Source organism: Amblyomma maculatum, chromosome 10 (genome assembly GCF_055883805.1).
Source record: "Amblyomma maculatum isolate TAMU_Amacu chromosome 10, ASM5588380v1, whole genome shotgun sequence".
Taxonomy (NCBI): domain Eukaryota; kingdom Metazoa; phylum Arthropoda; class Arachnida; order Ixodida; family Ixodidae; genus Amblyomma; species Amblyomma maculatum.
Window position 1 is genome coordinate 73,496,357 of NC_139353.1, and position 287,547 is coordinate 73,783,903.

Consider the following 287,547-nt stretch of genomic DNA (forward strand, 5'->3'; position numbering starts at 1 on the left):
ATTATAGGAGCACAGTAGCATTTATTGCAGGTGGCATGTTTGTAGTTTATTTTGGGTGTATCTTCTCATCGAGCCTCTGGAGTCGAGATAACACATTTCCTCGTTGATCGCATTCGGATGAGTACCTCACACTCATTCGATACCTAAGGTCGTTTTCATCGAATGTCATTATATTTTCTCGGGTAGCAGCAAACAAATATCATTTTGAACGAACGTCATTCTATGGAAAAGGTACTAAATTTACCGTGTGGCAGGGCTGAGTGATAACTATTGATAACTATGTTTTTAGTGTTTTCTGCTTGTCATTGCACCTTCCATGAATACTTCTTGTTTAAATTTGGTTGACTCCGCTACCGGGAATATACAATACGCATTAGATTTGTTAAATGCTTAGCCAGACGATCTTTAGCGTGCATTGACATCGCACAGCACACGGTTGCATTTTGCGTTTCGCCTCCACTTAAACGTGGGCGGCGCGGTCGACTTCGGTCCCGATAACTCGATCTTCCTCAGTAGCCTGAGCTGCTGCGGCAGGTTATTGAACAGACAATTTCCAATATGCGTTTTGAAACTTGTCATGCAATTACTTTGAAGACCAGAACCAGTGTTCTTGTTGGCTGGCAAGATTACGAAAACATAACATGTCGCTGTACTTGATATTCAATCTAAATGTTCTAGAGCTTGTTATAAAGCGCGCTGTAATTGTGCAGTTGGGCGCGAGGGTGATACAAATGAAATCAACATGATATTACAATAATAAAATAGGATATAAAGTTTAAATCTAATATGCTCTTGGCTAACCTGTGATGCGGCATTTCAGATATGCTGATATCTCATTCCCCCATGAAATTATCTACCCGATCTGCCTTTTTGACGACGGAATACGTGAAATCCATGCCGTACAGGCAGTGGTAAAGCGCAAGCATGAAAAATCTGAACTCTTGCTACAGGAGCCCAATATGCGCTATTTATCTGATGCTCAGAATTTGCAAGCTCGCTGGCTTTTCCTGTGGTCGCACCGCTACGAAACCGCTCGCAGTTTCGAAGACGCTACCAAGTTTTCTGTAGCAATTTATTGCATGTAAACGAAGCAAGCATGTACCATGAAGCAAAGAAAGAGCATTGGTTCATAGGTCAAGGAATGAACGAATTAGGGTGGCGTTGTAATGAAAGCGGGGCACCCAAAATGAGCTGCACTTCGTATATATACGCAACCTTGTTTACGCCAGTCTGCAGGAGACACTTGATGCATATGGAGGCGATGCAGTTTCAGACGGCCGTGATATCAAACACATGTCCGCTATTATAAAAGGCGATCCCCTTGGGCACACTGTCACCGCGGAAGTGCCCGCGAGACGCACACAAACGGCAGATCGCACGCGCGCGCCACGGCCAGGCTTGCCGCATGAGGCCCGCCTCGGGTTCCGACGGCCGCCGCTAGGCGGCTTTCAGTGGCGCCCCTATAGGCGCTGCGCATGGCGTATAGCTTACTAGACTAGGCCTCAGGTCATCCTTTTGAATAAAAATTTATGAATGAATGAATGAATGAATGCTTACTCCAAACAGCATCAATCGTGTAATCAACGCCTTGTAGCTAGTGTGTGTTGGTTGTACGAGTTATTCAACAAAAAACAACACAGTCATTTGCCACCGTGGTTCTCAAAGAAAACGAGCTTCGCGGCAAATTGAATCCAGCGATCATGCGCCCGCTCTTCATCTGAGAACGCATGTACGCTCAAAGCATTTAACGCGGGACTGCTACCAACACACAGATAGTTCTGATAAAGGAGTTCGGCTTCGCGAGTGCCAGGCGTTGGTTGACATCAGCTGCTGTGCCGAAGATCTTCCCGCATCTATATACAGGCTAAACCGCCTGCCGCAGTCCGTCGGTGCCGGCATGAAGAATTGTTTGTGAGCCACCGTCAGAAAAAAAGCACGCTAAAATCGGTTGCTGCTTTGAACAATAGGTGATTGTATAAATTTTCAAAATAACCCTTGCTGAGGATCGCTGATCTACAACGAGGTTCTTTGATAACTGAGATACAAGCACATTTCTGCCCGCAGCCTCCAGCTGTCGATATGGGGCTCAGCTCATCCGATCTCGCACTTGCTCTGCTAAAGCTTCGCCGAAAATACATTTATTTTTTTTTTTTTACTGTGAGACAATTGGGTTTACAGTAAGGCTGTTCGACAAATAGACTATTTACTGTAGCGCTGGTCGTGCCGTCCGCTAGCTGCGGCTTTCATGTGAAACAGTTTAGATCTAGTGACGACTAGGGCGCGCAGCGGGCGGCTATGGCGGCGTTGTCCGCCGCTCTCGCGGGCAGTACCATTGGGGGTAATCTCAATGCATCCTGTTGGCCGACGTAAGAAACGCGTCTGGCAACTGTGGTGGGTTCCGGAGGGGTAGGGGAACGAAGCTAACATGGCGTTGGAATAAACGCGTTGTACTGTTGACTGCTTGTTTGATGACTTCGGTAGACCCCAAGTGGACAAGTGGCAATGAGACTCAGATGAAGACGGGAGGTGCGCACAAAACCTGTTAAGTAAACCCAATGACCTTACTTGAGACGCAAGAGCCTGCAGCGGCACGCAGGTGAGTGGCATGGCACACTCAGTGAGCGCACAGCCATTGTTGGCGGCACCGCTACAATTCGATTCAAATGCGAAAGAGTGGAGATAAACTACTCCGAGCGAATGGAATCGTACTTCGATGCAAATGGAATCACTGACGACGCACGCAAGCGCGCGGTTCTCATAGCGTGCCTTAGCCCGAAAGTATATGGTCATCTTCGAAGCCTACTGGCGCCGAGAAAGCCTCGGGATAAGCCCTATGACACCATCCTTACACTGTCCAGACAGCACCTGAATCCAGCACCGTAGGAATCTATGAAGGATACCGGTTCGAAACCCGCGTCAGAACACCGGCGGGAAGGTAAGCGAATACCTGGCGGAGCATGCAAAATTGCAGACAGCTGTAGCTTCGGCAGCGCGTTGGAACGTAACCTGCGGGACAGATTTGTTATCGGTCAATGAGAAAAGATGGTTCAGCGTGTACTTCTTGCTAAGCCAAAGTCTCTCGATCTTCAAGAAGCAGTAGACATCGCTACGTCGGCGGAATCGGCGATGCAAAACGTTGAGCGCGTACCCCATGCGAACGCTTCGGAATCTGCGAACAAGGTCAATGCCGTAGCTTTCAGAAAAAAAAAATAAACGAAGCACGCCAAGGTTCAAAAGGCCAGCAACAAAGATGCCGCGTAAGTGCATTCGCTATAGCTATTGTTCACATGATGCTCCTAACTGTCCACACAAAACGTCGACAAAGTGCCACACGCAAGGATATTTCTCCACAATGTGTTTCGGTGGTGGAAAGCGAAAATACCAGCAGTTTCAGGCGAAGGCGGCAAGTGTGGAAGCGGGCGACAACAGCACTGAAGCCCTTGACATTTTCACAGTAACAAGCGAAGGTACTGTGGTTGAGTCGGTCTACAAGACGGTGAAGTGGGGACCAGTGGGTCTCAACATGCAGATTGATAAAGATTCGCCAGTCCGCATAATTCCTGAAGAAGCGTACCATTGCCATGTCAAGCAGTGACAAACCTTGAAGAGCATAAACAAGAAGCTTCGTTGCTACTTAGGGAAGTTGCCTGTCAGCGGGGTGCTTCACATGACAACGCAGTACCAGGACAAGAAAGCTGCTGAACTGTGTCGTGCAGTGCCCAGGTTCTTCACTGTGCGGTAGGGACGTGATCCAAAAGCTTCATTTGCGGCCTGACCAGGAGGTAGACCCAATACTCTTTCTAGACAGTGAAATCTCACATGCAACAGAGCAGCTGAAAAAAATAAAGTTCAAAGATCTCTTTTAGCCAAGAACAAGACTGATGAAGGGCTCTCCTGCCAGAATTGCTATGAAGAAATACGCAACTCCAACATTCCTGAAAGCCCATTCACTGCCCAATTCACTACGCGAAAAAGAGAAACTGAAACTAGACAGAACGTGTAGCAAGGGATCCTGACTCCATTCATTGCTCTTGGGCAACGCCAATTGTCCCAGTAGTAAAAATAGACGGAACCTTGAGAATCTGTGGGGACTTCAAAGTCAGAGTCGGCCCCAAGTATGAGATTGACCAGTACCCACTACCAAAAATGTACTACATTTTTGCCTCTCTCAAGGATGGCTACTGGTTTTCAATTTGGACCTACGTGAAGCCTACCGCCATATACCACAGGATGAGCAAGCAAAACAAATTGGTGCACTTAACAACCGCAATGGCCTATTTGCTTACAGCAGGCTGCCGTGTGGCAGTGCATCAGTCTCTTCCAAAGGAAGATAGAATACTGAAAAGTGTTCCAGGCACTCAAGTTTTTTTTAATTGATGTCCTGATCGCAGAGGCAAAGAATAAGCGTGTTCGTGTCTCTCATATGAGTCGTATAGTATTTACCGCTTGTTGGAGGACTATGGTACACCCCAAGGGGCCAACACGTCCATTGTGGCAAGCGTTGCGAATTTGTCGTCTACATTTTTTATTCGGCTGGAGTAGGACATTTTTCAATGTACCGCTTATATTACACCCATCAAACCATCCTAGGAGGACGGAACGGGGCTGTTTATATACGACGAGGTCGGCCGCGTACTCGAAGCTTGAATCCGCCGGACGGCACATTAGGCAAAGTGTACGTATAGCAAGGAGAGATAAGAATGCCTTCTTGAACATACAGTGTCAAGCAGTTGAGGACAACAGCCAATTAAGGAACACAAGAGCTCTGTATAAGACAATCAAAGATATCAAAGGAAGCTTCTGTGCTAAGCTGGGCGTGATAAAGGACAAACGAGGCAAGGACCTCACTGAAGCCTCAGAGATAAAGAAGAGGTGGCAGGAATACACAGAAGAACTGTACAAGAAGGACCCGAATGTGCAAACCCAACATAGGACGGTTGTGATTACTGATCTCGAGCCGGGCATCCTGAAGAGTGAAGTTGAATGGGCCTTAGCCAGCCTTGCTAAGAACAAAGCTAGCGGAATTGATGGTATTCCAGCTGAGTTGCTTCAAAACCTCAACCACGACGCTGTTAACACACTGCATACATTATGTCAAAAGATTTGGACAACCCTGCAGTGGCCACAGGATTGGAGGAGGTCAGTTTACATCCCCATTCCAAAGAAAGGCAGTGCCAAAGATTGTTCCAACTACCGCACGATCGCGCTTATTTCGCATGCTAGCAAGGTGATGTTAAAAATCCTGCAAGGTAGGCTGCAGCAGTATGTGGATTGGGAGCTTCCGGACGTGCAAGCTGGGTTTCGGAAGGGCAGAGGAACTAGAGACCACATTGCCAACCTTCGCTGGATCATGTAAAAAGCAAGAGAGTTCCAGAAACCCATTTACTTCTGCTTTATTGATTATGCGAAAGCGTTTGACTGCGTAGATCACAGCAGATTGTGGCAAGCTCTCCAAGAGATGGGAGTTCCAATTCACCTCATCTGTCTCCTCAGGAACCTTTATGGAGGGCAAGAGGCCACAGTCAGAACTGGGCATGGTCTTACTGATTGGTTTCCGATTGAGAAAGGGGTGAGGCAAGGCTGCATACTGTCGCCCTGCCTATTTAACCTATATGCAGAGTGCATCATGAGGAAGGCCGGTCTGGACGAGTCTTCAGCTGGAGTGAAGATCGCTGGAAAACGCATCAACAACCATAGATATGCGGATGATACCACTTTAATGGCAGAAAGTGAAGTGGATCTCAAGAGACTTCTGATGCGCGTACAAGAAGAGAGTGAGAAGTTTGGGCTTAAACTGAACATTAAAAAGACGAAGATCATGGCGTCTTGCCCTATCAAGTCCTGGAGCATCAATGGACAAGAAGTGGAAGCTGTGACAGATTTTCTGTTCTTGGGCGCCAAGATTACCTCGGAAGGAGACTGCAGCCATGAAATTAGGAGACGCCTGCTTCTGGGAAAGAGAGCAATGGTTAGCCTTGACCGCCTAGTAAAGAGCAGAGACATTAGTCTGCCAACCAAGATCCGTATAACCCGTGCTATGGTCTTTCCAGTTGTGATGTATGGATGCGAGAGTTGGACTGTGAAAAAGGCTGACCGCCGAAGAATTGACGCGTTTGAATTGTGGTGCTGGCGAAGACTCTTAAGAGTTCCTTGGACTGCCAGAAGATCTAATCAGTCGGTATTGTCGACCATAAACCCTGACTGCTCATTGGAGGGTCAAATTCTAAAGTTAAAGCTCAGCTACTTTGGTCATCTGATGAGAAGAGAGGAGTCGCTGGAGAAAGATTTGATGTTGGGAAAGGTTGAGGGTCGCCGGAGAAGGGGTAGGCAGCGAACGCGATGGTTAGGTGGCATTCTCGAGGCATTGCAGATGAAGCTATGTGATGTTAAGAAGATAGTGAGAGACCGGAAAGCGTGGCGTGACATGGTCCATAGGGTCACGAAGAGTCGGACACGACTGAACGCCTGAACTGACTGACGTATTGTAAGCTTGACAACCTGGCGCTTTAAATTAAATTTTGCACCCGGACATGGTTAGGACAGAGCTTCGCCTCGGTTCCTCACCAACCTTTTGGCGGGTGCAATAAATGTTATTTCTCTCTCTCTCTCTGCACCCGGGCTTTAGAAGTGTCAGCGCACGTTAAAGATCCCCAGGTGGTCGAAATTACTCCGTAGCCCTCCACTATGGCTCCTCTTTCTCTCTTTCCACTTTCACTCCCACCTTCCTCCCTTCCCTTACGGCGCGGTTAAGGTGTCCACAGAAAACAAGTGAGACAGTTACCGCGCCTTTACCTTCCTATAAAGCAATAAAGCAATCAGCACACATTACGTATACCCTTCCGTAAACAAACACCGACACCGCCGCTGAACTTCGTAATGGACAATCGTGATCAGCAGGTTGGTTACAAGGAATTAAAGACATGCATATGAGTTTGAAAGCTACTTTCGTTCTCAGCGTTGTCATTTTCGCCACACAGAAGGTGCAACAAATTTTGTGTATGCTCCAATTCATATCCGTTGCAATAGAAGAAAAAGCATCAGTTTTGGCAGTGTAAAAGAACATAGAAAAGTGACATTAAATTGAAAAGATGTCATTCGGTGGGAATGGTGTTAAATTTTCCATGTGACGTGTCTCTAGAGGTATTGTTTGGATGTCCTGAGAAGGTCACTTCTTGTTTCATTGATGCCTCTCAGATTTTTGTGGGAATTCTCCGGACTTCCATAGGACATCCCAACCTCCCATAATCAGAGTCCTTCGGATGTCCCTGGGATGTCTGTGTGTTGAATGGGTAAGCGACCCGGCGGTGGCGATAGCAGCAAACGTGCGTGCTCGCCGGTCGTAAAACTAAAAATGCCTGCAGCATCCAACAGTGCTCAATTTAAAATCGACGCAGAAACATCTCGATCGGTCATCTAATGGACACCGAAAAAGTCTGGCATAATACGGAATCTCTCCAATCACATGCGATAAGGCTGCATGGCGACGGCTTTTGGAACAAATAACGATTTGTAACCTTCATGGCAATATACAAAATATTGTGCGCTTAAAAACAAATGAAGATTTGCCATGAATGCAGAATTGAAAATGAAGCGACGACGTGCTTGACAGCGCGGTTTGACTCACCGGCTTTAGAAAGGCAAAGTTGGCAAGTAAGTAGATCTTGGAACTCAACATCACCTGTCCTCAGCCGCCAACTATTATTGTCAAGAAGTCTGCTCGGCCATAACCCTGCAGTTCTAAAGATGATGGCAAAGGTCTAACAGAGCAAAGATATGGGGAAGACCTGGCGCCGCCCTCAAAGGATTAAAGGGGGGTGGGGGGGTAGCCGCCCGTTCTGCCTCCCCCTCCCCTCCCTGTGCGCACCTCCACATATGATACTTAGCATCATCAAGTTTTCATCCTGACCATTTTGAAACCCCGTTCTCCATTTCTTTAATTATTGAAATTATTACAATAATTTCATTAATTCATCATCGCATATAATACACGTATCAATAATCGATCACTAAAAACACAAATTACCATGATACAATTTTTACACAGCCTCCAAATTTCTCGCACGCGATGCTGGCAACTATTACCACTATGCCGACGGCTTTTCGGCCGATCGACCTGTATTAACTATCGCTTAATAGGTGATTTGTGAAGGCAGCACAAAAACTGCGCCTGTTTAAACGCTGTTCGAAGCGGGCGACTAGCTATACTGTCCTCATCATGTGTGATGCGTGGAAAAGTGCTTTTAAGAGATCCAAGCTTAGCAAAACGTCCAAACATGCTTGGTACACGCGATAAGCACTGCAGAAGAAAGCACACAGCACACCTTTGTACTGTTTTCCTGGAACTTTTCACTCGCCTTTATGCAAGTACTGCAAAGTGCCATCACCGAGTTTGCATGGATGTCAGCGCACTATTCAATCGTAGCCAAGTATTTCGGAATTTTAGAACATTAAATAATTTTATAACTTGAGCATGAATCGAATAACAAACTTTCCATACTAATGATTTCCAACAGGAGCGCATGGGCAGCTTTGTGTTTGCGTTCCATCTCTTCCGCCCGTGCCCTGACGCGGTGATACCGTGGTTACGGCATTCAACTGCTGTGGAAACCTTTTCAGCCATACAGTAGAGGTAACATAGTTTTGCGCTAAAACGCCAGGAAACCGCTTCAGGCCGGGAAGCAAGCATGAACCAGCATCCCTGTGCTCTGTATCGATCCCGATCGTCGTATCCCAATAGACTGTCGGTGATACCGGACACGTAGGATTTGTGGCTGCTCAGCAAGGTCAGTCTCTTGAAGTATACTGTTTTCTTGGCATCATCCGAGGCCTTACCAACCGGGCGGGTACGCTCTTGCCGAGGCTGCCCAGGTAACCTTGCCGAAATTAATAATAATAATAATTGGTTCACAGGAAGGGAAAGGCGCAGTATCTGTCACACTTGTTTCTGTGGACATCTGAACCGCGTCGTAGGGGGAGGAAGGAAGGTGTGAGTTAAAGTGGAAGGAGATAAAGGGGTGCCATGGTACAGGACACCGGAGTAATTTTGAACACCTGGGGATCTTCAACGTGCACTGACATCGCACAACACACGAATGCCTCGTCGTTTCGCTTCATCGAAACGCGGCCGCTCGCGGTCGGGATCGAGCTCGGGAACTGCGGCACAGTAGTCGGGCATCTTAACTGTTACCACCACGGAGGGGCCCGAAATTAATAGCCTACGCAGAGAAACTGTAATGAGCTGCGTTTCGATGGAAGCGTAATGAAGTGGCGGACGTGTGCTGTGGAATGTCACTTGTTGCAACTGAAGGAAGAAGGAAAAGAAAATGCACGGGCCTGCTACTGGCTCTGCAGCTGAGCCACCTCAGCTTCCTCGTGCGGATAGAAGGGAAAATAGAGAAGAAATAAAAAAGTTGGCTGAAGGCTTACTGGAAGATTGCGAAATCAATACTCTTGGCTGCGCCTAGTTCGACGGCTGCGCCCCGACTACTGCGAGGTTGTTGTTGTTGTGGCTGTAGGAAGAAGGAAAAGAAAATGCACGGGCCTGATACTGGCTCTATAGCTGAGCCACCTCCGTTGCCTTTAAAACTGATTGCTTTATAGGAAGGGGAAGGCGCGGTAACTGTCTCCCTTGTTTTCTGTGGACACCTTAACCGCGCCGTAAGGGAAGGGAGGAAGGTGGGAGAGAAAGTGTAAAGAGAGAAAGAGGAGCCGTAGTGGAGGGCTTCGGAGTAATTTCGATCACCTGGGGATCTTTAACGTGCGCTAACATCGCACGGCACACGGACGCCTCTTCGTTTCGCCTCCATCGAAGCGCAGCCGCCGAGGTCGGCTGCGAACCCGGGTATTCCGGACTGTAGTCTGGCGTCTTGCCACTGCACCACCCCGGCGGGGGCGAAGTGCTAGCAGTATTGCTTTCGCAATAAAAAAAAGACGAAGAGAAAGACGCGCGTCGGAACAGCCGTCGTCCACCACCAAAGCGGTGGCGGGTGCAATGACGGCTTACAACATGATCACAATACGGTGGCAGGCTAGCCCCCGCCGCAAGCGTTCAGCCCTGATGGGGCTGGTGCAGGTGGTCACCGCTGCTTGCGGCGGGGGCTGGCCTGGCACCGAATTTTTATCTGTTGTAGGCCGTCATTGCACACGCCACCGCTGGTGGTGGACGACGACTGTTGTTGCGGCGCGCGTCTTTCTTTCCCTCTTGCTTTTCTTTCTTCTCTATATTCTCTTCTATCTGCACAAGGCAGCGGAGGTGGCTCAGCTACAGAGCCAGTAGCAGGCCCGTGCATTTTCTTTCTTCTTACAGCCACAGCAACAACAACAACCGCCGCAAGCGGCGTTGATCTACAAGTCCCAGCCCCATGGGGCCTGATACAACTCTGGTTTGGTTTGGTTTGTAGGGTTTAACGTCCCAAAGCAACTAAGGCTATGAGAGACGCCGTAGTGGAGGACTCCGGAAATTTCGACCACCTGGGGTTCTTTAACGTGCACTGACATCGCAAAGCACACGGGCGCCTTTCTTTTCGCCTCCATCGAAAAGCAGCCGTCGAGGCCGGGATTCGATCCCGCATCTTTGGGAACAGTTGTCAAGCGCCGAAACCAGTGCGCCACTCCGGCGGGGCTGATACAACTCTTCATCACCGTGCTCTGCATGTGTTCGGATGCACGAACAGGTGTGGTGGTGGTAGAAAGCATTTATATAGGACAAATACAGGAGGTTATGCGTGAGCTGACCCTGAAGGGGCCAACCCTCACAAACACTAGGTGGAGGTCCCTAGTTCGGTACCCCAGTGGCGTCTGCTGCCGTTCGGGCTCGCCCGACTAAGGCCCGTTGTGCCTTCAGGTCGGAGCAGCCGAGCAGGGTCGCCTCCCAGTCCTCCCGGGTTGGGTTGGGGTGAGGGGGATAGCCGGATTTGAGGGGCAGGCCCACACCATGTGGTAGATCGCGAAGATATAATCTTCCATTGCGTTAAAAGATCGCGGCGCAATGCGGCGCTGCTGAGAAGAGAGATAAGTTCAAGCCGACCAAACGAAACATTCTACTCGAAGCATTTTCGTGACTTACTACATGCAGTTTGTTCCTAATGCGATTTCTATGAGGTTTTGACAAAAAGGCATGGATGAACCACGCCGCGGTTTCTTCTATTTCTTTGCACAACAGTCGGAACAGCCGCTATTTCCTAGAACCACGGTTATTAAAGGAAGAAAAGGGAGGTGAGGTTTGTACTTCATAGTTCCATTACTTTCCGACTATTCAGCTGTCATTTGTATGTGAACCGTTGCGTTTAGTGCGATTTCGATCAGTTGATGCAGTGCAATCTCGCGATGGGACGGGCAGACGTCATCGGCGCATGGTTGTATTCGCGTGTCTCGTTTCTTTTTTTTCTTTAATGAGGAAGCATTAATTCGCTTTGTTTACAGATTTCTGTCCGCAGACCGCGTCAGCAAAATCGTGTCCGCAGCAGTTGTAATTGAGCAGTTGTAGAGGTTAATGAGTGGTCTCAACAGATAGAGGGTGACGTAATGTTGTGTCCGAAAATAATTAGGCCAATAAGTTAATTAGGAATATATTTAGAGGCAAAATACGCAAAATCATGTCCGCAGCAGTTGTAATTGAGGAGTGGTAGAGGTTAATGAGTGGTGTAATTTCATAGAGGGTGATGTAACATTGTGTCTGAAAAAATAATTAGGCCAATAAGTTATTTAGGTAATTACTTAGAGGCACAAAATGTAAAAGTAAAGGCGAAAATGGTCTCATTAGCCAATGGCTTGGCATCACATTTGAATATATCAAGTACTAAAATAGTTAATTAAATCAGTCAACTAAGGTGACGCTAAGGATGTGACGTCACGCAACCTGAAGGAATTGGCGCGGAATTTTAAAGTATACCAGACTAAAGTAGTTAATTAAGGAAGTCAATTAAGGTGACGTTATGCAACCGGAAGTAGAGCCGAAAAAGGGCATAGGAAGGGATTGGCGCAGAATTTGAAAGTACCGAAGACTAAAATAGGCAGACAAGAAGTGAATTAATGTGACTTCACGCAACCGGAAGGAGAGCCGAAAAAATGGATAGGAAGGGATTGGCGCAATTTGAAAGTAGCAGACTAAAATGGGTAAACAAGTGAATTAATGTGACGTAGAAGATGTGACGTCCCGCAACCGGAAGTAGAGCTGATAAAGGGCATAGGAAGGGATTGGCGTGCAATTTGAAAGTACCAAAGGCTAAAATGGGTAAAAATTCTATAAAATTCTTGGTTTCCCAAAGTACTACGGGTACTACGACTGGCACTCAAAGCAGGATTTGGTACACCAAGCCTTGGGTCCATTTTTCACAACAATGACCTTTCGGGCTGGGCGGAAGGCCTGAGACGGAGGTAGTCGGCTTGGGCATTGTTCGCTGCACTTCCTTCCCAGATGCGCGCCGAAGTTTGGCTGAGGGCCATGCAGTTTCTGCTAATAATGACACACATTACTTTTCAAAATGCCTTACTCTAACCAAAGCAAGTTTTCATGCCAGACCAACGCTCCCCACAACGTAAGTGCTGCATCATTTGTGGGCACATCTAGTACGGATACATGCCGTGAAAATCCCGATGGTCATTCGTGTGAAAATGGCATGCCATAATGACGTTCAGAAAACCGCAGAGAGCTGCGATCAGCAAACAGCGCAGCGAAGGAGCGGCATCGGAAGCTTCCCCGGTTCTCAAAGTGTCGTCACGCGACGTCTTGGCGAATCACAGGCGGCGGCGCGACCCACGGTGAGCCCTGTCGCGCGAGTTGCGTATTTCTGCTAAAAGAAGGCTATTTCTTCCTTCTTCTGCCTCATTTCAATCTAATATTCGAGTTCGCTGCAAGAAAAACGGTGGGTTTCTGCTGAAAGCCCAATTTTTGCAAAAAGCGCTGCAGTGTCCCTTTAAAGATCCTCAGGTGAAATTACTCCGTAGGCCTCCACTACAACTCCCTTCTCTTTCCACTTTAATTCCTACCTTCATCCCTCCCCTTCCATTGCGGGTAACGTGCTGTTAGATACAATGCCGTTGCCCCCTGCAAGCAGCCCAACGTCTTCTTGCAGGGGGCAACGGCTGCTCCACATCATGGGCAATCCGGCTGTTTGAGGCGGCCGCCACCTCTTCCATACTTTATGCCCTCCCTTTTGTTTCCCTCAGGCCCACCAGAGTGAACATCCTGGACGGAGCACGCAGGAAATGGATCCGACGCCTGCTGGGAGCAACGCAGTGCTCTAGGATTGCGGCAACACTGGCGGAAGCCGGTGTCTACCCCCTGACCCTGCAGCTCCTCCAGAGAGGCCTCACTCACGTGGACCGCCTTCACCATGCCCCTGACGGAGCTTCCCTCCTGGCACGGCTGTGCAGCGCCCCCCATTCACGGATGGGACAACTGACGGCTGTATACAGGGACTTCATCGGAGATGCCCCAGGGTATTCCATCCTCCCTCCTCCACCAACACGTCCTCCTTTGCAGGTCGCCCTTGACCTGGAGGGGGTAAGCAAGCGCCGCTCCCCAGCTGCTGCCCTGGGCCAGGCTGCCGCAGCCCTGATTGAAGAGTGCAAAGGGAGCACCCTCCTCTTCACTGATGGCTCGGTCCTGCCTTCCACGGGCCAGGCTGCAGCGGCTATGACGGCTCCACAGGTGGGGGTGTCCAGCTCTTGCAGGCTCTCCTTTCCAGGTAGCTCTACTGCAGCCGAGCTGGCGGGCCTCCATCTGGCAGCGGACTTCCTGGAGACTGGTCAGCCCCCAGGCTTCTACACCATCCTGTGCGACTCGAGGCCGGCACTGCAGCTCCTGCGCAAGCCGTCCTGCTTCCAGCTATCGGCTTGCCACCTACGAGCGCGCCTCCAGGCCCTGGAGGATGCCGGCTTCGTCATCTTACTGCACTGGATCCCGGGCCATGCGGGCATCCAGGGAAACGATGAGGCCGACGCACTTGCCAAAGCGGCCCACTCTGACCAGGTAAGTATGACTAATCATGTATCTGCCTTTGACTTTTCCAGGCTCCCCCTCAAGAAGGCCGTGAGGGCCCTGCACCCCGATCGGCGGATCGCCGAAGGGAGGACTTTCCACCGCCTGTCCGACAAGCTCGCCCGCAGGGAGCGAGCTCTCCTCCTACGCCTCCGCACCGGAGGTTCCTGGACGCCCACGGAAATGTATGTCCGTGGCCGGGCCCCCACCCCAGCATGCCCCTCCTGCGGTGATGCAGGAACGCTGGGGCACCTCCTCTGTGTGTGCCCGGCACACGCCCACCACCGTCGCAAGATGAAGGCAGGCTACCGGGCCCTCGGACTTCCTGCTGCCACCGAGGAGCACCTGCTCTTCCCGGCCAGGAGCCCCCTGGCAGCCCACCGGCTCCTGCTGGCCTTCCTGGAGGAGTCCGGCTTGGCTGCAAGACTGTAGCCCACCACCGGGCCTGCTGACCTGCTGGCCACAGCGCCGGCGACGGAGCCGATGACAAGGACGACGAGAGCGACTCCACGACGATGATGATGACCCCCCTCCCCCTCCCAACATCCCATCTCCCCTTCCCCCGGACACCAAGAGTGCCGCCGCGAATTAAGGCCGGCATAACCCGTGTCCGGTATCCCCCCCCAAGAATAACCCAAAGACGCCATCCATCCATCCGTCCTGTGAACCAATTATTTTAGATGATAACCATACAGAGCTCTTTTGGTCAAAAAGCCATCATTGTCGTTGGAAATCGTTGTCATTGGAAATAATCGGGGGCTTTCTACCACCATAATTTGTGGTTCTAGTGACTTATGATTGTTGTGCAATAGGTGACGAGTTAATGAAATCATTTGAATTAAATGAATTCGAATAAAAAATTGGTACAAAGAGAGTGTCAAAAATGTTCAGAATGAAAATTTAATGCTTGGCAATGCTCATTAAAATATGTTAAGGGGGGATGCGGGGCTAAAATCGTGATTTTAATAGGAAAAAACGTGTTTTTTATTTTTTTCTATTTTGGATCCTGCATTTATCAAAGAAGCTTCTCACCAATTTTGGTAGTCATTAGCGCCGTAGAAAATAATAAAATGAATTTTTTTCACGAGGTGGTGGAGCGCGTTCGCTGCAGAAAGCGCCTATGAACGCTGCTTTCAACGCGCGGCCGCAAAGCGGGCAAGAAACCGAACGCGGAGTGGAACGCCACATTAGAAAGTTTGTTTTTCGCACTTTCTAGCCAAAGATGACCTGCTATCGAGAGTACAGCGCACAACTAAAAAAAAACAAAAACGGACAGCCTTATTTTGGGCTGGGCAATTGCGGATTGGCTGGAAAACCGAAACTGAAGCTTGGATTGGCCGAAACAAGACAAGTGACCTTCGAACGCTGTTTTTGCGCCAAAAGTAGCCTGGCTAACCAGACTGCTTTAGTAAGTTCGATGCTGCTTGTTATCTTTCTTGCACTTCTGCAAGTTTGTTGCGATCAGTGAGTGGTTGATGGTGGGATAGGAAGATGCCTGCAACAAAGTCTTCGACGCGGAGAAGCTTTGGGAAGCGAAGCAATCGCCACATAGCAGCGTCGAGTTGAAGAGGAGGGCCCTATGTATGCAGCAGGGCACTTTGATTAATTATTTTTGGTCCGAAAATTAAACAGCATGTTCCGAAATGTTTCAACTCATTTTTCTAAGTTCGCACTTTTTGCGAAAACACAACCTTAGGAAAACTATCATTTCCAAACTCTTTCGCTATAAGCAGCTTTCAAGGTGGTTTCTGGACTATATTTTTGTCGGGAACAAGATAAGGCACTTTTTAGATCACTAATTACTCTCCAAGTTAAAAAAAAATTGAGATATCTTACATACAATGACAACAAAAAAAAATGAAGTTTGTTTTCCAAATGCAGAAAGTTTTACAAAAATGCCGTAAAAAGCCCGCAATTCTCATTATCCTGCACGATGAACTATCTAGAAGGTATTCAATCACAAAAAATTAGTATATCTTCATTGTTTTTGAAATGATAGTTTTCCTAAGCTGACACACCTCTTTGTTCAGTATAGCAGCTACAAGTTATTACCTATTTGTGCTAGGGCAATGAAATTTAGAATATATTCTAATAAGAGGAAGGTAAGCCACTCCAGAAAATTTTATGAAAATTGGTACAGCCGTTCAAAAGTTGACCCTTTAGCCTAGCATCCCCCCTTAAGTATAACTGATCAATTATTTTTGGAAATAATTAAAAAAGTTGAAATGGTTGCAATTGTCAAACTGCTCAGAATGGAAAGTCGATGTTTGCTGATGGCAAGTATCGGTGTATAAAATTGGCGAAAAAATTTAAAAACAAAAATAAAATTGACAATTAAAAAGGTAAACACATCGGCCCTGTGTGTGAAATGCTCTCGTGTCACAGCCTTGACAGCGGAGACCCTAATGGTATTTTTTATTTAGGTCGCCACCCAGGCAAATGGGTTGCTCTATAAATCCCCCCCCCCCCCCCCTGCAAACCTTACTTAGTGCCAGCTCCCTCCGCGAGTAGTGGAAGGAACCAAAATGCAAATTCTAGCAAATTGTCAGCTCGCATTTGATGCAGCATGCATGCTCAGTAGCATTTTGTTTACATAACAAACATTTTGACGCCATTTTTTGAACCAACCTTTCAGGGACCTTGTAATGACAATTCGCGAGTTGGCAGCAACTGTCATCGGCCATGACGGCACATGGACTGGTGAGCCGGTTAAACTCTGTGAAGTAGTGAAGAAAAATAGAGTACAAAAAAAAAGGAAAACGCCATTGCTGCCAACACGAGTTTTTTTATTCTAGGAATGCGCAACGGAGCACCATCCTAATCGGAGGGTGAGCCACCTACAGAACCCTTGTTTGAAAGGACAGAGACTGTTCCATACGCTGTTGGTATCACTATTTCGTATGTGCGGACTTATTTTACAAACATAAAAACTGCCTCACATGCAACATGAATAACTAAATATGCTGAATTCAGGATGCTTGACTGTAAAATGTCCAGTGCAATGTTTTACTCACCTTCGGCACTGCAGGCTTCAAAGATTCTAGACAACATGAAATATGCACAAGGCACAGCCTAACGTGACGCATTGCTTCAGGAACTCTGTATTGGAGTAGGTGTATGTGGGCCACACAGAAATAGAACGACAGTACAAAGTCAAGTGTACATGGGCTTCACCTCCCGCCTGTATTCAGCAATCATTTATTACACCACTCTTAGGTTCCTCACACCACCATTCAACAGGGGCTTTGGAAAAAAAAAAAGAAAGGTTCATAACGTAGGAGTCCTAACATCACAGCTAGCAAATTGTACACACATGCACACACATACATGTACTATATAGACAAATTCAAATGCAGCATCCCTCATGAAATGCCACGAGTTGCAATTTTTCTGTTAGCATCAGCAAAAAATAGTGATGAGCACATAGAGTATAACTACAACAACGTTGCAGCTTTCAAAATCCTTTAGGAAGCATTGTTTTGTCGCACAAGCATTCTTCTCTCTGCAGAGGTGACCGTGTTTCTAAGAAAAGAACCGACCAGTCAGAAATTCAGCAGAAAAATTCACCTGTGATATTAGAAAAAAAAAGAGAACATACTGGCTTCCACAGTGAAAGCACAACTAAATCTCCAAACATACATAACTTGCTTTGACAAAAAAGCTGAAGGCTGTACAGAATTTTGGTCCGATTCATATCACATATTCATTTTGCACACGGCGTACAAAATGGCAAAGTAAACCCACGAAAAGGTCGCAATGAGATTGAGACTAAATGCTGCTCGATCTTGTCTGTGCAGAATACAGCATACACAGCACCTCATCCAAGAAAGCAGCAAAAGTATTTTTACATTGCAACTGCAAAAACTGGCACACAAACCCAAAAGCATTGTGCTCTAGCCAAGAAAGCAACTTTCAATGCATTACGGTCTTTTCTTGCAAGTCACATTAGCACTGCTAAGCAGCTCATGCATATGCACAGCTGTAAGAAATTTTTCTCTTACCTAGCGAATTCTGCAACCTTTAGCGTGTAAAATTCAACGTAGCCAGTTTCACTCCCAATGCACACGTAACACCAACTACCAAGTGAACTGTCACAAACCATAACGCTGCTTCTCGTACTCCAGCAAACTCTGATTACAGTTATCACGCCAAGTCAGTCTGTCAGTGGTAACTCTCCGAGATAGAGCCGAAGCACATCCGACATTGAAAAAAACACTCGGTATCTTGCGGCAAGAACACTCACGCATATGTGCTTGCAGTGATGAGCACACTTCAGCAATGGTGAGAAAACAGTTATGTTCCGCTGGTTATTACATCGTTTATTACATATGTACAACGCTGAAAACAACACTCTCTAGTGCCCCTAGACGCAGCTAGACAAGTTTTAACAGGTTTCCCAGTGAGAGTACAAGTGCGCTCTGTTCAGAAAGAGCCACGTTTGGAGCAGACTTCATACTTATGCTGCGAAACATCTCCTTTGCACATTTCATGAGAAATTTCCTAAAAAAAAAGAGAAAGGAAGAAAGAAAGAGTCCCATACTGAACCATAGCAGAAATGCTCAGGAGACTGGTTACCTTATGAAGACTGGTGATAAAAAGCAAAAACAAGGCATCAAATTTTTCCCAAGTATTTGCACACAAACGTTGGCATGGGACTCGGAGAATCCATGAAGAAACTGTAAATACACAAACTGTAAATACACGCTGTCGCTTGCCCAATAAAATTGGTGCGACACTAAGCTCCGCACATAATGATGACGTGACAGCATTATAATGGCTCTCGTTCACCCTCTCCCATTATGGAATTTTGTTCGTATACTAATTAGCAAACAGTCGTAAGATACCACATTACGTGAAGGGCCACCCGATATAGATATAAATTCGCACTTTATCCACAAACGTGGCTGCATGGAATAAGACAGTGTGCCTAGCTCAGGATTGAACGTCCTGGAAGGCTGGATTTCAAACTCACCCCTCCATCTCAAAGGTGAACCTCAAGTTGGAAGCAACTGTTACCTTGGCCATGCCTGATGTCACACCTGCCAAAGCTGTGCCCATAATTTTTTCTCTTACAGAGTCAATGCCGACACCCAACTTTCTGGAGAACAAGGCCTTTATCGGTATCACGCCTTAATGTGCACCTTGTCTTAGACAAAGATTTGTAACTGGCATGTTGGTTACATGTGACATGGATAACTAGGGCTGTCAAGTGATATAACTATAATCTAGCTAAACTATACTAGGAAAAATTTGTTCTTTTATTTACAAGGGGTCCAGGTTTATTGATCGACAAGTCAGCGAAGCAAACAAGCCTAGCAAGACTTTGCAAAGCGAAGTGAATGCAACGAGCTCACAGAATCAAGTGTGAGTTAGACACTGCAGCTCTTTTCAGAAAATATACGAAATTTAACACCTGATATTGTAACAACACGAAACTAAATCGCCCCCCTTTAATGAATAACATTGTTTTGCCCAAAATTATTTCCTTTTTTCACTTCAAGAAGGTACTAGCTGTTATTGTGGAGTGAGGAGGTCGATTTCAAAATAAACGTGACACATAGATCTTCGTGCCATCTTTTCAAAAACTAGTTCAAGAATGTTGTAAAAACTAGTTTCTGTAACAACTTGATGTTTCTTGTTTCCTTTGTGGAACTATCTAAATAGAATATATTGAGCACTGAAAATAGACTTTCTTTCAGTTTGCTGTTGTATTGGTATTGGTTGTGGCATTGCTCAGGTATTCATGGCACTGACAACCAATTGAAAATAGACTTTCTTTCAGTTTGCTGTTGTATTGGTATTGGTTGTGGCATAGCTCAGGTATTCATGGCACTGACGACCAACTTCTAGCTTTAAACTGGTTTACCAAGGTCAGAGAGTGGTTAAAAGAATACAACAAAAATGTACTCATCTGCTGAGCCAGTGTAGAGCCCAAAATGGCTCATCATACAGAGAAACACACCCCAAACCTGAACTTTTACAGAATGTTAAACAGTTCTTTTTTGATTACTCTTTCCAAAAAAAACCCTGAGTTTCAGTTTCCCCTCACCATTTAGCAACCCTGCATGCTAAAAAACAAAAATTAAATGAGACCCAAATGTTAAAAAATGGCTGCCAATTTTTTTTCCCGAATTTGCCTACAATATAGCATCTTTTTCTCATGAACGAATAAGACAAAGTTAGCATAAGCTATCGTGTAAACACCTCTAAAAAATTTCGAGCAGCAGAACTGAGGCTGACAGTAATAGTTCTGAAACTAGAGGGTGCCGTCCATGAGTTTCACATGCGAGCAAGGAGTCTCAGCTAACCGACTTCCAACTGCCAAAAACTACAGACCACATGGAGCCAATAAGAAAGCAAAAAAAAAGCAGATGTCCTCGCACCTTTAGATGAGGAGCCCAGAGCTAAATGTGCACACGAGTCTTTCCCGCCGACTGCATATTGTGGAATCAAAAATAATTTTTTTTTTTTTTTATGGCTCCAGTGGTCTGTAAGCGCTTTTTTTAGCTTTGGCCACCTTACCTTAGACAAGCAAGAGTGCCAACACAACGCTGAATGTTATCCAGACCTGCAGACCTCAAACTTTCTGTGTCCACAATGCTACACCCTCAGGGAAAAAAAAAGAAAAAAGAAAAAGAAACAGGTTGTTATCATTTAAATGACACATCCGAAGCGGCTGACAAAAGCCCTTTTTGCAAATAAAGCAGCGACAGCATGACGTTCGTTTCATTCAGTTTCTCATCAAGCAATACCGACAACTGACAGCTGTGGTCACAACTGCTACAGTTTCCATCTCACTCCACTTCAACTCCACTAGCACAAGTTGTACTTTGAAGACAGCGTTACAAAAGGAGATGCATTGTGTCCAAGTCTCACAGTCTCAGCCTCTCTTCAAATCTTTGCCAGATCCACACTAGTCCAATTTGAGCCACAATGGCATGCTCCGACAAACACTTCGTGATGCACCGCTATATTAGTCCTTACATTAGGTACTAAATAACAAGCAAATTGTAACAAGAACTGAAATGCGATGAAGTAAAGCATCTTAAAACACTGTATGTCGTGTAGTTACGGTTTGTACCGTGATAAGAAAGCCCTTTCCTGCTTGGTACCCAGGCATGACGAAAAGCTATGTAGCTTAAGCATTGATCCAACAGAATCAAAAGAGAGGGAAAAATGGCTTGAGAGAAGCCAATAAGATAGATGACTCCTTCATTTGAGTATTCTAATTTCGTAAAAAATTTTGCAAATTTATTCAGTTTGTTAAAGCCATGTTTAAGACTTAAGAAGTTTAATGTTAAAGGCTGCTCTGCAAAAAATGCCAACAATAATGCACTGAGGGGTAACAACGACGAACTACTCATTCAGAAAGCCCCAGTACAAGAGCAGACCTTGGCGAATATATTATTACGAGCAAATAAATTCCTGTTCACTCCATACCTTTTATAACCTGCACTTCAAGAGGCCAGTTCAGGTTCCCTTCTCTAACGAAAAAACACACAAACAGTCCCCACACACCACCTACGCATTCAGTAAAGTGTAGCATGGTGGAATGCTTCAGTAAACCTCGAATGCAGAAAAAATTAATTAAAAAAACATAATAACAAAGCCCAACGAGTAATCTCTAAAAGCAAGGCAGGTGTAGAGTGCATAGTAGTCATATGTCAGTCAGACTCCCAAACGTCTCGGGAATGGCACATTCGTAGTTGCATTTCAAGAGAAATTTCGCTTGCTAGAACGCTCATCATAAATCGCCATAACCAACAAATGCCAACATGTTACAGGACTACAGAACACAGTCTATGTTCCTATCCATTTTGCATATCCAAACTAAAAGCAACGAAGCAAACTATAGGTAACTTAGGAACATCTTACACATGGCCAACTTGATGCATCCTAAATAAATAAAAAAAAGCTATGAAATTTTCAATATGCCCGTTCTATGAGCTTTTGAGTCCCCCTTCAGCAGGCGGGGTAGCTACCATTACAAAATCTCTATGGAAATACTTTCTTCCACTACTACCGACTGTTCTGCGAATAAGGTGGTGATCCAATGCTGGCAAAAGCTGACCTAAAAGTAAGAAAGCCTGCTAGCAATATAGAAAGAGTTCGTTCTCATGACATAAAGTTGTGCGTCGTTAAGTTTTATATTCTCCCCATTTAATCTGCGCACAGTAACACAGAGGAAACAGGCAGGATGATGAAGCCAAAGAGCAAAATTTCTCTCTAAAAGTTAAAACAAAACACAGTACCTTCCCATCAATGAAAAGCTGCTAATGTGTGCACAGCGCTGGAGGACGCAAGCCGACACACATGGAAGAAGAACAAGAGATACCCAAGAGTAGATGCAGTCAGCACCCTTGTCTCGCAAAGCCGGCACACATTTCGCACAAGCCTTTGTAGTTTACAAAGCCATTCCTAGTAAAAAAAAAAAAAAGTAACTGCAACCAGTATGCTCTCTGCATAGATGACTTATCAATGCATCTTCGGTAACTAATAATAAAAAAGCAATTAAAATTGAGGAAGCACCAGAGAAAACAAACAAGTCCGCTACAATGCTTTCCACGGCTTCTCCCATATCTCTCCAGCTCCAGTACATGGGCTCGGTTCTCTTATCTATACAAAGCGTCCAGCCTTCGGTATATGTACACAAATAAATACCAGGGTCTTTAAACAAGGACAGCAAAACAAAGCCAGGGTCGAAGTAAAAACATGAAACAAGAAGGATGAGGAAAAGGAAAAAGAAAGGAGGGGGCTGCTCTATCTGTACAGCTTCGTTGCAGGAAACGGCCGATTAAAAAAATAACTAAGGAGTCAGGAAAGAAAATATACAATCGGCAACAGTGAGGACGCCATCTCCGCATCTGAGTCGGCGTGACACAGAGTAGGCAACGACACTGACCTGTGTGTGTGTGTGTGTGTGTCGGACTAACTGAAACACAGACCTAGATCTCGTGGCACGACGAGCAGGCGTTGGTGTGGAAAGGGACCTCCCAGGTGATGGCAACAGCTGAAATCGCACACGAGTCCTTCACTGACAAGAAGCGTGCATTTGTGGGTGACGTTGCTGTGAATGGTGAACAGCTGTCCCCCGCGCCGGCGACACTTTCGCCGCCTCTGATGACCACTTGCTCGGTCAAATCATCATTCAATACTCATTCTATAAGGTAGCCCTAAATAAGCAGGCAAATATATGTGCCTGCAGTTCAGTTTAGTGCACCCACTTCTGACTTTCGGACACCATCATCCAGCAAGCAGAAAATCCTGGCAAGCCGTGTCACCGTCACGTCCAAGTCAACGAAGGTGTTGTAACGATGGCCACGATGACACCCACTGTCACAAGCCCAAAGCCACACGCACAATATCACCAGGAACACTTTGCCACTGTGCGTCCAAATGGTGAAAGATGAGCCGGTCCCGAGCATTCTTTTTTTCTTTTCTGAGTAACTTGCAGACCCCTTTCATCCTGAGATGCTGTAAAACGTCTTCCTCATTATACTTCAACTGTCGTCGAAGGGGTGGTGGCACACTCTGCTGGGCTTTAACAGAAACTGTGCCCTAGTAACTGTTCTCGTGACCAGCCAGGATGTAGATGTTGGAGGGACCGGTAGGCTCGTCCGTCGCTCTGCTCTCAAGCACCACGATCCTACAGATACACACGCAGAAAGAAAGATTACACTAGGTCTCTTTTACACTAGGAGCCCTGCCCACATTGACACAAATTCACTCCCTGCGGCGTATGCCTGGGCTAGTTGGTGTGGCTTTGAAAACAACAAAACATGAAATCAGTGAGTAATGGATGATTTAGTATGTTTTCTTGAATATTCGTTAAACTGTACATTAGACTGGCCACATAGACTTGTACCTGCTTGTATCAGATTTGGGCACTTTGCACCGTATCTCGTTGAATACAGATCCCGGATCTTAATATTTACCTCGCGGGTACTGAAGCATGCGTGCTCAGACATGTTTCTACCCGAGTAATCTGAACTCTGTCTCTTCTTAAAAAATTTACCAAATTCCACACAAGTCACAAATGCATCACACCACATAGCATAGATATTGACTGAGTTGTAGACTTCTTTTTTTTTTTTTTTTTTGTCTAATCCTCCGAGAAATACTCAGCCGATTTTATTATATGCCTAATGCCAAACACTTACTTGCAAGAAATTTCCCTAAAGAAGTGAACAAAAAAAAAAAGAGATGAGGAGAGAAATGTGACACTATCCCACAAATTTATAATCTCAGCGTAACGGGGAGCTGCTCAGCAAGTCATTTTCCTGCCCCACTCAGTAGCCTGCAAAAATGGCCTTCAACTTTCGGGGCACAGGAATACACTACCATTTCAATTTTGAGGATTACCGTTTAGAGGTACGCTCTGAGCACTAATTGAGGTAGGCATGTCATTATTGACAGATAAGTGCGTTTATTTACACACAGTCGCAGAATATGCCTGTACGAGGAAACAAATTTGGAGAGAACCTTTCTCAATGCCTTTTTAAGATATGCAACATAATGTGAACGGCAGCACAGGTATGTCTCTGAAGTCAAATACACATTTTCGGAGCAAACCCTACAAGAGTCAAGACTCAAAGCTTGAAATCTTCCTTTGTTCCTTTGGTGAATGGAGCACTCTTTAGACAATCTACATAGACAGTAGCGTACCTTTTAACTCTGGGTTAATTTTTTTGAAAATCTGTGGCTTCAGGCCTAACCTGACCAAACTTTCTTTGCTGACCATTAAGCGAAACCAAGGAGTTTCCGGCTATGGCAAGCTAGGACAAGCTACAACATTTACCCTCAACAAAGCCCCAATGTAATGATAAGGGACAAGGAAAGTAACTGCCGTTTAGAAAATGAAAATATAATAAAAATAATTTCAGCTTTGTTTTCTGTTAAATCAAACAGCTTAAAAAGAACGAGATTACGGGAGGCACAAAAAAAAAAAAAAAAACAGAGCCCAGCTTCAGAGCATGTTGCTTACAGGAGGAACATAACAGTCTGTACATCCTGTCTCATGCATAACAAACATTCCGAAATAAAGTCAAATGACAAAAAAGTGTACAATTTAGTAAGAAGAACCAAAATGCTCACGACTAACCTTTCGGCCTGTTCACACGTGGGGTCAGCTGCCGTGAACCCAAAATACTTTGCGCTGAACATGCAGGATGAGTGCAAGGAAAAGGAAAAGAAAGCAAGCAAGGACAAATTAAAAGAAAGAACACTTTGAAACAAAAACATAAATCGGCCTCTTTCATTTCTGAACAAGCCATCCTTCACAACCAGAACTGATCACACACAAATGATTCAATGCACACAAACAGCTTCGAATCTGTTATGTCAAACGATTTTTTCGTCACTCTGAAAAATGCAGTGTTCTGAAACTTTATTGGAGCCGTTTCAAAAATCTTCCCGCCTCAACTCTAACCTGCCTTAATTAGCATCATCAAGCATTGGCTTTTCATCCTGGGCATTGTGACACTCGTGAACCCCTTTTCCATTTTTTTTTCTCATTTTGTTAATTCATCAATTATTCAAATGATTACAATGATTTCAATACTATTCGTCATCACTTAACACACAGCAACCAACCATTAATCACTACAACCAAAAATGATCATGATAGGATTTTTTCTACGCAGCCCCCATTTCTGAGACGCGGTGCCGATGACTCCTACTGCTGCAACATTGGCAGCTTTTCAGCCAAGTGTGCTGTATTAGCTGTCGCTTAATAGGTTATTCAATGCAGTTTGTTTACAAACTTATCACTGGGGTAAGCATGGCCGTTTACACTGCCGACGACTGCCTGCCTCTCAGGCACCTTGAGCCACCTCGAGTGGGAGAGCCAGGATTGCTTTACTTTTAAGAAGCAGCGCTGCAGTAGCAACAGTACACAGCCGTCTCGCCTGCAGTAGTCAATGGGCCCAGCCATTTTCCTCAAAGTGGCATCTTTTCAATTTCAGAAAGACTATGCAGGCTCTAATGGCATGATCCAGTAACCCCTGAACGTAACGTCGATCCATGCTTGCAAAGCTTGGACATTCCAGAACAAATGCCTGTAAAGCTGTTTGCCTACTGCACCACTCCTTCCGGTGGGTGCACTTTGCACGCAGCCTACAGGAGCACAAAAGTGGGCTAAAGTGCTCTTTGCTTCATAATTTTCCCATTGCTCTAACAATGTGTCCACAACGCTCCTGCGCAGAGAAAAAGCATGCCTACCTGTCTGACCCGAGGACGCGGAAGATGCGTGTGGAGTCGCTGATCTCCTGGACCACCTCGTTGTTGATGAAGCTGCGTCCCTGCATGCCGTGCTTGTGGAACGCTAGAACGCTGTCCGTCAGGCAAACTGCACCACAAGAACACCGCCTGAGGATAGTGCCATCTGGTGGTGGTGGTATGTCCCAAATGGCAAGCTTCATAGTAATGAATATGCTGTTTTATCATTTCAGACAATCGCTAGAAAGTAGTTGCAATTGGTGAAAACTTGTCCAGTTGATTAACTATCCTTTGAATTGATGTGAAAAAAAAAAAAAAAAAAGGAAGCGAAGATTGCAAATGAGTTTGACTAAAATGAAATTTTAAAAGTCAGCTGTTCTTTGTTACATGTAGGCTTATTATAAAAGCGTAGATTAGTATTTATAGGCATATGAACAGCTTCTCTTCTAGCTCTCGCAGAATTCAGTTTGTATTTGTGATGTCCTAAGCACAAAAAAGATTAAGTAATAAAACCAGTTCGTAGAAGCCAATAATGAGCCAGGATTGCTTCCTTGGTTGCTTCCAGATGCTTCGCCACCTTACACCAATGACATGTGGAGAAGCCATTGGAATGGCACCACGCTTTTGCTCACGCTGCATTCCCCTGAGCCAGGCAGCCCGCTCGTAAGAAAGCCAATAGTTGTAGCTATCAAATGGCTCATCCCTATGCCGCTAAGGCACCACAAAGAAACCCCCGCGTTTCTCCTCATGAAGTCATGCTTTCGTGGGTCCGAGCCTCTTCTATTGGCTTTTTTCACGCTCCACCTGTTTGCACCTGGGCACTAAAGGAAAGCAACTGTGACGGGCGAGCGCTGCTGTATAGTTTTTGGATGTCGCGAGCACTCGTTAGCGCATGTCCGCTTGATGGCAAAATGTATTATACAACCAAATTTTGCCGAAGTTTTAACCATATAGCGATAAAATCGTGTTATCTTGAAGAATATTAACCGGAAGAAAAATAGTGTAACTCTATGGGAGATTTTTTTACTACCCATGATTTTGAGCGTATGAACCGGGAACATAACGAGGTTCTGCTTGCCTTCAATAGACAGTAGAGAAACTTTGTAATATAATAATAATAGGCAGATTTGCTTCATCAAGGTTTAACTGCGTTTGCTTTTGGAAGTTGCCAACATACTGTTTAACCCTCTCCCCTTCATGCTGTGATGCGCTTCTTTTAATGCGGAAACATCACTGTTTGGTAAGAGCCCAAACAACTGAGAACTTATGGTTCTGATGCCTGTGTGCAAGACAGCTCCATGCAACTAGACAGATAGCATGCGCAGTTCTCATTCTGAGGCAGCCTTCGCCGCACTGCTCTTCCTCTATACTGATGATTTACTCACTCGATTTACGCTCCGGGTATTGGCAGGTGCCCATAGCAGAGGCGGATCGTGCTAAGACCGCCTTTATTACTCCAAACAAACTTTACGAATTTAATGTTATGCCATTCGGACTCTGTAACGCCCCAGCCACATTTGAAAGAATGATGGACACTGTACTGTGCGGCCTGATATGGAACATCTGCTTATGCTACCTCGATGATATCGTCGTCTTTTCAACCAACTTCCCGACCCACCTGACTCGACTTTGCCAGGCCTTCACCTGCCTAACACGCGCCGGTCTTCAACTGAACCTCAAAAAGTGCCGCTTTGGTGCCCGCCAGCTCACAATACTCGGACATGTTGTGTGTAATGATGGAGTTCTGCCTGATCCTGAGAAGCTGCGCGCCGTCGCTGACTTTCCGAAACCGACCACTTTGAAACAACTGCGAAGCTTCGTGGGCCTCTGCTCGTACTTTCATCGTTTTGTTCGAAATTTCGCAACCACCATAGCCCCCCTTACACAGCCCTTGAAAGGCACCCCTAACCTCTCCTCTTGGTCGCCAGCCTGCGATGATGCATTCGCGACACTGCACAATGTTCTGACGTCACCGCCAATCCTTCGCCATTACGACCCTACTGCACCTACAGAACTTCACACCAATGCCAGTGGTGTCGGCCTCGGCACCGTCCTCGCTCAGCAAAAGCCTGGCTTCTTCGAATACGTAGTCGCCTACGCAAGCCGTGCTCTTACCAAAGCCGAGTCCAACTACTCCGTTACCGAAAAGGAGTGCTTAGCAATCGTGTGGGCTGTAACGAAGTTTCGCCCTTACTTGTACGGCCACTCCTTCGAGGTAGTTACAGATCATCACGCTCTCTGCCGGCTCACGTCGCTCAAGGATCCGTCTGGCCGTCTCGGGCGCTGGGCTCTCAGGCTTCAGGAATACGACATCTGTGTAGTGTACCGCTCTGGCCGCAAGCACTCTGACGCCGACGCTCTTTCTCGGTCACCGGTGCGCTCACCTAACTCATCGTCCCCTCCTCAAGCATTTTTGTCAGAACTCACCATTGAGGATATGCCTTTCGAGCAACGACAAGATCCTTGGGTTTCTAACCTGCTAGATATCCTTGGCACTACTTCCGCGGCTACGCATCCTTGGGCACTCCGCCGACAGGCCTCCCATTTCACCATTCGGGACGGCCTTCTCTACCGAAAGAACTACAACTCAGACGGCAGAATGTGGCTTCTTGTCATTCCGCGCCACCTCCGCTCTGAGGTTTGTGCCCACCATCACACTGACCCGAAAGGCGCTCATGCCGGCGTCCTGAAAACCTATGATCGAATTCGTCAGAGGTACTACTGGCGGGGAATGTACGATTTCGTACGTCGCTACATTCGCTTTTGTACCGCCTGTCAACAACGCAAGATTTCTCGCCACCCCACTGGCCCTCTCCAGCCTTTACAGTGTCCAGCTCGCCCGTTTGATAGCGTGGGAATCGACCTTTATGGTCCGCTGCCATGAGTGCCGCTGGTAATCGATGGGTCATCGTCGCCGTCGACCACCTGACCCGTTACGCCGAAACTGCTGCACTTCCCGCGGCGACAGCCCGAGAGGTAGCCCATTTTCTTCTGCACCACTTCATTCTTCGACACGGCGCCCCTCGCGAGCTACTGAGTGATAGAGGTCGTGTCTTTTTTTCCGAAGTAGTCCAAGAGCTCCTGTCGCCTTGCAAATCGATACATCGGGCTACAACTGCGTACCACCCACAAACAAACGGCCTCACGGAGCGCTTCAACGGTACGCTTGGGGACATGCTACCCAAGCAACAACTGGTTTTTCGCCCTTCTTTCTCTTATATGGCCGTGAACCATCTTGTACTCTAGACACAATTTGGCCATACACATCCAGATGCCTCTGAGTACATACAGTGCTTTGTCAGATATTGTACAGAAGGCCGAGGAATACCGTCAGCTAGCTCGCACGTTTACCTCCAACGTGCTTTGTCAGATATTGTACAGAAGGCCGAGGAATGCCGTCAGCTAGCTCGCACGTTTACCTCCAACACTCAAGGCTATCGCAAAGATCAGCATGATAGCGATACCCCTGCTCCCACGTTCCTGGCCGACAGCTTCGTTTGGCTATGCGTTCCTGCCACCAACAAACTAGAAGCCAAATACCACGGACCTTATCGCGTCTTGGAACGCACATCCCCTGTGAACTACGTCACCAGCCAGTCACTCCTTCTACCGACCACCGCCGTCGCGGCCGCGAGGTTGTCCACATTAGCCGCCTCAAGCCATATTACAACCCTCTGGTCGTCTCTTCTCCCCAAGTCGCCAGGATGGCGACTTATTCATGTGGGGGAAATGTAAAGAAGACAAAGAACGGAAAACGCTGCGGCATCGCCATCACCATCGCTGGTCTCCGGCGCCCATCTCTCGCGCTGAAGCTGTGCCCTGCGGCTGGCAATTCAACCCTGCTGTGCCCGAATTACTGGCAGTGCTAGACGTTCAAACCAACTATTTAAATCCACATTTCAAGGGTTTCAATATCACACAACTTTCTGTGTTATTTACGCTCCACTTTTAACAAAACCTATATTTCCAATCTTGAAACATTGGAGCCTCATTCTGACAACCCTTTAGAGTCTGCTTAAAATGACTAGCTTCTCGTCTTTGAAAATCCCTCAGTGCCGAGGGCGATTGCATCCGACTCAAGGCTAGCCTACCTCAGACCCCTCCTATCATTCTTCCGCATACCAGCATCTGTTAGAAGCTGGTGCTTCCTGTGTGCCCAGCAACCTCTTTTTCCTGCAAGCTGTCCCCCTGCCTTCTAATGTAGTTTGCTACATGTAGTGGAGTTCCAGTGACTTACCAATGTACTCCACTGTGAAGTCAAAATGGAGCTCAGCCGGTTGAACGTCGCTGGGCTTGAGCCGCCCTTCCAGGTCCAGCAGCTTCACTTGATCTGCAAGGTAGAGTTTACCATTGGAACCACGTGTAGTGTTTGTGCCTTTTTTAAAGTTTGTGAAAATGTCCTGTGCCATTATATTATCATGTCTAATAGTATTAACAGTCCCTTGAACAGCCATAGCACATACTGTCAAACCTCGACATAACAAACACGCATAAAACGAATTATTGAATATATCGAACTCTTCCAAAATATTTTTGTCAAACAGATGTATTTTTAACTCCCCACAGCGAACACGGTTCGGCATAAAACGGATATTACGAACTTCGCGATGCCAAGCACTACAGGAGGCAGGCTTCGTTGCACTACATGTGTTGTGCGGCGCAGCAAACGTTCAAAACTACCTCGCAGGCGCTGACAGCGCCACAGATGCCACGACGGCATTGGGAGTTGACAGCCAAAGAAATCAATGGCCTTCGAGATCACAATTGCACGCCTGTTTGTGGGCACGGAGGTAATCTCGGAGGCCATGAGAAATCGTTCGCATCTCACAATCGCTGACAGCGCCGCTTCAGCGGCGGCGGCAGTGGCGCGATCGAATGTTGCTTTTGCCTTTTTGGTTTTTGTGTCTTTCGCGTTTTTTGGTTTTAGTGTTAGCAGCGGCATGGCCTTCGTAGCGTACAGCGGAGGCTGCTTTGGTCGTCATGTCAAGTGTGGTGCGAGGGTGTGCGTAGTGCTGTGATGGCGGTGAACGTGAAAAAAAAAAGAGCAGCACTGACTTAAAGACTAAGCTCAAGATAAAATCGAGGCCTTCAAGGCAGTTTACAAGAGGAGGCTGATTGACACTCTTCTCGTGAAGCTTATAATGAAGCTGGACTTGAAGATCGACTTGCTGGGAGCATTAAAGCAGCATAGTACAGCGTGAAAGATGAAACGATTGCCAACTGCTTTCGGCACGCAGGTTTTGTTCCAGCAGAGGCCCGTGCATCAAGTGACGATCCCGACGAAGCAGAAGCAGAGCTCTGCGAGCTCGATGAGCCTGGAACGATTTTTCGCGTTTTGTTGGTGACATGCCCGCAACAATGACTGTAGAGGACTTTTTAGGCGGCGACGACATTGCGGCGACCACGGCTGTACTGACAGACGCCGAAATCGCTGTGGAAGTTTGAGGAAGCTCGGGCTGACCGTGAAGACGATGAGAACATTCCTTCACAAGAAGCGCTTGCTGCATTGGATTTGCTGCGCCGCCACTGCAGTGCTATCGAGAGCAGTGGGTTTTCCCTTGTTGAGTGTTTGCAAACTGGTGGAACAGGACGTGATACGGAACGCGATCAACACAAAAAAGCAGGCCGCGATAATGCAGTTCTTCGCGCGTAAATAAATGGACGTGACCCAAGTAGGCACCCTCCGAGTTGCTTTGCCTTCTCTGATTGAATTTTGCTGCTCTTGCATGTATTTTCTACGAAACTGTATATTACGAATTATGGATAGAGTGAACTATTTTCCGATTTTTTTACTGTTCGTTATAACGAGCTTTCACTGTACTGTCTGCGCTTATACATAGGCTAAGAAAAGCCAATTTTCTGGCACTTTACCATTCCCCCAACAAAGCATTCTTATTCAGTAGCTCACGCTCTTTCCAGGCTTCTGGAACACTGTTTAGGGGCATACGGTTCATACACAAACTGTGCATCAGTATGAACAGTATAGAACACATAGTTTAAAGTCACATGCAGATGCTTAGCCACTTTCGCTACCGGCTTCAATCATTTCTATTTTCTTGACCACATTTTGCCATTTCCTTCTACTTTCTAGGCCTCCTTGGGGTCCCTCCGTACAAGCCCGGGAAATCATGCACCTGGATGCGTGTAGGCGCATCTCGTAGATGGATCTACGCACCTTAAATGTCTCTGAGATGCACATAGACGTCCAGAGGCGTACATTATATGCAGCATCTCCCACTACCCTCACTCTCCAAAAGCCTCACTCGGTCCTTCAGAAAAGGTTCAACCCACCACCCACTCAGACACCTCCAGAAGCCTCCCTATACAACAAGTTCATCATGAAAGCAAATTAAAAAATGCAAACGGAATGTCAAACAACTGAAGGTGCATACAGCAGATGACAATGCCGCGGAGACTCCAATTTTAACAGTGTTGCATGAAATGTTCCCTAAAACTTTACCACTCCTTTCAGGCAGCCCCTATTCATACCCCACTCCTTTCCCCACACCATGGTGGTGCAATGGTTAGGGCACTTGCCTGCCGTGCCCAAGGATGCGGTATCGAATCCCAGCAACGGCAACTGCTTTTCGATGGAGGCGAAAAGCAAGGCAACCGTGTGCTGTGCGATGTCGGTGCACGTTAAAGAACTCCAGGTGGTGGAAATTTCCAGAGCCCTCTACCACGGTTCTCTCATAGCCCGAGTCACTTTGGGAAGTTCAAGCTCACAAATCAACCAACCACCCTCTTCCCTGCGATGCACCTTTGTACAGTAAAAGCTCGTTAACTTGAACTTCAAGGGAGTGGAAGAAACCATTGAAATTATCTGAATGCCACATTATCAAATGAACCCCAAGAATTAAGCACTGTGTAAAACTAAATGCCCTTTTGGGACTGAAATTGAATTTGCTGAATTCCTGACCAGTGGTCCCCATCTCTTCGGACAAACACTGTGCTTCAAAGGCAATATTAGCAGTTTTGTCTTTATTTATCCTGTAGGATGGGGGGTTTATTTGATAGTACTGGGCCTGGAAAGATTAGCGGTGAACACAGCCCATAGACAGTCAGGTCGTACATGTGCAGCGATAGCAGTGCCACTCACTGAAATAAATGTTCACATATCATACAATCTTGAGGTGTAGAAAAAATAACTGCTCCATAATAGTAAGGACCTCCACGGCTTTGTCCAATGTGCAACATGAAAGGCTTACTATGCAGATGAAAGCATGGAAGCATGCAATGTCAAAATGTCTAAAAAAAAAAAATATCATTGATGATGCAATGAATGCTCTAAAATAGCATGCAGCTAAGGACATGGTTGGCTCATATGCACGGTCGCTGCAAGACGGGAGCAAAGCTCCAAAAACGAAGCTGTGCGGCCAGATTCTTCCTTAGCCTGCTGGCAGCGGTCTGCCAATCATCAGTGTTGCATGCTTGTCGCAGAAGAAAGGCATAAATTCACGGGTGTGCGAATTTTCAAAATTTTGAATATGTTTGTCATTTAATTCACATTCGGAAAATTGATAATTCAAATTCTTAAATATTTGAAAAATTACAGAACACACAAAAAATTTCACTTCACTGCACACTGCCCTGCAATACTTTACCGCATGGACTGCGCAGTGAAGCATCCTAAAAACGCAAAGGGGTTGTTTTGTGAAGAGGATTTTCCCGACAGTGTGCACAAAGCGAAGAAGAAAAAAATGTTCAGTTTATTTCAAATGCAGACAACTATCATGCAGGTTTTCAGCAGATAAAATTACTGTGGTTTTTTTTAACGATTTGCTCGGGTCTATTCAATAATCCGAGGCTCCGATCAAGTCGCACATTTTTTATGAACCTTTGAAAGCTGAATTAAGGAGAGTTCACAGTATTAGCAGCGTTATACCAGCTTTAGCCAGTTTCATGCAGGTCCTTTCTGCACAGAAAACCGATATACAAAATCATGTATAACATTTATTCTCGTTTTTTGTGTAGGCTATGCACTTCTGAACAAATAAAGTTCAATTTTATTTGTAAATACAATGCGAATTCTGATATAAGCAAGACAATTTTGCTACTTTTATTTTCCAACTGCCGCGGTGGCTCGAGCAGCGGCGAGAGGAACGCAGTTCCAACAAGTTGGAAATTTTTCGCTCTGTCGCTGCCGCTCCTGCCTGAGATCGCTCAACCGCTTGCATGTGAGCGAGCTGGCCTTAAAGTTGTTTTTCTTTCTTTTTCCCAAATTCTCGGGTGCAAGAGTGAACGGTGGGTTCATTATGCGAGTGGGTTGATTACGCGACAAATATGGCATCGTTTTTTCGCATCGTAAGTGCCGTCACAAACCGATTTCTGTATATCGAATTATCGATATTGTTACGATGAAATAGCAATTGTCATTAGCGTGACAATATATCGAACTATTTCATGATCCCTTTCGAGTTCGATATATCCGGGTTCGACTGTATACAGTCGACTCCCGATAATTCGAAGCCGCTTAATTGGAATTTTCGGTTAATTAGAAGAGATGTGGTGGTCCCGACTGTTTTATATGTAATTCTATGGAAATATCGCTCAATAATTCGAAGTTGAAAAGCTTAGAGTATCGTTTAATTAGAAGTTATTTTTCAATCGAGAATCACGACGACCGCCATTTTGATATTATCATGGTTGTCAGCACCACCGCTTTGAAACGAACAAGATACACCGATGCCATCGTAAGCGCCCGCAGCGCCGCTAAACTCGAAGTGGTGAGATTAGGCTTAGCGCGTGCTGACAAGTCGTGTCGCGACAGCGTCACTAGGCTCATTTCTTAGCTGCGACCAGTCTCTCTCTCGTTCCTTCCGCGGTTGGTTCCACGCCAAGGAGGATCTCGTCGAGTGCAATTTGGACTGTTGTTTTGACTTCGCACGCAGCGGTTCTACCAGTCATGACGACTCGTGGAAATTATCGCAAGCTTGACTTGGCGACGAAAGTCGAGATTTTGAGAGAAGTTGAAAAGGGAGGCACCGCCAAGCAAGACATCGCTCGGAAGTATGGCATTAAGCCTAACACCCTTTCCAACTTTATCAAGAACAAACGTTCAATCCTGGATGCGTTTGAGCACGACACATTCAAGGTGTCGCGGAAACGAATGCGCACAGGTGCCCATCCAGAGCTTGAAAAGGCCCTGCTGGTATGGATTAGGGAAGCGCGAAATAACAAACTTCCTCTCAGCGGTGAGATCGTCGCAGCGAAAGCCCAATCACTCGCAACAATGTTGGGGATTGAAGAGTTTGCCTCGTCTGATGGATGGCTCACACGATTTAAGGATCGCCACGACCTGGTGTTTAAGAGCGTCTGCGGTGAGAGGGCGTCTGTAAACGCGGAAACATGCTCGACCTGGAAAGAGGAGATGCTCCCCGAGTACTTGGCCGAGTACGAACCGGAGAACATATTTAATGCAGACGAGACTGCTCTCTTTTACCGGCTTCTGCCCGAGAAGACATTGACCTTTAAAGCCGACGACTGTGCCGGGGGCAAACGGAGCAAGGAGAGGGTGTCTGTGCTTCTCGCGGCCAATATGACTGGCACAGAAAAATGTCGCCTGTTTGTGGTGGGGAAGGCTGCCAAACCAAGGTGCTTCAAAGGTGTGAAGACACTTCCTGTCGACTACGTGTCGAATAGAAAGGCCTGGATGACCTCAGAGTTATTCAAAGATTGGCTGATGAAGCTGGATCGAAAATTTGCGTCGTCCAACCGGAAAGTGCTCTTTCTTGTGGACCAGTGTAGTGCGCACATGAATGTGCCGACCTTGAGCGCTATACGCCTTGTTTTCTTGCCTGCGAATACAAAGTCTGTCCTGCAGCCCATGGACCAGGGCATAATAAAAAACAGGCGAGCTCGACGGCGCCGATTTTGGTGCTGCTCTGGGTGACGTTCCCTTCGAAGACTTCGTCGCTGCGGACAGTGAAGTCGAAACGTGCGGAGCCCTTACGGACGGCGAAATTCTGCAGATTGTTCGGCCCAGCGAATCTCTTGATGAGAGTGACGTGGACGACGACATCGAAGATGAGCCACAACCAAGGGCTGCCGATGCAGCGGCGGGCCTCGGTGTTGTGGAGCGCTTTTTCGCTGCAGAAAGTAACTTGGCGGAAGCTTTTAAGCATATCTATAGTCTGCAAAACATGCTCTCTGCTGCACGATTCACTAAGCAGAAGCAGCGAAAGGTTACGGACTATTTCTCGTGAGCTGACGCGATTTCACTGCAAATAAAGAGAATTTTTTTGGTGCCTCCTGCTTAATTGGAAGTTTGTTTAATTGGAAGTTTTTTGGCGTCCCCGTGAACTTCGTATTAATGGGAGTCGACTGTACATAATAAAAAAACTACACCTTGAACACCCAAGTAGCCTTGATGCATGCCTATTGCAATTTAGCTCTGGAAAAGTTGAGGAGACTGTCATAAAGCCAGGTGGTGCCTCCAACAAGCTGCTCAGCAAACACATCCCTGACATCTCAACAGGCAAGGACACAATGATAGCCTGGCTGTTTCCCACCATTAAGAATCCTGCCTCTGGTCATGAAGCATACTAATGGTCTACAGTCAAACCTCGATATAACGAACACACATATAACGAATTATTGAATATAGCGAACTCTTCCGAAATATTTTTGTCAAACACATGTATTTTTAACTTCCCATAGCGAACGCGGTTTGGCATAAAACGGATATTACGAACTTTGCGACGCCAAGCACTACCTCACTTTATTAGCAGGAGGCAGGCTTCGTTGCACTACATGTGTGTTATGTGGCGCAGCAAACGTTCAGGATTACCTCGCAGGCGCTGACAGCGCCACAGATGCCACGACGGCTTTGGGAGTTGACAGCCGAAGAAATCTATGGCCTCTGAGATTACCTCCGAACCGTGCACGAGTACGCAAAGTCATGCGGACTGAGCTGCGCTCCCCAGAAATCAGAGTTGCTTATTATCCAACCGGGAAAATCCAAGAAAGAGCTGCCGCCGAACGTGATCGTCACCATCGACGGAACGGCTATCAAGCCAACACAGCAGATTAGGATCCTCGGCCTACTACTTCAGGCCGACGGGAAGGCACACGCCGCCGTCACAAAGATCAAAACTACAACCGAACAGATACTCAGTATGATCAGAAGGGTATCTAATAGAAACCGAGGCCTCAAAGAGGACGATGTTATGCGCCTGATACGCGCATTCGTCGTGTCACGGGTTACCTACTCCGCCCCCTATCTCCAGCTCACGAAGGCGAATAGGGACACCCTAAACACGATGCTTCGTAAGGCAACGAAGCAAGCACTGGGCATTCCCATATACTCGTCCACACAAAGACTGCTGGACATGGGCGCCCACAACACGGTGGAGGAGCTCATTGAAGCCCACCTCTCTAATCAGAGAATCCGGCTCAGTCATACGAAACACGGACGAGCCGTCTTACGCAAGATAGGATGGCAGATTGAGCCAGTACCCCTCAAGGAAGCCCTTCCGGAAGACTGGAAGACGGCCATTCAGACCAAACCCCTTCCCCGGAACATGACGCCGGGCAAGGACGACGAGAGGCGCACCGCGCGGGCCAAAGCCATAGCCCGAAAGCTGGAAGAGAACCCCAGGGTACTCTACGCGGACGCCTCGCTCCGAAAACACAGTGACCGTGCAGCAGTGGTGGTTACGTCAAAAGACAGGCTGATCGTCAGCGCGTCCATAAAGACAACAGACGCCGTAGTTGCAGAAGAAGCGGCCATGGCCCTCGCACTCGCACAGCCGAGCGTGGACACCGTGGTCACTGACTCAAAGACAGCCTACAGAAGCTTCCGCAGAGGGGTAATATCCTCCGCGGCCCGAGCCATTCTATCCAAGTGCAAGCCTCCGGGAAGAGCTATAGAGCTCGTGTGGGTCCCGGCTCACTCGCAGGTAGCAGGCAACATCATCGCAGACTACCATGCCCGAGAAATGTCAATCCGGGGCGAGAACGAGCCGGAAGAGCTACCGCATCCGGTTACCAGCTTTCGGGAAATTACAAGCATGTACCGAGAGGAAAGGTGCAGACTGCCAGAACCGCACCCCAAGCTCACCAGGCAACAACAGACGATCCTGCGCCGAGCGCAGGCGGGATCGCTTGCGCATCCCGTATTGATGAGCCGCATGTACCCTGCGGAACACGACATGCTCTGTCCTTTTTGTAAAAAAGAAAAGGGCACCCTGCCGCACGTTTTGGCAGAATGCAAACAACTCAAAACCCCCCCTCCTCCCCTTCCCGCCAACACCCCCAATCCCCAACCCCTTGAGCGATGGGAGACCTTGTTGTCCAGCCCCGCCCTATCGATCCAGCTCGCACTGACAGACAGGGGCCAGGAGCTGCTGGAAACATATGGGTCCTGCAACTAGGGAACCACCCCGTCTGGTGCAAGCATGCACCACCGAATTATTTCGGGCTTAATAAATGTTGATTCCTCCTCCTCCGCGTGCCTGTTTGTGCGCACGGAGGTGATCTCGGAGGCCATAAGAAATCATTTGCATCTCACAATCGCCGACAGCACCACTTCAGCGGCAGTGGCACGATCGAATGTTGTTTTTTGCCTTTTTGGACGGAGGAAGGAAACAACTTGCTCTTTTGGTTTTTGCGCCATTCGCGTTTTTTGGTTTTAGTGTTAGCAGTGGTGTGGCCGGGCCGTCGTAGCGTTTGGCGAAGGCTGCGTCGGTCGTCGTGTCGAGTGTGGTGCGCGGGTGTGCGTAGTGCTGTGATGGCGGTGAACGTTAAAAAAAAAGCAGAACTGACGTTAAAGACCAAGCTCAAGATAAAGGCAGTTTACAAGAGGAGACTGATTGACACTCTTCTCGTGAAGCTTCTTATGAAGCACGACTTGAAGATCGACTTGCTGGGAGCATTAAAGCGGCATAGGACAGCGTGAAAAGCGAAACGATTGCCAACTGCTTTCGGCACGCAGCTTTTGTTCCAGAAGAGGCCCGCGCATCATGTGACGATGGGGACGAAGCAGAAGCAGAGCTCCGCGAGCCCGATGAGGTGACATGCCCGCAACAATGATTGTAGAGGACTTTGCAGGCGGCGACGACATCGCGGCAACCACGGCTGTACTGACGGACGCCGAAATCGCTGTGGAAGTTTCTAAACATCCTGCAGACGAAGCTCAGGCTGACCGTGCAAACGATGAGAATATTCCGACTTCACAAGAAGCGCTTGCTGCATTGGATTTACTGCGCCACCACTACAGTGCTATTGAGAGCAGTGGGTTTGCCCTTGCTGAGCGTTTGCAAACTGTGGAACAGGGCGTGATACGGAAGGCGATCAACACAAAAAAGCAGGCTGCGATAACGCAGTTCTTTGCGCGTAAATAAACGGACGTGACCCAAGAAGGCACCCTCCGAGTTGCTGTGCCTTCTCTGAATTTTGCTGCTCTTGCATGGATTTTCTATGAAATTTTATATTATGAATTATAGATAGAGCGAACTATTTCCAATTTTTTAACTGTTCGTTATAACGAGGTTTCACTGTATTTGTCATGGACCATGTCGTGAACATACTTCATTGTGTTTTTTTTCTCCATTTTCGCAGATCAAACATTAAAAAAATAAGACAATGAAGTATATTCATTGATGTTTTCCTGCCTATATGGATTTCACACAACTGGATTAATGTGGCGAAGCAGGCATGTTGGTACGTCTTGCACAGATGGCAGCGCAAAAACGACAGGGTCGGTGCTGTCCATGGCGTCTTGTTTAAGTCCCTGTCCTTTTTATGCTGTCATTTGTTCAGCACAACTGCTTTTCTAAAATCGGTAATGATCTTTTCGAACTGTTAATGACACCCACTGTCGTAGCAGACGAGCACGGTGTCCCTCTCGATTTGCGTCACGTGCACCGCGTGCAGCAGCTCGTGCCGGGGCACCATTGTCTCGAAGCCGTCGGAGTCCTCATCCTCGTCGTAGCCGAACCAGCACGCCGATGAGTTCAGGTCAATGGTGTCCAGCTTCAGCTGGGAGCCATCGTATCTGCACCGGGGGCAGAAAGGAATGCACACAGGGGCTGTCAATCACTGCTGTACGAAGGACACACCACCGAATGCTGCCACGCCTCTGGCTATTGCAACCGAGAGGGAGTATCCTCCACACAGGAGCAATGTTCACGACTGAGCTCTTTGCAATGTTGTGTATCGCATCCAACCAACACCACAAGCTATCAATCATCAGCATATCTTTAGAAATAATAGGCCCAGACCACTAGAAAAAATCGTTCTCGCATTGCACCAAATCTGCCCGAACAAACCAACTACACAACACTAGAGTTGCTATGTAATCAGAAATTTCGTGACGGCTGTTTCTTGTGAGGATAGAATACTGTTTATTTTACCACTGTTTCTCTTTTTCTCTAGTGTGGAAAGTAAGAATGAAACCCCTAGGGTGTACCGATGACACTGCTGTGCTCAGGGCACTGAGTGCGGTGCCACCACGAGCTTTGTGATGACGCCACAGCCAATCCGCCTTTTGCGGGAGGATGTGGCGCCATCATGCGGGAGCGGGCGAGAAACACATTGAACAGCAGTGTAGTAGACGACGCGAAAGCACACCATACGAAATGGCCACGGCAACGCAGGTAGAAAGCGAAAGCTCCCCTCTTTTTTGGCCTCGGGGCGGAAAGTAGTGACAGTGATTACAGTATATCATGTTCACGCAGTATGGGAGAATGTTAGCGTTTTCACAATCCACTCATAACACATGCATATACTATCTTCGTATTTTAAGAGCGTGTAGCGCGGGCCGTGCTCGACGTGACAGAATGAGATGCTCTCAGTGTGCAGGTTCTCGGCAGACAGGAGAGCGCGGAGGCAGAGAGAGAGAGAGAGAGAGGGATCTCAAAGGGCAAAGCAGCCAGCAGTTTGTTGATGCTGCAGAGCCAGGTGGAATCGTCTTCTGTGACTTACGAGCGGCGCATATGCGCGGGGTGTCTTGAGTTACCGAGCACAATGCAGTCACTGCGGCGCAGTCATGGTGCAATGGGCGTCGCTTCCTCCTCTAGTCATCTACAAGCGTGCAGCTATAGGATTTCATCTACAAAGCTCGGCAGAGAGGCACTTATACACCCCCTGAAAAGGCCATTGTCCCGGCCGGAATGCACACCCGCAGGAAACGCTCTGCAATGGATGATTCAGCGCTGTAGCCGGTTTCTGCCCTCAGGAGTCAGAACGGATGTGGTCGCAGTGGTGAAAAGTTTCTTGGTGCAGAGAGAATGGTCATTCTGTTGTGAAAGGATCCACAACCTTTTTGCCTCCACCGCGATTTCTGCGGAATCAACGACTTGGTGACACATGTGCATCTCCTACATATCGGATGCGCATCTCGGTCAGGAACCAACCCTGTTCTACGTCCAGAGCGATCCACTCTGCAAGTGAACGAGCATGAACCTTCCAGAAGACTCATTTGTGCCGGGCAGTTTCCTTGCCGTTGGACGAAGGCAACGATTATCAAGCTCCCTAACGAAGTGCATCTGATTGCATACACCGAAGTAACAAAATCCGAATGCTTTGGCGAGCATGAAGGGGAGCCTGTAAGGTAAAAATAAGATACTGTGCGTCGTGCAAGAGTGTCAAGTGCGTCATATGCTCCGAGAGGCAAAAATACAGATACTACACGTATGTATGCATCTAAAGGAAGTATGCATGTTGAAAAGTACCTACTGGAGTTTGCACCCAGCCTGTAACGCACCAGTGATAGCTGCAATGAGGATTTCTTCGATGTGTTTGCTTTAGTTGCGCCGGGGCCTGATGGCGATGTATCATGTCGTTTCTTTATGTGCGAAAGGGCTAGGTAGCTTAGATATCCCAGGCGGCCGTGTGCGCTAGGCCTTAATATTTAGCATGTTTTATCGTGACTGCCACCTGACTAAAAAGAAAAAAAATACGGTGTTTTAACGCACTGCCATTCGCGAGCCTCATCACAAGCTCAACCACTCGGCTCGCGAACGGCGGTGCATATCACAACAAACGCCCGTTTTTTTTTTTCCGTTTTAGTCAGGCGGCAGTTGCGATAAAACATGCTAAATATTACGGTCTAGCCCACACAGCCACCTGTGATATCTGAGCTACCCGGCCCCTCCACACATAAAGAAAACAAACGACAAAATACATCGCCATCAGGCTCCGTCGCACATTCAAAACATGCGCCGAACAAATGCTCATTGCAGCTATCACTGGTGGGTTACAGGCTTGGTGCAAACTAGAGTAGACACTTGCTATCATGCACATTTGCTTTAGATGCATACATACCTGTAACGAAGCATTTTTTGCACAGTCGAGAGTACGCAGTCGGTTGCTAAGGTCGGCCATTCACATCTTGACGCTTGGTGGCCCTAATTCAAGCTTCACGTCGTTGTCGGTCGCGGCTCGCCGAAGGAAACCTGAAAAACCGTGTCTTGCCTCCCGGCACGCCTAAAGAGTGGCAACCGTACGCAGCAGATATGGTTGGCATCGCTTTGCCAAGCCTGTGACGGTCCCCGTGCCGCCCGGTGCCGCCAGCCCCCGTGCACTGGCGGCGCTGAGAAACGCCGTCGACGCCGTCCAAGGCGGACTGCGCATGGCTTGTTGTCACGACAACATGAGTGATGCCACTGTATGCTGGCTAATCAGCACACGACCCATTTCGTTGCGTGAACACTTGCCGCTGCTGCGCCACCACATCGCTGTGTTTGTACAATGTCGGTGTGTGTATGCCCAAACTCCTCGACCATCTTTTTTTATAAGTTGCGAGATTTTGATTCACTACATGACTCAAGGAGGAACAGGCACAAGGCGTACGAAAACGCCTGAAAGAGCATCACAGACACAAGGCAGAAGAAAAAGCGAAATGAACAAGAAATGATTATGAATGAATGCTGGCTTGATCCCCCCTTTGCACAGACGTGCTCTATTAGTCATATACAGCTTGAGAATGCAGCAGTGAATCTTGAGTCAAAGCACGCCCTCTAGACAGTGGCATTAATTGGTTTCCATGGCATCACAGTTAATCTCTAGCACTAATGACAAGGTCATCTCTGACATGGGATTTAACCACAACACCAAGGAATCAGCCGACATCGTTGGTTGGAGGGCTGCTGGCCAAGCCCCGTGCATTCGCATCCCCCATAGTGGTGTGAGGCGGTGTTCTGAGCATCCAAAAATCTACACACTGTACACTCCAGCTGAGGAGTTTAAAAAATTTTGGATCATACCCAAATTCCAAAATTTTCATCACAGTGGTCACATCACCAAGATTCTACTGTAGCAAAGCTCAATGTTAATATGAGAAACTTTACTGCAGGCGTCCATACAGTGTGCCTTATAGCAAAGATACGATTCCCTTGTGTTTTACGCCAGTGCCTAACTGCACTGAACGGTCCCTTAATGCCAAAAGAATTTGCAAGGTCAGAACAAAGAAAACAAAAATAAGTATAGATTTTACAAAAATCGCACCAAAAATTGAAGCGCCAGCAATAAAAACAATGCTAAACCAGGAATATGAGCCGACAAAAGACTGTGACCAGCTAGGAGGTCTCACTGTAAGCACACTCACCCTTTCCGGACGCCAACACACAGGATGGGGTAGTCCAGATCCGGTGTGATGATCATCTCAAACACGCTTAGCCGAGCAGGAACCATGCACTCAAAGTGCTGTAAGGCAAAGAAAGGAATGAGCGGGAAAGAGGCATGGGAAATGAGCTCGTTAATGAAAGAAAGTGCTCAACCTAGCAACAAAAGGAGCAACATTGTTGGTGAGAAAGAAAAGCGGAACTAAGTTTGCAAAGGCACACTGTGCTGCCAAGCATATAATTCAGCCTAATTTATACAGTAGACTTTTTTTGAGGAGAGCTTGAAGGGGCCAGAAAATATGTTTATCTTGAGAGAAGTTGGTTTTAGTGGAAGTGCCCCTAAATAAAGACATCTCACCATGACGGGTGTGGCCAAATACACGCTACATGAGAACAACCAATAAGGTAGCCTTGGACAGAGAGAGTAACTGCAAACAAAGCATTTATTGCACAATGCATGAAATTAACTGAAGACACAGCACGAAAATTGTGGGGTGGTCCGAAGCTCTGCCTTTAAGGGTAACATTATAGCGTAGGTTACCAGCCCACATACAAGGCCTCACCTTAACCAAGCCACACAAACGTGTCTGCATGGCTTGAGGGTAACATAAATGCAAGGGAAAACCCTTGGCAGGCTGAAATTGATATCATGCTTCCGTATGAAGGAGAAAGGAGAGACCCGAGTAGGCAATTCCTGCCCAATGTAATGTCAGGAAGCCCTACGCCCTGTTAATGCTCAGCCATGCCAGCTGCCACCTACTGCCCACCGGCGCCATATTCGTGATTTTTCACTCACAGTGACAATGCCAGCGCCAGATATTCAGTGAGCGGGTCCTTTAATGTTATCGCATCTAGATTTTTTTTTTTTTTCACAGTCTCATCCTCCTCTGTTTCCCCCAGTAGCTGCCATTTTCAGTTTCTTTCCAACTACAGCTTTCCATCCTGCTCTGGGCTGTTCGAAAGTGCACAGCAGGGGATGTGTTGCTCCCTGTGCAGCATATCTGTTACTCACTCCACAAGCAGGTGTGTCATGCACCTTCTTGTACGCTCCAAGCGATGCACGCAGTGCCAATCTCGGTGGGAGAAAGAGAGGTGATTGGACGGCGCCGCGAGGAGCAGCCGCTTAGTAAGATTTTTACACATGATGCGGCCGCCAGGGGCAGCACCGGTACTAGGGGGCTATGGGCGCGCCTCGGACGGGCGCTTGATTTTGACACATAGGGGAGTTCGCCTGCTTGAAACAATTTTTTTTGGGTTGGAGGCATGTATCTTTATATTTCTGCCAATTTTCTTGGTTATAATTTGACTCGGGGCCGCATGAATGATTTCTTAACTGATGTGCAGCTTTGAAGTTTACACGACAGTTGGGGTAATGCAATATTCACTGAAGGTACTCGAGTGAGCGTCATGTAAAAGGCATTTAAAGGAGTGCAAGAACTAGATTAGCTTCCACAGCTGCCAACACGCGCAAGTTGTCCGAAGCTATCGGGATAGAAAAGGAATGCGGTCACTGTGGAGCGCCTACAAGCTTTGCTATTCGTTTTCCTCTCATCGCGCTTCTACAACACGGATAGAAGCGTGATGAGAAGAAATTCGAATAGCAAAGCACGCTGTTCGAATAACATGCTAACCACGTCAGTTATAACACGGACAACTCTAGTGATTTTGTGCTGCCACCCAGACGTAAACATAACAAGATACTCAAACAGCGGAGCCCTAAGGCACGGCAATGTGTTTGTATTTTTTTTATCACGTAATAAAACATTATGGCACCATTTCAAACTAGGATGCTACAATCGATTATTTTACTTGCATATTGAATGTGCAACCAGAGAAAGCTTTATACTCCATAGTCCTTTCTTATTTTTTTTCTTTACAAGAAAAGGCGTACGTGTGAGGCATATAAGCAAGTAGCTGATATCGTTTAATGCATCCGGTGCCATTCTACTTGAATGTTGAAACAAAACTTAAAGTGCATAAACTAATACTAAAACAAAGAACAACAACTAGCATTGCATGTCGTTGTTCTGGATGGGCAGATGCCCGTACACACAGCGACCAGCTTGGGCCATATCAGATATTAGCGAGCACATTCCATTGGCTCAATGGAATGTGCTCAAAGTTACTCCCCAGCTGTTTGGCTTTGCATCACCGAGCATCACTGCTCACCGCATGGAAATGCAACGCGATTCGTTGATGGTGAGGTAAGCATTAAGTTTAGACCATATTTTCCGAAAACTGCTTCTACCCTCTCCAGCATTTGAAAAATATGAGCAGCCAGGCGAAGCAGCTGGCCTTCTTGCTTTAGGTGTAAAAGAGCACCTTCCAGTAGTGGAATGCACAAAAAGTAGATATCAGGTCAGAGCACGCGAGCTTCTGCAGTCACGCGAGATGGTCTGGCATATCGTTGTACACACGTAAGCTGAGCTGCTCATCACCTGTGAGGCATTGCTATCGGTGGCATGAAGACGTGACGCTGCTCTTTTTTGGCCACAGGAAGCAGTAATCTGTTGGAAGCCCGTTCAAAGCGTGCTCCGAGGCGACGAGCACAAGGCGTTGCCTGCTCAAGCAGGCAACGCTTCTCCCTGCTCCTTTGAAAATTGAGTTGTTTGATCAGTAAGCGGTAAGAAAGCTTTCCCCTGCGCAGAAATTGACGTGTAAATAACGAAAATAGAAATGCGTCGATTTCATGGTTTTTTAGTTCTGATTGAAAGAGAAAATTATCAGCGTGAGTGCCGCTTCTCCATAGGCACGCCAGCAGAATCGGCAGAGAAGATAGCCCCCAGAACATGTGCTGCCCTTAGCACCTGCCCTCTCTTCTGGTCACACTAGGCAGTCGCTCTCTCGCTGTAGCGCGGTCGCGCCGTCAGAGCACCTCTCTTTCTTCCATTGTGGTGCCAATATCTCACCACTTCTACGCCGGTGTAATGCGTGCTGCAGTGCCGCGTCAGTTGGAAATGCAGCCCGAGATTTTGACCCTCAGGCTAACGAGTGAGTGCAAATACGGGCCTCAAAGTCTGTGGGTGGCGATGAGCAGCATGTGACGCACGTGCAACATCAAAATCTAATGACAGGTCTGAGCCAGAGCTGGCTTAGTGATGCCCTACCTTTCCCACTCTAGCAAGGAAGTTCTCTTGCCAGAATGGAAAATTAGAGTGGCATCTGTTCCACGCCTATGTCAGGTGTGGCAAAGACGGGGACAAATAGACATGATGAAAGAATGACTACGGGCTGCGTGCAGCTGACTCTATCGCCTGTAAGCAAAACATTAGACATAGTCAGCGTCATGGTCTTTCACACCAGTGTAATCTTTTTTTCTCACTAATACATTTTTTTGATGGTCCATTGTGTGGACCATTTCTGGGTCGCAGTGAGTATGAAAAGCGACTTGGCAACTGCGTAAAAGGCTGAGCAGCAGCCGTAGAGGAAGAAGCAGGAGGCTGGAGAACAGAGGACACTAGTTGAAAATTTTCAAGCAGATGCAGCACCAGCAACGCTGTCAGATCGCCGATTTTGCCGTCATGTCCATTGCCAAAGAAGGCACTTAAGTGTGGCCATAACAGTTGAGACAGGTACCTTGAGCAGCATGAACTTGGCCAAGGGGTTGTACCACTGCATGAGGAACACCCCCTGGGGGGAGGCCCCACACAGGTACTTGTAGCCATTGTACGGGTTGCGCCCCACACAGCACCGCACGCAGCCCTTGGTGTCCGCCACCTGCAATATGTGTTAGAAGAGTTAACATTCATCATCTTACAACTACAGTACAGTCTCAATGATACAATGTTGGGATGACAGGAATTGATAAAATTACTGAACTGACTGGCGTTATTTAATGTGCACCGACACTGCACAGTACACGGCCACCTTGCATTGTGTTTTGCCTCCATCAAAACGTGGCCCCTGCATCCATAATTGAACCTCGGTCTTCGTGCTCAGCACTCGAGTGCCGTCGCCAGTAAGCCACCGCGGTGTAATCAGTGCACGGCATCAATATTCGGGTATTTTGGGCGTTTTGGATACAGCCCCGTGCCACGAAATGTGCTGTGCAAATTTAAGCTATTATACCATGCTCTCGAGCACTAAACACTTCCTGCGCATCCCCAATGCCCCATTCACCAGTCACTTGGTATGCAGGGTGAGCAGCCAGTGCATAGCCGTAGGTAAATCACATCAGCATAGTTCTTGCAACCCCTTCAGATTAGTATCAGCGAGATTACACTCCATGATAGACTCTCATTTTGAAAAGAAAGGCATACCGAGTTTCCTATCAGTTGAAGCTGGCTGCAGCACACAGCCAAGTAAAGAATTCCTCGGTATCATCGCATTTCCAGTTCCCCAAAAGTACTCCTTTGAGGCCCGAGTATGTGCGAATGCGACCTAATAAACGCAATGCAGAAATCCACTCTCATGCAAGGGTATAAATGGAAAATGTCACCAAACTGTAACAAAATTTGGATTCAAAGAAAAACAAGGAAGCAAGGGCAGTGCAAAGAACATCCAAGGAGAGGGGACACTTGTAAGAAAAACGGTCAACAAAATATACTGTGGTAGTTAGTGGACTGCCCCTTAGACCCTCTAGTAAGTAAGCTTCTAGCTCGAAATCAGATCACGAGTGCCCATCATCACCTTGGAAGTGGCAGCGTACCGCCGGGGCACCAGCCGCTCGGGTAGCCGTCCCATAGGCAGGCCAAACCGCTGCCCAGCCCTGGCATGGAGAGCGGCCAAGTCGTGCCTGTACAGCTGCTGGTTCTTGCCTGTGCACAGAGAAGGTGCCACAGAAGAGAGAAAACTCAAGGTGATGTGGAACCAACTATCCTTCACGACAGAAGCGGTCAGTGGGCAATACAAGCAAACTGCGAATGAGTGAGGGTGATTGGGTTAAGGAGACATAGCCCTTTAAGCCCCAAAAATTGTCAAATGTTTGCTTTTCTAAAATATTTCTTTTTTAGGGATTTCTAAGAGAGGAAAAAAAAGTTCATAATTGGAGTTGGTCCTAACCTCCAAGAATACGAGTAAGTCAGGATTCCTTGGGACCTAGCTGTTGCCCAGGCTTGACTGATAACCTATACCGGGACAATAAGATCTGAGGTTCTGAAGAACCAATTTCTGAAATATTGCGGTCCCCTGACTAGTACTTATTGTGGTATTATATTTTAAAGTCAGGAACACGACAATTTTCACTCATAACAGGACCTTGAGATTGTTAGGATCTAACTTTGCACTATACAGCAATCATAGAATTTTTAAATACTATACTTCCTAGAGGGAAAGCTGTCACCATCGTGTATGCAAATTTCCTAAAGGACACTTCATCCACTGTGGGAACACCGGGAAGACAAGGGTACTTACTTGAATCAGCCCCAAAACTTAATTACAACTCCAGAAATATAAATATTTGCAGAAAAAGCATTGCGACGAAACATCGTTACAATATCAAAATGTGCTCAAGTAACATCTGCCTACTGGACATTATATCAAAAGAGCAGAAAAGCAAACAAGCATTAATAACCATCGAATTTGAGAAAAGCTTTCTCCTTATATCGTCGCATATATCCAAAAGCAGAAGACAAGTTTTGCATTTACCAACCACACTTTTTACAGCAAATATTGTTTTTTCAAAAAAGTTTTTAGCACCTAAAATAGAACAATTTACGAGCTTTCGTTTCTGCACTGCAATTAAGTATCAACGTATCACTGGTGTCGTCTGCATTCCCGTGTTCACGTTGAATGATCCAGCTTTTCGGTTTAGGCTGAAACCAACCACACAGATGGCAGTTCACAAGACTGCAGACTTCCGCTCACCAATCAGAGCAACTGCTAAACCTGCTTTTCAATCCAATGGCATGTTGGTGCATATACTCAGAAAGAAGCAGACTGGTGGATGCGTTTTTCAATTTTTGCTTGTTGCCTCAATTGATCTGCAGAACATGTGCACTGTTTTTGCAAATGAGACAAATAGAAGTTTTCCCATCAGCCATATTTATTTACGATGTGCAACAAAAGATGAATAATAATAATAATTGGTTCACAGGAAAGGAAAGGCATGACACCTGTTACATTTCTTCTGTGGACACCTGAACCGCACCATAAGTGAAGGGAAGAAGGTGGAGGGAAAGTAGAAAGAGAGAAAGAGGAGCCCTAGTAGAAGGCTACGAAGTAATTTTGACCCCCTGAGGATCTTTAACATGCGCTGACATCGCACAGCATACGGACAGAGGCGAAACGCAGCTGCCAGCGGTCGGAATCAAATCCAAGTACTCCGACACAGTAGTCGGGCATCTTACCACTGCCTTACCATTGCACCACCGCGGCGGGGCAACAAAAGATTAATCCTTTTCGTTTCCCGGTCGTAAAGCCAGAAATACAAGAAAAGGAGGGTGAGCTCTATCTACACGACTTCACGTGAAATTATCGATCGACGCTCTTGCAGTGAAAGCAGATAACATCTGTGAATTTTATCAGACAGAAGTACAGTTACAGTACTTGTGCCTTCTCAATGGTGGTCGCGCTCGTTGCGTTGCAGCCTTCAGATGCTTCGGATCTCAAATGAACTGCACGTGTTGCCGGAAAATCAAATGACGCCGAAGTACGCAAAGCATCAATAAAAACGGCATTGAAGATTTAAAAAATCCAATACGTAGAACAGTGAGCAAGCCACATCTGAAGCCTTGTCTTCCCAGCATGCCTTGGGCATCCATGGTGGACAAAGTGCAGCGCCACCAGCTTTCCATCTAGGTAGTATTAACAAACTCTATGGAAGCAATGACACAGAGGAGTGCAGCCATATCAGTATAGTTGAAAAGATGCACTCTTCTACTGGATGCCAGACTGGCTCACCTGATAATGACATGAGAACATCCTTGATGACAAACATCCAAGACGTTCTCCGGGGAAATATCTGCAAATACCAATAGAAAAACAAATTAAAGTTTAACTTAGCCGGGAAGTGTATATTAGCTTTCAGCAGACAACTGGCAGCCCATCTGATTTCCGAACTTTGCTTCTATTTTCAATTTTGAAACTGCAAAAGATACCATACAGCGTATGCAGTGCGAAAGGCAAGGACGAGGAAGGCGGTAAGACAAGTTCGAACTTGCGACTAAAGTTTATTGAGGCAAACAAAGGTTACGTAGCCGGGACAAGCACCCCTACACACCTCACAACCTTCAAAAAAAGGTTAGCAGAAAGTCGTGTCACTACACCCCCCTCCCTCAAACACATGTGCTGACCAGGAAAGACTATCTCGATGCACGCCAACTAGACGAACAGCTATCTGTGACATATTATTCGCCTAGTTGCATGGTAGGCTGCCTAGCCTCTATGATTTCACAGTTAATTTGAAATTAGGGTACACGAATATTTGAAATTTCGAATACAAATAGAATATTTTTGTAATTCAATCGATATTTCCATTACAAAGTCTGACATTCCCAGTTTCCAAATATATTAGAAAATTGTCGAATATGCTGAAAATGTTCAAATTCACTGCGGATTTCATGCTTCACCACTACGCTTGACAGTGTTGACAATGCAGTGAAGCATCCTCAAAATGCGACGGGGCCTTTTTGTGAAGAGCGCCTTCCCGACAGTGTGCGCCCAAAGCCAAGTACATGGCGAAACTGTCAAGAAAACTCGGTTCTAATTTCAGTTTCACCTCAAATGCGGGCAACCATCGTGCCTGTGTTCATCAGATACTGTGATGCAAACGGTTTTCAGCAGTTTTTTCAGGTCTGTTGGATAATTCGAGCTTCCGGCTAATTAGTACATTTTTTGGGCCTCTTGAATGCAGAGTTAACCAGAGTTTACTGCATTCAGCAATGATATGGCAGCTGTGGTTAACCGTATTGCTTGGCCTGGCTATGCAACTCTGCTTGCTTCAGTAATCTTCACTTCCAAGTCAGTGCTTCTCTTACTGCCTGTGTTTTGTGCTGTGGTTTCAGTATGACACCTTACGAATATGCCTAAATGTCTGTTCTTCCATAAAAAGTAAGTACATTTGGCACAAGCTGTTGCTACGAAACATAGCTGCTACAATTGAGTCTGCTAATGAAGAACATGAGCGTAACACAGCTATTAATTATATCCGGATGTTCACAGTAACTGGGCTGACTATAAAATAAATCAAACCACAACGCAGACTTAAATGGTGCACTAGTTATGCGGTATCTGTGGGGGTTGCCATTGGTCTAAGTTAGTTCACACACCAGTTGATGCATTCTTAAACCAACAGAGCATTTTGCAATGAAAAGCTGCTTTCCGTATCCGGCATATTCCAGCCAGACTGGAAGTCTGTAGTGGCAAACGTGGTCGTACCTGCATATATGGCACACGAATTTTGTAAGGTCTTGTCTCGGATGAACGGTAACAAGAGATAGCCTTTTGCAAAAGATCACGCTGATGCGTAGGTGCAGCGGCAACAGCAACAGCCAGTTGCTGCGCCCAGAACACATTCCACATTGTTTGAGCTTTAACCTTCATCATCATCAGCCGGACTATACCCTATGCAGGGAGAAAGCCTCTCCCATATTTCTCCAATTAACCCAGTCCTGTGCTAGCTGCATTCACTTGACCCCTGCGAACTTCTTAACCTCATCCACCCACCCAACTTTCTGCCACCCCCTGCTACGCTTTCCTTCTCTTGGAATCCAGTTTGTTACCCTAAGCGACCATCTATTATCCTCTCTTCGCACTACATGTCCTGCCCATGCCCATTTCTTCTTCTTAATTTCCACTAGAATTTCGATAACTTGAGTTATTTCTCTGACCCACTCTGCATGCTTCCTATCTCTCAATCATTTTTTATTCCGTAGCCCTCTGCGTTATCCTCAACTTAAGTAAAACCCTCTTCATTAGCCTACATGTTTCAGCACCATAGGTGAGTACAGGTAAGATGCAACCCATGTATACTTTCCACTTGAGCGCTACCACTTTAGTGTTAGCTAGAGCCAATTTTTTTGGCTACATAAGTGCAAAGTCACTCGTAGAGAAAGATGCCACTAAAGCACCAGCTTAAATATCAGGTGCTTAAGTACCGCCAGTATACATCCAGAACTCAATAGAGCGTTATAGCTGAGCGAGTTTTCGCGTCCGCTCTGCGCGCAAAACGCTCAGGAGGGAGCTCGCAAGCAGAACGTCTCCTCGTCCCGCTCCCGCGCGAGCCAAGCGGAGCCCGGAGCGGCGCGGCACGCGGGCCTCGTAAAGCCTTCTGGTCTCTTGTCATCCTCACCCCAAGGTTACAGCCCCTTGCTATCAAATAATGTAGTGAAACTACAAAATATGACTTTACTTAGCAGCTCTAGTACAAAAAATGCAGTCTTGATTCATAACTTTTATGCTATAACTCCACCTCTGACCAATAGGTGGCGCGACCGATACCTTACGCTCAAGTAGGCGAGCAACCGCTGGGCTAAAACTCTGTTTATGCGCTATGCTCCACTGGGGTTCCGCTGAGTGGAACGCAAATCCGCTCAGCTATAACTCTCTAATATCCCCGCACGGAAGTCGGCCATAAATGAATAAAATTGATGTCCCGTTTCTATAAGTTAATAGTATAAGCAGCCAAGGAGGTGCTCACCTGGTCCACGCAGGAGTCGTGAATCTCGTTGAGGTTGAGCGTGTAGATGCCCTCTTCACAGCCGAACAGGATGTGCTGGTCTGCACACCACGATCAGAGAAGAGAACAAGGAAAGACATTCGTGAAAACTTGGGCTGGCAGCACAATTGTGTCAGGAGTAGTAACAGGGGGAAGCTGGGTTTGTGCCGAGACTTCTACAGTGCAGTCCACTTACAACAATATATCACTTATAACGATTAAATTATTGGGCATTACCAGTTTTCCCCATTGCCCCCTATTTAAAAATAAACCAGACATAACAATCGGTTATCGGCGGTATATAGGATACAACAATTACTTTACCACCGCCTGACAGATCTTCACCCCGAACATTTGTCTGAATGTTTGATAAAAAAAAAAAATACTAAGAAAAGAACGACGTGAAAACTCTACATAAGTGACAAGAACGGAATGGAGTGGAGAAATCCGCAAGGGCATCGCAATCGCTTTCTGTAGCCGCACAAATGTACGGCTATATCGTCATCGCCATCACCAGTTGTGCATCCAGTGAAGATGGTGCGGACCACAATGACGCCGTGATTATAGTGTTGCGCGATAGCTCTCGAGATGAAAGAGCAGATCCATTGGGATTTCTGGCAGGGTTTCAAGGTTGGAAGCCTCGCAAAAAATACCGGCATTCGCACTCTACAATTTTAAGGGGGGAGGCTACCCTTGAACACCAACTTTTTTATTTCTTGAGGTATTTGAATGAAATTTTCAGGGTACGCTCATAGTACACACATTTGAAGAACTACCAAGTTTCATGGAGCTGGGCTCATCGGTTCTCAAGTTAGAGGAGTATATCAAGATAGTTTACATAGGTCCCTAGGGGCGGGCCTGGAGAATTTGCAAAATGTGCTAGCAGTCTGAAATTTGTTATGGTCATTCCTGGATAGTTTCCCCAGGGCAAGACAATTCCCTTTTTCCAAATTTCCTCTCTGAAAATTTTTAGTACAGCCCCAAATTTAGTGTTAAAATTTACTCCTGACTTAACGATATTTTAATTGACTGCCCCTAATTACACATGAAATATTTTGAAAAAAACGAATTGCCTTGCCCTCAGAATTTTACTTAGGTATATAACAAAAAAAACCTCATGAAAATCCAATAAGCGGTTCTTGAGCTATGACTTTCCCTAGCAGCCACACCGTGCAAAAAATTGATTCTGAGAAAACGGCTCTCAAAGGTTGAGAGAACTATAACTTTTTTGTTTCTCAAGTAAATTTTCAAGACAGGCTCATGACATTAACAAATGAAAAACCACAAAGTTTCATAGAATTGTGCACGCTAGTTCTCAAGTCACAGAAGCATATCAAACTGGTTCGAATAGGTCCTTTATATCAAGCCTGGAGAAATTGTGAAAGGCACTGGCATTGTGCAATTTGTCATGCTGATTCCTAGATAGGTTCCTCAGGGCAAGACAAAGCCCTTTTTCTAAATTTTCTTGCTGAAAAATAGCATAGAATTGGATTTTTTGTTATCAATTAGACCTATGTTGATTAACCAAATTAATTATGACAAATTCCAGACATAATATTTTGAATACATGGGCTTGTCTTGCCCTCAAAACTTTATTCAGGTACATACGAGCCCACTTATAATGGCCCCACTTAAGACGAACACTCGCAATTATCACGAACAAGTCCGGTGCGACCGTCAAAATATACATTAGGGCTATGGCGCTCCGTCGATCTCGGCTACAGCGAACATCTGTGCGACTAGCCGATCGGCTACAGCGAACGCCTTGGTGCCGCAGACCACTTTCCAGATGCTGAGATCCGTCGATCCTGTGCTCTGCAAGCCGTGACAATCGTCCTTCCCGATTCCCCCGCGGCATTTCGCACTAGCATGATGGGCGGCGCAGACGCAGCAAGCGGTTTCCCGGTTTATCTATCGCGGCATTTCGCCGGAGGAACGAGGAGCGGCCCAAACGCGACAAGCGACTTCCCGGGTTATCTTCCGTGGCATAAGCGCCGAAACGAAAAAAAAAAAAAAAAAAGCTAGCCAAGTCTGTACTGAATGCGTGTCGCACCTCAAGGCATCGTGAGCGACCACGCAACGTTTAACACGTTGCACGAAACCGTTCAGAGGGCACGACGAGAGATCGTAAATCCGGCAATCGCAAAAATGGCGAAAGGCGAACAGAACGTACGAAGTATAGTGAACTAGAATACTTTCACTATAGTACGAAGTACAAAGACAGCCAACAACGACAGCAAGCAAAGAGCCGTAGCAGACGACGCGGGGAGGCGGAGACCGACGCGTCAGCGGCCGCAGCAGCCAATAGTAGTCGCCCGATCCCCCGCGTTCTCGCGGAGCGCGCGCTTTGCCCAATCGCAGCCTTGAATTCGAGCGCAGGAAACTTGAAAGCCGCCACGGGGCTCTCAATCGGTAGCAAGCCACGCCTCGACCGCGCCGCCGTCGCCGAGGGTGGCAGAAGAAAGCGCAAGAATTCACAAACAAAACAAGACCAAGATGGCGGCGCTCAGTTCGGCGGGAGAGGAATGGCGCGCGCGCGAAGTTTGGGAATTTTCGGCGCTTGCTCGCTGCTCCGCGGCTGCCGCCGCTTGTTAAATAATTAATTTCGAGTATTTCTACGGCGAGTTTGGAATTGATAATTACAGAAATGGTAGTTTATAAGACATACTACCGGAATATATAATCTTCCAAAAATCGACTGTTTCGCGATTTTTCGGTTTTCAAAGGTCGCGTCCCCCCTTAATGATCATCGAGGTTAGGGATGCCCTGCAGATCATCCAGTCACTGATCGGTTTCATGCACGCAATAAGGACTGCCGCCAGCGTACACGCTACTGGAAGCGATGCTCACAGCAACCGTCAAGCTTCAGCTACCGCTCAAGCGAGCGCGAATTTCTGATTCTTTTTTAGTATGCTCAAGTTATTTTATGGCTATTGATGTATACTGCACTTTACGATGATTAGTGTTCAACCAGACTTTCATCCCTAGTAAGTAAGCAAGCCTACATGAATGGGGAAATGCGTGGGGTGTTTTTTTTCTTTGTTTTCTCTTTTTTCCGCCGGTCCAGGTATAATGATAATTGGTTATATAGATTGAATTTTCCAGTTTTTTCAATATCGTTATAAGTGGACTGCACTGTAGTTTAGTTTAACAAAAGAAAAAAATTTTCGGCCGAATTAAACATTCAAAATTGACACACTTGTACACACACATTACTCTGGTTCGGTTTTGTTTATGGAGTTTCACATCTCAAAGTGATTCAGGCAATGAGAGGTGTCATAGTGGAGGGGCTCCGGAAAGTTCCGACCACCTGGGGTTCTTTAACGTGATGGACATCGCACAGCACACAAGCGCCTTGCTTTTCGCCGCCAATGACCAGCGGCTGCCACAGCCGGGATTTGATCCTACATCCTTCGGCACAGTAGTCGAGTACACTAACCACTACACCACCGCAAAGGACCACACATTACTTTGGTGAGTTGGAAATGGATAACAAGAAGTAAGTTAACAACAACAGGAAGACCTGTGAGAGAGGATGTATACTTTTTTAATTTGGACTTACAGCCAAGCCTTGCCGATACGGCCGCTTCGGTTCCGAAACTAAACTGACCCCAAAAGTGAGTCGTCTGTAATAACGCAATCCACTATAACAAATCACAAAGAAAAAGCCTTAAAGATGACCTTCCTGGTGTGCCATAAGCGTTCGCTTCCTGTTAACATATCTGAACCCTGTCGGCTGATAGCTGCCGAACACGTCTCAATGTTACAGAGGCTACCAAGAGAGCTCTCTCCAGTCATTTATGAAATGCGGCAAATGAATGAGACACATCAACTGCACGTGCCTTTCTATTGCAGTGTACGAAACCTAAAAAAAAAAGGAACAAGAAAAATTAATAAATAGGCTGTCACTAAGGCATCTGAATTTTCACACTGACAGGACACTGTAAAAAAATTAGTGGTCTACTTTGCATTACATCTATATTATTCCACTGCAGGAATGAATACATGTTGGCCCATTGTTCTGCTGTTATAAACAAGGTACATTTTTTATGGAAACTTGCCTTCAATAACGCAGTTTCGATTACAACAAGACAAGGATATATGGAAAAAAGTTTGGTTCCCGGAAACACAGTCCATGTTTCGATATGTCAAACATGAACGGGGGGTCATAACAACACGCAACCCTGTAATTTGAAACTTGACGGCCAACAAATGGTAATGAACTTAAATCCACGAAAACGCAGTAAAAGTCTATCATAGATGTAATGTCAAGAGACTGTAAGGGACCAGATGCTTTTGTCACCTGCTCTCATAAAAATGTTTTCTAAGTGAATGCATTGAATTGAATTGAAAAATTGAAATGAAGAGAGCAGAGTGGGTCAGCGAACAAATAAGAGTTAACATCAAAGACAAAGTCAAGAAGGAAGGAAGGGAAGAGCATAGGCTGGGCATGTAGTAAGAAGACAGGGTAACCCATATTCGTTAAAGTGATGGAGCAGACTCCAAGACAAGGCAAGCCTAGCACGGGGCGGCAGAAAAATTAGGTGGGCTGATGAGATTAGCAAGCTCGCTAGGGTAAGGTGATCTAGAACTGCTGTCACAGGAATGGGTCAAAGGCCTATGTTCTGCAGTAGGCATAGTCAAGCTGAAGAAAAATAAAATTTCACACAGCTTTCCTGTGGCTCTGATGACACTTTTTTTTTACAGCACTGCCCATATTTGCATATTGAAGCTTGCAATGATGATAACAGTTGCAGAAATCATAAAAAAAAATTACTCGATGTCACTACAGTTCACTTGTGGAAATGGCCCTGTCTGAGCTTATCTTTCCATTCTGTGTCCTTTTTGTAGCCTATAAGAGCTCTCCGTTTAGCATGACAGTGGCCCCTTTTCCTCAAAAGTCAGTGATGTGTCTATACAAGCCAGGTTCAATTTTCCTTCAATGTAGTACATCCCCTCAACTAAATGCGCTTTGTAGTTAAATTTTAGGTGAACAAAGGCAGAGACGCTTGAAAGTGGTGCCATGCTTACCCCTGGTCTCCGGATGAATCCAGCTGGTGCTGCAGAGTATCTTGAGGGGACACCCATTGAACACCTTTGAAAAGCAGGCACCCATGTGCACTTTGGGCGTCGGAGGGAGGCCATTGCTCACGGGCTTCTGCTGGTAAGTTGAAGGGAGAGGGCTCATCAAAACGTGGAAGGAATGACACAGCGACAGGCAGCAAGCCAAATACATAATAAGCTACTACTGCCACTGCTTTGCCCTAACGGGAAATGCAAACTGACTGAGCACTCACTTTGTCCCCCTTGAAAAGTGTATTCAAGAACATACAAGGGTGCTTTTTCAAGTTTCACTCCACCCTATACAGCGCTTGGTCCACAGTCACATATAATGGCCTCACCAAGGGCACATTGGGCACCAGGTGGGATCGCCGCTTCTCCTTCTTGCGTGGCGGGGCCTCGGGTCGCGTCACTGCCGCGTCCTGCGATGCGGGGGTCTCGGGGTCTGACAGGGGCTCCTCCTCCTCCCCATCCGCGCCACTAGGGGTGTGCCCCCGCTCCAAGGTGCCCCCCGTTGGCGTCAGGCTGCCCTCCCGTGCATCTTCCACTGCAACCGCAACACCCCAAAAAAATCGAGGGAAGGGTCACAGGGGGACAACAAAGCGACACGTGCTAAAGGCACATTTACAGAACACAGGCGAGCAGTGCTGGAGGTTGGAACTGCCAGGTTTGCAACAATGGGCCAGGTGAACATTTGGCCCCCTTAAATACCACAGTGCCTTTACATGACCAGAATGTCTCGTGGCTCGTGAGATTGTGAGCTAATGACTAAGCTGTGAGGTATATTTTCGGTGGAACCTTGACATTCCTCGGGACATACCCAAAGCCCCCCAAACACAGCGGCAAGTCATGTGCTGCTGTACTCCAGAGGCTCTTGCTTTGGCCACTGTCATGGTTGCCCTGTCATGTTGCCATGCCATGTGCCCATTGCCTCTCATTGGAAATGCATCCTGAAGCAACAAACATCTAAACCAGGCACAAACAAATGCTAACAACGTAACAAGAACTGCAACGTCAACCAGATGCTGATCTGCTACGTGGCCAGACCATCAAATTCAGTTAATGTGACAAATAACTATTATCACTGGGCTTCCTGCCAAAAAGAAGAACATGGTGTGAGGGCAGGCAAGCACCCACTATTTGAGGGTATAAACACAAAATCATGGACATGGACATCAGCACATTAGAAATACAACCTGTGTCGAAAGCTTGCAGCCTGGCGCATATGTTTCTAAGTTGTGTAGTACAGCTCCCTGACCCTCCTGGGAGTCACAAGGTTGAAAGAGGCTCAGGATCAGGACCAAGAAACTGTAATGAGCTGTGTATATTTTGTCCATTGTGTCTACATCAAGTTTATAAAACGATGCATAGCTACAGCAAATCATGGCTGAAAGCTATGCCTGCATTCACTCAAATGTTGATAGGGTGGGTGAACCTTTATTCATTTTCCCATCAATAATAATAAATAATAATAACTGGTTCATAGGAAAGTAAAGGCGTAGTATCTGTCACACTTGTTTCTGTGGACGTCTGAACCATGCCATAAGAAATGGGGGAAGGTGGGAGTTAAAGTGGAAAGAGAGAAAGAGGAGCCACCAACTATATTAGTTTTTTTCTCCAGTGCAAGCAGAAAAGCATCTCTGTTATCGAAGGGTCTAAAGGGTCTACCTCCCATGAAGTCACTACGTTCATCCTTCAATTCTTACAACATTAACACTCTCCTCCCCTTCATTCAGCAAAAGATTTTCCACGATTCAGAAACCAGCCCCGTATGGTGGCAACACGCAATGATAGTTTGAGCTTAAATGAAACTATGAGAGGAATTTCCACCATAATTTCAAAACTGACGTCTACAAATCTGACATCATGTACTCACATTGACAGCATCTTAATGCCATTAATGCCAAAGACGTAAAATGAAGACATAAAACATTCCAAAGCCAGAGCGCAGCCAAAGACATCAGTGTAATAATGTGAGAACCATTTTCAAGAACTGGTTTCTCAATAAGTGCTTTTTTTCTTAATAACTGCTTTTTAAAGACCCTTTCTGAACACAAAAACATGCCTGTCACATATTGCACCACTACAGCCCTGACTAATATTGACAAGCTACTTGCAACTAATACTAATGTTTGTCCCTTTCATGCATCAGGTTGTTTCTCAATCATCAACACCAGGCCCATTCCAATGTTGACTGCACTGAACTCATAACTGAAGAAAACAAAAAAAATGCTTCAGTTTTATTTTTTTCATGAAGTATGCAGTAAGACCCACCAAAATATGTTTCTTTTTCTTTCTTTTGCAGAACCTTTTTGCTCGTCTAATGTATTGGATCATCTTATTACTTTTTCCACCATGATCCACCAATCCAGTGAAATTTCAGTGCACACATAATTCATGCCAATATATAAGTGGCCCATACAACGTGGTCAAGAAAATTCTAATGTGCTCCAGCTAGGGGGTGTGTGTGTGAATATGTAGTGAAATTTTTCCAATACGAATCAAATATGAACATGGGAAAAAAAATGCCTTAAAATATCAAATACCTGATCAGAGAAAACAAAACAAAACAAAAAAAAAAGATAAGAAAAGAGAAAAAATTGTTTGCCTTGCTTACTTCAGAATTCACCATGGTATATTTTCGAATAAAATTAAACTAGAATTCCATGAAAGTGTACACTCTACTGAATAATCCAGTATAAATGTTATATGGGATTTTGTCGCATTTTGAGGCTGCCTCACTGCAGTGTCCGTACGGTCGAGCATTCTGGCGAAGCGCACACTGCTGTGAATTTGAAAATTGCTCGGTGCAGGTAAGTTTTGAACATTAAAAAACATCGAATACCATTTTTTCAAATACGAATCAAATAACGGGCAGACTCGATTTGTAGTGGCCCCCCCAAGCCCCCAAACAAAATTTCCAGTAAACCTAGCTCCACTGCCAGTGTCCCCAGTAAAACCAAAGCGGAAAACTTGGTGGTGACAAACTGAACCCACACTGGCTTTTCCAATGAATTACTCCAACAAACCATTGAAACCACACACCATTTTTGATCTGTGGGAGTTTAAAAAAAAAAGAACTCATAGCCAACTACACTTCATCAGCACTTTTTTTTTCCTGAACTGCAAGATATCCAGCATGCAGAAGAGGTTTACTTGAATTATTCCGCTGCACACGAAAGCACGCATTCTATGCTGTTCACATCTATATCTCGTCTCTTTGTAGATACTTCCACACTGACATGACCGTGCCATTCTCAAAACAGTCTTGCCCCGAGTACTCTCATGACCGTGTGCCTGCGACATTCTTTTTCCAAGCCTTGCAATGCCGTACCTGGGCTATCTCCTAGTATGTCGGTCTCCAGCATGGCATAGCTGGTAGCGGGCAGCCTACCCGCAATGGGAGTAGCCTCCAGGGTGCCGTCCCTGGCGTCTCCCTGGTTGTGGAGGAGGACCCCATGCCCATTCTCGTGCGGCGGACCCGACGGCCACGGCTCCTGTGGGACACCACAGCAAGGTGAAACTAAGATTCATTGATGCAGTGATGAACTGTACTTTTCTATTGTGATTCGTGTGTTGTGCTCACAATCCATGCATCTCGTAAGAAGCAGCTTAAAACCTTCCTTCCTTCCGTTTTTTTTTTTTTTCTTTTTCAGTTTTTTGACATTATGCATCACTTTTCAGGTTTCATCTGTGTCCCGATGGATTCTGGTATGCTTAGAAAACACTATTTGCTCCTCCTTTTTTTTTTTGAAAGTGAGCAATCTAGAATCCTGCTATCAAGGAAAAAAGGTTGCAGCAATCTGATATGCATCCTTAAACTTGTGTGCATCGCTGAACAGCTGTCTCCTCCGAGTTTGCCTAAACTAACCATCGTTTGTCAACAATGACTCTGGCACAACCAAGGAACTAAGTGCAGTGTGTGAAAGAGCGCCAATTGAAACCTACACAGCCACTGCTAACTTGACTGCACCCCAAGTGTGTAACCTACTATGTATTGTTCAGCCAGTGACTGATACTAGTACAGAATTCAATCATTTGTTACAAAGGTAATGCTATCTCTTTTTATGTGTTTATATGTCACAGTGACTGAGCTACACATGGAACTCTACAGTTTTGGAGAGTAAATTCAATGACGATGAAGCAAATTTTGCAGCAAAATTCAAAATAATGGGGGAAGCAAGTTGTCTGTGGAACATAAAACTTAATGCACCTGACACTTGCTGTACTTCCTCGCTTTACAACAGATGGCGCTAGGCAACACACTGTGAAGCACTAAACGGTTGCACACATTCTACGCAATGCTAGGTTAAAAGCCACCTCTCTTTCTTTTTTTTTTAATCACAGCGCACAGCCCTGTACGACCGCAACCAGACGGCACGCTTGATTCTCGCCGTACGTGCCTGACGCCGCGGTCACGTGACCTCTCGTCACTCGTTTCTGTACCTCCTGTCCCAAACAAGGCGGGCGATAGCTCGGCACCCAGCATTGTCCCCATTTCCTAACCAGGAGGATGGCTGCCATGACAGAAATGCCACAGGACACGGAATAAAACAGAAAAGAGAACTTCAACCTATAACCAGCCAGAAATTAAGGAAAGCGTTTTAGTAGGTAGGCCACTTTCATAATGCACTTTCCCTCGAGAAGTGAGGGAAAAAACCTCTCCCTGTCACCATGCTAAAGGCTACTGTCATGAAAATTAAACAGAATCTAATTACAGTGAAACAGCGGCACTCGTCACCTGTAGTGAAGATTTAAATAAGAAGTGGATGCACTAAACTGTGCACACATAAATGGCATACTAGCTGAGACACTCAAGACGCAAGAGAGAATTCTGCATTCAATGTCGGCACCGTCACAGAGGAGAAAGTGAGACTACTCACTGCACTGTCGGCCTTGTCCATGGGTAGCGTAGCCCTGAAAGTGCAAGAAAGCCCAAAGTAATGTAAAGAAGTGCCCCGATATGCTTCAATGCAGCTGCATTTCCATGCAAGACTCTAACTAGCAGAACAGAAAGCCTGTACAAATCAAAAGGAATCAATGCACAGATGACAGCTTTCTCTCTGTAACGAGCAGTTAAGGGTGCCTTCTAACCTGACAAACCACACAGCTAAGTGTGTTTGGCATAAACTGATGCGCTCAGAAATGTTAAAAGAAAGTGTCAGAGGAAGTACAAGTTGAGTACAAGGGATACGCTCACTCACACGCTGCTCCAAGATAGGTTTGATCCCGTTTCATCTTATATCTCTACAGTAAATGAAAGCAAGGCTAATTAGAGCAAACGGAAGTTGAGAGAGGAAACAAGCGGAAAACTGGCTAACAAGGAACCTCATAACGTCATGCCTCGTATCTTGTGTTACAAGCGCAATCAGAGTACTAGTTAACAGTAAGGCAACACTAACGTTTGAGCAAGGTAGGGGGCCCTATAAAAGCAGGTAGATGGCAAAAACAAGTGATGCAGTCATCTACAGTCAACCCTTAGAAGCACACAAGCAAAGAAAATGTGCACAAATGCAAGTGTTTTGCAGTTTGCAACACAACACACAAAGAAAAACAGGCCAAAGCCAAGGCCAGAACTGGCTGAAAGCAGAAGTGCAGTGAACAAGAGCAGAGATGAAGTGAGAGATGGCAAGTAGCAATGAAAAAAAAAAAAAAAAAAAAAAGCACCATGAATGCAAAGGCATACCAGTGTGAACTTCAAAGCACAGCGCGTGTGAAAGCGTACAGCCCCAGAGATGTTAGAAGCAGCATTACAGTGCACTGGATGTTATAAGAGGCCTAGGAGCCCGCAGGAATGCCACAAGCCAATCACCGCAGTTAATTAAGCAAGCAGTGTTGCCAGCAAAAGAGGAAGGCAAACAAGAAGCGAGAACACACTTCAGAGGCAGCAAAGAAAGCAGTAAAGGCACGTGGCTTAGGAAAACGTGTACAAGGCAACAGGACAAGCAGGCTGTTGACACAACACAAATGATTAATAGAAACAAGCCAAGCCAAACAGCGAGTTGGCTATGAGTATAATGTGCAAGATAAAAAGAATGTCACTTCACAGGTAGGTAGGTCGGTCAAACTGCCTCACCCAAATATCTCAGATCTTAAAAGCAGGTTTGACAATCAAGCCCAAAGGGCACCTAATGGGAGACAGGCCTCCAGAGAACACAAAAACCGTGAAAAAAAAAAAGCAAAATTGATCTTTTTCTATAAAAATGACATCTTGGAAATCTAATAAGGTTGTTCAGTGCAAGAGGGAGGGACATGAAGTGAACAACAAGTAGCCCGGTTAATAAATTTAACAAGTAACATTAACTGGGAATATGGAGGCATGCTAAGCACACATTAAATGTACCCAAAGCAGTTTTCAAATGAATTCCACTAGTTAAGAGCTGCATTCTATAAACGTTACAATAACAAGCGTGTCTTCTGTTAAATCTTTGTACCAATTGCATTCTGCAAGAAATTTGCAAGAGACAAGCCTGCAAACTATGTGCATTATGGAGATTTTAACTAAAAAAGAACCACTTTTCTCATTTTAGCAATAAAGCGTAAACCTCTGCTTTTTATTCCTGCTGGCCAGCCACGACAGACTTCACTGAACGAAATGTTCCTTTACACACGTTTACAAAAAAATTTCTGCTTCAAGCCAACTAGAGTGCTAGTAAAAACAAAGTAATGAATTTCTCAATGTTGGCTATATTCACAATATATACTGTAAACATTACTGTCACCCATATATCCATTAAGTTTTCGGCTATCCCTCTTTCTTACAAGAAGCTCATTGCCCAGCAGTCCCTGAAGCCCAGATGCGTCAACAACTAGCAACTTGAAGATGTGTCCAAATCCAGACAGCAATTCTAAAAGTTGAAGTAACCGAAGAAAATAAATGCCACAAAATATACTAAGAACATTAAGTGCTAAGGCTGACCCATCCAACTGGGCCTGATCATTTAATTAGATGGAAAAATCAATTACGGTAGCATGATAATGCAGGTCACAGAAGAAATGCATTAGTTCACAACGAAAAACTTCTCTACACTCGCTGAAGGGAGCTTTCTAAACCTTAATGAAACATGCACTATCAAGCTCTAAAGGTGAACACAACCAAAAGAAACTAAAGCAAGAAGCCAAGCGCATCATGTTTCTATCCTCGCCCGTCCAGGCAAATCACACTATATTGCTGAACACAGTGAAGTTGTTCACAACTTGCAAATATTGCAATAGCACAAAAAAAAAAAAAAAAAAAAACGAATTAGAAGGAGTACAATTCAGTCTGCTTTGAATTCATAACTCCCAATTTCATCCTGCAAGCATGTAAAAGGCTCAGAAGAATGCCATGAATAGTTAGAAGAGAGTACAAATTACCTTGAAAGAAACACAAAACATCATTGAACAAAAACTTCTCAATAAAACTTCCCCCGTAAGTAAAACGCTGAACACACAATCTAAAACGGTATTGCTTCAAGACCATGCAGAAGATAACCCATTGGCCTTAACAGCAACCCCAACCCAAGAATATCACTAGCACAGTACACGACCAAACAAGTTAGCACAATGGTTAGTTGCCAACCCACGTGCACTGAATTGACAGAGAAAGTACACACACCCACGTCTCCATCGTACATGCATGCTACTAACGAAGGCAGATGCACAATTCATTAAGTGCCATTGACATGCCGACCTATGAAAGCACAACTGTGCATAAATTTCTCGCTGCATATCAAACTACACTTCCGGACAGCTTTATGCGACTATGCAGCCGAGACTAAAGGGGCGGAGATTTGGTCCTGGTGCTACTACATCAGCCATTCTGGCATAATTGGCCTCAGCTATGGTTTCGATTGCAGTTCTGCCTTTACTTGCAATAATAGTTTTCGAGCCACCAATGATGCAAAAATGAGCTTCCTTATGTTAATGAAGCCTTAAATGAACGTAAATTTGCAGTTAATGAATAGTCCACGCTAAGTATGTTGCCCAAACAAGCGCACCGCAAAAGCGTACTGAAGCCGGTGGGTAGTTGCAGCAGAAGACCCCAACGTACGCTTGGCCGGATTCCTGACAGATGGCGCAACAATCGCATTTGCATTAAAGCCCCTCAATGAACGTAGTTTATTGAGGGGCTTCAATTTGCATGATGTTTTGTGCAGATTTTAGAACATCCTGCACATGTTCTATTATTCCAGATCAAGGATCCGCAAAATTTCTGAAGAGACTATGTTCCGCTAAGCAGTGAATTTCGGATCTGTAGCTTTGAGTGCATAGCCACGAAACATTGTCCGCGAGTATAGTTGCACAGCCAAACAATGTTACGCAATGAGTGCCTCCCAGTGTTGGCAACCATCTCCCAAAAATGCAGCGCAGACCATGCATTTCAGTCAGTACAGACCCTTCACCATATCAATTGTAAAGAAACGATAAATTAAGCTGTGAGACTACAAAATACAAAAAGAAAAACATATCCTCTTGCTGCCTTTCATAGCTTCACATTGTTCCTGTGAATGTTAATATCAATTTTCGTGTTCATGTAACAAAGCACCAGGTTATGTTAAGGATGCAGGAGATTTCAGGCATAAAGTTCAATTTTCTTTACTGCAAAGCTTGTGCACTGCTATGACTAACTTGCTGCGTTGCTGGGAGGATGACTAATGATGCAAAACTTAGACCGTACAATCTATCGGCGTCTGCTTGAGATGCTACACATCTACAGGTAAAGAGAAAATGTGAAAGGTCTGCTTGAGATGCTACACATTTACAGGTAAAGAGAAAATGTGAAAGCACATACTAATAATTCATTTTTTTTTTTCCTGCCCGTGCACACAAAGCAAGGAGACCTCCACCGGCTTCAGACCATAGGTCCACATGAACGAAAGCATCTTGGAGCACAGCAGCAAAACAAGACTCGAATAAGGGGCAAAACAAGCGAGCGAGGCCACTGCTTCAAAGCACAAAGTCAGGAAGCTGCAAAAAGCAGCGCTGGCAAAAAAACAACAAAAAACAAAGCAGCATGGCATCAATTGCTCTGGCACGACATTCAAAGCAAAAACTGCGCAAACAAAGTGGCCGAGTACCCAAAACCAGATTGTGCCTCAAGAATTTGCTCAGTTGCAGAAACAAGACTTCTCAGCTGTCACTAAAGGAGCGGGTCTAGTTTTCACAGCAATAGAGAACTTAGAAACCTCTTGAAAGTGCTTGCCCTTTCAACTGATCTGAACAGGCCCGGACTGACACACTGCAATTGAGGATTATAATATGTGGTCCTTAGTTACGAGCTCATCGTGTTGATTTCATCTGGTAGCTTTCCTTCTGCATCTGCAGCCTCTTCAAGTTTACTTCTGCAAGTAGTGTTTCCCCGAAGGCTTGAGCCGTAACATGTGCAGCCAAAGTAACGCTACCAACAGCAAAAAAATTTAAGCTAGCGAAACCCCTGAAAAAAAAAACTCCGTGACAGCCTTTGCACAGCATAACGTGTATGACAAAGTATATGTTTTCATAACATAAACATAAATTCACCTCACGTGAAATGTATAGCGATGTAAGCTTCACATAACATGAAATATATACATGTCCACATGTAGTTAAGTTCGTAACATGGATATTAATGCTCTGTAACTGTGAGGGCTTTAAACACTGGCCACAAAGGAAAAGGCACAAATGTGCTTGGTTGATTCACTGCTAGGCCCACAGCATTTGTCACTAGTTTACTGCAGAGCATGAAGCCTAGTAAATTTGAACTGAAGAATCTGAGATGGGATGAGATTATAGGCCAAATACAGGTAGAAATATTATTAACTGCGGAATTTCTTGCTCAACAAGAATACATAATTATAACCAACAGCTGACCGGCCAAGAGTATGCTTTTCATAAACATGGTATAAGATCATGATGACGTGGTCGAAGTTGGCTAGGGCAAATACTTGCTAGCTCAAACTGAAAGCCAGCCCCCTCCAATGAATGCATTCTGTCGACTTCATCTTATGACATTCACCATAACAACTAACTATAGGGTTAGCTTAAGCTAAAACCCCCTCCAATGAATGAATTCTGTCCATATCGCTTTATGGGATTAACTATAACAACTAACTACAGTGTTAAGTGACAGCTGCATGGTTTCTGGTACCGGAACTGGTGAAACAGAATGCAAACCAAAATGAGTGAGAAAAAAAAAGAAACAACTGTGGAGGAGGGCTGGACTGATGAACAGGTTGTTAGTGTTGTTAGTGCAAGACGTAAACAAGACCAGTCCAGATCCACCCCGCACCCGTCGCTTGCATGAGGAGGAAGCTGTGGAGGCAGCGTGCAACAAACGCTTACTGTTGCGAGTACTTGAGGTCCCGGTCAGACAACCTCTCAGTGTGACCCCTGCACGAAAGGCCGGCGGGCGCACTGTGTGAGCACCTGCTCGCACACACAGCAGCACATGCGTGCGCACGCTGTGAGAAAAAGAACGTCCACACACACAACAACACCACCTGTACGAAAAGGTCACACACAAAAAATTCAAGGTGTGCACAGGGGCTATTGCATTAGCTTTGGTTGGCTTGTTATGTGGATTGTAATTTGCATTACTGACTATGACTTGAATAGGGCTATGACTCATGTCACAAGTCATTGTGCATTGTCATAAATGCATCACAGCCAATTATTCATGACTTGATTTGGTACTGGCTCGTTATGTGAATACTGGATTGGATTCTTGGCTATGACTAATGTGGCTAGTCATTATGCAATGTCATTAAGGCACTAATGCCAAGTTATCACATCACGACTGGATTTTTGTCTTCTTTTTTTTTTCTCTTATGTCAATTGTGTTGGATTGGCTTTAGATATGTCTTCTGGTCATGCATTCCGCGGACAGTCACTTTCGCCTTAAAATGAAAAGTCCCCCAAAAGAACCCGCAAGACGCAGAGGAAAGCCCTCACACGCTGAATAAATGTTTCATGCTCACAAAAACGAAGACAGTGAAACCTAAAAAATTGAACGACAGAACAACAGTGCAAGGAAACACCAAACGAGAACACTGAACAAAATCAAACGGTGAGAACACGTCACAGACATCATCAAAGGACCTTGGGCTTCTTCACCAGGGACAGAAGATGCTGCCAGAGCACATCACAAGACTCATACGGAAGTTCTGCTTCTCCAGAAATTTTGAAAGTGAGTTTCAGAGCTCTCGTATTGGGCATATGGATATGGATCTCCTCAAGCTCAAAGGGCGCACCATCACACACACCTTGTCAACATTCTGGGTCAAGTACAAAGCGGCTGGCATACTTTCAGAGGAAACCTCACAAACACATTGAGGCATGTACTTTGATATCAGTGTGGTTTGGCATGAAATTCTGCAGGCAGCAAGACAAAAATTACAAAGCCACCATATAATAAATATATGCTAGTTGGGGTACGTGTTGGTGTGAAGCAAGTTCAGCACCTTCTGGCGACTTGCATCGACACAAGCAACTTTACGACAAAACAGGACTTCGCAGTGTATACACAACAGTCTGCAGTCCAACAGAAAACACGTCACCACGACAGTAAGCAGTACGACTTGACACGACAGCACAGCAAAGCACAACTGCCACAAGAACCTAGAGAATGACATGCCAATGCTAGCAAGACACACGAGCCTGACGTAAACACAGGCTAGGACACGAGGGTTGGAGTGTTGCTGCTGCTGAGATTCGACTGCCAAATGCACGACAATGCCTCCCACCTTGTGGCAACACCAGTACGACTGAGAAACCTCCTCGCAGTTCCATCTAAGACTGTACAAGTGGTATATAATTAGAAAGCACTGTCTAGATGCTAGGACAAAGAGGTATGCAAAACTAGGCAATGTTTACATCAGCAGACCTGACAAACAGTGATGACACTGGCCGGCTAGAAGTACCACTCCACGACATGAACGAAATTGAATGTTCGGCGGCGTTTTGCACTTATGCCAAGTGTGTTGTCGGGGAACACCTGTATTGCACTGTTGTGCCGGCCTTGGATTCTGTCCTCCCCGAGATAGACAATATTAGATGAGAGATTCCTTCCATCCGCCGGACGTTTTCCAATGCAATCTCAACCCTAATACAGAGCTAGAAGTTTCGCACTTGCCTGTCGTGTAAAAATCGGTTCACTCTTTCATATTGTCTTTAGTTGCATGCATTACTACATGCAGTAACGCAAGCAACAACTATTTGCATTCTCTGAATCTCTCAGAGCCCGAGTGTGCAGTGTGTTGCAAAAATGAAACAACATAAGCTAGGGCTCTCAAGGTGTATTAAATTCTAGCATAGTCTAATTTGATTAGTACATTGAATTTACCTGTTCTGAGTTGCATGATGCCCACGCACTGCATACTCACTGCATATCAATGAAATTCTGATGACATCTTTTAATAATCTATGGACATAATCTATCATTAAGTGGCCCCCCTTCAGCATCGTATTCCAGCGATTTTTTATAACCAGCCAAGTTTGCTTCCAGCCTTTGTTTAACGTGAAAATAAGGTTATTTGCAGATGACTGCATACTATATCAAGAAATCAATAACTGCAGTGACCAGGTTTGTTTGAATTCATCATTGGCCAGTGTAGAAGCATGGTGCGCCACATGGCAAATGACTATGAATGCAAAGAAAACGGTCGCTATGTCAATCACGCGAAAACGAAACCCTTTAAAATTTTCTTACAGCACTGGCGGTAATATTCTCTCCACGGTCAGCAGCTACAAATACTTGGGTCTCGTAATTACATCTGACCTCAGATGGAACGAGCGTATGTCATATATTTCAAAAAAAGCAATGCGCAAGCGTGGTTACTTGAGGAGGTCGCTTCGACAATCAACACAAAAAATCCGTCTTTTAGCGTACAAAACGTACATTAGACCAATTCTTGAGTACGCCTCAGTAGTATGGGACCCGTATACCCAGAAAAACATAACACAGTTAGAAAGCATTCAAAGAAAATCGGTTAGATTTATATTCAACTGTTATAGCTGGCAAGTATCTCCGATGGTTCTTCTAAACAACGCAAACTTAGAGCCATTAAAATTGAGACGGTATAGCGACAGACTGAAATATATGTACCTACTATATCATGATATGCTGGGAATAGATAAGGATGTGTATATTAATTTAGTTTCTAAGCGCCAACACGATCTAATCATTCGAAAAAAATTAAAGAATTTTCTTGCAGGACTAACGTGTTTAAAAACTCGTTTTTTCCACGGACAGTACGTGAGTGGAATGCGCTCACCTCGAGTACAGTGGAATGCCCAACGGTCCAGTCATTTTGCGGCATGCTTAACAGTATTGAAGCAAAATAGAATTACCATCGTGTCGTTGTGCACAATGCCTTGAGTGCTTCATATGCATGATTGTTTTCATTGTTTGTACATTTCGTTTCTTGCTCAAGTGACTGAGCATGCGAGGTTGTGTCATGCTGCTGTGTACGCGCCTTGTTGTTTTTGTCGCGCTTTACTTTTCGTTACTATTATTATTGCTGGATTTCGTCTCTTCTTCTCACTTAAATTCTTGCGATGTTTTTCTCTATGTTCGTTTTCTTGATGTATTATTGATATGCCCACTCCTGCCTAAGGTCTCAAACTGAGGCCGGCAGTATCCTGTAAATAAATAAATAAATAAATAAATAAATTTAAGCTTTAGCTGTGAGCATGCAATTCACCAATAAATAATTTCTCCGACCACTTACAGAACTGCTTTGATGTGCCTTGATTGGCAGGAACGAGCTTGAACAAGACACCAGATCCCCATACACGCTCAGATAACGCTCCTCACATATAACCCGTGGCTAATGCATTGAAATGTTGGTCTCAACCCACTGTTTCCTATATTCCCCAACGGTTTGTGTGGGCAAATGATGGTTTCTTTGCCACAGACCTCATATCTACACTTGGTTACAGACAAACAACTCACAGAGACAAACGAGGCTGACAAACAAAACTGACAAAACAAAGATGAAAAACCTTGCATGAAAAAAACCATTAAGAACTCTGCTTCATGCTAAATGACTATGGTCGCATCAATGATGGCAGAGAAGTAGAGAGAATGAGTGGAGACCAGAAGTTCTGATTTTGAGAAAAAAAGGAAAATCAATTTCATGCTCAATGGCAAGATGTCTTTTATTGCACAATGATGGCCCTAAAAAACTGACAGGCTCGAGATGTTTTTATTATGAGATAGCTCTCCTACACTCCACTGAGTGGCTGAATAATAGCAGCTTCAATTGCGAATAGGTCAAAAACCTAGAACATTGTTATGTGCGAGAACAAAAGTGCATGCTGTGTCACGACTGGCAAGCAAAAAAAGTATATATGATTTTTCATGTCCATACCCTAAAAACAGGTGCTCTGAAAGCCGCTCTGTGCAACTACCTTTCAGAAAAAAAAAAAATATAGAAAGAAATTACACAAAGGGAGTTAAAGCAAGAGTGGAAGGAAATGCAACAACTCGACAAGAGAAACAGAGCCACATTTCGATTTTGCACAGCATACCTGAAATAGAGAGTCAGCTTGACGCTGCATGAAGAAATGAAATTGAGCCTTTTCGCCATTTGCAGCTTATGCTTTCCATTGTTGCCAACACACATTTGTGAGACAGCCAGTTCTGGACACACTCAAAGCTAAGACAGGACACAGTATTCTACTCTCTCTCTCTGTAGAAGAGAGTGACATGCAAACTATTTTAGCAACAGCACGGCACATCTGTGAAACCAGAATACAATAGGCAAGCACAAAAGGACTCTCAATACCTTTCCAAACTGATTCAACGAAAGACTGCAAGTAATTGAAGGCACTTTTCATATTACTGTCTGGAGCTTTCATTAATTTTTTCTTTCTTCACATTATCTACTGCTTTGCTTTGCAGTTGTACTGGAAATATCCTGGGAACTCACACTTGAGAAAGCAGAAGGCGAAAAAAAAAATCAGATCGGAAAACAACTCAATTTGACAAATGGAGAAAACACCGCATGAAAAGAAGCAAACATGAAAAAAGCAAGAAATAAAAAAAGGCTAAAAAGATGGAAGGGACAGCTGCGTGACTTCGAGCTGCAAAGGCACGCGAAGTCGGGCACAGCTGCGGCCTGTCTGAACGCAGACGACTACACAGACGCTGTCGCAGCTGGTGCAAAAGGGCAACATACAAACGCAACAACATACATATATGCATAAAAGTGGAAAAACACAAGTGGACGTGATGGCATTGAGGAAAACAATTGTACGGTAACGCGATGAGCTCCTCACAGACTGGGCGAACCATGTTTGTGAAAGAAGAGTGCAGAAGTGCTAGACGCACAGAAATTTTGCTTACATGCCTTAAGATATGTAAACTAGAAATGAAAAAAAGGATAGAACCTCCCCTTTCTGCTCCTCAAGCCCTTTCACTAGCCAACTACCCACTACCTTACCACAGAATGACATTGCAGTCTTGGGCACAGCACCAGATAAGCTTCTAAAAAAAAACAATCACACACACACACATACAGCTACCACAAAAAAAAGTCACAACACAATTGCACAGAAGAGGTCCAGTGTCGCGAGGACATTGAAACAGCACACACACTACATGTGCAAACAAAGATACAATGATGCAGACACTCCTCAGCCACAACAAGGCTGCAACAGATGCATTCAGCCCAAGATATACTACAAATCTCTGTGTGTAATTCACACTGAAAGAAGCAGCACATATATATACATAAACAAATCTGCGATGCCGTTTGGTGTAACTCTCAACAATTGCTTCATATCTGCAGCGAAAAAATAAAGCACTTCCATATGCATTCTTTGACAACAAATTAATTCTCTCTGAATGCCCTCTCCATTCAGGGAGAGAGCACACACACAAACACTTTAAAACTTCACATTCTGCTAGAAAAGCCATTTCTCTAAGGACTCGGAAATAGGAATGGAACGCTATGGGGTCCTTATATAAGTATTCAGCCATGGGGTTGAGTTCCACAAGCAAAACAGCAGATAATGACTTTGTCTGAAAAGATGACGGATAAGGAACCGATGCTTCATCACATCTGCCCACTTTGAGGCTGGATAAGTACTCGGGAAAAGTGTGAAGCTCATTGGTTTTCTGCTTTCGACTTTAACGAGGAATTCCCCTCCTCCAAAATTTTCCCGACTTCTTGTTTGGCACCACACACCAGACACAGTCTGTTATGGGCACAGTACAGTGCAAGATGATGAGAAGTGTCAACAAGAGGCGCACATCGGGAAGAGTGAGCCAAAGAATGAACGAAATTTAAAGATGTCCTAGTCGATATCAAGAAGCAATGGGAATGGGCATAGCATGTAATGTAAAAGCAAAATAACCAAAAGCCATGAAGGGCAACAGAGTGGATTCGAAGGCAAGGTAACTGTAGCACCGCAAAGCAAAGAACCAGGTGAGGCAGCTGAGAGTAGGAAGTTCATTGGAATCATGTGGTCAACGCTGGTACAGACCCAGGTTTATTCTGGTGAGGTGAAAGAGGCCTATATCCTGGAGTTACACAAATGGTCTGAGGATGACGATAATGAAGACGAAAAGTATGACTGTAGTACAAGGTGCCAACACCTCTTTCTTTTTTTTTTTCCAAGTGGTTTTCGTTCCATCATCGACACACGCAGCAGTATCGCCCCAAGGGAGTCATTCTGAACATGCCTCAAAACAAAACTGACTGACAGTCTGGCTGTTTTTGATGAGATGACAAGGAAAGGAAGCAGTTTCTGAGCTCATTGTCAAACTCGCAAATGGCAGAACTGCACGTGACAACTGAAGTCCGGCATTTAAGCACTCTGACCTGGCCTGAAACGAGCACAGTTCCACTCCTTTCTTACCATAACTATTATACGCAAGACACGAGACGACAATGCAGCACGAAAAAGAAACAAATGCCTTTGCAAAAGGCTAATTGACCGCTTGCTTTGAAAGCACAACACAAAGAGTAAGGCGTCGCTGTAGAAGTTAGAAAAAGACATCGCGAGCTCACAAGCTGCCACAGGGTGCGGTCTACCCCAATTGCCATTGCCACGGAAATGCCAACAAGTCACCTTAGCTTATCCATAAGGAGGAGCCAAGATGTGCTAGCATAAAAGAGGCACTGCGCTGGCATAAAAACATAATATGCAAAAAGGAGTCAACGTTAAAAGGTGCTTGAATGCTAATAAATGAGTTTCATAAACAACAAAAACAACAAAAACAAGAAAGAAAAAAAGCCACATTATTCATGCACGGGTTATGTAAAAGAGCGAGTGAGAAAAAAAGGGGAGAGGGGGGGATTCTACTTGCACTGGACACATGTCAGGGCTAAGGTGAAAACACAAACACATAAGGCGATACTTGCGAAAAATGCACTATTGGGCCGATACAAAGGGGCATACACAAACACAGCACGAAGATAAAACACACTAAAACCTAACAATACCAACAGAGCCAATAAGGCTAAGTTTTGCAAGTCTAAGAAATACAGTGAGCGAAGAAGCAAACAAATGAGTGAAACAGACAAAAAACAGCAGGTTTGAATAGAAAGAAAATATGTGCCAGTGATACAAGCGTGAACGTATTGGACGAAAAAACAAGAATGCTTCGACTTTATTCAGTACCAAGCTTCCACGCTACCTATAAACTGAGCAGATTAGTGTGCCCCTGAAAGGTAGAAAGGCGACAAGATTGTCCAAATGAAACAATGTTGCCGCATGGCAGCCTCGGCAATTGCAACTGGTTACAAGTGATAAAAGCGCTGAAAAGTGATAAAAAAAGGCAAAGACCGAATCATAAATTGATGCTGATAGCATGCAGAAAAAAAAGCTCCAAAAGAAGAAGCACAAAAAGAAAAACAAGAACAAAAAAGCTAAGATGAAAGAAATGATGTATGTATGAACAAAATTGATGAAGCCAGCATTACTTTATTTTTTTTCCATTACACTACTTGAAATGTGAAGAAAGGCCAATTTTTAAAGAACATTTCTTCCCGAAAGGCTCTTGCACAGGATTATTTATCTGCTCATATATTTTGGACTGGCACATGACAGTAACCTGTGCCAAACTCGCCTTTAACCAGATTTAAAGACTAAGCATGTTAGAGTAACCACAGAAGCGTTAACGTATAGCGCTGCTCCACAGTTAGAGGTATACAAAAGCATACTGCATTACTATGCCATCAGCAAAACAATACGGTGTGCATTACATGACTTGAAACGAAGCAGCACACCTTCCCCAGCAATAACACTAAAAACGACCTCAAGGGTCACGTGATATTGTGGAGCGCATCATGCTTTGCAGTTGGGTCAAGAAGGTTCCAGCCCTTGACAGTGTCAAGTGGCAGGCATTATTGCCATCAAGAACTTCAGGAGATCAGGAGAGTAGTTTCAGAGTAGCTACACTACACAAGGCGGCAATGAAGCTTCAATTTTCAAATCACCTTACTATCGAGTTCAAAATAAATAAACTATGAATCCAAAATCAGTGTTCCCAATGCAAATGCACATCACGTTGCATGTTTTGAAGCAAATGATGCATATCCACAAACGTTAATTTTAGCTCACTTATCCTCCTGTTTCAGGACTGCCTTACATGTAGAGCTAGCTAAGATGTCCGAATATAACGACTGTTTTTACACGCAAATGTAATGCATGCGGTAACGTGTCTGACTCTACAAGAAGCTTGTGCAGTGTGGAGACACATGCAGCGGGCAGAGTGCTGTAACCGCACATAGTTATCTTGGGGTCTCGAAAAGATGTCAACTTAGAAACGATGCCACACACTTTTTCATACTTCTTTTAAAGTACTCGCCAGTAGTTAACAAATATGAGAAAATAATTTTTGAAGTTTCGACTGCATCTGTTTCTACAGGACTCATAAAGCTACTGCTAAATATTTTTTTTACACGCAACACTAGTGACTGTAAGCCCCAACTCTAGGCAAACACCATATCGCAATAGATCGGCATTCTATATGTATTTCAGTGTACTGATTCACTGATATCGAAATAGCATTGAAGTAGTCAGGGCAGGCCAAAACCCCCGCTGCAAAATTTTGCGAGGTAGTGTTGCATTGTGAACTTTGCTTTTGGGCAGCTGGCATTTTTCATCAAAGCTTCTTTTTTTTTTGTGTGAGCATGTGTAAAATGACATATCTCATGTCACTCTAACCTATCAGCCTAGCTCGGCTAGGTATTCTCCTTTAGTTAGTCCCCTTAGAGTCCCACTCGAACCTCGTTATAACGAAGTAGTATGAAGCGCGAAACTTTTTTCGTTACATCCAATATTCGTTATAAAAGTGCGCACCCAAAGTCATATAAATATGTTTGCTAATACAACGAAACAAAATGTCCACTAATATGGGCAGCACAAAGGTGCGGAAATGCAAAACTTTTTAATTAAAAGCTTAGCATAAGCATAAAATCTCACTTTTCCTTGCGTGTTGGGGAGCACAAATGGATATTAAGAAGGGATGTTGCCTCCGTGTACAATTTCCACGACGAAGGCAACGGTCTCTCGGGGAGCGTAGTGCGTGCGTACGTGTCGGCCGCAGTGGCTGAGGAACGGGGCTCACGCCATGATGAGGCAATGGTGATGAAATGCCAGTCAGATGCCTGTCAGTCATAGCATGGCCGAACTCGAGCTGCGGCGGCGGCAATGATGCTCGAGTCCGGCTATGGCAGTTTATGGTCTCTGAGATCACCGTGCGTGGGGATCTTGGAGGCCATGAGCTGTTGGTGCTAGTTTTCATCTCCGCCGCTAGATGTCGCGACACGCGAGCGCGCAGGCGATTTAAACGCACTTCGGCGGCGGCGTTCTGACTTCGGCCGTGGCCGTACATGACCTCCGAGATCACCGTGCATGGGGGTGTGATCTTGGAGGCCACAAACCGCTGGCAGTAGTCTAATTGTTTTATTTATTTATTTATTTTTTTTTTTTTTTGCCGCTGCGAAATGACACGGCACGCGGACGCGTGGGCGATTTAAACACACTTCTGCGGCTGGGATTGGATAATGCAAAAAAACTGCTTGGTTATAATCAATATAGCGTCAAATTTTGACATTTTTCTTTTGTTATACAGAAAGAACTCCAACAGAAATAAACCACAGAACAACCAAACTTCGATTTTAGTCTGTGTTATATGATAATTCGCTATATCCATGTTCGTTATAGCGAGGTTCGACTGTGCTTGTACTTGGCACGAATGCAGTATTCTTGAATTCCAACTTTTCATAGTGTTCTGCCTTGTTCTGAAATGACTTCGTTTCACACACCTGCTTACTTAGGTAAAAAAAAAGGTAAATACTCTTACAAACTCATAAAGATGGAAACAAACTATGCTAGAACGGAACCTGGAAATTTCGAGAACCCTACTTTTGTTTCCCCCAGAATAAGATATTGCAAGTTGCAGGACAAAACCAAATTCTACATAACACTTTAGGTGCAAGAACAGATATTGGAATAACAGCAGACAATGATTAAGTTGCATTAAGTTCTACGTGAAGAGGAGCTCACCAGGACACACAGAAGCATGGACACAGAGGATAAAAAATAATAAAAGCAGGTTCAGGCAACCAAACAATTATGGACACAAGACACAGACAACACAGACCAAAACAACTACAAATAAAAAGAACAACCTACATCAACAAAGGATACCACAGAGGCAGAGGGAAGGAGGAATGGGTTTGAGGACAAAATGACAACACAACTTCATCCAACAAGACAAGGAGGGAAGGGATTTATTAATGCAGGCACCATCCAATGAGATGCCAAGGTTCTGGTGCTTGTAACAGAACATGCCATTAAGAGTGAAGGTCCAATGAAACACGCACATAAGAAGGCACTCAGACGTGTTAAAAAAAAAGAGAAAGTGCACACTAGCATGCGACTACATAGCCTAAAATGCACCCATGCATGAACATGCCACTGCAGTGAATACTGTAAGCAAAGCCACACAATGCAAGGGGGTGCTCAAGTGAAGAACATGATATAACACCACACAAGGTGTAAAACAATGACAGGTAAAAGAGTAAAAAGGGAGTAAAAAGTAGAATTGCACCAAAAAAGTGCAGAAGGGTGCAAAGTAACCCCTGCAACACACAGATCACACCAGGGGAGTGGAAACAGGCACGTAGAAGGTTATGAAGATGGCTACATTGGCCAGCAGTAAACTCCAAAACACAGAACATAGTGCAAACAGAGGAAGTTGGGGTTCAGGACAGTGAAAGAAGTAACACACAGAAATGGGAGTTTGGAATGCGCAATGTGAAATGCCAATCACAGAACGGAAAAAAAAAATTGAAAGCAGAGGATGACGAAGAGGCACGTGAGCGCAGCAACAGTGTGTGGCAGTAGCAGTTAGTAACTGGACAAAGGTACCTGTGCCGCAGCTCCTCGTCCACAATCTCCAGCAGGCTCCTGAGGGCAGCACAAAATTTGGCCTCAGTGTCATCCGCACTGTCGTCTGTGGCCGCAACCGGCCGAGCGCTGTCACCCCCAACACCACCACCACCACCACATCACCACCATTGGCAACCAAGCGAGGCAGACAGCGCAGAAGCCGAGCAGAAGGCAGAAAATGAGAGAAGAAAGGCAAAGAAAGAAAATAAAGGGCAGGAAAGGCAAGAAAACAAAAGAAGAAACAAAACAAAGGACACCCAGGCCAGAGCTTTGCTTGTGGAGATCGACCACACCACTTTTTCAGCATTCTCTACGAGCCCTTTAGTAAAGCAGAAGCAGCTAACGGCAACATGGCGTCTGCAATAACATTAAGCAAGTACTAATGGTTGTACGATATTCCTCTGTAAGACATACAAAATGGGGTGAGTGTCACTAACATCTGCAGGCTTCACCACTGTATGCTCAACAAATGAGCAGCCTTGCTTGAGGTTTTGTCATCGGAACTGACACATACATTGGCTTGCACAGTACTGTCTCAAGTGCTAAGATAAGCCTCAAATGCGTTACAGTATGCCTTGTTATACATTGACTAGTCATAAATTTCACTGATTCACGCAGTTAGGCGATTAGTGTTCTGTGCAGTCACCCCAAAAACTAATGCATCACGTAGTGCAGCCTACAAGGCACTGATAATGCTGTTTCGAGCTCCTTCCTAGTATGCCACCCGTGATTACACTGACCGTAACACTTAACACTTTGCATTCGTTATGGTTTGTGCCACTGGCTCACAGCAACTTACCTAAACCTGCATATAGTACAAACCCGCATATATTATGTGCAATTTCTGGATAGCAAAAAAAGGGGAAAAAATGTTTTCATCCGCGTATAATGTGAAGGATGAAAGATAAGTAAAAATATTTATTTGCACTACATTTCGCGGTTGCTCTTTAAGGCATATGCGTTTTCGTGTCGAATGTCACCCGGCACCAGGCATGAAATAGTTCCGTTAAATTCCACTGCTAGTTCACTCCCTTCTCGCACCAACAAGCTTAATCGAAGAACTTGACGCACCATCAGGAGAAGGGCAGCTCACATTTACCCCAGAAATTGTGGAAGCGATGTGGTCCTCAGTTTGCTCTAAAACCAGGAGGCCACTTTCAGCTCGAAAGCGGAACAGCAGCGCATGAGCAGCCAGCTAGCATGCGGCGTGCGATGCTCACGCCTTTTCCAGTCTAACACCATGCGCAGGAGCAGGCTGTTTTTGTCCAGGAAATGTTATCGGATGCAGGGCTTTTGCGGTCATCATCTGGTGCACTAACTGCTGAGAGTACTAAAGACGCTTTTCTCTTCAGTTCCTCTAAATCCATTCGGTATCCCGTATTTCTCGAAAGCGTGTTTTTATGGCAAGTCGCTTTTTCAACAGCAAGCAGGCCCACAAGTAAATTAGTAGCCTCCAAGACACGAGGAATGAGATGGAGTCGGTCGCTCGAAATTGGAGAATTTGAGTGAGAAGTGAATTTTCCAGGAAGAAAAAGCAGTGCGCAGAAGGCAGAAGAAACAGAGAGGTAAAACAAAGAAACGGGCTACCTCGGCAAAACACAAGCAATATTTGGGGAACAGGCAGCCCTTTGCAGCACGCCAGTTCCCCGCTACTGAACTTCAAAATAAGGCAACATAAACAGGACGAATCTAGCCCACATGCAAAATGTTACCATCTTTTCTCCCAAACCAAGAGAAATATCACGGACTTATTTATAGCAAGGCAGCATGGCAACTAATTAATTAATATGTAATCTCTGTCCAAAACAGTAGTTCATAAGCATGATGTTTTCCTCATGGAAAGGTGACACCCATGAGAGCAAAGTGAGCAAGAACTACGACAGGAAGAAAAATGTATGGGCTTGGATCTTCCCGACACTTTAGCACTCCAATTACTGTAGTTTGAAATTGTTGTAGCCATAAGAGCTAATCACTTAAAAGTAATTCTTAAGAAAAACGCCCTGGAAAGTGTGCGCAACTACCACATTAATAGGTGCCTGTATGGACAGACAGCCAGCCACTGCAAGTTACAACGCTAAGCTTAAAAGTACACAACACAAGCATGAGTACAATGCAGTGGAGGCGTTTGTGGCCTTATGAAAATTTTTAAAGCAGGATATGATGGCTAAGGCTTAGAAAGAAAAACAAGGACAGCATGCAAAAATACGGAAAACGGATTCACTCATATTATTTGAGAAACGTGCTGTTACTTCCGAAATGTGCGTGACAGTCATCGAGCGCGTTAAAGCTTTCGACGTGGTCTGTAGTTTATTGGTTCATTAAAGGCAAAGATTTGTCCAGCAGAATTTAGGTCAGAGATTATGGGGCAGCAGAAATTCCACAAATTGTCAGTGTGATTTAAAATCAGCCGTTATCGAAGCTTTACTGCACCCACACTATCACCTCGAGTGGCCATCATGAACTACTGGCAAGCTCTAGAGGACGTGTACTTCTGCCTGTGAGAGTAAAAATAAGAGACCACAGGATACCTGCTTTAAATGTTGCACACAGACGAATTTGTTGTCACAAAACTGATAGCAAAAATTAATCCAAGCTCCACCTGAACCTTGCGACAAAACTGTAAGCTAATCTGCTTAAAATTATGCCAAAGTAAATTTTGCTAAAATCAGCTAAAAATGCAAATGGCTCAGTACACATCAACTTTATGAAGGTTACAATAGAGGCAAACTCAATGATACCAAAGCTTGCCCTTGGACGAGATAGTGCATAGCTTTTGGTAAAGGAGAATAATAGCACATAAAAAGGCATGCACGGAAGGACAAAAAAAACAGGACAGTGCGTGTCCTGTCTTCTCCTGTCCTTCCGTGTGCGTACCATTACTCCTCTACCAAAGGTCAATGACACTAGTGAGCATGTGAAGTCCAGTTTTTGGCATGCTGACACAACAAAGGCACAGAGCTCCATAACAACTGCCCAGTGCAACAAATCGTATCCGCACAGCACGAAAGGTGGGAAAGTTGAGCGGTGCAAAAAAACAAAGCAAGGGGACAGCAGCCAGGAGGGAGCGAACAGATGGCAGAAGGCAACACTGCTGCTTAGGAGAGTACAGCGACACATCTCGGGACTGCCACGTCGGAACACGCACTGGCAGAACTGACAGATGCTGCCGGAAGGTGCTCCCAAAGTGGAAAAGAGAAGGAGCAGACACTATACAGCTCAGTCAAGCTACAGAGGCACACACGGAAGTTCCCAAGCAAATACACACGATTTATAAGCGATGTGTTACACTTTTAGCAAAGACATTGTTAACAGGCGAGCACACTGAAACAGTATCATAAACGAGACAATTCACTGAGGAGACGGCGATCACTCTGGTTCCAAGTTAATAAACTATAATGCAACAAGTTTCAGATTAGGGTTCGAGGTTGGTTAAAAGGAAAAACAAACTCACACTACCAATGAAATGATGAGCGGCCCATACATTGTGTACATATATACGCCAGTTCGGTGAGCATGTTTTTGCGCCACCAGTTCTTCCCTTGGTCAACAGGTATTAAAACAGATGCAAGCTATCAGTGGTTCCCCCTAAAGCACACTACTGAGGGCTGCTTTACAGTTACTAATGCTCAAACTATGCTAATGTTCGGAAAGACCACAGATCCTCATATAACCACATTCCGCATTCGTAAAACCAAATTTTGCAAGCATGCTGAAGAAAACTAGTATAACAAATTTAGTACTGTGCAGTCTTTTTGAAGCCTTTTCTGCAAAGCTGGCGATGCCATAGTATATGCGCTATTATGATCAATTGGTCTATCGTGACAGCCATTAAGCTGGGGAAGAGAGAAGCGGACTGACCGTTGAATCTCCTCCACTTCACTGTCGCGCTCCATCCAGGCCGTTGCCACGTCATAGTGGTTGCCCTGGCCATTATGCACTGGTGCGTTCTGCATGAAAAATTCCTCAGGTAAGCAGTTGTCGGCAACAACAGGGCCCAACGCTATTTCCGCCGCAAGCAAATGCCAAGCCCGTCACTGTCTCACCTGATTAGTCGTGTCACCAAGCTCCGTGAAGACGCGTTGCTCAAAGCTGACATTGTCCACTGCAGGAAGACAAACAAAGCCATCAACAAGCCCTCCTTGTGACAGCGAACTGCAGAAACAAGCTAATGTGAGCAAACATGTCTCGTACACATTACCCCCCATACTGGTGATACATACGAGCACAAATCTGAGCTTCAACTAACTTGCCTGCCGTAATTTACTGCCTCCTTCATAATATGAGTGTCATGCACAAAACCTATTCTCAGGCATAACAAAAAAAAAAATAGTAGTAGCATATTGTTTTGCTCCTTTATAATAATAAAAAAAACAAATATGTCATATTTATTGGCACAGTGAACACACTCACAAAATGATAAACATACTTGCCATTTTTGTTGTTAAACGAAACATTTTAGCTAACACATACCCGGCAAGTGAACACAATACACTCATTACTGGATATATCAAATTTGAAGGGAACACGTATATAGTTCAATACATATAGATAGCATAAAAGGTGACAGTGAATAACATTACCTGCAACACAGAAGCGAGAGCACGGAACAACAATGCAAAGGGCGTGTGCTCCACAGCGCTGCACCGCCATCTGGCATACCACCCCATGCTGGGTGTCACTAAGCCTAGCCCACCTCACAATAAGTGTCCGTGTAAGTGTAAGTTATGTCTGGCCCCTGCCAGACATAAATGACCCAATGCTGTGTCCAGCACACTACAACCACAATAACATTTCGTTAAAACTAAGATGCAGCTAGTTTCTACAAAACTTTCGGCAGTGAGGCATGCGAAGCAAGTCTGGTGAGGGTCGCCAAGAGCCAGGTTAGATTAATCACATGACCAGCGTGTATAGAATGGTGGTCCACGTGAGGTAAATGAGCCAACATGCGAAAACTGTGCGACTCACTGTTGAGTTCGGAGTGCGGCCGTTCAGCCGTCCTCGCAGAGCGTTGAGATGCAATCCTCTGCGGGACGTTGTACAGGATCTGCACGCACACGAGACCACGAAAGATGCAAATGAGTCAGATACCGGTTTGGGCATGCAGAGAGGACAAAAAGCGAGAAACTTGAAAACCAAACCATCTCTGGGTGAAGTTGAACCTATTCTGACCCAAAGAAAGAAACTCTGCTGCTGTGAAATTAAAAAGTAATCATTCTACACTATGGAAGAGGCCGTCGTCCAGCCTCTAGTATGCACGATATCGCACATTTGAGCGGACAGTGGGTGTCATCCAGTGGCTGATATAGTTCAAAGAAAAATAGGGTAGTGACAAACATTGGCTTACATCATTTGATCACTGCACTCCGGTGAGAAAGATTGGCTTGGCTTGGTTTGTGAGGTTTAACGTCCCAAAGTGACTCAGACTATGAGAGATGCCATAGTGGAGGGCTCTGAAAATTTCGACCACCTGGGGTTCTTTACCGTGCACTGGTACCGCACAGATGAAAAAGAGGCTACTTTTACGGATATGAAATCTTTTATAAGAAGAAATGCCAAGAAATTAAGTTTAAATACAACCATTGCCGCCACAGGCTGCTGACACCAATAGTATGGTGTCAATACTCTCTTTCTGAGCATCCTCTTTGAGGCTAGGCCAAACCCCACTTCACTTCTGAATGGTCATCGTTGAGTTCCTCGCGTGATTAACCTCATCTACACAGTGCTGTCCTAAACTCAGCATAAAAATTTATGCAAATGCAAATTTCCCAAAATTTCCTTTTAAATCAGTGTGGCTACATGCCTCACTTGATAACTTTTATAGTAAGAGATAAAGGAACTCTTCAATGTAAGACCTTACGTGTAGGAATGGCTTTCACACTGTTTGGTGATGAACACTGTGTCATTGAAGCTTTGAACTGGCTAAGAGTTGGGCACGTGTGTTTCATGGGCATCACTTCTATAAGAGACACATAAGGCCTAGCAAAAAAACAATTGCAGCACATTACTTGCCTCAGACTATCAAAAGAGGCCTGAAACCTTCACTTCGTGATTAACTGGCTGTATCAGGCACTCTGTCAGAGATGGTCAGCAGAGAAATTTGCATGAAACGTCAAGAAACACAAGACAGAAGCGTAAAAATATTGGACAGGCACACACACCCCTTCGTCGTCGGGGTCCAGATCAGCATAGTTGTTGTGTGGGTTGTTCACTTTCTCCAGGAGTTCACGAGCCAGCCGCTTGGTCAGGTGGTCTCCATTGAGGAATGGGTGCTGCACATGGTGGAAGGGCAACACTGACTAAAGAGGTGCTGATGAAAGCTCAGTGTGAGAAATTCTAACACTTTTATAATGTTTGCTCCACTCTGTGGCCACAGCATTACGCATGCAATGGACACCTACCACTCTGCTCAAACTACGTCAGTCCTGAACACTGGTCCCTCTCATTCATCTTCTAATGTGGCCAAAGGGAAAGACTTTCTTCTAAAATAATGTAATTATGAAAACCTTACCAACTGGCAAAAATAGTTTCGTGGTAATGAAACACTTTAAACAAACAGCAAAAATTATGAACTTCCAATGCTTCCAACGGACACTCTGCAGTAGTCGTACAGGCCTACAGTTCCAGAGTAATTTTCCCATCTCAGTGAAGAAGAGCGCAACAGCCTTCTGAGACATGGCAGGACTTTCCCAAACACTACCGTCTGTGCTAGTACTATTCCAATGAACTTACGCTCCTAAGTGACCCATTTACACCTACTAGTTGTCATCACATGGAGGCACCCTTTAATGAGCATTAGAAGATGCATGAACCAACCCAACAGGGCTGCAAGAAACACTTCGATAACAAAGGGCTGTTGACCGTCCTGGTTAGCTCAGTCGGTAGAGTGACTGCCCCGGAAAGGCGGTGGTGCCGGGTTCGATTCCCGGATCAGGACGAATTTCTCTTTAACTACGAAGTTTCTGAGAAAGCTGTACAGCTTTCCTTTGTAGCCGTATGGCTGCGCTTGGGTGGATGCAATGAGTAATTACTCCCTTATTACAAAGGGCTGTTGAACGAAAGAGGAAACAGCTAAGCGCGTACTAACAGTCTGCTTTACGTCACAGACTGTTACAATGCAAGTCTTGTGACATTATGCCCCAAAGCGGTATAGTGAATTTGTAACCATGCTCAGACTAACCAGTCAAAGCACAAAGATCTGGAATGTTGAAGTGGAGCAGTTTGCACAACCCTTCCACATAATGAGGCTATGTAAACTGCTGCTTCTTAATTCGTTTTGCACCGAAGACATGAAGACAACGACACCAACACCACTCGTGTTGCTGAAGCTGCAGTTTTGAGCCTGTATGTCGTAAAATGTAAAAAGAATGTATGTACTATCCTGCAATTTTCAAGATATATATTTGCGAAACGGTGTGCCGAAAACATTTCCTTAAGGCATTTGCAAGAGCAATGTGCACAACATGTAATAAGTGGCCACCTTAATAAATTGATTAGATACGGAAGCTCCCTGACAACAGTCCCTCGAGCTACACCAGGGCCTGCATTGGCTCTCGGTTAAAATAACAGCAATCTAATGGTGCAACCACCTTTAACAAATTGAATGCAGTGATTGATCCCGTCTTTCTGCTTTGTCCCCGAAAATGGGTGCCATAAAAGGGACTTTGCTATCAATGGTCTGATAAAAAAGAACATTCAAGAGGGAGCAACATTTTGTCACGTGCAACGAGGCCCCGGTGGGGACGACAGAGATTGAAAACCAACTGCTTTTAAGCAAACTGCTCGACAATTTCAGGAAATTCAAATGATTGTTTGTTCAGGTCAAGAAAAACTGCGACGCGCTCTGAACACTGTCAAACTTTGCTTGCAGAAGATGTTTATTTCTGAACTATCAGCTCATTAAGGCATTCAGCTAAGTTATAGCAAGTTTTCTGGCCACAACGTCTCCTTTGAGCCTTGCTGAAGCCGTTTATTATGGCACCCCATGAAGCCGAAAACCTGCAGAAGATGAGGAACGGACATCCCGTTCACTGCCGAGGAGCTCGGTAGCTTCACATCTATTGCAAATGCCCGACTATACTGCTGAAAAGCATGCCCTGTGAAAAGGGAAGCTTTAGACCAAACCTGTATGTCCAACCCTGAAGGCCAAAAAGTAACAGATTAGCAATTTTTTTCACATACCATTGAATACACTACAGTTTTATCGGTGCCAGAGAGCAAATTCTGCTTCAGATATTAGTCGCAGGTTCAATGAGCCACGTCTGAAGACCCATGGGAATATTTCTCTACCAAGCAGCAAAAAATATGCGTCTGTTTCGCAAAAGCACTGGATTACTGCACAAAGTTTTTCTCAAGGCTGGCTCCCAGTACAGCTAGAAGTGGGCACAAGAACCTGACTCTGAGGGTCGGGAGACAGTATTACAAGAGGACAGCAGCGTTAAACTGTGGATCCACTAGCTGGGGAGATTAATAAGGACAGTTATAGGGTGCTCCTGCCAATGTAGTCTAGTTTTGGTTGCATCCTCGCCTTGACCACCTTTAATCTATCTGGTTTTCTTAGGTTCACCCTTTGCAACTGACCAGATAACTACCCTAGCCTGAACAAGGGCCCTTCCGTGTAAAAGGCAGAGAGAAACATCCCTTCTCGATGAGAGCATGTTCATTAACACTTTTACCTTGACCTACAGGAAGCAACCAGTGTGGCTCAAGTTCTTGAGAAAAAGGGTCATGCCAAATGAACATATTCAGCACCAATATTGTTATGCCGCACTCAATATGGCCACAACCAGGTCAGCCTTAGGTGGCTCATTTCGAGCGCACTGCAAGTCATTATGAGTGGTATCGTAGACCTCAATTGACTGCACTGAGAAATAACAATTCCATCACTTGCCATGAGTAGCCGCTCGGCAGTGGGCCTCTTCTTGGGGTTCTTGGTCAGTGCCACCTTGACAAAGTGGTGGAAGTTTTGAGACCTGCACAGGAAAGGGAGAACATGCATAACTTGCCAGCTTCAGGCACGCAGTTTGCAAACAAACAACATGACTCAGAAAGCACAATCTACTGTCTATTAAAGCTAAAGCCTTTATAGGCTCACGAGTGTCCATCTGTGCGTGCATGCATCCGCGAGAAATGTCACACTTCTTCGCAAGATTTCGTGGAATACGGGGAGATTCCGATTCACGCATATATGAAGCTGACCCCGCCGGGCATCCGATCGACGCCTTTCATTTGACGCTTTACCGCACAACATATAGGAGCACACGCAGTTAAGCAGAAATCAGCAGCGTTTCAAATTTATTTACCAGTAAGAAAGGCGTGGTATATGTCACAGTTCTCCCCAGACACCTGAACCACGCCTTAAGGGAAGGGAGGAAGGTAGGAATGAAAGAGGAGAGTAAGAGGTGCCGCAGTGGAGGGTTTTGGACCACTGCGTCATAAAGCTTTCGCCACATAACACTTCAGTCGTCCAAAGTGCGCCCTAAAATTTTTTCAAATCGCATCGACTGATGCACCTGTCCCGGGCAGTTATTGTAAAGAGTTTGTAAAAGCACACAAGTTGAAAATACCAAAAGGAATAAATGACGCTGTACTTGCCATCCATTTCTTCTGCCTATGGCAAGTCCAGTTTCACCAATTCCTTCCTCGTACCTTTATATGCTCTTCAACATGATGCAGAATCATGTTGAAAACATGTGTATGATCGAGAATCCGGCAGACAAGAGCCATTAATGCTTTCCAGTCATACATTTTAAGGTGGAACTTAAGCGAGTCCCTCAAACATATAATTGATTGTGACAGTTGATGGTAAAGCAGTTGAGCACCAAAACTATTGCACCGCCACGGCGGGGCAGAAATAAAAAGAAAAATGAGATATAGTTTAGCTGGTGAAAGAGCAATGCTTCTGCCCACAAATATTTCCTTTGCTTGGTGCTTATCACAGTGGAGCTACAGTGAATTGTACGTTACTTTTTGACCAACCCCTGTAGTAGCTTTCTGAACAATGTCAAGCACTAACTCCTCAGCTTTGCTACTGAATCAAATAAAAATAAAGTTGCAAAAGAATCCTAACCATATACGAATAGAATAGAATAATTGCGACTTCTCAGAGCATTTGTCCAAAATGAATAATACTACAACAAAGCACAACACTAGCAGCGGTGCTGCAAAGGGGCATTGTAACTTATAAAGTGATAGTTACAGCTGCCCAGAAAACACTGATCTCCATTGTAAGCATGCATCACAAAAGCCGTATAATGACACCCCAATTGTGATGTCCTAACTACAGGAAAAACCAAGTTTTGCTACTGATGACGACAGTGAATAAACTTGATTGCAATCTGAGATTTGGTATAAGAGGTAGACTGAGCCTTGTCAGAACTCATCTGAGCCCTGTACATGTCCTTGATCTTGGAGGTCACGTGTGAGCACCATAAATGCCACAGCATGAATGGACCACGTCACACAGCTGAACCCTCCACACCCATGCAAGCTAATAATGTAATCACGCCACAGGTTCTCTGGAGTGGGCCGTGTTTTTGATAGTAATCTAAGGAGAACATATACTTGATTCACTGTGCATAACTTTCAGTGTGCACAATTTTATTTGTTAAAATTCAAACAGGAAAACATTTGATTTTCTATTAGAAAATTTAGAGTATTCACATGCCTATCATGGTATACAGCGAGAATGTCAGGCTAGGGCAATAGATGCAAGCCACTAATTCAGCCCCCCCCCCAATCCCTTGACAGAAACTAATAGCCCCTATCCAATCCGCCAATGACAGCCCCAGAGAAACACATGAAAATGGTCCTGCAATTCTCTGCTCCCTTCAGTGAGAAAACATGCCTACTCTATCAGCCTTTCTGCCATTATTGTATATTTCGTTTCAGGTGCACGGAAGGTGTCCGATTGAGGAACAAAAGCACCATCTCGACTGAGACATACCTCTGTTTGCACCACCACCGAAATGAGTGCAGGTACCAGGTGTGCACCTACACATTGGCATGTGCCAAACAGCCTGGTAAGTGGCTGGCACCCCACAAGGATGCCAGAGTAGTTAGGCTGCTAACAGAAACATCTTACAGTGCGATCAACAGTGGCGATGTCAGACATATGCACCACCAACATCATCATCAGCCTGACTATGCCCACTGCAGGGCGAAGACCTCTCCTATATTCCTCCAATTAACCCGGTCCTGTGCTAGCTGCATCCACTTGACCCCTGCGAACTTCTTTAACTCATCCGCCCACCTGACTTTTTGCCACTCCCTTCTTTCCTTGAAACCCTCGCAATCCAATTTGTTACACTAGGTGACGATTGGCTATCCTCTCTTCGCACTAGATATACTGCCCATGCCCATTTCTTCTCCTTAATTTCCGCTAGAATGTCATCAACTTGAGTTATTTCCCTGACCCACTCTGCATGCTTCGTATCTCTTAGCCTTACCCCTACCATTTTTCTTCCCATAGCTCTCTGCGTTGTCCTCAAAAGTAGAACCCATTTTGTTAGCCTCCACGTTTCAGCCTCATAGGTGAACACACGTAAGATGCAATTATCATATACTTTCCTCTTCAGCGATACTGGTAAGCTGCTAGTGATAATCAGCAAATACTTGCCGAATGCACTCCATCCCAACCTTATGCTCCTAGTTATTTTCTTTACATGATCTGCATATGCAGTTACTACCTGTCCTAAGTAGATATATTCGTCTACCACTTCCAGTGCTTCGCTACGTAACGTAAACTGCTGTTTCCTTCTGAGGCTGTTGTACATTACCTTAGTCTCCTGCATATTGATTTTCAAGCCTACCTTTATTCCTGTCTAGGCCATCAATCATTATTTGAAGTTCATCCCCAGAGTTACTTAGCAAGGCAATGTCATCAGCGAATCGCAGATTACTGAGGTATATTCTCCATCGATCCTTATCCTTAACTGCTCCCATTCCAAGTCTCTGAATACTTCCTCTAACTAAGCTGTGAATAGTAGCACTGGGGTGATTGTGTCTCCTTGCCTAACACCTTTCCCAATGGCAATTTTATTACTTTCTTTATGCAGAACTATGGTTGTATTTTCACATAAGGCTCGTGTACACCCCAATTTCGCAATGCCTGCATGACTGGCAAGGTTTCGACTGAGTCAACTGCTTTTTCGTAAATCAATTAATGCTATGCAGAGCGGCTGGTTATATTCCAAGCATTTTTCTACCACCTGGTTGACAGCATAGATATGATCAGTGGTAGTGCATCCTTTTCGAAAACCTGCTTGATCCTTTGCTTGATTGAAGTCTAAGGTTTTCCTGATTCTATAATTAGTAAATACTACCTTATGTTATGTACACATACCTTACAGTAATTATAGTATTGTGTAGTATAGTAGTACAGTAATTAGAGTAGTTATAGTAGTGTGTATAGTAATTATACATACTAATTATAATTATCAGTTATAGTTATAGTAACTATATCCATGTGTATAGTAATTACACTTACATGCACACCAGTGAAGAAAAAAAGAGCCCACGCACCACTTGACCTTGTCCTTGAGCTGTGGGGGCTTGAACCCTGACTTGGACATGAGGAAGAGAGCTCGCATGGGGTGCAGGTCAAACATGGGGGGCTGCAGCTCGGCCAGCTCAATGGCCGTGATGCCCACCGCCCAGATGTCGCACTGCTGATTGTAGCCACCCTTGCGCTCCACGGCCGCCACCTCTGGGGCCATCCTGCACCGTAAGTCACATACTACATCAAGCAGAGTGAAAGCTGTTTCTCTCATTAAAGCCTCCACCATGCAAAATGTTTCTCTCTAATTTGCAGCCATTTGTAGATATATTACTGTGAGAGGTGTGATAAGGTGGAACAAGAGCTTACCAGTACGGCGTTCCAATGAAAGACTTCCGCTTGCTGATTGTGGCTGTGATCTGGGCAGACACGCCAAAATCGGCTAAAGAAAAGAAAGAGGTGGAGGGGGCGAGACAAAAATGGCATGAGAGCAAATCGTGACAGAAAAGGCATGAATGTAGGAATAATATCACCTATACAAGCTAGGAAAGCTCTATCTGATGTTTAAGGCATTGTAAAAAGCAAGAACAGGTCCAAAACAAATAAATTTGAGAACCAAATTAAATGACTGCGCTGTCAATCCGCAGCGCTCCAATCACCTTTAATGCCACCTACTACCTGAAAACGCAGTTTCAAGACAACAAAACAAAAAAAAAAAACAATCTCCACAATTCAATTGTACGTCCTTCTTCAGCATTACCCATACGACCTGAAAAACTGCCACGCACGATAACATAACCCAACCCGACAGGCTGTTAAGCCAATCAAAACTGACTCAAGGTTGTGTCGATCCCTCAGAGCTTACACCTAGCGAAATGAAAACGGAGTGAGCGGCCACCACCAACCGAGTTTGACGTCGCCATCATCGGTGAGGAGGATGTTGGCCCCCTTGACGTCCCGGTGCATCTTGCCCACAAAATGGAGGTAGGCGAGCCCCTTGAGCGTCTCCCGACACATGTACGCTATCTGCTGCTCACTCAGGGGGCCCGTGACTGCAGACAGTAGGAGACAGGGAGAATGCACAAACTAAACTGGTTTCCAATTTGAGGCACAGTGGTACACGGTGGAAATTAAGCGCCCCAGTGTGCGGGCCCACCAGCAGTACCTCGCTTGCAGGAAAGACAAAACATGTGCTCAACACGACAAGTTCCCTTCACAGCTCCTCAAAAGGGCTTTCTCGAGGTACCTGTGACAAGATGGCTGCGCATCCAAAAACCGAGCTCAGACAGAAGAAAGGACCCTACAGGGGTCTCTATATGATTCACCACTAGGAAAGGCCTTCGGTATGAGTAAAGGCAGTCTTTTCCATTCTGCTCACCGAAAAACGTCACATGCAGTTTGAGCAAGTGGATCCACTGCAACTACTCAAACACTAGACGCTCCAAATTGTGGCTTTAATTTAAACTGACAGCTTCCTATTTCTCCCTTCAATGTCTCCAAAGGACTTTCATGGGGTCTGAATTATAGCACTGTTTGACTTCATCATATATTTTGCCTACACTTCATCCTAAAAAGAGGTTGTAAATTCAATTTAAAAGCCAAGCCAACACAGTACACCTAAGAGGACTTTCAAATACAGCCCTTTAGAGATCCAAGAACACATGTGGGACCACCACTGCTCAAACCACGCGTATAATATCTTTTTTTGCCGCTGCATGCTAGAAAGGCCCCTACTGTGGTAGATGTCCTGCAGGGATCCGCCGCCACAGTACTCCATGCAGATCCAGAGCTTGTCCCGGCGCAGGTAAGAGCCAAAGTAGGCCACGATGTTCGGGTGCCGGCAGTCCTTCATCATCAGGATTTCCTGCTGGATAACCCCAAACTCGTCCCCTGCACGCACAGCGACACACAAGATTAGTGCATGCCCCGAAACTGAGACATTTGACAGCCCCCAATTGGGCACTGTCTGCCACAGTTACATACAGTTCTGAAAAAAAAAAAAAAAAATGGAAAAAGCCACTCACACTTACATAAACACTACACACAACTATTTAAAATATTTCTTATATGCCAGTGGCCAGTGTCGATAGCTTTACAAATACAAATGCTGGTTCAGTCCTAATCAGGCACTGCCGGAGAACTTGAAAGGATAACCTGAAAGGGCCACACTTCACCTCTAACCACTTATCACAGCCATGCAGATGGGAAAAATGGATTCTTTAAGGTAAAAAAAAAAAAAAAGAAAAAAAAAGGGAGAGGACACCATCATGGACAGAAACCTATGCCTCCTATGAAATCTGCAATGAGGACAAACTAAACAGCAGTTTGGGACTAACAGCTGTCAACAGTTTAGGACTAACAGCTGTGCGATAACAAAGAAACATTTGCAAAATTTTCTATCTGCTTCCATGCTTCTTTACGTTCCTTGACAAGATATAAAAACGACTTACGAATTCCTGGAACCATTTACCTTCTCTATGTGTTGAAAGCTTAACTGTGTGATTATGCATGATAATACTCTTTGGGGTATTTCCCCCAAAATCGAGCACTTAATTATTACTGCTACTAGGCATATACAATTCTACCTTCTGAAGATGAGCAGCGGCAGAACTCATGATGAAGTAGCACGAAATATTAGGATATCAGGAAGTAGTGCGACACGGTGCAAGTGATCATGTCACACACTCCATCTTGTTGTCCTTGTCCTTTACACTCCTTCCATTACGATTGCAATTCAACTTACCCTGTGCCACCTTATTACAGCAACAGAACTTATAACAGGGATATCTGCAGAGCACCTCTCCACACACCACTGCCAATCACGGAAACGTCACATAGACAGTGGGGCACCTTAATAAAAGTACAAGGCTAGAGGTTTGCCCTTCCCCTACACTTATTTTGCATTTCATTCCCTCTCAAATTGTGCAACATGGGTTTCAGTGGAAATATGTTTTGGTGCAAATGTCCACCATTTCTTCTCCACGGCAGAGATGCACGACTTTGTGCTGACTTTTATAGTGGAACTAACTGCAAGGAAGGAAAGACGAGTTTTATTTGGGTTTACATGGATCAACGTCCCAAAGCCACTAACTACTGTCTCTGCTTGCAAGTGCTATAAGCCACATAAAATTATATTCAATCTACTCCCCCATTACGCACAAAAAGAGATGGCAGGTAATGCATTCCTTCAGGAGTGCCTAAGTGCAAAATCTTTCCCCGTAACTGCAGAGGGCCACTCCTTATTTTGCCCATAAGGGCGATCAACCATGTCTGGCACAAGGATACCAAGGCAGCTTACTGATGCCACTTTCAGGCTGGGTGAAATTGCTTTACTTGAAGGAAAGCCTTTCAGCTTCACTGAAGACGCACACACAAGCCAAATCGTAAAGCCCACCCAGGACGGCCTAAAATACATCAATAATTATCGTAGAGCAGCCCAGTTTTCTGTTGTTGTCAATAACTCTGCTCCTCTGATCATAACAATTTCTGAGTGGTACAAATCTTGTCCTTTACGATAAAACTTTCTACCTTTGAAGCAAGAAATTTTCCCACACTATGCATAACATAGCAAATTTCTTACCAGAGACAAGAGTCTGGCTATAATGCACAATGGTAGGTTATTACCCCACCTTCATGGCAACAAAATAAGTGGCGAAATGAAAAGACTCAACTCAAAGATTTCAAGGAAACCAAAGAACAGGCAAACGTTTAATGCCAAAATGGCAACAATTAAATTTTCAGGGAGGCCACACAGGCTACACAAACTTGAAAAGAAAAAACCAGATGCAGCTGTTAACACTGCAAAACTCAACCACACACGTTAATGACTCACATCAAAGCACCGTATGTTAGCAGCCTGAGCTACCAGCTACGGTTAAGAGCAAGCCGCATGCCCGTCAAACACTAAGATCTTTGGTTCACTGTGAGAGGTGACTGTATCAGCACTCGGGATGCAAAACTGCACCTGCAGCAAACCAGATGCACACACACAAGAGAAAAAACTCACATGTCCCATAGCGCCAACCTAGAAGAGAACAACATCTATAGTGCATACAGCAGCAGAAGGGGCCTCTTTTCAATATGACACTGGGAACGCTTATACTCGAATGCACCATAAAATACAAAAGGCATGTAACTTTACATAGCGGTTTAAGACTAAACCTTAAAGAATAATGATTGTAGAAAAGAAAAAGGAAAAACTGAAAGTACTACTAGGACTTTAAATCCTTACAGTGGCTTCTTCAATAGTCAGAAGACGTTATATAGATAAATGTTTTGTGCTATTATAGTACTACACAGATAGACGCAGACTGTCCCATAATTATATAAAAAATGTTCTATAGTTAAACAAAAACCTTGCAACTCCTACAGGTATAAGCTGTACTGGCACATAAAATGCAAAGGAATAAATGGGCCTAGAACAAAGCTTTCATACACACTCGCTCAAAATGCTAGCTACGGAAGATACATTCAATATGCAGAACTGTGCAATAGCAGAACTTGACTATAGGCTTAATGCAGTGAAGAACACAAAGTAATTTCATTCATTTGAGAGTGTCTGACATTTCTCGTGGTTTCTGACCTTTGCTGACATCATCACAGTGCAATACAACAGATGCAGAAAGAAACAAAAGCCTGCAGAATCTAAAATGCAAACACAGAAAAAAGCCTCTTTTTAGGTGAGAAACAATAACCCCGAGACTGCTAATGACGCTGTGGTCATTACCAAACAGCATAGGTGCAGGCTTTCTAAGAAGCCTTATTTTGTGCTATGCATTTATTTGGCAGTAAATTACACTGCGAGATTTACCCAACACCTTGTTGAAGTTGCTCAGCATATTTTGACCACTCCTGGTGGCCAGCATGAATGACAGTCACACTAGGCAAGCACTTCTGCCCATCACTTCCACTGCTTGTTGGAATAAAACGCTACTCAGCGTGTGTCTGTTTTTGTGCACGCCTCCTTCCGAAACAACCACAATGGCTCCATAGATGGTCAGAACAACTTCCTCACCCTGCTCTCCAGAAGGAAATGTCAGAGGAGGTTTCTTCTCAGCTCATGCAGTTCGCTGTGAATGTTGACATCTAAAGTGCTGTTGCTGCCAAAACCTGTCAGGGCATGTACAAGCTAGTAGAGCAAAATGGGGGGGGGGGGGGGGGGGGGGGGGCTCCACTTAAACCCTTTGGCCGCTGAATATCTGAAGTACAGTTGATTTACAGGCCCCTTCTCAGAGGATTCAATTTGGGGACAGTTGACATATAAGATTTTCGTCCCAATTTCCCGAAAATTTCTAGAGAAAAAAAAAAAGAAAAATGTGGCTCTCAAAAAAAAAAAAAAAATGTTCCCTTTATTGAGAAGGAGGCTTGGTTTCACCCCTTTGGCCCACATTTCACATTGCGAAGCTAGGGAGATGGATGATGCAGTTGACCAGCAGAGAGAGCCTGGTTTAATCCAGGCCCCCTTCCAATGTCCAAAGGGGAAATAGGGAAACAGCCTAGCTGTCACAGCCACAACTGGGTTTGCTTAGCTCACCCTGTTCCTTTGCCTTTCTCCAGCAGCTCCAGAAAGCAGGAAGCGTTTGTACCAACCGAGAAAAAAAAGCAGCCCGCACCTCCCACATCCCCTTACTCCATTGAGGTTGGCATAACTGTGCCGGCACCCAGAGGCGCGGTTGCTTTTATGATGTGTGCACATTTGCAAATCTTTCCAGAGCCCTACTCAACACCCCCTAAGCTCTGCGACGAGAACTGCCCCTGCCAGCAATATGCTGTCGACGGCATTTTCACTGCGACCACAAACGCCGTGGCTTCGCCTTCGGCACAGTCCTTCGCCTGACGGCTTTGTCACTGTGTTGAGATCTGGCTGTTCTCCTTCCAAGGAAATCAACATTTTCATTAATTCAATCAGATGGGCTTTGGAAACTTCATACATAGCTCTACGCTGTAAGGTGTTTCACACAAAGCCATCACACTACCTGTGTATAAAGGAACTGCTTAGGCCACCGTCTAGGCCTGGTAAAATTGGCCAAGAAATCGCTGAGGTCTTGCATGCATGCATGGCCACCAAGATCAGGCTCCAGCCCGATGTAGCTAGCCTGTCACAAAACTACCTGCAGCTGCTCGTGACAGTGGCCTCCACGTGATGCAAAAATGTAGGGAGGCATGTTTTTGTCTGATTGCGCAGCACACCTTGTTGAAACAGACGAGACATGCATGAGAAGTTTTGCTGCGGGCACAATAAAAATGTCTCTGCAGTGAAGAAGTGAGAACAAGTGGGTGCAGACGTTTGGCTCGCACCATCTTTCACTCACCTGGCTCCAACTTGATGACCTTGATGGCCGCCATCTCACCGGTGGATAACCTCTTCGCCTGAAATGATAGAAAAGGGAAAGAGCATATAAGGTGCGTTGTCAGAAAGTGATCACTGCTCTTCATACTTTCAATCAAGGGGCAGGCCGAAGAAACAGACATGCAGGTTCACTGTTCGCAAGACCGCTAGCAGACGAAAACAAAGCAACATGAGGAATGAACCAGGCAAAACCACAAGAGCCCGCCACATTCGTCTATATATATGTGTGTGTAAGCAGAGGAGTGATATCTGAGAATTATTGAATGCAGCTGGCACTTGACCTGTGAGGCATGTCATCATAGTCATTGCAGAACCGGTTTTACCAGTGCTCATTAATGTCCGCTAAGCCAGACTGCAAGACAGCGCTGCTGAAAATTGGCACTCAAGGAAGGGGAAGCAGTGATTAGGCAAGAAGCATACATTCTTCAATTGTCACCCTGCGGCTGCGTTTACACCAGGATCATCCATTTGCATTTACACCAATACTGTAATGTCATGCACCAAACTTAGAATGCTTAGCCATGGTCCACCATGGAATCATGACAGCCACTGTGTTTGGATGAAGGGCATGAGTTCTGAAGTGCAGAAACAGAGCTATGGCCAAAATCTGCACAAATTACTGGCACATAATTTGTCACTTAAGACTCTCGTCCCTTTATCGTCCCTTATGAAGCATTCTCGAAGAAACTGAAAACACTTTCATTGGCAGATGAAACGAGTGTTGGTAACAAAGCAACATACAACACACACACATGCATTCAAAATTCCTTAAAATAGAGAGTTTTAAATAGCTGACTGCAGCAGAATACTTTCAACAACAGTGCATGCAGTTTACTCTAACAACTATTCTAATCAGTAGCAACAGGTAAATGTCACTACCTTTTTATTAACACAGTGGGGTGGCTAGCATCAATGAGATCAAGTTCAAAGCTGGGAATAGGGCAATGCTACATCAGGTTTTAAATGAAGAAAAACTCATTTTTTTGCAAGCAGCTCTGGAATGCTAGAAATTTCAGTGCTTTTTCCACACAAAACTGAAATTGAACCCATTCGGCATGCAGGAAGCTCACATGACCTGTTGCAAAGACCCTAATTCACTTAATTCAAATTACCTGCTCTACTGTGGTGTGTCATGCACTTCTTTATCTTCCGTCACACTAGAAAATAATGACTATGTTTTTGGCAATGACTTTTCTTTTCCTTGCACCGAGCAATGAAACAAAAGAATGTAGCAGCGCACGATTATGGAGGAAGAATGCAGATAATTTCGGCTAGAATTTTAATATTGCTGAAAGCAAGGTTGCACAAACTTTTTGTGGCCATGGGCCAGGTGCATTGTAGTTTCTCACTGTGCATCGTCTAACCGCGGACTTTGCAATGCTCCTGTGCAAGAGCGTGCTGGATCGAGGAGGCCGCGGATTTAACTGTACTTGTGGCGCCATCTGGGAGCCGCCACATCAAACAGCAGAGGTTTAACCCTCTGTCATCGCCCTCCGTTCACTTCGGATTAGTGCGCTTGCACTAAAATGCTTAGAAGATAGCGTGACGTCACGTGGCCACTCTTCGAAAGCCAAATACTCATGATGTCGGTCTCTCCGTTTTTCGTTCTTCAAGTCTGTCCCGAACATTATGTATTTAGTGGGCGCGTCTTTCTGGCCCTAAGCCGCAGGAATCTGCGGTGTCGAGCACAGCCGTTTTTTCTTTATCCTGTGCCGGTCTGCGCATACGCCCCGCAGCGATGACAGATTGATAACGTGGAGAACAGGCTCCTTTTTATTTTATAACTAGGCTTTAAGGTTATTGCCGGGCGCTCCCTTCTGAGTTTGTTTTTTTCCTGCTTGCGTGTGGTGGTCGGATTGGGCGCGGTACCCACTACCATACGTCATCAACGGATGTATGGAAGCCAATTTCATAATTACCGATAGCAAAACGTCCATCTGGAATGTTGGAAAGGGTACGGTCTTGCAGGAAGCGGCAAGGATTCTGGCCAGTAGAGGACTAAACAGGAAAATTAACCTAATTTCGACCCCCAAGCGCGTCAGTTCCTGGCAACGAAGCGGCTCATGAGTTAACCCGAGCTCTCTACTTCGGGTAAATGTCGAGCCGCCCGACTGCCGGAACATGGACGAGCGTCTGCAAAATTATATGGAGATTCTCGAAAATTACAGGTTAAGCAGGAGACTGGTGCCACCACCAGATAAAAGTCTGAACAGTACGGGAGGCAGTCGCATGGCGGCACGTGCAAGCTGGGAACTTTGCAAACCTGGTCTGGGCATATTATGTTCAGATGGACGATAGAGAAAACAATAAATGCAAGCACTGTGGGGAGAAAGGGACCCTCGACCACATAATCTGGGAATGTGCTAGCTCCCCACGGGCTAAAACAAGTATAAATTGTAGAGAAGCCTGGGAAGCCCTAATACGGAGCGAGGTCCCTGCTCCACATCAACAAAGCCATCTCCCAGGCAGAAGTCACAAAGAACCAAGACCTCCTTGCCTGCTTCTAATTGCAGAGGTCCCAGCTCCCATCCCTTAGGCCTGCGTGCCGGGGACGGGGACTAGGAGGCCTCCTTATTTGGTGAAAGAATAAAGTTGTTTGTCACCATCATCACCCCGTTTCCACAGAGCTTCCTGCGTGTCTTATGCATTCAGTTTCGGTTTCGCGCGGAAAAAAGCGCCGGCCGCATTTCCATGCGAGGTGCAGGCTTTTTATCCATTAAAAGATGTGATATGGCATTGCAGTGTCCACGGCTTCGAACTCTCCATTAGCACTAACCATCTACCTGTGAAAATTACAGTATTACAGTTCATTAGTGAGTCTGTTAATTAGCTGCATAATTAGAATTTCCAGAGCAATCTACGTTCGCCGCGGTTAAGAAATGGTTTCTATTACTCTGTTTCTTTAAATATTTGTTTTTCTCTCTTGAAACGCTTATTTCCAGGAACTGTTCACTGAAACATCCAGCACAAGTTTTTTTAGTGCGTAGCACTACTAGTATAAATAATATAATAATAATTGGTTCATAGGAAGGGAAAGGTGCAGTATCTGTCATTTGCTTTGTGGACACCTGAACCGCGCTGTAAAGAAATATAGGAAGGTTGGAGTGAAAGGGGAAAGAGAGAAAGGGGAGCATAGTGGAGGAGTACGGAGTAATTTCGACCACCTGGGGATCTTTAACGTGTGCTGGCATCATCGCACAGCACACGGACTTTTTGTGTGTGTGATTTTGTTTTTCGCTTCATCAAAATCCCAAGTGGCCGGAATTCATCCGAAACATTGTTCTTGCTCAGCAGCCGAGCGCACCGAACACCGGGACTTCAGGACGAGGAGGGGGGGGGGGGGGGTTAAAAGGGAAAAGGAAAGGCGTAGTTTTCGGCGGGCACAATCGCACCCTGGGGAAAGGAACGAGGGCCGCGAACGAGGACAGATGAGAAAAGCATGCTAGAGGAGGCAAGACGAACAACATAGCGTGGGCAGAAATTTGAGCCCCGAAGCCGGCCGCTCTGCTCCTTATATGCATAAATCCTGAACTCGATACAGGGGCAGGAAAGGAAGAAAAACTGGCGCTTACGGGCCGACGTTAAGGATTACAAACGGTCCGCGCAGGCGGGCACGACGGCCGTCCTTCGCGCGTGATGAATGATGCGTAATGATACGGATGTGGCGACACCTTGCGGCCACTCATGCGTCTCCTCTCTGACGAATGACGCGGAACGACTTGGCCCCGGTACACCCGCCAGAGAAGCTGCGCACGCTATCAATTTCCGTGCAGCGACGCCGGGGCGCGGGACCCGCGGCGCCTACCCATGTCGCAACTCTCGCTCTGACCGTTCAATCGCCGCCATTATAACTATTAAGGTATACTTGTTCTCCCCTGGGCCTATCTTTTTCTTTTTTTTCTTTTTTTTTTTTGATGTCTGAGATCGCTTTGGTCACGAATCCCGTCGCTGGCGAACCCGCTCCGTAGGCCACATATATAGAGTAACGATTACTACACCAGCAGAATTTGCGAAGAGGAGCAAACGCCAAGTGACGCGATGTGTGCGGGTCAACGAACTGTCGCGGCACTTCGCATCGAAAGCACGTACTGTATGCGCCAGACTTGCGCACATCGGCAGCGCGCAGCAGACGACGAAAAGAAAAATCAGGGTACTCCCCTGATGGGGCTGGGACAGGTCGGTCAAACAGGGTACTCCCCTGATGGGGCTGGGACAAGTCGGTCGGCGGGGGCTAGCCTGCCACCGAATTTTTATCTGTTGTAGGCCGTCATTGCACCCGCCACAGCTTGGTGGTGGACGACGGCTGTTAATTGTTGCGGCGCGCGTCTTTCTCTCCTTCCTTTTCGTTCTTCTCTATATTCTCTTCTATCTGCACGACTCCCACCTTCCTCCCTTCCCTAACGGCGCGGTTGCGGTGTCCACAGAAAACATGTGAGACAGTTACCGCGCCTTTCCCTTCCTATAAGTAAATCATAAGTAAATCAGGCAGCGGAGGTGGCTCAGCTACAGAGCCAGTAGTAGGCCCGTGCATTTTCTTTTCCTTCTTCCTACAGCCACAACAAAAGCGCTGGGCTCCACGGCGGTGGCGCTGTGTTAAGATGCCCGACTACAGTGCCGGAGTTCCCGGGTTCGATCCCCACCGCCGGCGGTTGCGTTTCCATTGAAGCGAAACGAAGTGGCGTCCATGGGCTGTGCCGATGTCAGCGCACGTTAAAGATCCCCGAGTACTCGAAATTACTCCGTAGCCCTCTACTACGGCACCCTTTTCTCTCTTTCCAGCTTCACTCTAACCTTCCTCCTTTCCCTTACGGCGCCGTTCGTGTCCGCAAAAGTGTGATAAATATCCCCAGGTGGCCGAAATTACTCCGGAGCCCTCCACTACGGTACCCCTTTCTCTCCGCTTTCACTCCCACCTTCATCCCTTCCCTCACGTCGCAGTTCATGTGTCCACATAACGAGTCTGACAGCCCCGCCGGGGTGGTACAGTGGTAAGACGCCCGACTACTGTGCCGGAGTACCCGGGCTCGAACCCTACCTCGGCGGCTGCGTTTCGATGGAGGCGAAACGAAGAGGCGTCGTGTGCTGTGCGATGTCAGCGCACGTTAAAGATCCCCGGGTGGTAGAAATTACTCCGTAGCCCTCCACTACGGCTCCTCTTTCTCCTTTTCCACATTCACTCCCATCTTCCTCCCATCCCTTACGGCGCGGTTGCGGTGTCCACAGAAAAACAAGTGAGACAGTTACCGCGCCTTTCCCTTCCTATAAATAAATCAGTTTTAACGAGTCTGACAGATACTATGCTTTTCCTTTTCTGTCAACCAATTAATATAAAAGAAATGTGACGGATACGCGCCTTTCCCTTCCCATGAACCGATGGCTTTCACGTCGGGCTGAAGTTATAGCTACTTTATCTATTCCGAATATCGACACGAGAAAAACGGCGACAGCTACGTACCGCTCGTGTGAAAACGTCCCTGCAATCGCGCAAACGCCAAACTAGCGGCAAACCAAGTTTTCGCGCGCTTTGTGGCGGGGCTTCGGACCCGGCCATCATTGCAGGGTGGGCGGAGGGTGGCTGCTCTTGGCCCTGATTGGCTGGGATTGCGGCGCGGGCTAGCCTACCACCGAATTTTTATCTGTTTTAGGCCGCCATTGCACCCGCCACCGCTTCGGTGGTGGACGACGGCCGTTGCGGCGCGCGTCTTTCTCTTCTTCTTCTTTTTCTTCTCTGTTTTCTCTTCTGTCCGCACGAGACAGCGAAGGTGGCTCAGCTACAAAGCCAGTTCCTTCTTCCTACAGCCGTAACACTATGTAAGACGACTATGATCGTAACTACTTAAAAAAAGAATGGATGCTACACCTTGTGTACCTGACTACTGACTACCCATTTCCTACCCCTAGCGTAAACTTGAGCATGGCTTCTCGTCTGGCTTGCTGCTCGGCTAGAGCTGCATGGAAGTAAGGAAACGGCATGGAGACAAGCGCGTCGCCCCGTGACAAATAGTGTTGAGACGATGCAGGCGAGCGCTGGCGTAAACATCAGCGTCGCCATGTGTCAAGGATTATCGATAGCTTAGCAGACGATGCCAAACAGCGACTGAAGTAATGCGGATTCTCATGACACTGAACATTGGAGAAGCATATACAGCCTTATTAAAACCGAGTATATTATTGCGAGTAACATTGCAAAGGTGAATCTCAAACAAGAAGCTCTGGGGATGGGCACTGCGACGGAGACCATTTTAACCAAGCTGTAAATGACATACCAACTCAGCGGCGAGAAGCGACACCGATCTTCGCCCGTTTCGGTGACCAACAAGTACATGCAAGCAAACGAAGTGGAATTTCGAAAATACGCGCAGTGCAAATCGGAGAGGAGCCCCTTCATTATTTTTTCTTTTTTCAAATCATTATCAGCTATCGACCTGTTCGCTTCCGCACGTTATTGGCTTATTTTTTTCTCTCCCAATCAGCAGCACACAGCACCCACTAATTGAGGGCACGACCGACTACGTGGCACCCTACGGAGTGAAAAGAAGCAGAACTCCTGTGCTCTTCTCTATGTGCAGCCCACTGTTGCCGAGGTAATGGTCGGTACACTGTCGCAACCCAAACAGGAACTAAAGCAGTGGCTCGAACGTACGTTCCCCTCGGCCTCCTCATAGGGCCGCAACCGGCAGTCCCTTCAAGCTCGTCCAATCAACAGAGGGAAAACAAGACGCCCAGAACTAAACAGTGAAACACTTGCAAGGCGTGCAGCAAGCAGCGACAGCGGGCGGCCGGCCAAGTTTTGCGCACTCGGCGGCGCAAGAGGGTAAACAGACGGGCAAGGAGGAGACGGCCTTGGCTCTGACGAGGCCTCTCCTCCCTCATCAAGCGCGCAATTTGCAGCCAAACACGGCACTGGGCAACAAGCGCGCGGAGAAAAAGCGACGCTGCAAGAAGCTAGAAGGAATCGGGCAAGAAAAAAACAAAACAAAAAACAAAGCAGGCCACATGCAGACAGCGCACTGACGCCGACGGAGACGAGGAGGAGGATGCAGTCGAGAAACGAAACTACATGTAGATGCGGAGGCGGATACATCGCAGACGGTGTATATTATGGGGGCGAGTACAGGGCGAAGCAGTGTGAAAGGGAAACACACCATTACCACCCAGCAAACGGTTCGTCATTAAGTGTGAGTGACAAATGCAGGTTCCCTTTTTTTTGTCTGTGTTTTTCTTAAAATAAACTTGCCTCTGGATACACGATCGGCAACTATCTCCTTTCCAGTTTGAGGAGGTTGGTGAAACTATTTTCCAACAAACAGATTCTAAAATTCTTATACCTATATATCTTGGATTTCTGGAGAAGTTCATATTACATGTATAAGATGTGCCCTATCTTGACATGGTTTCGCTTTTCAAGCCGTTCTTACCAGCTGCTCTTGCGCGCGCAATTTTTGTTCGTAAGGCAAGACCGCCTTGCCCTGCTCTAGGCGACGCTCTCATTGTTCACTAAGGAGTCGTTGCTGTGACAATGATGCTGTGAAAAATGGAGCCCACTCACGCCTACATTAATCGCCACACTGAATTCCCCCGCGCCCAAGAAGACGCTCGAACTTTACAAAAAGCGGAGATAAATACAAAGCGAGACAACCGTCAACGGTCAGTGGTCCTATCCGCCACCTGTGCTGCATGCGGTGTGTTCCCGGAATAACTACTACGCGGAGAACGGGCTACATTAGTGGCATGTGGCAGAGAGGGATGAAAAAAAGAAAAAAGAAAAGTGGTGGCTGTTTAAACAAGGCTGGGTTTGGGGCTAGGGCGGCTGCTCCTGGCCCTACGGGGGCTGGGAATGGTAAGCCACCGCCGTTTGCTCGCCTGCCACCAGCGGTTGTGCCTGTTGTAGGCAGTCGTTGCACGGTGGCGGAGGATGGCAGTTGCGACACGCGTCTTTCTCTCTCCCTCGTCTTCTTTCTTCTTTATTTTCTCCTCTGCCCGCACGAGGCACCTGAGGTGGCTCAGCTCAGAGCAGCAGGCGCCTGCATTTGCTTTCCTTTCTTCCAACAGTCGTGACAACAACGAGCGAAAGCTGTAGTATCGGTGAGAATTGAGCAAGCACAGAGAAGCTTTGCGTGATTTTTTGTAATGCTAGTGCTTTACGACGGGCGGTTGTAGGGGACGCATCGACATGGGTTACACTGAGGTCTTCTCCACATTATATGTGTAATGCTTGCGCCCTGGCTGTTCTGCGCAGTTGCCGTTCTGGGTTCATGTCTTCAGGCAGAGGAGGAGGAGGGGGGGGGGGGGGGGGTTAAATTTTGGAGCGAAATGCAGGAGGTAGCAGGGTGCCTCCAGATGGGAGTCCTATTGGGGTTGTGGTTACAGAAGAGAGCAGTGCGCGACCAGCTGGTGTATGCGAAAGGCGGGCCGGGTCGCCTGGGCTGCCGGTGTGACTTCACGGAGTTCTTCATACGTATTATGGGCCCTAATTTTCAGTAAACATAGTGTCGAGGTGCAGGGCTGTTTTCGTTCAACTGAGGAGTAAAGCGCTCACCGGATCGCGTTCCTTGCTAGTGAGGGGTAAGTAGGGAATATGCCAGTTCTCCGTTGTAGTAAAGCAGCCGGATGTTTTGGGGAAACGAAAGCGCGGTATACGTAAAGTCACACTTTGACCTTTGGCTTCTTGAAGGTCAAATGAAGATCAAATGGCAGCCCACGCTGACCTTGGCCCTATAGGTGGCTTAGTGAAGCTCGCTTCAAAAGTTTCTTGCGCGTTGCCCGATGGAACATCCTGATGAATAGGCAGTCAAGAGCGAGCTGAATCTATTCGTCTCTGCTGTTTCTTCAGATATGCCTCGTTTTGCGGCGTCGTACGTGCTTTTCACTCCCTGCCGTTTATAAATATTTAGCGGAAATCGCGTACAGGTGAGAGAGGCGTCCTCACGTATATGAAACCACATGCACTTGTGACATCTTTGGGTTCAACGTATTGCGAATCGTATCTCCTAGGATGTTTGCGCGTGTAATATACACACGATGCGGGAGAAAACGTGGCAAACACCTATACACAACTATCGTACAGCAACGGCTGCGGAACCGGGTGAGACGGGTGTCTTGTGCAAAACACGCGACTGCGGTACGTGACAGATTGACACACGACAGACGTAAGCGAGCCCTATAGCCAAGTGCGCGGGAAATGTGCCAAAAAATGCTTACTGCGTCAGACGCCGTGATGGAAGACGCAGTTTAAAAAAATAATTATGAAAAATTGCACAAGAGAGACTGGTGGCGTGACACGAATGGCATACAAAGGGTTGCGAAAAGATCGCCACTCCGGCTATGTGAGGTGGCGGGCAGGGAAAAAAAAAAAGCTACAAAGCGGACGGAAGTAGCTTCGAAATCAAATACGCATCGTCGTGATTTCCGATAACTTCGGCAGCTTTAATTACAGGGCAACTCAATAGGCTGCACCTTCCCGTGCAGCCGGGACAGTGTCGCGTGTCGGTAACATTAGAACAGCGTGACACAGTTCCCTGAATTCTAACAAACGTCCCCGCTTGAGGCACGCTGAACGACCGTTACGCAACTTCCTTTCCCTGAGCTATCGAGAACGTAGTCAAGGGGCTCGAATGCGCTGCGCTGGGTATTTGAACGAACAGCGAGTTAGCGACGAAACGAGCATAAATTCCGCTTGCGCACCCGGGAACAATGGGCTGGCAAACGCGTGCGGGGAATACCTTGTCGCCGCTGTAGCCCACGAAACTTTTACAGCAAGGATTACGAAATCGGCGACAGCACAACGACAGGCGAGAACCGAGGACGATCACTGAATCGGCAAACCTAAAAACAAAAAATGACTCCAACAAGCAACAGGAAGAGGGCAAGCCTCTTCCTACACCGCCTTCCAGACGACAACAGTGTGCAGGTATTCGCGAGGAATGGCAGAAGAGTGCGCGGGCGAGGAACAACGTTTATGTAATCGGGCCGCACGCGCATAAGCGGAGACAAGGACATCGTGCACTAGTAGGTGTAGCGCTCCCAAACGACACCGGTGGCGCAGCCTGCCTACACACTATAGAGAGACACCACATTGACAGACACCGCATTGAGAGACACCCTTCGACTAAAAACAAAGCGTTCCACAAGCGATATTCCCGATCGTATACATCCCCACCCGACACTTCATACGACACACTGGTTTCCCCGTTAACGCGTCACACCACGTATAACACCTTCGAATCGACACAAAGCTATAGTCTCGAACATTTCGAACGGGCCAACATTGAAGCACTGCAGGAAGTACATTTAATGTCCCCTACATCGGATACGAGTGGACCGCATATACCCGACGACAAGACATGCAGAAAAAAATTCTGAAAACGCCCGATAGCGAATAACTGAGTTCAATCCGACTAGGTTTTCCACCTGACGGCTTTATTTGACGCTCGCATCTCGTGCAACCGAAAAATAACTTAAATAAATCAAGCTCGAAAACACAGTTCACTTCCCACCCTATGTAAGCACGGCATTAACCGACGCGCAAACGGAAAACGAGCGTTGCCCAATGACGAAGAGTTCAGACTGCCAACGAGCGTGCGAACGGGCGACGACAATTTAAAACGGCTATTTTCGGTCGTGCTTTTTTTTTTTTCTTTTTTTTTTTTTTTTTTTTTTTGCGGACGTGGGAACCATATAGACGAGTTCGTGTCCTGCATGGTATCACATGCATAATGCTGCGCGGGTAAAACGATCAGCGAGCCTGGTTTTCATAACGAAGGAAGCCTGCCAATTTCCAGGCGCGACTTACGGTCGCGGAAAATGGGCATGTGTGCCGAACCAAAGCTTCGCTAAGCGACGCATACATTTCGACACCATATGATTCCGCGCGGGCTACATGCCACCACCTAGCAGAACGTGACTGGCATCCGGAGCCGTGCTCGATGCAATTATTCACCGTAGTCGCTAGAATACAGCGCAGGTGTGTGTGCGTGCGTGTGTGCGAGTTGCCAGGAAATATCTGCTGTTTATATGTACACCATTTTAATGGGCGCCACTTCGATTGGCTCAGATCGTCTTTATACTTTGCAGTGTTGCGAACAGCTCGTGGAAATGCGTTTGAGAGAGAGAGAGAGAGAGAGAGAGAGAGAGAGAGAGAGAGAGAGAGAGAGAGAGAGAGAGAGAGGGGGGGGGGGGAGAAGTTTATTGTCCACTGGTGTGGTATTGTCACTAGGCACGGCCTCAATAGCAAATTACGAGCGCTGCGACGGAGAACAACAACGGACAAGGACAGGCCTCAATAGATGTGTGACAGTCCATGTCACTGCAGCACATCCGCGGCCCGCGTGATGGCTGTTCAGCAACGTCACGGGTACCATATTACCATATAAAGGTGCCCGACGGAGCAAGCCAGAGTAGGGGGCGATAAGGCGATTAGATATAAGCATGCCGTCTTTCGCCGCGCGCAATATGTGCCACCACCGTGTGACGTCATTTCTTATTCCCTATGGACGTTAGATGTTACTTCCCGCCGCTGTGCAAACGACAGCCAGACAGGTAGCGCGAACGTTCATATCTATAGTGAGGCCGGATCGTATACCAGACATCGAACTCCGCTGGAATCCTACGGGCGCTTTAGAGGACTAAAGAAAAAAAAAAAAGAAAAAAAAAATGGTGCAGTTCGCTTGCAGACAACAGAAACAGGTAAAGGGATATCAGATTATTAGTGTCGAATGAAGGGAAGTAGTTAACTAAGGAAGATGTACAACTGGCGTGGCAATGACTTCAAGAAAAGACCGAGTGGATTACACGCATATACCTAGGCCCCAGCTTGCACCGCAACCTGCAACTTTCCTCAGGAACAATCTGGGTCAGCATTAAAAAATATTGACCTTGCTAATAGGGATCCTGCGACATCTTTGTGAAGTGAGGATGGCTCTTCAATCCTCGCAAAACGGATCCTCGTTTCAGGGCCGAAGACGGTTACCGGGCACTGATAAAGAAGAGCTTCATCCCCAGAGACGACCTACTGTTGGCCACCAAGCACGAGACAACACCTTCCACTACTCAGTGATTCGCGGAACCAAAAACTGGGTTGCTCGATGCATGCGCGGACCCGGACCAGAAAACCGTGAACGAATCTGCATCGACGCAAGGGAGCCCCTGGCGGTGCGGCACGCGATATATGGCGTGACATACGGTATATGGTGCGGTACGGTATGGTATGTGAACTCCATAACGTCGAAAACCTGCATATGACATGGCTATGAGGGACGCCGTAATGGAGGGTTCCGGACTGATTTCGGCCACTTGCCTTTTCGTTTCTTTTTATTTTTCTTAACCTGAACTGACACCCCCACAGCATTTGCAGCGCTTCACCTCCATCGGAACGCGAACGCCGCAGCCAGGATCTGAACAGCGTCCTCGGCGCTCTCTTCAGCGAGCTCAGCAGTCGATCCAGCGCCCTCATCAATGAGCCAGCCCGACTGTGGCAACAAATCAGCGATGTGTACTGAGATAGTCGATCAACACCGTTTAGACTCCTGGGTGCGATCGCAGTGCACAACACTGCCAATCGCAAACGACTGCGATGAGAGCCGGATAAAGAAAAAGAAAAAAAAAAAGACAACAAAGAAAGACAGGCAACGTGGATTAGTATGCGAAAGTAGCGTCTGCAATTGGAATTCTGTATCACCTAAAAGCTGAAACACAATATTTCTGGCGCAATTTCAAAACGCTCAATATTTACAATCGTGCGAGGCGACGAGCCCTACACGTTGAAAGAGAGGACAAACAGAAAGGGCACGCGTGTCGCCGAGAACATACTTTCCGGCTAGTCGCCAAATGGCGATATCCAACTCAAAACCACGATCTCGAATATCCTTACGGCCAATTTTTATTCGAACGCACAATGCATTGAAAAACAGCTGCGCGCCGATCTACCTTTTTACGCGTGTCTGGCAGAAGTTATAGAGGCCGGTCGCCAGCTATTTTCGGGAGCAGTTGTAAGAGTCGGCGCGTTATGTTGCACTCGTAAACTGCTTTGTTTGTCAAAAGGACGGCATGCATCCTTTGTACGCGCGCACGATTGCAGCCTGCCTGACCATAGCTTTTACTACTCGCTGCTGTATGCCCAGAACAAGTGTCCCGGCCATGCTCTTATACCCCTGTCAAGCGTGCAAAATAAAGTGCACTTACGGCGAGTGTCGCTATACGAAAAGTGCACTCTACCGCTGCTAAACGGCGTAACATAAGTGCACTTGCCAAAGTGTGCACTCAGGTCGGAGTGCGTTTGCAAAACAGACTTTGAGGGCCGAGTGCGTAGCCTCGCCGGATGAAATTTCTTCGTCACAAATGTATCATGTACTAAGATATGTATACAAATTGATTTTGTGTGTTTTGTACATATTTTCATTTGAGGAATTGTTTTGTAATAGCGACGGGCCAAATATCGCATAATAAAAGCATGATGTAACCACGTACGCAACTTCCACATTAAGCGTGGTGCACTACTGCAGCTACGCCATTTTCAGTTAAGGGGCGGTTGCTATTGTTCATGGTGTTGGTTGATAGGGAGTCTCCGAATCATGGCCCGGTGTCAAACTTTAAGCATTTTATGAGCGCTTTATACTTTAAAAAGCAGTTCTCTGAACTTTGCACTTGGAGGTTCCAATTTCTTTTTTAAAATATGTTTTACAGTTATCAGTTACGTACCAACAAGTGTTTATGCGAGCGCACTCCGCTTTCCCGTTTAGCACTCTTCGAATTGCGAAGTTCACTCCGCATAAGTGCACTTAAACTTTCACGCCTGACTGGGGTACGTATTAGAGCGCGCGGGTGTGAACGTATGTACAGGGTCGTCCACTTCTAGCTAGAACACGGTCACTGCTTTTAAAGCAACATTGTATCTGACGCAGGCAGATATCGATGCAATTGCGATGCAAGCACACAGAGACACGGATGTGGCCGGGTCGGATGCAATGACACCTTGAAAGCAGTGACCGTGTTCTAGCTAGAAGCGGACGAGGCTGTACGTCTGAATGCAAGTTAACTACACGCGGCGAAACGTGCATAATAATTAAGAGCCACTGGTTATTGTCTTCTTAAATAATGGGGAACACCCACGAAGTTACGCCAACGAGGATAGCATCCCACATCCGACTCAAATGCCCAGAGGAAGTTTGTTCAGCTCTGAGTTGCCCTCCATCCCTGACTCCACACGAAGGACGAAATGAGAGAGGGCGGGGCAGAGATGAACTTCGCCCGCTCGTGTACGCGCTGCAGGAAAGGGTGAGGACGCGCGCGCCGAAAACTGCCAGCCCCACGTGTGTCGTTCGTTCCAGGCAGTGGCGGAATGTTAGCAAGAACGCTTGCAATGCGAGAGAGGCGGCCAAGGACGCGGGAAGACTGCATTCCGCAGAAGCAGCTCGCATGGGCCAATCACGCCTGGACCGGGAACGCGTACAACGAGGTGAGAGAAGACGCTCCCGGGCAGCAGCTGACTCACACATCGAAACTCACGTGAGAATGCACCGGATGTTGGAGACGCGGGGCGCGACTTGTCACGCATCGAAGCAGCTCCTCCGAGAACCCCCGTTCGAAAAGAAGCGAAAAAGATATCACGCGATCAAAGAGTTGCGCAACACTCCCTTCTCATCGACACCCATCTTCGAAACGCCTTTCGCCTTCGAAACGCCTTCGAAAAGCACTGCGGGTCGAAACAGCACCAAAGGGGACGTTCGGCCGGTGTCCAAGGAGCGAAGAAGTGCTGTTCGCGCCCAATCTAGCAGGAGGAGTCTGTCTTTGGACTCCATCTTGCCCAATGTCGCCACCTGCCGCCTTCGTTCTGTTGCGGTTCCTACTGTAGTGAACTAGATTGTCCCTACCAAAGCCAAATGCGACTTAAGCAGGCCAATGATGTAATGTTGATTAAAACTATTTAATAAAGCTTATTATTATTATTATTATTATTATTATTATTATTATTATTATTATTATTATTATTATTATTATTATTATTATTATTATAGTTCTGTTGCGAGCGCATTTTACGCCAGAGCATAAGGGCCCCGTATCGCAGAAAAGTCGGTGTTGCTGTCGTCCGCTGTAACGCGAAAATTCCCAATGAATGAAAGAAAAGAAAAAAAAAGTGAAGGGCATCGTCCGTGCGTGTGAAACGTAACCGCGTCCTAACCCTTAATTGGGGCGCTTAAGTGCCCTTCTAACATTTTTTTTCTTTTGTTGCTGGTATCATATCACCTAAGCAGGTATGAATCGTCACGTCTCCGACGAAGCACAGTCAAATCTAGAATCGAAGCTTAGCGCATGTCCCTGCAGCGGCAGAGGCGTCGTTTGAATGAGGTATACCGGCGTCGAGCGCAGCACGGCAGCTTCGCGAGCGAAGTGTAATGCGGTTTTTCCTTCCTGCGGGGATTTAGGGGACTCGCTGGTTGTAATACAAACAACGTATCGAATTCTTAGAATTACTTTTCTCCCGTTTGGTTATTACGTGGAAGACTCGACGAGATGCCGATTGCGAGTAAACGATGCATCGAAGTTGCTTGCAACGGCTGGCCGCGGTGCTGTCCCGCTGATAAGCCGCGGTATAATGTGCACGAACGACTTTTACGAACCAAGACCGACGTACAGCTCCACTGAAAACGTGTCACGTATCCAACGCTAAAGGGAAGGTAAAGCTTAGGGCAAATACAATACTAACCCCATGACTGAGGCCGAGAAGGTACAGTGGCCGGTGAAGCAGTATTACACCGCAGTGCATTGGCCAAGTTGCTACTCAAGCACACAAGATGTATGATGCCGCAGCCTGCTGCTTTCTGTCTCTTTTAGCGCTTTTTGTCACTTTGTGTGCTATTCCGTTGTACGGTGCGGCCGTTTCTGTTACGTCCGGCAACGAGAGCGCGTAACTGCGTCGCTGTGACGATAGAATGATTCGATGCCCAAGCTACAAGCCACTGTACCCAAGCCGTGGGAGCGGCAGGCACACGTTCCGCCCGATGTCGCCGGCGGCACTTGATCGCTGGAGGATCGCGAGCCGCGCGCTTCAGTTTTCTCCGGAAGAATTTCGCAGTAAACATTCGCTCCTTGGAGACCGGTCTTGAACTCCACGCATTCCGGTTCAAATTCGTACACGCTGAAACTATACCCCTGGCTCGCACACCACGCTGCTAGCACAGCTAGAGAGAAAAAAAAAAAAGAGAAAACAGTCCGGGTAAAAATCTTAGATCGCTAATTCCGATGAAAATAAATCGCGGGACAGCGCCGAACACCGAGTAGGAGGTCTTTTTTTTTTTTTTCTTCACAGAAACCAACACCAGAAGCGAACCACGTAATGCCTCGGTGACCCAGAAAGCGAATACAACAGCCAACTAACTATTAACTATATCATCCCGCTCAGCCGACACGTGGCATCTATCCTCAGCGTATACGTGCATTTTCCTTAATCGCGCATCCTCTGCAACTAATCATCGTCAGAACAGCTGCATGAAAAAAAAAAAAAAATAGTTCAATAGCTTCCTCGCAGAACAAGACGCAGATGGACACCGCACGGACGCCAACCACAAACATACCCCAGTTCTATGTGAATTTGCATCCACCGCTGTGCCCCACTTTGACACGCTGCAGTTTTACGTCGCTGCTCTTTACGACCACATCTTTCATTCCTCCCATCATCTCCAGCAGGTTTCGAGGTTTTCAGACACGCCTCCGATAGCAGCGCAAGAAGCCGTTCGCACAAAGCGTGCCGCGCTTTCTATCCATTCTCTTTATTTCGCGTTGTACACGAAAGGGCAACCGCAAAAAAACCAGTTCACCGCGCACGCCATTTTATCACCGCCGATTCCTATAACAGCGATCGCGCGGACGGACTTGGAAATAATTGCAGCATCGCCGCCGATCGCATATCCTCAATTGCCACGTACCGATCTCAGAAACGCGAACGCTGTAATCGAAAACCTACTTCGACAATGGACGCCGTTTAATTACTGCCACGAACAGGCAATCGATGTTTCTGCCTCCTGCGATCGGGGTCGAAAAAATTCATCAGCGGCAGACAAGCACGCCTGCCTTACGTCATCTGCCCGATAACATGCACTGTAGAGAAGTTACGTTCCACCCAGCAATGCTCCTGTCCTCGCGCATGCGCAGGAGATGTCCGGCAATGCTGTTTACTACGAGTCTTCGCTACTCTATATAAACCTCAATATCAATTTCAGCTTAAAAACAACATTTACGTTATGGCCCACCTAGTGTGCGCTTTTAAAAGCGCTCTCCATTCCGACCATCCACAGATGGCGGCAGGTAACTTTGTCAAACCCAGTATATTCGCAATCGCGCATATTCTCGGAATATCATCGAGGGCACAGCTCTTGGACATGCACAACAACAACAATAACAAAAAACGAGTCATTATTGCTTCGAAAAGAGCGCAGGAGAAACCAAACGTAACATAACTAACCCAGAGTTCAGTATACTAATGGGCCTACCCACCTTCGTCTGAACGGATGATACAACTTACGCGCGGTTAAAGTGACAAGCTGCGCCGCAAAGTTAAAGCACCACACGCTGCTTCCGAATAACCGAGCCTGAATGAAGTTATACACTAGCTGATGTATCCACCGATACCTGCCCTTCAGCCGAACAGGTCTTACAGTATACATGTTATGTATATAGAGATCTTTCGCGGGCATAATATGTAATCAACGCATGGGCAAGTCTTAATTATTTATCTATAATGCCTCAAATACCCCCGATATGGGGCATTACGCGAAGGATGGCCACGGCAATTACAGGATGATGGATTCGATTTCTTTCTTGAATTGGATGGGGTTGGTAAGATGCACAGCTACCGCCCTAAGAGCGTTCCAGTCCTTAGATTATTTGACAAAAAAATGATTCGATATGAGCGGATGCTTAAGCAGCGGGTGGGTAGATGGGTCTTGTGGTGATCTATTCTGGTTCTGGACATATACAAAAACATATATAGACATATATATAACAAGGCGTTGGGAAGAACCGGGCCCAGAAGAGTCGGCGACGAGAACACATTGGGCATTATATATTATCACGCTGTGGCAAAGAACGATAACGAAATATTGCGCGCGAACAACGAACTTGATATGAACAATTCTCGTGACAGGTGCAAATCACAAATCCTTCACTGCCGAGTGTCAAATAGACGAAATCCCTCCTAAATATTCGCAATTATACTGCGCTGACCGCAAAAGCTGCCGTTCCGCTGAGATTTCTATCAACTGAGCCGCACTCAGCTCTACTTGTGGACGCTACAGGCTCGCATAGCCTCTCAAACGCTTGCGCTGCATATGCGTATCTTTTTGGAAACCATTCGACGCCATGACAGCCGACAGAGGGCAGCACGCGGTCAAGAGGCGGCGCGCGGAGCGTTTTCTTATGCATTTTTTTTTTAAAACTTCCCACCTAGCCGGAGGGCATAATTGCACCCTTCCTTACTGTTCCGCCACGCGCGGCTCCGAGAATAGCAGGAAAATTCGCAGATGCTGGCGGTCTTGGAGCACGTCTCTCGCGTTACGCGCACGGGTGCTTAAATAGGGCAGTTTCATGCACCTATTACGCTGCCCTTTTCGTGTGTACTTTTCTTTTTTTTCTCTCTCTGAAATAAAAAAAAATGTACGCGGTCGCAGAAACAAGAACAGGAGGAAACTAAATGCAAGGCTAAAGACAAGGGCTACAGAATGTTATAACCAAGAAATACAAGAATTCGAAAGCAACGATCTTCCAACGCGCCATTCCGCAAACCCGGTGGCGCGCATTAGCGGACGAAACTTGGCGCGAAAACGCGCGGAGTGCGGGATTTCAACGCGCCCATTTTAAAAGACCCACGAACGACGGTCATAACGACTCATCTCGTTTGCGCCAAAGCCTCGCGGCATCGACCTCGGCCCGACGACCGAGGCGGCCATGAAACGCCGATGGCAGTGGGCCTTTCGTGCCGCGCGGGTACTGGCGCAGTTTCCCGGTTGTGTCAGCGATGAGACGGAGGCGATCCTTCGTCAATGCCACGTCCGCCTCAGCCGAGGCCGTCGGTGTCTCTTACACTTGACCAACAAGAATAGAGTCCGAGTCGGGCTCGAGAGAAGTGCGCAAAACTTTGCTTTCCAGGAAGCCAGCAGTACGACCGCACGCGTATATAGTGTGTACAATAATGCGCACGAAGAGAGGACCGCCTTTCGCGACTGCGAGACTGACCGGAGAGACGAGCGGGAAACGTCGATCGTACTTACATGCAGTGACACTTTGGCGGTGAACCCTATTCGCCACACCTATACGAGAAGGGCAGGCGCGATTAGCATTCTCACCACGCGAAACAAGGCGTTTAAAACCCTCAAAGGTTGTTCTCAAGTTGCGTGGGGGACACTAAGTGTATCGCGCAACGCGAAAACGAACCAAGGCGGAAACATCCACGACGGCGCCAGCAACGAGAGAAAGGGGGCGTGGCGTTATCGTCCGATCCGCGCTCGATGTCTTCTGGCAAGCGTCGCTCCGACGCTCGTCGACGATAAAACTGAGCAGCCGCCTCCCGGGGGCTTTTCCGAAAGCACCGCTTCTTTCCGCGAGGAAGGGGACCACGCCGGAAGCTGTCACCGTGAGTATGCAAGCGAGTGGGGTGTAGTACCACCGACAACACTCCCCTTTGCGCCCATCTAGCTTTCGCGTTTTTATTTTGCTCCTCTGCCAACTTCGACCTTCGACGCAGCGACCGATAGGGGGATAAGACGGAGCAAGTGAAGTGCTATGCGTGTGAGAGCGCTCTGCATAAGCTCGAAGTGACCGCCGTGAATGCCAAGAAGACAACCGCAGAAGGGGATGGGGAAGGGGGGGGGGGGGGGGGGGGACATTGTCATCCGGACAGGACTCAAACCGGCGCCAAAATACGCGCGCTCAATGCTGCCGCCAAAAGAAATAAAAACAAAAGTAGATAGAACCGACTGAAAAAAAAAGGGATGGAAATGGAAGGAAAAGTAAGAGCAGGAAGACAAAACAAAAACGACAAGGAAAGCCAAAAAACGGTAAATAGGGGAAAACCAGACCAAATACGTATGGAAACGAAAAGAAAGTTAACACAGCGACAGAAACGACATGCAAACCGCTCACTTCGCACCGTATTTTACCACAGAAAATGAAATACACATAAAAAGGTGAGAGAGAGAGAGAGAGAGAGAGAGAGAGAGAGAGAGAGAGAGAGAGAGAGAGAGAGAGAGAGAGAGAGAGAGAGAGAGAGAGAGAGAGAGAGGTTAACCAGGAAAGTTTCCGGTTTGCTACCCTGCACTGGGGAAGGGGAGTGAGGAGTTTAAAGGAGAAAGATAGAAGAGAATGATAGGAAAGGTAAGGCGGCGAGGAGCACAGTCACAGTTTCTCAAAGGAAACTCTAGTCATAATACGCATCATTCACGGTTACGGCTACAGCGCCGTTGTGAGGAGCGAATACCATCCACGAGTCCCTATCGCATGAATGGAGGATGAACGCAGAGACAGGGAGTTATCGCGCACGAACTCCCTCGACCCTTCACTCCCCACGTATACGTCTACGCACACGTCATAACCATCGTCCTTTTGGCGCGCAAGGCAACAATTCCCTTCGCCTATACCTGCTCTCTGCATTCAATTTGCACATTCGAGGTTCAAGCCACCTTAACCACAGGCAGGCGACCAAGATTGAGTCACCTTCGTTGAGGGTGCAACCAACAACCAGTTCCGCAGCCACCACTGCATCTGACGAGAGCGTGCCTTGTGAGTCATCTCCCTCGCTGCGGAGACAACCTCCGGGCATCCGAATACCTCGCGCGACCCCGTCCTCCGTTGCCGGGGCTGTTCACCTTGTCGACTTGGCCAGCCGGCTCCTACGAAGCCCGCACGCAGTAGCAGCGGGAGAACGGCGACACCGCGAAAGGGAAAAGAGAGATGAGATGAGCAAAGAGAGGGAGGAACGTGTGCGGGTGAGTGTACGCCTCTCCGACGAAGCGCTCGCGCGGCACGTCGTCGACCGACACTGACCTCTTCTTCATAGCGCGATTACGACACGACCGCTGACGTCAAAGCATCGATCCTGACGACCGCCGCAGCAGCATGCTCTACGCCCAAGCACCTCGGCTCATGAGCGCTACTTCTAACGGGGCCTCCATGGCGTGAATATATTCTACTAAAGGTGCTAGCGAGGGTCAAGGAAGGGGTCGCTAATAATACAAAGGACGAGGCAAAAGTGCGCACAAAAGCTTTACACCACGGCATCACGCGTGCTATTCCGAATGACTTCAAGCCGGCTTATGCATACTACAACAAAATAAGCCCAACATACAATGCGACTAAGACACCGTGCAAATCGATTCCATTATGTGACTACAGTCATTTTCGCGTCTAAGGCAGAGCTCAGCCACATACACCCTCTCCTCTGAACGCAGATTCAACGTCAGTTTACCCGCAACTTTATAGCTTCTTATTCAGCGCCGTTAACCAAGTAAAACACCAGGGCTATAGGGTTGCCATATCCGTTCCAGCTTTTAAGGGACCATCTAGAATTTAACGTCATAAGTCCTCTAAATGTCCTGGTCGGGACAGGCACTTGGCCCTGACTTCGGTCTACGTAAGCCCCACGGAAAGGGGGTGCTCATCAGGGATAAGAAAATCGAAGTACCGATTGATATTGAGTGATCTATCATCCTCGCGCAATAATTTTTGATCTAGCTTCTATAGAAACAGAGCAAGCTGCGATTGGAAATTACTCCTGAATTTTCCCCTCTCAAATCATACGTTGGCGCGCGCAGAAACGAACGTGAAAAAAAAAAAAAAAAAAAAAAGATTACCGGCAGGGACACGCATGCTCCGCACACAAACGCGTCATCAAGCACCTGGGTTTTATTTTTTTACTTCCGGTTAAGGCGCTCGCCAGTACACTTATAGTTTGCCTACTGCTGATTCTCTCCGACATGCATCTCGACCTACATAAAGCAGTGGACTCTCAAGACACGGCGAATGGCTTCGAAGCCACGGACAGGAAGATGCGCCAGCGGTAAATCGGAACCGTGCGCGCGAAGGCATTGACAGCTCGCTCGCGAACGCGGTTTCACGCAACACAGGAGCAGACTATTTTCTGAGCTACCGGAAGCGACTCCGTGAAGTCGTGGCCGTAGTTGCTGCAGCGAATGGCAGCCACCATACCTGTGACGTCAGAGTTTGGGGAATACTTCGATAGTTCACTACGCGCCACTCTATCTACGCGAGAATTTTATAAAAAAAAAAAAAAAGCTGTTTTTTTTTTTAATTAATGATAAATCGCTGGCTTTGTTCAAAGGAGTTGTACTTCAGGCGAATTCTCAAAAGCACTGGTTCTACACATTTAACATGTTAATCAGTAGACTTTGCAGGTGATTCATTAGGCACACAGGAGGTTTACAAAGAGTGTATTTGACACAAATTACCCCCAGACTTCACGTAATCTCAAAACAAGAAGTTCGGTTCCCTTACAGGCCGCGACAGTGGGAAGCATGCGCTGTAAGCGCATATTACTAATTTTAAACATTCATCAAGACCACGCACGCAGAGCACTGGCTGCAGTGACTTGAACAACGCGCCCGTGTCGCTGATTCCGGTGACTCTCCACAGTCGAGGTTTCTTTTTTTTTTTTTTTTTCCCCGCTCCTTCCCGTTTTCACGCAGTGCTGTATTCATGTCCACCTTGGATCTAATGCACATGTTTTCAACCATCCCTGGAATAAAAATAAAGACGTATTTTGCTTTGACGCGTCTCCTACGATGCCTATATAGTGAATCACGTCGCGAAAAAAAAAAAGGGCGAATGAATGAATGAATGAATGAATGAATGAAAGTTTATTTTAGGCAGACGAGATACAAGAGTACAGGTCTGCCTGAGAGGCTGACAAAAAGGCAGGGATGCCTGACGAGTGTCAGCCTCTCAATACACACAACACCTCAGCATACACACCACCTAAGATGTAGGGCATCGAGACATCCTACCACAAGGTCGCTCAGAGTGCCTCTAGAGAGACATGCGTCTACATAAGAGACACTGAAGTGAGTGAATGGATGAGCAAGTATATACCACGGAGATAAAAACTTCTTGCTCCAGGGTATAAACCGAGCTACCCCGCGAAGTGTGGCAAGGGCGTTGTTGACAGTATGAGTCTGACAAAGGAGTACTGCCCACTCTAAGTAAGTACCGCGGGAAGCCTTGTTGACAAGCAGGAAAAGGTGGCGGAAAGAGAGATACGAAGAGGAAGGAAGGGACTCGAGAGGCCAGGCGGCCGACGCTCGCAAGCACGGTGCACTGCTCGGTGGCCGGCTCGTCAAGTTCCGAGGACGTCGGCACGCGAGCTATCCGGGGGTACAGTAGCGGGGGTCAGGAGAGGATAACTGCAAGACGACGACGACGAGAGAAGGCCTTCGGGAAACGCGCAACTTCCTTGCTGCTGGCTGCGGTGCGGGACCGTTTTACCACCGGGCCAAGGCTCTTTGCATGAGCGCGTTTTATTTTAGCGCTCGCCGGCGCCAACACGCGCTGTTGTTCAGCATGTCTCTCTGCCAGGAGACGCGATCGAACCATCCTTTCGAAAGCCCAGGTTTGCTGTCAGCGGCCAAAAGTTCGAAGAACCAACACAAAAACAACAAGAAGCAAAACACACGCAGAAGACATGCTGTCAATACGAAGCCCGGTTTTGGAACAAGGTACGCTATCACTACGCCTTGCCCCCTACGCCCCATTCCCGGCTGCAACACACACTCTCCTCTGAAGTTACAGCCTCAGTATACAAGTTGCCTTCCCATGGACTCCTGCGTTCATGGACAATTTAGTGCCATGGAGCTATGTGTGTGACTCCTCTGTACGCGTCCTTGTGCCCGCCCCTCTTCGAATGACTGGACTTCTTCACCGCCGCGCTCCCGGCCGCCGCTCACTCCTAGTCCGCCTGTCCAATTATAAGGGGGGCCGACCTTTGTGGACCTCGTCTCCGTGCTTCCTCCTGCGCACCCGGCTCACTCGGTCCTCTCACCCTTTACATCCCTACCTTGATACCCTTCCAGCGGTGATTCCTCGTCCCTGAGGAGACAGTTGAACGCGCCAAGTCCCATTTTCACCATCCCCAACAAGAGCCACTTCTCTCTCTCTCATGGATTAAAGACAATAAAGAGGCAGCGCGAAAGGGTGCTTCCGGAGTGTGTGTCGTCACTCGATCGCAACTTAGCGAGCGCGCTCCATGCAGCCCAGAGCACAGCCGCTCAACAAAACCTGCTGCCACGTGACCTAAGCTTTTTTTTTTTTTTTTTTTCTCGGGCAGGCTCAAAACCATTCAGTATCGCGCAATATGACAAACAGGAAAGATACCTCATGGGCTGCCGTTAAAACGAAATCGCGCCTCTCATCTGCAATTCCTGATACGCGTGCAGAAGTCGTGCACAACTGCACGTATCCGTGACCACCGCACCGAGCTTGCGTTTAGAAACGGATACGTAGGCGCTCTTTCTTCACGTGCAGACTAACGCATGGCCCATGGCTAACCCGCGGACAAAAATAAAAAAGGCGGGAAAAAATAAATAACGGCGCTTCAAGCCGGAATACAGCTGGGCACGCGCGAAGAAAGAAGTCTCTGATTAGCGCGCCTTCGCTTAGCAGAATGCCATTTAGAGTGTCTTAGATCGACCTTTAATGGAGCCTTTTTCTCTATCTTTCCGCTCTACACCTAGAGGCTTCCGCCCACAACACACGCTCAGCGGCATCCTTCCTCTGGAAGCATGTGAAGTCCGCGTGCGACATGCGCAACAACTCTCTCGGTTTCTCTGTTCGGCTTTCCGGTCGCCAACACTGGGCGTCACGACCTTTCAGCGGATGAACATGCGTCACCTCATTCGATCCGTTCCACAAACCTTGCTGGGTGCCGCGCGTGACATGGCCTCCGAAATAACCTACCGGTGTCAGTATCTTTCGAGGAACGGCATAGAGCAGGTGATGATGATGATGATAATGGATTTTAATGACGCAACGGCGTCTCGGGCCAAGGCATAGAGCAGGTCCCGCCACCGTATAGCACATGCTGCGTATGGAGCCATCTGTATAAGAAACGCACCTCCGAACGTCTCCGTCGAAGTGCACTTATAACGACGTGCAACAATAGAACGCAACGCCCTCCGCGATTGACGCCTGCCCCTGAAGACGCACGCGGTATACCACCTTCATCTCAGTGGGCGTTGTGCAAAACACAGCTGGAAATTCAACCCGCCAATTCATTCGTTCCGGCTGGTCTTTCTGACCTGGTTACCCGTTCGCCCGCTGCTCCCATAGACTTCGTAGAAAATCCCCCCTCGCGCTAAAGCCCTCGGCGCGCCGGAAATAGCCGCAGAGCACACGCACGAGCGTGAGGCACTCTGGCCAGGGCCCACGCTCGCCGCCGCGTGATCCGGGAAGGCAGAAAATGGAAACACGCGTCGAGGCTTGCATCAGACGGGCACTGAAGAAAGAAGAAAACGCGGAAGACGCACAGCCCGGGCAGAGGGGCCATTCAAAAGGGAAGAGCCGCCCCAACGTTGCAGCACAGGCTGGCCCAGACCGCACTGCTACCACACTGCGTCAAATTTGAAGATTCATTCATTATTTCATTCATTTTCATTGAATGATCGCAGCAGCCAATGTATCGGGACTCGTTATTCGTGCACAGAGGGAATGATGTCAAACAAGGTCACTAAACAAAAACAAACAAAAAAGGCATCAGCTACAAAACGGCGCGTTCGCACAAGCAAAATGTGAACATATTTTAGGTGAAATGCACACGGGGACCAACAATAAGGCGGCAGGGACAGCGGAAGTACTGCAGCCTCAACGAGCAGTAACCGTATACAAGCAGCACAAGGAACAGTTTAAGGGAGCGCATTTAAAATTGAACCGTCGCTAAAAATGGTACCGTGTCGGCCACGAAGTGGCGCACCTCGCGTCCTCTTTCACGCAGCACGGGAGCGAAGTCGAAAAGTAGAGAGAGAGAGAGAGAAGAAAAAACTAGGGCGATAATGCGGCGGCACCACATTACGAAAACAAACGGGGGGCTAGCAGTTGGAAGGTCGCGAGCTATAAGAAAAAAAAAAAAAAAAACGATAAACTAAAGAACGAACAGAACACACACATCTGAATAGCTGAACAACAAAAAAGGGAGGCACGCATGGCCCGCATACACTGTCGAGATACACGCTGGGGATACAACGCGCGCATGCGCAAAATCCCGCGGCTCCGAAGGTTAGCGCACCAAGCAAGGGGCAAGATGAGGACAAGGAAACACAAGCGAAAAACAAAAGGCGGCCCGACACGCTCGATGAGGAGGCACGGTCCATAAAAAGCGCAGTGTCGTGACGACGGTGTATTAGCGATGGCTACAAGCATGGAGGAAGGAAAGCTTAGGAGAGGCCCTGACGTCATTTTTTTGAAGCCGGCGCGGCCGCGCCGCGACCGGACGCTGCAACGTCTCTCCTCCTTCTTTACCCTTTCTCCGCGACGCTCACGTACCTAGGGCCCTTAGCAACGCTGTTGCTAGTGGCCCGAGTTTTCATAGCAACAGCGTCGCCGTTGCTAATGGCCCGACTTGGCTAACCCTAAATTTTGACGTCACTTCCGCCACACTTTCTCCAATGCATTGAGAATGGCAAGGGCCTCTATAGTTGCTTCCTTCCTCCATGGCTACAAGTCAGCTCAAAGTTCCTATCGCAAGTGCTAATCCAAAGGTACAGTTTTCGATACCACCTTGCTGATAACGGCATTCGTCCAAGGAGGAAGGTGATCCGCAGCGAAGCCATTCTATTCGCAGAGTCTGCCGCACCACTCAACACACGCATAAAGCTTAAAAAGTCGTTGACCTTGTTTTTCCAGAGTACGCAGGCAAGAAAAGGGATCAGGAGAGCCACGAACTTCGGCCTAAACTGAGTCTTCGGGCTTCCATTCTCCAACTGTGAACAGCAAAGGAAGGTCGTTCGCTGTAGGCGAAATTACTTTGTATCGAAACAGCAAAATGGAGCAAACAAACAGCGACAAGTGAAGCAAGCCGGCACCTGAATTATAATATAGTACTGCGCTATGGATGCAGCACGGGTAAGCCCGCTAATTGAGCACGTGGTATGCATGCATGCTTTGCGCGCTGTGTAGCGCTGTAACACAATTAACAATGTAACAGCAAACAAAATCGCTACCACACCTTAGACATGCAAGGCTAGCTATAGCATGCATGGCGACAGAAATGCTAGAAAAATGCAAGCTTGCAGCACACCAGAGAAGGTGGTTAGCACAGCTCCGCCACCAATCCTCCCTCCCAAATGAATATATAATTTCCCGTAAACTGCGTCTAGTTACGGTGAGTTGCAATCGTGAGTGTACGTTTTTTTTTAATTATTTATTTACTTCTACCCTACCGCAACTCGGCACCAGAACCGAGAGGAAGCCTGAGGACGGCTCACGGGCAATTTCTGCTCAGCTTTTGTTGCGGATGCTGCGCCAGAATGTGTGCCACAGTTCACGCACGTGTGTATTCGTCCAGACAAGAAAGGAACGGAGACAAAAATAGAAAGAAAAAAAAGGCGCCCACACAGCCCAGACACAAAGGCACGTGCGAGACAATGCCACCTTATGAAGCAGCTTGAAAAGCGGCCAGCCATCATGCTGCAACAATGTACACAGATGGCCTGAAATGAGAGAGGAAAAAAAAATACAATTAAAGGCAACGCATTGTACCCATAAAGCTCTTCCTACAGGTGCAAAAAATCTTCCACGTTTTCTAAATGTGGAGACGCGACGAGCTGTATAGGAGCAGAAGATAAGCGCAACGCGAACGGATGTAAATTTAGCATATACTGAAATACGTACCGCGCGCAGTAGACTACGCTTGAGTCCGGCCGTGGATAAAGAGAGAAAAGGAAGAAGAAAAATGAAGACAGGAGATGTGTTGAACCGCTCCGACAGCCTCTGTCAGGAACAACTATACACCTGGCGACACGCTAGCCGTCAAAGTGGACTGATGGCGATAAATGGTGAAATAATAATTTCGTACAGTTAGAAGTTTGGCCTTCTCCGGAAAAAGCCCTCAGCCCAGGGTTCCAGCGGCGGCCGCCTGAGCTGGACTGTGCGGCTTCCTGTTGGGCGTGATGTGGGACTGCTAATGGTGATGGAGATACTGCCGGGTTCAGTTGATAAACCTAGGTTTTGTGGTGTACGGAGACGTTATCGTGAGGGCAGAAGCGACTTCGTGGGTCTGTTCAACCCCTGCTGGGGACGCCCTTTCCTACAGCGTTTCATTCTAATTCCTGTCCTATTCAATTTTTTTCTTTTTTCTCACATACCGTACTCACTGGTACATGGTATTGGTATGCGGGGTTTGGAGCGTCAAAAATTTGAACGTATAATTTATGAGAACAACAAACGTCCCCATGGAGGACTATGGATTGAGTTAAACCCCTGCCAGACGGGAAAACCGATAGTCTATCGACTCAAAGGCCGTTCAGCGCTGCTACACAGCCAATTTCAACGGACTTTGTAAAAAGTCTATATAGAGTTAATGGAGCAAATCAGAACGCAATCGAGATCTCGAAGGCCTTCAAGCGGTGGCAGCGTGCACTAGCTGTCATTGCGTTAAACCAAAGGAAATACAGCGCTAAGTTTTAGACGAACCACACAAAAAGACGGACGGGACAGGCGCTAACTCCAACTAAGTTTATTGAAAGATTCATGTGCACATATATCTTTCAATAAACTTAGTTGGAGTTAGCGCCTGTCCCGTCCGTCTTTCTGTGTGGTTCGTCTAAAACTTAGCGCTGTATTTCCTTTGGTTTAACGCAATGTCACACCAACTCGCCCAGCAAGAGATACTGCTGACTAGCTGTCATGAGACAGAGACATTACCTAATAAATGTTTTTCCTCCCCACCACCGCAGGTAGCAATGCGCTGGGAAATGAAATCAGAGCACCATGCATACCCGTTGCAACAAGCGCAATCTTGTTAAAAAGGATCCCGGATGTCATGCAGCTTCTCCAAACCAACGAAATCATTTTCGAGATTGAATATTTCTAGCGCAGCGACTAGTAATTTTGTTTCTGTAATAATATCTCGAGGTTAAAATGACAGGCTGTTTTGCTCCACGGCGGCAAAATTACTGGAGACGACAATATCTGTGTGAGGTCGAGCTTGCCGTGTAGCAGTGACCCAACTCCTTCGAGTTTTATCACGACTGATAGTCTCAAAGGCTCTCGATTCAATAGCCACTTGAAAGTGACAGTGTGACGGGGGAATCACAAACAATCCGCGGTCCTTTACCGTGCACTGACAAGCACATAGATCCCACGCGGCACATGGGCGCCTTTTTCACTTCTCCACCGATACCCTATCCCACGTCCAAAAGCTAGTGACAGAGCAGCATCTCTTCAGCTGGTTGCGAGAAATTAGTGGGTCTCTTAGATGTCTCTTAAGAGGAGAATGGCGAAAGCCCTACAATTCCTATTCTATAATTTGCCTCCCATCGTTAGCCTCTTGTCGGCATTCGTTGCAGTGCTACATATAATTATAATTAATTTACAGGAAATGAAAGGCGCAGTATCTATCACACTAAATTTCTCCGGCAAGTGTGAGTTCGGACGGTACACTGAGGGGTAGTGAAGGGTGACAGTTCCTGGCCCTACGGAGCTGGGACGGTAGGTCAACGCCGCTTGCGGCGGGGGTTAGCCAGCCACTGATTTTTATCTGTTGTAGGCCGTCATTGCACCCGCCACCGCTTAGGTGGTGGCGGACGACGGCTGTTGTTGGGGCGCGCGTCTTTCTCTCCCTCTTCTTTTCTTGTCTATGTTCTCTTCTGTCCGCACGAAGCAGCGGAGGTGGCTCAGCTACAGAGCCAGTAGCAGGCCCGTACATTTTCTTTTCTTTCTTCCTACAGCCACAACAACAACAACAACGGTACACTATCGCTCATATCGCATGGCGTTCCTTGGCGCGCGTTGAAGTGTGGCTTTGCAGATGGCAGAGACGCGCCGCAAAAACGGGACACACTTTGTCCACGACAGCATGCTTTCGCCTTAATAAGCAGAAAAGTACGCAGGGAAAGTTGAATGCGGCTGTGCTTTTCAGGTTCATGGCAGTGAAGGCGAAACAGTCACCTAGTCCCCACGGTAGCCACAGGCATTCGGTGGGCGGATATGACTATAGGACCTCTGTTCGCGTTGCGCAAGAGGCCAGCGATCTTGTATGTGTTGACGTTTTCGAAGAGCAGCGGACAAGATACGGCGAAGAGGTAGGTGCGGCCGTCGCTCGTACGTGTACAAACATCCTCTACAAATATAGCGCGCTCTCGCCCCAACCGCAGCATTTACTGAGAGCTCGGCACAGAGTGCGTAAAGCTTGCGCGCTGTTTACAGGGGAACACCGGCTAAACGCCCAACGTACCGCTTGTGAGTACGCGTACGACGCTCGGAAGGGGAAGGGAGACGTGTTATGCATGTGATGAATAAGGCAGCCTTTTAACAATTAGTGCGGAAAACAGATGACGCATGGGCGTCGTTTCACCGGTCGCTTTCCATCGCCCCTGCAAACAAAGCTTCGGATATCCGGTCACGTGAAAGAGCGGATGATGAAGGCGTGTCTCGCCACCGCAGCCCTAACCCCTGTTAGAAAGCTCAGCCTATACCTACTCCATGTTGAGGCTCTATACGCACAATAAAACATGACGGAACGCGTGCACAGGTTGCGAGTTGCCTGTGAGCCTTGCTACAACGATCCCACACCTATCACAACACTGGCCACTTATGAGTTCGCTCGACTGCGCTCAGCACTCGGCCCGATTTACCGTTACCTTTTCCGATGCGCTATCCTAGAGCAACGGAAAGGCGCACCGGTTTATTACTGCTGTTTTCCGAGCCACAGATAACGCACGTGCTTCGAGAGAGGCCCCGTTTGAGGAGAGCCTCGATAATTCAGTTTGAGCATACGCACAAACGACGCACAGAGCCGCACGGTAGCTGCGCGCCCTTTCCGATCTTCCCCGTTCCCACAGCTTCAGCAGAGCGCAGCACCCGGTAACTCATCACACCGAAGGTGAAGCCAAGCACGACACGCGGAGAGTGCAAGCCCACACGTGCGCGCACAATCACGGCGCAGGGAAAGACAAACAGCCGGGGTAACAACGGTATACCGTTGCCCACACCCAGCCCCAGGATGGGGAAGCCGGCCTGCGCACAACCGCACCAGGAAGTGATTGGAGCGGACGCAGTGGCAGCGACGTTGGCCGTTATCGGCAGCCATCGCAGCGTCCGGACACGCCCACGCGATGCCGTCACGCCTCCCCGCTCACGACACGCGAACACGGGTGGAGGCAGCTGCCACCGAGAGCTACGACAACGGTCGCCTTGTGCACTGCACTCAACTGCACCTGGCACGTTGCCTTACCTGCTGTGAGCTAGGGGGCTGTGTTAGTGGGGCAAAATGATTATCGCACAGCGTTTCTTCCCTTTACCAGAGCATTCTCTCTGGGGAAATTTTTAACGCGAAGCGTATACAGCCCGTTCGGTCGAAAAGCCGTCGTACCCTAATAGTTCCGGCCGGCTCGGGTGTTGTCGCAAGTTGTCGGAAGTGTTCGGAACGGGGCAGCGAATATGGAATCCTGTAGATGATCGACAAGTGCTAGTTATAATGGAGGGGAATTGTGGTGGGTGGTTGCAGGTTAATACTAAAGCCATAAAAGACTGACTAAATATCGATAATTTATTATACTTAAGAAATTTATAATAAAAACAATAATAACAATAACAAATAAAATAAAAAGAGCTGGAATTCGGGTGGCGCCCATGTTCCTACCATCCTGACATGTTTCCAGTATCTTTCCTTTACGGAAACAGAAAATGTGGAAATTGTGCGCAATTGGGCACACATCGTTTCCCCAGGGTCGCATGTCGACACGTCAGGTGAGTCTCGGGTCTGCCATTCCGAGGACGGGGAGAAGAGACGGTTTGGAAAGTATACAACTGAGGATATATTCTACACGTTTACTTGCACGAGTTCGTCAGCCCATAGCTGTAGTGCAACTCACCTGCAGAGATAGAGCAGTTTTTAAAAATAATTTGTGAACGCTCAAAAATATCAAACCGTGTACTTTGCCGCGCATTCCTCTGCTTAACTTTACAGACCAAATATGCTTCGCACGTCGAAGAGCCGTTTTGAGTCATATCCATTTTCGCCCAGTCATTCATTATCAATTTTAACAAACTCGTTCTTTTAGGGCCTTTCCTGCCGGCGACCTTAATTCCAGCCTCTTCCCCTCTCCTCTAAAAGTGGAGAGGGGTCCACTCCTGTTTTCCATCAGTGGCAGGTGGTGCAGAAGACAATGCGCCACCTGACGCCTGCTTCTTTTCCCGATTTCCATGCTGTTTAACGTCTAGTCTATGACGGACGATGCAGTGAATTGTTGTGGATAATTTCGTCGACCTGGAGGTTCTGTAACGTGCGCCCTGATTTTCGCCTCCGTCGAAAAGCGGACGCGCAGTGGCTGGTATCGTACTCACATCCTTCTGTTCATGACGGAGATCCAGATGCCAACAGCGCACCACACAAAAAATGATACGCCACACTTAATTCGGTGCGGCCATCGATGACGTCTTTACTTCGCACAAACTGGTTTCCGTCGCCATTAATTAACCACCATTTCGGCTCCATAAGAAAATCCAACGCTGGCATGAGGTTTGAACCGCAAAAAAAAACTCACCTCCTTCACCCACAAAACGTAACAAGAACGGACCAGGTGCTTACGTAAAAAAAACCACCAGAACAACAGTCTGTTAGACTAAAGTCTGAGAGCCCTAACCTAAGCAAACGACAAAGGACGAAGCTATGGCGATAAGTCAATGGAGCCACCCGCAAATGACAAACCACTCACCACGCCGATGCGGAGGAACGCATACACGCAAGACAGAACATGCTATATAAAAGCAAAGCAGGTAAGTAATCAGCAATATTACAGGCGGGAAGCTGATCAACATGCGTGGCGTGTGCACCGAATGACGGTCTCCCTCAGTGTTAACACCGCTCAGCCATCCAACTTCATAAGCAGCGCTCCATGCATCGTGCATCACTTGGGGAGGATGCACCACATCGCGCTGCCCCCCCCCCCCCCCCCCCCCCCCCCCGTCGCGAAGAACCAGTCGCGGCCGCACCATGCGTCGTTAAAGCCGTCCACGCGAGCCCGACGGCTTCATTAAACGCAGCCCGCCTGCTAATTGAGCCTCCTCCCGCCACACCACGCAGACCGAGCCCTCGCCTCTCGAAGTGGATGCTCTCCGAGCACAACGGCGCTCGCTTTGCATATGGTTCCTATCCGAAGAATGCCAACCGCGAAGCCATCGACCCAGGCCAGTTAACACGCCGTTACCGTGAACGGTATAAGGACCCTTATCCTAAAGCGTGGACTGGGGGGCAGGTGAGATCAGGCTACCTGCCGAGCTAAGGTGGTTCAGGCGGTTCAGAGGTGACGGTTCGGAGGGGGAACCGGAAAGGCACGTCCTTACAAGACCTGGACTGATACCAATGTAGATTACCCTGATTACAATGAATGCGCCAATGAACCGACGGCCCTCCACACTGGAGCAGCTGACCAACCTGACAGCCAGATATGTGAGACAGCGAAGGGTACATGAGACACACGGTCCCTAAGGAAAACGGAGCGGATTCCAACACAGAGCAAAAGTAAAAAAAAAAAATAATAAGGAGCAAAGGGAGCGAATGACCATGCTTATTCGCCTCCTGCGGCTCATATACATACGCGTAGGTTTTCTCACGCCGTATTAGCGCGCTTCGGGATAAGCTAATTTGGCCCCAGAGCAAAGGTTATTAGTATTGAGCGCCGGTTCGATCGTGCGTCGAGCGTGGCTGCACATAGCGCCCCGCCTGAGGCCGCGCGCCTCGGGTCGGTCGTGACGTCGTCAATGCACGCCTCCTTTCTACGCAAAGCATAAGCTGAATGAGGCGGCTAGGAGGAGAGAAGGAGAAACAGAAGGCGAAGGGAGGGAGACCAAGGTGGAGAAGGGGAAGGGGAGAGCAAATTCCGGCGCAGTTCACCGGTCAACCGCGCAGTATCGATCGGCACATCTGCGCCGCGCCAGCGTGCCCTCGCGTATGCAACGCCCCGCGCGAGGCCTCTCTCTCCGGCGCACGCAAGAAAACGGGGTCGCATTCGCGGACCAACACAGGAACCGCTTCACGCGCGAGCCGCCAACAAGTACGCAGCGCTCGAACGCAAAACAGCCACGAAAGACAAAAACGAAACAACGCCGTGTGCCAATTTCCACCAGCGGTCTGTCGTTGGAGATTCGACGTTGTCATTTTCGGTCGCTGACTCCCGAACGGCACAACCGAATCACATTTACCCGCAATCGATCACAACAAGGCACGCAGTACTCTCCCCCCCCTTCCCCCCTTCTCCAAGTGCAAGGGAGCATACCCGTACGAATGGCGATATAATTACATCCCCTGTTTTCCGAGCCAACAAGGCGGCCTCCACGCGTTATGACGTCATAAACGTGAGTGTATACACTGCAGGAAGCAGGCCGCGACGAAGGGCTGTTCGGTTCAATCTACGGTATGTTATGTTTAAACGCCTCAATTTATTAAGGCGCCCTCAATTACTCCCCATTTATTTTCCCTGCTTGCGATTTCGTGAAATGGGTTATCAAGCCGTATCTACCACCGTTTCCGCCCGGGGCTGTCCGCATATTCGCCGGCCTATTAGTCACTTCTCTCTCTCTACAGAACTGACGTATTGGTGGGGCTGAGTGGCGAATAAAACGCCGGGAGACTGCACCAAGGCGCAGCGCGGAATGCTGCGTTGAAAAGGCGGGGGGTGCAGCAATTACTCTGAGCATAAGGCATTGCAGCCTCCTAATAGCCTCCTCTATTCTAAAACTCCCAATAGATCCCACAGCCCTACTCCCCATTCGCGAGGCGGCTAAGGGTGTAAGGCAACGCCCACTGGAGAAATTAAGGCCCCTACACCCTCACCCCGGGATTGGGGAGTGGGGTGTCGAGGATGCACCGAAGAAGGCGATGTGGACGGGAGAGATATTAGAGGTGGGGGAAGCGGTATATCGTACTCTCCTATCCAGAGTTGTTAAACACTCGGACAATATTTCACACCACCCCATAATGCAGCTGACTATAAATGCTAACCATAGGAGTAAAAGTAATCATTTCTTTATCCCCCCTCACCCAAGGCAAGGGAGCGATGGTGAGGCAAACGCCACAGTTAAGGTTCCCGATTAACTTGGGCCACATCATTGATCGGTTTTTGAGGTTTAATGTCCCAAAGCGACTCAGGCTATGGAGAGACGCCGCAGTGGAGGACTCCGGAAATTTCGACCACCCGGGGTTATTTAACGTGCACTGACATATCGCACAGCACACGGGCGCCTTGCTTTTCGCCTCCATTGAAAAGCGGCCGCCGAGGCCGGGATTCGATCCCGCGTCCTTGGAAGTTGGGAACAATAGTCGAGCGCCGTAACCACTGCGCCACGCCGGCGGGTGGCCACATCACTGACCTATAGACCACGAAACATATCACTCCTTGCATGCGCTTCATACGGCTGTTTCGTTCGCGCTTAATTCCAAGCAACGATATCGGAGGCACTGTATTTGGCACAATAGAGCCATACTGCGTCATATTCTCTTCACGTGTCGAGTCGTCGCAGCTTCTCTGAAGATCAAAAGGTGTTCAACGTTGAGGTGAACGGCTCTCCTTAACTTATTACGGTCTATACATGCTTCAAGGGCAACTTCCACGAAACACGGTCGCACTCAGCAAAGACGGTATCATGCACGAATTTTGCGGTTTTCCTCCGCCGACATCATCCGAGGGGGAGGAATGCAAGTCTGTGCGCGCACACTATAGCTCGCGGGAAACGACACGCCTCCGCAAGAAGTCCGTAAAAAGCAAAATGGATGATGACGGCGCAATTTCCGCCGTCGTCTCATCGCTTTGAGGATGAGCTTGAGCTTTCACAATTTCTTTCACACACAAAAGAGAAGATTCCTCCGAATCGCTAGGCCAAGCTCATCCCGACTGCTTGAAGGTTTCGTAATCGTCAATACAACATTTTCTCTTTAAACGAAACTTTCGCAGTTAGGTTCTTTTTCTTCTTGCTTTTTAAATCATACACGGAGGACGAGGGCTGTTTGAAGGAAGTCACAAGGCTGCGTGGACGGAGCACAATGCAGGCTCGTCACAAAGAGCGACTCAATATTGCCATCATCATCTACCTATACAATAGGAACTGAGTCCCTTCAAGACAGATTAAAGTTGGTTCCGAGTGGACATCGTCATGTTTCCCATTCAATTTCTTTCATTGGGTCATATAGCTCTCGTGTCTTTCTTCACGTCGGACAAAAGCGAGCAACAAGCGCGAATGAGGACCACGACGCACGTGCTTACGCAAGACAGCGCTGCAAAAAATGCGCGCGAAACGGATTTCCCGGCAATTCCGGAGCGATTACGCGGTGGGAGAAGCCCACAGGCAGAGGCCCACAATCGCCAATCGGTTCATTTCGCCAGCCCCTGGACAGCGTTTCCCGTCCCGCGTAGAGCGAAAAAAAAGAAAATTACCGTCCCGCCCACCTCCTTTGGACCCCCACCCCCCTTCCACATCGGTGATAAGCGCCACGCTCCAGCGCTCTCAATGCAAAAGCGTACAACAAACGCAAACGTGCGGATATTGCAAAGACGCACGGACGCCAATGGGAGAGAAGCACGCACGATGACCGTAAGCGGATATTTCGTCTTGTATTGGACCTGCACGCATGCGTTTGGCATGTGCGCAATAATATTTAGGACACTGCTGTGCCGGCTTCTTGTTTGTTTGTTTGTTTGTTGTTTACAGCTGTCCTTTCTCGCAGCGGGGCTCCGTTTTAGTGCTCGCATCTATTGCGCCAAGCAGACTGCACGATCACTGCGAGGCAGGGCCAGATTAATAGTGATGAGGGGCCGGTTCAAAACAACCAAGAAGGCCCCACAAGCTCCCCTCCCCCACTAGGACCCTAACCCGCCGCTTGTTGCCACGTTCGAGACTTGGCGCGTTAGAGCACACGCCATATTTTCTCGAAGAATCTGCGGACTGTTTATGAACACCGCCGAAGAATACACTCTATCGCAGAGCACACGGAGAGACTGGCATCTAGACTGAACTATTCTCGGGAATGACAGGACGCATTTCCCTCAGAAATCGGGACGCGCATATGAGAAAAATAAATTTCTCGAGTGGTTATTTCCTTGGTTAATTCGATAGCGAAGGGCAATCGGCTGCGTGTGAGCACGAACCAAGCATTATAGAGCTGGGCCTTGTTCATAATCTGTTCGCAAATGTTTACCGTAAATACGCTGCCAATCATCTAATAGTTTTGCGACTTCATCAAGAAAACACGAATCGAAGCTCGCCAAAGACGCTGTTCTACACAAACAGCAATATAATAATCTATATGCCGACTCAAAGTACAGCAGAGAATGTTAATTCCTCCAAACGCTGTCACAATGTGGGGAGCTATAATCTTTTCAAGATGGCTGCACTTGCGGAAAATGATCGTTACTGGCCTGCCACAAAATTAAGTTTTAACGCGCACAAATGCTCAGTAATTTGTATTTACATTTATACAAATAGTCTACATTTTCAAAGAGAGTATATATTTACAGTTTTCATACAATTGCCATCTAATAATTTCCATCAAAAGGAAGGATTTTTGCTCGTGTCACACTTTTCTGCTTTCAATTCACGGAATAAATTTACATTTTACGAAATATAGCTCGCTCCACCGAGAAGCCGACGGCATCGTGGACGGCGGCCGAGAAAAACAGAGTGGCCGCTGAAAATAGGACAGACACCTAAAACAAGCTATCGCGTCTACCAAGCGAAGCTTAATTAGCGTCCACCTAATTTTTTCAGAAACATTGTGTGCTTGCCCAATGAAGAAAATATAATTTTAAATATTTCACAGGAATTCAATATTTAAATGGGCCGTGTATGCGCATAGCATGTCTGCTTTCGTTCCGCTTCGAGGCCTTCGACGTTGACCTGCCTGAGAATCTCGAGTCCCCACTCACAACAACGGCAAATTACTGAGGTGGTTGTCAACCAGGCGTGATCATAATCCCTAATAATTTGCTTTTGTTGCAGTTTTCCCTGCTTACGCTCACATTTATAATACAAACAACTGTCCTCAACAGCAGTAGTGACAGAGGTCAGTTGGTTTACCAGGTGGCACTAGCTGGCTACCAACTGAAAGCCAGCTAGAAGCCGTTCATATTACTTGACCCCAACTGAAACCCGGTGGAACCATATACAATCACTTGGATTCTTTTTTTTTTTTTTTTTTTCAGCTGTTTGGGCGAGTACAAATTGTTGTACTCACCCAAATAATAAGTAAGCTCTAATTCAATCATGGCAAATCAGGAAGAAGATGACCTGACTATTTTCCGAACCAAGCTTAGAAATCCGCCATTTTTTCACAACTCTCGGCAGGCCCCTGAGAAGACAGGGCCCGGTTCATTTGAACCCGATAATCCGGCCCTGCCGCGAGGGGATTTAGTTTTGTATGCCCTGCACGTGACATTTGACTTTCGCGCAAGAACACTCCGCTATTGCAGCTCCTTGTTTGTTTGTTTGTTTGTTTGTTTGTTTGTTTGTTTACAGGTGGGTCCACAGCAGCCCTTCCTCTAAGCAGGGCTCCGTTTTAGAGTTTCTCGTATTTGTCACCAAATCACGAGCCGGCCAGAAAAACGCTGGTGTTTCGCTGCGTTCACCAAATGTAAAGCACGTGCCTTAAATAAAGACGCTGCAAGTTAATGAAAAACGCCACGTCTCCTACGCCATGCCAAGTCGGGACTGACTGGCGCCAAGCACGCGGCAGCGCATGTGCTCGGGTACGACGTCGATCGAAACAGTGTACTGACAAGAAGGGAAAAATAACGACCCAGACTCCTATCGAAAGGAACTGGAGCAGCGGCAATTGTGTATGACAGCAATCCCGACCACCGTGTGCGGGCTCCCGAGTGACTGCTGTTACGACCAAGCATCCGCATTTGCGCGCTCTATTGTTCGCCTGTGGGCATGGAAAAGTTTTGTGAATATGTGGTGATGGTCCATTGGCTCTAAGTGAGCCTGTTTCCAGGAATCCTGTTTTGTAAGCATGTTTTGCTTTGTGGACAACCTGCAAATGCCAAATTGGCCCTGTCAAGAGAACCTCTGGAAAAACACAAAGAAACGTCCCCCTGCGGGAAATAGCAGGAAGTGCTTTCTTTTGTTCACCCTTCCAGTCGAGAAGTGCTATCCTCCAGTGATGAATGCCTCCTATCCAAAGGAGACGACAGAGTGACATGTCCGCTGACGTGCAGGACAAGAGAAGAGCATGACTCATACGGCCATTAAGTGATTTCCCGGGAATGCAGGAAAGATTTGCAATTGTCGAAAAGGGACCATGTTGGGAGCCCTATGCGGCGCCACGTGCACTCGGGTTTCTGAGAAGTAAAACCCCCAGAACCAGCCTGTGGTTTCTTTGCTGAAGAATAGAAATGTACCTCCTCTCCTCGCCGTTCCCAAGCTTTTCCCGCCAACAAGTGATCACGCCCAACGAATGAATGCCGGACCAGTCAGTGCTTCAGACCATCAGTGCAGTGATGTGTTCGATTGGATGCCGATACCTGAGGGGCGTGCCCTGGATTTGGTTGGTCAGCATCTTCAGAGAGGGGCTGGACATAGGGGGTTTTTAGGACGCTGCAGAGCACGAAATGTCGCTCTGGGCCCTGGGTAAACGGCTCATCCAGTCGCTTCTCGCTATGAACTCTTAACGCTTGCCATTTTGCTGATGTACCCTTCTTTTTCGTGTAAATATTGTAAATAAGTTTTCTCAAAGTGCCATTAAACCTGCTTGTACATATTTCACCAACTTCGAAGATTCAATCCTACTTCAACCCCGAGTCTCTGCACGCTACCAAGTGAAGGCCGGGTCGACATAGCCCCAGCGTCACGACAACTGGTGATCAGCGGTGGGATCTGAATCTACAAGCACAACAACTGGTGCCCAGCGTTGGGATCTGAATCTACAAGCCACAACATCTGGTGATTGGAGGTGGATCTGAAGCTACAAGCCACAACACCTTGTGATCGGAGGTGGCATCTCAAGCAACAAGCAGGAGCAACAATCGGCCAAGAGGGCAGCTCGGAACATCGATCGCATGTGTGGGTGAGTGCTTGGCTTTTCTTCTGATGTGGACCAGGTTCTAGAACAGGGTTAGATTTTAGAACTGGTAAAGAGAGTGTGGAAACGCCTTTAGGTTGGTAGTTTGCACAGTTGTTTTGGAAGTAGCCGACACTCGGAGCGATCATGGACCTACAAAAGCTGCAGAAACCGGACCTGTTGCTATTGTGTGAGGAATTGGGAATTGATACAAGTGGTTTGGCACGAAAACCCTTGATTTTAAAGGCAATCACTGATTTGGGAGCCGATGATGAGGAGCTCAGTGAAGCATGGAACCTCATCGCCCAAAACAAGGAGGAACAACTCAGACAGGAAAAGAGGCGTGAGCGCGAACGTCAGAGGGAAAAAGAGGAAAGGGAGCGCGAACGTCAGAGGGAAAAAGAGGAAAGGGAGCGTGAACTTGAGAGGGAAAAAGAGGAAAGGGAGCACGAACGTGAGAAGCTTGAGAGAGAAGCAAAAAAGCGGGAGCTAGAAATTGAGCTCCGGAAATTAGAAGTAGAGTTGAGCAAGAGGTCGGGCAATTGTCCCCAGCTAGCGGTACCTCTTCTCAACAAGGAGGCAGATTTCAAGATGTCAAAGTACATGCAGCCATATGTGATATCAGGGGATATCGGTCTGTATCTGGGTAACTTTGAGCGAACTTGCGAAGAACTGTCCTTCCAGCGAGACACGTGGTCTCAGAGATTATTGACGGTTCTGCCCTGCGAGGCAGCGGAGGTTGTCGCGCGGCTAAACAAGGAGGACGCGGACAACTACGAGAAGGTCAAAGCTTGCCTTCTGATTTTCGGAGACAGAGATGTGCAGACCTTAACACGTTCAAGGGCGCGAGAACTAGCTACACTGCTCATACCAGAAAATTCCACAGCGGAAGAAACGGCAGTTAAAACAGTGGTCGATGTGGAAGATAGCAGGTCAGAAAACTTTGAGAGCGAGGCATCTCAGATATGTCAACTTGAAAGTGAGCTTGATGAGACGCGGAATGAGGACGTTCTTGAGAGTAACCTCTTGCCGCCAGTGTCTAGTAATCTCACGAGACTTTTAAGTGGAACCCGAGAGGACTTAGCTATAGAGCAAGCCAATGATCCCAAGATACAGGAGATAAGGGAGCGCCACCGCGCCACTAAGACAGCAAACAATATTTCTTTCGAGATGAGAAAGGGAGTGCTGTATCGCTTATTCCAGGATAAGCGCGGAGTAGAGCGGGACCAATTAGTTGTTCCCCAAAAGTACCGCGGAGACTTACTGCGACTTTCCCATGGCAGCTCGTGGTCATGTCACCTTGGAATAAAGAAAACAAAGCAGAGGCTGTTGCAAGAATACTATTGGCCTGGATGTTTTAAGGACACGGAAAATTTTGTACGGTCATGCGACACGTGCCAGCGGGTTGGAAAGGCGCAAGATAAGTGGAAAGCGCCGATGGTGTTAGTACCAATCATTACCGAGCCGTTTCACCGGTTAGTAATAGATGTAGTTGGGCCACTTCCTGTGACAGAGTCAGGGTACCGTTATATCCTCACTATGTTATGCCCAGCCACAAAGTTTCCAGAGGCTGTTCCGCTGCGCGAGGTGACGTCCGAGAGTGTAGTGGATTCGCTGCTGTCAGTGTTTGCACGAGTTGGATTCCCTTCCGAGGTCCAAAGTGATCAGGGTAGCGTTTTCACGAGTGTCCTCACCACCTCATTTCTCGAGCGATGCGGCATTAAGGTAGTGCATAGCTCGATCCATCATCCGCAGAGCAACAGCGTAGAAAGATGGCACTCTGTTCTCAAACGAGTCCTGAGGGGACTGTGCTATGAAAACAAGCGCGAATGGGATACCTGCCTGCCTGCAGCGCTTTTCGCTTTGCGGTCAGTGCCGCACGAATCCACTGGATTTAGCCCAGCCGAGTTGGTGTACGGAAGGTCACTGCGCTCACCTTTGCGAATGGTGCGCGAAGCCTGGGAGGGGCGCGGAGAAGACCCAACAGTAGTAGAATTCATTCTGAACCTCTTGAATCGCTTACATAACACTAAGGAACTCGTTGAGGCCAGCATGAAGTCAGCCCAGGCTCGTTCCAAGGTGTACTATGATAAGTCAGCCCGTCAAAGGACGTTTTGTATCGGGGACCAGGTGATGTTGCTGAGAAGTTCAAGGCAGAATAAGCTCGAAGTACAGTGGGAAGGACCGGCTGAAGTCGTTGCAAAGCTTTCTAACACTAACTACGCAGTGAAAATTCCCGGTAGGCGTAAAGAAGTGCGCATTTATCATTGCAATCTTATGAAGCCTAATGTGCAGAGGGAAGCCGTGGTAAATCTAACGTTAAACCTTCCCGAGGAGATGGGGGACAACTTGATTTGCCTCAGCGGAAAAGGAAGCAACGCTCAGGAGCTTCTCAAAAAGACGGAGCAGAGAGGAGAACTAAAGAAATCCCAGCTGTCCGATCTGGGCGAGATAATAACAGAGTTTGAGGCCTGCTTCGTGGACAGGCCAGGCAGAACTGATTTGACTGAGCACGATATTGAGCTGACTTCAGACGTGCCAGTGCGATCAAGGTGCTACCGATTTTCTCCAAGGCAAAGAGAAATTCTAGATAGGGAAGTAACTCGCATGCTGGAATTGGGAGTAATAAAACCCTCGGAAAGCGATTATGCTTCGCCTATGATCTTAGTAGAAGCTCCAGGTAAAGACCCTAGGCCTGTGGTAGACTACCGAAAGCTAAATTCTCTCACCAGGGATCAAGTGTATCCTATTCCGAATATTGAGGAGAGAGTAGAACAGGTCAGTAGAGCGGCATATGTGACTACGCTGGACCTTACTCGAGGATACTGGCAAGTACCGCTCACTGAACGCGCCAGCAGATACGCGGCTTTCGTCACTCCGACGGGCAGCTACCAGCCAACAATGATGAGTTTCGGGCTCAAAAATGCTCCATTTTGTTTTTCCCGACTCATGGATAGGGTTTTAAAGGGGTGTGAAACATTCGCGGTGCCTTATTTAGACGACATTGCGGTTTTTTCCGACTCATGGGCGGACCATATGGTACATCTAAGAGCTGTACTGAGCCTTTTGCGTCAAGCTGGACTAACCGTAAAGGCCGAGAAATGTTGCCTGGCAAGGGCGACCGTGGACTACTTGGGTCACAATGTAGGTCAAGGTTTCAGGAAACCCAGCGAGATTAAGATTTCTGCGGTAGCAGACTACCCGCGGCCGAGCACGAAGACGGAAATTCGAGCATTCCTAGGTCTGACGGGATACTACAATCACTACATCCCTAACTATTCATCTTTGGCTAGCCCTCTGACCGACGCTCTCCGCAAGACAGAACCGACAAATGTAGTCTGGGACGAACAAAAGGAAGCCTCCTTCGTAAACCTGAAGGCTGTGCTGATTAGCCGTCCGGTATTGCGAGCTCCAGACTATGGCCGAGAATTCACGGTCCAGTGTGATGCCAGTGATCGAGGGTTAGGTGCTGTTCTCTGCCAGAGAGATGACGACGGTAATGAGCACCCCGTGCTCTACTTGAGCAGAAAACTGAGTTCTAGAGAGAGGGCTTATTGCGCGTCAGAGAAGGAATGCGCTTGCATTGTATGGGCCATTCAAAAATTGCAGTGCTATCTTGGAGGGGCCAAATTCACCGTAGAGACGGACCATTGTCCCCTGGCTTGGCTGCAAACTGCGACATCGAAGAACAGTCGCCTTCTTAGGTGGAGCTTGATTTTACAGCAGTACAATTTTGAAATAAGATACAAAAAGGGGAAGTTAAATGGGAATGCGGACGCGCTTAGCCGCTCTTTCTAAGCGGTCCGAGATGTTCCTCACCATGTATCCAAATTGATAATCAGGTTTTTTTTTTTTTTTTTTTCGTGCGCTTGAATATAGATGACTATGTAAAGCAGCACGTTTGGTTTTCGAGGCATACGTGGGTCCTGAACGTCTTGAGAGTGGGCTTTTCTCGAACAACAATGGCAGTTTTCTTTTGACCTGGTCTCTTCAGACGGGAGCCGAGTGCTTGCTTCGACATGTGGTTGAGTTTCAGATAGCTCAAGCAATTTGGCCTACAACAATCAAGACAACGCGACAAGCAACAGCGAGCTTCAAGCGTTCACGTGCAGGCCATTAAGTCGTCTCTTCATGCAGCAGCTGCGGCTGCTGCCCTCCGAGTCTCTTCTGGCGGGGGAGGAGGCTGTTACGACCAAGCATCCGCATTTGCGCGCTCTATTGTTCGCCTGTGGGCATGGAAAAGTTTTGTGAATATGTGGTGATGGTCCATTGGCTCTAAGTGAGCCTGTTTCCAGGAATCCTGTTTTGTAAGCATGTTTTGCTTTGTGGACAACCTGCAAATGCCAAATTGGCCCTGTCAAGAGAACGTCTGGAAAAACACAAAGAAACGTCCCCCTGCGGGAAATAGCAGGAAGTGCTTTCTTTTGTTCACCCTTCCAGTCGAGAAGTGCTATCCTCCAGTGATGAATGCCTCCTATCCAAAGGAGACGACAGAGTGACATGTCCGCTGACGTGCAGGACAAGAGAAGAGCATGACTCATACGGCCATTAAGTGATTTCCCGGGAATGCAGGAAAGATTTGCAATTGTCGAAAAGGGACCATGTTGGGAGCCCTATGCGGCGCCACGTGCACTCGGGTTTCTGAGAAGTAAAACCCCCAGAACCAGCCTGTGGTTTCTTTGCTGAAGAATAGAAATGTACCTCCTCTCCTCGCCGTTCCCAAGCTTTTCCCGCCAACAAGTGATCACGCCCAACGAATGAATGCCGGACCAGTCAGTGCTTCAGACCATCAGTGCAGTGATGTGTTCGATTGGATGCCGATACCTGAGGGGCGTGCCCTGGATTTGGTTGGTCAGCATCTTCAGAGAGGGGCTGGACATAGGGGGTTTTTAAGGACGCTGCAGAGCACGAAATGTCGCTCTGGGCCCTGGGTAAACGGCTCATCCAGTCGCTTCTCGCTATGAACTCTTAACGCTTGCCATTTTGCTGATGTACCCTTCTTTTTCGTGTAAATATTGTAAATAAGTTTTCTCAAAGTGCCATTAAACCTGCTTGTACATATTTCACCAACTTCGAAGATTCAATCCTACTTCAACCCCGAGTCTCTGCACGCTACCAAGTGAAGGCCGGGTCGACATAGCCCCAGCGTCACGACACTGCGCAGCCCCATTATGATGATGTCGCCAGACAAGGAAGCGGGGCAATTCGTAATATATTTCCCCTCTTTCCTTCAGTTTATTTGCGCTCTAACCACCGGTGTTACCACCGCGCGCGCCGTTCGCGGCCTTATCCCGCTCCTCCAATCGTGCCATTTGTTTTACCGAGCTCACGTACGATCGAACTTCCGGTAGAACGAGTCATATTTTATAACTCGCCGCTATAGTTACCTTATTTTATCGCTTCTGTAGGGCTCTATATAGCTAGATAAGTGTGCCACGGGAGTAACCATCTGGTAACACATGTCCAGCTTATCAAACGCGTGTCGTACAGATCCTCTGCGAATTTGCGAAATGGGTGCCTTCTGCGCGCCGCACACAAAAGGCAGTGCATGCGTCAAGGTTTACAAACGCCGCTCGCTATTTTTCTGCTGACAACAATCCCCCCCCCCCCCCCCCCTCTCCTCTTAATCCTAAATTTCATACCCAAATGCCAAAAGAGGTCAATGTCACATGTTTTTGTCCGACCCAAAATGCGAATGGTTTCCGTCCTGCGGGACGGTACAAATGACTGCGCAAAAAGTTGCACAAGTTCAAACTAGAATAACGCCAATATATTTTCCCCTTTTCACCACGGGTATTCGAGGTTTTTGACCACACCGCTTCAAAAGGACGACCGTTCACTTTTTAAGCTTAATTTTCTCAGCCGCGAGTGCGCGTTTCGTTGCCGAATAAAGATGATGAACGTAGACGAACAAATGGCCAGTAAATTTTTAAAAACAAAAAAGAAAAGGGTGCGGATGTTCTCCATGTGGCTTATATGACGCTCAAAAATCATTATACTATGCACACTCACGCTATATTCTTTCCTTTCAATTATCGCAAACGATATAACTTCGTCCCCGTATTCTGACGTCATGTGGACGGTTTTTTTAATACTCTCGCGCGACATTTAAGACAGCCTGATGCGGCCAGACATGAAACGTGCATAATATGCGCGCAACTCTAGCGCCACCAAAGTTGGAGAACCTTTCTGGCAAATGCCAGAGCTCGCCGGTCAGGGTGTAAATCTCAGCGCCTATGCATTCCTCCGTGTCTTGTTCGGACTTTCGTCAAATTTGGCTGCTGTAACCTGGGAGATGGATTGTAAGTACGCTTATCAGGGGGGAACGTGTCTGCCGGCTTGACTATTGAAGGTGGTTTACCGAACACTCTCGAGGAGCGTTAAAGATACAGTTAGTTTGAAATAAAATAAACAACAGCCTTTCAGGAACCAAGAACCGCGGCGGATGTCCACTGTTACGAAGATGTTCCTAACTGTCTAACTGAATAAAATTACGCAACTTTTTAACAAGGCCTGCTTGGCGAAGGGCGACGGCGAGTTGGCAGCCACACAATGCATGAATGGTGCCAACGCCCCGCAGTGCAGGATGCCCAATGCTTTTTTTTAAGCGCAATTTGAGCGCGCGATCCACATAAAGAGTAAGTACAAAAACGACGCCCTCTGAGGCCAAGTAAGCTTCGCATACTACGAATCACGTGACTCCGCACCACCGCAAAGTTTAAACTTAAGGGTAGTACTAAAAGGGCACCGAAGAATATGACAAAAAAGAAGATAACAGCGCCTGAACCAACGGTGAGCTTTTCGCGCCCAGACCACCCACTGACACGCTTTCGCGTGGCCCGACGCTCTGCGCTGCCTGCACCCTTCCAGCGGCAAGAGTAACGTCGGTGCGGCTATAACAGAGGGCGGATAATTAGGCCCGCCCCGTCGACAGGTCCGTCCGCGGCGCGACCAATTTAATTAGAGCACGCACTGACCGCCCCGCATGCCCCGCAGCGCCCGCGGGTCCGCAACGGGACGACGCATGCGGAGGTCGACGCAAGGCTGCGCAAGGCCGTCCCCCTCGCGACAGAGGTGCGCGGACACACCGCGATGCCGGTGATGCCGGTGCACAAGCACGCGCCGGGCGGCGATGTGGACGAGAAAAGCAGCAGCCAAGAGGGCAAGGACGTCCAGCTGTGACCGCGCGAGGCCGCCACAAGACACGCGAAGCGGTGGTAGTCGCCCGCATACACATAATGCACGCGCGCTACCGGCTCTGCGGACACTACAAAACACGACGCCGACGCTCATTTACGCCAGACATAAATTTAGAAGAAAAAAAAGAAAGGCTCAAGTGCGAGCCATACTGGCCGCACCGTGCGTGTTCTGTCCCTCCTATTCTCACTTTTCTCTCGTTCTCTCTCGGCACCCCTGGCCCAGGCGGCCCCAGTCGCTTAGCGCGTTCCTTTTCCTGTCACCACCGTCCCGAGCGGCCGTGGCACAGTTTCTGCACCCCCTCACCCTTTCCTTTGCAGAGACCGAAAGAGAGCGGCCCGATGTTCTGCATGCCCTGCTGCAAAACAACAAACTGGGGTGCCTCGATTAATTCGCTAACAACAAAGACCGTGTTTGCACTCTACCACTACGAGGCGCACTTTTCCATCGCACCACGAAAGGCTGAGTCCGCCAACTGCACAGTGTTCGGGTCTTTGCAAGCGGATACAAAGATATAGCGTCGACCGTCGTCGAGTTGCGCAAGTATTGAGATCTAAACAAAAACAATCCAAATAGCGTCCGCCGCAGCAAACCGTACATACCACGGGAGCCTCGACGTGGCCGAAGTTATCTTGCATAAACAACACAGAAACGACCGTCTGTCCTACCGGCCATGGGCGCGGTGAAATCGAACGATGCATAGTGAAAACAACAATATCAACTCGCCCAAATCGCAGCCTTAATTAATCGAACGATGTCCTAGGGTTCCTGGCAGCTGTGGCGCCAGTAGCAATGACAGAACAAAAAGAAATGGTTTACGGGGTTTAACGTTCCAATGTCGCGACTCAGGCTATGAGAGACGCCGTAGTGGAGGGCTCCGGAAATTTACACCACCTGGGGTTCTTTAAGATCCGAGACTACAGATGCATCAACGCGAGAAAGACATATAGAATGAACTATGGGAACTGCGAGTCGTAGCTATAGAAGAAGACGTCGACATTCTACCCTGTTGTAGGGAAGGGTAGGTGGGATATAAAGGAGCAATAGAGAAAAAATGAGGAAGTCGGGACACTGCAAGAAAAAACCATGGCGCTTGTCACGAAAACAAAGTGCGCAGGGTCGACCTTTCGAGCCAACGATCGTTGCGGCCACCATCCGACACTATACAACTTCGTCCGGGAGACTCTATCCAATGCAGGACGTTGATTTTCCCATGGCCACCCAACGCAGATCCACACTCATACAGAACGCGTCCCATTCCGTGTCCCAAAAGCAAGGCGCTCGATCCACACAGCGCAGCTCGGCCACGCAAGAGCTGGACGCGCACCGACAACCCATAAACGCTAATTTGCTCACACACGAGACTCGCGAAAGAAGCCAGCAACTCCTCCAGTCCCCTCCCTGATGGCCCGAGGGGGCGACCTCGACCTTTCGCATTCTAAGATGGCGGTTGCCTGCCGTTGATCCGTCTCCTCCACTTCAATCCAGCGTCTTGTCATCTCGCGAGGGGCAAGCGGCGGCCATTTGCTCGGCGCAGCAACGCTCGAACGACAACCCCCTCCTCGTCACGCCACCCCTTACGTCGTGTACGAGGCTAAACTCGATGGCTGCCTAATGGGCGCGCGCACACACGCACCAGCCTCAGTCGTCGTGGGCGTCACTCAGGGCGAGGCGGACGGCATCACAGCTCAATGCTGGCACGCGCCCCGTGTCGCGTTTGCCTAGCTCTCTCGCCAAGGCCGACGCTGGCACACACAGGCCGTCGTCGTAAATGGTCGTGGCATGGACGCAACGGGCGCGCGACGCTCGTCTTGTCGCCGTACAGTCGCAGCGGCCGACCAGGAGCACGTATACGAGTCTCCCCGCGCTGCCGTAAGAATCGCACATATAGGAAGCTGGTACATTGATTTACAGGCACATATTTTCAGGGGAATGTGAAAGGCGTGCTTTTCAAACGAGTCCCTAATGAACGAATCAAAGAAATGGCAAAGAATACCCTAACTTTGGTCCGCGCCCTCTGATACCAGAGGCAGTGCGATCCGCATCATCGTTTAAGGGCATGCAGCTCCGGTCAAAAGACCATAAAGGACACTATTACACTCCAGATGGGTCTATAATATACGCCCACCCCAGGGCTGCCCGCATATGCATCACAGAAAACTGAGTGCCCCTGTAGATCTATCTCCAGCATGACTGCGCCACCTTCCCCAAAACTTGAAACGCGTGTTTCTAATAGGAGGAGTCAGCGTGGCAACGTATACACTAAACAGTGGCGGAGCCATGGCTTGGGAGCCGCAATGGCCGGGAAAATACAGAATACTTCTATAGGGAGAGTTGGCTCAGCAACGCCAGCTATGGCAGGACGACAGAGGAGCACCGGACAGCGCTGTGGGAAATAATTTTTCACTTTCTCAGACAACACCCACAGGCTCTCTAGCACCTCAGTGGCTACCAATCTAAACGAGAGAGAAGCATTGCGTACACGGCATATAGTATACACAGGCGGCGACACTGGTCGATTGCTCCAGTGTGTGGACATACATAAGCCGCCGCAAGAAAAAAAAATAATTGATAATAATAATTGGTTCACAGGAAGGGAAAGGCGCAGTATCTGTCACACTTACTCTGTGGACACCTGAACCGCGCCGTAAGGTAAGGGATGATGGTGGGAGTGAAAGTAGAAAGAGAGAAAGGGGAGCCGCAGTGGAGGGCTACGGAGTAATTTCGACCACCTGGGGATCTTTAACGTGCGCTGACATCGCACAGCACACGGACGCCACTTCGTTTCACCTCCATCGAAACGCAGCCGCCGCGGTCGGGTTCGAACCCGGGAACTCCGGACAGTAGTCGGGCGTGCTGAACAATGGAGGACAGACCGACAGACGTAGATGGAGAGCGTTGGTACAAATAAATCGTGAAATGTATCGCACAAGAAGCGCAGATGACGGGCTTGTGGAAGATGAGCGAGAAATTGACGAGTAAACGCAGACACAGAGCGCCAAATCTGCGGCTGTAATTTTTAGAAAATGCTATTTTATATTCTTTTACACGAAGCAAACAAGACTCCAAACACATACGCCGCTAAATGAGAAGGACGAGAGAGAACGTTAGTCCATAGAGGTGCCGTAATAGCCGCAACAGTGCAAAAAAAGCAAAGTCTCTGAAAGAGAGGAGGGCCGCAACGCGAGAGAAACATATACGGCAACGCAGCCACGCGGTTGCGACGCTGCACGCGCGTGCGCTCGCGCAATACACCGGGGGACCATTACCCGCAAACAATGCGAAAAACACTGGAAACCGAGACGAAATGAAAAGGACAAAAACAAAACACAACAAAAAAAAAAGAACGTCGAGAGAACAGACGGCGCTATGAAGGACCGCCTTCATCTCCATTTCGCGAAGAAAGCGATTCAGTTTTGCTTTACTGTGGTTTCCGAACTTTTCTTCAATTCTTAATGTCGGAGAGAAAAGGAGGGGGGGGGGGGGGGGGGGTTAAGAGCTTTATTCCGACGAGCTTACTTCTAACTCACAAGAGTAGGCGTAGGCCCCGTTAGAATGCCATCACCGCGCTCTTATTCGCTTCCCTCCAGCCGCTAAGAGACACTGGCCGATAAGAAGGGAAGACAGAATGGCAAGAGAGCCATGCGAGAGTCGTTTGAAATTCCGCGCCTGCGGAGAAGCGAGATCGCCGACGCACGCATTCCCGCATAAATCTGCATGCGGCGTGGATTCAGAGACAGGCGCGCGCGCAGTGACAAAGGAGGCCGCTCCAAAGCGCGCGCGCGCCGAGGGAAGGTAATGCGGCACTCACATAAAACGAGAGACGTCGTCTAAGGGGATTTCGCAGGAACTATGCGGGACTGGCTAGACAGCTAGGCCCACCACTCACTTGAAGTACACGCCCATATTGGTGCCAGCGCCTTCGCGGGTGGCTATCGCTCATCTCGGCTTTGCGCCGTGGTGGACCGCAATAAAATGCTACCCCGCTGTTTCTTTCCGCAATTACGCGGCTAATGTTTTCGTTTATTCTGTCTTTTACAAGTAAGCGGTTTTGCTTAGAATAAAAAAGAAAATCACATCTCAGTAGCTAGAGTGCTCAATTCTCTCCGAGCAGCACCGCATCTATCATAAGCACGAGTGTGCATTAAGATATATCGCCCTCATCGGTCGAGCTCGTTTACAGCGTTAGCCATAATTTTGCCAGCGCCACCATTGTGCCATCGCAGTCGCGCCACAACAATTCTTGAGGCGGCAACCGCGAGGGCCCCATAATTTATGCATGCTCGTTACGGAAATCCATTCTTTTAAATACTTCCCCCCCCCCCCCCCCCTCTCCGGTAAACAGCTTGTCAATACCGTATACTGAACCTGGCAAATGACATGCTTAGCCCTTTCAAAGTTGTCGCTTAAACGTCATTATCATCATCAGCCTGACTATACCCACTGCAGGGCGAAGGCCTCTCCCATATTTCTCTACTTAACCCGGTTCTGTGCTAGCTGCATCCACTTGACCCCTGCGAACTTCTTAACCTCATCCGCCCACCTAACTTTCTGCCGCCCCCTGCTACGCTTTCCTTCCCTTGGAATCCAGCTTGTTACCCTAAGCGACCATCGGTTATCCTCTCTTCGCACTACATGTCCTGCCCATGCCCATTTCTTCTTCCTAATTTCCACTAGAATGTCGATAACCTGAGTTATTTCTCTGACCCACTCTGCACGCTTCCTATCTCTTAATGTTACCCTTACCATTTTTCGTTCCATAGCCCTCTGGGTTGTCCTCAACTTAAGTAGAACTCTCTTGGTTAGCCTCCACGTTTCAGCGCCATAGGTGAGTACAGGTAAGATGCAACTACTTTTCTCTTTAGCGATACCGGTAAGCTTAAACGTCACAGGTTGTTTACTATTAATGGTATAGATGATGAACCGTAAAGAAGAGCGCTGCAACAGGGTGGCCGCTCATCAGCAGTCATCGATGAGGCGTGCAGATAGAAGTAGCTGAGTTTACCTTAAGTACAGCTGCAGCTAGCCCGTATATTAGAGGCGGCATCTCAGAGCTACGACCCCACAATGTGAGAACTGTAGAGGCGGGAAGAATCGAGAAAGCGACAGCAATCAGTTCGCGGAGAGACCAAATTCTGCCGACACACGTTCTGCGCTCGACGCGTTTGACGGCGCCACTCCTCGACAGGAAAGCTATTTAGACAAGACAAGTGTGCGATTCCTGGTAGTGATGCGAATGGAGTGATCACTGCTTGAATGCTAGCAAAACCGGATACATCGATCTTGAAGGGGATTGTGAAATAGTTCGATACATCCATAATTCGATAAAAGAGGGCAAGGGGTGGCGTATTTGTAACGTAGGATCACAATTATGAATTGAAGACCAATAAGCGTGCATCTTCCAGCGACGCGCCGCCCGCCGGCGTGCTGGTCGTGCACCACTCAATGCCAACCAGCCTCGCATCGAAGCCGCGGCTTTGGAAACTCGCCAGCGTCCATAATTATAGGGTGGCTAAACCTAACCAGAAATGTATAAATAATAATCTCGCATTAAAATTGAGGTGCATATCGTTCCTGTAATGCCTTCGACACCGAAGTGAGCGAAGAATGTGCCGTGTGCCGCCGGCCGAGGCCCACAGCCACGCTGAGGTTAGCCCCCCCCCCCCCCCCCCCCTTTCCCCGCATCACACACGCACAGTGCTAGCAAAAAGCCGTTATGTCTGCCTGTCTTTCATAGTCCCTGCCTTTTTTTTTTTTTTTTGAAGAAAAGATTGAAGAGTTCTTGGAAAGGAGCACCAGCTTCAGGAGCAGGATTTTCAGTGGAATAACCTATGTGTTCAATATAGCCGAAAATTCGAAATATCCGGTTTCCACATATAAGGACGCAACTGCATTCCCTCTCCTAGTGCATCTACCAGTATACATACTGCGTACCTGCGTCTGCGCGAGCGCGCTTCTATTTCCTAACTCCTTCAGCTGCCAAACGTTTCAGGGGAGAGACAGCAGCAAATAAGCATAATGAAACTACCCAGACGGCGACAACAGCGTCAGCTGCTTCCGTATCACGTGAGCATTCTCTTCAAGCTTCAGCACTCGAGTGCTGATCCCAGGCGTCGTGGCCACGCGTGACTCGCGGCAAAGAAGAGGGGGGGAAGCGCATGACGAAGGCGGCGGTGTGTTTGTACGTGGTGGGGGTGCAGTCACGCGACGCCGCCTTTGTCAAAGAAGGAGCCGCAGCAGCCACCGGGCGTAACGCAGGCGCAAACAGGCTTCCCCGGTGCGCAGCGCTCGTTACCGCCCGGCGCCCCCGGAAGGTTGGCAGACTTCCGTGGTCCAACGCCTCCCCAGGGGGAATGCCCCAAAGGTTAGCAGCGACAGTGAAGGGAACCATGCTTATACGATAGGAACCGTATTAAGCCGTGTGAACGCTTAACCATATTCCCCCAAATAATTTCAGGGTGGTATGCTATTTCCGCAGGTAAGTCAGTAGGATCAAGGTGTCAAATTTTGAACAATGTGCTCTGCCTTTAATGACGCGCAGCAGGTTAGAAACATGCACAGCCAAGTTGTCTGTGCGAAAGTGTTGCCCATTTATAATTTATTTTTCCTGTCTGATGCTGTTTCTGTTTAAAGCGCGAATCGAAGATTGTCATGTGACAGACGAATTCAGGTCGCGTGACTGACAAAAAAAAAAAAAAAAAAAAGCTGTGATATGGTCGATGCTTTGTTAATTCTAATGCACACCAACTCTTATACGCAAACATGCCCCAGAGTGTAATCATACAAGAAAATGAACATGTAACGACTACATCGCAATTTTTGATGGCTTACGTGACCCAGACTCGCCTATGACGTCACACTTGACATTCAGCGGTTGAAGCCGAAACGGCATGAGAAAAAAAAAAACTGTGTGCATTAGGCACACAGTTCAAATTTATGCATTTATTTTTTAAGTTTATCAATTCGTAGATTTTAAAATTATTTATAATAGCAGTTTTTGCCAACGTTTTCCTTGATTTCGATTGTTGCTTCCCGTTCAAAGCTGGTCATGTTTAATGCCAATATCGAATTTTCCGTCACGTCACGTGTCCTCTTCCTTTTACAGCCAGCGTATGTGTGCGTGCGTGAGGTATATTGTAACGAAGTGTTCGCACGTTGAACTTTCTTGACGGCACGACGGCTCCGCCGCATTGAAGAAAGGGACCAGGCGATTTCGTTTGATAACACAAGTTAACTGAATTTAATAAAGATGAACTCAAACAATAATTAAAGCGAATCCAGTAGTACCAAATAAACAACTAATTCAAATTAACAACACATCAGTCCGCCAACGCGACATCTTCCGAGCAGGGGTCCCGAGCAGCAGCTCGGATGGTCGCCGTCCTCCCTTGCTTGCCGCCAAAACCCCTCTGTCCAACGTTGTTCAGGATTCTCCAGGCAGTGTTTGTTACCAGGCGGAAATGCGCTTATCGGAGCCAATGAGACGACTTTCTTTACAGCTGAGAAACCAATAGGACGCCGGTGCCCGCGAGATTGTTTCCTGGCGAGCACCGCGTGAATTTCTAGAAGACGCGGCGCATCTCCGCCTGGCACCCAAACACACAAAAGGTAAACCAAAAACACATGGGCCGCAAGGACGCAGACGGCACAAAACACAAAGCTCCGTCCGTGCTCTCAGCCGTTGCCCCCAAGCCCTCAGGCGTTAACCGGTTGGGACGCGAGCTTTCAACAGCTCGCCTCCTTCACAGCCGTTAACCATTTTCCGAACGGCGTACATCGTGAATACCCCCCCAAGAAGAAGGGGTAAGCACAGCGACGCCGTGCAAAAGAAAAAAAAGGACCGCTCCCCGGCTGTGCACGGGTCCGGAAAACGGCGCGCGACATAGGCATAGCTCGCTATGCGACACCTCCCCCCTATGAAAAAGAGTGTCCCACTCGGTCACAATCATGCCCGTACAAATGAACCGCAAGGAAATGCTATGAATAACTATGTACAAGGTTCAAAAATGAAATTACGTCTACTGGATAGGGCCACACAACAATACCAAAATTGAATAAAATATACGCAATGCCGAAAAAACGAGAAAATATAAATGTCAGGTGAAACAGATTACAACCAGGAAGGTAGAGAAGAACACTTACACGCAATAAAACATTGGCATATCAGTAAAAATGTTACAGGGCACACTCAAAATGTCCACTTGCACGTATTCACACAAAACACAAAACATTCGGGAGTATATACAAAGTCACGGCGGATTAATTAACACTTCCGTCCGCGCTGTAATACATCTCGGTATCACTGTCATAATCGGTCCTTACTCCTTTGGGGTTGGTGCGAGTTCCCGTGGGTCTACACTGAAATGTTGATTCGGAGTATGAATATGTTTCAGTCGCACTTCCAGCAGAGGTACCGCGATCACTGTTTTTCACGGTCGAGGCCGCTACACGTTTTGGCCTTGCGGAGACACGAACACAGCGCTCAAACGCATGCACACCATCACCACGATCACCGTTTGCTGACTCGTCGTCGGCGTCCTCATCAGAAGCAAGCCGTGGGTGGTAGTGTTTCAGACGTTCAGCGTTGACGACATCCCGCTTTCGGCCGGTGCGATCGATGACCTCCCAGCTATTTTCTGATACCTTCCGGAGCAGACGGAACGGCCCGTGGTATCTGTGGAGCAGTTTGGTGGTCTTTCCTTTCGATCGAGAAGGCGTCCACAGGTACACAAGGTCTCCCGGATAGAAAACAGCATCCCGTCGTTTGGAGTCGTATGCCCTTTTGTTCTTTTCTTGCCGGTCCTTCTCACGCTGAGCTACGACTTGGCGCGCCTGGCGAAGCCGGTGCACCACCTTGTGAGCATCCACTTCGTCACAGTCGTCCTGCGCGACACCGAGGGCCACCTCAACAGGAAGTGTTGGCTCGTGTCCGTGAAGAAGAAAAAACGGTGAAAAACCTGTCGTTTCGTGTTGCGACGAATTATAGGCGAAAAGAACATAAGGCAGGAATTCGTCCCAGTCCCGATGATGCGAGGAGACATACATGCTGAGCATGTCGGCAAGCGTGCGGTTGAAACGTTCGCACAAGCCATTGGTTTGCGGGTGGTACGCTGTTGTTTTCACGTGGTCTGTACCCATGGCTTTAAATATTTCCTCAATCAAGGAAGCAACAAAATGTTGTCCGCGGTCCGTAATGATGCGGCCTGGTGCCCCGTGGCGTAGGACGATCTCTCGCACAAAGCCCTGCGCGGCCTCAGCAGCTGTAGCCGCCGGGCATGCTACTGCTTCGACCCACTTCGTGTGGTAATCAGTCATCACGAGGATGTAGCGGTTTCCGGATTGACTCTTCGTAAATGGTCCCAAAAAGTCCATTCCAACCTGTTTAAAAGGCATTTCCACCGGTGGAAGAGGCTGGAGAAACCCGATTGGTTTGCCCGGTGGGGCTTTGCGCGTCTGGCAGTCAGGGCAAGACAGCACGTAGTTTGACACCTGCGCGAACATCTTAGGCCAGAAGTAACGCCTACGTATCTTCTCCCATGTGCGCTTGACCCCGAGGTGTCCCGCCGTGAGATCATCGTGGCAGCCCCTTAGCACCTCTGACCGCAAACATTTTGGTACAACCAGTGCGTCGTAGTCTGACTCGAAACCTTTCGCTCGCCTGTGCAACACACCGTTGATCATTCGAAAACACCGTGCCGTTTTTTTCAGTGTTCTGGCAACGGGTGAATCCGGGTTCTCCAGGTGTCCTATCACTTCCCTCATCCAAGGGTCTTCCCTCTGCTTCATGCCTACATCCACGCGACCTAGCACAAGCAGCGGTGCAAAGTTATCTTCACTAACCGGTGCCGGCTCGCGTGGCAGGCGAGAAAGGGTGTCTGCGTCTGCGTTCTTCAAACCTGGGCGGTGTTTGAGAGTCAGGTCAAACTCTTGCAACAGCAGGGACCATCTCATGAGGCGTCCATTCGGATTCTTGACATTCATCAGCCATGCGAGGCTGGCTTGATCTGTGATCACGGTGAAGTTACTGCCGAATATATAAGGTCGAAACTGCCTACAGGCGTAAACGACAGCCAGACATTCCTTTTCTGTGGTGCTGTAATTAGCTTCCGCTTTGTTGAGATGACGGCTGGCGTAGGCGATGACATGTTCCCGACCCTCGTCTTTTTGAACCAGCACAGCACCAAGACCGTAGTCACAGGCATCCGTATGGATTTCGATGGGCTTGCCTGGCTCGAATTGACGCAGAACTGGCGCCGTAGTCAGCTTCTCTTTGAGCGCTTGCATGGCCGCCTCGCATGCCGTGTCCCACTCAAACGAAACATTCTTTCTTGTCAAATTAGTCAAAGGTCGGGAGATTAGGGAGAAATCCTTGATGAAACGCCGATAATAATTGCAGATTCCCAGGAAACTCTGAACTCCTTTCTTGTTTTTTGGCGCTGGGAGCTTTTCGATCGCGGCTATTTTGTCCGGATCTGGTCTGATGTTCTCTCCAGTCAGCACGTGCCCGAGATACCTGATTTCTTGTTGCGCGAAGCTGCATTTTTCCGGCTTCAGACGCAAGTTGGCTTCATCAAGAGCGCTTAACACCTTTTCCAAGTCCTCTAGGTGAGTTTTCATGGTCTTCGAGAAAATGACGATATCATCCAAATAGGCCAAACACACTCTCCAGAGAAGACCACTCAAAACTTTGTTGATCATCCTCTGGAATGTCGCGGGGGCATTGCACAGACCGAAAGGAACGACATTGAACTCGTACAGACCGGAGCCGCATGCGAATGCTGTCTTCGACTTGTCCTCTTCGCGGATTCCTACCTGCCAATAGCCTGAAGTGAGGTCAAGCGTCGTGAAATATCGAGAACCCTGCAGCAGATCCAAAATGTCATCGATTCGCGGTAATGGGTGCACGTCTTTCTCGGTAACCGCGTTCACCCTTCGGAAATCAACGCAGAAACGCCAACCTCCCTGCGGCTTTTTCACGAGAACGACAGGCGATGACCAGGGGCTGTGCGACTCTCTGATCACTCCGTCACGAAGCATTTCTTCCACCTGCGCTTTAATGACTTCCCTCTCGAAGGGTGAGTGGCGGTACGGATGTTGACAAATGGCTGCTGAGCTGCCCGTGTTTATAGTATGCTCCGTTACGTGAGTGCGCTGAATCGGATTGTGCTCGCCGGTAAACAGGTGACCAAACTTATGAATAACGGACAAGAGCTCATCCCTCTCAGATGACGTCAGGTGTGGCCCAGTTTGGACGTCGAAGTCCTCTGTCGCAGTGGGGTCGTGTGGCACGGCGAGTCCGAGTTGCGCCTCATGAAGTGATGTGGCCCAGCCGATTTTCGCGTCGCGATGTACCACGATCGGCAGCAAGGTAGGGTTTGCAACACGGACGATTCCGATCCCACCAACTACGTTCACGACGGTCCGCGCCACCTGCAGTCCACTTCTAAGGGTTGACTTTGGCTCGACAAGCTGAATTCCGTCTCTCGGTATGTGTACCCTTAAAATGGCTTCCGTACGAGGCTCGATGGAAACTTGGTCTTTACTTCGTGCAGTGACCATATTTGACTGCGATTGCACGCTAGCATCGAGGTGTAGCTGGTACACTTCACTCCCTATTTTTAGTTGTTTACGGAGGAAGTCAATCAGCAGGTTTGCCTGCCGGCAAAATGGGAGCCCCCCTATCAACTCATAAGGGCAGTCCTTGAGGACAATGAATCTTACGCTGAATCTGGTCGATCCGAATTGAAGCACTACTTCTGTTTCTCCTACAGGTGCTAATAAGTCTCCGCTGATTCCTTTGATGAAAGCAGTGCCCTCAGTTAGTTCGACTTTTGAAGCAATTTTAGCCGCGAAGCTGGAAGAAATGATGTTTACGGAGGCGCCAGTGTCGATGAGAAGGGTGGTCTTCAAATTATTTGCCTCGACTTGGACCGTGAGGAGTTGGTCTTCGGTCATCACGCTCACAGATCGGCCAGGCTGACCACCTAAGCCCGGCCGTTCCCGTTTCCCGGATTGGGAGCCTGCTCGTCGCGCGCATTTCTCTGTTCGCGGTCCTCGTCTCTCCATCGCTGGCGACAATTTCGAGCTATGTGACCGCTTCGGTTACAGTAGTGGCATCGCGGCCGTCCGTCGTCGTCACGCGAGGTTCTCTGGGGCCATGGCGCGCGCCTACGAAAAATTTCTTCTTCCATTGCCTTTAAACGTCCGGATAATGATTCTAGAGAGGTGGCGATCGCCTTGAAATCTTGCTCACCTGCGAGCCTTTGTTGTAGACCATGGGAGGTAGCAGTGTAGGTGGGAAGTAGATGGTGCTGCCCAGATCCCGGCGCAGTCAACGGACGAGGCTCGTTGTTAGCGCTGCCAGCTGTTGGCAAGATGTCCGAACTACAAACACAGGGTCCCGTTGCCAGGTAGGTGGTGTTTGCTGCGGTGGCCGGCAGCATCCTGGAAGTGAAACCCATCAGCGCGGCCCGACTGAGGCGTTGCAGTGTCTGCAGGAAGTCGGCGCAGCTGGACGGATCGGATATTATCATCTTCTCCATTGTCGCCGTTTGCAGGCCCCGCAGCAGATGACGCAATTTGTCTTCTTCCGGCATTTTGCGGTCGACCCTGGCGCACAGCTGCAGCACATCATAAAAATATTGCTCCGGAGATTCCGACGGCAGGTGTATTCGATTCTGCAGCCGAAGGTGAGCGATTTCCGTCGCGTGGCGGCTGCTGAAGCAGGTCTTGAGCTTCGCCGCCCAGTCACTCCACGAAATCGGCGCACCGGTAAGCAGCTGTGTGGTGTGCCACTTCTTCGCATCGCCCTCAAGGGCAAGGTACAAAAATTTCACCTTTGTGTCGTCGTCCCAAGCGTTCAACGATGATACGTGCTCGTAGCAGGTCAGCCATTCCGCCACGGACTCCTCAGGGGTTCCCTTAAAAACAGGAGGGGGGATGGACATCCTCTGTTGAGAGCTCGTCATCGTAGCGAAGTCAGCTGTCGCCTGCATGTCCGGATCACTCCTGAGATGGGGGCGCATCTCCGGTAGAGCGGGGTCGTCGTTACCACGCACCTTCCACCACTTGTAACGAAGTGTTCGCACGTTGAACTTTCTTGACGGCACGACGGCTCCGCCGCATTGAAGAAAGGGACCAGGCGATTTCGTTTGATAACACAAGTTAACTGAATTTAATAAAGATGAACTCAAACAATAATTAAAGCGAATCCAGTAGTACCAAATAAACAACTAATTCAAATTAACAACACATCAGTCCGCCAACGCGACAATATGAAGGGAAGTTCAGCCAACACAGACCTCTCCAGCATGTGCGTAGTGACCCTCCGTAACCTGCGCTTACTTCTCAACCCCCGGCTGCTATTATCATATCTTCCTTTTTAGTCAATTATTCATCCATCCCACTGACTTCGAAACAGCCTAAATAAAAACCCTACCGTTACTTACTTTCCATACTTCCAATTTCGCGGCCAAGCACGCCTAGCTGTGATTTCAGCGTGGAAAAAAAAAAATAAACGTGCACTACCAATCCGTGTTACCAAGCTCGACTTGCAGTAGGATTTATCCAGGGCCGGAGGCAGCAGAACTTCTCGAACCTGTGAGAACCGTCAGTTGTTATGCCTATACGTTTAACCGTAATCATCCGCCGAGCTGTTAATCACTTCATACAAAAGACCCGCGTTTAAGATGAAAACGTTAACATTGCCACGAAGGTGAAAAGTTCTATCCGCCTCGTCTCTGAAGGCTCTGCCACCTACCCCAGGTGGCACGACTGACAACAGGTGGCAAAATGGAGAATCCGACACAAGCCGCCCCAGGTGAACTGATCGAGTCGCAGCTCAAGGAGGCCCTCTCGAGTGCAAACCGCTCGACAATAGACAACGCGTAAGGTTGGAACGGTGCACGTGTAAATTTTTTACGGGACAGACGCGGTGATGCAGGCATCACAGTAGGCCTAAAGGCGTGCCGTGATCCCTTCCACCGCGAGTGCCACGTGTGCACGCAAAGTCAATTTCCACGTTTCATTGTGCGCACAATTAATGAATGTTGGGCGGCGATCATTCCACGCAGTCGTAAAATAACACGTCGGACATGCATGCCACTGACCGCGCAAAACAGCGGTAAACGACCGTCCCAATGGCTGTCCCACACGCACGGCCGTACGAACGGAAACAATCGAGGGGGCGTCCTTCGAACCCTTCTGCCCCACATTTCGAACGATGTGGAAGAGAGGCCAGCGCTGCGGTCCCCGTGTATCGATACCACCGTCCTCGGGCCTCGCACGCACATGTAGTACGGCTGCGCGCGCTGTATATGTACTGCCGACCGCAGAGGAAGAGAACAACGGCTCGGCAGCAGCGACGACACTATAGGGGCCAACGGGTCACCCGTCTCATTCAAGGACCGCCGCGAGAGACGGCAGCCCGAGCAAAAACAGACGCTACCGAATGCAAGCGAGAGACGCGGCTGATGGTCGTCGCCCGCACACGGGTGGGGTCAATAAAGTTCCCAACAGCAGCAATGAGGGAGGAAAGAAAAGAGAGGGAGGAGGGCAGCGCCTCTTCTGCACGGTCGATCGATGATGGACGACGACGTCTACGTCTCCTCGGCGCATCGAGGCAACGCCCCCGATTCACTGCGTGCGGAGAAGACAATCGCTTTTGCGGCCGAAACAACGGAGGCCCGAAGAGCGAGAGACGAGCGACGACACGACACGCACACGTCGGCGCAGTTGATAAGCGGCCAGAGGAACACGGAGTGGAAAGGAGGCGGCCATTGAACACACGCTTCAATAAGGAGGAGGGGGAGAGGGTAGCCTACACAGCCGTCGTGAACAATGGATAACGCGTGGAGGCCGTCATCGACAGCGGCCGATATATGCCAATATGGAGACACGCAACGACACGTCTCGGTACGTGCCCGAGCCTAAGCTGTATAAGCTCAGTGCCACGGCGGGGACTGGCCCCGCCCCCCTAGAAGGACGACGATCACCCACTCGTGAAGAATACTGTACAGGCCTGCTCAGGCGGTGCACAGCGCTAGTTATCATCATCATCATCATCAGCCTGACTATACCCACTGCAGGGCGAAGGCCTCTCCCATATTTCTCCACTTAACCCGGTTCTGTGCTAGCTGCATCCACTTGACAGCACATCGCTAGTAGCATCCCGATATCTACCCACATTACGCCACAGACTGGCAGCTGAAAGCGTTTGTCAAAAGCTTACAGCTCAGGGCTGTTAACAGTGTTTTGCTGCTAAACAGTGCACTGGCGCTCCTGCAACATTCCTGGAAGTCCGTCGCACTAGTGAGGTTATATAAAGATATTTTTACCTTCCAGAGATCTGGGACAGTGGGGATGCGAATTAGGAGTTTAGGAGTCACGCGGTGTGGTCCAAAAGCGAACCCCGTGGGCTCAACTTTTGACAATGAGACGGCGGGTAGAAAACGAAACGCACGAGCACGCACGAGCTGTCCTATCGATTTTCGGGGCGATTTTCTGCGTATCACGTCATTGTACAAAGCGAGCCCAACACTCCAGCCCTCGGCATGACCGCTAAGTTATAACCACAGGAGGCACTGCCGTGACACCGGCACCCACTTTAACTTTAGTTTGCGCGCCCGCAGCAACTTCGCGGATGCGACAGGCGTGCTAGAGCGCATGCGCACAGCACACGATCCAGCACAGCGCAAGATCCAGGACCGCGTATGTGAAGGCTGCGATATACGCGAATGGTGTTCTTTAACGTGCGCTGACATCGCACAGCACACGGGCGCCTTGCTATTCGCCTGCCAGTTATTCGGACACTGTTCGAACACCCGAAACCTCATTCGATCCGATTACTTTTCAATGTGCACTGTTTGAGCAGCGAATCGAATAGCAGGGCGTTCGGTTCGATATTGAAAGATTTCGAATATTCGCACACTCCTACTGTGACCAAATCATTTGAGCACCTCCTCCTGTTACCCAACCGCGATGTTTCCTCCGCGACTGGAACCCCGTCCTCCCACCACGGGCGAACGACCCACAGATCCCTGCAAGTGTCCACGTACCCCAAATTCGTGAGCACATCACTGCTACCGACACGCCTGGACCGCTTTATAAGCTGCGAATGGGCACACAGGCCCGGCTCAACCTCCCCTCGTTGGGCCCCCTCATGTACGAGGCGGTGAACGGCCGTAACCATTTTCGAAACACAGGCATGAGCTCTGTATGTAAAGCGACATGGACAAGGTGCTGTGCTGAGGCCGGACGAAGACGGAACACGGAGGGTAACGGTGCCAAACAACGAGTCATCTTAACACGGCTGACTCAGAGAATGTACCGAAGCAAGAAAGGAACAAAGGGGGTGCTCAATAAATACCACTTTGCACGAGGGAAGCGAATCTAATCCAGGCGGGTAGTTGCACAGTTATGGGTTGAGCGAAGCGACCAATGCGATAGTGGAAACAGGGAGGCATTGTGCAGATAAGAATGGCATTATTGCATCGCAAATCAAACGGCTGCCCTTCGCGTAAAAGATCGAATCCGGCAAAGAGCATCCCAAATGTAGAAGAAAGGAAGTACACAGTCACCACCATGACGAAGGTGACCGCTTTCCTCTCGAAGAAGAACGTACAGTCTTGGTCAAAAGTATACAGCCCAAGGACTTTTGTTCCAGGCCCAGTAACGAGGCTCGTAAAGCAACTCTAGCGTTCGAAATCTCATAGATGACAAATCTCGCCGTCATTCTCCTCTAAGTTACATTTATATTACAGTATTACAGCCACGTTACAGTGCTTATAAGCCAACCTCTTGGGCTGTATACTTTTGACAAAGACTATACGTGGCTGGATATACGATTAGGAGTCTTCTTTATTTACGTGGCCGCGTAGAATTCGGCATTGTGAAGGGGAAATTACGGGCATGTCCCTGACAGGCAGTAGTATAGCTGGCCAGTGACACGGCTGGACAATGATTGGTGGGTGGGTCGTATGACGCCACGAGATCCCACTACACTGCCGAGTTAGTACAGCCCTACCAATTGCGGTAGCCCCTATGAGAACGGAAATCGATCCTATAGAACCCTTGGATCCCAAGCCATGACACGCTACGTCTACGTCACGCAGGCACAATCGTGTACGGCTGGGTTAAAGCAGCGTTATATATACGTCGAGCTGTGTTTCCCGTAATTGGACAGAGCGCGCGACCTCATGCTAGCGAATGTGTGCGAGACAAAAAAGACATACATTAAAGTAGCAGCTAGCGAGTTGAAAAGTTAATGTACGCGAGCTAGGATCCTCGAAGGCAGACGGAGCTTAGATACGTGTCCGCCATATGTGTTGTGGTGATCGAACTGACGATGATCAAACTCGCAATACCCCGACAAATGCACGTCCGGCCTGTGGAGAGATTTCCGACGTCCTACACGTTGTTTGAACCTGCCCCGAGCAACTTAAAGAGCACCGTTGGTAGGAATTCAGCCATGATCATGAAGCGGGAATCACATGTGAGCGAAAAAGTGAGCGACGCGACAAGGCGGCGCGACGAAAGCGATCATGGTTCGCTCCGTCGCCTACTGTGGAAGACGCATGCACGCGACAGCGCGAAACGGCGACGACGCTCTGTGTAGGTTGTGTGGCTGGCATAGTGGCTTAGTACACCGCAAAACTACTGCCAAATGCAACAACAGTCATAACAATTGCAAGTTATTTTGCGACAAAATGGCAAAGTAAAATGTATTTACAACAAACCGTATCGAATGTGTGTTAACTTGCACTGTAGTCTGTACGAGTAGTCACGTGACCCCTTGTTTCTTTTTTTTTTTTTTTCGGTTGCGATTAGACGTTCATTGAATCCTTCGCTATTCACCATTGTTGGCACAAAGCGAAATATTTACGCGGTAATGCACAATAACAATGCAACACAGCAAAATAAAGAAAGCATGCGAAATGAGCGGCAGTGACGTACGGTTACTTCCGGGCGAACGAGAGAAATTTTCTATTTCGGCAGATCCGAGCGACGAGCCAAGCGACACATGCATTTCTGTTCGCGCGACGCGCGCCGCCATCACGTTTGCGTTCGCGTGAGTTCTCGCGTGCATGCGATACAGCCTTGAAGTGGGAAGCGAAGCTGGCTCACACGGAGTTCCTCTTTCAGCGCCATTTTATGGGTGAGGCCTGGAGGGCCGTATTCACCAATGGCTTCTCGAACCTCGGTGAATCGATTTATGTTAATAAAGTTCGTTCTCTCTCGAGCTTGCACGGCAAGAGTCGCGAACTAAACGTGGACGGACCTTAGACGAGAAACTTCAAATTCAGGCGAAGAAAGCAACAACTTTCCGACACGCTCGCCACAACAGCATGGAACCATGCATCCGGTGTTAACAGTCGCGAAAGTCCTGTAGCCTCGCACGTTCATACTTCCCTCCGAAAAGGTTTGGTTTAGGTTTGTGGGGTAAGCGACTTAAGCTATGAGACACCGTTTAGTGGGGAACTCCGGAAATTTCGACTGCCTTGGATTCTTTAGCCTGTACTGACATCGCACACGGGCGCCTTGTTTTTGGCCTCCATCGAAATGCGGCAGCCGCGGCCGGGATCCGACCCCGCATCCTTGGGCGCAGCCTGTTTGTTTATTTGTGGGGTTTAACGTCCCAAAGCAACTCAGGCTATGAGAGACGCCGTAGTGGAGGACTCCGGAAATTTCGACCACCTGAGGTTCTTTAACGTGCACTGACATCGCACAGCACACGGGCGCCTTGCTTTTCGGCTCCATGGAAAAGCTGCCGCCGAGGCCGGGATTCGATCCCGCGTCCTTGGGAACAGTAGTCAAGCGCCGTAACCACTGCGCCACCCCGGCGGGGAATCTTTAGGCACAGTCGTCGAGTACCCTAATTAAATACTGCATCACAGCTGGGGGACAATGAAAAGCGGGCGCTAGAAGCTGGAAGGCTGGCTCTGCTGCATGGTAACATTTTGGGATCTCGCCGCGACGTACCCCCCAGCTACAGTGACCCAGCTGCGGAACACACGGAGGAAGGCGGGAGGCAACAAGAAAAAAAATCTCCTTCGCGTCTGCCTTCGCGACAGCCGCCGCTTAGCTGCTCAACCGAGCCGACACATCTGACGCACTGCAGCCACGGGGGACGGAAGAGGGAGCCGGCGACAGCCGTCTTTTGTTTCGAGGCGCGCGATTGCACAGCGGCGGCTTCATGTTGCAATGTAGCTGTCGAGAGCGCCACTCGCTCTCTCTCTCTCTCTCTTTGGCCGTTTTTCGCCGCATCCTTTCTAGTGTAACCGCGGCCCACTGAGGGACAGTGATCCCCGGCAAGCAGCATATATCACAGCGTCCGAGGTAGTCTTTGAAAACATTTTGCGAGGCACACTGTTCGCCGCTGAGCCGTGGAATTGGATGCTTACGCCATTACGGGCGTCTGGGACCCTGCTGAGGCGCGGAGTAATACGGGTGCTGCAAATAATTAAGTCCCCTCTGGGGCAGGAGAGCGAAATATGTACGCCGCCGGACGCTTATTGTGATGGAGATGCACAGGTAAACACGCTCCTGTCTGGTTCCATCTGCGCGTACTACACAGTATATTCCATGAAGCGCAGGGAGGATGAGAAATGGTTGGTTGGTTTGTGGGGTTTAACGTCCCAAAGCGACTCGAATATGAGATACGCTGTAGTGGAGGACTCCGGAAAGAAACGAAGTACACAGTCACCACCACAAAGCATATAAGAACAATACTTAAAATGCAATTATTAAAATAACTATTGAAACAATAAATGCAGTGAGCGCAGGTGTCCATGCATAATAAGTGAAGCACCCAATTATTGCCAGAAATCCGCGCACACCAGTGTGGGCGCGCGATTATAATACCGTGATCAAGCAAACTGAGCAAGCTATAGCATATCATTTTTTGACGCAACTTTTCACAAAAAAGGGAAGCCCGTGTTTGTAAAAATTGGCTGTCGTTTAGCTTCAATTAAACCGATAGTATGAAGCGCTAGCTCCGGCCGAGGCGCGCGGCGCGTCTCTATACTCGAGATTGACGTCAGCAATATCATGCGTCTCGCCACGCAGCAGCTCACGCGTTAAGCTACCCTCCACGTCAGTTGATCTTTGACCTTGACCTTTGGTGGCAACATAGCTGCCCAAAGTGGTTGTGGCTTAAGTTCCAACTTGACCTTGAAGCTGTTTCAAGGTCATCGGAAGCACAAGGTGACCTTGGCTTTACCTCATACAGAGTGCTCCAAACTCGCGCGCGAAATTACCACCGGAAGCACACACTGATTCCTTAAGTGGTGCCATCGTTTGATTTTTTTTTTTTGTATTATTATCGTCATACAGTGAAGAAGAGCGCACATGCTCAGCTTCATATTATGATTCCGCCAGGCGGCAGCGCCCTCGGCCAGACTGGCCGAAAGCAGCGTTTTCTACATTCGCGCATTCCGTGATTATGCAGAGCGCTGCGCCCTTCTGCTGAACTCTCAAGAGGGTTTCCCACTGCCCCGTTATCAAGGTGATCAGTTGCGCGTTCTGCCGACACATGTACAGCGGCGCTTCTGAGAAGGTAAGCCAGCCAACGCACTCGGCCGACCCTGTTAACAGCGTTGAATCACCATTTGCGTCGCGTCGTATTAACTCCCTCTTTCGATCCGCGGCCCGCACACTGGCAGAAATGACGGGAGTCCCGACCAGGCAAAGCATCAGCAAGAACAGGCGACGTCTCTCGAAGACGTCTCTGTGGAGAACCAGCGCTGGTTAAGTATTACGGCGCCAAACAGAAACCTGAAAAAAAAAAGGGGGGGGGAGGCGACCGCGGCCAGCCAGTTCCGAGAAGGAATGCGATGTTTTCGCTCATATGGCCGCGACAGCTGGGCGCCGCCAAGCCTAATGAGTGAATCATGCGGGGCGGCGTCCACCGTCTCTGCCCCGTTTTCCTCCTTCCCTTCGCTCGTTGACGCGTCCGGATCAAGGCAGGAGTGCTGCGCCAACTGCAAAGCAGGATTGTCTTGCGCTACCGCGGCGATTTCAGGCGTCATTTTTTTAAACGAATTTTGTTCTCCTAACTAGTATGTCCATGCCTTAACAAAGATAATTTGTTAGTTTTCTACAAGGTATAAATCACTGGCTATATTTTTACAGACATATGGAAGGTTTCGGGCAGCAGGTAAAGACTAAAAAAAAAAAAAGAATACAATACAATATCAAAACACTGGATTTTTTAAATAAATTGCCGTAGAATTGTATAATTATCTCCGCCCTAAACTTAAAATCGCGCAGTGGTATTTTATCCTGCTAAAAAAAATCTGCATAACAAAGGCGGACGACGTGCCACCCCCTGACGTTTCTTCTAAGTATAATTTATGTGATCGTGCTATGGCATAAAAACCATTTTATTTGTGACACGAAGGATGCTAAATTCACCAGAACAAATAAATCCTTTCCTCGGTGCCACGCGTCCTTAGATAAACCGACAAGTTTGATTTATACGCATTTGTGTACAAAGCTCCTCTCTCCGCAGTTCCTTTCTGCGCGATGTTTGCAACGTGAAAGTCGATGACAGATCAGGCGAGGGATGCAAAAAAAAAAAAAAAGAATTGCTGCATAACCGGTTTGACAAATCACAAGGCAAAATCCGGCCTTCCCCAAGAAAAGGGATCAGAACGACTTTGAAGAAGCAGCGATTTCTATTGCAGTTCTTTTACCCCTCATGTGACCTATAGAGTTAACAGAACGACACAGAAACGAATCCGATACAGGTGGGAAATTTTCAATTATATATTGTCTAGCGGTCGCAGGCGAATACAACGGTGTGATCCGTGTACGGTAATGCCTTACGTGTCATTAACAAGAAGAATTCATGCAATGCAAACTTTGATGTGAGGGGACGAAACGAAGTAGCATATATATAGAATATGAAGGCCGCAATTTTAGCCAATACTATATTTTCATCGAGTAATTCGCCCTCCGAACATTCGGAAGCAAGATTGGTGTATGCCAGGTGAGGTTCGACAAAACTGCAAAGTGTATACCACCACGTGACGACAGCACTTTGTGTCGACATAGCAGAAGAGTCGCTCTGATCTGCGTCCATGTCACTTTCTTAACTACAACCCGTCGCCCTCCTGCACATTAGCTAGGCTTACATGAACTAGATAACAATCGCGTCTCATTTTGGCGGAACAGCGTAAAAAGAAAAAAAAAAAAAAAAACTCGACGGAAGATAACAAAGGCGAAGCCAAGATTAAATTACCTTATCGAAGCTGGCTTTTTGGTCTCGAATAATCAACTCGACGCGAATTCTGTCGTGTGCATGGGGCAATGAGAAACGCCGCTCTGATGCAGCTTCCGACAGTAGCTGCGACTCGCGTGACTCTTGACAGAAGCCCGAACAAGCTATTATCAATTGAAAATTAAGGCGTGCCTACACTGTAAACAATTTTAGTTTAAACATACAGAAATTTTCTGGCAGCTGTCCTGCCAGAAATTTTCTGTTCAGCTATGTTTAATGTTCTTTTTTTTAATTTTTATGTGATTTTGCAGTTCTTTCTGTTTACAACTGATAGAAATTTTTTGTAAATTGACAGAAATTTTCTGTTATACGGCGTTTTTTGTTTTTTATTCGTTTTTTTTTCTTAGTATGGGCTTGAAAATAATGATGCAAATATATCTTTTTTTTTTTGCTCGTCTTTCATTTCACGTTTTCTACCTGTAACAAAAATAAATTTCTTCAATGAACACAATTTTAAGGCGAACGCCTGGCCAACTACATCTCACGAATATCTCTCGGCGCTGGCAGTACTCGATGGCACCCATAAGTCTGGCCTCGCAACAGCCGTCGTCTAGTAACCCAAAAGAGGCCAAGTGGAAAAATGCGTAAAATACCGCTGTAGCAGGGAGCCAACCAACAACTGACCTCAATGTGGCGCCACTAGTTATCTTTTTTCGAATCGAAATTGTTACGCAGCAGATCATCGGACAATTTCATCGCTGCTGTCATAGCATTTCGCTTTCTACTAAGATTTTACCTACTATTCAAGTAAAAATCAGTTTTGCGGTAGAAGATAGAAGAGACGGCAAAAATATATCGAACTGATTGCCTTCGATTCAAGGTTTCGGCTGGAAAACAGAAAATTACTGTCTTTTTCGTGAACGTATTTTGGTCAATGAAGTAGAACAGATTTTCTCTGTACTGGTACAGAAACTTTCCTTAAAAATACCTGTAATTTCACGCACATTTTTACCGTGTATATGTTTTTCGCGTCAGAGTCCCATACGACAGCGTCTGGGCGGCAACGACAAACTGACGCAAGAGCACGCACGCCCGCTGTGCGCGAAAGCAGTGTCCGCGACGACACGAGCGCGGTGACTCACGCGCTGTGACAAAGAGGCGCGGCCGAGATCCCTCCACGGTGTTTCCTTCTGCGGCGTATGTTTCTTACCTGCGTTTCTCGGCAAATACCTGGCTTCGTGGAGGAAGTTCCCAAGCAGGATGCAATGCCCTTGACACACAGCCAATATAGGGAAACAGACGCGTTGCGCAACGCCCATATCAAATCTAATGTGGGACGTACAGAGAACCAAGTCGAATATTCAAGTAAGTAATCGTTGAGACAATGCGGTTCCCTCCATCCCAATCTCCTTGGCCGAGGTAATGGACTGCATTGCATGATGTCGTATGCTGCGCGTGCAACGCCTACAACGCGTTCTTGATACTCAGCCTGCATACTATAGACGCGCTTTAGATCTCTTTCGACATCACCTTTCAACCGGCGCATCACAGTGCGTGGGCCAAATAAAGCGCAACCTCAAACTGGACGATATTAAGCGCGCTATAACTTAATAGTATCGTTCTCCCACTGCCAATTTCAACGAGAGAAATTCATAACAACGAGTTCATAAACGGTACCATGACTGCACCTTCCTAAAAGACAAGCGTAGAAGGAATGACCCTCTCGCCCCCCCCCCCTTTTTTGTTTTCCTCTTTTTTTTTTTCTTTTTTTTTCACTGCATTTACCGTCACTGATGTGCGAGTAGCGTTCAACAAAAGCGTATGAAGGCCAGTCGCCTTTCTAGTACCAGCAATGCATGTTCCCCGCAAAGGTTCCAGCATATGATGTAGTATTCGGAATGAGCGAGGTGGATATATCTTGCGCCGAAGGAGACCTCTCCCCAAAACGCAGTCCTTTATTCCTCCTGCCTACGTGCCTGTAACCAATTATTCCTTGTACCTCAAAAAATTTCCACTCGATCCGACAGAATAATGAAAAAGGGCTCAACTCTGCATGCAGCACGAACGCCGCCTTATCGGTTTTCTGCGCAGCGCGAGGCCTAGACAAGGCCATGGAGCACGGGGAATTTACATCAATGATCGTGACGTGTTCCACTTTACATCGACCCTGCGTTGAGACCATGGCATATCAGCGTGTTTTAGTCCCTATACTTCCCGAGATGATAACGCCGATGGCATGACCGCCAGCATAATTATCAGCGGACATGGCCTCCCTTTCTCTCTATCCACCTTCACTCCCACCTTCATCCCTTCCCTTACGGCGCGGTTCAGGTGTCCACAGAGCAAGTGTGACAGATACTGCGCCTTTCCCTTCCTATGAACCAACCAACCAACCAACCTCCAACCGCATCGTTGGCGTACCAAACGGTGACAAGGGGGATAAAAAAAAAAAAAAAAAAAAACAGGCAGATTATTCAAGGTCAATTAAAGACCTTATAAAGCCGTATCTGATCGGCTTGCTGCCATCTCGTACGGACTGCATCGCTGAAGCTACCTGGCGAGAACTAAGACGGAGCCCTTGACGACAACCACCAGCGAGAACACCGCGGAAAGGGTATATCCCCTGAAGCCGTCGCTGTATACACACACTGGGAAAGGCCGTAACAGGAAACTTTATAAACGATGCACCGCGCTCTCCCTGTATTTTCGCCTCCCTGCCGACGGCAGAGGCTCGTCCGGGACGTTTCCGATTCGCCGCGGTTGTTTACCTTGGCGAGCGAGCCGGCCCGAAACTTTCAAAGGCAACGCCGGCTCCCAGATGAACAGGCTGGCCACGTAAAGCCGCGGTCGGTTATACAGTCCCAGTTTCCAGGGCCGAAGCGGTGTATTATATTCGAGCCTCAGAGGGGCTCGGTTCGCTTTCCGGTTTACACAGACGGGGACGGCGCGCGCACAGAGCGTGAAGCTCGGGAGGCTGAGCTCTATTTCGGCGCGGCCACGCTTATACTCCCCAGAAAAAAAAAAAAAAAAAAAAAAAGAATTATAATAAATAAATAAATACCTTCCGCCACGGTAAGGCTCAAAACGTAAGCACAAAGCCACTGCGCTCACGTCCAACAATAGTTAAAATGTACAAGAAGTTAGAGTAGCTAACGTAGACGGACAGAAAGCGCTACGGTGCTACTGCACCATAGCCCTGAAGGAAAGCAATATTATGCCCATGGTCGTCCTTGTCACCGATTTTATGTATCCACAGAGGAGCAGACGCCTCTCCTACGAAGCTCAAATTAGGAAAGATGATCCCCCCCCCCCTTAAGCCAACCTCGCCGCCGCTACCTCTAATAGATTTATCTCTAATCACCTTTGCTTCGTGTTAGCACATTTCCTGACCTGTCGGCCCTGCACACTGCAGTTACTTTGACTCACCTATTCACCACTCCTCCCCCCCCCCCTCTCTCTTTCTCAAAAAAAGAAGAAGAAAATGGAACCTCTGGTTGGTTTGGTTTATGGGGTTTAACGTCCCAAAGCGACTCAGGCTATGAGAGACGCCGTAGTGGAGGACTCCGGAAATTTCGACCACCTGAGGTTCTTTAACGTGCACTGACATCGCACAGCACACGGGCGCCTTGCTTCTCACCTCCATCGAAAAGCGGCCGCCGAGGCCGGGATTTCGATCCCGCATCCTTGGGAACAGTAGTCGAGCACCCTAACCAACTGCGCCACCCCGGCGGGACAAATGAAACCTCTAACGGGACGTTGTCAACTCGAGTATGGTCTATCTAGACCTTGGTTTTCTACTCACTGCTTTCTCTGTTTCTCTGTTACTTCTTGCCCCAGATAAAAATTTGAGGTATTTCTCATTTTATCAAAGTTTCTGCATTTGCAGGCGCAGACTATAGGATCAGGTACGAACACTGCCAAGGCAGTAGAAGGTAGTCAATGTACCATACGGGTACAAGGCAGCCAGTGGCAGCAGCAGGGTTAGCTTATCGAGGCGGAAGCTCTGTGTGACTCGCAAGGGCTCACGAGACGCAAAATATGACACGGTGCAGTTGTACGCAAAATGTGACCCTCAGAAGTGGTCCGAGTCAGGCGACCGCAACAGCCGAGAGATTAACTGGTGGCAACGAGCATCAAGTTAACGAGTTAATGAAAAAAATATAGTTAAAACTCAAAAACAATAATATATAATTACAAATGCGAAAAAAGACTGCACAGATAAATAAAAATTAGAAATATAATAAAATGAGGCGTTAAGCGTTAAACGTTGAAATAAACGTAAAAACGTGAAAGTTGCAGACATCGAAGAAACAAAACGCAGAACGAATGCAGAAATGCTTTCGCATTTCCGCACGTAAGGAGATAGAGTACACCCCTCAAAGTTTTATCGCCGCAGCTGCTCATGAGGCAATTGCAACCGGTAAAGTGCAACGAAGCCAGCCCATCGACTCGAAACTGTACATTAACCATGAGGCAATAAATTTATTAATTTATTAACCCAGTCAGGCTCAGAGATGGCTCCCTTACTCTTCTCCCGCCCCTATTTTTTTTTTTTTTTGTCACTAATAACATCATCTCTTAAAAAACGGGGGCTATTTATGACTGCCTCTTTAACCGTGCATGCAACCGTCGCAGCCGCTGCGATGTGTGTGTGTATATATATATATATATATATATATATATATATATATATATATATATATATATATATATATATATATATACACATTATTACGTGACATTAAATGGTCCCAAACTTCACTTCTAAAGGACGCCAAGAATCATTTGCGCCAACAAAAGAAGGAAAAAAAGAAAGAGACGGAAATTAAGATCTCTCTCTCTCTCTCTCTCGCTCTCCTATCTCTCTCTCAAACACACACACACACACACACACACACACACACACATCTCTTGCGGCGCACTCAATGGACGGATACTGTGCGGATACTAAATAAACGCAAACTCGCTGGGCGGCCGTTCAATCAGAGGCTGGGGGTGCATGCTTGAAATAAGCACGAGTTTCCATGTAACTGCGCGATCTCCCAAAATCAATTTTTTGTTTCTAACTACAGTAACCTATCTTATACCTGTAACTAAATAAAAATGGCGCTTCACTATCGCTACCATGAGATTTCGTTGTAGCGCGCTCGATATTGTAAATGTGATACGGTCCTAGAAAGGATCCCAGTGCTCTGCGACCGTTATGCCCGCGCCACGGACCCATCGCCTGCCGCCTTCGCCTCCGTAGTGCTGTCTGCGCGTTGTTCATTTCACGTAATCCACACTGGCTTTATAGTGCAAATCAGCATTACAAATCAAGGTATACGTAAATTTCTATAAACTCGCTTAGGCATTGGAGCTCGCGCGTCAGGACGCGTTCTGGAGGGCAGCAGAAAGGCGCTAGAAAGACGCCACGTATGCAGCAGTAACTGGAAAACTCTAAGAAAGTATAAAAGTTCGCTTTCGTTACGCTGCCAAGAGCCGACTACAACCGCGGATCTCCCCAACCTGTAGCGGCAAAGAAAAAAAGGAAGAAAGAAACGGGTGGCCGTAGTACACCGGAAACCGCTCCAAATGACTACGGCGGTCATTCACCTCCACCCTAAGCATGATTTTCGCCTTATCCACTTCCATTCCGCAATTAACGGACGCGTGACAACAGCGAAGCCGAGGTGAGCGCAATGGGTTCATTAGAACGCGCCAGAATGCATTACAGCCTCACTGTTAGCTCGATACACTCCGGAAGGCAGTGAGTGCACGTAGAACAGTTCCGGAAGCAGGGAGGAAAACCGGCGCCGCTTCCCCCTTCCCTCCTCTCCCAGCTTGTTTGTGCTAACGATTCGGTCCCATCGGTCTTTCCCCAGAAACGGTATGCGCCTATCGCGGAGGGTAACGAGGGCTACTCGGCAGGTTGCATCAGTTCCCCGTAAACGCGTGGAACCTAGGAGAGCACGTTGGGTCGCAAGGTGCAACCGATCTCACAGCAACGAGCGCGATAGGAGCAGCCGCGTGGAGATAACTCGGTGTCGATTTTCGCTCAGCTGAAGGATCGTACGCCTGACATGCAACGGGGCCTCCCGGCGAAAAAGTGAGCCTTAGCAAGACACTGTGTTAGGTTCGTCAACTCGCGGCGGCGCAGAATGCTGGACATGGCGTTCTGGATGTAAAGGAGAGAGGGGGGGAAGGAGTTCTATCAAAAGCACAAAGCACCCCCCCCCCCCCCCCCCCCCCATCATTTTCAATTCAGTTCAGTCGTTCAGTCGTGTCCGACTCTTCGTGACCCTATGGACCATGTCACGCTACGCTTTCCGGTCTCTCACTATCTTCCTAACATCACATAACTTCATCTGCAGTGCCTCGAGGATGCCATCTAACCATCGCGTTCGCTGCCTACCCCTTCTCCGGCGACCCTCAACCTTTCCCAACATCAAAGCTTTCTCCAGCGACTCCACTCTTCTCATGAGATGACCAAAGTAGCTGAGTTTTAACTTTAGAATTAGACCCTCCAATGAGCAGTCAGGGTTTATGGTCGACAATATCGACTGATTTGATCTTCTGGCAGTCCAAGCAACTCTCAAGAGTCTTCGCCAGCACCACAATTCAAACGCGTCAATTCTTCGGCGGTCAGCCTTTTTCACAGTCCAACTCTCGCATCCATACATCACAACCGGAAAGACCAAAGCACGAGTTATACGGATCTTGGTTGGCAGACTAATGTCTCTGCTCTTTACTAGGCGGTCAAGGCTAACCATTGCTCTCTTTCCCAAAAGCAGGCGTCTCCTAATTTCCCCTCATTTTAGGAGCCAAATAAGTAACCTACGGCTTTAGTGCCATCAGAACATACACAGTGGATTTAAAGAAAACAGGAAAGGGGAGAGGGGCATTCTTTCCTTACCTTGAAGAGCATATTCTCGGCAAAAGAACAAATTAAATTCACACCACTCTTTCTTTTCTTCCTTCTTTTTTTTTCACGAAGAAAGTCCGAGAGCACAGTACAAATGCGAAGTAAAATGCCTATCATCGCCAGCGCTAGCCTCACGATATTGAGCCCAACGTTGCTAAGCCAGACAAACGTCCCTTTGCCATTGACCTCCATTTTAGCCGCGTCCTGCGCCAAGTCGTGTCAGTCCTATTGGGGCAAATCTAATCTCGCTTCTGCAACCGATTCCGCGCTGCGTCGTGCCGTGCTACGCTCCATTTCTTTCGAAACGCACGCTCGTATACTAGGCGGCCATCGATCACGCAGTCTCGCGACCCGCGTCCATTATTTCTCGCCTCCAAACTTCCAACGGGATATATGTCGCTCTGTCTCGACTTTGTTCCGCAATCGGCGCCGTTACAGCTTCCTGTCCGTGACCGCCACCTCTACAACTTTTCTCTATATCGTTCGTCGCCTGTCACCACATTAGAAGGGACGCTGTCCAGGGTGAAAAGTAGGCCTGCATTACGTTCCTAACCACGAAGGAGCGGCCCTTTTATGAAACGAAAACACATACAAACAACTTCGAGAATACTTAAGCTCAGCCGCTAAGGGAACGAGGAGACAGCGTTGAACCGGAGCAGCATAAATCATCGGACCAAAATTGGACTGCGTCGACAATGCAGTGGTTCTACGTAGGACCGGAGATCGCCAATACACTCCCAATATTTTGCCGATGTTTCGTGCTGCCCGCGGGAATTAAGGTTCCCATCTGTGGCTCCCCCTTGCGGATTCTCGCTCGCCTAGATGTGCTTTGGCACTCGCCTAATCACAAATCTCTTAATTTGTGCCTCTGTTATCTCGTACGTAACGTTATCTCTTACCTGTTACCTCGCACAAAGGCGTCAGCTAGCACGTTGTGTGAGAGACCACGCAACTTGAGTTGAAGTCATGAGTTATAAGTCATGAGTTAACCAAGCCGTAGGAACGTGCCGTACGGTGCCAAGGAGCCAAGCGTGCATGACTCGGGATACTGAAAACCCATTACATCATTCCAACAAAAAGAAGAAACCCGAGTTGGCGATTCCTGCCATCTGGGTCATGTGACGTCACGTGGTATTGGCGTGCTCCTGATTTTTCGCGCGAAATGATGACGCCGGATTCTCCGTTCACAGGGACCCTCATGGAGGTAGGAAACAACTTAGGAGAGGCCCTTGCCATTCCCAATGCATTGGAGAAAGTGTGGCGGAAGTGACGTCCAAATTTAGGGTTAGCCAAGTCGGGTCATTAGCAACGGCGACGCTGTTGCTATGAAAACTCGGACCACTAGCAACAGCGTTGTTAAGGGCCCTAGGTACGTGAGCGTCGCGAAGAAAGAGTAAAGGAGGAGGAGAGACGTTGCAGCGTCCGGTCGCGACGCGGCCGCGCCGGCTTCAAAAAAATGACGTCAGGGCCTCTCCTTAGCTTTCCTTCCTCCATGGGGACCCTTAACGCTCTTGCGTTAAAACGATTTGAAGCGCAAGTATCCCACTATACCTGACGTGTTTTTGCGCAAGCAACCTGCAGTGATGCGTTAAGAAAGTCTCCGCGAAGCCCTGAGGACGCCGCTCAAATTTTTTTTTTTTTTTATTTTCCGGCCTTGACTTCACAAGTGCATAGAGGCGAAAAAAAAACGCATCTTTTTTTTTTTCCTTATAAATGTCATAGGATTAATTCTGCTTCTTAGTGCCGAATGAAGAAAACGCTGCCGCGAGGTGGCACCAGTATCATCGGCTTTGTATACTGAGAGCACAAACGGGTGAAGATAATGATGTCCTCGGCGTCGCATTAGGCGAGCAGCCCGAGCGACAAATGCGCACCGCGCGGTTAAAACTGAACAGGCGGAGCGGGCCGTGCCATCGCTTTATCGTCCCGATCACACTCTTCAGCGGCGGCCTTTTCAATCCGCGCAGTCCTAAATAGGAATCCCAATTCCGCCACGCGCAAGACTATACTATACGGTGACCAGAATCCGACGTCAGCGCCGTGCGCTCACAGGCGCCCTTTCCGGCGGAAATGTTAGGGGTCAGATCCGCAAGGCGGAACGCCGAAGGGCTTCCACGCGGCCCGCTTGATTCGACGGCCCCGCGCCTCTCTGGGAACGCAATATACCCACATTACGACACTATACCCTTACGACAGCCCGGAGTCACGGAAAAGACCTTGAAGTACTGCACCGCGTTTTTTTTTTTTTTCTTTTTTTTCTTCTGGCGGCTCCGGACATGGAAGGTATAAGGCTGCAGCGGCGCAAAACAGAGAGAAACAACAACGCTTGCGGGGAATCCGCTAAGAGCCAGGGAGCCCTTCCTACGCACTTGACCTGTCTTTATAATAAAGACCGCGGGTGCACAGTGTGCTTAAGTTGACGAGCTGAGAGAAACAAATATATATTTTTTCGACGTTTCCTCGGAGCGGCGGTTCACGATATCGTCGAAATTTGTTGCACCAGCTAAACAGCGTCTTATTTCAGCGCGCCACTCGTAATAACGATGTCGCGAAGGCAGATATACAGGGCTACAGACTTGACATTCGGGATAGTTGGTCAGGCACACGGCTAAGTGAGAAGGACGAAAGGCGAAAGGAAGAGGAACACTGAAGCGGCCGTCAGCGTTCGTCTTTGTCTTTTCGCGCTGATACTGCACTACACAGAATGCCGCCACAGGATGATCAAGCGATGGCAGTACCGTAAGGCAGCATCAGCCGTGTTCCTTTCACTTTGATGACGATGGGGGAAAGTAGGGGGGGGGGGGGGGTAGTCTGGGAAAGTTTTTAGTGACTCTTCTAGTGACGTCAAGTGGCCACTAATGAAAGGAACACAGACGCCGCCAGGTGAACGGCCGCTGTCGAAAGCGGACCACTCAAGTGAACCACGTCCAGAGAGCTCCTGGAAAAGTCCTCAAGGGGGCACTGCACAAGAGGCTCGCCGGGCGGACGGTCACCCAACGGAGGATGGAGCCCGGGAAATTGCCCGGAAAGCAAGAATGAAAGTATTCGCTTGAGGGCCGAAGTGTGGGACAGAGGCACGAAGTGAGGCTCGGAATGGTTTTGCAACCTGCAAGCCTATACTGAGCGAAAGAACACGACAAAGTTGGGGCAGCTAGGGAACCCAGGGTGCGGTAAGGGCACGCGTGGTGCTAAGCGAAGTGTTGCGTTGCGCCCGCTATATACGTATATGCCCGCAGTTGGCGTAGTAAAAGAATCATGTACAGGGAGGCAAAACGTGTGTCTAGAACATCCAAACTACACGCTCTTGGAGTTTTGCGACATCAGCACGCGGTATCGACCATAGCAGCTGCTTGAAAAAGGGTCTGGGTGTAAGCATCTTAAAATAAACTCGTAAAATTGCACCGTGACTTCTTGCCTCGCTGTTCGACTTCTTTGTAGCCACTTTCGAATTCAGGAACCAGCCAACGCATTCGTGCGCAATGAGGAACCAAGCCTCTTCTGAGGCTAGTGAGCTGAAGCTGAATAAATTAGCAGGGTTTTAACGATGATTAAACCTAGTTAGACGTGCGAAAGCACGGTTTAATTCGGTGTAGCAGTTGGTTGCGCTCAAGGATATACACACACTATAAGGCAACGTGTTCACGTCTTCGATGCCTTCTTTCCGGTTCCCGCCGGAGACGGCGCGCTTCCTCGGCAGAGAGAGTAAAAGGACCCGGCTCGTTCGCCATCCTGGCGTGGTCTGACGTTCACCTTTTAAGTGTTTATCCTTTTTATTTCTCTATTTTTAAATTTATTTTTATTATTTTCTTCTTATATTTAGCTTTTACTTTTGTCCTTTATCCCACTCATTATCACGGATTATTTCATTAATATTTGTTCTTAATTGCCATCGTCACCATTTAACATTTTACATATACCCTACAATTGCTTTCATTATCAATTGGTTTTACGGGAAAGGAAAGGAGCGCACATCCTAGAGGCCAGGTTAGACCTCGTGAATCAACTCATTCGCACTAAAAAGAGCCACACGGAGAAAGTGCGTACCGCCAAAAAATGCCACCATTCGCGGGGGAAAGTAAAGCTGCGCCAAAATCGTATATCACCGATCAGTGTTATACGGCCCTTGCTCAAATATGAAGTCCGTACAAGAGGTGCTTGGCGACATGCTGATGATGCAAAAGACTGCAGTAATTGGCGTACAGCATGCCACATACGGTTCTACGGAATGGCGCAAGAAACAAAATGCCACTCATTACGGCGGTGGGGAAGACGCTCCAGCAATTCAATAAGCTATCTATGGCGTTAACAAACGATGACTCAACAAATATATTCATCGTGAGTCGGTGTCGGCGAGAATTGTATGAGCATGTAAAGAAATGAAGGCGGAATCGAGAAAATGATCGCCAATCTGCATTTTGGTTATACGCCGCAGTCCGGAAATTGCTCGAGTAAGACACGCTCGCAACTCAAAAGACGTAATGCGATCAATCACGTCCGAGTGCGACTCAGCTGGTCCTTCGCAGAACAACAGGTCGTCGAAATGTAAATGTAACCATCTGTGACAGTGACGTGTACGCCACATGATCCGATAATCGTCACACCAGCTTCGAAGAGAGAGAGAGAACGCTGCTTCTAGTGTGCGACGGGGAAGCCATGTCCGTTCAGCACATATGGTGGCTGCTCGCCTCGCTACTAGTTCTGTGCTCGACACGCGTGCGCTCCTCCGTCCAAGAAGAGACTCGGCCCGACTACGGCGTATACCACAACCTCTCGGCCGTCTACGCCGAAGTCGCCTCTCTAGCCCGAACCCACCCGAACTACATCCGAGTCGAAGCCGGATTCGAGACCGCCTCCAACCTCTCCCGACTAGTGGTTCGGGTCGGGAACTTCTCGAACGCCACGGATCCCCCCGAGCTGCAGATACGCCGGGGCAGCCCCAAGGTCCGCGTCCTGCTCCTGTTTGGAGTGCGCGGTGGCGAGCTGGTGACCGTCGAAAGCGCGCTGCACCTCTTGAAGAAGCTGCTCGCGACGCGCAACTACAGCGTGCCAGGACGATTCGGAGCAGCGGTACTGTCCAAGGTAGACCTGCACATCGTAGTCTTGGCCAATCCCGACGCCAGGAAGCGCGTCGAGAGGACGGGCGACTTCTGCTCGGACGCCACAAAAGGCCCCAACTTGGACGCACCCCTGTTCGGCCCGGACCATGCGGAAGAAACCGAGACCCTGCGAGTCCTCGCGAACCTGAGCCGCGTGCACGCGTTCGACGCGGTCGTCGCCTTCCGGTCGGGCGCCAGGGAGATCCGGCTCCCGTTCGCACCTCCTCCGCAATCTCGATTACGGCCCAGTCGCCAGCCGCTCAACGTGAAAGCGGCGACGGCGCTCGCCGAAGCCATTGCACGGGCCACGACGCCACGGTTCATCTACACGCGCGCAAGCCGACCGCCGCTGTTGAGGTTAATCGACGGGAAGCCGTTAGACGCCGTGCGCAAGGCCCCATTCTCCCTGACCATCGGTCTGTGGGACGGCGGACACGGCGACGGATCTCACTGCTTCAGGCAGCTTAATCCCCGCAGTGCGTCACTCGAGAAGACCCTGGAACAGCTGGATCCCCTCTACGAGGCACTGTTCCTCCACCTGATAAGGTGGAAGGAAGGGCAGTCGGCGAACAAGTGGAAGAAGCTAAGCACGCTCTGGTTCAAGCTGGCAGGACTGAAGGTCGGCATCATCATCTTGGTCGCGGCTGTCTTTAGCTGCCGTCGTGGTCGAGCCTCCGAGTACACGCAGCCCTGACCGAGACGTCGGGCGGTCGACATCGAGGCGTCGCTGCACTCGTCGCGCACGCTTGCCGAAGAGCGAGGAACGGTCACCTCCACGTTCCCTGGGTTACCTGCTCCAACGTGCGCGAACCTAACCTTCGACAAACTTCCTGCGGTGTCGATAGAAACGGCCCTATTCACCACGTTCACGCTGCTCTCATCTGGAATGGCCATATGCTTGGAAGACGAAACAAACGGTACTTTTCCTGTCATCGCAGCACTGTGTGTGTGTTTTGGCAATCATTTACGCCTCGACACTACTATTCCTATTCGGTGGGATGAACAGAGTGTTAAGCTCATCCTTTCAAATACCCATCCAAGCTTCACACTCTGGGCTTTCTATTGTAGGGCGCGACTTCTCGGACCGGGTTTTCGGGGGCAACATTACATTACCAATATCAACTGCTATAACATCGCATACCTGCCTTCTGTCAAATAGCACTTTGGTCGTTTCTTCTGTATACGTCATAATATCACGACAATCTGGAAGCAGGAGTTTTTGAAATCTCAGAGCATGAATGCTATACGATTGTGTGCATGTGAACCCATGTCCTACAGCCATTACTTGACAGGCCTGCCCATGAAAATGGTAATGCAGCCACTCCTGTTACTTCTTGGGGAAGTTCCTTCATGTGCCAAAAAGGGGCTACCACATTTCAACTGCAAATTTGGCATACTGTATGGGGACAAGGCAAGGCATTTCTCCACTCTATCACTTCAATAGCATCCCAATGTCACATGCAGCACAGAAGCTGAGCGCGATCGGAATCCTCTCCATCACTATGCGACATGGACTGTGTCTGCATCCGTATTCCCTGTTGTTTTGAAAGACTGATGCAGAGGTAATGTGTATTGTAACTGCCCTATTGTTTTTATGAATCCTGTGTGACTATTTGGGAACAATTTTCACAATGTCACAAAGTGAGTAAGATTTTGGCAGTCGAATGGTGCTGGCTTGGAGAAAGTCTACTACATCTACGAGCTTCACAATGCATCCTGGTGACATCCCTTTCATAGCCATTCTGTGTTTGTGTCTTGTTCTTTTTTTGACATAATCAGTACATCTGCTAAACCACCAGCCTACAAGTGACCATCAAGGCATCTTTGCCTTCATTTGCTTGACGTTATTCGTAAAATATTTAGCGCAGTATTACACCAACACGAGGAATCCCCAGGTCTTGCCCGCCTTCCTGTGCTACACCTGGCCATCGAATTGTGCCACTGGATGCATCGAGCTGGTAGCAAACACTTAGGACTCCTTTTCTCGTGGCATTTCTGGAACAAATTCTTCTGTAATTATGAGAATGATCTTACCTTGTGGTTTCTGTACATTGTGCATTTTAGGGTTTCCTGTTTATGCACTGCACCTAAACTTTGATAGGGTGGATCATTCATTTCTTTTTGTGGCAGTCATACCATGTCACTGCTATTAAAAAGCCCTTAAGTCTTATGCACTGCTATGCTCCAACCTTTAAATTTTCATTTTATTGATGTAAAATGGGCCTGACTATTTTTAGCCCCAAGAAACATAAAAAAGCTGAAAGCATCTGAACTCCATTTCCACTAAACAAGGTGTGCGTGGCCACAGGCATCTGAAATTAATGCCAGAATACACAGGCTTTCCAAATATCACAATATACCACTCACACACTGCAATTGGATGCAGTTTTTCTGAACAGCTGCCCCAACAGCCTTGCCTATATTAAGTTAAATGGAGATAGTCCATGCTATCAGAAGTAATTAACTCTGTAAAAGCAATTCTTGTTTTCAGTTCCTATGCAACCAATGCTCTCCTATGGACTTCCAGGGGATCACAAACTACTGTCGATTTAGAATGTGAAACATTAATCCGGGGCAAAGCTGAAAGGAACATTGTCCTGGTATACGAAAAATAGACAGAGATGCAACAGTAAAAGATGGAAAGAGAAAAAGAGAGAGAGGGGCCAATGCAAAGTGTGTATTGATGAACTATTATCAGTTGATAGCATGACAACTGAAGTGAAAAGGAGGATATTAGTTGATGCAGGATACATAAAAATCCTGAAAACTAGTCTTCTGGAGCAGTTGAGTTATACCCAGGAGAAGAAAACCTGGCTCACAAATGAAGAGGCCCATGTGGTGTAGTGTGATGAAAAATTATGAGGCGGGGAATCCATTTCCTGTCAAAGACTTCGTGTCGCCTGCAGATCTCAAATATGCATTTTTCAGAAGAACTCTATTTCTGCACAAAGCCACTACTGCCCCCTAAATGAGTTTAAAAAAAGGGAAAGAACATAAAATAACCTCTAGCAACATAGCTTAGAGGACTAGGTGGTACTGCATCTCGAAAAATAGGAACGACGCAAATGAAACAGACTAGAGATCTTGTCTTCTCGTTACCTATCCCTCCGTTTTATTCATTTTTTTAGTTCCTACAAACAAAAATAAATAAGAAGACACCAATAAAGATCGCTGCACCTTTGAAGCTTTAAACAACGAAATAATGCGTCTTTGAACGAATACCCTGAGGCCAATCCTCATGGACTAACAGAGATATCAGGGATAGCCTGGGGATATTACCGAATACAGAGGTTTAAAACCACTTGCAGCCATTATCGCATCAGATTTCACTGCCTGCACAAGTTTCGGTTGAAAGTCGCAACAAAGATGCACGGTTTCTGGTAGGCACACAACTAAAAATCAGCCCAAGGTGTGCAATCTCTCACGTATTGTAAACAGCCTTAGTATTTATAAATACGTTTACTGGTTAAAAAAAAAAAAAAAAAAAAAACACGAACACAGACTTGCTAATGATGCAGGGTTGGTTGTAAGTGGTAGAAAACTGCTCCAGAGACGGGACAAGGAAGTAGACACAACACGAAGTTGTGAGTGGTTAAAAGCCACGTAGTTCGTGTAAAATACAGGGAACTGCGCACACCACAAAACGTACTTGATGTGTCAGCTAAAACCAGCTGCTTCACGTGTGGTGTGAATGAAAGAGTGCGGTCAGGAAAGGTCATTAAGTACCACTGGCAGTATTCATGCTACGGATTCATACATTCTCCAAACCAATGCATCGTCGTTCAAGTTTTACCATCAGCCATGATTCAAACAGTGGGCTTTCCCCACGGCTTCCTACGAATAATGATGGGAATTCAATTTCGAAGAATCGAGAATCAACCAGCTGAACCTCTTTTTGGACTCTGCGAACGTAAACTAAACGCGCACGCCATCAAACCCCGCGGCGCAAAACACCTCTCCTCCTTGAACCACTCCTCTCCACCAGGCAAAAGAAGAAAAAGAAAAACGAGTACCCCCCCCCCCCCCCCCCACACACACACACACCCCGCTAAAAAAAAAAAAAAAAAAAAAAAAAGCCACCATCGCAACAGCGGGTGTCCGCTGTACAATCTTATCTCACAAAGAGGCCTCTACCATGATCGATAGCGAGCTGAGAGGCATTGCAATGATTCGGCGTATCGCCCGTCGCTATCGGGCCAATTTCACCGGCAAGGGCCTGGCAGCAGGAGAAAAAGATAAACAGAAACCGATCTCGTTTTTCCTGCTGTGTAATTCAATCACCGACCCCGCAAGTCATATGATTTGCGAGCATCCAGCACTGCGACGCAATTTCGGTTCCTTCCGAAACAAGAGCAGAACGAAAATCCTAGGAGTTTCCATAAATCAACCGGCCGAACTCGCTCAACGGATGTCAACATGGATCGCAGGTTCGCGCCAAACGAACAGCAAAGGCAAAATGAGTCGCTTCGGACAACGGCATAGTTAGAGAAGTCGCTGTCGACTTCAGCGATCGCTAATAACCACGGTGCAACCAAGAAAAGGCCAGTCTGTGCGTACAAAAAGAAGCGCAACAACAGTCCGTGGCGAGAGGGTTGTAGGCCTAGCAAAGCTAGCGCCTTGCCTAGCAGCCGCCGTGATACAGACGGGAGATCCCACGGCTCGGGTGCGAAAGAGAAGTGGCGGAGGGCAGCTGACCGACTGGTTACGCGGGCCGCCTCGACGACTCCTGTTACCGATGGTGACGAAGACGGCGACGCAAGGGACGCCAGAAGGAACTTGCAATTATTGGTCCGCGTTGAACCAGAGGCTCGGGAGGGGTCATTACGAAATCGCGTGAAACAAAATAGAACTGGGAAAAGAAAACGAGTTGCTAAGCCGTATTCAGGTGACTAGGTGAGGAGTCCAACTTTTGCAGTCAGGGGGAGGAAAGTCGCTTCGTTGGCACGAGGGGTTAGACGCGAGTTATGTGGGTCTGATTCGTGACATCGAAAAGAAACTACGCCTGCACCGGGTAGACGAGTTGTCTTCGTGCATCTGAAGAGACGCTGCTGAGGTAAAAAAAAAATATATATATAAAAAGGGTGCGGGTCGGCACACCCGAGGCTACACACCTTGTAGACATCGCCGTAGGTCCCACTGCCGACTCGCTGCACGAGCTCGTACTCATCCTGAGGGTTTCGCCGTGAAATATCCGATGGTGACAGGGATGCCATCATAGGCCGGCCAGCTCCTTCAGCATGGTGCTCTCACAAATCCATTCCTCCGAGGAGCGACAGGACACTTGTCAAGATCACGATCACTCGCACCACGCGCAACGGAAAACAAGCACAGGACGTTTGGGTCACTCAGAGGCCACTCATCACTGCCGCGTTTGCACCAACACAGGTTCACACAAGCCAAAAAACACACTGCCCTGACATCCACCGACGTCCACGACTGCTCCAAGCTGACCACTGGATTGACTGACTGAACGGATTCTCTCCTTCTTGCTACCAGGCTTGACTGCGGGCTTGGCTGGGCTTCCGGTCATATGCGTCGTGATAGCCGTTTTCTACTTCTAGCCTTCCAGTGACAGCCTGTTGCCCGCCAGCTCTCGTGGAATGGAAATTGCTGCTTCCCGTCCGGCAGCAACAACCGCGACGGGAGTTTCTTTTGAAGTGCCGGCGAGACCAGATCCTGCTTGGCGGCCTGCACTGCCGGCGACCCACCAAACGTGCTCCTCGAGTCGTTTTCCTGCTTGTGCCTCCTCCCCTTTCGAAACAAAAACAAAACGGTTTCGTTTGAGAAGTGCGATTGTGTCGCCATCTCTCCATTAGGATGCGAGTGAGAGCAATTTGTTATGAAACAAAATTCAGTTCACAAAAGGGTAAAAAAAAGAAAACCTGCTAAAATAGTTTATTTTTTTTTAAATGGTTTAATGTGTTTTCGTAAATTTATTGCGCCAATAGCAAGTTTTAATTTAAAATCACGTGACTATCTAGCATCGTCTGCAGCTGCCCCAGCGAAAGTAGGCGTGCAAAATGGCTCCGAACATCAAGAAGATAGCTTTGTTCGGATCGACTGGTTTTACAGGGCAGGCAGTTCTGGCCTACGCGTTGAAACATGGTAAGTGGGCGCTGTAAAGTTGGCTGACTGCGTGTATGAAAACGCGACCACTCAGCGCTGGTCAGAGCGACTTGGATCAGTGGAAGCTAAACACGATAAACGTTTAGATTTCTGAACAAGACGTGTTCTTAAAAACATAGTATGTAGGAGCACGTGTATTTTTTTAATGTTATGCATAACAAGCTGTAGCGGTTTTAGAATACCTTGACGATGTCGCGATCATTTGTACTTTGCGTACGTGTTCATTTCTCCCAGTTTTTATGAGCGTTAATTGAACATAGCCAGTGTGTTAGAGCGTCTATACTGCACGTGCCAATTTTTATCTTCAGTATAATCTTCTAGCATCTACACCTTGAGTGCAGGACACGTCGCATGTTCTTAACCGCGATTCCAGTTGAAATCCAGTCGGCCGCGGGACCCGCCCTGCTCAGACGATTCGTTTTATTTTTATGATTTAACCGTCAGCCACCTGCGCTTAGGTCGAGAGTTGTAAGTATAGCGGCCAACAGGTGCATATACCTACTCCGTACGGAGAAAACAAGAAAGGCAAATGAAACTAGAAAGCGAAAACATAGTTCATTGGCGCCGATGCGACGCACCTAAACTGCAGCGAGTTGTACAGTGCCGCAGTATAAGCAGTATAAGGCATCATAAGCAGTATAAGCAACATCTATACTGCTGCGCATTGTACGAGCTCTGCTAAGGAATCTTTTTGCCAGAACGTCGGCAACTGACAGGCTACAGTTTTTATTTTCATATCGGTCTCTCACAGTGGCGTAGTATGGATAGTGCGGTAACCAGGGTAACTTTGTGGCAGCCGCGGCGCGTGGAGGCCTACAGTGGCGGCGCTGCGGCGCCCTGCATCAAGGCACCCTACTCAGGGCATAGAGTTCCTTACACTAACTAGAGGGAAAGCTGAGGGCGCTGCCCTTCAGCCACCATGGGCGCGCTAAGAATCATGGGCCGGTGTGCTACTTGTTGCGGGACAGTCGGTTTTTCTCGGGTACGTGGAGTGGCGTTACTGCAATGTTTCTTTTTCGTCATCATCATCATTTGAAGGTGCATACATAGACCGCGAAAGCCATAGTAGCGAAGGCGCAAAAGCAGACGTCGCCAATAAATGGTTTTTGTTTCCCCAAATGCCACCAAAAACTTCCTTAAGTGATCGCACAACCATAAATATTTTTATAACGTTTTTCTGTTTCAAATTTTGCCTATTAAGTGCGAAATATTGGTATTTGTGCTGCTCAAAACTAAGCCAATAGGAGAAAGAGCCCTCGCTTATATTGGATAAATATCACACTGACATGCTGTTTCTCTCTCTTTTTGCAATTTATAGTCACAATATTCAATCTTAGGACATTATTTAAGGTAGAACAACGCTTATCTTTGCATTAGTTTTGGCCAAAAGTTGTAGTTCTGCACTCGGTAGCTCTCCGGCCCATGATGCTTTGAGCGCCCATGGTGGCTGAACTGGCCGTCTGGAAACTCCATGTAAAATCCCATAGACGGCAGCACAGCTTTCCCTCTAGGTAAGAGTAAGAAACTCTATGACTCAGGGAGGTTGTAGTATAGTTGTAGTGGTTGTTGTAGCGTTGTAACGATAAGAGCGGGAGCCTGCTCCGGTTCCTTACAGAAAATAATTTACATGAGTTTCTATCTTATGGCAAGCTTGCGTAAAAATAAATAAATAAATAAATAAATAAAACTTTGTGCTGCAGCCGAGTCGGTCGAGCATCCTCTTTCTTTCGTTGTAGCTTACGGTACTTCGGATTCAATTTAAACGTTGATATTCATCGGTCAGGCACAGAAGCTTTGTTTTTTTGTCAGAAGCGGTATCAGTATGCACGAGATGCGCAATAATCACGTCTCAATATTTGTTTATTTTATTGACTGCAGCGGCTCTTAAATCAATGCCAAAGCCGAGAAGTTCGATCTGTAATTACCTGCACTGCCTGCAACCTAAAAAAAAAAGAAAAAGAAAAAAAACTAAAGGGGCTACTTAAAGGATGAAGGTTGTTAGCCGCGCTGATGCCCTGGTGGAGAGAGCCAGCGAGAGTAGTATACCTAAAGTGCGCCCCCTTAAGTTTTGTTAGCCTTCAGTGCCACTTTTTTCCGGTAGCGGCGGCAGCAGCAGTGGCGTGGACACTCCGATTATCTGCCGTCGCGAGACTCGAGAGCAAAGTTCGCGGTTTCGCGCGTGGTCGCCGCGTGCCTACATTCTCGTAAAGACAGACACCCAACCGCATCACGCGCTGCACCTCAAGAACCATGGTGTCGATGTCGGCGCTCTTCGTCCGCACGTTGCTCCGCGCTCCGTCTCTCCGTTCCAGCTGCTACAGTGGGCGTCGGTACCTCTCGAAACAAGAACCGGCCGCCTCCTCGGCGACCTTCCCCACAAGTGCGGACGAGATCGTTGTCGAGAAGTTGAGCGGCGAGCACGCCGGCATCGCAGTGCTCGGTTTCAACCGGCCTCGCGCCAAGAACGCTATCGGACGCGTATTTCTCAAACAGCTCGAAGCTACTCTCGACTGCCTCAAGTACGATGACTCCCTGCGGGTCCTCATCGTGCGCAGCCTGGTGCCCGGCGTCTTTTGCGCGGGCGCCGACCTCAAGGAGCGCGCAGCCATGCCCGTACGCGAAGTGGGGCCCTTCGTGGCCCGCCTCCGAGGTGCTACCGTCGCCCTGGACGACATTCCGGTGCCAACCATCGCTGCGATGGACGGAGCGGCGCTGGGAGGAGGACTCGAGTTCGCGCTCTCCTGTGACTTGCGAGTGGCCTCCAATTCGGCCAAGATGGGTCTGGTCGAGACGACCCTAGCCATCATTCCGGGCGCAGGAGGAACCCAAAGGCTGCCGCGCGTCGTCGGCAGGGCCAAGGCCAAGGAGCTCATCTTCACCGGGAGGGTCCTGGACGGCGAACAAGCCGAAGAGATTGGCCTAGTCAACTACGTGGTCGAACAGAATAAGGAGGGAGACGCAGCTTTCCAGAGGGCGCTCAAGTTGGCCGAGGAGATCAGGCCACAGGGACCGATAGCGCTCAGGATGGCCAAATTGGCCATCAACAAGGGCATGGATGTCCCCATCAGCAATGGCTTGGACTATGAGAGAGCATACTATGTGCAGGTAACGCAGTCAAAGGACAGGGTGGAGGGTCTCACTGCTTTCAAGGAAAAGAGGAAGCCAAACTATATTGGAGAGTGAAGTGCGCCTTAGTGGATTCAGACCTTCGGACAAACAACGATTGTGTGGTGAATAAAAGGTGTACATGTTGTGTTTGTTACAGCCATGTGCATGTCGTGTTTTTGTTTCTTGGTTCAGTGCTGGCACATGCTTGTACCAATGTTCTTCATTTCTTAGTCGAGGCTAACTAGCTGGAACTATATCAACACTTCGACGCCATTTGGTCACAACAAACTGCCACCCTTTATAGCCTGCACCATCACTTTTTAAGCAAGCAAACCATCAATGACAGAAAGAAGCCCAAGAGTTGGTTTATCTAAATTTGCGTGTTTAATGCACATCAGCAAAGTGAAAATCTACCGTAAAAACAGTCAGTACAGAAATGGCATTCAGAAATGCTGTAGTAAATATAGAAACACTGCCTCTGCTATAATCGAGAGTAGATGCAAGCATTAAGTTGGTTTATCGCCGGTGTGTCATATTGGACAGCACCTCTCTGTGCATTTTCTTGTCATGACAATGAGTGATGGCATTCCATGCCAGTGGGTAGCACCGTGAGACATGTAGTGTATACAGCCTGGACGCACATTCTGTAGTGACGGCAGCTCACTCTGTGCTGTTGCCTCGCTTGTCGTTTGCTGCCAAGAATGCACGTGCACTGATAAGGCTCGGAGCATAGACTGTTACACGCCTTTGGCCACCATAAGACTAGGAAGACATGCATGCATTGTTCCAGTGACAGTGCAGCGTTAGGCACCATGAAACTTCAAGGCTTACTTAGGTTTGCCTTCAGATTCTCTCTGCTCTGGTGCGAAGGTCACTGGCAGCATGCCACTGTTATGAGCTAAAAGCATTTCACGCTTTAGTCAGCATGCAGGCTTCTACAAAGCGGAGTTAGTCAACGCTGAATCCAACCCGCAATGAAGGCTTTCCCTAGAACTGTGACGCATTCACACTATACAAAGACCACTGGGAGAATTGCGAACAGCATGCATGTCTGACTTGTACCACGGCAATGCTTGCAACCATTCCTTATGGTTGTTTTAGTACCTCTTGAAGAAACAACACAACTTGTATAAAATGTTCGGGGCACGTTGTTGAAAAGATACCTGATCACTTTCATTTTACCGTGTTCTGCTTAGCATGACAAATTTTTTACCGAAGATGCTTACTATCAGTTTAAGCTTAGCATTTTCTGTGTATTGTTTGGGTAACACTTCTACAATCACTGGATTGCTTAATTGAATTATAGTTCTTTCTCTCAATTGCCAGAAATATATGTTTAGGGAAGCAAGTTGATGGATCTGTAGGAAAATAGTGAGTAGTGGTCTTTGATGGGTAAGATTTTAGTGTTCAAGTTTCGAGAATACGCTACAGCATGTATTACTGCAATTTGGGGGGGGGGGGGATTTATGTTGCAGCGCTACAGCAAAATTACTCAGTCTTACTACAATAAAACCCTAGTAGTTTTTATCACTGTATGGACATTGTGCACATCATTGTCACCACTATCACAGAGTAGCTATGCTTATGATAAAAAATGTCTAGTTTGCTGTTGTTAGTGCACTTCCCTGAGCCAGAAAAAGGAAATTAGCTTGTCCAGTGTGTTACCTAATTTTCTAACCTGTTCAAGACGTCATAAAAGGCCTATACAAGCGGAACTAAAGCCTGTTTGCAGTGCTCACCATCCCTAACCTCATGTTGATCCAAGAGCCAACAAATTAAAGTCAAGCTACTGCTAACAAAACCTCTATTTCACCAACAAAACCTCGTTACAAGAGACAGTCAAGGGACCCAAAAAAGATTTCTTGTAAGCAAGGTCTCTTGTAACCAAACATTCTAAAAGCTCTGTATTGATCAGTTTACTGCACATCAGCATATAAATGCATTCACACGCATTAACAGGAAATTGTTCAGGAAAGCTTGAAGAAGTTATTCATACTTGTATGTATTTTTGTGAGTCCAGAGTGTATTTATTCCTTCCCAAATTCTGGAGGTAAAGCACTTCATTTTGCGAGCCTTCCTCTTGCTCTAATACCTTTGAAGCACTCTCACATGCTCATCACCCTCAGATGCTGATACTTTTCCTCTGAAATGTCCTCCTAGTCATCCTGTATGGCACATGTACCATTTATTTGCGTGAGAATTGCACATTCTGTAAGCTCCTCGGGAGCACACAAGATCCACATTTGCAGATACGAGTTCCTCAAAATATTCTGGTACCTCAGCAGTCTCTTGAATGCTGATATAGAACAGAATTTAGCTAAGGCAATCTGAAGTGCATCATGTATGAGTTGGTACGCTTCAGCTGCATTGTATGACCATACCTGGGTTTTGTCTCTTCTAAATAGTGAAGAATTTACTCTAGGAACCTGAAAAGGTTGTCCTTAGTAACCGAGTGTCTCTTGTAACCATGTCTCTTGTATGCAATGTTGTTAACATGGCAGACATAGGAAAGCCAACCAAACCATTTTCAAATGTCTCTTTTAACCAAGTGTCTCTTGTAATGAGATTTAACTTTGCGACCTCTTCATGCAGTAAGCCTGGCATATTGTACCAGTGATAGTAGTACATTATCTCGTATAACGGTTTGAACTTCCAGGGGTTGGCTCCTTGCTTGCAGTATTGTATTAACTTCTCATTCTCCCAATATACTATGGCACACTTATGTTTTCCTCCTGAGCATTAGGTTTTCAAATTGTCACGCAGGGTATGAAGTGACGGTGCTGGTGCGAGATGCCTCGAGGCTTCCCAAAGAAAGTGCAGCCCACCACGTGGTGGTCGGGGATGTGCTGAAGAAGGAAGACGTCGATAAGGCCATCCAAGGCCAAGATGGTGTCGTGGTGGTCCTGGGCACAAGGAATGACTTGAGTGAGTGCTTGTTCTGCTCTGTGGCTTTTAACCAATGAATTGTTTAAATTTACACACCTTTCTTAAACTTTTCCAGCTTGATTGATGCTGTGTGTCCACCTACAAATGCCAAGTACTCTGCTTTCTTTAATTATCTGTATAATTGTTCAGGCGTCTCTTGTATCCTGAAATACTGTCATTTCATTCGAGCATCTGCACTGTATGTAGAAAGTACAAATTTCGATCCCCAATGCCACTGGGTGCCTTCCGGCTTTCCAGTGGTTGCAGGCTTTCCCCTTGCTTTGGGTTTGTCTCCTGTGGGGTTAAATGATTAGAGAAGTCTGCCTACGACACCAGCTTACACAGACCAAGCATTTTTGACACTGCATTCCTTGACAAAGTTTCACATGCGTCAATGCAATCAAGTTGTTAACAAAATACTTTAATTTGTTGTTTCCAGTATTTATGTTGCTCGGGTTGTGTTAAATGAAGTGAAAAAATTTCATTTCTTGTTACACGTGCCCGGTCCATGATTTATTACTGCAGACGAAGGTGAAGACAAAGTTTCACATGCGTCAATGCAATCAAGTTGTTAACAAAATACTTTAATTTGTTGTTTCCAGTATTTATGTTGCTCGGGTTGTGTTAAATGAAGTGAAAAAATTTCATTTCTTGTTACACGTGCCCGGTCCATGATTTATTACTGCAGACGAAGGTGAAGACAAAGTTTCACATGCGTCAATGCAATCAAGTTGTTAACAAAATACTTTAATTTGTTGTTTCCAGTATTTATGTTGCTCGGGTTGTGTTAAATGAAGTGAAAAAATTTCATTTCTTGTTACACGTGCCAGGTCCATGATTTATTACTACAGACGAAGGGCCGACCATTATCAGCCTGCTTTCCTTCGTCAGTTACTGTGCCGGGTGAAGGACTTCACACCATACTCCTTGTTAAACAATCGAATTGATGATATGAAGCACTGATAAATTTCAGCCAATGATTGGCCGAGTTTTGAGAAAATTTGATGTACTTTCCTTGCCGTTTTTGCTCTTTTTTGATGCAAGTAAAGGTACCAAGCATACTAAAAATACCAAGGATGCAAAGAGAACTATGTACTGAAACTATGTATACTTATTGTAAAAATGAGATGAGGAATATGTATAATGAGCATTAACTCAAACTGTTGTCGGCCCTACATCAAGCATAATTCGTTCATTCATGTAAAAATGAGATGCACAGTATAATGAGCATTAACTCAAACTGTTGTCGGCCCTACATCAAGCATAATTCGTTCATTCATGATGGGCAGATCACTTTGTTAGTTGAAACTTTCAGGCTCAATTGTCTTCTCTTTGGAATGGAAAGAATGAAGAATAACTATCCCAACTCGGTGACCTTGGAACTCCTATAGGCTGCATTTTCTCTGATATTTAGCACCGCTTTTGCTTAATTCCGGGAGCTGTTTCTGCCGTCAGAGGACTTCGCAAACGGGAAATTTTGGATGAACAATCCATACAATAGGTACCAAGCGGAACTTGTCTTGAAAATTGAATCACCATGTTTTCGCGCGTATGATGTAATACAACCTTTGCATGCAACTCGCACCTAAAATTCTACCGCTGCAATAGAAAAAGAAAAGCAAAACATCCCCTCGTAGAACCCACCCTCTTGCCTAAAGTGAGTAGGTATACAAACTTGTTTAACTCTGCAAACAGTTATCATTTTAATGTTGAAAGAAATTTATTTCGAGGTTGCGGTAAACGAACCCCCTCCAGTTAAATTGGCATAAAGCCTGCACCCTCAGTTTTAATGCTGCATCATTAAATGCCACAGTGAGCCTCTAAGCCAGCCTGTGTGTACGTGGTTACTGCCAGCTGTGCCACTTGGGGAAAAGGGGACTGCCAACATGGAGGGGAAGGGCTCTGACCTTAAAAGAAATAAAATAAACACGGCCGCAACTGCGCCGAGACTGGGCTTTGATCCTGCGGTGATGCGAACAGATCCACTTTGTTGGCAACTGCACGAGAGCACAATACTAACACCGCAACCAATCACCCCACAAGTTTATAGGCAGGCTATAGGTTAATCACCTGTTTCTTTTATCATTTCTTGAGCCACCCACAAAATTTAAGTCAAAAGATTAGATTTGTGTCGGTAGTTGCTGCCTCAGCTTCTTCATCCAGCAGTGAAGAGGAAGCCTGATGCCCTTTGCACATCCTTTTCAGATCCAACAACAGCTTTGTCCGATGGGCTGAAGAACATCCTGCAGTCGATGTCTGATCACGGTGTCAAGCGCATCTCGGTCTGCGTATCATGTAAGCCTTTAATATTAAACTTTATTGGGCATCTGAAAGAATACTATCGGGGACTTCAGAATTTCGCCATATGTGACAGATGGGAGCACAAGGAAAGATAAATAAGTGACAAGGCAGATCTCTCACTGCAGTCACTGATCTTTTGTTACTCTTGAGCACTTAGCACCATGACTCGGCCTCGGCATTCAGTCATCATCAAAGTTTTATGCCTTTTATTTGTTGATCATGTTTTCAGCATGACTAATACTATTCATCAAGCATACCTTTATGGCTCTGAACTTCGCCACCATAACAGGGGTTGAAGCTTGCAGCTAGGCATTAATTCAGCAGGACAGAGTGAGAAGATAGTGTGGGGCAAAGGCATATGCGATTTGGCGTTCAGTATATCGGGGTATCCACGCATACCCTAGCAGCACATAGCTTTCTGAAGGCACTATATCTCTTTGGTCCTGTAGTTACTTTTCGTTACTTAGAGGGACAGAGAACTGTTGTTGTGAAATCTTTCCTGCATTTCAATGCCCATTTGTAGACAGTGGGGCTCATTGGGAGCCAGAAAATTGTGCAAATAACCAAACAGTCTGTGGACTGCAAAAAAAAAAAGAAGAAAACAAAATAGCACATTCACTATTTAACATCACACTCATTCTATTGGCATGGAAATTGGCTGAAATACCAGAGGTGCAGTTCATTACTTACGCAGACAATATCATGATTTGTATGTTCGTAATGCAGATCTGGTTCTGTCGCCCCAGGAGCCCAGCTTTAGTATTCATGTTGCAAACAACAAAGGAAGAAAACGATTGGCAGCAGAAAGATTCACGCTTAAGGATCGAAATCGTGCATTACAAGAGATGGACAAGTTAAAGTCCTTGGCCTAGATATTCATGAATCAGGCAAAAGAACACAATGCCTGCATAGGATGAAAAAGTAGCCATGATTTCCTTAGGCTTGATAAAATTATTTTCTCAGGGGGAAGAGAAGCCCGAATGGAGATGGTAAGATGTCTTGTTCAATAGGTGCTACAGCCCACTGTACACAATTCCAAAGACAGGCAAGGTCACAATGGGCGAAGTTGGAAATAATGAACAGGAATTCAATGAAGAATATGTATCCGAACACTCGGGCATGCTTGTGATAGAGCTTTATGCAATCCGTGATTCTATGGAGGCCATAAATAAAATGTTCTATAGCAAAAGCTCACATCTATATAGACTCCTTAAATAACTGAGAAGTGTGACAAAGGCACTAACCCAGGAGATCCGTACATCCGATAAGAAAGCAAAGGTACACATCCAAATACACTGGACAGGAGGCGATGCTGAGAACGAACGATGGGCAGAGAAAAAGTTGACAACATTACACATTAAGTTCCAAACACCAATGCACCCGCTCCCGTTTGATGCCTTCTCCACTCTCCCCATCTTAGTATCCTCTTTAAGGAAAAGTACACGTGCCTTCGTTCCCCCCGTGCACTTTTTCCCCTCCGTCATTACTAAATTGGAAGAGCTGTCGACCCTTACCCCATTGGTCATGCGCCAATGGGGCTCTCAAGACGACATAGTACCCATCACCTGCCCTAAGTGTTCCCATGCCAGCTTCAGAGGTGGACATTCACCATCTGCTATAGGCTTCTACAGGGACAAGGGCATGAGGATAGGAATTCTGAAGGAAGTGGGACTAACGGTGAAAAGGAAAAAGGAATTCCTCAAGTGGGTGACTGACTACAATTAAGAGCAGGAGCCTGCACTGATTCCTGCGCCGATTCCTGCTAGGAAATTCTGTACATGATTTCACATATTTTGCCTTAGGGCCATTTTGCAAAAAAGAAAAAAAAACTGAAAAAGAGCACACTCGTACAAAAAACTGGCCCCCAAAGTCATGAAATTCTTTGCTTCTCATATTATGCTTGGAAGTGGCAATGTTTGATCGTATCTGCGCTAGAGCCATGCTTTTGTCATGTCGCACCACCTCACACCACCAATGCCAGACTGCAAAACATGGCCGTGGGCCATTGGGGCAGGTGTGGCATGGACCACCATGCACAAAGTGAGAACAAGCGCCACTGTGCCATTAACTGATATTAGCTGAAAAAAGCACTCACCTCGTAGTGAGTGTAGCGAATTCAGTCCATTCAACATGCTACACATGAACAGTCACCTTTCCTTCCTGTGTAGCCAGAATTCCTTTACAGGGTTGGTGGGATCCTGTATTGGGGAAGCGGTTCGATGCAGTTTGTTTGTTTGTTTATTATGCTGCAAGCCCTAGAGAGGGCCAATACAGGAGTGGTTGAGCATAAAGATACAAAATTGTGCAGTGCTCGTGTTGTCGTGATACACACTCACAATTTGTAGGAAATTCACCCTGTCGAGGCTATATTTAGTCAACTTAGTCCCCGAATCAAGGATGGTATAGGGAACCTGGCCAAGTCCCCCTCGGTGAGACAGGTCAGAGCGCAAAATTTGCATGTGCGTGGACTTGGAAGGATCTAGCACAGCGACTGGCATATCGTTCTGAGGTTCGTCATGCCCTGTAGTATGTGTGTCATGGATGAGAGGCACAGTGACTTCACCTTGCATAAATAGAGGAGGCTGAGGTGCAACCTGATAAACAGCCAAACAAAAAACATGACTATCATAAGGGAAGTGTGACGCAGTGAAAACATGAGATGTGTGAGTGCCGTACATGTAAAACACACGCAAAACGATGTCAGCAAATCCGGAAGAGGTGTGGTTGCAGGCCTTGTTTTTCTACAATCCGCAGTTCTTTCCTGCACCATTCGCCGGTTACACGCTAAAAACTACTCTAGTCTAGACACTTTTTTTTTTTGCCAGAAAACCTGCCGGTAACTTGGAGACAAACCGCCGCCACATGCATTAAACGCTGCTTGCTGCTGGTCCACATTAGTCGAGTGACAGTGGCACCACTGCTAGGTTGACCTTGCTGCAAATATTTTTAAGCACACCATGCTGTTGGATGTGTACATGCCTGCTGCACTGTTCACTGGTGTTTTCTGCTTGATTTTTTTTTTTGTGTTACCAAATGCGGTTTGTAAGAACGAAAAGCAGTCAGATTTTGGCCTCTGTAAATATCTTGTGTGGCCCTGCTCCAAGCACGAGGCAGCACAGCGCACCAGCCACATTTGAAGGGCTCGCGATTTCCCGGCACTCCCTGTGCACTGTACCATTGCTCCTCTCCTCTCCCGGCGACGAGGAAACCGGCCCCCCTCAAACCCCATTAAGTGAGGCGCGCGGGCGTCTCGCTCCCTCTTCGCTCTCCTGCTGCCCGCTTGCTGCCCTCTTCCTAGCTGCTCTCCCGACCGGACAACGGCACGACCCCTGACCCGCCGATCTGCTTGCTCCTGAGTGAGATAAAAATGTTTGCTTCACTGCCTGCTGCATGTGTGTCTTGCGTCTCCCTCGGGTAGAGGAATCGCCCACAATCTATAGGCCATTCAACGAGGGCTGCCATTCAAAATGTCGCAAAGCAGTGCAGCCGCAATACCATAGTCTTGTTGTGCCAGTCGCTGCCAGCTGCAACTCTTGGAGGAAAAACTGCCCAATATTTCAGCAATGCAGTAAAAGCAGTCATCACAAGATTATCTAGTGCATCGGCACAGTTTCTATGTGCAGCTCTTTTGTGCACATTTGTGTTGTCGTTCAATGCTGAAATTTATGTGGTTGACATAGTACTGCCTTCTAGTTGCTTGTGCGCTATATTTTGGATGCTGTAGTACAAGATATGGCAGAAGTGGTGGCAGTGGCACAGTTACTTTCATTGCTAGTTACTTTGTGGCTGCAGTGGTCAAAATTTCAGCTTCCTATTTTTATTTGCTGGAGGCATTGCATATTAGCCAATCTGTTAGGTCAAGCCCAGATTACTCATAATATTCAATGCTGCCACTTTGCATTGGCTCATGAAGTGAGGAAAGACATGATCGTGATGGTATGGAGTGTCCATTACTTAGCTGGAGGGAATGGAAGAAACCATATGACCCTAAGTTTACTGAGACACTTGGCTAGGAGGTAGAGCAGCACGGCACTGATTAGTGCATTTAGTGCATCTTTAGGGTTGCAGTTTTACTGTGGATTCATAACAGGGACAAATAGATACATCATTTGGCTAATATCTGTAGCATTATGTCTTAGATCAGATGTCAATTTGTGAGTGTGATGTGAGAATCATATTTCCGATTGCAATTTGGCACTTGTACTTTGTCTAATGCTTGCTCTGCAGAACTTATTTGTGTTCATTGTGCAATTAAAGTGCACTACCTCTTGCCTGTGCCCATAGTAGTACTTGTTGCTGTAAGCCACCATCACAATTCATGCGCTTGCAGCGTTCCTGTTCTGGGAGCGTGCCAAGGTGCCAACGCAGTTCATACCATTGACCGAGGACCACGAGCGCATGTACAAAGCGCTGCAGGCCTGCGACCGGGAGTGGATCGCCATCTTCCCACCACACATTGCAGGTACATCTTGGCCAACGGCCTTCCTACCTCGTGCCCCCGCCTGTCGCAATACAGCAACATCATTCATAGATTTTATTCACAAATTTGTGCTCATTTTATTACTGCATTGCAGTTTTGTCCTGCAACATTCTTAAAGGCTTCTTAGACCAGAGGCCAAATGCTGTATTTTTATTTGTGGAGGAGGGATACATAATGTAATGCAGGTAAAGCTTAAAGATTTGAAAAGATAACTTATACAGACTGCGGAGAAGGTCCTCGCGGGTGGTATCTTGACCTTAAGAACAGAACTAAGTGAAATATGAGCAGAAGATGTAGTAAGCACTTTATATGAACACTAAGGACAAAAGCTAAATAGCTATATGCAAGTTGAGAGTTCAACCTTTCGACCTTATGCCCTTATGGCTTCTTGGCAATGGAACGTAGGTGGTTTCTTTCTGACTCTTCAGACTCCAAACAGTTGTGAAGGTTGCTGCAGACCTTACTGTCAAACTCTGATCACATAGAGAAGCCAAGCAGGTTCAGATTAGCAGAGTACGAAGGCTATTCTTCGAAACAATGAAATTCGGTAACTGCATGCGTTCATTCAGTAGTATTCGGTCATTCTGACAGTTGAAACTCTGTTCAGTTGTGGAGATTTTGATTACTAGTGAAGAGAATGCCCCTGAAGCACCCCTGGAAAACTAGTTTAAAAATTAAAAGTGTGCAAATATTCTAAATTTCAAATGCAAATCGACACTGTAAATTTTTCAATTCATTGACCGCACTGCACTCATAAACACAATGCTTTAATTGCGTGGACAGTGCAATGAAGCATCTTCAAAATGTGACAGTGCAATGAAGCATCTTCAAATCAGAGAAACCTTCATTGGGGATTTTCTTGAGCAATACATCACCTCTGTAATCATCTTCCTCCTGTAGATAAACGCTTTTGAATACCTACAAGCAGTACACTCATTTGCTACTATGCTTGCCCAAAATTCATGGACCGGTTCTATATTAACCTGTTGGCATGTTCTGCTGGACAAATTTTATCATTAATATTCATTTGATGAGAAATGATGAGAAATTGAGGTCTACTTACTCATTGCACGACAAAACACTGCAGCATCCATGGTGGGTTCCTTTTTTTTTTTTTTTACAAATTTTGCTGTAGCTGCAAGGATGTTGCCACAGAGTTGACAGGGAGGATCAAGATAATAAGTGTGTGAAATCTGAAGGCATTGATGCACTTTGTAATGAAAAACATGATTGGGTTTAGGTTGTGTCCTGATATGTGAACATAGATGACACGAAAGGGATAATTTGTATTGCAGTTTGCATTTCCCCATGTGTTGCATGCAGGTCTTCTTCATCACTTGTGCTCCCATGTTTAGATGGCAATATAGTCTCAGAAGTTTTAAGGGTTTCAGTTTGCTGCTGATGGAAATAAATTGGTTTCAAGTTTGAGCAAGGGCCATATGATATGGTGCCTGTTTCAAGCATTGCAAAGTCGAGGGAAAGTGTTCAGTTTTGTTCTTGGGTACAGGTCTCTGACACGTGACCTGCTGGCCTATTAGACGGTTTAGCCTTTCTTCCAGAAGTGTGATGCCAGTATACATCTCTTGATTTTTCGCCATCAATACTGTATGTCTACTGATATTCAGTTTGACTTGGGCTAGTTAATTTCTAACATTATAAGCTGGTGGCTGTGTGTGATTGCTGCACAAAACTACTTGTAATAGTCTTCAAGCAGAGCACTGTGCCCTTGGAAACAGTGTTTGAATTTCACTGCAATCATAGTGGCGAAAAAAATTGAAGTTGCTTAGGTGCCATTAAAGGCATGGTGCCTTCCTTCCACTTCTGTTTTCTTCCTTTCTGTTAACTGGCCCACACAGGACAAAGATAAAAACTTTTACACATGGTGAGATGAGTTTTCAAGTCATGTTATAGAACCTGCTTGCTGCATTGGTTCTTACGGCATAATAATAATTATAATAATTGGATGTTAGGAAAGGCGCAGCATCTGTCACACTTGCTCTGTGGACACCTGAATCATGCAGTAAGAGATGAGAGGAAGGTGGGGCGTGAAAGTGGAAAGAGAGAAAGGGGAGTCACTGTGGAGGGCTCCGGAGTAATTTCAACCACCTGGAGAACTTTAATGTGCACTGACATTGCACACCACATGGACGCCTCTTCTTCGTTTCGCCTCCATCGAAGGCCAGCCGGCGGCAGTCAGGTTCGAACTTGGGTAATCCGGACCAGTGGTCGGGCATCTTAACCCCACTATACCACCATGGTGAAGCATTCCTATGGCCTTCATTAAACATAGGCTGCAAACATTTAACGTGCATAAAGCAAAATAAAAAACATACAATGACGGTAAACCATTTCGTGGCCAACATTTTATGGCAGAATTCTCAATCTGTCACTGTATTGCTCTTTCTGACGGAATTTCTCTCATTAAATTTGATTCCACAGACGAGCCAGCACGTGGGGGCTACAAGATGGTAAATGATGCTGCAGTTGGAAGAGCCATCTCTAAGTTTGACCTGGCCGAGATCCTTGTCAAGGCTCTCACCATGGACGAACACGTTGGACACAGTGTTGGCATCGGCTACCCCACAGCCTGAGAATTGGCTACCCTACAGCCTAAGAAAATGGGTGTCCACACACCTGCTGTTTTATGGGAACATCCCCTACATAGTACTATTCCAAGATATGAGTTCCACTGATGAAAATGTGTGCTTTTCTTTATATTCAAGTGTTACTACTTAACTTCAATAGGAAGTAAATATATTTTATAGAGATGTATGGGCCTCTGTGTATATCATAGCGTACATAAGTATATGAATTTCCAGGTGCCCATTGCATTTTCCCCTTTGGCTGTTTGTACGGCATAGCTGTATCTGTTGCTAGGCCCGCCCTTGTCATGAGATTTAAATGATTAGTATATATTTTTGATATGCTGGTGATGGTAAGGCTGCACCCTTTTGAAAAGACTATCCCACAATGCGGTCTGACCAATTAGAAAACAAAAGATAAGTCTAAAACTCGGACTGCTGGTTCTGCACTCAGTCTTAGGTACACAAAACTTTCCTAGTGCAATTGGCAAGCTAGTTCTTTTGAAAGTCGTTTAGGCTGTTCTCCGCATAGCATTTTGGTTTGTAATGTTCAACGAACAATGTGTAACTTCTCCATTTCTATCTTGATGTATTCTTCTTATTATATAACAGTTCCTATATTGCGATGCCTTTGTTTGCAGTTCTCTCACAAAATGTCCAGTATTTTCTTTTTTCTTCAAACCGGTACCATATGTTGTCGATGGCTTCCCGTTACTTGTAACAATAAGGAGCTTTGTAAGTTACAGCAGTTAAAAGAATTTATATGCTTCGAGCTGTTCAGGGTATTTTTCACTTTTTCCAACTAGAATGCTGTTTTGTTTTTAGATATATTATACAGGCCAAATTTTATTTGACGCAGTGAATTTATTTCAACAAGTGTCAGTAAATTTAAAATCACTATCTGTTCTTCTGAGCTCTCAGGCATGATTTATGCACTGCAGTCGCGACGAGGCCATAGTAAAGAAGGCCATTTATCTTCATATTGTGTACGTGTAATGCATAAACCACGTCAGTAAGTACGAGATTAGTTTTTTTTCTAATGGCCCTTTAAGAAATCGGCCAGATGGCTACAGATTGCATGAAATTCTTGGCAGCAATGGTGTTGGTTTAATTTATCGCTGCGGTCCTTGTGATATGGCTATCTGGCTGCGTTCGAGATTTTCTTGCTACCTGATATTGGCATTCTTGCCTGATCCCTGATAATCTTGTCCTTAAGCAACAGGTGACTTTTTTTTTATTTTTACAAGTGTTCAGTGTGACTAGGCATCTTTTTTTGTTACCAGAACTTGTTATAATATTTGAGAGATTAAAGCCAACTATTATACCAGTTGTCTTGAGAGGTTGTTTCCTTTGTGTAGATGTGGGTTGTGAGTGTGTATACTGCTGCCAATACCAATGTGGGTAACATATTCACCGTGCATCACACTGATTACTGCACGTTCAAAGACTCTGCTAGGTATAATCTAGTTGTGTTTCTTCAACAGCAATTATACAAGTCATTGCATTTTGTTTGATACACTCAGCAAGCACCCTATTTAGCACCTTAAAGGGCCCATGAAAAGCTTGAAGTCGTGCTTAAGAAAGGCGCACGAGCGGTCGGCGTGCCTTCACTAGTCAGCAAAGCGCAAAAAAATTTTAGGCTAACATCTTTAATAGCGCAGATATTCCATATTAAAAATGACGCTCCTCCTCTCCCGTCACTGTAGCCCTCAACTCATACACGCCGATGCGCCGGCCAGAAAATGTCCGGGCCGACGCCCCGCCCATAATGTGTCACGAAGTGACGCCACCGACTCTCAGTTTGTTTACTTCCGGTAGTGCTCCGATTTCTTCCCCTTCGTGTTTGGGGCGGTTCGCGTGTCGGTCGCCATGGATCGCATGGATCCCGAGCTCGAAGCGAGGCCTGCGTGAAGCCGCTGCCGAGCTGAACTTTGATCCATATGATTATACTCCGTTTCGTGATCCGCTAGACAGCGACGACAGCAGCACGCCATCGACTGGCCCTTCTGAACCACCCGCTGGCAACGGAGACGACGGCCTACCATGGTGCGTTCCGTGGCGCACTCGCCACTGCACATAAGTCATTACAACTTTCTTACTTCACGAAATGCCGTTTCGTGTTTGCTTCGCGGCCTTTTCACATTTTACTTATGCGCAGGTGCCGCTGCGAAAGCATGCCCACACCTGAAGAAGATGTGTGCTGCCGCAGCATGCCGGAGGTGCTGGTGGTGTGCCAGCAGGACGGCGGCTGCATTACGATCCACCCAGCGTTCCAAAGCGTGTGCCTAACGCCCGAAGTCCTTCGGGCTGTGCACATTGCACTAGAGGAGGAGGGAGCGAACATCGATGGAGACGGAGATGTAAACAAGCAGGTAGTGCGGAAGCGTCAGGTGACAGATTCGCATTATTTTTTTGTGTGTGTGTATGATCCGTTTACTGTAAAGCGTGGTATTTTCAGGCAGCACCGCTTCATAGCCTACCGCTTGTTTACCATGTGGATTTGGGGCAAGCTGGGCGAAGGCAACAGGGTGGTCCTGCCAGCCTGCGTCGTTTGCCGGGTTCGGCGTGAATTGCCGTCGGCGAGCTACGTGGGATTCAGGCACCCTCCCCTTTAATCTCAGGTGATGGTCGCTTCACTGCATGCTGTATTCTAAACTTTATCACGTGTGCCAGGCGCACTGCTTCGAGTGGTGCATGGAAGTGCGTTTATTTTTAAGGTGGAAAAATAGAGAATGCTATTTTATGAACGCCAAGTTATGCACTGCGTCAAGTGTCTATTTTGTGGCACTGTTTAAGAACAGACATCTCATTCCTCTAAAGTGCCAGAACTTGTAGATATCTAAGCAAGAAAGGTGTAGAACTGTTAGTAAGTGAAATATAAAGCCTGGGAAGAAAATTCAAATCCTAGTAAAAAAAAGATACACATCCAAAAACAATCCAGAATGGAGGACAATGCTGAGCATCGCCAAGTCTGCTTGAGCACATGCTTCCAAGCATCTACCATAATCATTCATTTATTTGGAATGGAATTTTATAGAAAAAAAAAAAAATTAAACTCGAAACACAGAATGCTTGTGCCGAGGCAGCACAAGCATTCTGTGTTTTGATTCATACCGAGTGTGTGAGTGCTCAATACTGACACAATGAAATGAGTGCTTGAAGGTTTGTTTATTGATACTCCTAGCCGTGAATACATGACAACAGATCGCAGAATACATCCATTCCAGCAGTGGAGTAATACAGGTGAAGCACAGATCAAACCACAACTCTTGTTCCTGCATTTGCTGATCTGAATTATTAATTTGAATTTATTTACAGTCTAATATGCTTGCAGAGTGTTACATTTCTTATCTCCAAGCTGCAGTAATAGCTGGTCCCTTTCAGGTGTGTTTGCCAAAGTGTAGGGGCAGCACTGCATATTTTCAAAACGTTGTGCAGGTTCAACCGTCCTTGAACCAAATTTCATGAGCGTTAGCCATTGGCCGCAGTCACAGTTGCTGCTGCCACATCGATCTTGGCTCGCTTGCACTTTTGCTCAGCTTTTTGGCAATGGGCTAGTCTGGCTTCTCTTTGTTCAATGGTCTCGGGGCTGTCTGGCATGGTTGCAACCTCCGTCTATAGTGAGGTGGCGTATGTGCATGGTGTATTTCCGTAAGTTTAATGAAGGAGAAGGAGTAGTTGAAACATTAAGACGATGATCATTGTAGCGCACGAAAATGTCTTGCAATTAGAAATTGATAGAGGCGATGTTTACTGTACAGTGCGAGAGGGTGTTGTAGTTTTACTATGAGGTGTGATAGGTTGTGGCAATAGCATAGTGCTCTCATGTCTAAGCTATAAAGATGACATTGTTTGCTGCACAGCGTGAGAGTTAAGTCAACATTGCATTCACTTTGAGGTTTGTGCACGGGAGAAGTAGAGCGAATGCTCTAAAAGCCTTATATTAGCTGTCTCGGCTATCACCAGCTGTTATGCCTGGACATAATCCCCTATTTCTTGATTATCAGCTGTATCTAACTGTGCATTACATCGCTCTCCTTTCACAGTGAATATATGTACACAAATTCTGCCAGCTAAGGTTGCCACTGCTTCTCATTTTGTGGCCTGTACCGCAGGAATCACTTAGTTGGGCTGGGAGACCTTGTCATTGCCTGTTCTAATATTGATCCCTCTGGCATTTTATAGAGCGAGGAGCTTCTTTCATGATTCATTCATTTGGCACTGTTGATAAGGATGTTTTTAACTTGTTCTCTTGCAATTTCTGGGGCCTGAACTTTGTCGACAGCTTGGCTTGTTATCTTGCTTCCTTGAGATCTGTGAATATGTTTCTAGTTTTTACTGTCGCTTTTCTATCCGCATATCTCCTCTTCTGTGGCTTCTTTTCATGGTCGCTTTTTCCAGTGTTGGTGTTTACATTTTATTCATCTGTGCAGGATAGTCAAAGGAAAACGAAAGGCAGTATAGAACAGAGCACCAGATAGAAGGAACAGAACTGAAGAATTTACAGCTTTGCAGTAAAAGACCACGATGAAATTTGCAAGGAGAGAAGAAGGGAGCACTTATCCAAGGGGAAGAGGTCACCTGCCTTGGGGCAGAGCATTCCGACCAGTTACGTGGGTGTGTGATGGTGGGCTGTCGGCTTTGACGGTTCCAAGCGGCCTCCACTGGCTTCTGCTTTGGTTATGTGGGCTGAGGCATTCCCCGTCTACGGTACGAGCAATGCACTTTGCAACACACTCTCATGCTGTGCAGTAAGCATCATTCTCTTCATCTAGTTCAAACTACAACATACTGTTCAGCTGTGCGGCAAACATTGTGATCTTCATGAAGTACCATCTGCACCACTCCTTCATTTAACCTGGGTAAATATGGCATACACGTACGCCATCTGGACGAGTGCGGCCGAGGTTTGCTAGCGTAATGTCGGACCAATTTAAGCAGTGTGACATAATTCGCAGTGCTTTCACATTACTGTACCTAAGCAGAATTGAGTGCACTCATGCAATTTCTTTGGGGGGGGGGGGGGGGGGGGGAGGGAGCAGTTCTTTTCACTGAACTAGAGTGTGCAGGTTGTGCCACAAATTTTTCTCAAAGTTGGCAAATCCCATGAATCCTTGCAGCTCATTGACCTTTTTGTAATTTTTGTAATTTTTTAGCATATGTAATACCTTTCCTGCAGTTTTGGTCTGTTCTATATTGTCACAAACCCCGCCTTAATGATTAACAGAGGCGCGGGATCCCCTTTACGGTTACCCGTCGTCCCTCTATGAGGTTTGAGAACACAGTTAAAAAGATAGGCCGGTCGAACAGAGAAGTGCGTGTGTTGGTGTGTGATCAAGGAATAAATTTATGCGTCACTTTTTTAACACACAATGGGAACATATATAGGTAGTAGTCCAAATTACACTGCATAAAAAAATTAATAAAACACCAGGACATGATAGTAATAAAAAACGACTCAATAAATGACAAGAGAAAAAACCGACAATGAACAAACGCTGCGATAAAGAAGACTATAAAATAACAAAACAAGTATTCCAGAGATAGTAAGTAAGGGCGAGAGTTACACAAAAACACAGCGTAAAATACTAAGCCAGGTCAAGGTTTAAACAAAGACAAAATGAATATTCAATTAACTAAATACTAAGCCAGGTCAAAGTTTAAACAAAGGCAAAAAGAATATTCAATTAACCGACAGTCTGTAGCAAAAACGGATTCTCACAGCCTTCTTATCTAATGAGGTATCGTAATCGCAAAGTTGGTCGGTAGCGGCGGCCGTACAGGGAGTGGGGACGACAAGTTGGTCGTGGGCTCGGTGAAAAAAACAAGACACTTTCCTGGAGCAAGCAGCCACGAGAGTAAACTTTTTTGTGTAGCAGGCCATCACATAGGCATAGGCAAAACTGGCTGTTCGAGGTTGGGCCTTGAGCAGCAGCTAAGAACGACTCCAGATGCTGATCGGTGTGTTCCTCGGTTGAAAAGGTATGAGTATTTGGAAATCTCTGAGATAAAGCAGTGACGTAATGATCAAAGTTGTCCGCGTCGCATTCCGTCGTGGCAGGTGGCAACCAGGAAAGGCAGTCTCCATCTGCGTGCCGTCGGCCACTTTTGTATGAAATGCTGTAGTCGTATTCTTGCAAGCGAAGTGCCCAGCGGGCTAGGCGACTAGACGGATCACAGAGATTGAGTAGCCAGCATAGGGAATGGTGATCGGTTACTACTACGAAAGGCTCTCCGTACAGGTAGCAGCGAAACCGCTGCACGGGGAAAACAACCGCGAGACATTCCTGCTCGGTGATGGTGTAGTTGTGCTCAGTCTTGCTTAGAGTCCGACTGGCATAAGCAATCACATGTTCACAGTCGTCATAGCTCTAAACGAGGACAGCACTGAGGCCTATGCCACTTGCGTCCGTGTGCACTGAAGTTGGAGCAGAAGGGTTGAAATGCCGTAAGATAGGATGTGATGTTAGGAGGAACCTCAGTTGTCGGGAAGGATGAGTCGCATTACCTCACCGACTTCAACTTGTGCAGTGTGCAAAATGGCTCCATTCTGCACAGCTAGTACACTGCAAGTCATGTACTTTGCGCTGTAGCCTGGCAAGTCACAGCGATCATCCCCTGCCAGGTTTGTTGTTGTCCCTACAAGCTCACTAGCAAGTTCTGCTTGCCTTTGCTGAAAAAGCTGCAAAGAAGGAGATGTTCAATTTAGAGGCTACAAACTTGCAGTCATGTGGTTGCCTCAATGCATATTAGGATGAGGGGGGCAGGTTTCAAATGCTGCATTGCTTTTCACTTTTCTCACAGCACATTTACTAAAAAAAAAAAATTGCAAAAATTATGCCTTCAGTACTAGAGCATGCAGCCGGTCTATTAAACATGTAGCCAAAGGCAACAGAGATGTGCAGTAGCAGGTGCATTGCACTGCAATGCCTTCGCTGTTGCATATATGCTGCATTTTATATGTTTTATATGTTGCATTGTAGCTTCAAGTTGTTGTCATGAAAGGATGCGACATCTAGTTATCGAGTTAATGACATATACTTTGACTTGAATGTTGTATGAGAGATATCCTTATTGTCAAACCTCATTTCTGGCAGTTAGCAAGTATGCCCGTTGGTAGTTGTAGTTGGTCCTCTCTGTGATGCCTTGCACCCCAATGGATTGCAGGAACCGAAGAACTGAAGCTATACCGCAGCCAGAGAACAAGATGCCTGCAGCCAGGAGGACATTTCTTGTTGCCTTTCCTTCAACCAGTGGTTGGCTTTTCCAGAGGAAAGAATGCTGCAGTGAGCATGTCCCCTTCACAGTCACAAGGCTTCCCGCTATGCTAAAGTAAAGGGTTCTTGTTTGCCCGCACATTGTTCAGGTCTCAAGAAGCTGCCGCAGGCAACCCTCGAACACAAGGAATTTTCGCTCTTTGTAGAGGGGTTCCTCAATCGCTGACTGGGCCGTTTCATCCTGATGGTCGCTGAAAAAGAAGTGCAGTGATGTCAGCGATTGGTGCCATGTGATTGTTAATATTATGAACTAATACGTAGCAGCCGTGGATGTTCATCTCGGAATGTCTTGGCTGTAAAATGTGCTAAATAAAGCTGCTGTCAAAGTTTATAGTAGGTATGCATTTTTTTTTTTCATTCTATCAACAGGGAACAGAAAAATGCCATGGCAAATTAGGTACACTTTAGGGCTACGCAACCTATATTTTTTTCACAACAGAATCAAATATCCTTGTGCATCTTAGTGACTTGTTCAAATATTTGTGCAAAATTAAACTTCAAAGTGCATGTGATGGCTCCGTAGTAGCTCTAAAGACAGCACTAATGTACACTAGGCAGACACAGCATGACCATATTATGTAAGGAAAAATTGCCCTTTTGCTACCTGACGCAACTGTGAATATCCTAACACCACGTCCGAGATTAGTGGTGTGCAAGGTATGTATGAGTCATGGTCTCTATAGACTCATCAAGGCAATATTTGTTGACCCATTGTGAGTATTACCACATCCTTAATCATGTCAAGCCATGCATGAGAGTTATGAACGCTATCATTCGAATGGACTGTGTCACAGGGAGGGCATATTTGCAGGTTTGAATGAGTGAATATGTGACACATAGGTGACGTATTTCGTTAAGTTTTCTTTTTTTTTTTTGCCTAATGAACAGTGCTTAAATGACAAATTTTCTTGCCTGCCATAGCCAGCAAATGCACAAAAGTGGATGAAAGAAGTTCTGTTCTAACGAGCGGCCAGTGATAGCAGTAACTGGCCAGTGATAGCAGCCTGCCACCGACTTCTCTGGTGGCAGGCTTCTCTGTTTGAACCTTGGTGCTGACTAGATATTTAAGTCCAATCGACACCTGTGTGCCTGGAAAAATTTCATATATTTAAAATTATTCACAAGCACCCCATCTACGTTTAATGTAATCAATCATATAGCTCTTTAATACATTTTCACAACACTACAACATCTTTATCAATAATGACTTACCAACAGAATGGTACTCCCACATTGTGTTGCCACTGTATGCGTGCGAGTAGTTGAAGGCCCTGCTGGTGATGCTTCCTGCAGACAGATATTCATAATTATAATGATGGTTGCAGATTTGAAATTTTTCATGCTTTCATTTTCAGGTGCTGTATAGAGTGAACTGCCCGTAACAAAATGCAAACATTGTCAAATTGCTACACATACACAAATATTCTGAAAGTGGAGAACTGATATGACTAAAAAATTTGCACAGACAAGCTGTAGTCTGTGGAGTTTCAAGAGCCCTGAAAAATTTGGAGGCATGTTAGCAGCACAAACAAAAAACACAGTGCAGGACAGTCGACTAATACACTGTTCCATGAACCAATCCAGCAGCTCATTATTTTTGAACGTCGGGTCTCCCATGTTAATCCAGTTAATATATGTGTTCCGAGTTTCTTTTTTTGGTGCGCCAGTGCACACCAAAGCCTTGCATCATCCACTAAACAAAATTAACTATTTGAACTCCAAAATAATCTCATCTATACAGGAAGAGCTACATTTTAATTGCTTCCAGAAGGTGCCTCAAGCGATGATCGAGCTTGTGCATGGAAGCAGACATAACATTTGCACTAATTTGCATAGCTTACTTACTCGGGCAATAGAGCCATCATATGCAATATAATACAAAGCTGTTCAGTACAGTTGAAAATTAAGCATGTATGTATGTCAAAAGACTTGCATCATCCACTGGACAAAATGAGCTATCCAAAATATTCTCACCTCTACAGGAAGAGCTGTGGTATTTGGATCACCTCCGGTAGGTGCCTGAAGCAATGGTTGAACACGTAACTAACTGCATGAAAGCATAATGACATAGCAACAGTTGTGCTAGTTTATATAGCTTCTAGCAATAGAGCCATCATATATGTGTGCAACATTATTCTAAAGTTATATATGTGGCCTAAATATAAATATAAATATAAAAGTATATATACATTGTTATTAATACCATGATAACAGTACTAACCTGTCCAGAGGAAACCTGTGTAGTGCTGAGGTCTTTCGGGCTTCCTGGCAATGATGGTTTGCCATGCTAGGAAAAGAAAGGAAATTTGTGCGTAATCAACATATTGTGTTAATGGCAGTTTTATTATTCTGCACATGAATGAGAATGAAAGGAGACACCAGTCTGCAAGTGCAAGGTCATAGGGGATACCTTCTTTTTTTTTTTTTATCTATATACCACATGTTATTTTTCCTTCCACTTGGTATTTGATTATCTTTCTGCTTAAATCGTTACATGACTAATTCTGATCAATATCAACCACAAAAGTGTTTAAAAAAAAAAACTACATTTACCTTGGACTCGACTGTTGGCTCATTTCATTAATTGTATCATAACGAGCCAATTTCCCCTTCAATTTTCCACTTCATGAATGAGAAAGACATGCATATACAGGTGTTAAAAGGCAAAGATCAAGAGTAGACTAAACGCACTGTAAAATAAGCATATCTTTAGGCGGATGGGGGGGGGGGGGGGGATGCAGTTGGTCTGTATTGTTATTGGTGTGCTGGTATTTTTTTATTACAAGTCAGGCTTGGTTTATGGGGTTCAACGCCCCAAATTCGACTCAAACGAGGCGCCGCACAGCACTGAGTGACATCGCACAGCACATGTACAGGTGAGGACGTAAGTAAATGGAGCAGCTAGGCTTTTTCAGTCAAATTAAAATATAACGCCTTCCTCACTGGAGATCAGGAAATATTTGTCCGTGAAAGGGCACTTGCGTCTACTACCGCTCCACGCATACCACGACTACCAGTATCAAATATGCACCGAGTGAAAAATGAAGAAAAAGCGTGCTCCGTTTACTTTTGTCCGCACCGGTACGCGGGCACCTTGCTTGCGCTTCCGTTGAAAAGCGGCCGCTGTGCCTTGGGCACAGCAGTCGACCACCCTAACCCACTGCACCACCCAGGCAAATTATACTGCGATTGTTGTGATCGCGTACACGTTAGTGTATGTTAATTCATGGTTTCATGTGCGCAGGTCGCCTTATCTTTCTTTTTTTTTCCTTATCCGCGCGCCGCAGGGCGAGAGCTCCCTTTCATACATTTTCAGCGCCTTAACTTGTTGTGGTCCTCTCGCAAGAGCGGTTTGCGCGCAAGGAATCTGCGCCTGCAAAACTTGCGCTAGGCTTCATGTACTTCCATGCGAGACTCCGAGCCATGCGCGTGTTTCCACAATAACTCGCAACCCAGAAAACTTACCATTCCAGGGAGAAACTGCGTCAGCAATTAGCGTCGGACTTGAGGCGTTGACGTCTCGCGTTGAGGCCAGTTTGCTGCGCCAAACTGGGATTATACTGGTATGCGTCACGGGAAAAGTGGCGGCCACAAACTCTGAGCTCCTGGCGCTTGTCCGACGATGACAGCCCGACGCGTTGGAGCCAGCTTTCCCGCGTGACACCTTGCTTTGTAGGGACACGATGTCGCATTATAACATCTTTCCTGTCCTCGGCTTTACAGCCAACTACACAGCAATGGTGGTCCATTGCAGACCAGAAAAAAAGCAGCAGCAGTTGGGATCGCGAGATTTCAAGACTGACAACCGGGCAACACGTGCTTTTGCGAGCAGACGGATCTCTCTCGGTCGGAAGTGTTCCGCTTCTATCAAGATGCGCGCGGAATTCTTACCTTTCTTTAATGTACAATAATAACTAACGAATAAAATACTACTTTCAGAAAGAATAGTGCTAATTTTAAAATCTATAATTGCAAAAATTACACGTGACGTCATATGGCCATGGCCAATGATAATGCTAACCCCAATGACGTCGCATGGGCTGGGCGGCTGAAAACGCTCGGTGGTGAGTCGCCCAAATCGGCCGCGAGCGGCAATTTTCCAAAATTATTTGTAAATTACAGCTAACACGCAGAGCTTTTTGAATGTGATCTCGATGCTCACTAAGACCACCTCTAAACACATGTAGCATCAAAATACGGCCGTAAATGGCGTTTCAGGGGCCCTTTAAGGGGTTAAGAAGTGCTTAGGACTGGGCTAGTTGGAATATCTTCTCATAAAAGCTGCGCTGCTTAGTTGAACACAGACAAAGGGAACTGCACAAATGCTGAGGTTGCACTTAACCTCAGCATTTGCCCTATTCCTTTGTCTCTGTCCAACTAAGCAGCACAGCTTTAAGGGGACAGGGTAAGCCCTATAAATGCCATGTATTTTTTTGGCATATTGTGACACACATTTTTCGACAACTGACTGAGATATCGCTAAGGGGTTGGTTTGATTTTATTCAGGGCTTTGTCTTCTATCTACTGAACCAAAGGTATTTTATTTGAAAAGAAGTGAATTATTGCTTTTTTTTTCTTCTGAGACCTACTTTTAGACGATGTTTTGAACATTTTCTTATCATTAAACAAACACTATTCAATGTGCAGCTTTAATTTCGATTAGGTTGAAGGCTCCACCTTCTAGACTCCGCCTGGCGAGTGAAAAACCAAATCTTTCTTAAAAACACCGATTTATTCCAGATCAACAGAAAAGTATTAAATAGAAAAGAAACAGCATTGGACAAAGCTGCGCTGAAAACATGCCGTCGAAGTGCCTGACAATGGACTATAAGAATAAAACGGAACATGGGTCAGGGCTTCATTGCGACAACGCAAAACACACCGTTACATTATAAACATTATTTTAATGTTACAAGAAAATATTGTTTTAATATTGTCTCCTAAATGTTAAAGTAATATTTGAATCACAACTATGAAACAACATAGCATATATTTTTCAAACAATGAGATCCAGCACTTCGGTCTTTTTCTTCCAGTAACCATGTTTTCTTCAGAAATACTCATTTGCAACTAGAGATTTGAGATGATGCCCACCGTAAAATGCAAGCACAGCCCTAAAATTTTGTTAGAAAGTTTTGCTTCCATTCGCCACTATCACTGATGGAACACCTGGCGGCGATAGATATAATAATAATAATATAAAGTACTCTTTGCTATTTGTTCAGATGTGAGTGTAGGAATGGTGCTGTATTATGGGTCGTTGTGCAGCGCTGTAATGTGTTCTCTGCAAAGCGTGCAAGCTGTGTGCTACCCCGAGCGGTGGGCCTACATGCTAGTGCAGGGTTGCTCTATAGGGAACCCAAGCTCAAGTTTCGCCGCGCGACGGCAGCGCCGCATTCCTGGCGTGGTGGCGAAATGTGAAACGATGGGGCTTCGCCGGAGCAGACGCTCCGCTAGATTCCTGTGCACGCGCGGCGATGGCGTTGCGCCTGGCGGTTATTTGGCGATACAAAAACGCATCCGCTGATGCGGAACGGATGTACTAAGTAGCATTGTGCCATGGGAAGCCACAATAGTAGGCGAAGCACCAAAATTCGAGGCTCGCGTGTGAAACTTTGCAGATTTCTTTGGAAGCGTGTCCGCAAGACCTGTTTTCCAACCCCATGACAGCGTTCTGAGAAGTCTCGCGTTCTTTGTGGAAACGAAAAGAGCCAATTTCCCCTTTCTTCGTAAACTCAGAAATGTTGACAGTTGACAAAGACGGCTTGGAGAGCCATCAAAAAAGTACAGTGGTTAAACACCATGCATAAAAAGTGAAGAGGATGGAAGATTATCCTGCTCGTCGCTCCCCGCGTGTCTAGTTTTGCCGATTTTTTGTGCTCTCTCCCTGCTTTGTGAGTGCTCTGAAAGCAACCAAATCAACAGATGTGACTTCCGCAATCGAGACTGATGTGTGAATGTACCCTAAGTGTCCACAGCTGCCAGAAGATATCTAGGAACGAGGCCTTTTTTTTTTTCGGGGGTGGGGGCGGCGTTGGAAAACATGCCTTGCTGAGACGCTTTTACAGATTTCCGCAAATTGGCCAATACGTGAAGCAATAATAATAATAATAATAATAATAATAATAATAATAATAATAATAATAATAATAATAATAATAATAATTATTATTATTATTATTATTATTATTATTATTATTATTATTATTATTATTATTATTATTATTATTATTATTATTATTATTAAAGAAGATATGTCGGAAGTGCAGTACAAAAGTGATCCTAGCTATGGCTCGACTAACACTACTCGCACGGAGCACCCCATTCGCGTCACAGGGTTCGTAAGTGCAAACCAAATATTATAAATGAAGCGTAACCATTTAATAAGAACCGAAATAAAACACTGTGTAGTACAAGCTTGGATTTCACCTGCCTTCCGAGACAGCGAGCCGGTTATATCGCGTGTAGCGCACGGTGCACGCATGTGCTTATGAGATTGCTAGCGTTCTTGTCTTTGAAGAAACACCTCCTTCGGACTATATACTTAATCTTCTACTGCGAAATTTCCTTCGGTAACGTCGTAATAATAAAAAAAAAAAACAAATCCGTATATAGATCGCATGCTACAGGCCAAAACGATGGTCAACGAGCGGGCCACTTTATTCCACAGTACGGATGATACTTTAGCAGTTTTTAAATATATTATGTACGCATGTGCTTATGAGATTGCTAGCGTTCTTGTCTTTGAAGAAACACCTCCTTCGGACTATATACTTAATCTTCTACTGCGAAATTTCCTTCGGTAACGTCGTAATAATAAAAAAAAAACAAATCCGTATATAGATCGCATGCTACAGGCCAAAACGATGGTCAACGAGCGGGCCACTTTATTCCACAGTACGGATGATACTTTAGCAGTTTTTAAAGATATTATGTACGACAATATAATTAAATAGCGAACTTACCTCGAGATGCATTTCTACCTTTTTGCTAACGTGGGACGCATTCACAATCAATATTTACTCATCCCCGTCTGTCGTCTGCTCTACAGTGCAGACGTGAATAAAAAGTTCCCCGCTTATAATAAAGTATTCTTCATGGAAGTACGCGTCAGGTTGCCCAATCAAGACGGAATGTGGGTTGCATGTCGCGGTGCACCTGCGGGGGCGCGTCAATGCGCGTGCTCGTGCGAGAGAAAGCGCACGGCGCACGCCGTGAAGGCAGCGAGCGAGCCGGCAGCGTCCAGTGAGTGCCCGCGCGACAAAGCAGCGCGAGACGTCTGCACGTACGCAGAAGGGAGCGAGGGAAAGGAGAAAACTTGCACGGGATGCCTAGGTGGTGCCGCCGCGTTTATCCCCAGTTTCTATTTTTCTGTCAGAGATGGCGCTCCCTGTCAGGAGCAGCAGCGCCGCTCGACGGTGCTTTGGAAGCCTATAGACAGTTTACAGAGAGTAGTTCCACTCTTCCCAACAAGTGGCGCCACTAGTACGGCCGTCATTGCCGGCCTTCGGAACGCATCGGCACGCAGTGCGGACTGCTGCTGTGCGTCTTGTGTAAGAATGCCGGCTGACTTTTAAACACCGCTGCTTTGATACAGGTGTCATCTGTATTGTCGAAGTATTCTGCGAGGAAGTAGAGCTAATGATCCTGTTGTTAATTGGAGGAAGAACAGAGGATGATTACATAAGGTGCACATCATGTCTAGGCCACCGTTTTTTTTTTTTTTCGGAGGTGTATCACGAGTTCTAGTTCCTTTCTGGGACAAGAAAGTGCGTTTGCATTCTATACCTCACTTACCAGCTCATTTTAGCACCGGCAGTAGCCATGGGTGCGAGAACGACCCTGTCGTTTTCTAAGGAGTTGTATATTGCGCCACTGCTGCCGCGTTATTTTCGCAGGGCGTTAAGAAGTACATTGATGTAGCTATTAATGCATATGCATTTATAACAATTGATTGTGCAGAGAATGAAAGTCAGTGTGGGCATGTCAGTGAATCTGCTTATTTTAATTAGATTCTGTTTCCAAGATATGCGGTATCGAATCCTCTCGGCGGCTGCTTTTCGATGGAGCCGAAAACCCAGGCGCCTGTGTGCTGCGCGATATCAGTGCACGTTAAAGAACCTCAGGGGGTGGGAATTTCCGCATCCTCCCCTCATAGCCCGAGTCGATTTGGGACGTTACACTCCCCTAACCAAACCAAACTTTAATTAGGCAAGCACTACTGCTCAGCTACTTTGGTCATCTGATAAGAAGAGAGGAGTCGCTGGAGAAAGACTTGATGTTGGGAAAGGTTGAGGGCCACCGGAGCGAACGCGATGGTTAGATGGCATCCTCGAGGCGCTGCAGATGAAGTTATGTGATGTTAGGAAGATAGTGAGAGATTGGAAAGCGTGGCGTGATATGGTCCATAGGGTCATGAAGAGTCGGACACGACTGAACTGAACTGCAATGCATGTAATAACTGCTGCTTTTATGAAGCTAATGAGGGCTAATGATGAAATTTACAATCATAAGATTTTTTATATTCCCGCTTTCTTGGGCTGCCTAATGTGTGTTCTGAATTCCGATGCAATTTCCAGTCACTTTCGCCCGAGCGCAGGTGAACGCGGCCCTCAAGCAGCGTAATAGCATTTTGAAGCCAGGACGTTTACAGGAGGTAAAATTATACCTTATCAATTGTCGAGGATTACACGCGCGCCCATATTGAACAGTAAATATTGTGCACAATGTTAAATGGTGAATATTCATAATGCGTCTCAGCCAGCACGGTCTGAACATGCGTTCGCCTTTTGCGCAAGAAAATAAAAAATAATTGAGGGATAATCAGTTCGTAATCTATCCAGTTTTATAGAAAATGTTTTCCGCAAAGAGCGCAAGAGAAGGAATTGATTAATAAAAAAAAAGACGAGTCGACGGCTGCCGGTTTGTCGAAACGTTCTAGCCAATGCAGGCAGGGGGACGCAATAAATGAAATACGTGGTTAAATTAAACATTTTTTAGCACCTACACACACACTATGAGCATTCACACGAAGTTTTTTGGCTGTCTATAAGCTGTTTTTTATACAAGCTCGTTGCCCCCAACGATAACGCGTACGCCGCACCATGCAGCCAACTGCCAGCGCGCCGAAAGCCGTCAAACCAGAAGGCCCGAAGGCCGGCGATGGCGGAAGGGTCACATGATCAAATATGGCAGCGCCCATGCGCTAGCGCTGTAAAGGGTCTATATTTTCACGAATGTTACACTTATGTTGCATGCACATTAGGTTTATGTTGTTGAAACATTTATGAAAACATTATATCAGTCATAATATGTAACGGTACTGAAACATTAGAAAAAAAAGGGCATTATATAGCTTATTCACGTGGCGTCATTGCTACTTCACTGGTAAAAAAAAAAAACTGATTTATTTATAGGAAGGGAAAGGCGCGATAACTGTCTCACTTGATTTCTGTGGACACCGCAACCGCGCCGTAAGGGAAGGGAGGAAGGTGGGAGTGAAAGTGGAAAGAGAGAGACTGGTAACCGTGGCATGCACAATGCAGCATGAGAGAGGGAGAAAGAGAGAGAGGACCTACGGCGAATAAGGGTACGTACGGCGTCTGAAATCCGAGCTCTGGTTGGACGGCATACCAAACGGCTTCTCAAGTATCCGACAAATGAGAGGCGCTCAGCAGGGAGGATGATGGTAGACCGGCGCCACGCGTCGGAAGCATTTTTTGTATGCTTTTAGTTTCGAAACGTCTAACGTCATGGCGTCTACGCAATACAGGGTTGCCACAAAGGCCGCCTGCTAAACCTGATAGTGAATGGGGTCTATAACAACATCAAAATAACGTCCGACTGAAACAGAAATACAACATTGTTCTAATATTTCGGTGCTACCTAGGGCGCTAACCCTTCCATCACCTGAACAACCTCAAGTGGCCTCGCTCGCGGTCATCATCCGTGAAGAAGTCGAGCAGGCACTGTGCGTTCCTCAAGCGACGTGCCCGACGGCTGCGAAGCAAGAAGCCTCTGCGATAAACTATGCTGGCACGAGGCCTTCTGCGTTCCGACGAAACCCGCCAAGCACCTCTAGTCGCGAACAAGCCGCTCCTGAACGACGCCCTTCGGCCCCTGCCCGCAGATAGCACTATGAACAACCCCCTTCAGCCCCTGGAATTACACGCCTGGAAGGCAGCGAACAATCTCCCAATCCCTTTCCAGTGTGGTGGGGTTAGGTTTGAACCTCGAGACACAGACGCCTGCAGGCGCATATTTTTTTACATGCGTTCCGCGTTCTTCCAGCAATTTCGCCCGTTTTTTTGCACACCGCCTACCCCCGAATTTGCGCCAGACCCTTCGCTACCTATTCGGTGTAGACTGTGCAAATTTCAACAATTTCAGGCGAGGTTTGTTGTATCCGATCAATTACGATTTCTTGCGGCCAAACCTGAGCATGGGAGATATAGGCCTAATGACTGCGCACGCTTAGGGCGTGCCCGCTCCCAGCTGTATACGTGACTGCGGCCGCCTGCACTTCGACTCACCTCCACACCCTCACGCTCAGAGATGACGTATTCCGTCACCGGCACGGACATTTCGCCTGCAGACCTAGCCGATGTCACATGGACCGCGCTTGAAATGCAACGCTGATACTGCCGACCGACACCATCGGACACGCCGCCGACCAACAATCCGGCGTCTGGTGCCACTACAACTCACTTGGGCCAACCACATGGAGCGAACTTTCTCTGCGAACTTCATGCGGCGCGGCGGAACGCCGACGCACCGTCGCCGTGCCGAACCACATGCAGCGAAAAACGCGGCGTCGGCAGCGTCGGCGCCTGAGTGAGAAAACTCACGACCTGGGTCCGATTCAATAACTCACTTTTCACATTAAAGAACATTTCAAGAGCAACATATAAATTACCTAGCGTCTAGAATTGCTCCCGACAGCGCTCGTATACTGCCTCCGAGTGTACGTACGTCAGACGCCGTAGCAACAGCGTACTGCAGGCGCGTCTCTCTCAAGCAGGGTTTGAGCCAGTGTTGAGCGGGATGTCGAAAAAGCTCCCGCTTCAGCTATCATCAGAGTAGGCAAACTCGCAACGCTTACAGCACCTTATGGCGGGACCTTACCAAAGCAGTGCCGCCCGCTGGCACGGCGGACGACAGTGCTCTGCCGTGCGCTGTTCCCTAGTCGTCGCTAGGCCTATTTTGTTTCGCATCGATGGTATACATGAAACGGCGCTTTTAATTTCCTTCATGCTATAGTAAATGGTCTACTCATAGAACTGCCTAATTCTCAATCCCATTCTCTAACAATAAAAGCAAAATATGATTAACGTCGGCTCCACTTTTTAGCGGAGGCGGCGTGCAAGCGGATCGGAGCAGTCGTGCCGCGACGGTGGCAGAGGGTTGTGAGCAAAACCTTGCTTGCATCGCAGCTGCCGCTTCTTTATCAGCCACTCGGTACGGCTCAGCGATCCTCAGGAAGGATTCAGTATTGACATTTCGCTTATTATTTACGGGAACAACAATCTTTTACGCACTTTTCTAAAGTTTTGCGTATCGTCGGCGCTCTCGACTCGGAGCTGCAGCCGGCGCGGCGTGGCAGAGAGTGCTGCCATCTCACGGTGGTCGCGCCCAGGAGCGGCCGTTCGCCGGCGAAAATATCTGGCTCTGCTTGATAGCCTGCGAACGGCCGCCGGGCGGCAGTTCGCAAGGTTTGCCGCGGGAAAATCGCTCCATGTGGGTCGGCCTTTAAGCTAGCGGCCCTGCAGCCGCCCACCGCCGCCTGCCAAGAAACGACCACTCCCTCGCCTGCCGATGGACGACTTCAGAATTGTCCTTCGCCCTCAAGGTACATATATTATGGCGAAGCAGGCCAAAAGTAAAGAAAAATAATGTGCCTCTGCCCGTGCCACTCAGTACATCTCAAGGTACATATACTATGGGGAGGCAGACCAAAAGTAAAGAAAAATAGAATGGCTCTGCTCATTCCACTAAGTATAACGGCCTACCCTCAAGGTACAGTCGACCTGAAAGCCGTTGGCCCCGCCAAAGTGGCCATATCTATTTATTACGCTGCTCAGATTGACGGCCGTGTGGCCATCACCGCCGACCAAGTTAGAATCCATCCACACCATCACAGTCAGTACTCCGGACAAGGATCGTGCTCTCCTCTATGCCAAGGTCCAGACAATCACCCTAGACAAGGTCGCCATCCCGGTCGCCACGTACGCCCCAGCCCCCAACAACTCGGTAAAGGGGATAATCTACAGAGCCCACAGCCACGAAACTGACGCAGAGATTCAGGCTGAGCTCGAAGCCAGGAACCCGGACCTCACTGTGGTAGCCGAGTGTCGCATGGACCGCACACGCCGCTTCGTGGTCACTATCGCCGTTGCGTATTGCCATTCCCCGAAAACTACAGCAACTTCCTTTTTGTTGTGTTTTATTTTTCAGTGACGCCACCCGGCACTTCCGTTGGTCCAGTTTTCAGGGAATGGCAGCGCACGTTAAAGATCACCAGGTGGTCGAAACTACTCTGTAGCCCTCCACTAGGGCTCCTCTTTCTCTCTTTCCACTTTAACTCCCACCTTCCTCCCTTCCCTTACGGCGCGGTTCAGGTGTCCACAGACACAAGTGTGACAGATAATGCACCTTTCCCTTCCTGTGAACCAATTATTATTATACGCATCGCATCGCCGTTGCAAAGTCACCCCGCTACATGCGGTGCTTTGGCTTCACTTTCGAAGTTTTTCCGTTCAAAAGCCGCCCGATCGAAGGCGTGCTATTCCAGCAAACCATATCATATTCAATGAACATTCAATGAACATCCATCAATAGATATCTGATGTCCATATGATGATTACAAAAGTTGATATTATGTTGACATAACATTCATGGAATGTTCATTTTGACACTTGTGGACCCCCATATAATGCCCACAGCATGTCCACACACAATATTGATGAGACATTCAATGATACTGTTACGGACGACAAGGAAGAAGAAGCGGGCAGTGGCGCGGGAAGGAGCGCTCGCGCTAGGCCCGCGAACATTCATTAAACGTCATCTACTATCGCCATCGGTCATGTTCTGTCTCCTGTCTTCATCGGCTTGCCGTATCGTAACATTTGGTTGGAGGTGCTGGGTACGACATCCCCATCCTCGCCTTGGAGCATCGAGGCCATCTTCAAGCCGGGACCATCACCGAGGGCCCAGGGACATCGCCGAGCAGCTTCGCCCCAGCCCTTCAAGCCCTGACCTGAACAACTACCACCGCCCAGCCCCCAGCCCGGACCTGAAGACAAGGAGAACAGACATACGAATCAGAACCGAGACGAAGGATCCGAAAGACCCGAAGGAACCGATGGACACGAACACGCAACCCCCGCCCAAGCTGCCCGACGTGACCTCGAGCCATCGGTCCCATGGACTCTGGTGACGGATGGTTGACAGCTCCAAGGGAGGCGGATCACCCACGCATCAGACATCGTACCGGCAAGCCGTTCTATTCTTCCTTCTTCCTCTCCTTCTTCAAGCATCCAGACACGCCCATCATCATGCCATAAAATCATTAACATCGCTAAACTTCCTCGTCCACGATCGGGACGATCGCTCGATGGCCCCGGGTCATGTTACGGACGACAAGGAAGAAGAAGCGGGCAGTGGCGCGGGAAGGAGCGCTCGCGCTAGGCCCGCGAACATTCATTAAACGTCATCTACCATTGCCATCGGTCATGTTCTGTCTCCTGTCTTCATCGGCTTGCCGTATCGTAACAATATTATGTGGATATAAACCAATATATTTTTTGATGCTGGGAGTTGTGCATTAGGAGTACCCTACTTTATAATAAGCGAGTTAATTGCTCAATAATGTCTAACCAAGCACCATGGCTCCACCTGGGTGGATATTATTGAGCAATTATTTGCTTATTATAAAGTAGACCCTACTTTATAATAAGCAAATAATTGCTCAATAATTGGTGGACGTTACTGTGCAGCTGCTATCATCCTGCAAATATACTTCTCCTTTGGGGATATGCCCTAAATACATTTTGAGTGCACTAGGCTTAATTGATTTCATACTTTGCAGCGACTGCTGAAAATCACCAAGAAAAATTGTTGTACAGTCATGTTTATTTGGTCTTTGTTTTATTTTGCCTCGGTAATATCAGGTCCGGGGGGCACATTGATGATCTGTAAATATGCAAATGCACATATATAAATATATGCTCAATAGTAACGGCAGCACATTTAACACAAACATGAAAAAAGTAGAATGGTGGGTATGATATGCGAATGAAGCAAGTTCATTGATGCAATCTGAGCTTGGAAAAATGAACTCAGCAGCAGTCGGAACGCACTGACAGTATATCCTAAACCAGCACACCTGTGGAGACAGCACTCCATTCTTCACAAAATATTTTGAAGAGCCATGGCAAAAACTCATATTGTAAGCACACTGCAAGAAGTGGTAACGACAGTCCTTTTAATATAAACTGGAAAAAAGTGAATTGGTGGGTATCCTGAAAGGAGACTGTTGATTTGTGTAATTACACCAACAATATACACATACAATGTAAACATATGCTGGGCCTCGCAAACAGTGGAAAGGATTTTGACGCAATCTTCCAGTGTTCCCAGGGCAACATTCAGCCTAAATTAAAAAACAACATGTGTAAGAAAAAACATGCAAGACCACTAGGATCTCATTAAGTATGACACGACTTACATGAAAAGGAAATTTCAAGGAATGAACACCAGAAAAATTTAGACGATGTTAAAGGGACAGAACACTGGAATTTAGGTCTCGATCTTTTTTTGCCGCAGTGGAAAGATGATGTCTAAAATATTTGATTCCATAACAGTTTTGTTAGAAACGCTGTAGAAAATTTTTGCCGGGAATTTTTCGATCAATGCGTGTGCCCGTTTTTATGTAGTCCAATGCTGGAAACCATGAGCAGCGACCGCGATGACGATTGGTGGTCAACAAAAAAGGCGTACCGAAAACAAATATACCTTTCACTCGCTAGACAGTAATCAGACATTTTTTGCGTAGAGTAAGGTCCTTTTCAGTTTCACACTCAATGTTGCTACAATAACGCACGACCTCGCCGACGAAAGTTTTAGTGGGCACTGTCATTGCTTCATTCACGAAATTGCAAACACTGTGGTGCCATCTAGTGGCAAAACCTGAAAGCACACCTCTCGCGGTGCGAAAGCAGGGGTGGTTTTTATTTAAGGACGCACTGGAGAGAGCGCAAAATATAATAAATTTTGGCAAGCACTCCTAGAAGAAAGGAGAGCAAGGTTCAGTTACGAAAATCAGTGATATTTTGTCTGACATGTAGTCACGTGGGGGGCTACACTGAAATTACTAGCGTTTCTCCGCTAGATATTCCTCGGTTGTTTTTATGCGATTTTACATGGCAAATTAAAATTGTAAAGCCTCTTTTCTTTGATATTGTAGTGCTCGATCTGTACTGCATGAGGCAAGATCTTTTTATCTCCACCATAATCTCATGACATATTTTGGCCAGTGTTCTGTCCCTTTAAGAAATGATTAAATTCAGAAAACTGCTGATTACTCCCAAACAAGAGTAAAAGTATAGCAAATTTAAACATTAGAACAGCTATCAAAACCCAAGCCCTTGAATGCCTGCCATATTCGAGAGTAGCAATGAATGAGCGGCTCTTAGTAGTTTTTCACCATCACAAGACAAGGCCGGAACTGTCTCTAGAGCTGCGCTTGGAAGCTGTCCACTTTACTAATAAGAGGCAATGTATACGGTAGGCGGAGGGACTGCCCTGCGAAGTGTTTTATTCGAGTTCAGGCTGTTCTAGACACCCAAAATAGCATCTGATTGCCTCTAGCTTGGCTGCCCCCCCCCCTCCCCCCTATTGAACAACAGGTCCCACACGCATGTTGCTTTCTAGAGGCAAAGAAGCGTCACTGAGTATTTTGCCCGCATGGACGGTTCAGTCATCCTAGCTCGAACTAAATGTCGTGTATTTTTAGCGATGTATGCCCCTAACCGAAACGATAACCGACTGGTAAAATCACCGTCACTAAAATTGCACAATACCAGAAACGAACCCTAACACTTTGTTTGCCAAACAGTAACATCAACTCTCACCATTTTAGCGGTTCTCCCGCACAGTCGTCTGGTGCTTGGCCGAATTTGGGCGCGGGACTACGTGAAGCACACAACAAAAAGGCCGCCATTGCGAGGGAAACACAAACACGCGGAAGAAAAAAAAAACGCAAGCGAACGAACCCCCAAAACAATGCAGCAAGCTGAGGCGGCTGCCACGGCAGTGCTAGCACTGCTGGCGGTGGCGCTAGCGGCGCGGCCGGTGGCGATGGCCGTGTTTACTAGGCTGCCAGCTGATAGTTTTGTTGTTGATTCTCGTTTCGGAACTCTGGCGTTCGTGACTGTGACCACAACGTGAGAAGTCTCTACAAAGTTTAGTCTTCCGCACGTGTTGACATGCATGAAAACAAAAATAAATGTGCCAGTCTATAGCCTAAATAATTTCTACAGAAAAAAAAGAGGACAAAAAATTGAGTAAACGTCTCTCCCCTGTATGAGACTACACATGTGCAATATGTTTGCGTTTATAACTTCAAGTTAAATATACATCCACTCAAAGCATTTAGGCAGTTTACCCAGATTTCTATACACTGAAAGAACAGCCACGAAATAATATCTTCAGAATATCCACTGAATGATTATCTTCATGGAATAATCCTCTCAATATCCACACTATATCGACAAATGACATTGGACATAAGGACCATTTGTGGACATCCTCTGAATATTCATGGTTATCTGGAACTGCCGGAAGTTGGGCTACAAAGCGGACGTATTCCCCCATCCAAGAAATTCCTGCCGCCGCTGCGGCACTGCGCACGATCCTCCTCCGGCAGGCCAACCACCGAAATGTCAGGCGTCATGTATTTTATGTAAGGAAGGCCACCCTACAGGCAGCAGAAGCTGTAAATACCGCTTCATACAATCCACTCTAGCCAAGTCCTCTTCACCAACCACCGACACTGGCAATGACGCGACTGAGACAAACTCCGGACGCCAGTCTCGCCTCCGTGACCATACCCACAGTCGCCGCCAACCTCCTCGGGATCAATCCTTCCCCCCACTCGGAAGCGACAGCCCCTCCAACCGCAGCCGATCCGTTTCCGCCTCACGCAGCCCCCAGGCCAGACCCAAAATTGAACAGGCCAAGACACCGACGCAGGTTGCCTAGAAACCCCCCATACAACTCACCGCCTCGCCTCTCGACTCGCAGGTAAAGAAGGTGGCAGACATAGTAAAGAAACTTCAACTTCAACTAGTTCAAGCGAATGCGAAAATTCGCACCTTAGAATCTGCACAAAGAAACTCTAAGTTGCAACCGCAGCAGGTGGCTCGCGCTCCTGACGCAGTGGTTACGGCGCTCGACTACTGTTCCCAAGGACGCGGGATCGAATCTCGGCCTCGGCGGCCGCTTTAAAGCAAGGCGCCCGGGTGCTGTGCGATGTCAGTGCACGTTAAAGAACCCCAGGTGGTCGAAATTTCCGGGGTCCTCTACTACGGCGTTTCTCATAGCCTGAGTCGCTTTGGGACGTTAAACCCCACAAATCACAAACCTAAGCGCACAAAACGTAAAGATTCTCCTCCCTCTTCATTTGCAGACATCGATGCTAAATTTGAGGCCTCCGCTGCGCGTGTATCCAAATTTGAGGACACCTTACTCCAACTCACTCCCATGATCGACTGGCTCGTACGTAGAGAGTTACGCTATAATGGCAGCAAATATTCAAGCCCTTACGGCCCGCCTCGATGCCATCACGAGCCCACTACAGCCCCCCCCCCCCACCCCAACTCTGCAACCTCTCCAAATCCCGCTGCCTATCCACCATCCATTATTGTCGCCACGCCGGAAAGTGCAGCCTCGCGCACCCGTGCAGGAGGTATTTTAAAATCACCTATGGCGCTCTCGCAGTGCCTCGAACCGTACGCCAAACGTGACGGCTAGTTCCCCCATCATAGTCTGGCAATGGAACTGCAGGGGCTTCAAGGCAAAGCGGCAGGCCTTGGAGCACACCCCAGAGGCCCAGCCGCATACCACTCACAAATAGCACTCCAAGAAATATACACTGACACTAAACTTGTCATTTACGCCGCATAAAACCAGCAAAAAACCCAAAGCCAAAGACCCAACACCGCCATACTGGTCTATCGAATCTAATCGCTAATCAACTGGATTTGAACTACAGGTCCTCCCGAATACCCGATCACAAGCCCCTATTCATATCCTAAATGTCAACAGCCCCCACAGCGACAAGACCACACGAGTTGCCACCCTTATCAGGAAGGCCTGCATGGTCGCAAGCACAGTAATGCTCCTCATACTTGGTGACTATAACGCGCCGCACGAGGAGTGGGGGTTATCCCCACAAAACATGCGGCCGTAAGGAAGCTAAAGTGTGGGAGACCGCCCAGGCACTGGTACTTACACTACTCACCGGCCCCGACAGACCCACCCGCATTCGTAACAGCATCAGAATCAATCCAATCAATCTAATCCAATTCAATCCTGTCCTGACTTCACGTTTGCTTGAAACATCACAGATGCGCGATGAGAAAATCTTGGCATGAACATAGGCAGCGACCATTATGTTATCAGCACGACATTCATAGCCACACACAGCAAAGCCCCTCGGGCACAGTCAAGCCGAGAAGCCATTCTTCTTCTTCTCCCTCGTTGTAATGGCACATATACCCACAGTGGGGGATTGTCCAGAATTCGTTGTAGGTGACATAATATTTTTGATAATGTCGATTTGACTGTATTATATAGATAACCTAATAATTAGGAGCTAGTGTTGCTGAAATAATTTGAAATTTTGAGGCGATGTAATAGAAAGCAATGAAAAAAAAAGGAATAAAATTGTAAATTACTAAAGATAATATTAATAAGAAAAAATACAATTCAGACAGATCAGCGCTAACACAGAAATCTTCCAGTAGCAATATTATAATTATGAAGTAAGCCACACACCGGTTTTAGGGCATACCCTTTGACGGTTGCACCAAAGGAGAGGAGGACAGGAACTGTAAATGGCAATCCTAGGCGAGTAAGAGGTATTTCTAGATAATTTCTTCTCTGAGTAGCATACCTGTGGCAGGAGAGGATGTAATGTTCAATTATTTCCACGTCATTACATGACGCACAAAGATTCGACGGCGGGAATCCAGAGCGACATAAATAAAGATTGAGGGAAGGAATTCTACAACGCATGAGCGTCATGGAAACCTCACATTGCCTCGAGGTACAACATCGGACATTCCAATGGAAATTTAAATGGTTAAAATCCGTAGTCGCAAGGAGTGGCTCATGGCTCAAGGAGTTTAACGTTTGAAACCGTTCAAAACGGGATATATTTAGCAAGATAATATTGGGTACAACAGCGGCAACAGGCCCATTGAGAGCTGAATTTGCTAAATAATCCGCCATTGTATTAGAAGCGATGCCGCAGTGTCCCGGAACCCACTGAAAACGTACTTCCTGTAAATGTATCGGAAGGAAAAACATCAGGGTTTGTTTCAAAAGACGCATTTTCGGACTTTCTAATGTTGCTAAGACTGACAGGCAGTCAGAGAGTATGATTACGTGAGTAACATTACCGGGAACTTTTTGAAGGGCCAAACCAATTGCAAGCAATTCAGCAGTAAATATTGGTGTGTAATTCGGGATCAGTGCAGAAAAACTCCAATCAAGTGCTTGGGAGTAAATCCCTATTGTGGCTTTTTCATTTCGTTGTGAGGCATCTGTGAAAATAGCTACGTGTCGTGGATACTGTAATAGATAATCTTCAAGGTGTCCCTTTATTACCGTGGTAGTCAAGTGTTTTGCTTTAGATGGCAACGACTGGTCAAAGCACAGTGTGGAAGTAGCTTGAACATTGCCAACCCGTCTTACTGACATAAGCGAAACTGCAATTTTGGACAGCAAGGATTGAGTAAATACAAATTGTGGTTGCTTATATTGCGGCCAATGATAATCTAGAAACTGAGATTGGTGTGTAATAAAAATGGGAGAAGCCACTCCACACAGAGGTTCCAGTGCTCGTAAAAAGGTTCGCACAGTGAGCAGCTCAAATCGAGAGTTCAAGTCACGTGCACGGACCTCTAAATAGAGGACTGCATTTGAAACTGTTTTTGGCAACCCCAAACATAGTCTTAAAGTGCGCCTCTCCAGTAGCAACAAAGGTCTTAGTTGGTATTTAGGACTGCCCGAGAAAAGAACACAGCCGAACTCCAGAATTGGTCTCAAATAAGTTTTATAGAGAAACAAAAGAGTATCTCTACGCATACCGAATTTCTTATGGCTAATTTTAGGCTCATGAGTGTTCGTCCGTGCGTGCTTGCGTACGAGAGAAGTGTCACACATCTTCGCGACGTTCCTCGGGATACCATGATATTGTGACATAATCCCCCGGCGATGGCATCGACCATGATCGGGCGTGACGTCATCGTGGCGTCCCACCTGGTCATGTCTAATAACCGGAACTTACGTTATCTTCGTTCTTCTATTCTTTCTTCTATTTTTCCTTCTTCCTTTTCTTCTTCAAGCATCCAGACACGCCCATCATCATGCCATGGAATCATCAACATTGGTAAACTTCCTCGTCCACGATCGGGACGATCACTAAGTGGCCCCTCCTGGTCATGTTACAGATGAGCAAGGAAGAAGAAGTGGGCAGTGACGCGGGCAGGAGCGCTCGCGCTAGGCCTGCTAACATTTTTATTAAACGTCATCTCACGATCATCCAGCATGTTTTCTCTGTTCCCTGTTCTCCTGTTTTTATCGGCTTGCCGCTCATGACAATATATATATATATATATATATATATATATATATATATATATATATATATATATATATATATATATATATATACATATATATTATAAAAGTCTTCTTCCAGGATCCAGAAATATGTGTAAGATGAGGTAGGGGCGCATATATATATATATATATATATATATATATATATATATATATATATATATATATATATATATATATATATATATATATATACAGGGTCTTGAATATTTGGGGGCTGGGATTTAAAAAATTTCTATGCAAAATCTACTGCCCCATTCGAGCTGAAATAACGTTCAAAAAGTAGCACAATATCGTCTACGTTATCTGATAAGTGATTTAACATCGGTACTTGCTTAGATTTCCCGAAATCGAGAAAAAACTGCTCTCGGCGGCGTGCACAATTTTCGCAGAAGAGAGCCGAAAAGCTATTTTGACATGATGCGTCATCTGTCGGGCAGTGAGGCAAGCGCGCCAACGGCCGGGATTTAGCTTGTCTCACCGCTCGAAAGATGACGCATCATGTCAAAATAGCTTTTCGACCCTCGTTTGCAAAAATTGTGCACGCCGCAGAGAGCAGTTTTTTCTCGGTTTCGGAAAATCTAGGCAAGTATCGATGTTAAATCACTTATCAGATAACGTAGACGATATTTTGCTACTTTGTAAAAGTTATTTCAGCTCGAAGTGAGCACTGTGTGGCGCTTCATCTTCCACACGGCTGAACGTGCTGCTTCATCTTCATCCTGCTCTCTCTTGTAGATACCCATCGTCATCGCGGAGTGTGTTTGGCTCCAGTGTGCGACCAAGGCTTCAGGTCTGCAATAAAGCCTGATCCCCTAAGTCCGACCTTCGCGTTACCTTACACGTGGTGGAGGTGCGCCTTGATTTCCCCGTTGCTTCGTCACCTGCATCCACCTGGAGCTTCGTTCTGGCCGCCGTTTGACCCCGACCACCATCGTCATGACTCAAGAGGGCCACTCCGTTATTCCGGCTTATACCAACTCGACTCCAGCTCCCCTTGCCACTTGGACTGTCAGTAGCCGTCAGCGCGACCCGCAGATGTTCGCCGGTCTCCGCGGCGACGACGCTGGTGACTGGCTCGACAGCTACGACCGGGTCAGTGCTTTCAACCGGTGGGACGATTCTTTTAAACTAATTAATGTGTCCTTTTATTTGACGGATGTGGCCAAAACGTGGCTCCTAAGTCATGAATCGACGATTCCGGACTGGGATACCTTTAAACAAAAGTTACGCCAGATTTTCTGCGCTCCTGCTGTTCGCACGGAGTCCGCCAAGAAGAAGCTAGAAGCCCGACTTCAGCGGTCCAATGAGACCTATACCTCTTATATAGAAGATGTTCTTGCACTTTGTCGGCGCATAAATGACACCATGCCAGAGGCCGAGCAGGTTCGGCACGTCCTTAAAGGTATTGGGCCACTCGCCTATAACGCCCTGGCCGTGCAGAACCCTACCACAATCGATGCCATCATATCGACTTGTCAACGCCTTGACGAACTACAGTCAATACGCCTGCAGCCTGATCCCACTTCATTTGGTTTCACTGCCGACGCTGACCTCCGTGCGCATATTCGCGGATTAATTCGTGAAGAGCTCTCGGCTCAAGGTAATTTGTGCCGCCCTGCATCTGAGCCACATCCTTCAAGTGCCGGCCTGCGTAGCATTGTCAAAGAAGAGCTGGCCTCAATGACCTATTCCCCCCCAACATCGGTCGCACCTGCCATCTGTCAGGTACCAACGTACGCCCAGGTGACGTCTTTGCCTCCTGCAGTTGGAGCGCCTACGCCACCGGCGCCTACCACTGCTCATGTCGCTGCATTGGCACCACCTGCCGCGACGCCGACATACTACCCCAGCTGGCGCCCAGCCCGCCCTGCTTGTTATTACTGCGGGTACCGAGGCCATATTTCCCGCTTCTGTCGTCGCAGGCTCCAGAATGAACGCCGTGGCTACGACTCATTTGAAGTAGACTACCCTCCTCGCTTTTCCGGCTCTAACCACCGTTAATTCCCTGATATCCTCGACGTTCATCACCCCCGCCAGAAAGCCCCGCTCCGCCTGCTGGTTACAGGCCTTCAAGACGCCGTTCTCCTTCGCCTTTTCGCCGCTCAATCTCGCCTCTCCGTCAAGCTTCACTAACGACCCCCCGCCTATCGGAAAACTGACCACTGCAGTTTTAGGAGGGAAAACTGCACTCTTCGGCCATCCCAAAAATCCTCCGGAACGTCCCTGGAATATTATTCTAGTGCGGGTTGAAAGTTTATCTGTTGAGGCTTTGGTTGACACGGGCGCCGCTGTTTCTGTGATACACACTGACTTGTGCTCCCGCTTGCGAAAAGTGAAAACGCCTTATGATGGCCCTGAACTCCGTGGAGCTAATGGTGCAATAATTCGGCCTTTTGCCAAGTGTACTGTGCGAATTTTCGTTGATGGTGTCCGCCACCATGTACAATTTGCCGTGATGTCACCGTGCGCTCACCCAATTATTTTAGGCTGAGTTTTTCTGTCTGCCGCATCACCCAGCATTTCGTGTCGCGACAGGGTCATTTACATGAGAGAGCGATCCGTCTTCTGAACTTCCCGAGCCCCGTCATCGCCCGCTTGCCGCTACTAACTCAGTGTTGCCCCCTGGATGCGAACAACTTGTCGCGCTTACTTCTACTGACATTGATAACGGAGATGTGCTAATCGTGCCTTCTGATCGCCATCTGACCCGTGGAATCGCGTTACCACCAAGTCTTGTTCGGTTTGAGCATGGAACAGCGCTTGTCGCTGCTTCGAACACTTCCCCAGAGCCCATTGTGCTCACTAAAGGGACATGTTTTCCTTGTACCCTGGACCTTCACCCGGTGTCCCTCACCACCCTCACCACCCTTACCGCCCCCTCCTCCTCACCAGCAGCTTCTTCCGATGCTTCTCTGTGTTTTCTATGGCACCATCAATCCTGACCTTCCTGCGACTCACCGCCAAGCTTTGCAGGAATTACTTCGAAAACACCAAGCCTCCTTTGATGTCACTTCTCCGACCTTGGGCCGAACGTCTTCTGCACAGCACCGCATTATTACAGAAGGTACTTCTATTGTTAGCCGCCGCCCTTACCGTGTTTCCTTATCAGAACGTAAAATCATAGAAGATAATGTGAATGATATGCTCCGACGAGACATTATTCGGCCCTCAGCTAGTCCCTGGGCATCTCCGGTCGTCTTGGTAAAAAAGAAAGGATGGGTCCGTGCGTTTTTGCGTTGATTACCGCTCACTAACAAAGTCACTCGCAAAGATGTGTACCCTATGCCACGAATTGACGACTCCCTCGACTGTCTTCAGGGCGCCGAATATTTCTCCACTTTGGATTTGCGTTCCGGTTACTGGCAGATACCGATGCACGAAGCCGACAAAGAAAAAACCGCATTCGCTACTCCCGATGGGCTTTACGAATTCAATGTCATGCCTTTTGGACTTTGTAATGCCCCCGCTACGTTTGAGCGCATGATTGACACTGTTCTTAGAAGACTTAAGTGGAAAACATGCTTGTGCTACCTGGACGACATAGTTATTTTCTCTGCGACTTTTTCTGATCATTTATGCCGCCTTGATCAAGTATTAACGTGCCTGGCGTCCGCCGGCCTCCAGCTGAACACAAAAAAGTGTAATTTCGCCAAGAAAGAAATCAAGATATTGGGCCACCTAGTCAGCCACGATGCCATTCGACCCGACCCTGACAAGCTGGCTGCAGTTTTGAACTTTGCACGCCCTCAGCGGACTAAAGAACTACGCAGTTTCCTTGGCCTGTCTTCGTACTTTCGCCGTTTCTTTCGCAATTTCGCTACCATTGCTGCACCGCTCCACCGCCTCCTTACCGACCGTACTACTTTCAATTGGTCCGAAGAATGCGAAAAAGCTTTCCAAACCCTAAAAAATGCCCTCACTTGGGACCCTGTTCTCGCTCACTTCGACGACACTGCTGCCACCATTCTCCACACCGATGCCAGCAGCCTCGGTATCGGCGCCGTACTTCTGCAACGTGATACCACATCTCGGGAAAAGGTAATTGCGTTTGCCAGTCGAACTCTAACACCAGCGGAACGCAACTACACCATCACTGAGCAAGAGTGCCTCGCCGTCGTTTGGGCAGTTCAGAAATTCCGCCCCTACCTCTACGGCCGCCATTTCACGATCGTTACCGATCACCACGCTCTGTGCTGGTTATCAACCCTCAAAAGTTTGACTGGACGCCTGGGCCGTTGGACTCTGCATTTGCAGGAATACCACTTCGATGTCATTTTCAAATCGGGTCGCGAACATCGAGATGTCGATGCTGTTTCCCGCTTCCCTCTCCCAGAATCACCACCTAGTGCTTCTTCGCGTCTTCCTGCGTGCACCCTCGACGTCCCAATGTCGTCCAGAGCTCCAAACATCACCTGTGCTACTGCTGCTGCTGCTCCAGATCGCTACGCCATTATTTCACACCAGCGAGCAGATCCCTACTGTCTTTCCCTAATCAACCTTCTCACCGGTGCTTCTCACCCTCCTACCGCTAGGTTGCGCAGGCAACTCCAAAAGTTCAAACTTGACAACGGCGTGCTCTCCCGTTATATTTATTGCTCTGAAGGCACCCGTTGGGTCCCCATTATTCCGAGAGCGCTTCGCACCCGTATCCTGGCGGCTTTCCACGATGATGCCACAGCCGGTCACTTAGGCTTTCATAAAACTTACCACCGCGTGAAAACCCGTTTCTTCTGGACAGGCCTCGCCTCAAGTGTGGCAAAATACGTCGCCTCTTGTCTGCCATGTCAGCGCCGCAAACGGCCCACTTCTCCTCCTGCTGGCGTACTACAGCCGTTACCTTGCTCTGCTACTCCTTTTGCCGTTGTTGGCATAGACTTATACGGGCCACTTCCATTGTCCGCACGAGGTAATCGCTGAATCGTCACCGCCGTCGACCACCTAACACGCTATGCTGAGACCGCTGCCCTGCCTAATGGCTAAGCACATGAGGTCGCGACCTTCTTTTTGGAATCGCTCGTACTGCGCCATGGCGCCCCTCAAGTGCTTCTCAGCGATCGTGGTCGGACATTTCTGTCGACGATTGTAGCCGAAGTTATTGAGGCCTCAACCACGCATCACAAACTGACCTCCAGCTATCACCCGCAGACCAATGGGTTGACTGAGCGGTTCCACCGCACGCTTTCTGACATGTTGTCTATGTACGTCGACCAAGACCACCGAAACTGGGACGTAATACTTCCTTTTGTTACGTTCGCCTACAATACGGCTGTACAGCGGACCACAGGTTACACCCCGTTTTTCCTCGTTTACGGCCGTTCTCTCGCTACCCTTCTTGACGCCTCTTTCCTTTCTACACATGCCAGTTCCTCATCCTCTCTTCCTGACCAGTTCCTTTCCCGAGTGGCCAAATCTCGCCGGCTTGCTCGCGTCAACACGGAAGCTAGCTAGGAAGACCGCAAGTGCCTCTATGATGCAACCCATCGCCAAGTTTCGTTCCGTCCCGGCGACGAGGTGTTACTTTGGACCCCATTGCGCACTCCTGGCCTTTGTGACAAGTTACAGCACCGTTACATTGGTCCTTACACAGTTCTTGCAAAAACCGCCCAGGTCAACTATCGCGTCTCCCCTGTTTACCCTCCTCCAGACTGCCGTTACCGTGGGACTGAAGTTGTCCACGTTTCACGTATGAAACCTTTTATTCGGCGCAATCCTGCGGACTAATTGCGGCCAGGCTGGCCGCTTCAACTGCGCGGGCGAAATAGTGTGAACACTGTGTGGCGCTTCATCTTCCACACGGCTGAACGTGCTGCTTCATCTTCATCCTGCTCCCTCTTGTAGATACCCATCGTCATCGCGGAGTGTGTTTGGCTGCAGTGTGCGACCAAGGCTTCAGGTCTGCAATAAAGCCTGATCCCCCAAGTCCGACCTTCGCGTTACCTTACAATATGTATATAGTTTTGTTGACGTGTGCACAACGAGCATTAACGGGGCTGCCCGCGGCTCCCATTGCGAAACCTCTTTAGCGTACACGAATTTTAATTCTTAATCCCCTAATCTCTCCTGTAGACTTACGCACTGCTTCATAAACCTGTACACCTGGGTAGACCTGGCGGCCTAAGCGTAGCGTGTCCGACTCTGAATATAAAGGCCCTGTATTATTCCTATTCTCTTCACCCTCCCATCTGAACTGAGAGATCCGAGGTTGTCTTTAGTTGCAAACTGGGCGTGTCACGTGGTCGCTTGACCTCGCACTACCCTACGATAACTGTCTGACCACATCAACTGCTAGATATACGGATATACCACCTACCAAAGCCATGGCCGTTGTTTTACGTTCACAACACCAACAACACCGAAACAGGCACCTGATGTTCTGGATAGCGATGTTTTTTACGTCATCTCTTGAAAAAGGCCCTTGCGATTCAAATGGGAGCTCAGAATATAAATTTGTGTTCTATATGGTAATTCAATTACGGATAATGCGCGTTACAGTAACACTATAGGGCTAGTTTCAGAGTCTGAGAGGATTGAGAGGATAACCGAGAGGATTGGGCCTATAAAGGAGCACTATTCTGTTATCATGTTGAGGGCATCTATTACTTTTAAAAGAATCTGCCTTAGGGAACATAATGTCAAAGATGCAAAAGAAACGAATGCATCAATTCGCAATACAATTCGTAATCGATAAGTTGAACAGCAATACAGCAAATATATCATAGGTGGTCTTGATTCTGCATATTCTGTATCAAAATTATGCCGAACTTATGGTGCTGAAAATAAATCTTCTTAAACATATGCCATATTCTTGAATGGTTAAACAGGATGCAAAACATTCGGATGCTGCGCAAGAGAGAAGAATGCAGCAGAGAGCAAAATAAAGCGTTGTAATGAGAGAAAATTTGCCTCTAAATGTTTCATTTTTTTCCCTTCTCGATGTTTTCTTATCATAGGCAATACACTCGTAATTACACATTGCTTGAAACTAGAAGCTATAGCTAGTGCTTTGCGGAGACAATGTTTAAAGACTGTCATTATCAAATTTCGTGCTGCAAATAATTTTCAACATTCAGTTAATATAAATAGAATGTTGTTCACAAGAAGCACGCATTGTAAAGGAATCCTGTTGCTGCAACTTCCCGCAATGGCTTCAGTCGGCTTCGGCTTCAGTCGAAGACGTCCTGGCCGTGCCTCAAGGCGCACATGTATTTTGGCCGCGGTTTTCGCTCAGGCGGCCGCTAGACGCGTGGTAACGTGAAACGTCGCCAAAAACAGCAGTGCATCGGTGCAGCTGAGCTTTCATGGTGACAATTCGCAAACTGGTCTAGCTACCGCTAAGACTAAACTGCGACCACAGTATGATCCGCGTCGTTGCTTTTGTATTTGCTCGAGCTGCACTGCTAATATTAAGGCGAAAGTCTTTTAGGCTCACATGACTGTTCGTCCGCGCGTGCTTGCGTACGCGAGAAGTGTCACACTTCGCGACGTTCCGCGGGATACCATGATATTGTGACATAATCCTCCGGCGACGGCATCGACCATGATCGGGCGTGACGTCATCATCGCGTCCCACCTGGTCATGTCTAATAACCGGAACTTACGTCATCATGACGTCATGTCCGGCCATGACGGGTCACTTCACCAGGTGATTTACGGATATACAAAGCTTACACAGACTGCGCCTTTCACGTGGTGCTTCCTCGAATGCCGCACCACACAGCGTACAGAAACAGGCGCAGTAAAAAAGGAATCAGCGGCGTTTCGAACAAAGGCTTTCGCTTCGTCGCTATTTAGTGGCCCAAAGTGCCCCCTAGATTTTTTTCCCGAATAGCGTTATCTCTAAAACAATTCCTAAGTGGGTTTGGACTTACCGCCAACGTAACGGATGCCGGAGATGAAATGTGATCGTATCGGATGCCGAAGATGAAATGTCTCGCACGCAGGAGCTTGTGATAACTACTGACCCACAGAAGAAGGAAATTGACCACGAGGAACAGAAGATATAGTCCACCTTGTCATTGTTTGAAAGCGCGTATGTATGCATCCCCTAGCTGGAAAGACGTTTTACACAGTGATCACACAGCTAATTATGCGTATTACTTCGGCTATAGCGGCGGTGGATATTCGGTGGCACACCTTGAACGATTAAGATGCTTTCAGGCACGTTACAAACACTGCGCCCAAAATGCCATTATTCTCGTTTACTTCATTGTGACAATACTGTTTCTTCCTTTCTTTAGAAATTCGGCTCGATACCCAAGACATTTCCAAGCGCACAGGTTGCTCTGTGGCTAAGTCTATCAGGAGCCAGAGTGAATCACGAGCGATAATAACATATCGTCCACAGCCGCTATTTCATGCTGAAAATTGCTGGAGCAAACATTGAACAAATTATTGAGAAACGCAATGTTCACAACCATGTCCACAACCACCTCCGAGTAGTACCTCACCGGTCGTAATCTGCAATTATTACTTGCATGTAACCAATTCTTTAATTCACTCCGTCAGCTAGAATGCGATTTTAACTAGCGTAGTACGTATTACGCTTCAACGCAGTTACAATTCCAGGAACTGTGTAGCAAACGTGATGCTCTGAGCTGGCACTGTGGTAAACCGCTTTAATCTACTGCCTATGCAATGCGCGATCACGGTGAACAAAGTAGAAGTCAGATTTCCCTCTGAATAGTCATATATTAACTTGAAATTTTAACATGCTGACCATTTGGGCTAGTTGGTGTGATTCACACATTGAACCAGCGAAATACACAGAAACACAAGAAAAGAAGTACAAGGGACAGCGCTCGACTAACAACTGAGGTTGAATGTTACTTCAGCGCACCAGCAGCTGCGTATGCATATATGGCTAACGCAAGTCTCCCTGCATATTTTTGAATGCATGGAAACGTGTAGCGATAAAAATTCTATTTTTTTGTTAAGTGCTAAGGAAAACTTGAAGCTGCAAAATATTTTGCTAGCGCTCAAGAAGACGCCTCGACTTGAAGATATAATAAGACGACGCTGGAGTGCGTAGTGGCTCCGCATTTCAGGAAAAGGAGAAAGACCACGCGACGATGGGTCGATAAAAAAGGTTGAAAAAACTTCGTACTATTAAGTTCAACGAACCCATATGGGAGCAGTAAACGCTTCTGCACGAAGGTCGTCAAAATAACCGTAAAAGCTAAGAGTCGGCAAGGTACCTACGAAGGGTCTGAAGTGTTGACTAAGTGAAGATGATTTCTTTTGTTGCGAGGGCTTGAAAGTTCATGGAAAAGTGTGCGAGTGTTCCAATTATGTTAGGTATATACTGTGCAGTACAGCTGGCAGTGCCTAACATAAGGGTGAAGCTGCACAGATGGAGGATGACGAAACCAGGCAACGTTTTAAGAGGCAAATCAGTTTTTATTGCTCGTCACATTTTCATTTACAGTGGCAGTACAGGGCGCTCGTTCAAGCTTGGAGAGCCACAAGACAGCGAAATGCACTGCGCGGACAGAAGCACTTGGGTAGACTCGCGCGTACAGCGCGCGGAAGATATGACGATGAACAAATACGAGAAACTTGTGCAAAGGCTTCTATGGATCACAACCGTCGTTCTATAACCCCGGTTTCTATCTAGCCTCCTCCGCGGTTTCAGTACAGTCGTTGCGATTGCTGCGCTATATAATTCGGTGTGGTAAAGTACTTTGCGTGCTTTATATGCGGCGAAGCTGTAGTGGGGTTGTCCTAACATGGTGCAAAATAACGACATGAATTCAGCCCTGTGCAGTTAAGCGCGCCGTGAAAAGCGAACTTTTACGAGACGTCGCAAACATAGCCGGCATCATAACGTCGGCGTCGCGCATAGCTGAGTGCCTAATATTTCAGCGCATGCCTAAGGTAAGTATGCCTTACACAATAACAGAAAAAAAGGAAATCCCCGAACAACCGTTATAAATGGTTCGAAGGTGAAGCTGCGACAGTGCTCTGACCAAATCACTGTTTAGATGCATGTCTTGCGCTCATAATTAAGCGATCTAGTATATTTGGGCCCAAATGGCTTCCTGATGACTGAAATTTCAGGGTAAGCGAGATCTACAGGACGCAATTCCTGCCGCCTTGACGTAATGCCTTGCCGTACAGTGGGTAACTTGGCGCGTCAGGCAAAAGTCGCGTCTTGCACATGTATTCATACAGGGAGTAGGGTTACGGAAAAAATCGTGTGACTCGAAAGGCAACATCCAGGACTGACATCCTATAAAAGGCGCTGATTTACTTTCGAAATGAAGACGGTATATTGGGACTATTAGGCAACAGTGCTTCGTCAATGTGTCGTTCTGAAGCAATGTCTTGCGCGTCTTAAAAATGTGCGTTATACTTCAGACCGACTGCTGTACTAGATGCAAAAGTCAATCTCCGTGTCAGTGCGATCCTTAACCATGACTGGCTTTAATAAGCCAGCATAACAGCAGAACCCTTTCTATCACTCGACCATTACGTATTTTGATAGAGCTATCTTTCTGTAGGTGACAACTTCCCACGATAACTGACCCTTTAAACTTGTAGACGATCGACACTTCATTATGCTTGTCTCTCGTAGCCTCTACCCATTTTACCCAGCTTAGCATCTACCCATCTTAGCATCTACCCAGCAGCTTCATTTTCTATCACTCGACTTCTAGGTGTGACAGCTAGGGGTTAAACCGCGGTACCATTTTCTATTTGTTTTGAGAAGGGAAAAGAATTATCTAGCTGTCGATCATCTACGTGTTACAACATAAGACATCACATTTTTACAACGGCGTAGGCTGGAGTAAGCGTTTCCTCTTTTAAGGATTTTTCATGTTAGCCCGAGCTACTGGGAAACTGTAAATTTTTAAACGCTTGTGTTTTAGACACCCCAGTGGTGCTTGTGCCAAATCATTGTCTCCACTGTGGGGTACGGAAGTGGCAAAAAGCCATTTATAGACGAATGTATACTTACAGACTTCGACAAAAGTTTAGAGCTGATGGGGTTCCCATCTGAGCCGCACGGTGTGGATTGTACTGCATCCCCAATGTCTTAAGTCTCCTGAATGTAAGAATAGTTTTTCTCCTGTCTCATCGAATGGGTGTAACTTCCAAGAGCGCTAAAATTTCCCAACTACAGTGGGCACTAATTAAATGCTTGGCAAAAACCGTACGCACATATATCAGTTTCACTCGTTTAGACCGCGTCACTGAGCTGAGAGTAGCATAGGTATACTGCATTATCGAACCGTCGGCCACCAACAAAACATTCGGGCCTACAGCTCGGTAAATATCCGCCTATCTTTATTTCGCAGCAGTTGGCTCAAACAAATGACAGGCGTGGTTCATTGCAGAACGCTTAGAAGCTGCATTTTTGATGTACGCACTATAGCTTTTAGTTACTTTGACATTGTATTTTTTCTAAGTAGTAAAAACGACGTATTACCATAATCTTATTCGCTTCTCCTGGATATGACCTACACTACTAAAAAAAACCCGAGTCACAATAACCTCATACAAATCCTCTTACTAAACTCGTACAAATACCATAAAATTGCATACTAATCTCAATCAACGTATGAGAAATATATGAGACTGTATGACATATGTATGAGTTTAGTATGAGATTGTATGACATTGGTATGAGTTTAGTATGAGAAATCTGAATGAAGTTATTGTGACTCATACGGGGTTTTTCACTGAGGTGCAGTGAAACAAATTGTCTGCACGAAGGAAGGTAATAGCGACAGACATCTATAAAAGCATACAAGTTCTTTTAGTGTTGAATAATGTGAAATATCAACTTAAAAACGGAGATAGCTGGATAGAAAATTGCAGAAAAAAAAACAAGTGACGCTAGTGGGATACGAACCCACAATATTATGTCCAAACTTTCATTTCTGTTGGTATTTTTGTTGTGTGTAATCTACTCTTGAGGGCGTCCATCAGCGCCACCCTCTTTAATAGCGGCGGTAGCAGTACGTCTTGTATTAGCACGAATGTCATCCGGAACGGGATATAAAGGGAAGAGTGAGAGCTGTGCGAAACGCAATCCGCCTTTTTCACAAGGCCGCTCTGCGCATGCGCGCCTTTCTCCTGGTTGAAAGCAAACCACTAACCACAACCACTAACCGCGATCGGCGAAGCCGGAGCTGATTTCGGAGGCTTTATGTAGTTAATATTCGCGACAGGCGTTTGCGATAGATGGCGGTAGCTGTCAAGAACACACACCGTCATTTCGCTGGCGGCTGCGTCTCTCAAGGACGTTTTCAACCAGTAGAAGACGAATTTTCAAACACTCCCAGAGGGCGCCACTTTTTGCGGAAAAGGCGGATTACTCTACGTATGGAATCAATGCTGTCAACACTGTATGCTCGAATAGAGGACACCGAGAAGGCGTGCGCTATGTTTAGTGGGTATAGCGGTGGGACCACCTTAACCCCTGTCTTGTAGGATGTACGGATTTCACGTGCTTACTCTACACTTGCTTCTAAGTTTGCATTCACGTATAGTACCTTATTTTTGTTTAGTTTGAGAGCCATCATTGTTTGAACTGGGGTTGTATACTGCAACTCTTATATCACGATACGAAAGGTATTTCCCCTCCTTGCTATTAGTCAAGTTCAGTTTGAAGCCTAACCTAGAACGTAACGTTTCTTAGCATCAGTAGACGTTACAGACGCCGACTACGGGTATACACCAAAATAGGGAGTTCGGAAACGGACAGTCACAGTACGCGGTTCTTAGTTTTTTAGTATATGTGCCTGCGCAGTACAGAGCATTGTTACCAGTAGTAGCTGCACTTGTACCAATCGTTACCACACATGCAAGCAACTTCACACACCGCGAAAAATATGGAGCACTTGTACCGCAGCGAGTTTCAACGGTTTAAAAAGAGAGAATGAAATACTATCAAAGCGGCATACAGGATGAACTTTAATTTTTTTCTTTAATTGAAATTTTGAGTCTATGATGTCTCATAAAGAATCTTATTTGTCTTTCCATCACACTTTTAAGCTTTGTTACCGGCGTAATTAACTCCCGTGACCAAATTCTGCGCAGGGGAGCTGTCTCGAAATTTGCGCTTGTACGTGATGTGTACAGAGGCTGCACATGTGCTCAACGTGCTCCAAGCTGAGCAGCATCACCGGTCTGATCAGGTAAGAACCGCTCTAATGCAGCTAGCGGTACTGAATTTTCTGCTCAAAACTTCACTGTCGAAAATGAGTGCCGGGATGGTTTTTCCAGGTTTCGCGTGCCTTTTGCTCTTTAATGGAACGAATACAACACCGAAGTGAGGGTGCGCCTGTGTATGTCGACGCTGTATCAGGGCATATTTGAAAGCACATACAGGGTGTATACATCGGTAGGTGTCTCATATCTGCCATCTGTGCATGAACTCAGGGCTGTGAACGAAGGGAGATGGAAAAGATCTCATCTAGGGAAGTTAGTGCCTAGAACTTCCTGGGCATATGGGACTGCATCTTACGAGAAAACTGTCAAGACGGGCATTAAGAGAAACAATTTTTTTTTGACATGTCCTCTCTTCCTGTCGAGTATGCAACTCGCAGGAGCGCTTTGGCTCGTATGTCGTAACCCCGGAGCAGCATTCTTAGAGCTTAGACCACTCACCACCACCGACCAAGGATCTTGACCGCTCTTGTTTGTGCCGACGCTATCACTGGCTAATCTCTTTAATGAGATTACAACACCAGGTTCTCGCGCGCATAATTCAAACTAGGTTTGGTATAGCGGCTCAAACGCGCCCAGCTGGTCTTTCAAGCTCGCCCGGTAACAGAGAGAGTGATGGGGCCTATGAACACTGACTGACCACGACCTGCTCCAGTGCTTTCACGTACACAAAAAACAACAACAAAAACATTTCAGTGGATTTGAACCAGTCTGTTTCGAACCCCGACTACTCGGGTTCAGTATCCGATAATCGTAATTCCTGAGCAGCCGCGGCAAGTGCTCGCACTCGTTATGACCTTTCATTTCACGAGGCGGCTACCAGACGGCGCCACAAGTAGGGTAAAACTAGTGGCCTTTGAGATCCAGTGTGTCTTCGTGCCGCAGGTGGTCGCGGAGGCCACGGTTAAGCCTCAGCCATTTTAGGCGGAGGCTGCCAGATGGCGCCAATGTGCAGCTGAAACCGGACCTTCCCGTGCTTTCGAACCATAATCGGCCTAATTGAGATACCCCTGCCATTTTTATCTTCGCTCTTAGGTTGCACATGCTCTCGAGCCAAAACGAAATGCATAACAGTCTTCATCATAAAAATTCTGTTTAAGTGTTTTGTATCGCTATAGCCATCACTCCTGGGTTCTTCCTCTCAAAGATTTCCCGTTTCTTCCGAGAACTTCCTCTCTTAGGTTCACCTTCTCTCCTCCATTAGCTTTACTGCTGCTCTGTTCTTCTTCAAAAAGGTTCTTCCTTGCTCATCTCTACCAACACCACAACGGACGTCGGACAAGTAGCATCCTTGAGGGAAGTGGTGATAACTGGCGCAGTAAATACTAACCGTTTGAAATGAACAGGGTGAAGGTGGTAGGCGGTCGTTAGTAGTAAAATGCACCTAAAGCGGGAACGCTTTGTCTACCTCGCCAAATTCTACGACCACTGCTGCTTCTGGTCACACGTCAAAGAAATGTATATTTGCTTCACTTGAGCGTTTGGAGCGAGTACCATCAGTGCGGCAAAGTCGTAACGAGTGAGGACATTGTGGACAAGGATAGAAACAATAAATTACAGTGGGGCTGATTCTCTTAGCCGTACGCTATTCTTTCAGCAACAGTAACGAAATTTTGACGTCATATCTTAGCAGCAAACAAAGCTCGCTGTTCCCGCGCGCGTGTCGAGAAGGGCACCTGTTCCGTGTTTCTTCGTCTCTATCCTTGTGGCGCCGAAACAAGGAGGATCAGTACCAACTCGCCCATTTCTCTACCCTTTTGAGAAGAGCACATTGACTGGCTACAGTGAAGAGGTACTCTCTGCTTGCCCTGTTCGTTCTAAGTGTGTTTGACGCCGTTCACTTCTATGTGATCTTTCATTATCCTTACAATACGTGCACACTACAGCAGTGTTTGTCTTCTCTACAAGATGACCGCTATTCTATGGGAGCCACTGAGAGCCAGGATGATGAATACCATTCACAAGGTTGCTAGTTTTAAGTGGGCTTGAAGATTGAAACAATCATAGGCGACAGAGCAGAATCGAATGCGTGATCCGCTGAAGCCATATGCTGCTCATATGTACGGGTTCCCGCAGAAGTTTCTTGGCTACTGAAGCCGAGAGAAAGACTAAGTTTTTTCTCTTCAGAGCAGCGCCACCTGAAGTGGGTTCTAGAGGCAGATTACTTATAGGCATCTGCAGATCACGCCTCTGACTTGGTTGCGGAATACTTTGGTTGCAAAGTATTAGGGTCTTAATGACTTGCGGTTTTCGGGAAACTTCTGCGGTCACCCTGAAAATCTTCCTGTGCCTCCCTTCTCTTAGGCGCACTTTTATAATCTCCGTGCAACTTTCAGCGATAAGTTCAGCTATGTAAATGTGCGAGCAGTATGAACACATTACGACTGTATGAGAAATCCAGGTAACTACCGCATACTGTGCTGTGACTCAAGTGGTATATCTAGAAGCGCGCCTTAGTCAACGGCCTCGAAAAAATGGTAACGTTTTCAATGGCCGTGTTTTCTTTTCATTCATAGGCTGCCAGTACCAAATGGTTGTAAGAAAAGTTTTCGGAGGTTAGGCGCATCATTTGCACAGAGCCTTAATGGAGCCAACGAAAAAATTACCACCTACTGAAGAAATACGGCGGAGTGTCGGTGCTACATCGGTATCTTGCGGCAAGGCCGTGCACGTGTGAACAGCAAGTCATTTTAACGCGGTCACGTCGTTAGTCTTCGCTGTAGTTTATTGACACGGTCACTCGCCATGCAGCGTCCTTGGCTTATTTCGAATGAATTTAGCGTCCGAAAGAGCACATTATTTCCGCACAAGTAGAGCCGTTTTTGTTCCTTGTGTATCTTTTGAATCATATATTTTCAGTGTAATCACCGCCGATAGATGAGATTAAGGTCACACACGCGTAAGCGGAAGTGATCCCAATCACATTCAATATGCTAATTGCATGAGCGGCGGAAAGCGATCACGATAATCGATGACCGGCTAAAAACACACGTCCCCCAGATAGCATGGTCAAGGCAGGAGGTCAAGCCAAAAAAGTCTCAAACCGAAAGGAAGGTTGGATTGAGGGAATGGGCCGTCATGAAAGCGAGATGAAGTTTCGTGATGAACAGTTTCAAGGTTGAATGAATTTTCTTACTTCACACGCGCAAATAATGCAAGGAGTTTTCGCCAAAGACAGGTCTGGTCGTGCGTTATGTCAAAACGTCCCCAAGTCTGATTTTGAACGGCACTTACACTTGGTTCAAGCTTTCGCAGCGTGACCCCCAAAACGAATGCGCTGCTAAAAGGGGGGACGTGTAGCAGAGTACCACGGCTCCAGTGAGGCCTTGTAGTGGGCAGCAGCGTGTCCAGTTCAAGGCGTCGCCGCGGAATAAGGGGGAGAGTGTTTAGAGTCGTCGGGTGGGGGCAGTGCATGTTAGATGACTATCGCGGGACCCGGAGCCGGCTTGTAGCGCTGGTGGAAGTGGTTCTCCTTCTGCCTCCACTGGAGTGCCTTCATCCTCAGCTGGTCGTGCACACTGCGCCTGATGAGCTGCGCCTCACGACGCTTAGCCGCCACATGTTTGGACCAACGGTCTTCGCGCACTGGCAGTCCAAACTCCTGTCAGGATGGAAAAAGGAACTTTTTATTTTAGTGTGCATAGGTGACAGACATATGCAAAACTAGCGTTCGCGTAATGTATTTTGTGTGCTAGCTGCATTAGGGCGTGCGGAGTTTTTTTTTTTTTTGCCGTCTGAATGACAATTATTTTGAGTTCTAAAAACCCAAGGCAGCAATCGTTCTAGAGCCAAGAGATGCATGGTAACCGGATACTTGCAAACTCTTGAGCGACGTGCGTAGGATGAAAGGTTTGCTGTATTTAAGCCTCCTCAAAACACAATGACGCAAGCAAGCAACGAGGAAAAAAAGAGCGAAACGTGAACGTACTGAAAACGAGTTAGCAGCACTGAGAAACGAAAAGTTTTACGGGGCAATAACCTCACACGATCTCATCAAATCACATAGACTCTCATACGATGTACATAATTATCATAAAATATCTTCCATAATTTATGTTAATGTACAAGAAACTACCCCTTCATGGATCACTGCCTTGTCGTGGCGGAGGGGCTTGCGAAACTCGATGAAGTCGTGAGCTCTGCTGTGTAGGGCCACCCAAGATAGACAGGTCACGGCAGAGAGTTCTGACAAAATGTGATTCACTGGAGAAGGTAATGGCAACCCACTCCAGTATTTCCTGCCAAGAAAACCCTATGGCCAGTCACAATACCATTAGAAAGCGTTTGACTGCGTAGATCACAGCAGATTGTGGCAAGCTCTCCAAGAGATGGGAGTTCCAATTCACCTCATCTGTCTCCTCAGGAACCTTTATGAAGGGCAAGAGGCCACAGTCAGAACTGGGCATGGTCTTACTGATTGGTTTCCGATTGAGAAAGGGGTGAGGCAAGGCTGCATACTGTCGCCCTGCCTATTTAACCTATATGCAGAGTGCATCATGAGGAAGGCCGGTCTGGACGAGTCTTCAGTTGGAGTGAAGATTGCTGGAAAACGTATCAACAACCTTAGATATGCGGATGATACCACTTTAATGGCAGAAAGTGAAGTGGAACTCAAGAGACTTCTGATGCGCGTACAAGAAGAGAGTGAGAAGTTTGGGCTTAAACTGAACATTAAAAAGACGAAGATCATGGTGTCTTGCCCTATCAAGTCCTGGAGCATCAATGGACAAGAAGTGGAAGCTGTGACAGATTTTCTGTTCTTGGGCGCCAAGATTACCTCGGAAGGAGACTGCAGCCATGAAATTAGGAGACGCCTGCTTCTGGGAAAGAGAGCAATGGTTAGCCTTGACCGCCTAGTAAAGAGCAGAGACATTAGTCTGCCAACCAAGATCCGTATAACCCGTGCTATGGTCCTTCCAGTTGTGATGTATGGATGCGAGAGTTGGACTGTGAAAAAGGCTGACCGCCGAAGAATTGACGCGTTTGAATTGTGGTGCTGGCGAAGACTCTTAAGAGTTCCTTGGACTGCCAGAAGATCAAATCAGTCGATATTGTCGACCATAAACCCTGACTGCTCATTGGAGGGTCAAATTCTAAAGTTAAAGCTCAGCTACTTTGGTCATCTGATGAGAAGAGAGGAGTCGCTGGAGAAGGATTTGATGTTGGGAAAGGTTGAGGGTCGCCGGAGAAGGGGTAGGCAGCGAACGCGATGGTTAGATGGCATTCTCGAGGCATTGCAGATGAAGCTATGTGATGTTAAGAAGATAGTGAGAGACCGGAAAGCGTGGCGTGACATGGTCCATAGGGTCACGAAGAGTCGGACACGACTGAACGCCTGAACTGAACAAGAAACTATGAGATCTTACGCAATTATATGCGACTTGTATGTGATTTCTTACGTGAATTGAGTGAGACTGTGTGAGAAAATGTGAGGTTATTGCCTCATACAATTTTTTCAGAACCGAAGCGCAGACATTATCCCTACTGAAAAAGCGCAAGTTCTACGGGGCAGTAACTTCACGCAATCTCATCAAATCGCATAGACTCTCATACGGTGCACACCATTATCATAAAATATCTCCCATAGTTTATGATAATGTGCAAGAGGCTATGAGATCATATGCAATTATATGCGACTTGTACGCGATTTCGTATGCAAACTGAGTGAGGTTGTGTGAGAAAATGTGAGGTTATAGGCTCATACAATTTTTTCACTAGGGTAAAGAAACAATTTATGCTCGGAAGGAAACAAAATGAAGGCACGAAAAAAACAACAACAAATACATCAAGAGAGCAAAAAAAACAACAACAACGTAGGAACAATTGGAAAACAAATGAAAATAGCGGAAAAGAATTGCACGTTTGCAAAGTGGACAGCGAAAAGAGGCGACTAAAAGACCATAGTGACCATGGCTCATTTGGCTTTATACCTTTCCGTGTTCTCGCCATGGTCTCGGTGGCGGAAGTTGACTTCCGGTCGCCACGGCCCTCTCAGTTCGTCGGTGTGCCTTCGCGGGTGTAGCGGGCGTCGATGACGCGGTCACAGCGGTCCGCTTTGCGCCCGCTGCTTCCGGTCTGTCCTCCTCCTCGTCCTCGTCGTCTCCATCCGGGTCGTCCTCGTCGCTCTGGCTGCTACTTTCGCTGCTGCCCGGGTCTTCCTCCTCCCGCCGTTCTTGGTGTGTGCCGTCGCTGCGCTCTTCGGCTGAGCGGTCTCCGCTGCCATCTTCTCCTCCGCCACTCACGGTCCTGCGGGCAGTGTTGAAGCCATTTTAGCCGCTACACAGGCCCAATGGTAAGGTCAGGGTATTGAACCGATTGGGGATTGCTAAACTGAAAACCCACACCGCAATGAGTCACCTCTCTTAATTCCGTTGCCCGAATTTATGCATCTACAATGACGCATGTTACAATGCGTGAATGGAGGGTTGAATAGGCATCTCTCGTTAAATACTGCTGTCACTAAATCTTTTATTTGCCATTTTTGTCGTCCGAAGTGATGGGTAAAGCATTACTACATATGTGGTGTTAGGGTACGACAGCTAAATAATTTGTAACAGAATATCTTCTCTCACGCGGTTTTTATCTCAGCCATCCTAGCGATATTAGTGTCGTCGAGAATTAATAAACAGCAAGTAAGGTTTGAATGAAATATATTTGTTTTCAAGATATTGTATAAGAACTGTAGGGTAACAAACGGCGAATAAACGATTATATTCAATATTTTCCAAGCTGCAAATGACATACACCGAACGTCGAGCTCACATACGACCGGTGGTGGAAATCTAAGCAGAGATCGCACGTGTAAATAGAAGTTCGATTATAATTTATTAATGCTCATATATGCGAATATCACGTGGCGATGCATGCATGCCAATGTCTTAAGTAGCATCATAACAACGAGCTAACTCACCCTTCAAATCAAGCATTTGCGTTCTCCCACCTCTAAGGTTAAGGAGCCTCACGCGGGCTAAAATTACTGAACAAAACAGACTTAAGCGACTTACTGTCGGAAAGAACCACCGACCCGTGAAAGCAATAGCTGGATCCTATAGTCTCCTCGCAGGCATTTCATCCCACAGCAGCCAGTTCGCCACTCCGAGCAAAAATGTTAGTGCCCATTACAAAAGCTGTGGGCACTCGGTGGCTCTGTAATCGAACTCAACATCTCTCGCACGCAAGTCGATTAAATGGTTTAAAAATGTTGTGGCTTGATTGAAACTTTTATGTTGCCATAAAATTCGGCGGCGAATAGAAATAATAAAAAAGGGCCGCGAATTCAAAGTTATGGTATTCCAAGTAGAAAGTGGATGGGCTGAAGAAAGAAGCTAGGCAAAGAAAGGAGATGTTGTTTATCTTTGTGTCATACTGGTTTTTGAATTTCCTTATAAACAAGTCTGTGTAATTAAACTACATACTTCATTCACAGTCTAAATGAGGCATGGTCTAGATACGGCGACACCAAATAGGACACGAGGTACGTAGTTAAAATTGACAATTTTCTAAGCCAGCTAATATGATAGCACAAATGAAGCATAATTTCTACGCGGCAACCTACTAGAGAACGTTGAGTGCTCGAACGGTTTAAATACTCATTGACATGGTTAAATACCGCTTCGTTAATACTGAGGAATAAAAGGACAAATGCCATTTAAGAGTTGTTATAGGAACGAACTAACATTACTAAGGCAGTTTAGAAGGGTCTCAAGAAGCGAATACCTGTGCAGCGTGCGTTGCATGTGGGGGAAGAGAGCCCGTAATTCATAAATTGCTGTCCGCCCATAGATGCGCAGAGATTACCGTATTTTTGGACATAACTCGAGATAGAAAACGGCAAGTACCCCTCGAAGTAGGCCTGCAACAAACGGCTTGGAGCGATTCTCATGGCGTCGTGCATAATCCCTTTAGATCTGCTATAGCGAGACAATACAGCTGAAGAGAGGGGGGGCTCACCTCAGCTTAATCGTATAAACCGCGGTGTCATGCAAATCGACGGACTCCATTGTCAGAATTAAGGGGCGAATTTGAGGGGCATCTGCTGCTTTTTTCTTGACTTGTACGACTACAGCTGTGTATTAAAGCGGCTCGTGCCAGGTTTAAAACACTGAGATTATTACATCGATTTTCGGAGAGGAAATGCTGGGTTCAGTTCAGTTCAGGCGTTCAGTCGTGTCCGACACTTCGTCACCCTATAGATCATATCACGCCACGCTTTCCGGTCTCTCACTATCTTCCTAACATCACATAATTTCATCTGCAGTGCCTCGAGGATGCCATCTAACCATCGCGTTCGCTGCCTACCCCTTCTCCGGCGACCCTCAACCTTTCCCAACATCAAATCTTTCTCCAGCGACTCACGCACCATTAAAACAACACTGCTCGGCGAAAACGCATCACGCAATGCTTGTACTTCCCTAGTGAAAAAAGCCGTATGAGTCACAATAACCTCATACAGATTTCTAATACTAAACTCATACAAATGTCCTACAATCTTATTTATTTCTCATAGGATGAACGAGATTTGTATGAGATGATATGAAATTTGTACGAGTTTAGGATGAGTTCCAGTCGGAAAAAACTACAGAAAATTTTCTGATGTTACGACAGAATTTCTGTGCGGTTTTTGACGGGAAACCTGTTGTGACAACAGAACATTCTGTAGTAACATCAGAAATGTCTGATGTTACAAACGGAAAATGCTACAGAACTACAGACAACAGAAATATACTACAGAAAAACTACAGAACTACAGAGAAGTACTACAGAAAAATCTGATGGTTACAACAGAACTACAGGATATTTTGTCGTATTTTTGACACAGTTCTGTAGTTTTTTTCGACGAATAACCTCATACAAATTCTCATACTAAATTTAGTATCAGAATTTGTATGAGGTTATTGGGACTCATACGGTTTTTTTCACTAGGGTTAGGGTCATGAAGAAAAACAAAATACGGGGTGCGATTGCTCATCTGAATGGAAACTCCAGCTTAAAGTGCAGCTGAAGCGATTTTAGAATTGAACTGAATTAAACGACTCTAATTTGTACAGGCTCATGATAATTAAATAATGCCAAGTCGTTTTGCGCAAGCATATAAATTGACGCCGTAACCGCTCAATAAATCTGTTTAGGCATTCATGCTTCTCCGCAGCACACGATGTCATTGATGATGACGTCATCTGCATAGGTGATGCGTTTCCAACGCAGAAACGCTTGTATTCTGATAGGAAAGCAACGCCAACGAATATAAAGTCCTCGAGGCATTGCTTGACGACTGACATAAGGGATTGGACAAAAGCAGTTTAAATTGAAACGTAGTACCAAGAAGTTTCTCCGCATCGATTTGCTGCTTTGAGGAGAAGCCTAAATATCGACATGACGTTTAATAGCGTGTTACGTGATATACTCAAATGACAGCGCAAAATCACTTTGTGAGCTTAGTCTAAAAGTTTCGTTATTCTAATGCTTGCATGACGCGAAATTCTTGAAAAAACAAGAACAACGTTTCAGCTTTCTTTGAACGGAAAGAATAGAATCACGAGGATGCATTCATGCTCCCTCTGCATGCATAATCAGGCTCGGTTTTGGGGTTTAACGTCCCAAAGCGACCCAGGCTATGAAAGACACCATATAGTGGAGCGTTTAGGAAATTTCTACCACCAAATTTCGAATAATTACACTTTGACCAAAACGAAAGACGAGGCATGCAGTAACAGAATGTTTTCTGCAAAACGGTGCCTAATAAGCTTTTGGCGCAAGACTGCACGTTCAGCGCCCAACACGCAATGTAGCATTTGCATGCCCAAGCGTTAGCTGTATCAGACAGCACTTTTGACCACTGTGGTAGCAGTATATATATATATATATATATATATATATATACATATATATATATATATATATATATATATATATATATATATATATATATATATATATATATATATATATATATATATATATATATATATATATATATATATATATATAGCTTTAGAAAGTACTGAATGACGTTATTATTTCAAAGGCACGTGGGCCATCACCCGACTAAACAGCATCGCCACGCGGACAAACTTCTGGTTACTGAAATTACGGAATCTGAGGCCATAGGATGCAAGTGAGCCATGGGAACATGAAGCCAAGATCACAAATTACACGTGCTGCAGAAGAAACATTTTATGCACTGTTCTTAAGGTCATGCACTACATAATCATAGGACTTCATATTAAATGAAATGGTGCGTTGAAAATAGCTTAAGGGGTCATGAGTAAATACACCACACTTCGGGAGCCTCGCGCAAGACAGCGAACAGATGCAACCTTGGGTGTTGACACTTAAGATGTGTTTAGCTTTCAATTATTTACATAATTTCCTCTAACTTCCCTACACCATTAACGAAAAATTTTCCCTATAAATTGGAGTTGGTTGCTAGCTAGAGGGCTTGCAAGGAGGATTATAGTGCGCTAAGGTTCCAGTTATCATCTATTTTATCAACACGTCTCGATATCTATTGCAGAATACAACTTAAATAAGTGTTGTTGTTGTTGTGGCTGTAGGAAGAAAAAAAGAAAAAGCACGGGCCTGCTACTGGCTCTGTAGCTGAGCCACCTCCGCTGCCTCGTGCAGACAAGAGAGAAAATAGAGAAGAAAGAAAAGGAAGAGAGAGAGAGAAAGACGCGCGCCGCAACAAAGCCGTCGTCCACCACCACCGAAGCGGTGGTGGGTGCAATGACGGCCTACAACAGATAAAAATCAGTGGCTGGCTAGCCCCCGCAGAAATTGATAACTATAGATAGTGTTAGGTGGTGCGTGTATTACACCGCTGAAGAATGAACACAATCAATTTTTATCATTTCGCGATGGCAAACAAGCCAGATATATTCAAATCATAGCGCTTTTTATTTGTTCTGACGGATAGCTCTTTATTTGGATAACCAAAAGCACTAACAATCGGCAACTTTCTGTCGCAGAGCAACTGCGTGTGTCGGTTACTGCAGAGTTACGCTAAAATCACAGTTTTCTTCCTCTTCATCAGGACTCAAAAAGTTGTGAGGGTCGGTGATAGGTACGCTTTACAGCAGCGACGAAACAAGCAAACTAATATAAAAACCTAAAACTTGCATTTCAAGAGCCGGCAAAGCGCTTTCAAGTATTTATTTAGCACTCGTAACACTGCCACCAACCCCACACATTTGAGAGACGAGTTGTCTCTAATTTCTCGCGCTAATTTTCGAAAAGGGCATGCAGCATGCTCATATATAGATCAAATAGGCATTTGACATTCATACACATCCAAGAATTCGAAAGACGACAAGGGGCATCTTACTCACACTGGGGGACGCGTGTCATCGTATCCATTGTATCCTAGGATAGTCGACAGTATACGGCACACACTCCACGTCACGGAAAGGTATGAGACTAATTGTTCTCTAATTGAAATTTAAGAAACGCTCTGCATGCGGCTTCTGGCTGCACACTGTCCCAGGATTTCAGGCACTCGCCTGTATGTGAGTTCTCTTGAGGCGTGCTGGCGCTGTTCCTTCTTGCGGTCGACCTCCTTCCGGTCTGCTCCACGCTGCTTCAGCGTCAGGTACGAAGTCGGCAGAGGAAGAAGGGCATCGAGCTCTTTCTGCACGGATACACAGAGTAGACGTCCGTTGATTACCGGGAGGCCTCACGAACCATCCGAGATGAAACGCTAGTTCTTCAAGCAACGGAAATCATTTCGATGTAAACAAAGCTGCGCCGGAGACCGCGTCTGCGTGCGACGTCGACTGCGTTCATGCGTACGCTCGGTAATTCCGTCTGACTGCAGGGGATAATTACTCAAAGCGCGCGCCACCGAATAGACTGTAGAGAAGACTTGAAACATGTTCGCAGATCACAGACCTCAATTGCATTTATTGTTTTTTTTTCAGGTGTAGAAGAAAACATTGCACGTGCGGTCGATACGCTATGTATTTTTAATGAGCCGTCATCTCTTCCACGGAGATCCGGTGCTCCGCATACGTGACCCGCAGCCCAAGCGTTATGTACAATGCCACTTTTGTACGCGTATCTTGCGAAGCAGTTGCCTCTTCCAAATGACTTCAAACGGCGCTTTATTAACCAGGGTTCAAACGGTCCGCATCTCTTTGGTCGCGCTAATTAATCGAAGTTTCCCCGCAGTCTCGGGTGACTCTGGATGAGCTGTTTTTTTCTTCAGGTAAACTTAGATTAAAGGCAGTCAGCCTATGCCTAATGGGCACTCAGCAGTGTGATACTCGGGTATAATTAATCCATAGCCCATTCCTGCGGGTTTTATTTGGTTTACAGGGAAGGGCGGACAGTAGCCCTTTCTTATTTATTTTTCTTTCCACATCGCCCTCGGCGCTAACAGCCCGGCAATAAAAATGGCACGGCGTCCTTTTAACCGAGAAAAAAGCAGATAGTTGGCTTTCCTAAGCTTTTACGACAACATTGTGACACCGCCGAGGAGGTTGGGCCCAAAAGGAGAAAAGCAGCGCCAAGAGACATCCGTTCATTTAGCATCCACAGTGGAGCTTATAGCAAACTAAATAAATACTGCTTCTGCGAGCGTTGATGTACCTGCCTGCCGAGGTTGCCACGCTATCTCTTTGTTAAACAGCTGCAGGCGTAAGGCAGTTCCAGTTATTTGCTGGTCACTGACGCTCATCACCGTCGTTGCAATGCCCTGAGGGCTTGTTACGGTGGGTAGATATCGTCTATATTTACCATGGCCACTGTCCCTGTAAGGGGTTGTAACAGGCTGGTTTTTCGAATTTCATCATCAGCGTGCCTATTAACATTTCCATTGAGCCTTGAGTCTAGGTGAGGAAGGAGAAATCTGTTGCTTCTTTATGTCAGCTGTCTCTGTTAAATGGTATGGGTCAGTTCACAGAGATGAACTGAACGCTTCTCCAAGTTGGCAGGACTGCAAGCCATTTTGAACATGATCGAAACAATTCGAGATGGTTGGCATCCTGGTGGCTGAGTTTTGAACAGCTATATAGGAAGAGGTTTATATTTATGTATTGTCGGGGACACATCAAAATCTGTGATCGCTTGTGTTTTTCCGTTTTTCTTTTTTTCGCACATGTAGGTCTAAAATGTGCAGGCACGAGAACTAGGCAACGAAAAAGTCTCCAGTAAGGACCTAATTTCATTCTGAATTACATTTGAAGAGTCTTTGCATGAATGATGTAACCATAGGAAACTTTCTGGGCGAAATACAAAAAACAAAAAATATACTCGCTACTCATAATTTCAGGATAACAGTTGACTGCATGTAAATAGAGTTCTCTCTCTCATCTTCATTAACACTGTGTTTTATTTGGGGAAGCGGCTCATCATCTCTGCTTTGCGACACGCCTTCGGGTGATGCAGCCCCGGCGGAGAAACCATTACCACGACTAAGAAAAAAACATAAATCCCGCTGCTGCGTTCACGGCGGGCTCAGTGTTTGCTTTCCCAGAGGGCGAGCTCTTGCGAATTGCACATGGCCCCGTGCCATCCATTAAACAACATCTGCGCTGGGTCTTCTGCGTCTCGCTCGGTGAGGCCACTCTTTGATCAGGACATTTGAATACACATATCGCGTAATTATGCGACGCATGCTAGCACGCTGTGTCCATCGCAGCAACAAATATCCAATAATGCCATTGAAACAGATTAGTTATCAAGCTTCACTCATTTGCCCGCGGAAACACAAATGTCTTTGTTGCGTGTATGTGGAGTAGAAGCGAGTTATGTTTCACTGTAGCTAATTGGAGTTTTTATTTTTCGCCTATTTTTGATTTATTATCGTTTCGTTATCTGAAACCACTCCATATCCGTTGATAAAACAATACCCAAAGGCTTTTGGAAGTTATATTTTAGCAATCCTTATCTGGACGCATATAAAAAAAAAATGCAATGAAAAGTTATGCGAAGAATGATGCCATACCTTGCTTTCGAGGGGGCTACTACTTTTGGCGCAGTACACACATTTGTACCGAGAAAATTCACGAGCGGCGTCGAAAGAAACGCGCACTAGGAAATAGCGACTAAAATTCTCATTAACCTACGCACACGCCCGGGTGTCAGAGGGAAACCTAAATTCTCCACGACATACTCACACCAAGTGGAATACACAATGATTTTCTGAAAATAAAATACGAAAAGTTGGGGGCGTTGAATGCAGGAAACGTCAAAAACTATATATATTATGAGGATTTAAGGTTCGACGCATTATTCATCCTTTGTTAATAACTCGGCAAATCTCCCGAGGAGTGTTTGCTTCTTAGGCGTGTAGCGGGTCTCTTGCAGTGTCGATGCAAATATTAATTGTCGTAGGTCCTGCTTCGAAATAATTTAGAGCGCTGTCGATGCATGACGAGCCGCAGGGCATGAAACAGTATAGAATATGCCATGAGCTCTAAGATATTGACAAAGAGAGTACTGCCAGAATAATAAAGAGTCTACAGCGTGCAAATTGATGTCTGTGATCATTCGTAGAGTACATAATGCATGCGCCTAGGATGCATGCACGATTGATCGAACTTACTGCCTCCGGATAGCTGAACGTTTCGTACAGCAGCTTGTACACTGTGTCCCACCCAGACGAGGTCGCCTTCGATCCGTTGCTTTTTGGAAGAGAGCTCGCCTGTGACGTCACCTCTTCCTTGGTGTCATTTCTCGGCTCTGAAGTCTGTGAAAATAGAAAAGAAATGGTATATAAAGATATTGTTTGCGCTGAGCTTCGAACAGACTGATGTTAATCCGGATAATAATTCCAAATTATTTCTTGTTGTCACTTCGCGAGCAGATTTTCACGAACAAATCAACGACCTGAAAGCATCACTCAGCAAGTAGCAGAGCCAGCAAAACATTAAAACAACAACTGATATGAAGCGTGATTACACGTCGATGTAATTCTGCTAGCGCATTTGTTGAAGACAATGTATGTAATAAAAAGGGGGGCTACTATCGACAGATTGTTCTGATGGTACATCATAGCCCACTAACATAAATTTTCAACAAAGTAATTAATCTCACGTGGTGGTGACAATGCCGAAGGCAAGGACAGACAAGCATGACACTGAAAGGAACTCTAATGGGATGACTGGGAATGGGAATGGGATATAGCAGCAGTCATGATCGGCGGTCGTTGAACTACAAACCTCTGTTGCACTCGGTGTGCTCAATTTAATTTCGATGAAGAAACATCTACATAAGTGTCCTGAAGCTCCTATCGCTATGCGGGTCGTACTGAGCGCTGGGAAGTAAGAAATAAGAAGAGAAACAACATATAAAGACAACGCGAAAATATCAAAACAAGGAAAAAAAAAATCATCCGAAAGGACGTGTTTCTAGACCACACCCCCCCATTCTTCGTGGAAATGAAAGCGATGCATACTCGTTTCTGCCTAAACGCCAGACAGGCGCCATTTCAGGATGGGTTTGAGGGAGCTAATGAAAGGGTACATCGGTTAATAAATATCATAGCCTCTTATCCTCAAAACAAAAAGAAATGCAGACACTGAGGTGAAAGAGAGGGCAGGTTGTCTGGCGCCTTACTCTCGAAGGCAGCTGAGGTCCGTTCAAAATTAACGCAGGTTAAGGGGCCCTTGCCTCTTTTTATTTTCACAATGGTCTACGCGCACTGCCTGGGGATTCGCGATAAAGTTCTGCATGTCTTGGGCTACAAAGAGTGCGATAAAGCCCGGTCTCCGCGGCACTGAGCGTGAACAAAGAGCACCGAAGAGCACAAGGTAATTCTGCGCGCAGTAATAAAAATGATATGGCCGCATGCCAACAGCTGCAAAGAATACAATGATTTGAGGCATTATTTTGAAGTATAGGCTATTACAAAGACTGAAGTAAATAAGGTCAATGTAAAAGGAAATATAAAATAAACCCGGGTTCTAGGAGGTTACAAAGAGCAAATTAAAAGTCAAGAACTTCAGAAATATTTTAGAATAGTAGTATTGGCGGATCCTTGATGGACACATCGACCAGAGCTGGATCCACTATGGTAGCGCCAGTACTATGGTTTTTCTAGATATTTTTGAAGTTCCTACTGCTTTATAGCATTCTAGAACCCATTTATATTGTCTGTGATTAAGATGGCATGACCTCATTATATTAGTGCTTGCAATTAATTACCTTTATATTAATTAGTTCGCTTTTTTTTTTTGTGTGTTCTTAGTGCGGCCAAAGACGCGTTCACGCACTGGCCAATTTCAGTGTCATGCACTATGCTCTGGGCCATAATAACCCAGGCCTCCCCATTTTCGGAATCTCCATTACAGTGCTTTTGGCCATGATGGGCCAGGTCAACGCAATGGAGCTCTGGAATACCGGTCATCTGTGGCCGTGATGTTTAGTTTGGCTTGGAAGGGTACACTCACGGGCGATCTCCCACTATCGAGCCAAGATAAAGCAAAAAACCAGTCGATAAGGACAGTGATATATTTCTCACAATGAGCGTGCATATGATTAAGTATGGAGATGTGTTTCTTGAAAACATTAACATCGAGTGACTCTCAGAAGACTGCCTAAAATATTTGTCATTTGCCCATATCACGCCAAAAATAATGAGGTTTCTAGAGGACATTGATTTGCGTTAGGTGCTGCGCCTTTGTTCCGCGCTATAATTGTTCTGTCTTAATAATCTGGATGTTTAAGTTTCAGCGAATGATAATTTGCAACAAAGTGCTAGGGCAGCACGTGACAGCAGAAAGCCAGGTGGACAGCGCAGATTAGCAAGCTTGCAGGAATACGGTGACGTGATCCTACTGTGAAAAGGCATATTTGAATATATTTACGTATTACTGGTTTAATCGCGTATAGTAGGTAATGACTTCCACTTTTCCAAGGATGGTTGGCGCCATTGGGAACGCTTTAACAGCGTGTTCTGGTCTGACTGAGACGGTGGTAATACCCGTGGCGCTGAACGATTTGTCCACCTGTTTCCTAATATTTTAATTAATTAATGTTTTAATGAAAAAAGTTGTTCAATTCGCTATTGGTGTCATTTGCCTCCGGGATGTTCTCCTTTACACGCCTTGCACTTCACAGTTCTCCTAATGAAAAACCAAAAGTTCTACGGGGCAATAACCTCATAAAATCTTATTAATCACATAGACTCTAACACGGGGCACATCATTTTCATAAAATATCGTACATAATTTATGATAATGTAAAAGAGACTATATGTGACTTGTATGTGATTTCTTATGTGAATTGAGTGAGATTGTGTAAGAAAATGTGAGATTATTGCCTCATACAGTTTTTTCAGTAGGGTCACGCATAGCACTCATTGGGGAAGGTAATACCAGTCATAAAATTTGGATACACAAACGTGGTCAGCTTACTCGTATGCTAAGCGATATGTCGCATTCCTTTCGGAGCTTCTGTATTGAATGCAGCACACGCAGGTGTCATCGCAATGCGCGGGAGAGATAGTGGTTCTCTGTTACAAACTGCTCCTCTCTTTAGATGATTTGAACAATTACAACTGCAAACTGGAATAAAGCTGGAAAACTGAAATTCTAAACTAAAATTAAAAAAAAAAAAAACCGTCTGCTTGCAAACATGCTTCACAATCGTCTTACATCAACTCATTGCGCCCCAACTAGGTTTTTAAAAGATCGTAAAATATGCTTCGAAACTTGAAAACAATGGCTAAAATTATCGTTCGGTTGTGTTATCTACCGCAGGTTTTGAAACTCTAGTTCAAATTTTTACTTGACTTAGCAAGAACTATGCTGTCAAAGTGATAAATGTGATAACGACGGCGCCCAAGTGGGAAGCGCTCTTCCAGCTCACCTTTATCCTCTGAAGGGTAAGATATGATAGCGGCTTATTGCCTTCTGGCGGGATGCATCGGCATTTAGAGGTCGCAGTAGAAACGCAGTGTACATTTCTAAAGCCGCTTAAAAATTTACAAAGCGGAAGCGCCATCTTTCTCAAAAACTACATATTTAGCCTCGATGGAGTGCCGGCGCCACAGGATTTTTGCGATACGTTTCCGACTCGTCCTTGAAACCTTACTTTCAAACTAGCGTATAAGGCGACGACTTTTCACGTAAGATCGCTTTTGAATAGCGACATATCGTTTCAGCAAGGCGCACTAGCTGAAAAATGGTTATTCACGGCTTGCACGCGATCTAAAACAGCTAGGGATGATAGTCCTCCACTACGGCGTCTCTCATAGCCTGAGTTGCTTTGGGACCTTAAACCCCACCAACCAAAACCAACCAAAACCAGAAAATGAAAGCACGAAACGCTAGGTGCAATCTGGTGTAAAACAGCATTAAGGCCGATCGCTCGAAGAAGACTCGCTGCCCTGTTAAAGCTCACTCTTACTGCATCAACTGCTATTTCATCTGCCTGTTCTCCCCAGCCCCTCTGAGCGACAAATTATATCCTACTTGCGTTACCATGCATGCAGTGTACGCGATCATGGGCTTGTGGTATACAGTTTTTGGTTTGAAATTACACAGGCCTTCCTTATTATAGAAATGAACATCGACTTGGGTCCCTGTTCAGATCAGCAGTTCAAATGTAAAAGCAATTTTAAAATAAAGCGTGGAAGCGTGGATTTTAAAATAAAGCGTTTTACTTGCAGCAAAGGTGGCACATACCTTGCTCGCATCCGATGTGAACAGGGGGCATCGATAGCTGTGTCACCGAGCCGCATACTTATCAAATATAAGAAAAGCTCTTCATAATTATGTGGAGAAACCTTAGGCCTGCGCGAAGGTTCATTATGCCTAGAACAGACCGATTAAGCGATTTGGTGTGATTCGCATGATAGACATTTGTGCTGGGCAACGCCCAGCATAGAAATCGTGCACGATTACAAATACTAGCCAATATCTTTATTCTAGCTCGTGTGACACCCCATAAGGGGGATACAAGGTAAAGCGATAGAAGGAAGATGGCTGTACAGTATGAAAGAGCACTGAACAAGGGTAGAACATTGCCTCGGTTTGCGAACTGATTGAGGCTCAACACAATCACCGCATGAGTTGTGCCTCGTAAATTCTGAGCTACAGGAAATATCAGTGTTCAGTCGGTCGTTATTAGCGGACTGATTATGAATACAAATTTGTTTTACTCGTTTCTTGACGTGCGCGGTAATATAATATATGTAATAAGCCTTACTTCAGACCAATTTCAAGGTTCTAAGTATGATGTCATTTTCAACCTTTCGCTTCGCAGCCGGCCCTGCTTTTGCTCAAACGCAGGTAATTTGGGTCATTCAGCTTACCTATACCGAGAGCTTCCTCTTTCAGCTTTTTCTGTGTGTAAAGTGCCAGTTGACGAAATAAATTGATTAAATTTCATTAGAATAAAGGAGGAGCTTTTTTATCTGCTCTACATTGCTATTCAGCTTCCGTGTATAATGTCGTTCGGGCCTTTATGGACATAATTATTCATGAACGAATGGCTAGCAAACCCGCTTGAACGTTTGTCTATAATAAGCACAGGACACAGTTATGCTGCAATTTGCGGAAAATCTTCATTCTGGGGTGTCGCTAACCACGGTAAACAAGCTAGAGCCCTCAACGCAAGCGTTGTTTACGCCTATATCATGCGGCATTTCTAATCAAATACCTCCTGGAACAACGCCTTCCTGGTTAGACATCCTTGAATCCTCGCGTTTCCGTATACAATGAGCTTAGTTAAGTCCCCTCCTAGGAGAATGCCGGTGAAAGTCTTGGAAGATCTTGGTGCGACAAATTTGCATATGCCCAGGTGCGCGTAGAGAGGATTGTTTGGTCGATGAGGCCTACTTTCACCGACTACACGATCCGGACGCAAATAGGAACGGGCTCAATTATGTCCGAACACACTGTGCAAGTTCCTACCCCTGCCATCCCTGCGGAGTACATGCATAGCGGGTTTTAGCGAAACGATTAGCGGTTCACGCACCACAATTTTTATTTAGAGATCCCGAGTGCTGAAATTTCGGAAACTTTGAAAGTGGGCTATGAATATACTAAGTTCTTCCCGGCATCGACATCTGTTAGCGACCCTTTGCCGTAGCAGTATACGTGTGAAACACCCCTAGAGCCTGTCTACACCATCTGTAGACATTACAGGTGCTACTTGAGCTCTCTTTCGAAGCGAGAGCCCCTAAAAAGGACCCTTATTGATAATCTGCCGTTATAACCTTGAGCTGGATGTCGGGAGACTGGAATATTATCAAAGCGGCATCAGCGCTAACGTCGCCTACTTTACCGAAGAGGTGCTGTATGCTATTCCAAATATGTAATCCTTTACAAGATATACAATTTATCACAAATGCTATAAATCTCGCGTGACCGGATGCCATCATGATTACCGGAACCAACCACTAGCATCTCTCATGGCCTATATCGCTTGGGGACGCTAAATCTAATATAGTATAACATAGCGTAAATTATTACCCCGCCAGGAATGAGAAATTGTCAAGTCTGTCTCGGCTATTTCTGCACAGAATGCAGATGGTGACCATATATAGATATGTCCACTATTTGCCTGCTCATATCTCTTTTCTATTCATTTTTATTTCACATCAACGAGCAATAGGCCATTGCATCACCAACCGTGGTGTGAAGCGGCTAGCTCTTCGCCCAGCACAACGTAGCACCCGTGTACTAGGGTCTTTATACATATGTACAGCCTTTATCAAAAGTTTACAGCCCAGAGGATTTGTTTTTAATTCGTACAATATGACTTCTGTAATAATCATGGAAGTCCTACCCATTGGAGAGGGTAGGACGAAATAGCTTCTTGCCTTCAGCAAGTATGGAAACCAGGGAATGCATTACGACCCACATAGCATCACTCAGCAGTAGATTCTCTGGGCTGTAAATTTTTGATAAAGGCTGTATACCTCTGTACACTTCCAGACTTATTTGCGTACCTGAAGAGCTGGTGGGTTTAACCCGGATGCAGATCATTGTGAATGAAATATGCCACAAGATCTTTCGAATTTGTCCAATGGGATGTGCGTGGAAGTAACGTACCATAGACAGATAACAGCGTTTAGTCCACTCGCACAACCGCTGTTGGCCACGGATACCCTGGAACATCTCCACCGGCCCAACTACCCTATTTCCGCGGCAGCTGCCCAGTGACCCCAAAGTTACCGCTATCATGCACTTTGGCGATGGCCTAGATGCCTTATGGGTTTATGCATTCACTCTCCCTCTTTCCGACTGGTTTTTGTTGGTCGACAACGGTGACTGGAGACTGTAATGTTTTCGGGACAGAAATATGCCAGACGAAAGCCTTGACTTCATCACAGGAGGCGGTCATTCAGGCGCTGTCTATGTTCGGAAACACGTGCGCACTTCGATAAGCCTGAGGTATGGAGCATATTGCAGCGGTCGCACTATAGGTAAGCAATTAGGGCGCACTTATATCCCGCTGATGGTGTTGGCGTCTTTCACCACCGTGCAATTCCGCCGCAGCAAAGGAAAACGCTGAGTATCGATCTTCGCAGCCGTCTCTGAGCCGTGAATATTTTAGCGCCTCTTGGCCGCACGTGTAGGCAAGATTGATTGGGCGCCTCACCGCTGAGGCGAATCTGGCTCGCGCTGAGAGGGGGTCATTTTTGGAGCCCGGAACACCGTCGCGATCGTTATCAATGTCTCAGCAGAGATACCATAACGCCGTACGAGATGATGAGAGATAAAATGAAGGTATATTGTTGGCTATGCTAAGGAAGATACCGTTCTGCCGGTTTATATATTTTTCCCGTCCCTTTACGAAGGTCGCATTTGTGCCAATACAGCTTCAGATGGATATGTTTGTACGACACAGCATCACACTGCAGAAAACTGTGGGCAAAGCACACCGCTGCGAGGCGAGGATTTACCACTTTAACCACTGGAAATATGATACATGCTCCCAGAGAGGAGTTGAACTTCGCCCCTTTTTCGTCTGTTCTGCACCTCTGCCTCTGGCCGACAGAATGAAAGATCTCAGGGTTCTTGATATCAGTTTAGGCCGAATGTGAATACATGCAGCTATGTTAGGAGTACCGGCTTCACCCCTTCCCCGCATCTTCCTCACGAGAATACGTAAGTAGTAATATGACCAAGGATTTACACTTTGGCTAATACCAATATGCCACTGTAATTACAAGACATCCATTTTATGTATGGCCCAGTCGATTGGACATTTTGTATTTCTGCCCTCCGCGGTTCCTTAGCCACCGTCTGCTTTTGCGAAGCACAGTGGCAGTAATGCAGTAATACATTTTGCATCCGTCAAAATGCAGCTTCCACAGCAGAGTATAGATTCCGGCAGTGGGCGACGCGTAGCCAGTCTCCGCAGCAGGTATATTTGCTTTTGTTCAGAAAAGCGCTAATGTGTAATACTCGGCCGTCGCCGCTGCCACATGTAAAGGAAACATTACAAAACGGCTCTTGAAGCATGCGCAATGACTACGTTGTTGACGGCCAGATAAGCGCTCTAAGTGCGATGGGCCATAGTCCTCTCTACTCGCGAACAAAGAGACAAACGAAACAATAAAAACAGCCTAGGTCCGTCGAAAACAGCTTGCCGTATGCTTGCCAAGCCTAACATAAAGCACTCGCAGCCCTGCCGACACGTAAAGAGAAACACGCTCGGAAGCCAACCCCAGCACAAGGCTCGGAACAGGCGCGTGTGTGGAGTCACGTACGGAGCACGGTGCAGTCTGCGGGTCGATGCCGATAGCACGCAGCAGTGGCCCGGCACCGACACGCGAGTCTCACTCTCGTTTGGGCCAGCGGTTCGTTCCAACAAACAACGGGCAGAAAGGCATTTCGCTTTCTGTTACACTCGTCCCCCCCCCCCCCCCCCCCCCCCCCCCCCCCCCCCCCCTTTCTCCCTTCCCCTTCGCCTCACTCGCGATCACGAACAGCGCTCAAAGAAAATGCTCAGATACATACCCCGCAGTACGACAAATATAAGAGCCTATAAACACATAGTTCTGCATTGCTGATAATGAAGACAGATGTTGAACACAAGCACAGAAAATGGAATAAGCTGTGCAAGGACAGCCTCGAGGGTTCATAACTCATCTTTTTTTTTTATACGCTTAAAGAGCCAGGCGGCCATACATGATGGTAAATCAATCGGGTGTATGTTTGTTCGATTTAATTCATCATGAAAGGAAAGACGGTCGAAAACATTAGAATGGAACAGGCGTAGAGAGTAATGATAAGACGTGAATAGAATGACATATGTAAAGTATATGAACAGCAGCTTCTGGTAAATTTCGCAAGTGGGTGGCGTTTTCTTTCAACTCAAAAGACTTCCCGCTGTGGTCTCGATCTGCATAATTTCTACGGGTAGCCTTACTTGAGTTGATTGATCACATTAGCCCTCAGTTTGTTGAAGGGGAAAAAATTGTGCTCAATATGAATATTTAAAAAAATAATCTTCGAAGCTATAAAAGTCATCACTTCGTCAAGTCATCAATGCACTAAAGAGTGGTTGGTTGGTTTGTGGGGTTTAACGTCCCAAAGCAACTCAGGCTATGAGAGACGCCGTAGTGGAGGACTCCGGAAATTTCGACCACCTGGGGGAGAGTGGCTTTGTGGCCTTATCCGTGCCGCAATTTGCTGATCTGTCGTTTCATCATACTTTGGCCTGAATGCATTTCTCGTTACTTAATAAATTGACTTACAAAAATGGAAAGACATATATCTGCCAAAGGTATCAGTGAACACCTGATCAGCTCTGTAAGGGTAAGAAGGGAGGTGGTTGTGAAAGAAGAAATGGAGAAAGAGGTATGGCAGGAGGGGCTAATTATTGTTGACCACCTGGAATTCTTTAATATGCACTGACATCCTACAGAACACGGATGCCTTCGCGCTTCTTAACCATCGAAAGGCATGCGCCGTGGTATAGTTAGAACTCGGGTACAGTATTTTACCTGCTGTATCTGTTTTGTAACTGTTTTCATTGTTATTATAACTGTTTACCTCTACAAAGACAACGGCATTTAAGGAATATAGTGCGATAAGTATGTTCAAAAATCCTCCATAGACATACTCTTTAAAACAGTATAGACACGTAATTTTGTTCGCATTTTCTCTTCGTTAATGGTAAGGAAGACGTATCTCTACGTCGATTACCATGCGTTTTTCGCGATTGAGCGCTAAATAATGTACAGTTGAATTTCTCATCAGTATCTGTTCCAACAGCTGATTACTACGACGTCGATTTTAAGTATAGGTCACGTGACGCATGAAAAAAATGGCCGCGGATTAGCTTCGGTTAAATCTAGTATGAAGGAAGGCTGAAGCTTGGTTACACGTGGTAAAGGTCTTTATTCAGTGGAAAATGTTTCTTTGGTTACGGCTAGAAAGAGACTCCGGTGATCCGTAAAGAGGTTCGTCTTAGTTGGAACTTGGCGTATTCCGAGTCCGTGGCGTGGTTACGCACTCGATATTGATGACAGCGATCATGTGTCTCGCCACGCAGCTGCTCACGCGTTAAGTTACTTCCACAACAGTTGATCTTTGACCTTGACTTTGAACTTGACGTTTGGGGGGGGGGGGGGAACACAGCTACACAAAGTGGTCGTGGCTTAAATCCCAACTTGACCCCGAAGATGTTTGAAGGTCATCGGAAGCACACGGTGACCTTTGATCTATTTCCTTTAATGAAGCTATCGCTTCAAAACAGTGGGGGTTTAAATGACTTGAACCTAGTGATAGAGCGAAAGCTGTGAGCGTTTTCAGTCCGCGGCCTTTTCATAATTTTTGTTATAATTGGTTCACAGGAAAGGAAAGGCGCAGTATCTGTCACACTTGTTCTGTGTTCCCCTAAACCCTCACTGCATGGCAATGTTTAAGGTTTCGACCTTCAAAGTTTTTCAAGGTCAAATTTTCTTCCATGCTGAAAACATGGCGTATTGAAGCTTTCGGTTCAAAACTGCGACGTAAACGCTGCTTCACTTAATAGGACTCCTGCTCTCGACGAAGGCTAGCTGTAAGGTTGTGATGATTTAATACGACGAATACGTGATTATATACCCCAAGTTCCCTCTTCTCTCACGTGGTCTAGACTTCATTCTGACGTCGCAGCATCGCTCAGCTGTTGAAACCGAAATCGGAGCAAGTGAGAAAAAAAAGTTCGATTACAAATTATTTAAGGTCGACGGTAAACCTTTCTAGATGACGTGCTCATAACATTGTCTTACTCCTCATTACAAGGATTAAAACATGGAACTGAATATTCTTTGTCTATCTATACTTCATCAACACGCGATGTCAGTAGTCTAAAATATTACATGTGCGCCTTTTAGCGATAGCCGTCAGCGCCAAGAACGTGACATCGCAGCGGGAACCGAGGATATCCATTAACGGTTCGATCACACCCGCAAGTAAAAGCCAATCAACCAGAGGCACTACACCAAGGACGCCGAGTGCAGAACGAAGAGCCAAATGGCCCGCCAGCGAAGTTTATACCATACGTGACTATCAACGGACGCAGTCATCCACTACATAATTTGGTGCATGTTCTAGCATAGTTTTATCACTTAATAACCTCGTAAAGGGGCCCGTAACATTGTTCCGCAACGTGATCATTGGCGTCATCTTTTTAGGGGCTGTTAACGCAGGTATAAACGACCTGTTATTGCGACCTGGTACTGGTGCTGTGCTTATAACTTTTGCATTAAAAGCTTAACCTACGGCGAAAAGGTAGGAAGGCAACGTTCGTTGTTGCCTCGATTAACAGCCGTGCAAAAAAACAAGGGGCCTGTCCGGGGTTATGTTTTTCGTAATTGTAAGTGCCTTGGTCTTCTCCCCGGCAACGTAACCGTACATTTTATGTAGTTGCCCTTATGACGAGAAATAATCGCTTAGGGATATTGATGTCCTGTTTCAAGTCCGCAATTTCGAAATTGAGCATCCGCTCATTGGTAACAAAGTACAATCAGCAGGTAGTGGCAAATGCAGTGTGACCGTTGATGGTTACTTTACGCCGAATTAGCTACTTTACGACCCTTTCTGACAATTAGGTTTGGTTTAGTTTATAGGATTTAACGTCCGAAAGTGACTCAGGCTATGGGAGACGCCGTTTTTGGAGGGCTCGGAAGATTTTTACCACCTGCAGTTTTTTAACATGCATTGACATCGCACAGCACACGGGCGCCGATCTTTCGCCTCCATTGGAAAGCAGCCGTTACAGAAGGGATTCGATCCCGCGTCCTTGGCACATCATGGCATGCATCGAACGAATCTTGCGATTGTATAGAAAGCGCATTTATGCGCGAGGCGCCGCAGCGCCGAATTCGGGCACTTGATCGCTTCATGGATGGCTCAGGCACATTTGACGTGCAGAAGCGTTTGCGTCAAGGAAGGAAACCAACACATCGAAGGCAAACTCCGATGAACTTAGGCGACACCCCAGCGCGCGCCGAAAGATGTGGGTGAAGGAAGCAGAGTTTGAGATCTCACCGTGCACGACGGCATCACTAAGCTCCTATGCATGACTGAAGAGCTTTGGGAAGAAACTCAACTTTTTATCATCAAGTCATCGACAACGTCACCATTTGCATAAGAGGCCTTTTACCTCTGCATTTGGCTCCTTTAATTTCGTGGAAGTCTCGAAGTGCAGTTAGTTATCCAGCGACGTCAAAAATTCAAAACTATGGGTTGAGCGGCTGACTACGGAGTTCTTGAGCTTCAGTGATGCTAAAAATTTGACTTTACCGCCAAAGAAAATCGTGCTGGCTTTACACTTCTGACCACCGCTGCACGTTTACTGCAGGTAAGGATGTTATATGAGGCGGTGGTGGAGGCAAAGACGTATCGATGGACGTCTTACCCGACAGGCACTATGTTGATCACCACGTGAAACCTTAAACTATAGGGTTGAAAAAAAAAATCGGCGATTACTTCACCTCTGTAAATGTTAGTCCAGAATAACTTCACATGTTTTTTGTCTCTGAAAGATTCACACATTCGCCATAAAAGTATGACATTAAATTCCTTTTCAGTTGACCGTTAACCTCCAAATTAGGAGCCTCAACAGTAAATTTCGACGTTTGAAGACTGTTCTCGAAAGAGGTACGTATGTACAGTGCGTCGCATATTGGATGATTTAAAATTCTGAAGGTTGAAGACATTGCATTCCGCTACGCCGGCAGGAGACAAATACGGCGAAGAAAAATATTTCTTCTTTAATTTTAGCCCCGCCGCGGTGGTGCAGCGGTGGTGGCGCTGGACTGCTGTGCCCAAGTATGCGAGATCGACCGCGGCGGCCACTTTTCGACGGAGGTGCTGTGCGATGTCAGTGCACGTTAATGGTCCCCAGGTGGTCGAAATTTCCAGAGTCCTCCACTAAGGCGACTCTCATAGCCTGAGTTGCTTTGGGACAGTAAACTCCATAAGCCATAAACCATCATTCACAATTCCACAATGCATGCGAAAACATTGTATGTATGTGACAGTAAAGAAGAATTAAAAAAATATATCTCGCTGGAATGATTTGTGAAATGAGCAAAAAAAAAAAGGAATATTTGTTTCTTTGCAAAGAAAGAAAGCTATCTTCATAACGCACTTTTCCGAGTTTAGTGTCGAAAGTATACCCTTTCAAAACTTACTCCTTACGGCCCCCTTATACTAGTACGCTTAGAAATTTCAATAAACAATTCTTCAAGTATTATGAAAATCCTAAGCAGGGCTAGTCACCCTTACGGAAGAAACAATAATGTACACCCGCCTCCCCCAGGTGACCATTCAAACCAAATTCCAGCTTCGCAGGCAAGTACAGAGGTGAGGGAAACACGATTCTGGTGTGCACTGCGAAATCTGTATTGAATGAGGTGCTTTTAGCAGTGATCGGTAAAATGAATGTCAATAAAATCGGTAAAATTAATATCCATTATATCGATACTTTCGAACATAATAATCGCGTGAAAGAGACTATCAATAGCACTACTGCCAAAAAACTATACTCGATGTTACCAATCGAACTACTGATACAGATACCCTGATGCGTAGTAGTATTACTATTAGTAGTATTAGTGATAGCAGTATCGATAGCACCACAGGGAGTCCTAGTAGCAATAACACTACTGGCTGTTCTGTGGATAAAAATACTGCTTTTGAGCTGTTATCTCGCCACAAATTTGCGATGTCAGGCTATTGATGATACCCAGTTCAAGTAGTTTATGAACAATGCGTTAGGGAATAAATTAAATTTCGTGATTAAATACCTGATGAGTTCGTACTCAAAACGTAATAGTTACGCCACCCAAAGAAATATACTGGTTGATGATTTTCATTTTAAATAACTTTTTGTAACGGCTTCTTTTTCAGTGCAGCTGAACGTTTCAACTCTATAACCATCTGTTAACCAATCATACCGTTAGAGAAACCAAGCATGTCAACGGCTTGCCTATCAGCTTGCTGCTGGCATCTCAAGTGATGACTCCAGACGTTAATACGCGGATGTAATGCTTGTTCTGGTAAAGACGTTGCTCGAATGCACGAGTACTTCTGGGACAATTCAGAAGGCGGTGTACGCTGTGAAGCATTGTAAAGGACTTTAGGAATCTAAGGGATTGCTCTTCCTTTCCCCTGCATGTAGTTCCAGGTAACGACTAACCAATCGCTCTGCGTTACATGATGCAATTGAGAACCCCTGTTTCTGTCTCTTATAGCGCCGAAGATGTCGGCTTCCTGCGGTGACTTTAATGCCATTTAGGGAACCAGAAGCGTTTTTTGAACAATGCTGTGCCTGCGAGTTTCGTAGCACTGGCAGTTACCTGGCTAGTGCAATCTATATCATCACCGTGTTGACGCCGAGCGTTCTGTACAAGCTTGCTCGGCAAAACCTTCATTTTCTTTTGCTTAGAAAACAGCAGCTAGACTCTTAAAAACACGGATGCAGACAGGCATACCCGCTGAAAAAATGCGACAAGATTTAGGCTCAGGAGTAGGCGCGTCGAGTGTTGCGTCTCCTGTAACTGTTGCCATCCCAAATAAGACAACCGGGAAATTGACACATTATCCAGTAGCTCTAAGTTGGGTTCATGTGCAGCGCTCCGCGATAACGGACAGTAAAGTCATATAGTTACCGCCACTTCTACACCACACACAAGGCAAACCTTTCTGCTGCATTAAGATCACGAGCGTAATTTTAAACTATCGATCGTAGTTTACATAGTACTACCGGTGATACTAGCAATAACACTACCCGCACTACCAGCGGAACTATCGATAAAACTGCTGATAGTTTTTATTAACCATCTATAATTCAATATGAGCTCAAATATTGATAGGATTGATGGCCACATTGTCAGCTCTGCATCATTAGCTTTGAGGCATTCCGGCTTTATTTCCATTTTATTTAGTATTGCGGCCAGTACACACATAAAAACAAGTAGTAGCGGTTTAAAACGGTTGAACTGAATTTGGCTACCATTAGCATGGTTTGGCATAATTTTTTTTGCGTTGCACTCAAACTGGGAACCAACTTATTCGCCAAAGTAAAATCTTAAGGCCAAGTCGTCAAAGTTAAAGGTTATGCTCAAATAGCCACAACTGAAGTCTATCACTGGTATATCACCCTCTCTGATTTAGTTGATGGACGGGTTTATTCTTGCTTCCACCTTGAAGATTAGGCTGAAGGTCACACAGACGGATCTATACGGTGGTCGATATTTTGCACTGAGTAGAGCTAACGCTATAACAAGATATAAGCGTTATATCATTAACAATAATTTATGTAGGCACTTTAAATGCGATATTGGTGCCTATGCACCTCACGAAAAAAATGTTGTTACTATCAAATAATTTTCCTTGGAATATTGGCAATGACCGCCAGAATATTGGCAATGGCTGCTGCACACCGCGACGCCCTGTTTGCATAGTGCTACTTGGAATGGCTTAGCTGGGCGTGGCCTTTTATTATTCATTTCAATATTACAACACATAATGGCGTAATAGAGCCAAACGATATTATTTCTGACGATGGTCTGAGAGGTACGAACTGGAATTACACCCTAGAATAGTTGTTACAAAATGAAATGAACGTTCGAACAACAACAACAGCAGTTCAAAGTGCTGCGCCTAGTAGGGCTCGAGCAGAAAATTTTACACATTGAAAAGTTCACTAACATATTTCTAACAGCAGAAGGCATTATCGTTACACTATGCTGTTCAGTTGCTCGTCCGTTCACTGCGTACAGGCGGGAGATGGCACGAGTGTAGACGTCGAGACCCGTGGATCGAGAATTGAATTAGCACTACGCTCCTCCTTAAGGCGAGTGCAACGAAAACTAACTGGGTGCTGATTTCTTTTCGAACGCCACGCTTGTTCTGGCTACTGTTGCTCCTGCTTGTTTGCTCATTGAATAGACTGATGCTGTTCGCTTCATCAACATTGTTGTGTCTGAAGAATTCAATTATTCAGCTGTAAGTAGTGTTGCACTTTTGGAAGCCAGCGTTCTTCTGTCGACCGCTCATCTAGTTCGTATCCACCGTGTACTTTATTTTGCTTGATGGTTGTTAAATTAGCGGAACGAAATAAGTAGCCCAGGCTGGTATCTTTCCATGTAGGAAGGCTGCTTTGTGAGGGTGCATGTTGTGGAAATTTAAAAATGCACTGGACCAAGCTAAATCTATTACAGGGTAGCCGGAGCATGCTCGCGGTACTGGGGACAGTTGGGAGATCGGTGCACGTCTCTAGTAGAAACAACTCAGGTGGCAAGATTAGATCATTTAGGTTGTTACAACGGCATGAGGAGGGGAGCGAGTTGCTCGGCGTCATTCCTGGCTAGTACAATGTAAACACAATTTTTTGCGCCTCGGTTCATTTCTTGGGTTTCTCATGATGGAAGTTACACAACGTCCTCGGCAACGTTGGCGATGAATTATCTATAATTCATAGTAACTATATTACTACGTTGCTGTTTTTCAGTAAATATTGTAGAGCTAAGTACGAGTGCTTACTGAAATAGGGGGCGGGGGGGGGGGGGGTATTGACTTACTCATAATAGAACGAATTTCTCCTAAGCGTATACGTATGCCTCGTGCAAATAAATAACCTCTGACGACGCAAGTGGCGTTATGAGAACTCATATGAATGAGAACTAGTTTATAAAATTTCATTGTCGTCAGCTCATATTTTTCTTATATGTCGTAGTGACGTACAATTTGGTTATTTGTAACTTAAATTACTTCCTTTCATTTTGGTCCTCATGATCAAATGACTTACAGAAGAGGAGTGGTCAAGAAGGAAGTCGTATATTAAAAATGCAGATCACAGAATAAGCTCTCACGAAGAGCTCTCCTCTGTGACAGCAAGTCGGGCCACTGGCGCAGCTGTCCAATGACACAAAACTACAACGATAAATGCAAATGAGATACCGCCCAATATCCACATAGACTGTAAGTAATAAATCGCCGTAACGCAATTGTCGTCCTCACGAGTACTGTTGGTCATTGCAATTCGCTATTGAACAGGAGGTAGCAAGATAGAATCCTGCCGCACAAGTGAAGACAACATACAAAAACAAAATTCAGTGTCTTGCGCGAAATGAGGGAAAACAAATTCGAGGCAACGGGTATAACCCTTAAGCCGCTCTGCAACTATTCTGTGCCTGCTTTCACTCCGTATTTTATAATTTCCGTCATATGTCGGTTGAGGTGTTCGCAGTGCGGCAATTACTCCGCGTTTCACCATAAAACGCTGGCGTTTGAATTTTTACGCCCGTCTCACGCGCTCCCAGGGCCACTGGTCCTGATTTTGTCGGAGCTGCTCAACGCCGACAACGCCCGGAAAGCATTACAGTTTCGCTCTATGATTCTTTGAGCTATTGAGAAAAAATTGGTAGTTATTTAGCCCTGCTATGCCCAGCGTAAAGCATGCACAGTAGCGCGCTGCGCAACTGTCATAAACACGCCTCCGGCTACAGGTCAAGCGTCGGAGAGGAGCACATGCCTGCGGCGGCGAGGAGCGCGCACGGGCTGTGGCGAGAAGGCGACGCACCTGCGCTTCTCGTGACGTCAAGGGGCTCTCGCGCATGCGCATAACGGGCGGTGCACACACTAACTGGGGCAGCCACGCACTCCAGAAAATGTTATACAGCAACTCTTCTAGAGCATACAAAAGCATCAAGTGCTTTTAAATGAGATTTTTTTTCCTATGTGTTACACGAAGACGATTGGAAAGCTAAAGTAAATGCTATATTGTGTCCATATTGGCAGTTTGGAGGAATATACCCGTGATCGGCATGCATGGTCACGGACTCGCCAGAACTAATATCACGCTAAATAGTCGTCGGTCAGCGCTAGCCAAGTCTGCGTATCTAAGATCTCAATGTAAATCTCAATGTAGTGGCGTGCTGCGGTTGGATGTTTCTGCCGGTTGGCGCCATGACGACAGAGGCGCACCGCATTTCGGTAGGCTTTACAGAGTCGTAAAATTTCCCAGCGTCCGTAAAAACGGGGTCATCTTTTATGTCTTGAGCACCTAGTGAAACGAAGTAGATACGTAGCGAGTGCCATCCATTTAAAACCTGCGAGCGCACAGTACTATGATCGTTCTGATCCTCGAAGGGACGGCTGTCGCTGCTACGGAGTTTTAAATATAACCCCGTAGGTCGCATTGGAAACCATCGCCTTGAGTTTTAATGGCAGTCCTGCTGACATTCGATGTAAGAGGACATAAATACTAGCAGAGAAGCCGGGCGATCGATGTACACTTTGGACTTGTTTTTCTCCCTCATGAGGGATTTCTGGATCGCAGTACATTAAGAATAAAGCAGGTGCAGGTTAAAGAATGATCAGTAGATGTGACCAAGGCCCGCTGTGTCCACTGCGTACATAGTTTATGAGGGCATTTTGCAGCAAATCGAATTTGGAGAAACGAAATAATTAAGCTTCTGTGGATACTCACGAGAAACGAAAGAGCCGAACTTGAGGTAAAAAGCAAAATGCGACCCTCATATATGTACGTTTAAACAAACAAATATTCGTAACTCTCGATCGAAAGTGCTAAACTATGCCATCAAACTAAAGAGAAGAAGGGCGACGTGAATGAGCGCGGGCTTTTAAACTTTGACTTATGCTTGCTGGTGAGAGTGGGCGATGTTGACATAAAACGTGCTCCTGGAGGCGTAAGTCCGTCTCCTCAACGGTAGGGTCTCGCAACTTCTTTCTCCTCTCTGGTTGCCTCTCAGCGGATCAAACGGTAATTGTTACCGAGAGGTGTCTCTGAACGCAAGGTCACATACACTCACTGAAGGCAGGAAATGATTACGGTGAAGGTAATTGAATAGTGCTACCGTTGTTATGCCGTCACTTCGTGGCTCTATTCACGGCTGGTTTTGCGGCTATTAAGAATTAAAAACATCACATAATGCAACCTAAAGGGGAACACATCCCAGGCGAAATCTTAGTAGCTAAATTTAACGTCGCGGGTGAAAAAAAGGAAAAAAAAAAGTTGCACTAACAACTAGTGATCAGGCAAGTAGTGTCAATCCATTGCGCCATTGAGGCAATGAGTGCAGCAGGCTTTAAAAGCGCTCTTACTCATTTTTACAACATTTCCGCTATCTGTTGCCAAGTGACGCTGCTCAGAGGACCCTACCGTTGAGGGGACGGAAAAACGCCTCCTGGAGACTTCGAAAAGTATTTGTAGAAAGTACGGGCTCCTTCAGGCTACACCTAATTCAACACGCCGCCACAGAATTCCCAGTGAAAAGACGGGAACTCTTTGGGACATGGGTTACCAAGTCGACAGAATCAATAGTTGATATAGTGCATGGTAATGAATATTAGTAGCTCATATATGCGATCGCTATACTATGAAACTTATAAAGAAGTAATACTACCATCGCTTACAACGTAGCTTTTCTTGACAGCAAAGCTTTGAGTGCCGCGGTGTGCGCAAATATATAGTTATCCATAAATCGTTAATCAAGTCTGCCTTACTGCCGATTATTTAGTAACTGTGAATTTGCGAGTTAGGAAATAAAAAAAATCTACCGCATCGAGTAGTTAAAGCACCGTGTTTATTGCGCAGTGCACGTTTTAATAACGGCTATGGTACACGCGTTGCCAAGTTCTCTAGCACGCTTTGTCGTATGAGTGTGGTGTGTAAATTTTTAAAAATTATGCCATGCATACAGTGCGAGCAGAGTCCAACACCATGGAGAGCTAATCGAGTGTGCTGATCCCAGTGCAAATGTCAGCAAGGTTTAGACATAGAGCCATGCAGTATAAGCATGGGAGGCATACAAGCCATCTTCATCGAGCAAGCAACTGTATGGGGCAGGCACAGAAGCACATCAGCAGTCAGGGAAACAAGAAGTTAAAACAGTTAACATCAGCCAACCAGCTCACTGTAGTAACACGAAATAATGCTTCTCTAGTATGCATAACTTGCAAGCCTAGCCCTTGGCTAGGGTCAATGGCTTTTAGTCCGTCAACTACGGTCTTTTCTGTAATTATCATCGTGGGATCGCAGACGTTAATAAGCCCTATTTTTTAAACCATATTGCAAAAGGTAACACAAATGACTGCTAGCAAATTACTATCGAGCCAACAGATCTTGAAAACCGACAGAAGGAACTGATGTTTACTATCTCCGATTTTACGCTTGAAATCGCATTAATAGTAAAAACGTTGGTTCGCAGAAAATATGGTTAGCGAGCAGTGCACCGACCTTTACAAATTCTTTTTTTTTTTTCAGTTACATCTTACTTTTCTCCCGCAAACGAATTTAACTAATTGGGGCAGTACAATTTTTTCGCCAGTTTTTTTTTTTGGCATTTTAAGGCTTTTGGGAGCAATTTTGTATGACTGTATTACTTAGCGACGCAGAACCAGTTATCATTACGTGTTTTAGCTGACGATTAGGCTTTGTTAGCAGCGGTTAAATGTTTGCTTTTTGGTAATAACTCTTATTGGGATAAATAATAACAATAAAAGAGAGTAAACGGCAGCGCATGTTAAATAGCTCGAAAGCTTGATTAACTACTTGAATTAAAAAGGTACCGTTCCATCTGAAGTCTGAATGCTGCTGTGAAAAAATATAAACGGGTCAGCCCTAAAGTCGAAATTTCCTGCAACAGCAAAAAAAAAAAAAAAAAGAAAAAAAAAAAGAAAGGAACAGACGAGAACCCTTAAAACTGTACACATCAGAACCAGATTATGCAAGTAAAAAAAATGACAACGCTCTGAACGCCATTTCCGCTGGGTCACTCCATCCACCAAGTGCTTCTACTGCGCTTTCTCATTCAGAATGTTTTATTTCATGGCACCGGTCAATAGTTCGGACCAGTTTATTGCAAACAGCAAGAAGAGCGGTACGCAAGCTACAGAGCAAATGCCCCAGCTGATCCAAGGCCACCTAGGCAAGCAACCTTGTGCGTTCGCAGGCATCGAGCGAATAAGGCTTGGTGACAGTACCGTGACAGCAGCGGCGACTGTCGTTGCGTTTTCGACGTCAGCGTGTTCTCTGGAGAACGGGTACTGCTCTTGGGACCCTGGGACGAAAGAGAAACGACACTCTGGGTGAGCGCGGTCGACAGGACTTGCATTTGCAGAAAGCAGCAACAGAACAAGAAAAGCAAATCGATTAACTGGACCATGAGCGTTGAAAGAGGGCAACATAATAATAAATAACTCATTTGACGGCAAGCGCAATTCATTTCCGCAAGCATAATTTTGCTACGGAATGACTTTTTTCTAATTTAATTGCTGCAAGGGTAATGGAGTTCTGTTTTTAAAGGCATTTGGATGTTGGTGCTCGTACAGTGCTTGTATTTTGTCGAGAAGAATAGACGGCACTATTACGTTACTTCAATATTTAGGGTATATTTTATGCCATTAAACATTTGGTGTCATTATTTCCTGATATAGGGAACTAGAGTCAATTTATGTTATGGCAAGGCGGACAAAAGACCGAAATATTACTCCGCAGTGTGATTTTGAACACATGGCTCATATGACACATAGCCCTCCACCCCCCCCCCCCCCCCTAGAAAAATTAAGAAAGAAAATGGTCCGTTGAAGGTATGCAGGCTGATAACATTGTTCAAACAAGCCTGGGTGAGGTAGCAGTTCAGAAGAAACAATGCACTTCCGCTTAAAAATGATTGTTTCAGGCAGTTTTAACTGGAACGCAGTCGGAGCTACGGCAAACAAGAATCAGCAGGCAGCAGCTAAAGTGGTGCTAGTGCAGATTTTGTCCAAAGAGCGAGTCATCTTTCTGGTGACAAACACAAGGTTGGCATGATCTCAGACTCATCCCTTGATCATGGCCAGATCTCCTTATTTCTGGGGATGCATCTAGCCTCTTTACGTCAGTAAGAGGTAACGAAATGTCTTTGTTTACACTACTTGTGAATGTATGAAAGCGGGCCTGTCTGGACTATTAAAAACCACACAGTGTATACAAGAAGGCCACATTACCTAATTTTCCGGGCCAGAAAAGTCCGAGGAAATAATTGATTTGAGTGGGATCGCCCCTGTACTCAAACACCCACGCCAAGAGTGACCCGCAAACCAAACTCTGGTCTATATTGCATTAGCTTTACCTGGGTTTCCTCTTCTCATGAATTAAAATGATCTAGATAACGTTCAGGACACTCTCACACATTGGCTTAAAGAAGATGATCCGTTCCACTAGCATTGGCCAATAGAAATGACAAATACACATGCTTGGGCGGTGCTGTAGGTGCTATTGCAATGTTGAGCTAAATGACGATCCAAGGCATCAGGGCATAAGCATTGTTGCAAGCAATGCTGGCCCAGTTTTACGCCCTTGACGGTAATCTGAATAACACGCTCTTGAAATACAAGAACTGGATACTCTGTGTGGTTGAAGCAATGCTGTCATATTCTAGGAAACTAACAGCCCCTGTAAACGATCCGTTCAAATGAAGAAAAAAAAAAGAAAGCATTGGAGAATCTACCGACCCTGTCCTAATATACCCCAAGACTCAATGTCAGCCTGCGATTGTTTACTTTCTATTTTTGGAACAAAAATGGTGCACAAAGCTCTACGCCTTCTTGAGAAATGCTGTTACTTGAATCAACAAAAGTACTGATGGATCAAAGATTGCTTCATCAGAAGATAGTAAATGTGCTTCTCTATGTTTAACAGACATGAAAGCATTAGTTACTTTATATCCACCAGCGTTTGATATATAACAATTTCGGTTTGTACAGGCCCCATTCGTTGTTCCCGCAAACCATAAACTTGAATGGGGCATCTAAGAATCCAGTGCGACTGGAGTTTTCCTCAGCCCAAAAGAAGTACCGCCTCTCTTCCCAGCGTCGCCTCCTTTCTTCCATTGTACATTTGCCTTAAAACAGCACTGACTTCTACCACTTTCCCGAAAATATTGCAATGCTACTCCATAAGCGATATAATGTCACTGATATCGACAACGCAGTACCACGGATGCGACTTCGCCCGATTAGTAGCACGAGTCCACTGCCACAAGAATTACTCTTTGTTTACGATAGAGGCAAAGCGATGCATGCGGGAATAAAACGCAGTAACAGAGACATGCAATATAAATGGCATCTAAGCGGTTGTGCTCCAACGACACATGGTCGAGAACGCGCCTCGAGCGAGCCCACGCCCTTCACCGAAAGCACGCCCATCTCAGCAGCGCAAATCGAGCCGAGCGCAGTCTCAACGTACATGTATACGGTCATTCACAACGGCGCACTGCGCGGCGGGACTACTGCGAGAGGCCGCGTTGTTTCAAATGGAGAACACTTTGCCCGCTCACCTCTGCATCCGCACACCGTTAACGAGGCAAGGATTAGAGCGACCAGTCCGGCTTTGAACGACGTAACTGGCATTGTCGCGTTGCAAACGCAGTCAGAGCGCAACCGCCAACGTCGGAACACGACCCGCAAGACACGCTCCACGGACTGTCCCGAAAGCGAACATCTGCACTCTCGGGCCACCAGTCGATAGGGGATAAAACGAACCACGCAAGAAAGGGAGCGCCGACGCCACCGTTCACTGCGGCGCCGTCTGCTACGGGCGCTTCTCATTGGCTGCTTCAAGTGCACGTGACCTTCGCTGAGAGCCGGCAGTGGACCTGGGGAACGGGACTCTCGTGACGTGGCGCCGCCGGCGCCGGTGACGTAATCATTCGTGGCGGCGGCGGCGTCGTCTGCATCCCGAACGGGAACGTGGAGTTCCCTTTTTTTTTTTTGGTATTTGTCCCGCGGAGACCCTTTTTCTCTCCTGTCTGTCCCGACAGTCTCTTCCCTTCACTTTCTCCGGCGCGCGCCAGTATTGGCGCGGCTGTATCGAGCGTTGATAGCCGTCCTCAGGCGGCAATATACGTGAGTAGTCGGAGCCGACTGTTTATTAATCTCGCTGCCGTGCTAGTTCAGCAACCCTCTGCAAATGAGTTTTCACCGGGCGCTCTAACTGGCCTTGCAATTTATGCAATGGACGTTTGGATAATTTTTTCGTTGCTGAGCAACTGAAGTAGCACACAAGTACTTTGCATGCAAATTTAAATTAGGTTAGTCGTCTTTTCGCGATTTCGCACCAGAATGTAAACCAGTTTGTGTGTAGCAATTTTATTAGCATCAGTATATGTTGACACCGTTTCAGTGTCAGTGCTGGTTCAGCGTTTTCTAAAGTACCCGTTTTTGCACAGCTCTGCAGTACGAAACTGTTTTAGAGGAGAAGAGTACGCAGTATAAATTAAATACAGTTTGCGTGCCGACGATATTGACAAAAAAATATTATGCTAAGATGTCTGTTTAATTCTACGATTTTGCAAAATATTTTGCACATTTTGTGCAAAATATGCTCTGAGAACAAAAATGCTCTGAGAACAAAAAGAGAAGTTTATGAGAAGCCCTGCAACAAAATCATCTTTTCGTCGGCATTTGCTCCTTTCGTCATTATTATCGAAGTTATAATCTCTTCAATCATAAACATCACTGCCATTTCCTTCAATTTACATCACAGACACAACTGTGCTTCTGACAGTGTGTAACGGACGCGGCGAAATAGAGTTAATCATCGCGCATACGACTTATGACAATTACTTCGCAATGATCAGTAAAGAACGGTATCTGAACAGTTCGGATAACGTCACTTGTATTCCACCATGAAAAAAAAAAAAAGGTGAGAAACGAGCGGTGCTCAAACTTGCACAGAGGTGCTGAGTGCATTTCTGTCGCCATGGTTAAGTACTGCCATGCCTGGGTCTATGCGCATGAATTGGTCAACTGCATATAGAGTGAAATCTTAATTTGCGTGCCATCGATAGCCTACTGAAAAAAATTGTATGAGGCAATTATCTCACATTTTCTCACACAATCTTACTAAATCTCATTAGAAATCACATATAAGTTGCACATATTTGCATAGGGTCTTATAGTTTCTTGCACATTATCATAAAATATGTACGATATATTATGATAATGATGTGAATTGTATGAGAGTCTATGCGATTAGATAAGATTTAATGAGGTTATTGCCCCGTAGCACTTCTGGTTTTTAACTAAGGTAGCTTTAAATATGTTGTGTTATAGAGCCGATAAATTACTTCCTGCTCAAAGTAGGCATGAGAAAAAAGTAACCGACAAAGTGTTTTTATTCTACTATGTGAGTATAATTAAATGCATCGACGTCGTGTTGACTGAACTGGAAAAGTGAGAAGCTCCTTTGTAAAAAAGGACAAAAATTCACCTGGTAATTGAACTGCCTCATTAATAAAAATGAAATACAGTGAGAACGAGAACACTGTCTGACCGTGCAAGGAGGAATCTGACTTATACCACAGTGTGATCGCGCCGCATTTTTACATGAACAGACGTTTATAAGTAACACGTCCTAGTGCCCTGGAATTTTGTGTACACTAGCTCTTCTGAATTTTAAATACAGTAGACGTAGCGAAGCAGGATTTCCTGTTTTTGCGATGCGAACATAACTTAAGTTGGGCTTTATCAAGTTTATTAACTGTACATTTACTTCGGCGGCACATTTGGTTGCTTTCTTTGCCCTCTGCCTAAGGGAACGAGCTTCCCAAATAGATGTGGACATTTGAATTTGCAAAATCTTTGATCTTCGAGGTTAGGCTCATGCAGTGTCCCATGTTAAGACGAAAGAGTTGCTTCATGGTTCGATGCTAGCATAAGACGAACCTGTATGTTTTCTTTCTGTTACCATATCGGACATTTGCGAACACCAGAACCATAGTTAAGAGACAATCGATAATGTGGCGTCGAAAAAATATTTGTATGTAGAAAATTAATGTTTATATTTACAGCCATTAGTGCTACATAGGAGAAGTTCTCTAGGTAAAACGCGTGGCTGTTTCTATGTCGCTATAATAACCACTTGTTTTTGTTACTTGTTTTCTAGTGTTCCTGTAATTAAAGGAAGTGTTGACGTGCTTGTATATACTTCCACATCCGACTCCAATGTCTGTCAAAAGATCCCTTCTTCTTTCCTTCCCCCCTCTCCCTCCTTTCCTATTCTAGGATAGTGGTAGGTCGACCTCTCCTTTGCCTCTAAATAAACTTATCGCACCTTGATATTTATTCTGCTCACGCGCATAGCAAAATATCTTACGAGGTATTTTATCTCTTCTTCTAAATGCCCGTTTACACTTAGACGCAAATGATAATAAGTGGAGAAAGGTTACGCAGATAAGAGTGGAGAGGAGTTTTCGACAACAAGCTTATAGATGTTGGCTCGAGCAATGGGCCGCTGAACTGCTACTGCGCACCCGGGGATGGTGAGAGAGAAATATTACTGGTTACTGTGGTGACAGAACAGCCAATTTATACAAATTCAGCACAAACTCCATTGTTAACAGCTAGAGTTCAATTTCTACGCTGCTTGAGAGAAGGAGAGTCTGAAATGGCAGTTCAGCTTCCGAAGCCATTTGGCCACGTGGGTAATGGAATAAAATGATTCAAGGTGTTCTTAATACCTGCAGACAGCCTTCGTAAAACTAAACACACACTTTGACTTCGAAAAGTATAAGATTTTACTGGCCCATGTGATTTACAGATCTTGTAATGAGACAAGGTCACGGACATTGTTTTTTTCGCCCAGAAAGTAAAACTCCAATGCCTTGCATGTTTTCTTGATAAAGGTACACAAGCACTGAAATCTACCAGGTTGACATAGGTCCAATAAGCCCGGCTGATGTCAGCAAGCCCGGGTCTGGTCTCCCTGGAAAGGGGAGAACAGGAGGGATTGCCTTCTTGTAGGTATGGTATGATGTTGGCGAACTCGACTCACACACCTCTTCCTCCAGGAATGGCTACCAGCCTGCTACCCGCCGCACGCACGGTTGGCGCCGTTCTTCGCTGCACACCTCACGTGCATCACGTCTGTTGTACAACTTCGGCGCTTGCCGAGGCCGTGTGACGCTTCTTCCTTATACCACTGTTAGTCAACACCAAATTCCACCTTGTGCGAAATAACCACACTTAAGTAACAAATTCATTCAGGGCTGTTCATATGCAAAATGACACTGAAGTGCCGTACCCATGGACGTCCGCCAATTTGCATAACCAATTCTCGGAGTGTTCCTGGGTGCGCGAAAGCCCAGTCACGATATTACGACTACTACAACTGGCTGATGTTTCAACAGGCCAACATGTTTCAGTATCAGCGTCACTAACATTCATTAGCACTGAATATGAAAGGGTCTTTTGATATAGATTCTGTAATTTCATGGAGTTAGGATCGTTCATTAAGAGCCCTATTCATTGGTATTAATGCAAGAATTCTACTCAAAGGCTATGTTTTCCTCTGTCTTGTGCCGATTGTGTCCAGCTGAGACACTATCACTGCCGCTCCCAGACAGAAGGGAATAGAAGTTTATAGATTCGGAATAAAAAACGCCTAGCGCAGGTGCGTACCCAGCAGTCAGATAGTCAGATGCACCGAAACAGTCTATTTAACAAGAGAAACATGCAATACTGCTTTGTCATATGGATATTTCTGTAAAGTAGGATTGTTCATGTTAGTAAGAAGTTAGCGCTAGCCTAACTATACAAAAGCATTAACAAAACTGGCGCTCAATATGGACTGGCACGAAGGCGACCGATAGAACAGCTATGCCAGCCGAATTGACATTTCGCGTCACCACATGATTTCAGGTAGTACGAAACATTGTTGCCTTTGCTAGTGAGACATATCATGCAACACTTAACGCGAAGTCAAGTAGAACTATAAGAAAGTCGGTGAACAAGCGTCTGTCAGAAAACATTACTTGATTGTATTAGCTTTGTTTGGTGTCCAGCTTCAGCCCAAATAAAGCTTAAAGTTTCTCTAGAACATGCAGCTGAGTGAAAAATGAAATTTCATCAACAGTTTAGCTAAATAAATAAATTACTATGCTGCCTTTATTCAATAATGGGTGCTCTGCACTGGTAAGGGCGATCAATAAGTTGAACGGAGTTTCGCACGGAGTGGTTGGGAAATGCGTGGTCTTAGCTAAGGATGAACAAATATTCAGTAAGAAGGAGGTGAGCTTCCGCAGTATTTTGTATTATAAACAACATAGCGTACTAAAAGTTCTGCCTGCCATTTTGGTATGTGGGTTCACCGTGACCCATCAAGTGAAGAAGAAGCAACCTTGGACGCGTGACGTCACTAGATGCATGATCGTCTATATTCGCTGGGCGTTTGCTGTAGAACCAGATTTTGAGCTTGCTCTCGGTCATTTCAGACAAATAGTGTGACCTCAGCTGTCATTTAAAATTGTCAGTTCAGGTAATACCCGTTTCGCACAGTCGTTTTTACGGCCGTCCCGGTGACGTCAAAGGTTGATCGAAATGCAATCTCGGTTTCGGTTTGGTTTCATATCTATTGATCATTTAAAATAGTTCTACTTAGCAATTTAAAAAAGTTTTGTTTTTCTACTCCCGATAGAGGAGTTTAAGCAGTGTGATGGAACTACAAACCAACAATGTTCGAAAAACCGCCGGAGTTGCCCTCTAAAGGCATCTTTCCGCAGAAAATAGGTGTCGGCCTGGTTGGAAGAAGTGTGACGGAGACATGACGTCACATACAGTGACGTAGCCTAACAGGAAAATAGGTTCATGGCCATATGTTAAAACCAAAGATCTGGCTCTCCGGATGCTATTCAGAAGCGCAATGCTTCGCCACAGAGGTCCATTCATTCGACAGAGTTAAAACGCACCAAGTTAACGCTACTATTAAGCGTGTCGACATCTGCGACAAGGTGCGCCAAGAGAACCCCAACTGAATGTAGGGATACTTTAACACGTAATCTATCGCACCACACCTTACGGTAAACTGGCAAGTGCCGGTCGTAGGGATTGGTACCACAGGTGAAGGCACAGGTAAAGGGGAGCGGAAGAAATTCCTTATAACCTAGAAGAAAGAAAATAAGAACTACAATTTTTGATTATATTTTGTCTCTAAAACACCTTTACTACTCTTTGTTGTTGAACAATACATCATGAACGACATAGATGCTTCACCACATACTCCTACTTTGAATATTGACGGAGGTCTTTGCTTATCTTCCTTTGAAAAATACCGATGAAAAATTTCTTCCACGTGCACCGTAAAAGGCCCCCAAAATGGACGTTTGGCAAGATGTACAAAAGCTTTTTTGTATTTGCCCCCCCCCCCCCCCTTCCTTTCCCTCTCTACGAGCCCCACTGATCCTGCAGTGTCATCTAGAATCCGTCAAAAGTTTTGCCAATGTGGTCAGCATCGGAAGATTTGCTTCACAGCCAACAGCACAAACCGTTAGTCGTTATTACCCCATTGCTTTGCACTAGTCGCCAAAGTAGCCACTTGGGCCCCTTCGTCATTGGGGCCAAAGACGTCTTCGTGGCCCCTTTTGGCTCAGACTTGAGTGTGAGTGTTGCGAATGAATCATGGCCCGCTATCAGTGTGTTATGTTTTTAAAACAAGGGTCGCGTTCGAAAAGGCCTCCAAAGTCTTCGCCCGAGAAGAAGCGCTTACAGGGTTACAAAAATATCAAAGAATAAAAAAGGGATGCGGAGAAAGAAACGGCGTATTGCAGGCGCCCGCAATCTGACCTCCGGCTTGTGCTTTAAGTACTCTCGTAGCGATCCACAAGCGAACTCCAGACTCAAACACAAAGCAAGCCCGCAGAAAGTGCTGGCCGAAGTCGTGTTTCCCCCGACAACTCACGCGACGATACAGAGTGTCCCTGACTCACCGCTTACGCCTGCAGTGGCTCCCTCTGAACTCACCGAGTGGAGTCAGACATCCTGATATCGATCCAAATCGGAATCATAAGCAACTACTACACGCTTGAAGTGAGCTTTCGTAGGCCGAACTAGAGCTTTGAATGGTTGGAATGTTTTGTACTGAAGCGGTTTTCTTCTTTGACAGCAAGCAACACGAAAACACTT

General features: G+C 46.7%; 6 protein-coding genes across 16 annotated transcripts in view; 4 read left to right on the forward strand and 2 right to left on the reverse strand.

The window, feature by feature from the left end:
- Positions 1-3,352: 3,352 nt before the first annotated feature.
- On the forward strand, positions 3,353-14,413 carry LOC146176800 (uncharacterized). Its single transcript, XM_084581396.1, has 2 exons — positions 3,353-3,467; positions 13,074-14,413. The coding sequence occupies exons 1-2, from the start codon at positions 3,353-3,355 to the stop codon at positions 14,411-14,413; spliced, it is 1,455 nt and encodes a 484-aa protein (XP_084437522.1).
- Positions 14,414-17,225: 2,812 nt separating this feature from the next.
- hppy (MAP4K3-like protein hppy) lies at positions 17,226-186,052 on the reverse strand. 11 transcript variants are annotated; one of them, XM_084582968.1, is made up of 27 exons: positions 185,414-186,052; positions 98,591-98,648; positions 94,014-94,169; positions 93,185-93,331; positions 92,649-92,721; positions 92,306-92,500; positions 88,674-88,755; positions 85,945-86,055; positions 84,752-84,830; positions 83,830-83,888; positions 83,645-83,733; positions 79,766-79,804; positions 68,720-68,767; positions 63,301-63,334; positions 61,752-61,914; positions 58,759-58,964; positions 58,388-58,517; positions 53,339-53,418; positions 50,602-50,662; positions 48,391-48,518; positions 47,338-47,478; positions 43,746-43,843; positions 40,015-40,193; positions 30,435-30,527; positions 26,201-26,327; positions 25,083-25,136; positions 17,226-23,627 (listed from the first exon to the last, which is right to left on the reverse strand). In XM_084582968.1, the coding sequence occupies exons 1-27, from the start codon at positions 185,516-185,518 to the stop codon at positions 23,540-23,542; spliced, it is 2,823 nt and encodes a 940-aa protein (XP_084439094.1). In that variant the 5' UTR covers positions 185,519-186,052; the 3' UTR covers positions 17,226-23,539. The 11 variants fall into 11 exon arrangements, with proteins under 11 accessions (XP_084439094.1, XP_084439092.1, XP_084439091.1 ...); XM_084582966.1 differs by having other exon boundaries at positions 68,720-68,803; XM_084582965.1 differs by having other exon boundaries at positions 58,388-58,514; positions 79,766-79,873.
- Positions 186,053-186,258: 206 nt separating this feature from the next.
- LOC146176802 (flavin reductase (NADPH)) lies at positions 186,259-203,154 on the forward strand. Its single transcript, XM_084582974.1, has 5 exons — positions 186,259-186,407; positions 192,300-192,461; positions 194,667-194,756; positions 199,093-199,224; positions 201,682-203,154. The coding sequence occupies exons 1-5, from the start codon at positions 186,323-186,325 to the stop codon at positions 201,831-201,833; spliced, it is 621 nt and encodes a 206-aa protein (XP_084439100.1). The 5' UTR covers positions 186,259-186,322; the 3' UTR covers positions 201,834-203,154.
- On the forward strand, positions 188,501-189,690 carry LOC146176803 (methylglutaconyl-CoA hydratase, mitochondrial-like). The gene has a single exon (XM_084582973.1). The coding sequence runs from the start codon at positions 188,679-188,681 to the stop codon at positions 189,609-189,611; it is 933 nt and encodes a 310-aa protein (XP_084439099.1). The 5' UTR covers positions 188,501-188,678; the 3' UTR covers positions 189,612-189,690.
- A 609-nt stretch (positions 203,155-203,763) lies between the features above and the next one.
- On the forward strand, positions 203,764-209,432 carry LOC146176804 (uncharacterized). Its single transcript, XM_084582975.1, has 4 exons — positions 203,764-203,870; positions 203,983-204,196; positions 204,287-204,445; positions 208,992-209,432. The coding sequence occupies exons 2-3, from the start codon at positions 203,999-204,001 to the stop codon at positions 204,437-204,439; spliced, it is 351 nt and encodes a 116-aa protein (XP_084439101.1). The 5' UTR covers positions 203,764-203,870; positions 203,983-203,998; the 3' UTR covers positions 204,440-204,445; positions 208,992-209,432.
- A 37,170-nt stretch (positions 209,433-246,602) lies between these two features.
- LOC146176805 (uncharacterized) overlaps positions 246,603-287,547 on the reverse strand; it is a 66,082-nt gene continuing 25,137 nt past the window's right edge. Inside the window, exons 6-9 of the mRNA XM_084581397.1 lie at positions 257,730-257,873; positions 254,686-254,813; positions 249,118-249,433; positions 246,603-246,788 (exon numbers count right to left, since the gene is read on the reverse strand). Of these exons, the coding sequence (XP_084437523.1) occupies positions 246,603-246,788; positions 249,118-249,433; positions 254,686-254,813; positions 257,730-257,873 (774 nt within the window). The remainder of the gene's footprint in view (positions 246,789-249,117; positions 249,434-254,685; positions 254,814-257,729; positions 257,874-287,547) is intronic.

Bases quoted from the DNA above. Each gene is read 5' to 3' on its own strand.
- LOC146176800 (XM_084581396.1), top strand. From the start codon at position 3,353: ATGTGTTTCGGTGGTGGAAAGCGAAAATACCAGCAGTTTCAGGCGAAG. The intron at 3,468-13,073 runs GTACTGTGGTTG...GTCTTCTTGCAG, and splicing joins TTTCACAGTAACAAGCGAAG to GGGGCAACGGCTGCTCCACA.
- hppy (XM_084582962.1), bottom strand. From the start codon at position 185,518: ATGATGGCATCCCTGTCACCATCGGATATTTCACGGCGAAACCCTCAG. The intron at 92,722-93,184 runs GTTGGTGGTGGC...TCTTTTCTTTAG, and splicing joins TGATGGCGACGTCAAACTCG to CCGATTTTGGCGTGTCTGCC. The intron at 61,915-63,300 runs GTGAGTAGTCTC...GGTGTCCCACAG, and splicing joins TGGACAAGGCCGACAGTGCA to GAGCCGTGGCCGTCGGGTCC.
- LOC146176802 (XM_084582974.1), top strand. From the start codon at position 186,323: ATGGCTCCGAACATCAAGAAGATAGCTTTGTTCGGATCGACTGGTTTT. The intron at 186,408-192,299 runs GTAAGTGGGCGC...ATTGTCACGCAG, and splicing joins GGCCTACGCGTTGAAACATG to GGTATGAAGTGACGGTGCTG. The intron at 192,462-194,666 runs GTGAGTGCTTGT...CATCCTTTTCAG, and splicing joins GGGCACAAGGAATGACTTGA to ATCCAACAACAGCTTTGTCC.
- LOC146176803 (XM_084582973.1), top strand. From the start codon at position 188,679: ATGGTGTCGATGTCGGCGCTCTTCGTCCGCACGTTGCTCCGCGCTCCG.
- LOC146176804 (XM_084582975.1), top strand. From the start codon at position 203,999: ATGCCCACACCTGAAGAAGATGTGTGCTGCCGCAGCATGCCGGAGGTG. The intron at 204,197-204,286 runs GTAGTGCGGAAG...ATTTTCAGGCAG, and splicing joins ACGGAGATGTAAACAAGCAG to CACCGCTTCATAGCCTACCG.